The sequence below is a fragment of the Phyllobates terribilis genome, unplaced genomic scaffold, assembly GCF_046119375.1.
Source record: "Phyllobates terribilis strain yellow unplaced genomic scaffold, ASM4611937v1 Scaffold_1__5_contigs__length_1240528914, whole genome shotgun sequence".
NCBI classification, from domain to species: Eukaryota; Metazoa; Chordata; class Amphibia; order Anura; family Dendrobatidae; genus Phyllobates; species Phyllobates terribilis.
The window spans coordinates 1,058,439,673-1,058,676,620 of NW_027362761.1; the positions used below are offsets into that span (position 1 = coordinate 1,058,439,673).

Genomic DNA, 236,948 nt, shown 5'->3' on the forward strand with positions numbered 1-236,948 from the left:
GGGGGCAGGTGTGTGTGTGTGGGCAGGTGTGTGTGTGTGGGCAGGTGTGTGTGTGTGGGCAGGTGTGTGTGTGTGGGCAGGTGTGTGTGTGTGGGCAGGTGTGTGTGTGTGTGTGGGCAGGTGTGTGTGTGTGTGGGCAGGTGTGTGTGTGTGTGTGTGTGGGCAGGTGTGTGTGTGTGTGTGGGCAGGTGTGTGTGTGTGTGTGGGCAGGTGTGTGTGTGTGTGGGCAGGTGTGTGTGTGTGTGGGCAGGTGTGTGTGTGTGTGGGCAGGTGTGTGTGTGTGTGTTTGTGGGCAGGTGTGTGTGTGTGTGTGTGTTTGTGGGCAGGTGTGTGTGTGTGTGTGTGTTTGTGGGCAGGTGTGTGTGTGTGTGTGTGTGTTTGTGGGCAGGTGTGTGTGTGTGTTTGTGGGCAGGTGTGTGTGTGTGTGTGTGGGCAGGTGTGTGTGTGTGTGTGTGTGTGTGGGCAGGTGTGTGTGTGTGTGGGCAGGTGTGTGTGTGTGTATGTATATGTGTGTGTGTTTGTGGGCAGTTGTGTGTGTGTGTGTGTGTATATGTGTGTATGGGCAGGTGTGTGTGTGTTTGTGGGCAGGTGTGTGTGTATATGTGTGTGTGTGGGCAGGTGTGTGTGTTTGTGGGCAGATGTCTGTGTGGGCAGATGTGTGTGTGTATATATGTATGTGTGTATATGTATGTGTGTGTGTGTGTTTGTGGGCAGGTGTTTGTGTGGGCAGGTGTGTGTGTCTGTGTGGGCAGGTGTGTGTGTGTGTATATGTGTGTGTGGGCAGCTGTGTGTGTTTGTGGGCAGGTGTGTGTGTCTGTGTGGGCAGGTGTGTGTGTCTGTGTGTGTGTGTAGGTTAGAAAGTCTTGCCCTGTTGAACACTACACCTGACTTGAGGCCACCACCTCTTGGTTGTCCAATGTTCTTGCTTCCCTAGGGCTCTTCTCAGATATTCATTATAGCAGCTCCCCAGAATACCAAAGCTAGGGTGGGTGACCGCGAGCCCTGGTGGTGGTCATAACTGCGGCCACCCAGGGGCAATACTCCATAACAACAATCCCCTGAGGTGGTGTAGGATGTAAGGACCTATTCACACTACATTCAGCGCTGCATTCAGGTCTTTACACAAGGCTTACAACTGAATCCCTGAAATTCAGGATTGTGCTGTCTGAAATGAGACATCTGAAAGCAGAGCAAATGGAGCCTAAAGATTCAGACTTTAGCCTCGGTTTGCCTTTGTTCAAATCAATGGCTGTGTCAAGGCCCATCTGAATGCCATTTTTCAGGGATTTAGATAGAAGCCTGGAAAGAGGAGATGAATGAATTGCAAAATTCAGTGTGAATAGGCCCTTATATCTGGAGTCTTGATATTGATGCCACATGCATTTTACTTGTTTTTAACTTAAAAAAAAATACACACACACACTATACACACACAGATGTGTGTGTGGGCAGGTGTGTGTGTGTGTGGGCAGGTGTGTGTGTTTGTATGTATTTTTGTGTTTCAAATGTGTTTATGCATGTCTGTATATGTTTGTGTGTGTGTATATGACTGCATGCGGCCTCCTGCTGAGTATAGTTGGCGCCGTGTGGCCTCCTGATGTCTCTGGGGGGGGCGCCGTGCGGCCTCCCGTTGTGTATAGATGGCTACGTGCGGCCCCCCGCTGTGTACAGATGGCTACGTGCGGCCCCCCGCTGTGTACAGATGGCTACGTGCGGCCCCCCGCTGTGTACAGATGGCTACGTGCGGCCCCCCGCTGTGTACAGACGGCGCCGTGCGGCCCCCCGCTGTGTACAGACGGCGCCGTGCGGCCCCCCGCTGTGTATAGACGGCGCCGTGCGGCCCCCCGCTGTGTATAGACGGCGCCGTGCGGCCTCCTGCTGTCTCTGGGGGGAGCGCCGTGCGGCATCTATACTCAGCAGGAGGCCGCACGTAGCCATCTATACGGCGCCATCTATACACAGCGGGAGGCCGCACGGCACCATCTATACACAGCGGGAGTCTCAGTGCTTTGCAACAGCAGTCAATAAATTCTGCTTGACTAATTCTGAGCACCATAAAGTCTGGTTCGCTTCTAACCTGCTGTCTTCATTTTCAGCTTGCTGAATTCTAACTCATTCACTGTCATTCGAGACGATGCCTTTGCTGGTCTTTTTCACCTTGAATACCTGTAAGTGCTCCACTTAATGTCATATTTTTGATTCTGTTCTTCTTCATCTTTTGGCATGTGCAATTGTATGAGCAAGTATTCATATGAATTTATGACCTACTTAAACCTTCGAGGACCTTAAATTTTATTCAATCAAATGTTTTTCCAGTTTAAAACTATGGGACATATATGTGCCTTGGTCCTCAAAGGGTTTTTAAAGGGGCTGCAAACATACATACAAAAAAATAATTCAATTAGTGCTTTTTGTGTTCATTTAATTTTTATTTGAAGTCCATTTTTTTATATACCTTGAAATTAAGCCCTACCCCATGGAATGAAGCCCTACCTACATGACATCTGAGAGCTACATGGATCCCGCTTGTGAGGTGCCTGTCCGTCACTACTATTCAGTTTTAGGGTCCACTCACTAAGCCATATATTCTCTCATGCAAGAGAATAGGGCCAATTATGCTAATGACACTCGGCTCAAACTCTGTCAGAGCTTCAACTGAGTGTGATCCGATTCTCTCGCAGCACAGATATGGAGAAGACTATCTTCTCCATAGTCTCTGTGAGTGTTCATCGGACTGAACTTGGATGACATCCGAGTGCAGTCCAATGTTTTACGTGCACCCGTAGACTTGTATGGGTGCACATGGTCCGAATATCGAATGAGATTATTTTCTCATGCCAATAATCGCAGATCTGCACTGTCCCATAGTATAACATAGGGCCGAGTCCTATCTGATAAAACATCACATAGCATTCGGCCGTGTTATACGACAGTGTGAGCGAGCCCTTAGAGTCAAGGAATATTTACATGCAGATGATGATATTACTCTCCAAGTGTATATTTTTTTAGGCGAGTTCATAGTAAAAGCTTTGCCTTTTTGACATGTGATCAACTAAAGAACAAGAAAGATTTAGGACCTCCCTTATACAGAAACGGAAAATAGTTTGGAGGACTTGCATGTCCTTTTTTATTTATTATGAGAAAATCATAAAAGATCCCGTTTTTTAACCATGCTGTGACTTTCTGCTGAGGGAGAGGGAGAGAGCTGCCCTATTCAGAGTCTGTAATAAGACCTGCTGACAAAAGTGTTGAAGATACAGTCTAATGTGAATTAACAATGAAAAAAAGTTAATTTCACAAATGGCTTGTATTTTTTTTAATACAAACTTTTTTGTCTTTACAGCTCCTTTAAAGGGAATCAGTCATCAGGTTTTTGCCACCTAATCTGAGAGCAGCATAATGTAGGGTTAGAGGCACTGATTCCAGTAATGTGTCACTTACTTGGCTGCTTAGTGTTGTTTTGATAAAATCATTGATTTGTCAGAAGGTAATTATTACTAGATGACAAGTAAGTTCTGTAGGACCCCACCCCCATCACTGATCAGTAGATTTCTGTGTACACTGAGCATGGGCAGAAAGCTGCCAATCAGTGGTGTGGGCGGGGCTATACAGAGAGCTGCTAGATCTGCAGCAGATAAAACGGTGATTTTCTCAAAATGACAACAAACAGCTGAAAAAGTGACACATCGCTGGAATCAGGGTATCTGCCCCAATATTGTGCTGCTCTCAGACGGGGCAGCACAATTAATATTGTGCCAAATTAATTTCCCGTGAACTATCACATGATCTATCACAGGGAATCATGTGACATGTCACGTGATAAATCAGGTGTGTGGGGGGGGGGGGGCCGCGCCTTCTAAACTGCCCGGGGCCCTTGCTACTCTTAATCCACCCCTGGTAGGCTCCATATTCACCAAGTCATGAAATACAGTTTCTGCCGCACATAACTACAGAATTCTGTCCCATGTAGCTGATAAATCTCTCCCAGTGACGTCTGATTAAGAGTTAGATTTGTATTGAACATAAAACCACAATCTTCAGACCAGTACATACATTACCAGACTACTTTATAGATGATCAAGAACAAACACAACTGCACCTCCCTCAAATACTGTATAAAAGATATGAGGAGTTATATAAGTGTGCACCCACATATTATCTGTACAGGTCCATATATCAGCCACTATTATGTGAAATATGTAATAAAATACACTTTTATACAATATTAATGTTCTGTCCCTTTAAATTCTGTCACCATGGTAACGACAGTTATACTCAGCCAATAGGATTGCTCGGTTTGAATTTGAAAAAAAAAAAAAAACTCCTATGTGGTCAGTTTGTTACATCTCATCTGAGTGTGAAGACAGACACCTGCGATCAGCGAGAGATTATAGGTATAAGACGTGATATAATATAATGGACGGAGCCACATCCCATCACACGCACTCAGCGACCTCAACTGACAGGAATCAGCACATTTACCAGAGGATAAGTCATTATTCCCCAACACATGATACGCTGAGACACCAGTGGGGGGCGCCGCACTCGTCACATCTCCCATCTGGATGGATCCAGCGATCACTTATAATGGGGGTCACTGCCCTTTTTTGGTGATTGCTGGAGTTTCCCGCAGTCGGACCCCAGTGATCTATCAGTCGTCACTGAGCCCAGGGATAAGGGGATGACTTGTTCCATCTGATAATTCCCCTTTAATGAAGCTCAGATACAGAACAGTAAATATCCTACACATTTCCCAATTTGCCCTTTCCCCAGCAGAGCCCCCGAATTATTTATAGCCAATGTTTCTAAGACCAAAGAAATATCAGCCAATCCCCAAACCCTCTGCTGACGCCTCCTGAGGTTTTATAGATTGTGGAGACATTTCTACAAGAGAAGATATCAGCGGACACCATGGGGATGGAGTATTCTGCCAGCGTTGGAGCAGGTAGTATCCATCACTCACTCACCGTTCTCTATACTCTTATTACATGGGTTTCTGTGGCTTTCATTAAACAGACTCATCTGTGGGGACATTTTCTTTCCTTTAATGCATATACTTGGTGGTAAATATTTTTCTGAGTTTTATTGAAAATTGTGCACAGTTTGCCTCCTGTACCCTCTGTACTGTACTGTCTATTGCTGGCTGCAGAACTAGTTAACTGAGAATCCATCAGTGAGCTCCTTCTGATAGTCTTAAACATATGTCCTCTCTGTACGAGGAGGATTACCCTAATATCTGGTTGTGTTTTCTGCAGATTACATCAGTCCTGAGGAACAGCTGAGGAGACTGGCGTATTGTATGAAGTTTCTCCCTTCTCCCCTCTACAAGAAGGAGGTCAGTGAGACGACTCAGGGCAACGCTACGGCCTCTTCTATAAGGTAGCTGTGTATTCGGATCTTCCTTGTAGCCTCTTAACTTCATCTCTTCTCTTCCAGCGCCTGATGCCGACCAACCCCATTGCCCAAAGAAGATGCATCGAAGAGTATAAAGCCAGGGAGAAAAGGAAGAGGGAAGAAAGGCGCAAGGAACTAAAAGAACGGCGCAAGTACCTGGATGAAGAGGAAGACGAGGAAGAAGAGAAGGAAGAAGAGGAGAAAGCAGCAAAGAAGATAAAGCTGAACATCATGGATTTAAGACAGAAGACACTAAAAGAACTGTGCGCCTACCTGGATGAAGAGGAAGAAGAGGAAGAAAAGAAAGAAGAGAAAGCAAAGAAGATGAAACTCCACATCAAGATCCCTAGGGGGGAAGTGACGGCCAAAGCCCAGAAAAGAAGACAACCGATCCCAACAACAAGAAGGAAGAAGCAGAACCAGACCAACTTCCACCAGTACATCAACCGGTATTTGAGAGGAAAGAGGAACATCATGTGGACCATCCTGCTGGGACCTCTCTGCCGATAACATCACATACGGCAATACCGGCTGGTAAGTATAAGACCACCAAATAACAGCAGGATAGTGTAATATAGTTGTAGTAGATCAGGGTTAGTGTAATAAGAGTAATAATACTAGTGATAATAGTAGGAAATAAATAAAATAGTAATAAAATAACAGTAGTAATAGTAGTAGGTAGAATAGCAGTGTGATCCAGGGTCCTAGGACTGATCGCCTTTTCTCGGGGTCAAGAAGGAATTTTTCCCCTGTGACACAAATTGGCTGAAGGTGTCCTGGGGTTTTTGCCTTCTTCTGGATCAACACTGTAGGTATAGGGTAGTATTAGTAGTGATAGGAAAGAATAATAATAATGTAAAAATATAGCAGGTTATTAATAAGAAGAATATTAAATAGTTATATTTATAAAAATAAAAACATAAATTAAAATAACTCCAGTAGTACAATAAGTAATATAATATTAATTATACAACTAATAATAACATTATTAGGTTTGATCCAGGGTCCTAGGACTGATCGCCTTTTCTCGGGGTCAAGAAGGAATTTTTCCCCAGTGACACAAATTGGCTGAAGGTGTCCTGGGGTTTTTGCCTTCTTCTGGATCAACACTGTAGGTATAGGGTATTATTAGTAGTGATAGGAAAGTAGAATAATACTGTAATAAGATAGCAGGATGTTAATAATAGTAAGAATATAAAAATAATTATAGTGTTGTTTCGATTATTTTAAGTAGTTATAGAAAAGTTAGAATAGTAAAGTAATAAGATAGCAGGACATAAATAATATATAATCTATAAAAAGAACAAAAACCTAAATTAAAATACTAATAACTACAGCAGCAGTACAATTAGTTGTGTAATATTAATAAGATAATTATGAATAACTATTAATAACATTATTAGGTTTGATCCAGGGCCCCAGGACTGATCGCCTTTTCTCGGGGTCAAGAAGGAATTTTTCCCCTGTGACACAAATTGGCTGAAGGTGTCCTGGGGTTTTTGCCTTCTTCTGGATCAAAAAAACATTAGGCATTATTTATTAGTACCACCATTAGAATAAGAAGGGTAATAAAAAAATTGTAACAGGTGTAAAGTTCTAAATGTAATAGTGAAGTAATAATAAAAATCATAGAAATTTAAACACATTTGTGAGGCCAAGTCCCAATTAGTTAGTAAATTAGTGTTAAGTTAGTATAGTGTAGGAACCCATCTGAAGAGGTCGCCTTGACGTTGGCAGATGGGCTCGCACAATTTGCTCAAAATGTGCGCCAAGAACCTCATTTATTTGTAGAGAATATATATCAGTAATACTATAAAAATATGACACTGGACCGACACTGAGTATCATATATAGGAGTCTTATGTTATACATTTTCTTCATAAAGTGCATAGTCAATGCGGTTCATCTATTAAGGGCATTGTTGAAACGTGGTATGTGCATATAATATGGGAACGGATGCATGGGTCATAGTGGTTTGAGTAACTCGCCCCTAAACGGGTGAGTGGTTCCCCCTTTGCTCAGTTATTGGGTTTACCAACCCCATTTAAGTCTCAGACTCCTATTATGTTATGACATATGGTAATAGCCTAATACATGGGATTCTTGTGGGCATACCTTAATAAAAATGGCGCGGATGCAGCACAACTATTTAGATCCTTACATAATAGATAAGTGAGTATATGTACCACATTTAAGATGGCGTCTGTGGCATTTTCGCCCTTAGTATAACGTCATATCCGCCAGTGACGTCATTTGGGCATGCACAGTGTCAATCTTCATAGAGTGGTCCCCTCCCCTTCCGAGCAGCAATTCTGACATGCGTAGTTTAACACTGGGGACGCCATTTTTCTGCATTATTCATATGTTGATGCGGTGAGTCAATCCTGATTTGCTTGATTCTAAACACCTGCATTGATTATGCAATTTATCATAGATTGAGTTATACCATGTGAATAAGTGATATTTATGTATTTGTATGAATCATAAAAATCTTTATATAATGTGATCTATTTATGTATATGTATTGTATGTTCTTAGCACGTTGCACACTTTTTGCACTTTATAATGTAATTGTCCTGCATATGGATGATCTGATATATACCTCACCAGTATACTCTGCACTTTGCTTGAAAAAGGCTGCATTCAGCCGAAACGTTGCCACAGCTCTTACTGAGCCAATAAATCATCTATTTTGGAGTGCAGTTTCTACTATTTTTTTCATATGTAAGAAGGTTTGGTATTTACCTGGAGAAGGGGCTGCTTTTTTATATATATATATATATATATATATATATATATATATATATATATATATATATATATATATATATATATATGTATATATATATATATATGTATGCAAAAGAGCAGCACAAGCAAACAACTTGTAAATGGGTGTGTGCCCGCCGTTCTACAGGTAAATAACAAAGGCTTGAAAAAGGAAACGTTGCCACAGCTCTTGCTGAGCTAATAGATCATCTATTTTTGGATTGCTGTTTCTACTACTTTTTTATATATATTCCTTAATGCTCGCAGACTGATATTGTAGTTTTTGTTATTAATAGTTGCGCTGCACCAGGTACAGGGAGCTTCTAACTTGTAAGAGTGTTACAGTGATATTATAACTTCAAGGCAGCGGTGTAGCTGTTTTACACAGCCCTGCTCTTTCCTTATCTGCCATGAATAGAGCTAGTAGCCCTGATTTGGGAATCTTAATCCCCTCAAATGCCCAAGTCAATAGTGACAGTAGCATCTAGTTGGTTAGACAGAAGGAGAGGGCTTTCCCTACATCCAATGGCTCCCCATCAATTTGATTAAGGGTGCTGATGGATTGTTGCTGTTCGTCCTTCATAGTCGAAGACGACCATGACGTCAGGGTTTAGAGGAGGATCAGTCGCTGTGGGTCCGGCGGCCCCCATGACTACCATATAACTGCTTCTATTCGACCCTGACAGAGCCCTAATAGCATACCTGTCACAGTTTTGCTGATTGCTCTGCAGCCATTAGTCATCCCGCTGCGGATCACCAGCTCTGACACTGCTGCTATATCCAATGTCATGGAGCCCAGCACCTTACAGTGTGAGCCGCCGGAGGTCATACGCACTGGCTGGCACGGTCATTTTCACACCCAAGCTCAGAAATTACAGATCAGTGAATTAATTTATAGACCTTTGATTTATAGGACAGCATGGTGGCTCAGTGGTTAGCACTGCAGCCTTGCAGCTCTGGGTTCCTGGGTTCAAATCCCATCAAGGACAACATGGGCAAGGAGTTTGTATGTTCTCCCCGTGTTTTTCTCTGAGTAGTCTGGTTTCCTCCCACACTCTAAAGACATGCTGGTAGGTTATTTAGATTGTGAGCTCCAATGGGGACAGCGGTGCCAATATTTGTAAAGCGCTACAGAATATGATGGTGCTATATAACTAAGCATAATAAAATAATAGATCTTAAGATGATGATATCCAGTAGAGCAGTGCATGACGACAGCCGTTTAAACTGTATGGGGCTGTGAGTGCAAAATAACCAGATATTCACTGTACTCCAGACTTATTTTGCACTAACAGCCCCGTACAGTGTGAACGGCTGCCATCATGCACTACTCTACTTGATATCATTGACTGTTCCCCACTAGACGCAGATTTAGGCACACAACTCATCAACATTCCCCGTGTTATAGTAATGGACTTTCTCACCTATTTATTTTTTTTTAATTCAGTCAAATTTAGCTCCTTGTCCCTATCATATAACCGGCATGCTGCTGTACTGTACAAATGTTTACTTGTGACCATTGCAGTACAACTCCAAATTTAAAAAAGTTGGTCCGGCGTGTAAAATGTAAAGAAATCACTATATAATGCTCATGGTCCCTCTCCTCTAGAGTCTGCAGAATACGGCGTCCGTGGATTCCAAAAACAAAGAATTTCACGTGGAGGAATATTTTTCTGAAATTATTCCACAATTTTTAGACACCGTTGCTCACAGGTTGGGGACCCTCTGACCATCTTTGCTTCTGAGAGACTCTACCTCTCTTACATTATTTTGTGTATACAGTAATGTAACGTATTAAAAAAATAGACCCTGCAGCTGGTTTTCATTAGTGCCACTTACTTTTCCAGCGTTTTGTAATCCCTGTCCCAACTTTTTTGAGATGTGTTGCTGCCATCAGTTTCTAAAGGAGTTAATGTTTTCATATGAAATAGAAAAATATCTAACATTAATCTTCTGATCTGTGTCTTATGATATGGTGGAAATAAAATTTGGCTATAAGAAATTTCCAAATCATTGTATTCTTGTTTTCTATACATATTACACAGGATCTCTACTTTTTTCGATTGTTTCTTTGCTCAAACACAAGAATAAGGAAAGAGGATAATAAAGAACATCAGTGAGCTTCAATCTGATCTGCATTACATCAAGAGGGTTGTCTGGGACTTACAGTATATAGTGATGACCTATACATATGACACCTCCACCTATTTCAGGCACAACCCCCTTAAAAACAGTAGACTGTTTAGGGAAGGCAGTCTTCCTTCTTAATTGTAAACAGAGCATAATCTGCACTGATCAGTCAGCTCTGTGTGCACAGGCGCTGGGATGTTTGTTTACATGAAATAGGAAGTGATCACCTGCAGCAGATTCCAGACATTCTCACCTCATCTCTGTATGTACACGGCCAGCGGGAGAAAACCTCTTCTGCGTCTTTTCTCAGCCTCTGTTTGGTCGGTAAGTGTCTACATACAGTAGATATAACAGTATAGGAAAGCACTGCAGACAGCGCTCTCCTATACAGGCAGCCATTGTGATTGGGGTACTATGATAACACTGCCTGACACAAGTCATTTTTACACCCAAACTTACAGACCATGAGCTGTAGACTGACTACAGTGATTGGATCACATCTGAACAATGGGACTGAGGTACGGCGCTGGTACAATGTGGGGAATTATTGGAAGTACTTATGTCACTTCACAGGGCACGCGTATAAAACACACCCAGGGCACACATTATGGCATACATCGTGGCATGGGTATAACACCCTCCCCCCAGGGCACACACCGGGGCATGGGTATACGACACCCTCCCCCCAGGGCACACACCGGGGCATGGGTATACGACACCCTCCCCCCAGGGCACACACCGGGGCATGGGTATACGACACCCCCAGGGCACACACCGGGGCATGGGTATACGACACCCCCAGTGCACACACCGGGGCATGGGTATACGACACCCCCAGTGCACACATCAGGGAATGGGTATAACACACCAGAGGGCACACATCAGGGCATGGGTATAACACCCCCCCCAGGGCACACATTAGGGCACCCATCAGGGTATGGGTATAACATCCCCCCTCAGGGCACACATCAGGGTATGGGTATAACATCCCCCCTCAGGGCACACATCAGGGTATGGGTATAACATCCCCCCTCAGGGCACACATCAGGGCATGGGTATAAGACACCAGAGGGCACACATCAGGGTATGGGTATAACATCCCCCCTCAGGGCATGGGTATAAGACACCAGAGGGCACACATCAGGGTATGGGTATAACACCCCCCCAGGGAACACATCAGAGCACCCATGTGGCACTCACTTGCTGTGACAAGCCTTCAGAGAGTCGATCTGCCGCTGCTTCTGCTGCTGGAGGCTGGTGAGAGGAGGCAGAGGTCTGGGGCTCTTGGAGAAGAGCCAGCTCATGGTGCCAGTGATCCCGGGCAGGAGGAGGAGGATGGTGCAGCTGTTGTTGTGGAGAGTTGGGATGATGGGGATTATCCGCTCAGCAGACAGGACACTCGTCGTCCTCAGTGTCCGGGCACATGTACCAGGGCTCAGGTCACACGGGCAGCACTGTGGGCACACACACGGGGAGAGGTATGGCGCAGGACATGTACGTGCTCCGGGCTGTACGGACCCTAGTCCCGGCGTGCTGTGTACATCATTATGCAAGCACTGCCTTCGATATCGCTTTCTACGGGTCGCACCGTGTGACAAACCCGTGACGACTCACATCATATGGGCGGGACCTGGCCCAGCAGCCAGGCTGAGAGGTGACGTCATCACCTGGCGCCAGGCGGAGGAGGTCACCTGCTGTGTGGAGAGTCGTCGCGCTGATGACGTAGTTGGCCTAGGAGATCCCTTGATCGCTCATAGAGAGCGGCTGTGACGCTGAGCCGGGGGAGACATATTGGTGAGCCGACATAGTGGGAGGTAAGGGGTGAGGAGAGCATCCCCTCATGTGGCGGTGGGGGGCTCCCCGGGGCAGGCAGGAGAGGCTGCCATTGTCACAGTGGACTGATGTCAGATCTGCAGGGAATCCGGTCTCCAGTACCCGCTGTGATGTCCCTTCTGCAGGGTTAGGATGTTTCCTCAGGGTTCGGTTGTTCCTCTTTTTCTTCCAAGGGCCATAACGCTCTTTTTTCCCCATCCTCATAGGTGTGTTCGGGGCTGTCTGTGGGGTGAGCTGTGGGACTGAGGAACACCGTCCATCTTACTATATAAAATGGTAAAAACCTCACAATTCTGCCGGTGTGTTCTGGTTTGTTTCTGTAGCAGTCATTATGCCGGTGACCTGAGAACGCGTTTCCCGCGCCCCTACATGTCTGCTATTCCATACACAGCTGGCAGGCTTGGTTTTTTTTGTTTGCTGAACTGTAGAAAATACTTCTTTTTTTTTTAACTCCTTTTTCTGAGTATTTTTCAGCTCTTGATCATGTGTGTTTAATATGTACAACTATAGTAAACTGAACATAGGAGCACAATGATGACAGGAGCTCCAGAAGGCCCCTGGCTGCCATGGCAACCACCATTGCTTTTCAAACTAGTTACAGGGTCTCTGTCAGCACAGAACGACTGATCACACGAAGTCCCTCAGCTCGGTGCTTCACGGCACAGCCAATCGTTTATATGCACCTCCTCACCTTGTTTTCCCTCTATCTCCACCCCTCTTCTTTGATTGACAGTTCTGGCTCCAAAGAGGCAGAGAGAGAGGGAAAACGAGCAGGTGAAAAGGTGTATATAAATGATTGGCTCCGCCATGATGCAGCGAGAATTAGTTTGAACAGTCATCCTGTGCTGACAGAGACAATTTAAATCCTGCTGTGAAAGATTGACAGCAGCAATCAGAGCTAACTGCAGTCACTACTAACAGAGCTCTATAACATAGCTAGCAGCCCCCTTTCTCCACATCCGAGAAAAACGATCCGATTATTCTGATCAGCCTTTGATCAGCATGTGGTTCAAGAGTCATCAGCTTTTCTCAGATGATGTTGGGGAGAAAAAAAAATTCTCCACCTTCTCCTTTCTGTCGGTTCATGAAAATCAAGCTGCACTGAGCTGTCATCCGAGTGCGGTTCGATTTATTTATTTTTTCACAGACCAATAGACTTGCATTGCTGATTTTGATCTGACACTCGGATTAAAATCAAACATGTCTCCGATTTTTTATTTTTTTTCCCACGGACCACTCAGTCCAAGCAAAAGATCAGACGTGCACAGCCCCATATAATATGATAGATACAGGTGCTATCTATGAAAACCACAAATAGCATTCATACGAGAAAATCGGTTGTGTGCATGAGCCCCTACCTGAGCATACCCCGTACACCAGCACCCTGACTTGTGAGAAACATATACATCCTACGTCGGGGAAGGGGTTAGTTCTTAAAAGCTGTTTCCTACTGGACAGCCCCTTCTTGAAGGGAATCTGTCACCACTTTGGAGTTATCAGACCTCTACTATGGCCATACAGGTGATACAAAAGTAAATCATACATACCTGTATGGCCCATAGTAGAGGTCTGATAACTCCAAAGTGGTGACAGATTCCCTTTATCAGACCTCTACTATGGGCCATACAGGTATATCTAGATTTACTTTTCTATACCCTGTATGCCCATAGTAGAGGTCTGATAACTACAAAGTGGTGACCGATCCCCTTTAAGGCCATGTTCACACGTTCAGTATTTGGTTAGTATTTTCCATCAGTATTTGTAAGCCAAAACCAGGAGTGGAACAATCAGAGGAAAAGTATAATAGAAACACGTCACCACTTCTGCATTTATCTCCCACTCTTGCCTTTGGTTTACAAATAGGTAAAGTACTGACTGAATACTGAACATGTGAACTTGGCCGAATGGCTCCAGTCAGGTGCAGAAATAAAAATGCATAGTTTCCGCTTAGATCGGTCCCACTCCTGTGATTTCTAGGCTGTCTCTCACAAAGGTTATGTGATTACTGTCACGTGACCACTGCAGCCAATCTGCGGCTGCACAGTTCGAATAGACAGAAGTGTAGAGGCTTAAGGAGATATGGCACCATCAGTGGGGGAACGGCGCCACTCTGGGTGGTACAGTGGGTACGGAAAGTATTCAGAACCCCTTTAAATTTTTCACTCTTTGTTTCATTGCAGTCATTTGGTAAATTCTAAAAAGTTCATTTTTTCTCATTAAAGTACACTCTGTACCCCATCTTGACTGAAAAAAAACAAATGTAGAAATTTTTGCAAATTTATTAAAAAAGAAAACTGAAATATCACATGGTGATAAGTATTCAGACCCTTTGCTCAGTATTGAGTAGAAGCACCCTTTTGAGCTAGTACAGCCATGAGTCTTCTTGGGAATGATGAAACAAGTTTTTCACATCTGGATTTGGGGATCATCTACCATTTTTCCTTGCAGATCCTGTCCAGTTCCGTCAGGTTGGATGGTGAACGTTGGTGGACAGCCATTTTCAGGTCTCTCCAGAGATGCTCAATTGGGTTTAGGTCAGGGCTTTGGCTGGGCCAGTCAATAATAGTCACAGAGTTGTTCTGAAGCCACTCCTTTGTTATTTTAGCTGTGTGCTTAGGGTCATTGTCTTGTTGTAAGGTGATCCTTCGGCCAAGTCTGAGGTCCAGAGCACAATGGAAGAGGTTTTCATCCAGGATATCTCTGTACTTAGCTGCATTCATGTTTGCTTCAATTGCAACCAGTCGTCCTGTCCCTGAAGCTGAAAAACACCCCCATAGCATGATGCTGCCTCCATCATGTTTCACTGTTGGGATTGTATTGGGCAGGTGATGAGCAGTGCCTGGTTTTCTCGACACGTACCGCTTAGAATTATCACCAAAAAAGTTCTATCTTTGTCTCATCAGACCAGAGAATCTTATTTCTCATAGTCTGGAATTCCTTCATGTGTTTTTGAGCAAACTGTATGCGAGCTTTCATATGTCTTGCACTGAGGAGAGGCTTCCGTCAGGCCACTCTGCCATAAAGGCCCGACTGGTGTAGGGCTGCAATGATAGTTGACTTTGTGGAACTTTCCCCCATCTCCCTACTTCATCTCTGGAGCTCAGCCACAGTGATCTTGGGGTTCTTCTTTACCTTTCTCACCAAGGCTCTTCTCCCAAAATTGTTCAGTTTGGCTGGAAGACCAGGTCTAGGAAAACTTCTGGTGGTCCCAAACTTCTTCCATTTAAGGATTATGGAGGCCACTGTGCTCTTAGGAACCTTGAGTAATGCAGAAATTCTTTTATGACCTTGGCCAGATCTGTGCCTTGCCACAATTCTGTCTCTGAGCTCCTTGGGCAGTTCCTTTTGAGCTCATGATTCTCATTTGGTCTGACACGCACTGTGAGCTCTTATATATACAGGTGTGTGCCTTTCCAAATCAAGTCCTATCTGTTTAATTAAACACAGCTGGACTCCAATGAAGGAGTAGAACCATCTCAAGGAGGATCACAAGGAAATGGACAGCATGTGACTTAAATATGAATGTCTGAGCAAAGGGTCTGAATACTTATGACTGTGATATTTCAGTTTTTCTTTTTTAATAAATTTGCAAAAATTTCTACATTTCTGTTTTTTTTTTTCAGTCAAGATGGGGTGCAGAGTGTACTTTAATGAGAAAAAAAATGAACTTTTTAGAATTTACCAAATGGCTGCAATGAAACAAATAGTGGAAAATTTAAAGGGGTCTGAATACTTTCCATACCCACTGTACGTATGCGCTTTATTTTCTACACCAGACTAGCGCTGTTAAGGGTTGTTAAGCAGTAAATAACCCCTTTAACTATTGCACGTCCATTGTCAGTAATGTCATGTTTTCACATTACTGTATTAATGCTTCTGCTCCTATAATCTAATATTCTACGTAGAAGATAGAAACATCAGCAATAATGTTGTTTAAGTCGGGCCTGGCTAAGCACTTTAGTCTGTTTTTTCTCTTGTGAATCCTATGAGTACTGCAATAAACCTATGTGCATATTATACTGGTTCAGGAGTTCTGCACCAGAAAGTGACCACAGTCAGGCTGGATACTGAGGTATCTGTCCACCATAGGGACCCATTCTGAAGAATGATAAACTGCGTGATATACGCTTCTGTATAGGAAAGCTCTGCATGTCAAACGGTTTGCATGCACACACTGGCCATATAGAGGCTGAAAGAAACTACTTATGGCAGCTTTATACTGTATGTCGGAAAAGCTCCTGGGAAATTTTTTTTTTTATGTGTCTCGCCCATTCAAATCTATGCGTGCACAAAAAAAGATCCTATACTAATATGTTGCAATTATTATTGTAGGAAACTGTATTTGGTCTTGTCAATTTTTAACTTCTGATGTATAAAATCGGATGACATGGATGCAGATAGATGAAAAGCGTCAATTTTTTTTTCTTGATGGAAAAGGGTGATTTTTCATACGCTCACCTAAACCCGATCTTTAGCCTCATTCAGACATTAGTATTTGGTCAGTATTAGAGATGAGCGAGCGTGCTCGGTGCTCGCCCGAGCATCTCACTGTTCGAGATGCTCGGCGAGTATTTCCGAAATGATCGCGCGGGAGCTCGAGGCCCCGTATGTTTGGCGCTGTTTTAACAGCAAATAAACATGCAGGGATTGCCTGTCACTCACTGTTATTTCGTAGCCATGTTGGTTGTTGCATTACAGTGATTGGCTGGCCACACAGCGTCATCGGGTCTATATAAGACCTGGTGATCCTATGCTCGTCACATTGTATCCCGGAAACAGGCAGAATAGGGAGAACTGCTGCTGAGTGAGGGAGAGAATGCAGTTTATTAGTTAGGTATAGGTATTCCACACCAGGATACATATCCTTCCGAACTAACAGTCCTTCTGAGGACTAATCCAGCTGCATATTTAATTACCGGTGATAGCAGGAGTTAGGCAGGGAGGGTTTTTGGACACTATATACAGCACAATAGGGTCCATGTCACATTCTGTCTGCTGCTGCTGTTACAGATATCCATAGCCCTAAATATCAGGGATAATTTTTTTTTTTTTTTGCTCACAATCCTGATTATTTGCTTAAAAAGCAATCTTATACACCATTTTTCAGCTCCATTTGCTTGTTAGCACCATACAGCCAGATTTGTTTGATTTTATTCGCATTGCTGTATTGTGGAATCAGAGAAACTTGTCCATCATCAGACGTGATCCCATATTACTCCCGTAATAATCATAACATTTTTTGAAGCGTGCCAGATATTACACTCCATTTAAAGTCTGCCAGTTGTGAGTTGTTGAACCTATTCACCCTTGGTCGCTGACCAATACCATACTACAAGGCCACTTCTTAACCGTGGTCGTGGTTTCAACTGTGGTCGAAATCGATTGCAGCATTGCAGTAGCAAGGGGGGAGGTAAGCTCCGATACTTACCTCCTCTCCGGCATCCCGCGGCATCTGAGTCCAGTCCCGGATGTAGTCATGGTGACCCGATGTCATCATGACAACATCTGGGTCACTAGGAGGCAAGAAGTTACTTTGGTCATGCGCAGTACGAGACCAAAGTAACTTCTCCCTGTGCAGCACTGACACTGCATTCCTGTGCTATACAGCCGATCAGAATGTAAAAAGTGAAAGACCCATAGTCGGACAATGTGTACAAGTAAGAAAAATGTGCGAAAGTTAAAAAAAATGAAAAAAATAATCCCATAAATAAATAATCTTATGAAAAGAAACAAAACAATAAAAGTACACATATTTGGTATCGCCGTGTCCGGAACGACCTGACCTATAAAACTGTCCCACCAGTTAACCCCTTTAGTGAACACGGTTAAAAAAAAAAACGAAGCAAAAAATGATGCTTTATCATCATACCGCCAAACGAAAAATGGAATAAAACCTGATCAAAATGTCGACTAAATAAAAATGGTATCGCTGAAAACGTCATGTTGTCCCGCAAAAAACAAGCCGCCATACAGCTCCAACGGCCGAAAAGTAAAAAAGTTATAGCTCTCAGAATAAAGCGATTCAAAAACAATTATTTTTTCTATAATATAGTTTTTGTGTAAAAGCGCAAAAACATAAAAATAACAATATAAATGTGGTACCGCTGTAAACGTACTGACCTGAAGAATAAAGCTGCCTTATCAATTTTACCACACGCGGAACGGCATAAAAAAAAATCCCAAAAAAACAATTCCTGAATTGTTGGTTTTTGTTTAGTCTGCCTCCCAAAAATCGGAATAGAAAGTGATCAAAAAATTTCACATGCCTGAAAATGGTACCAATAAAAATGTCAACTTGTCCCACAAAAAACAAGCCGTCACATGACTGTCGGCCAAAATATGGAAAAATTATAGTTCTCAAAATATGGCGATGCAAAAACTAGTCTGTCAATCATAAAAACCCGATATCAATCTGGTATCGCTGTAATTGCACCGACCCAAAGAATAAAGTAGTCTATTCACTTATACCGCATGAGGAACGGCGTAAAAAATAAACTCTAGGGTTAGGGTTGGGCTAGGGTTAGGGTTGGGGTTGTGTTGAGGTTTTTTTGGGTGTCTAATAACCGTGAAACATGCGGGTGGGGACTCGAGCATGTTACTTGAGCACCTGCGATACTTGGTGCATACCCGAGTACCCGATGCAAAATCAAGTAGCGAGCACTTGCACTCAAGCCTAGTAACAACTTATTCAATATGATGACCTAATGTTATCAAATTCTGTGTCGTACCTTTGGGTCAAAATATACACTATACCCCTTGATAAAATCCTTGAGGGGTGTAGTTTCCAAAATGGGGTCACTTTTGGGGGGTTTCCACTGTTTAGGCACATCAGGGGCTCTCCAAATGCAACATGGCGTCCACTAATTATTCAAGCAAATTTTACATTCAAAAAGTCAAATGGCGCTCCTTCTCTTCCGAACTTTGCCGTGTGCCTAAGCAGTGGTTTTCCCCCACATATGAGGTATCAGGCTTACTCAGGAGAAATTGCACAACAAATTTCATGGTGCAATTTCTCCTCTTACCCTTATGAAAATGCAAAATTGGAGGCTGAAAAACATTTTTGTTGGAAAAATGTGAAAATTTTATTTTTATGGCTCAATGTTATAAAGTTCTGTGAAGCACCTTGGGGGTTCGGGATGCTCACCACACATCTAGATAAGTTCCCTGAGGGGTCTAGTTTCCAAAATGGGGTCACTTGTGGGGGGTTTCCACTGTTTAGGCACATCAGGGGCTCTCCAAATGCGACATGGCATCTGCTAATTGTTCAAGCAAATTTTACATTCAAAAAGTCAAATGGCGTTCTTTCCCTTCCGAACCCTGCAGTGCGCCCAAACAGTGGTTTTCCCTCACTTATGGGGTATCTGCTTACTTAGGAGAAATTGCACAACAAATGTTTGGGTTCATTTTTTAATGCTACCCTTGCAAAAATAAAAAAAATTGGGGTCTAAAGTAACATTTTTGTGAAAAAAAATAAATGTTCATTTTTTTTCTTCCACATTCCAAAAATTCCTGTGAAGCACCTGAAGGGTTAATAAACTTCTTGAATGTGGTTTTGTGCACCTTTGGGGGGGGGGGTGCAGTTTTTAGAATGGTGTCACTTTGGGGTATTTTCTGTCATAAAGGCCCCTCAAGGTCCCTAAAAAATGGCATTGTAAATTTTGTTGTAAAAATGAGAAATCGCTGGTCAACTTTCAACCCTTATAGCTCCCTAACAAAAAAAAATTTTGGTTCCAAAATTGTGCTGATGTAAAGTAGACATGTGCGAAATGTTATTTATTAACTATTTTGTGTGACATATCTCTCTGATTTAAGAACATGGAAATTCAAAGTTTGAAAATTGTGAAATTTTCAAAATTTTTGTCAAATTTCCGTTTTTTTCACAAATAATCGCAAGTGATATCGAATAAATGTTACCACTATCATGAAGTACAATATGTCACGAAAAAAACATTCTCAGAATCAGTGGGATCCGTTGAAGCGTTCCAGAATAATTACCTCATAAAGTGACAGTGGTCAGAATTGTAAAAATTGGCCTGCTCATTAACGTGCAAACTACCCTCGGGGATAAAGGGGTTAAAGACTGTTTAGATAAGCCCAAAAGGGCGATTTTCACCACTTGCTAGGCCAGCATCAGCAGGGGTAGCACCACCTCCAGCACATGATAGCAAAGCACCCGACTAAGTGGGCCGAACCCCAAGGTCCAGAAACAGTGTCTGCGGGTGACACCGCCGCTTTTTCCGCTATTGTGCGTGCACACCAATCCCCTGTCCATGGCGCATGCCAAGATGCCTCCTGCCCTGCACCTGTCGCTGCACACTTGCAATCACTTACATGTCCTTGTCCCTTCGCAGCGTTCAGTTGTTCCTACCCAAGTCCTTTGAACGCAAGCCCAAATACGCAGCCAACGCCCCCTAGGCCACAATACTAAACTCACACATTTCTAAAATGCTTGCACTTGAAATGTTGCCTTTTAGGCTCGTGGAGACGGAATCTTTCCACAACCTGATGGCGGCGCCTGTCCCTCCATACTCGGTCCCCAGCCATCACTATTTCTCCTGGTGTGCCGGCTCCGCATTACACAAGCATGTGTCCCAGAACATAACCCCTTTACAGCCTGTGACGTATTAGTACGCACAGGCTGTAATTCCCCGGTTCAGTGAGGGCTCCGGCGCTGGGCCCGCACTGAACCAAGCACATGTCAGCTGATTATTACAGCTGACATGTGCCCGCAACAGCCGCGGGTGGAATCGCGATCCACCCGCGGCTGTTAACATGTTAAATGCCGCTGTCAATCTCCAACAGCAGCATTTAACGCGCTCTTCCAGGAAGCGCGTCCTAAGCCCCGCCCATCGGCGACCCCGTCACGTGATCGCGGGTCACCGATGGGTGGGCATGACAATCCAGGGTCTGCAGATGCCTGCGGTTGTCATGAGCTGGTTGCTATGAGCGCCACCTAGTGGTCGGCACTCATAGCACAGGACCATTTCTGCTGCATACAGGGGATCTGCTGATCCCCTATATGTAGCAGAGGTGATCGGACAGTTGCTGCTTCTAGTCTCCTATGAAAACTATAGAAGCATGCAAAAAGTGAAAAAAAAAAAAAAAAGTTTTTAAAAATATAAAAAAAGTTAAAAAAATATAAAATTTTAAATCACCCCCCCACCTGCCCATTCAAAATAAAATAATAAAAAAAAAAAACCTACATAGACATATTTAGAATCGCCCGATCTATCAATATAAAAAAAGAATTAATCCGATTGGTAAACGGCGTAACGACAAAAATATTCTAAACGCCAGAATTAAGTTTTTTGGTCCCCGCAAAATTGCAATAAAATGCAATTACGGGCGATCAAAACATCGGATCTACCCCAAAATGTTATCAATAAAAACGTCAGCCCGGCGCGCAAAAAATAAACCCTCACCCTGCCCCAGATCCCGAAAAATGGAGACGCTACAGGTCTCAGAAAATGGCACAATATATATAGATTTTTTTACCAAATTTTGGAATTTTTTTTCACCACTTGAATAAAAAAGAACCTATACATGTTTGGTGTCTACGAACTCGTAATGACCTGGAGAATAAGAATGGCAGGTCAGTTTTAGCATTCAGTGAACGTGGTAAAAAAAACAAAAACAAAAAACTCTGGTATTGCACTTTTTTTGCAATTTCACCGCACTTGGAATTTTTTTCCCGTACACGATATGGTAAAACTAGTAATGGCGTTGAAAAGTACAACTCGTCCCGCAAAAAATAAGCTCTCACATGGCCATATTGACCAAGAAATAAAAACGCTATGGCTCTGGGAACAAGGGGAGCAAAAAACGAAAATACAAAAACGAAAAATCCCAAGGTTGCGAAAGGGTTAACTGTGCGCTTAACAACGCCGTTACTGCGAAGGTCCACCTAACCACGGCCTCATGGACAAGTACTTGTGGTCAGGGATGGTACATCTCGCTGACAGCACACTGGGTTAATATAGTGGAAGCCAGGACCCGGTTGGACCCTGGGATGGAACACGTCCTCCTGATGCCGAGGATTGCGGGCCCTGGGTCAATCTGGGTTGCCCCCACATTCTACAGCTCCTGCACCACCTGCTCCTCCTCCTCCTCTTCAGCCTCCATCTCTGAAATGACGACATCAGTCGGAAGCTGGAAATACTTCAGCACTGCCTCGGCCAAGCGGCAACAGGCTGTGCAGAAGCTAATATGCTTAGGGGACAAACCGCACAACACTGCAAAGTTGTTGAAAGCTGTAACAGAGCCAGAAGATCGGAAGCTAGGCAAGCTCACACACGTACCATTCTTGGCCCATGTGCTCAACCTATTGGTTCAGTTGTTTCTCAAAACCTACCTGGATCTGCCTGAGCTGCTTGTCCAAGTACTCCGCTTTTGTGCCAATTTTAGAAAGTAATCTACAGCTTCCACCGCCCTCACAGTGGTTCAGCAGTGTTTGCAGCTTCCAGCTCACAGACTGCTGTGCGATGTCATCACGCGTTGGAACTCTACGTTGCATATGTTGGGAAGGATTTGTGAGCAGCAGAGGGCAGTTGTTGACTAACAGCTTCAACACGCCCGTCGTTATTTATGTCAACCTCCACACATAAAAGCTGATGAGTGGGCATGGATGTCAGACATCTGTACCATCCTCCAAAACTTTGAGGACTCCACCAAGATGGTGAGCGGCGATGACACCATAATTAGCATCACCATCCCGCTTCTCTGTCTTCTGAAACGCTCTCTGCTCACAAAGAGGAGGCATTGCAGGTGGAGCACGATGAGATGGAGCAAGGAACCATACAGGGTGATTACACACAGCCCAGCCTCATCTCATCCCAACGCTGATTGGATGATAACGAGGAAGAAGAGGAGGAACAGGGGCTATTTTCCTGATCTATAGACTGTACTACCCACACAACTGTCATACCGTCTATTCAGCGTGGATGGCCTGAGGAGAGGGAGAATGAGGAGGAGAGCATGGACAGTCATCCTCTTGGTCAGGATAGGGATGTCTTGGCTGTTGGTAGTCTGGCACACATGGCTGAAGTTTATGTTCCGCTGCCTTTCCCGTGACCCTCACGTTGTACACATTTTGGCCCACATTAATTAATGGTTGGTGACATTTCTAGACCCTCGCTACAAGGAGAACTTTCTGTCTCTCCTTCCCGGGGCAGAGAGGGCTAATAAAATGTTGCAGTACCAAAAGGCCTTTGTTGAAATTTGCCTACAGCAATATGATGCCGCTGGCCGCAGTAGAGATGCTACTGCGCATGCACGGGCGGCGGGACTGTTTTGCTGCAGGCAAATTTCTTGATATGTACCACAATTACACAGGCAATATTTAAAATAGTAGGCAGGTCACTGAAGGCACAGTGACCTGTCATAAGGCATACAGTGGAATACATAAGCAGAGCACCAGATAAAGCCCCTCCCCAAAGGCCCGCCCCAAAGTGCGAGCATATCATTATCTCATGAATGAAAATAAAGATTAAAAAAGATCCACAGGGTGGATTTGATCAACAAAGGTATCAGTTTAATCAGTGTAATGTCGCCCACCTGACAGTGTATGTGGTTTACTGCGCACTATCCTGCTGACAGGTGCGCTTTAACAATGGTATCATTTTTTTTTATGAAACCCTCCTCTACGTCTCTTCATGGTATTGGGGTGCTTCCAAATTTTGGCAGCCCTTGCAGTCAATGCATACGCAATAACAGTATAGGAGACCTACTCTTTAATAATGGGAACAACAAAGCATAGCTAGCTGATGGATCTCTACCAATAGTGAGGGCTGACTGCTGGTCCTTTAAGAATAGTAAGGGCCGCCTGATGGCACTGTAAAAATAGGCTTTGTGACTTTCATAAATGAAACAGGATGTGTCTGATGATGTCTCACACACCACATGGCCAGATAAGGTTGTAAAATGTTAAAATGACATTTCCCAGTGAATGCATTTTTCACGGTTTAAAGCAATGCAAAAGTGCAAAAACGCTACATGTGAACATAGCCCAAAGTGTGGTGGAGCATTTTTGTTATTTATTTTGCCTTATATACAAGTCATTACCCTGGAAAGGATGTTCCTTATCATTTTGTCCAGGAAAATCCATTTTGGTTTTGTTTTTGTATGTTTTATTGTGAGTCCGTAAAAGTGGCAGAATACCTCTGACAACATTGTTGACAGCAGTGACCTGGGTGTCAGAAATGCTTCCAGGGGTCTTTCCCATGCTGTTCCCATGTCATTTGAGCACTGTTCCCACCGATTTGGGCAATTTTTAGGCCCTCTGCAGACCGCCGGGGGGACCGCCGGAAAAATGCTTGAGTTTCCCATAGACTTACATTGGGCTCATTACTCGGACAGAGCACTCGAATATTCCTATTTGCTCGACTTGAGCAACGAGCACCGGAGCATTTTAGCGCTCGCTCATCACTAGTCAGTATTTCTAAGCCAAAATCAGGAGTGGAGATTACAGAGAGAAGAGCTCTAATGGGAAGACTCCTACATGTTCTGTGGTTTGGAGCCACTCTTGCTTTTGGTTTACAAATATCAATGAAGGTCTGATGTTTAGGCCGAACAAATTGCACAATTCTGACTTTTGACAATATTGAATATTCTACTTTAGCTCCACCCCCCATCATTGTTGTCTTTTACCATTGGGGGGCTGCTAAGCTCCTTGATTGGCCTGTGGTGCTCTCAGTTGAGCAGGTACAGTGTAGGGAGAGTGGCATGATGGAAGGCTTCCCGCTGCTGCACTGTGGAAGCCGCCGGCCCATAAGGTGTGGGAACGCAATCGAAGACTAGAGGAGCTGCAGTATTCTGAGCAGGTTGCACACAGGAGCTGCTGCCTCGTTTAACCCTCTAACAGGCACAGCTCCAGCAGCTTTAGACTATATTTCCACGATGAGCTTTTGGTGCGTTTTTGACGCTGCATGTTTTTGCCTCATCAAAAACGCAGCATCTTATAGTTCCAGCAAAGTGGATGGAATTTATAGAGTTCTGCTGCCCCCTGTGCTTCTTTTTAACGCAGCATAAACTGACCTGCGGTGCGGGTTTCTTATCTGCGGCATGTCCATTTCTCTTGCTGTTACGCTGACTTTTCTGTGCAGATTTTCCCCATCGCATTAGGAGCGGACATTCTGCAGGTAAAAAATGCACATGTGTTTCTGCAGCGGTTATGCATCAAAAACTCATGTAATCCGCACCTAAGTATATCAATAAAGTTTTGTCAAGGACAAATACCTGGAAGTTTTAAAAACAAAGCATCTTTATTTAAAGCATGACATACCAACAAGAGACGAAAACTGCAGCGTTAAAAAACGCACACAGTAAAAAAAATGCAAGAAACCTAATTTACATAATAGGTGCAGAAAATCTGCACCAAATATTAATTGTGGGAAGATATCCTAAGTGGTTTAACCCCTGCAGTATATGCACACGTTAAGTATTGGCTACAGACATTTCTGCAGGAAAAACGCTGCATAAAATAGCTTGTTTTTGATGTGTTTTTTCCTAGTTATTAAAATGGGTGAAAATGATGAAAGAATTGATATGCTGCAGACTGGAAATGCTACAAATCTGCAGGGAAAAGATAAGCAACACGTGCATGAGATTTCAGAAACCTCATTCACTTTCCTTGTAAAGTAAAATGCTTGTTTTTTTTGCAGCAAAAAATGGATGAGAAAACCACAAGGTGTGAACATACGGCATCCAGATTATTCGTTTCCTTCTGTATTGCTTACACTGCGCAGAGCAGGAGTGTGTTAACTCTTTCCCACCGCTCCCTTTGTGCTCGGCTCCCTGTGGATTCACCTTCACTCCATGCCCTCCAACCTGTGCCTGTCCCCTGCCTTCTCTTCCCCAGTCTGACCAGTTTACAAGCTATTAGAAATGGGGTGTGGAATTGTCATGGGGTATGCTCGAATTAACTGGATTTATTTCTGCAGAAAAAGCTGTACAACACATACTCAGTAAATCATGCAGATTGTAGTGTGTTTTTTATCTTTTCTTATAGAAATCAGCCAGATGAACAAAGTGAAAAAAACAAGTAAATAAAAGTCTTATTCTCACCCACAATGATGCCTGCATGGTAATGCTTCCCCGCTGGTCTCCCCCCAACATATTATGTAGGGGGACATAAGGATGAAGCAGTTGCAATTTAATCAATGGATCCTTATGTTCAGCGGGAAAATAAACCCCTGACGGGTGATTCTGGCAGCGGCTCTCTCGGCCAAGCGTTCCTGGTTATGGGATGTGTCGGGAGAGAAGGCCACCGTACCACCGGCAGCCGTCTGATGTGTGGCCAGATTTAGTCTAGGACCAAGCGTATCTGTAGGCTGCACTGGTACAGACCCTGCCATGTGTTGGGCCAGATGGTGTCATTGTACGTTATAGCACTATCTACTACACGTTTATTGCACTGTTCCCCAGTGCCTGATCTATGGCACACAGTTACATAAATCAGGGCTCAGGCTTATGTAGTATGAAAGCCAGTTTGCCTTTTACAGAAGTAAATGGTTACCGGGTTTTGGAATTCCAGGTAGATGGGAAAAAAAACAGCCTAAAAATCTATTTCAAAAACGTCATGTTGTAATATGCATCATCAAGTGCACGTCGGGACGTCCGCTCTTTGTGACAAAGTGGTGTTGTTGTGCTGCTGAACTCTGCTCCACTTCTGCATAGAAGGAGCGAGTCTTCCTACAGCAGAGACTCCTGACCGGAGATGAAAGGTCGATCATTCCTTTAGGACTCGCTCTATTTTATAGAAAGGTGTGAGGCCGGGATCACAGGAGCATAAGTTCTCTGCGAGAGAATCGGATCCATTATGTCAATGACATACTAAACAAAGAATAATCGCTCACCGTTTAGTGATTGACCAGATCTGTGCTTTGTATGCTATGGATGCCGTTTCAAATGCTGCTGACCGTCAGGAAATTAATCCAAGAAAAAGTCAAGTTGATTGGCACATCCAAAAAATAGATAAAAGCTTCAAATGTTATTCCATAAATATCAAACAATAATCATTGGCATGAGAAAGAAAACACTGATCAACACTGCCCCATTGTACCTCATTGGCTGAGTGCTATGTGATAAAACATCAGATGGGACTCACCCGAGTTATACGCCAGTGTGAGTGAGCCCTGAGTGACTGTGGTTTCCTGCAAGTGTCAGTATGTTAAAGAGAACCTGTCACGGTGTACATGCAGGAGGAGCTGTGCAGAATGATGTATAGGTGGGAAAGATTCAGTATAACTTGTGTTTTATCCATTGACATCCCTGGTATTTGTATGACTGAGTCCAGTGGGCGGTCTTACTAGTGATTGACAGCTATCTCTGCATGTACATTCATACAGGGAAAACTAGAATAAAATAAAAATGGGCAAATTTGGCATCTCCGTAATTGCACTGAACAGGACACTGTTTCCATGTCATTCTTGCCTCACAAAGACCGCCATAAAAAATGTCAGAATTGCTTTTTTTCACAATTTCACCGCCCTTGAATTTTTTTTCTATTTTACAGTGTATTGTATTATGGTAAAATAAATGGTGTTGCTCAAAACTACAGCTTGTCTCAGCCATAAAGAAAAAAACCTCATATGACTTTGTTGATGGAAAAATAAAAGTTATTCTCTGGTGTTTAATGGGAATATGTCTGCACGAGCCAGCCCACCCAAACTCTATACATGATCATACTGCTCTTATTGCCATCCACATCTTTACTGTAATCTGTTATTCCCTGGCCGAAAAATCGCTGTTTTAATTCATATGCGAATCATGCTTAGGTGCTCGGCGAGTATCAAAGAAGTTGCCCGACTCTATTCCTTGCCCATCCTATTTTCTTTTGCTTACCAGACAGCTCGCTGCCCTTATTACACAGACAATGCGTTGTCAGTCTCGTGTAGGAAGGGGAGGATGGGCGAGGAATAGAGCCGGGCAGGCAGAAACTTGGCAAGTGCTTTGACACTACCAGAGCGCTGAAAAAGGTTTTTCCGTGTTTTGCTAAAAGTCTGCAGTCTCTCTATGTGACTGCAGATGGCTGAATCCTCACGGTGCGCACACCTCACACTGTCAGGATTCTCCGGTGTCAGCGGTGAGAGCAGGCTGGCAGTCATGGGACCACAAGTATGTGATTTACATATTTCTGACCACATTCTTACTAGATGTGGACAGTCTTGCTTAAAGAAGCCCTCCCATTATCCTCTGAATATGTTGCAATCATCATATTATAGAGCGATGTGTACTTAGAATTGCTCATTTTACCTTTCTACCCAAGTAATTCTTCTCTTTTCTCTGCTCTATGTAGAAACAGGAAGTCTCTTGTTCCTGCATTTATCATTCCCCTCTTCAACTCCTGACTCAGCTGCTCCCTCCTCCCTCTGACAGGGACTTTTGCAGTGACTTATGACTCATGAAGGGAAAATTGACCTGTTTCTACATAGAGCTTAGAAGGATTCAGCCAGTCAGTTTTTAATCATTTGATGTCATAGACCTAATGGAAAAGAGAAGAATTAACTGAGTAGAAAGGTGACCTGCAATTGTAAATACACAATGCTATATAATAGGAAACAAGCCCTGCCGTCTGTGGAGCTCACTGATAATCTGCAGCTGCCTCTGCTGTGACACAGGTGCATCTCACTAAATTAGAATATCATCAAAAAGTTAATTTATTTCAGTTCTTCAATACAAAAAGTGAAAGTCATATTATATAGAGTCATTACAAACAGAGTGATCTATTTCATGTGTTTATTTCTGTTAATGTTGATGATTATGGTTTACAGCCAATGAAAAACACAAAAGTCATTATCTCAGTAAATTAGAATACTTTATAACAACAGCTTGAAAAATTATTTTAAAATCTGAAATGCATGTTCAGTAAATGCACTCAATACTTGGTCGGGGCTCCTTTTGCATCAATTACTGCATCAATACAGCGTGGCATGGAGGCGATCAGCTGTGGCACTGCTGAGGTGTTATGGAAGCCCAGGTTGCTTTGATAGCAGCCTTCAGCTCGTCTGCATTGTTGGGTCCGGTGTCTCTCATCTTCCTCTTGACAATACCCCATAGATTCTCTATGGGGTTAAGGTCAGGCGAGTTTGCTGGCCAATCAAGCACAGTGATACTGTTGTGTTTAAACCAGGTATTGGTACTTTTGGCAGTGTGAACAGGTGCCAAGTCCTGCTGGAGAATGACATTTCCATCTCCAAAAAGCTTGTCGGCACAGGGAAGCATGAAGTGCTCTAAAATTTCCTGGTAGACGGCTGCGCTGACTTTGGTCTTGATAAAACACAGTGGACCTCCACCAGCAGATGACATCGCTCCCCAAACGATCACTGATTGTGGAAACTTCACACTAGACCTCAAGCAGCTTGGATTGTGGCCTCTCCACTCTTCCTCGAGACTCTGGGACCTTGATTTCCAAATGAAAATTGGAACTCTGGGATCTTGTGGAGTGTGTTAATGACTGCCTTCTGGACATCTGTCAAGTCAGCAGTCTTCCCCATGACTGTGGAGCCTACTGAAACAGACTAAGGGACCTTTTTAAATGCTTAGGAAGCCTTTGCGGGTGTTTTTTGTTAATTATTTTCATTTACTGAGATAATGACTTTTCTGTTTTCATTGGCTGTAAGCCATAATCATCAACATTAACAGAAATAAACACTTGAAATAGATCACTCTGTTTGTAATGACTCTATATAATATGAGTTTCACTTTTTGTATTGAAGAGCTGAAAGAAATTAACTTTTTGATGATATTCTAATTTAGTGAGATGCACCTATACTTATGGAAAAGTCAAACCTTATTGCAAAAATAATTTTCAGACAAAAACTAAATTTATGACTGGTTGATGTCTAAAAGAACACAGAACTTTTGTAAAATTTCATCCACATGCTGGAAGAAAATCTATAGCAGAAATTTTGCCATGGCCTTCAGCATAAACGTCTATTATTGCTGCACATTCTCACCATGTATTCTGGAGTTTGCAATGCAGAGATTGAATTCAGAGGTAAATCCACAGCATGTCTGCAGACAGCGAATTGACATTCATGTGGATTTCAGTTCCAAAGCGCACTTTCTGGTACAAATTTTCTTCACAACGTGTGAATGAGAGTCTGTAAAATGCCATCCACAATGCTGGTACGGTACTGCGCATCTGACGTTTTGCCTGAAAATGTGCAGCTTATCTGACGTGTCAATGTGCATATACCCAAGGTGGATCTTCCTGCCTCACCTCTAGCAATTTGTCAGCTCATTTTTTATGCTTTCTCATTTTTCAGCTTCATAGAAGTAACTCAGCTCTCCACCTATGAAACACTTCTGTGGCCACGTGCGACATTTTGATGCCTCCCTCTGAGCCCCTCCCCGAGAACCACTATGCCCGCAGCAACAGTGGACCACAGCCAGCGCATCTGCGAGGTCTGGGCCTGCAACCTGGATGAACAGATGAAGAGAATCCGTCAAGTTATACGCAAGTATAATTATGTTGCAATGGTATGTCTAGGGGTCGTGTCTTCCAAAAGTGATTGCTGTAATCTGGCTGCTGTGCATTGGAATATATCATGAGATGCGGATTATTCCTGCTAATCCTGGCCGCCTTGTGGTGTGCTGTGTATGTACATCTCTACTGACAAAGCCTCCACTGCTGTTCTCTTACCTACTTGTTATCCAGTCATGTAATTAAAGCTGACTGTATAATGAAAAGCTCGGTAACTTTCTACAATCTCCAGCCATAATAGATCCTTATGTAATTCAACTCACAAAGCTTCTGGGTTTGACACAGTATCACTATGGGGCCTCTTCTGTGGGCCAAACACAAAAGCCAGGTATCCAGACTCATGGCTCTTACACACAGCGGGAGTCTTGCCCCCTTTAAGGGGGCATCAGGACTATTTAATCTTTTTACTACAAGAACTACCTACCTGCCTGTTGTGCCCGGTGCCGATCACTGCTGGCACAGATTGGTCATAGACCACTCCTGCCGGCGATTCAGCCGCCTTCGCTTACATCACATCTACAGAGCAGTGGCTTCTCTTCCACTCTGCTCTGTCGATGGATGACTGCCGACGTCATACTGATTGACAGCTGGCTCCCCACTGCCTAACTGCGGGGAGCCAGCTGTCAATCAGCATCACTGAGGCAGTCATGTCCCATCAACAGAGCAGCCCAGAAGATGAGGATCTGCCCTATTGATGTGGAGCAGCTGAATCACCAGCAGGAGCAGTCAGTGACCTCTCTTATCCGGCGCTGCGTAAAACAGGCAGGGAGCTGACTCTGTTAGTAAAAATATATTCCTGTAACCCCTGTAATGATTATCGACCAATATGTCCATCAGTGCTTCATCCCGTTCAGTGACCAGATGCCCGTGTACATTACATGTATATACGTTAGGAGATTTTAATGATATAGGGTCACAGCAAGATGTTAACAGAACCGAAGTCAGATTAAAAGAAGTTAATGAGTAAAAAAAAAGTTTTTATTTAAAATTATTTCACTGACAATAGAAAAAATAATGACATGGTACTGTCACAATCAGACAAACCCCTAGACTAAAGACATTATACACTATGTGAGAAAAAAGTATTGGGACACTTCTCAGTCATTCAGTTCCGGTTCTCCATTCAGTCCCATCCCCTCGGTGTATCACATCCAGCCCCTCCTCGCCTTGCTGGCTGCATTTACCAATATTAGTGATAGAATGGCTCGTGCTAAAGAGCTCACTGAATGTGATCCTGGTCCTGTGTAATGCACACGCCCGGGCTGAGCAGCGTGTGCGTGTGATTCCACTGGACCGTGCCGGAGAGTGAATGCCTGGAGGGGCGTAACTAGGTATTCACCCGATCCGACCAGGGTCGCACGACTGCATACGACGCCAGTGCACCAAGGAGGAACCGAGCAGAGGGACCAGGTGCTACTCCAGGACAGACCCCGGACACGGCTGTTGACCCACACAGAGGAATACAGGAACAGACAGGTTAGGCTGGCACACAGACTGCTGGGTATAGGCAGGCACGACTGGTATGCAGGCAGGCAGGGGGGTACAGGCAAGCACGGCTAGAGTGCAGACAGGGAGGCACTAGCAGGTAGGAACACAGGCGAGATAGGACCGAGTACACACTGGGACTCAGGAACAGAACCACAGATGTGGCGGACAAACACAGCAGAGTAAGGCCGCCCAGAGTGGTGAGCGAGAGCAGGGCAAGACGAGGCCGCCTGGAGCGGTGAGCGAGAGTAGAGCAGGACGAGGCCGCCTGGAGCGGTGAGCGAGAGTAGAGCAGGACGAGGCCGCCTGGAGCGGTGAGCGAGAATAGAGCAGGACGAGGCCGCCTGGAGCGGTGAGCGAGAATAGAGCAGGACGAGGCCGCCTGGAGCGGTGAGCAAGAGTAGAGCAGGACGAGGCCGCCTGGAGCGGTGAGCATGAGTAGTCAGAGCGGAGCGAGATTGCCGGAGCAGTGAGCAAAGGGTCAGAGCGGAGCGAGACTGCCGGAGCAGTGAGCAAAGGGTCAGAGCGGAGCGAGACTGCCGGAGCGGTGAGCAAAGGGTCAGAGCGGAGCGAGACTGCCGGAGCGGTGAGCAAAGGGTCAGAGCGGAGCGAGACTGCCGGAGCGGTGAGCAAAGGGTCAGAGCGGAGCGAGACTGCCGGAGCGGTGAGCAAAGGGTCAGAGCGGAGCGAGACTGCCGGAGCGGTGAGCAAAGGGTCAGAGCGGAGCGAGACTGCCGGAGCGGTGAGCAAAGGGTCAGAGCGGAGCGAGACTGCCGGAGCGGTGAGCAAAGGGTTAGAGCGGGGCGAGACTGCCGGAGCGGTGAGCAGAGGGTCAGAGCGGGGCGAGACTGCCGGAGCGGTGAGCAGAGGGTCAGAGCGGGGCGAGACTGCCGGAGCGGTGAGCAGAGGGTCAGAGCGGAGCGAGACTGCCGGAGCGGTGAGCAAAGGGTTAGAGCGGGGCGAGACTGCCGGAGCGGTGAGCAAAGGGTCAGAGCGGGGCGAGACTGCCGGAGCGGTGAGCAAAGGGTCAGAGCGGGGCGAGACTGCCGGAGCGGTGAGCAAAGGGTCAGAGCGGGGCGAGACTGCCGGAGCGGTGAGCAAAGGGTCAGAGCGGGGCGAGACTGCCGGAGCGGTGAGCAAAGGGTCAGAGCGGGGCGAGACTGCCGGAGCGGTGAGCAAAGGGTCAGAGCGGGGCGAGACTGCCGGAGCGGTGAGCAAAGGGTCAGAGCGGGGCGAGACTGCCGGAGCGGTGAGCAAAGGGTCAGAGCGGGGCGAGACTGCCGGAGCGGTGAGCAAAGGGTCAGAGCGGGGCGAGACTGCCGGAGCGGTGAGCAAAGGGTCAGAGCGGGCCAGAACCGCCGGAGCGGTGAGCAAAAGCAGAGCGGGCCTGAACCGCCGGAGCGGTGAACAAGGCAGAGCAGGGGGGACAGGGCTCTGTACACACGGAACAGACAGGAAGGGAAAGGCAGAACCAGATACCCACAGGGTACTTACAGTGAAGTAGCGAGTGGACCACTAACTCACAAACGGAAGTACAGTGACAACGAGCAGGAGTTAGGTACGAGTTCAGACTCTGCAGAAAAAGGAAAGGTACGGACATAGAGAAACACAGGAAACAGGCTAGAAGAGTATACAGACAAGAACAGGCACAGTAGCAAGATACAGGAGCGGGTCTAGGTATGCAGCCCCTAGAAGGCGGGAGGAACAGGCTAGGAGCGTGTTCAGACAGGCCTGGAAATACAGCCTCCAGGAAGGGCAGGCAAGCAAACACAGAAGGGGACCTGGCACATTCAGAGTGAAAGAGCACACTGAATGAAACACAATGCTCAGGCAGGGATTCATTGGAGCAGCTGGGTTAAATACCAGGTGACAGACAGCAATAGGCTGAGGACGCACAAGGGGTGTGCCTGCAGCAGGTACAAAAAACAGGAAGTGATCGGGCGCCGCCCTTAAGCAGCAGAAACAGAGGCAAGCAGACAGCATGGAGGGAAGCCAGAGAGACATTCTGGATTGGAGATCAAGTGCGCGCTCTTGTACAGTGGGAGATGGACCACTATGCAAGGACGCCGCCAGGTATGTTACATCCTGTAATAGACATCGCCGGTGTAACAAGTCTGATCATGACATTTCTTCTCTTTTAAATATTCCCTCATCACCTGTCAGTGATATAATTGAAAAAAGGAAGGAATCGCAACAATTCTGCCATGAAATGGAGAAAACGTAAAGCTACAGAGCGGAGTCACCGTGTGCTGATGAGCAGAGGGCACAAAAATCACGAACGCTCTGCTAAGTCCAAACCTCCTTTGTCATTAACATAAGCGCAAAAACTGTGCGCCGGGAGCTTCATGGCATGGATGTTCATTGCCAAACAGCTGCATGCAAGCCGTACATCACCAAGCACAATGTCAGGTGTCAGAGTGGTATAAAGCCGCCACCACTAAACTTTGGTGCAGTGAAACATGTTCTGTGGAGTCTAAGGGGTAGTGTTTCTCCTAGTGGAGAGTGGCATTCCAGGGTGAGGAAGCTTATAAGCCATGCAGTGCTCCTCTGGGAATTAAATATGCAAATTGCCTCTTCAGAGGGGAAAAGGATTTGAACTGTAGTGCCACCTGTTGGATGTAGCAATCCTAAAAGCCAATATAGACTCTTAAATGTGCCTTGAATGAGCCTTGATTTTGGCTTTGCCTTTATCCTAAGTCAATGGGCAAGGCTCGATATTGAATTTTAGAATTGCTATGTCCAGTAGGTGGCGCTAGGGTTCAAGTCCCCTTTGTGTGTCCTATGGAGTGACTGATCATAGTTCTGTATCTGACGGATGAGTCTGGGTATGGAGAATGCCAGGAGAACATTGCCTGACTGTATTGTGTCAACTATAAGGTTTTGTGGAAGAGGGAAGGCCATTTTTTGTTCCTGCATGACTGTGCCCAGTGCAGAGAGCAAGGTCCATAAAGGCATGGCTGGATGAGTTTGAAGAAGAAGAGCATGGCAGCCCCTCACGCAGCCCTGACCTCCACCCCATCCAAGATCAGGGTCTGACCTCACAAAATGCTCTTCTGGATGAATGGACAAAAATTCTCACAGATGCCTACAAAGTCTTGTAGAAAGCCTTCCCCGAAGAGCGGAAGTCATCATAAGTGCAAAGTGAGGACCATACCTAGGGGTTTAGAATCGGAGGTCGCAAAAACCCCTGGAGCTGTAATGTGTACACCTCCCAATGCTTCTGTCCTTCTGTCAATGTAGTGTATTATACCACATTTGATAAAAAAATAAGGTCATTTTGATGTTTGTTTTTTTTCAATTCTCCTCTCACCCCCTTCCCCCCTCCCAAAAAAAAAATTAACCAATAAATTACATGTAAGCCTAGAACAGAGCTATTAAAAACTGCGACCCATTCTGCAAATCTGCAGAAACTGCAATCATATGACATTAATAGAAAGTAATTTATTGTGCAAAGGAAACTGTGCATGTGTGTGTGTGCGCGCCTGTGCTTTTAAGGGGTTTTCTGGGCTGAAATGAGTCATCTTATGTGACAGTGTGCACATGGCACATAGAGTAACGGCAGGGTGTCCTTTTCAGTCTTGATGACCCCTTTCACTACCTCCCCCAGGGTTAAAGAGCATTTACAGGTTAATATAGTTAGAGCTTAGTCACAATAAAGATAAGTTTTATAACTTTCTAACAAACGGTTTTTTTTTTTAATTTTCTTTTTACAGCTTTTAAGGTATTTGCCGTCAGTGAATAAGCGCATTGTTTCCATGCAGAGCCAGGACTTCTGGAGCAGGGCCTGTGTTGCCTACAAGTGTTCCTGTCTCAGCTGGGAGCAGGACTGGCTTATTTGCGGTCTCTGAATGGTAACTGTGATGTGCTTATTCACCGACTGCAAAGGCAGACCTGGAAAATGGTGAGAAGTCTAAATGCAAAGTTTATTAAAAAGTTGTAGAACTTACACAAAGATCAAGAACGACGTTTAAGCCTGATTGGAGGCGTGAAATGGTTGTGTATTATAATTCTACCAAACATTTCCTTCTACCATGGCAGTAAGGCTATGTGCCCACGATGCAGAAATGCTTAGTGTGACAGAAAGAATGGTAAAAAATAAAAAAATAAATCTATACTTACCTTCTGATGGCCCCTGCAGTCTTGCTTCGCTCCGTCCTGGCTTGCCGGCAGCTCGCGGTACACTGAAGGACCTGCCATCGCATGACTATGACGTCTGTGCAGGTCCTTCAGTCCACCGCGATCTGCCAGCAAGCGAAGACAAGGAGACTGGGGCCATCAGAAGGTAAGTATAGTATTTATTTTTTATTTTATTCTTTTTTTCACAGTTTCTGTGGTACCCTGGTCCGGAGGAGAGTCTCCTGTCCTCCTGACCCGGGTACCATCCACACATTGAAACGCATATTATCCATGTGTGCAAATGTGCTGACACGGATAATATGTGTTTCAATGCAAGTCAATGGCAGCAATTATGCTGCGTGTCCGCAAAATTAATGGACTTTTCCGCAGCATGTGCACAGCACATGCGGATTATCATTGGGGAACATGGCAGGCCTTCTACCAAGCGTTTTTTAAGCGTTTCTGCAGCGTTTTTGTCGCTGCGGAAACGCTTAAAAAACGCATCGTGGGCACACAGCATAGCATAGGTTGGAAAATTATTTTAAATGTTAATAAAAACTTGTGAATTGCTCTATTATTTTCTTTTTAAGATTCTAATATTACTTTATTTGCATGAAGAAAGCAGATTGACTGCAGCATGCATGCTTTGGTTATCAATACTGATGACCTATAGCATCCAGTGTGATCTGACTGCTGCTGTGGGCTCTTCTCCAGGAGAAGAAGGCTTGCTCCTTAGTGCCACCTATTAAAGGTTGCTATCTGCCACTGTCCAAACTTTTAACCAACCTTGGCACATGATTTAGAGTTCTTATCTAAACCAAAATCTTCTCGAAGAAGACCCGCCATTTGCATACAGCAGTTTTGTTTCTTGCCCCCCATTAGAGCACAGCAAGGGGCGGTTGGTTAGGGTGAGAGTTCTTTGTTGGAGGTCTAAGGGTGGGTGCTGCTTCTCCTTCTGTAGACCTCCAGCTGGCATGGGGACACTTGTAGGCCAGGCCTGCTTACCTATATTTTTCTAGGGTCATTACATATCTAGAAGTCTCCCTGCGCTATCTGGCGGTCCTACAAGCAGTAACTACCTAGAGCTATGGTATTGTTGTTTTTTTTTTTTGTAGTTCCTCATTTCTAGATAAAACATTTTTGACTATTCGGCATATACATTTGCGTGATGTAATCAGTGCAATCTGAAGCAAATAATAAAACCTTGTACATTCCTGTACACATTATATTATTCTTTTTCTCCCAGGACACAGAATTTCCAGGGGTAGTTGCGAGACCAATAGGAGAGTTCAGGAGCAACGCAGACTATCAGTACCAACTACTGCGCTGTAATGTGGACTTACTGAAGATAATTCAGCTTGGCCTCACCTTTATGAATGAGCAAGGAGAATACCCACCGGGGACCTCCACATGGCAGTTCAACTTTAAGTTTAATTTAACGTAAGCCTCACCCAACAGGGTACTGATCAGCTTGTCTGTGTGTGATCGTCTCACCGTGTCACATCCATATCCGTGCCCAGCCTTGCTCTGGCTTTTCTGCGTATATCGCCCTTTCCGTTGTATCGCAGCAGGTGAAATCTGTGGCACAAATATGCCTCATTTACAGAAAGCTTCAGATTATCTTTATTATAATCACAAATCAGCAGTTTTGAAAATGCTGACATGCTATGGAGCAGTCACGTATTGTTAATCAGGGGGCCAAGGTAGTCACCCAACGTCATACAGAATGGCTGTGGAGTGTATTAATGTCTTGTGTCTGTAACTTCCAGATCCTGAACTTCAGAACTGAATGTTTTAATAGATGAGTGCTCAAAAAATATACTGTACTTCAGGGGGAGTTCATGGAGACTGGTGTTTTATAAGCCAATGTTTGCCGAAGTAAGATGCACCAAATTAATTAAGAAGCGCACACCTCTTGTTGAAACTGCTGCATCTTTCTGCTAGACTGGGATACATTTCTGCTATAATTTAGGCCCTTTGTGTGGCAAATTATAGTGAATCTGTCAGGCAGTGCTCGGCCATTCCGTCCTACTGATAAATTCTGTCAACTTTTCAAAAAGTTGGAAAAGCTGTCATATAAACATCAAGAGTAGCACCGTTTTTCCCCAAAAATTAGCTTATTCCGCAGTAGTTTATCGGTAAAAAAAGGCCCTGATGATGATGTCCCCTTTTTGCTGAAAATTGCCTTTTAAGGCTGTGTGCCCACGATGCGTTTTTTAAGCTTTTCCGCAGCGGCAATTCCACTGCAGAAACGCTTAAAAACGCATGGTAGAAGGCCTGCCATGTTCCCCAATGATAATCCTCATGTGCTGTGCACATGCTGCGGAAATTTTCGCTGAGGATTATCATTGCGGAAAAAAACGCAGCACTACCAATTATTTTGCTTAAGTGCTGAGTTTTTGCCGCCATTGACTTGCATTGGAAACGCATGGAATCCGCATCACTGGATCTGTAGATGCGGAATCCAAGCGTTTCAATGTGCGGATGGTACCCGAGTCTGGAGAAAAGGAGACTCTCCTCCGGACCCGGGTACCATAGAACCTGTAAAAAAAAAGAATAAGATAAAAAATAAATATTATATTTACCTTCTGACAGCCCGCGGTCTCCTTGTCTTCGCTTGCCGGCAGCTCGCGGTGGACTGAAGGACCTGCGCTGACGTCATAGTCATGTGACGGCAGGGCCTTCAGTGTACCCCGAGCTGCCGGCAAGCCAGAACGGAGCGAATCAAGACTCCGGGGGCCATCAGAAAGTAAGTATAGATTTATTTTTTTATTTTTTGACATTGTTTGGGGTTTGCTGTTTGCATGGATTTATATAGTGTGACCAAGTTGTCAAGCACTTTCCAAGTGATGCTAAAATCGCTTGGAAAGCGCTTGTCAACCCGCATGCGGAAATGCATGTGAAGAACGCTTCACATCCGCATGTCCCTGGCAGGAAAACGCATGTACAATCCGCTTGCGTTTTTTCTGCCAGGGAGATGCAGAAACGCTCCAGAAAATATCTGAAGCTTCGTGGGCACACGTTAACTATATAGAGTTGTTTCTTCTGTGTTTGTTGCCATTTCTTGCAGATTAGGTTATCTCATTACATGGTTTTTAACTTGTACTGATAAGCTGCTCCCTGTGTTTCCCCAGGGAAGACATGTATGCACAAGACTCCATAGAGCTGCTCTCTTCAGCTGGGATCCAATTTAAGAAGCATGAAGAGGAGGGCATCGAAACTCACTATTTTGCGGAGTTATTCATGACTTCTGGGGTGGTTCTTTGTGAAGGGGTAAAATGGCTTTCTTTCCACAGGTCAGTGATTGTTCATATAAACCTTACACAATCAGATATTTATTGCATTTGTATTTAGATGGAAATTTACTTAGGAGGGGAAAAGTGTTTTTTTTTTTGTCCAAATGCTAAATGTGATTTTAAAACAAGGCATACTTGCTCCTCGCTTCATCATTGCCACTTTGATGGACTCTGCCAACCTCCAGTGACTTGATGGTTGCTGATTGGCTGCAGTGGTCCGATTGCTGCTTGTCAGTAACGTCCCTACTCGCAGCCTAGCAGAGACTGTCAGAGCGGTAGGCAGATTACGGAGGTGAGTATGCCTTATTTTATTAACAGCATGGCCACTTCTTGCAAATTTAGCATTTGGCCCGGAAAAGCCATTTTAATTGGTTGCCCACTGCTATGATATCGATGACTAGGATACTAATCTGCTGTACCCGGGAGCAGCCACTACGCAGACTTCATAAGCGTCATAGTAGTGGAAAACACATTAGAGGTGTATTTAGACAGGCAATAAGTGTAGTCAATTACCGTGTCTTTAAGGGCCTGTTCACACAGACCAACACAAACTGTATGGTAATGCCACCATTCTGTCCCCATACATCGTCTCTTCTGGCAGCACATCCCCCAGGGCGATGAGCTGCTGATAACCATTATATTTTTGCCAACATAAACAATCCAATGGGCTGATGAACAAGCATTTTGATTGTCAGCTGATCAGCCCTTTTCATTGTATATAACAATGTGGTGTACAGAGGCACACCGTACAAAGCATGCACTGCGCAGTAGGGGATTTGTCACAATGGCAGTCTACTGGCAGCGAATGCCGCTGACTGCTTTATACACTCACATGTCAGAGCGGCAAGCAAGAAGATGAATAAAGCCTTGGGCTAAGTTCACATATCTAGTAAATCATCCTTTAGAACGGATCCGGCAATAATCCATTGACAAAAAAGTTTTGCAGACAATTTTTTTCTCCCCTTGAAAAAAATCTGATTTCAACTGAATCTGTTTTTTTAACATTGAAGTCTATGGAAAACGGATCCAATTTGTTAGCCATCCGTTGTTCTCCCATTTCAAGAAGATCAGTTTGTTTGCTTACTGCAGGTGGAAAAATACATTTTTAACATGCACTACTGGAATGTTCACGTAATCATCCATTTGAAACAGATCCAGTAAGCAAAAAATGGATCCTTTTCGAATGGGGAATAAAACAGATGGTTATTTAACAGATCCATTTTTCAGTATTTAAAAAAAATGGATCCAGTTGAATTCAATTTTTTTCAGGCGGATAAAAAAGTTGTATTTGCTCAACTTTTTTATTCAAGGATCGCTGCTGGATCAGTCCTAACTGATGATTACTGGAGATGTGAACATAGCCTTACATGCGAGAGGCCTGCTGCTGCTTGCACACACTGATATTGTGGCTCTCAAACCCACAATTTTGTGCAAAATGTTAATATGTGTCTGGACAATCTGTAAAACAGTGTATTTACACCAATATCTTTACGTCCATTCATTGGAATATAAAGGGAAAAAACGAAACACTATCTATGTAGCCCCCATTATGACCACGAGTAATGCCAGGTCGGATCTGGCGTTGTTTCTAGCCATGGACAATGTAGACGCCATCTATGACATCTTATGTACTGATGACACCGATGATTCTTCTGAGAAGGATCTGATGTCAGTCCGGCTCTTTCCTCTATTATATGCACAGAGTAGATTCCTAGGAGGTGTTGGTGCCGTCAGTGACAGGCCTTGTGTAGTGAGATCCCCGTGTCACAAAGTCGTGACTTTCCAGCAAAGTTAGAATGAAACGATGGTGTTTAAGAATAAGTAATTGATGACTGGGAATCAGCACATGGGTCTTTCATCCATACGAGTCCTCTACTTGTAACCTTCACTTTCCTTCTGTATTATATTTCATATATTCCCTCTTACTGACTTAATTCTTTCCATCTTCCAAAACCCATAACTTTTTTTATTTTTCCATTGACATAGCTATATAATGGGCTGTGTTTCTTTGTGTGACCAGTTATAATTTTCCATGACACCATTCACTTTACAATGTGCAGAAAACTGTGCAAGCTGCAGTTCTTTTGGAAACATTTTGGGGTGCATACGACATTTGGTGAGGTGCGGTGACTGAAAAGCAGAACATTTGATTTTTTTTTTTAAATTGCCTTGTTTTCCATGTGGATTAATTATTACTATATATTGACAGATTGGACGTAGCTAATGATTTTTTTTAAATTCAATTTCCTTGTGTTATTTTTATCTTGGGAAAAGGGAGATTTGGATTTATTTTTTTTTAAATTACATTTTTTTTTAATCCTCCAAGGAACTTGAACCTGCTTGCACAATATATTGACATACTTCAGTTGTATACACATAGAGAAAATAATGATTTACTATGAAGACTATAGGAGGACAAAGATGAAGGCAACCGGGGGCCCTCATTAGGCCCCTGTCTGGCATGGGCTGGAGTGAGGTTTTGTTTTTGTTTTTTGTTAAGATGAGCACTAGAACAGGACACCCCCTGGATGACGCTGTGTAAATTATAAGTCAATCATTGAGAGCTGGACGGGGAGAAGCTGCTTTTTCGAAGTATGTTTTCTCTGCTGTTTGGGCAACATAACTCTAATGACAGGTTCCCTTTAATACTGTATTCCTAATTGCCTTTTCTCTTCTAATTTTATGAAATAATCTTTAAAAAAAACCTCCCCCATGTGTCTTCCCTTTGCCATTGTTTTGCAGTGGATATGATTTTGGCTATCTAATAAAGATACTGACTAATTCCAATCTTCCTGAGGTTGAGCTAGACTTCTTTGAAATTCTACGTCTATTTTTTCCTGTGATCTACGATGTTAAATATCTCATGAAAAGCTGCAAAAATTTAAAGGTACGTACATGTAGATACCAATATGTTTCTTTATTACTGACTATTAAAACTATTTTCTGTTATTTCAAGTCAGATTTTGGTAATTATGCCCAAGACTTTGAATTGTACCTATCAATTAACTTTATTTGTGATATTTTTCTCATTAACATCCTGCCAATCGGTATTGCCCCAGATCCAGCGATCTGCACTGCTGCGGTAGTCTGACATTGGCAAGTACCAGGGCTGCATGAACACATGCACAGAGCAGTAGCTAGTCCACCATGCTGCACACAGAGTGGAGCCATGGGCTCATAGACTTTCTGTTGAGCTCATACACCACTCTGTGGTTGTACTCATGCAAGAGCTGAGTGCCGCTGATTGCAGACATGAGCACACCAGTGCCGTTTTCTTTTTTTGGGGGGTTAATTCCGTTGTTTTGGATTTTATCTTATTGATCTCCCCTATGCATGTTCCCCGTACATATGCTTTCATAGGATCCCATATAAATCTTGTAGATGACCCATCATTAAAACGAAAATATTCTAAGATTCTAGAGCTAAGAGTAGGGCCAATTAGTTGCAACCAAAAAGGATTGAGGTGCCATGTATGTCCCCCTGGACACCTCACAACACCTATCTACAGTTGCACCTGTATAGGCGAGTGGTCAGAGATGCTCCTTGGCAGATACCTCACCGATTTTAATATAGGGTATGATTGATTCAGAGTCAATGGATAGGTCTATTCTTGACAAAGAATGATGGGAGGCGGAATAACAGGAATATTCTGCCATCAGGGTGCTGTATTCTCCATAGGTCCACCATACCTACCTTCTCTAGCAGATAATGTAGAGATGTACACTACCATTCAAAAGTTTGGGGTCATTTAGAAATTTCATTATTTTTGAAAGAAAAGCACATTTTTTTTCAATGAAGCTAACATTAAATGAATCAGAAATACACTCTACACATTGTTAATGTGGTAAATGACTATTCTAGCTGCGAACGTCTTGTTTTTATTGCAATACTGTATATACATAGGTGTATAGAAGCCCATTTCCAACAACCACCACTCCAGTGTTTTAATTGTACATTGTGATTGCTAACTGTGTAAGAAGGCTAGTGGATGTTTAGAAAACCCTTGCACAAGTATGTTAGCCCAGCTGAAAACGGTTTGGCTGATTTGAGAAGCTATAAAATTGACCTTCCTTTGAGCTAGTTGAGAATCTGGAGCATTACATTTGTTTAGTCTATGAAACTCTCAAAATGGCCAGAAAAAGAGAACTTTCATGTGAAACTGGACAGTCTATTCTTGTTCTTAGAAATGAAGGCTATTCCATGCGAGAGATTTGCCAAGAAACTGAAGATTTCCTACAACGGTGTGTACTACTCCCTTCAGAGGAGAGCACAAACAGGCTCTAACCAGAGTAGAAAGAGAAGTGGGAGGCCCTGCTGCGCAACTGAGCAACAAGACAAGTACATTAGAGTCTCTAGTTTGAGGAATCGACCCCTCACAGATCCTCAACTGGCAGCTTCGTTAAATAGTACACGCAAAACACCAGTGTCAACGTCTACAGTGAAGAGGCGACTCCGGGATGCTGGCCTTCAGGGCAAAGTGGCAAAGAAAAACCCATATCGGAGACTGGCTAATAAAAGGAAAAGATTAATATGGGCAAAAGAACACAGACATTGGACAGAGGAAGATTGGAGAAAAGTTTTATGGACAGACAAATCAAAGTTTGAGGTGTTTGGATCACACAGAAGAACATTTGTGAGACGCAGAACAACTGAAAAGATGCTAGAAGAGTGCCTGATGCCATCTGTCAAGCATGGTGGAGGTAATGTGATGGTCTGGAGTTGCTTTGGTGCTGGTAAAGTGGGAGATTTGTACAAGGTAAATGGGATTTTGAATAAGGAAGGCTATCACTCCATTTTGCAACGCTATGCCATACCCTGTGGACAGCGCTTGATTGGAGCCAATTTCATCCTACAACAGTACAATGACCCAAAGCACACCTCCAAATTATGCATGAACTAATTAGGGAAGAAGCAGGCAGCTGGTATTCTCTCTGTAATGGAGTGGCCAGCGCAGTCACCAGATCTCAACCCCATTGAGCTGTTGTGGGAGCAGCTTGACCGTATGGTACGTAAAAAGTGCCCATCAAGCCAATCCAACTTGTGGGAGGGGCTTCAGGAAGCATGGGGGGAAATTTCTCAAGATTACCTCAGCAAATAAACATCTAGAAGCCAAAGGTCTGCAATGCTGGAATTGCTGCAAAGGAAGCATTTTTTCACGAAAGCAAAGTTTGTAGGAGAAAATTATTCTTTCTAATAAAAATCATTATTTCTAACCTTGTCAATGTCTGGACTATATTTTCTAATCATTTTGCAACTAATTTGATAAATAAAAGCATGAGTTTTCATGGGAAACACAAAATTGTCTGGGTGACCCCAAACTTTTGAACGGTAGTTTATATTGTGCAATTTGAGAAATATTTCCACCAGTGCCGTTTTCTGATGTTCTGAGTGGTCTGTGGTGGTCTCTGGATAGGGCGAACCAATGATCGTCAGCACATTTGTAAATTGTGCCAGCTAACTATTCCATGCCCTCAGTGGTGACCTGGCTCATAGTACAGCATTGTGCCACACAGGTTCTACTTTGTCGATGTAAAGGACAATCCAAACTGTTGAACATTTTCAGTCCTGTGACCTTCACCAGACCGCTCTAGTGTCCTGAAAATTTGAAAATTTAGTTTCCATTTTTTTCACCATTTGCTTATCATAAACATGTCTATCGATCCTGTGATTTCCAGAATTCCATGGCTTTTTCCTTCCTTCTGTTACAATTTCAATTTTGAGGAGTGTGTACGAGTATAATGTTGGGTTTGCGGGGCAGTCCTAGAGAATCTCAGGGTAAACCTGTGAGCCATACTTTACCCTTTTGAACCCTATTTAGTGTGTATGACCAATTTTATTCTAGAGAGGATCCACTAGGGTGCTGATCACAGATCCTCTCCCCCATTCTAACATTTTAGTTGTATGCCTGCCAAACTAATCCATATCGGCAGGATCTGTCATCCACAAGTGTATGAAGACCTCCTTACTCTTCCCTGATATCAGACGTTTGGGAATAGAATGATTGGGTAGTTGAAATCTGGGTAATAATAATCCGGCTTTCGATATACCTGGTAGTGGTTTCTCCGTTTTCCCAATTCCGAGCACCAGCTCGTCCGGGCATACAGAGTGTGAGGAGAGATGGATGTCCACCGCACAAGCATTCAGCCAAGGCTTCATATGTATGGCCAGCCTGCCTCATATCTGATCTTCAGGTCATGTACACTGACAGCCGGGCAACTAAACAAACATCCAGGAGGACAAAGAATTTTAGGCAACCAGCTCTCATGAAAAAAATATGCATCTCATTTGCTGCTATGTATTTTGGGGTGAGAAGATGATAGTGAGCAAAGGATACAAGGAAACCAGTCCGAGGCTGTGCACTCCCCAAACTGCACATCGGCTGAGGTCTAATCATTGTCTCTTATCAGGGTGGATTGCAAGAAGTGGCTGAACAACTGGAGCTGGAGCGGATAGGACCTCAGCATCAGGCCGGCTCCGACTCCTTACTGACAGGAATGGCGTTCTTCAAGATGAGAGAGGTATGAAATCAAAGGTTATTACACTGACCTAACGTTGACGTTTTGGCCTCATGTACCTAACTTTTCACTATTGAGAAATGTGCACAGTTAGGCCAATCTTAGATTGTGATTTACTGCAACGGTAAGGAAAAGTCACAGTGGATGTTCAGAGTATAGTCCCATAAATGTGTGGCTTCATAGCAGGATAGAACTGCTCGTTGATAAAGCCAGTTTAGCACTGGATAAATACTGTCATACTGACCTCGCCAGTGTAACAGGTAATACTGAAAGGCAATGTCACCGGGTAGATCCCTTATAAGAGCATCTATAATAAATATTAAAGCATGTGCCTCATGCTAATTACAGCATGTCACAGTCTGATTGGCACCATAATTAGTGTACGGAGATTTACAGCAAGTGCGCTAGATTCTCCAATAGAGACAATTTATAACTAACTAATATATCTGGGTTATCAAAGGTGTTCCAATCTCCAGATATCCACTGAGGTCCTTGCAGCTCCATGTTTGGCTTGTGCTAGTCGCAGGATAGTTTGTCAATGTTATGTGTGAAGGAGACTGGCTGGCAGCTAAGCCAGCCCCTTTTCTGTATGTGCCTCAACCTCCATCACCCACAGCACTGATATGTCCACACAGGAAATGCTGTCCTGTCTCAAGCAGAATCCAGAACCTAACACCGAATAGGGGTTATCTAGAGATTGGGACCCCAATTTGTTCTATTAGGAACATATCCAAACTCAAATCTTCAACTGAATAAACTGATGAAGGTTGTCCTTTGCCTAAGGCCAGGTTTGCTCTTCTGGTGTGTGCTACTTTTACATGACACTGCTGGGTATAATCTGATCATGATGTGGGAATTTCTTGTGAATGGCTATGTGCCCACGATGCAGAAATGCTCTGGATTTTTTCCTGAGCGTTTCTGCATCTCCCTGGCAGAAAAAACGCATGCGGATTGTACATGCGGATTGTACATGCGGTTTTTTTCAGCCAGGGACAAGCATTTATCACTCGTTTTGCACATGCGATTTCGCATGTGGGTTGTCAAGCGCTTTCCAAGCAACCGGCATGGATTTTATATAGTGTGACCGTATTAGTTAAAAAAGGAATAAAAATGGTAAAAAATAAAAACATTATACTCACCTTCCAATGGCCCCCGGTCTCCTTCTCCGATACGTCCGGTCTCCCCGGTGTCTCGCGGTGGTGTAAAAGGACCTTCCATTACGTCATTTAGTCATGTGACAGGTCACGCGACCGCTGACATCGGCGGTCGCGTGACCTGTCACATGACTGAATGACGTCATGGAAGGTCCTTTTACTCCATTGCGAGCTGCTGGGGAGCCAAGACGTACCGGATAGAAGACCGGGGGGCCATCAGAAGGTGAGTATAATGTTTTTTTTTAGTTCAAATTCTTTTTTTTTTTTTACAGGTAGTATGGTACCCGGGTCTGGAGGAGAGTCTCCTCTTCTCCAGACCCGGGTACCATCCGCACATTGAATCGCTTAATATCCGCGTGTGCACATGTAGTCATGCCGATATTAAGCGATTCAATGCAAGTCAATGGTGGCAAAAATGTCGCGATTCCGCAAAATAATTGGTAGTGCTGCGGATTTTTCCGCAATGATAATCTGCCTCGGAAATTTCCGCAGCATGTGCACAGCACATGAGGATTATCATTGGGGAACATAGCAGACCTGCTAACAAGCGTTTTTTAAGCGTTTCTGCAGCGGAATTGCCACTGCAGAAACTCTTAAAAAACGCATAGTGGGCACATAGTCTTAGAAGCGTCTTGGCTACCTTGGCAAGGCTTTTGCTGACTTTTATCGTTTTTTTGTGAAGTGATGATGTGAATAAGTCTACGGAACCAGAATAATCTACTGTATTTAACGGCATTGATTTGGTTAACGGCTAAAGACCCCATACACATTAACCCCTTCCCATTTGAGCCATACCTTTTTATATTTCTTCTACATATGTACAAGGGTTTGTTTTTTATCTGATAAGTTGTAGTTTTGAATGACCACATTCTCTTCACATTGTGCGCCGAAATACAGCGATAAAAAATCCAAATAGGATGAGAAAAATGAAATGACACATTTTATTTTTCAATTCTTGCTTTTATGGTGTCTAGTGTGCGGTAAACAAGAGCTGGCATCATCAGTACAATTATGTTTTACTGCTGTTAAAAATCTTACTGCTGTTGAAGCTTTGCAAAAAAAAAAAATTGGTTTGTGTCACGAGCGCCCCCAGACCAAGGGGAACAATGGGTGAAAGGATGCCCACGCCAGTCAGAACTACTTAAATGCCATGTCTTAAATGTTGATGTCTTGATTCAAGGCCAGCACCCCATGATAAGGTCTATATTGGCTGACCTGTCGATATCAATGGGGTGACACCACAGTTTTAATGTTTATGGGGGTCTCCTGTGACAAGTGATGTCAGGAAAGATAAGGGCAGCTTGAATTTAATCATTGAACCCTTTTGTGATAAGGGCCCCCAACCCCCAGAGGTGTTTAGTAGTGGCTTTCTTCACTCTCCCCATCGAAAATATATGAATGCTTGCTGAGTCTAATATTCATGTGTACAGAGGACGATGGGAGAGAGCACTGATCAAGCTTAAGTCAAGTACCGCCCTAGAGAAGAACTGCTGTGCCGTATGGTATGTGTCTTCTTACAGGGCCCCCTCTCATTTTACCATAACAATAGTGACACGTTCTGCCCCCAGAAGAAAGCACTGCTGACCCACCAGTGTTCTAGATCTCCAGGTGGAGCCGCTGAGGAGAGAGTGGCGTTGTTCACTAAACTATCCCAGATATCTGTCTGAGATGGTTTAGTGAATCCTGCATTGAGCAGGGGGTTGGACACGATGACCCTGGAGGTCCCCCCCCAGCTATAACACTCTATGATTCTATATCCTCTGCCTGTCTAATTCCCATAGATAAATATGCAGAGGGTTTATCATTTGACACACAAATAATACTCAGATATTGCCCAAGGTGACGGTGTAAATAAAGAAGACAACCCACCAGGTAGATGTAAATATGATCACTATACCTTATTGAATGATGATCCATGCACTAATTCCAAGACAATGGCAGTCCAGGTTTCATGTGTCCACAGAAAGTCATATACGTCCATATCCATAGCGTCCACTCACAATAGACTTGATTCTGTAGAAGACTCCGTCAGGCTTCTCGGATAGTGCCCGGCCGACAGCTACTGTCTCAATGTTCATTATACACATGAGGAGCTCCAGATGTAAACAGTGATGGCAGCCTGGGGGACTACGAATCCTGCTAGGCTCAGCACGCTAACTACCCTATGCTTTTCAGATAACTGTCTCCTTCATCTGCCCTTGTCTTGGAATTAGTGGATGGATCACCATTCAGTTAGGCATAGTGATCGTGTTTACAACTACCTGGTGGGCTGGTGAGGTTTTCTTCTTTATTTACAACCTGTCACCTTGCACAATAGCTGAGTATTATTGTGTTTTAGTTGGATTAACCCTGTGGTGGTCAGTGTGGCTTATCTGCAGCAGGGGGGACATGTAAGGCGGTTTCAGTTAGCGCCAGTGGTATTCTATGTTGGGTTTTCTCATGTAATCATCAGTGTCTGTGGACCGACTGTGAAAGGAGAACATTAAAGAAGATACGTCCCCTAATTTCCCAGTCCAAACTGAATTCATTATTATATGGTCCATCAGACCCAAAGAAATACTGATAGGGAATCTAGATTGTGAGCCCCAATGACTCTATGTAGTTTTGCAATAAAAATTCTCTTTCTCTGAGATTCGGATACTCAGCAGTCAGAATACTTGGCCAATGATGCAGAATCCTTAGGTCATGTGCGATCAGACTACAGCTTCCGTGACATGGCTTATACTGCGTGAAAGGGGGCGCCGGAAACTCTGCCCACTGCAATAATGTCCTAGTGCTGCAAATGAGTCTTATCAAAGAAGATCCAGTGCTGGATCAGATGTGTAAGCGTCATATAAACTATAGTATATTGGAGGAAATGTTATTAATGCTGACGTGCTGACATAGGCCCAATCTGCTCGGGCTTGGCATTCATTTCCCTACTCATTCATTTACGTTGGAAAAAAGAAAAGTGATATAAATACACCGATAAAAGACCTTTCACCAAATTTTTCATGTGGAACTGGACACACAATGTAATAATGGCTGTAGAACAAAATGAAACTTTTTTTTCTTTATTTCACCTCTCCTTTGTGGAAATATTAGCAATCAAAGTATTTTGAACTTAATGCGTTAAAGGGAATCTGTCAGCAGATTTTTGCTATGTAATTTGAGGACAGCATGATATAGGGGTTAAAACACTGATTTCAAGGATGTGTCCCATGTCAGGCTGTGTACTGTTGTTTACTTACACTGAAGTTTTATCACCTGGCGATTATCATTGTTGTGACTAGCCAGCCTGCGGGCGCTCGTCTGACTCCGCCCCCTCTTATATGATAAGCAGCTCACTGTCTATGGACATTGTACATACAGAGCCAGGTGTGGGCGGGGTTAGCTCTGCTGCATTGCTAAATCTAAAAGATCTGATTGTGTCAGAATGGCTGCAGCCAGTAGTGATACATCTTTGGATTCAGGGTCTCTTTGCCTACATAAGGCTGCTCTCAGAGGAGGAAGCAAAAACCTGCTGATGGATTTCATTTAACTTTTGTTAAGTCCACATGGGTGTTTTCTGATAGAAACTTATACAGGGAGAAGTAACACTCCCCAGTGAAAAGTATCTGATCACACACAATTGGACTTAACCAAAGTTAACTCATTAGGTGCCAGTACAAGAAGACCCCACACCTTCTGCCTGTCACCCCCCCCCCCCTCACCCCGCCCCGATGTTTTAAGTGAAAAGAGGGTATATTGTCCTTTCCCAGGCAAAGCAGGTGGCTGCCGATAGTACAACCTCAAACACCCCCAAGAGGGCAGCGTACCTCTACCTTGATAAAGAAGGCACAGGCTTCTCTTCTTCCCCAGTCTTCAGATATCATTTTATATTGCACAGATATTGATGTAACGAGTCTTATGATCTCATGAAATAGGGAGATGACACATGAACAGCTCTGCAATTAAATATCATTCATGGATACAAGTGATGGCTATAAAAATGCCACCCGTACACAGGGTACTATTATATACATCTCAGCCTTTTTCACAGCCCTGACATTTAAAGGGATTCTGTCACCATGATTTCACCCCCAAACTACGGTGTATATATGTAAAATAAATAAATATAGACCAAAAGTTTGGACACACCTTCTTATTTAAAGATTTTTCTGTATTTTCATGACTATGAAAATTGTACATTCACACTGAAGGCATCAAAACTATGAATTAACACATGTGGAATTATATACTTAACAAAAAAGTGTGAAACAACTGAAAATATGTCTTATATTCTAGGTTCTTCAAAGTAGCCACCTTTTGCTTTGATGACTGCTTTGCACATTCTTGGCATTCTCTTGATGAGCTTCAAGAGGTAGTCACCGGAAATGGTCTTCCAACAATCTTGAAGGAGTTCCCAGAGATGTTTAGCACTTGTTGGCCCTTTTGCCTTCACTCTGCGGTCCAGCTCACCCCAAACCATCTCGATTGGGTTCAGGTCTGGTGACTGTGGAGGCCAGGTCATCTGGCGTAGCACCCCATCACTCGCCTTCTTGGTGAAATAGCCCTTACACAGCCTGGAGGTGTGTTTGGGGTCATTGTCCTGTTGAAAAATAAATGATGGTCCAACTAAACACAAACCGGATGGAATAGCATGCCGCTGCAAGATGCTGTGGTAGCCATGCTGGTTCAGTATGCCTTCAATTTTGAATAAATCCCCAACAGTGTCACCAGCAAAGCACCCCCACACCATCACACCTCCTCCTCCATGCTTCACGGTGGGAACCAGGCATGTAGAGTCCATCCGTTCACCTTTTCTGCGTCGCACAAAGACACGGTGGTTGGAACCAAAGATCTCAAATTTGGACTCATCAGACCAAAGCACAGATTTCCACTGGTCTAATGTCCATTCCTTGTGTTCTTTAGCCCAAACAAGTCTCTTCTGCTTGTTGCCTGTCCTTAGCAGTGGTTTCCTAGCAGCTGTTTTACCATGAAGGCCTGCTGCACAAAGTCTCCTCTTAACAGTTGTTGAAGAGATGTGTCTGCTGCTAGAACTCTGTGTGGCATTGACCTGGTCTCTAATCTGAGCTGCTGTTAACCTGCGATTTCTGAGGCTGGTGACTCGGATAAACTTATCCTCAGTATATCCTCCCACTTATTAAACCTGACAGGGCACACCTGTGAAGTGAAGACCATTTCCGGTGACTACCTCTTGAAGCTCATCAAGAGAATGCCAAGAGTGTGCAAAGCAGTCATCAAAGCAAAAGGTGGCTACTTTGAAGAACCTATTTATATATAATATAGTGTATGAAGCTCTTTCAAAGACAAGGCTATTTGCATATTAATCCAACTGCTGGACTTGATTTTAAAAATATGAAAAAAAAAACTAAAATATAAAGCTACAAATCACCAGCATTTTTCCCTCATTAAAAATATATTTTCACTGAATACAGATTTTACTCTAGAATTGAGTATTTTCAGAATGAAAGATCAGTCATGGTGGAGAAAGCAGATTTATTTGTTAAGATTTATTACAAAGTTGCTTATTTTCGCATATACTATAAATCTATGACATAAAAATTAAAACGGTGGTTACTCTTTAAAGCGAGTCTGCACCTGCTCACTGACAGTGGATGAGTATGGTATGACACCGCATTCACACTCAGCTTCACAGGCATGTCAATCATCATAAGTTACCGCCTTTATTATGGAAGTAGGAGGGTGTGATGGTGCACCAAGGCATGGACCACACTAAGGGTGCTCTAAAGCGCTCTCATTTGCATATCAAATAAAGGTTCCTTTTAAATAAACTATTAAGTTAAACTATACATGCTTGGTATGATTTGAATAGGGACTAGGACCCCTATATAGATGTTTAGGCTGTTTAATTGCCACTTTGGGGGCGACAGACTCCCTTTAACTTATTGCCTGATGTTTTGAGGTGTTGCTTCAATATCTCCACATAATTTTGCTACTCATAATGGCATTTGTGAAGTGCTACTGTCTCTCCTGCAGCTAAGCCACACCACAACATGATGCTGACATCCCCGTGCTTTAGGCTATGTGTCCACGATGCAGAAATGCTGCATATTTTTTCCGCTTCTCCCTGGCAGGAAAAATGCATGCGGATTTTACATGCGTTTTTCCGCCAGGTAGAAGCGTTTGTGAAGCGTTCTTCACATGCATTTCTGCATGCGGGTTATCAAGCGCTTTTCCAAGCGATTTTAGCATCACTTGGAAAAGTGCTTGACAACTTGGTCACACTATATAAATCCATGAAACCGGCATAGATTTATATAGTGTAACCAAGTAATAGTTAAAAAAAAGAATAAGAATGGTAAAAAATAAAGATTATACTTACCTTCCGATGGCCCACGGTATTTTCTCCGCTCCGTCTTGTCTGTTGTATCGGTCGCGGTGTTGGGAAAGGACCTGCGGTGACGTCATTGAGTCATGTGACAGGTCACGCGACCGCCGACGTCAGCGGTCGCGTGACCTGTCACATGACTAACTGACGTCATGGCAGGCCCTCACACCACCGCAAGGCGTACAAGAGACAGGACGCATCGCTGAGGAGGCCAGGGGACATCGGAAGCTAAGTATATAATCTTTATTTTTTATTTTAAATTTTTTTTTTTTTTTTTTTTTTTTTTTTTTTTTTTTTTACAGATTCTATGGTACCCGGGTCCGGAGGAGAGTCTCCTCTTCTCCAGACCCGGGTACCATCCGCACATTGAACCGTATGATATCCGTGTGTGCAAATGTGCGGACACGGATATTAAGCGTTTCCATGAAAGTCAATGGCGGCAATTACGCTGCGTGTTCTCAAAATTAATGGACATGCTGCATATTTTTCCACAATGATAATCTGCAGCGGAAATTTCCGCAGCATGTACACAGCACATGCGGATTATCATTGGGGACCATGGGGCACTTATTACCAAGTGTTTTTTAAGCGTCTTCGCTGCGGAAATTCCGTGGCAAAAACGCATAGTGGGCACGCAGTCTTATGGCTAGGATTGTGTTCTTTGCTTCTAAGTCCATACTTAACAATAGCCATTATGGCCAAACAGTTCGATTTATGTTTCATCAGACCAGAGGACATTTCTCCTAAAAGTAACTTCTTCCTTGTGGCCTTGGGCCACCTTTCAGGTCATGCCGATTATGTTGATATACAGTCGTGGCCAAGTTTATGCAAAGACTCAATATTTACAGAGTTGACCCTTATTTTCAAGACTTCTGCCTTTACCCTGATATGCTGGATATCAGCTTGTGGCCCAAATCCTGACTGACGTCAACTCCTCCTTGCTTAATCAGTGCTTGGAGTTTATCTCAATTTCTGTATTTTTCTTTCTCCACCCTCTTTTTGAAGGTTGACCACAGGTTCTTAGTGGATTTGAGATCTGGGGAGTTTCCTTGCCATGGACCAAAAATTTTTAATGTTTTTTGTTCACCAAGCCACTTAGTTATATCACTTTTACCTGGTGACATGGTGCTCCTTCATGTTGGAAAAAGCATTGTTCATCACCAAATTGCTCCTGTATCGTTGGAAAAAGTTGCTCTTGGAGGATGTTTAGATACGATTCTTTATTTATGACTGTGTTCTTAGTCAAAATTGTGAGTGAGCCTACTCCATGGATGAAAAGCCCCCACACATGAATGGTCTCAGGATGTTTTACTGTTGGCATGACACAGGACTCATGGTAGCGCTCACCTTTTCTTCTTTGGATAATCATTTTTTCTAGATGTCCCAAACAGTCTGCAGGGGGCTTCATGAAAGAAAATGATTTTACCCCAGTTCTCTGCAGTCCAATTCCTGTACTTCCTGCAGAGTGTCAGTCTGTCCTTGATGTATGTTTTGGAGAGAAGTGCCTTCTTGACATCAGGCCAGCCTCCAAAAGTCTTCACCTCACTGTGCGTGCAGATGCGCTAAATCTTGCCTGCTGCCATTCCTGAGCAAGCTCTGTACTGCTATTGAACTGTTGACGTAGCTGAGTCCTCTTTAGAAAACAGTACAGGCACTTGCTAGACTTTCTTTGGTGCACCGACGCCTTGTTCACAGCAATTGAACCTTTGTTGTTGAAGTTCTTGAAAAGGTTGATTTAGGGGCAATTTTACAAGCGGCAATATCCTTGCCTGTAAAGCCTATTTAATGCGAAGAAATTACTGCACATGTTTACGTCATGGTAACCATGGTTAACTGTAGAAGACATTGATTCCAAGCATCAGCTCCATTTTAAAGCAGCCAATCTGCTCTTAGAATTCTATCAGCATGACACTGATATCAACTGCCTTGTCCTCGTTAACACTTTTACTCCTTAGTTTATGAGAAGATCATTGAATTCATGTTAGCAGGTCATTTTGTAGTAGCACTGAAATTCAGTGAAAATTGGCTTTTTGGGATTAAGTTCATTTTCATGACAAGAAATGACTTTGCAATTTTTTGCAACTCATCTGATCTCGCTTCATAACAATCTAAAGCTAATGCATATTGCCACCATAAAAAACTGAAGCAGCAAACCTTGAAAACCAAAATTTGTCAGTCTCAAAACTTTTAGCCACAACAGTATTATACATTTAAGGAGGTCTGAAAAAATGCTTTCCAAGTGAGAAGTTTTATTAGTTTATTTTTATCAATTAACAAAGTGAATGAACAAAAGAGAAACACCATCACAGAGATCTTGAAGGCACTTGGCATCGAGTTTGTTCCAAACATGTTAGAGAACGAACCACAGATCTTCTGTGGATGTATAATTTTGCAAATCCTTCTGTCTTCATGTAATCCCACACAGACTCAATTTTGAGTTCAGGGCTTTGTAGCATCCACATCTTCATTTTCAGGTCTCCTTGGTTTTCTTTATGGTCAAGATACTATAGCATTGGCTGTATGTTTGTGCTCATGGTCCTGTTGGAGAATAAATTTGGAGCCAATCAGATGTCTCCATGACGGTATTGCGTGATGGATTGGTATCTCCCTCTATATCTCTGTATTGTGTGCACCATTAATCCTGACAAAACCCTAAACTCCATTTGCTGAAATATAGCAACAAACCTGCAAAGAATCTCCACCAAGCTTCACTGTTGACTCATTTTTGTGTTGCTCTACAGCCCTTCTATTACTACCAAATATTTGCCTTCTATTACTGTCAAATATTTCACATTTTGACTCCTCAGTCCATAGCAACTGCTTGCCATTTTACACACCGATTCCTATGTTTTTTTTCATACAAAATTGAGTCACTTGTTTCCATGTTGAAGGCATGTCTTTTTGGCCATAATTCTTCCATTAAGACCATTACTGGCCAGGCTTCTTCAAACACTAGATGGGTGTAGCTGGGCCCCACTGGTTGCTGCCAGTTCTGAGCTGATGGCATTGCTGGACATCTTCTGATTTTGAAAAGATGTAAGCATGATGTGTTTTTTGTCTGCTACACAAAGTTTCCATGGCCGACCACTTTGCCTTTGATTCTCAATGTTGCTCATTTCTTCAAAAGAGCTTAAACAGTACATCTTGAAACCTCTGTTTTGCTTTGAAAACTTTGCCTGTACGAGACTTTGCTGATGCAGTATAACTACCTTGTGGCTGTACTCAGTCTTTCCATGGTATATGACCTGTGACAAGAAACAATATTCCACAATCTGAACTTTGTAGCAGAGTTTGGCTGTTTTTCACTCAGTTTTAAGCCTCCTATACAGCTGTTTCTGGTTCAGTGAAAGAATTGTGTTTCAATCTAAATATAAAAATGATGATCACTATCATTTATTTCATAAAATTGATTTCTCATCCACCTGTCTATAATCCTTCAAAATCTCTGTAAGAGCGAGCTCCTGGGGTGCTCCAGTGCCCCCAACCAGTACCACCTATTGACGGTGGGTAGCAAACCTTGGCAAGGATCTCCACATCTGCTGCTCGTGTATGTGTAAATACCTCGCTCTGGGAGCCATGTTCTCTAATGAAGACCTAGTTATATTTTTAATGAAAATATAATGACATTTTTGGATAAAATGTCATGTCTAGTATTTTAATTCTCACTATGAGACAGTCTGCAAGTTCAGACTTTGTGCACAAGTAACTAGAAGAATTTGGTGCTGTTTTGAAGGCAAATGGTGGTTACACCAAATGTTGATTTGATTTCGATTTCTCTTTTGTTCATTGACTTTGCATTTTGTTAATTGATAAAAATAAACTTCTAGCACTTTTATTTTTTAAACCATTCATACTTTGCAGCCCTTTCTGCATACCTGCCTAAACTGCTGCACAATGTTGTGTGTATGTATATCTGTTATTTTATATATTAGACAGCATGATATACTTCTGATTAGGCAATCACTTTTATAGGTCATGTTCTGCAGTTGTTTTGTGTTATGTAACATTGCTAATAGGTTTACTGATCCAGTATATGATCTTTTACTTGATTCTGTATGGAGGTAGTCATTTGTCGAGCTTTGTGAAGTAATGACCATTGAATCATCTCTTACTGACTGCCAATATTTAACTATTTTTTTATATCATTCTCGTCCAGATGTTCTTTGAAGATCACATAGACGACGCTAAGTATTGTGGCCACTTATACGGCTTGGGTTCAGGATCATCTTACGTTCAGAATGGGACTGGCAATGCGTACGAAGAAGAAGCCAACAAGCCGTCGTGACCTAAAAAAAGTAGAACTTTATTTTTTTATTGCCAAGCTCAGTCACTTTCTACATGTTTTATCTTTGCTCAGATTTCTTGGTTATCATCTCTCAAAACCATTTACTTTGTTTTACTTTATTAACCTAGAACCACTTGGGCTTCAAGCAGATTGGTATCTCACGTTTATGTTTGCCTTATCTATTGTAGATCTCCATCTACACGATGCACTTACCCAACCTCACCCCAGTACATCATTACTACTGGGGAATCCGAGATACCCGGTCCAAGATGTTTCTAAATAATTTCACAACCTATTGACTAACAACATAGCACTTACATTTCTGGAGTTGAGTTCCAATGACCTATTTCTTGTGACCTCCCCTTCCCTACCTCTACTTCTTTAAAAGCCTTAAAGAGCTAATCCCTATACTTTTATGGTCTACACATTGACAGGGATGTCAGACCCTAAAACATGCAGCCCTCCAATGAGGAAGATGGCTAGATCAAGGTGCTGGCTGCGAAAGAAGTCACTAAACCCTCTCCAGAACTTGTTGCACTTTTGTCTTAGGAAACACTCGATTTTTATCTCCATATCCTGGTTTACTTATTACAGTTACCATTTTTATTTTTATGAAACAGTATTTATTAGGTGCTTGAGTTTTGGATATTCATAATGATTTGTTATGGGAAAATAAGCTGCATGCATAAATGGAAGAAAACAAAGCTAACGCAAAAAAAACAAAACACGGATGCAATCCAAAAGCTCAACAAGCCAGATAGAGATCTCCACTGCAGAAGATCAGACACTGGAAAATGCAATTTTTTTTTTGTATTTTGCTACAGAAATTTAATTATTTATTGTAACAACAAAATGAAAAGTTTTAGCTTTGGCATGAGAATTCTCTGTATATTGCCGCGGTGGATGCATGGCATCACGATGGAGAAGAGGAGGACACGCCAGACCTTGCTCCATGGTGCTGCTGCCATCACTGATGGAGTGGACAATGCTGCGGCTCTAGGTGATGCTGTCTTATCTTTTGCAATATATTTTTTATATTGTTACTATAGATCTACAGTACTACTTTTTTAGCCACCACAGTGATAATTGCAGAAAGATAGGATTTGTTTTGTCTCCAGGGGATTGATGGTAAATTCAGATTTCCCAACAAAGGGATGATGTGTGTTTTTATCCACACATTTGACCTGTATGAAATACAATACAATGCAATGTCAGTCATGACTATTTATCTTTATACTTTGTAATATCTTGAGGGTTTTTTTTTTTCAGAGTTACAGCGTTTGTAACCGTGTGATCCTTTTTAATGCATAAAATACAAAATGTTTGCAAACAAAGGATATTTGTTTTTAGAGCTTTTGTAAATAAAGGCTGAAAAAAGTAGTTTTTTTAGAGTCTTCATTTAATCCATCAGTAAGCCACCAGGGGGCACACATTGCACATCGGATAAGATTTTTATTGAAAATTTTCAACAGTACATTGTATAGTAAACAAAAAAAAAAAACCACCCATCCCAACCCTTCCTTCCCGCTCCTAGCCATCTCTAGATATAAACAATATTCACAAGTACGTATTAATGCTGAGATTTCAGCTGTTGACAAGTAAGTGTCGGAATACAGTGAGATTAAACATGTAAATAAATTAGGTTAATTACCAGAAAGGTGAAAGATATTTGTTTCTGCTATCAGTGGCATATCGCCAATGGTGGCAGGCCACGTGACTGCCGTGAGGCCCATGAGTCAAGGGGGCTCTGTGCCGGCACCAACACCAGGTTCCCCACAACTCCCCATCGCACGTTCAACTGTATCTGCACTGTGGATAACGATACAGTTGAATGCAATGATGGAGGAGGAAGTGTCAGCTGATGCTTCCTCCTCCATCATTCTTCCTCAGCATCTGATGTCTCAGCGCAGGGGGTGCGATGACGTCACTACATGGTGTCCGCTGCTCTGAGATGTGCGGCGCTTGAGAACGCTTTTTGCAGAGACCGGAGCAGCGGGGGAACGAGGAGAGGTACGTATTGTATTTATTTTTAAAATTCTGGTGGCCATAATACTGTATGGAGGACTATGGGGAGTGCAGTATACTGTATGGAGGATTATGGGGTGCATTATACTATATGGAGGACTATGGGATGTGCAGTATACTGTATAGAGGGCTATGGGGAGTGCATCATACTATATGGAGATCTATGTGAGGCCCATTATACTATGTGGGAGCCTTTATACATTATGGAGGGCTATGTGGGGGTGATTATACTGTATGCAGGCAGTTATACAGTGTGAAGATTTGTGTGGGGACCATCATATTGTGTTGACGGCTGTGTGTGGGTGATAATACTTTTTGGAGGAATAGTTTGGGCCATTATACAGTGTGGAGAGGTGTGGGCCCATTATACTGTATGGAGAGCTGTGTGGGGGGTCATAGTTTGGGGATCTTACTGTGTTGGGGTTACCATAATTTGCCAGGGAAGTTAAGGTGGGGTTCATTAGGGTCATCATACTGCATGGACAAAATAGACCATAAAAGGCTCTCCACCTTTAGCATATCTTGAAAGGCCCTAAGTATTTTGTTTCCTATATACATCCTCTTCTAGGCGTACTATTAGTTGTATTTTCTCAATAATTCCCATAGTCTTAGGGGTAAACTACCCAGCCAGTGTGATGCTATAATTTTCCTAATTTGATAGACACACCTTTTAAGCGCCAATCGTATGTTCTCATCCTCAGTTACATTGTCAACAAAGCCCAGAATGCAAACTATAGGTTGCATTGGGATTTTAAGGTCAAACACATTGTCAGTGTATCCTATTGTCTGTTTCCAAGAAAGCCACACGCCCAGAACAAAGTCCACACCTCAGACACGTGTCATCCGACAGCACCCCTATTTTTGTGTAGCAGTTTAGGGGTTCTGTAAACCCGATGTAGTGAGTACAGCTGCAATAGCCTCTGGGCTTCCCTGGTAGACCTTTGTGGAACCGAGGAAACTATTGTATCCCATTAGTTAGGGTCAATTACACCAATATCTTGCTCCCTCTTTTCTTTTATTATTAAAAGATGGTTAGATATAAATTGCGCAAGAAGTAATTTCTAAAACCTGGAGATAGCTCCTGTTATGCAATTTAGGTTTAATATCATTGGGAATAGTAAATGATTATGGATTTTGAGCTGGGCAATAGTGTTTTCTGTAGACCATGCATGACGTAGTTGGAGATATTGATACAAATATTTTTGCTGAAATAAAAATTCTTCTGTTGAAATCTTTCAAAGGTTATGTCTTCCTGCAGCTGAGCTATAAACTGAATGCCAGCTTTTTTTTTCCAAGGACTAAATGTCACACTAGGTATGGGGAGAACCCAGCGTTTAATGAAGGGAAAAGGGGAGGGAGCCCTACCACTATTGAAAGGGAGAGTGGAGACCCCTAAACAGATCTATCAACAAACCCTAACTCCCCTATAAACCCTAAAGAGGTACTGCACCTATCGCCAAGCAGGAAACCTGGTCCTAGCTGACCCTAAGCCTAGGCCCTTGGTAGGGAGCGGGAGGGGTGAGCACTAAGCCCCACTACCAACTAAAGTACACACAGGGGAAACAAACAGGGTAATACACTTAGCTCCAAGATGACACCGGAGAAAGCACAGCAACATGCCACGAAGGAACTCCAAGGTAATTGTAGTCAACTACTAGAATCCTAAGCCTGAATCAGTATACACGCTATCAACAGCAACTCTCTGAGGATCTGAGTGTATTTAATAACACAGCAAGGAAGTGCTGATTAACTGCAGAAATGTGAGGATACCTCAGGGTCTTAAAGGGAAAGGTGTTATCTCCAAGCAAGGTGAGGATCACCGCTGGGTCCTAAAGAGAGAGGAATCCTATAAGGATCAGGGAGATGTTTGTAAGGCCAAACGGAGCGACCTTCTACAGCCGGACACAGTATGACTGTCTGTCAACCCTGACACACCTGTGACACTGAAGCCCTCCAACCTAAACATCTCAGGAAGTTTGGGATTTTGCCATATGGGGGTAAACTGAGTATATCTGTTGATATCTAACAGCTGTTTAGATTTTTCCCAGGCTTTGCGCAGTAGTATCATCGTTGGGAGTATGTTTTTGTACCTCCCTTGAGAAGGGAACAATGGGGGAAATCCCTTTTTTCCTTATCCACTCTTTAAACATGTCTTGAAACTTAAAAAACTATTTCAAGGGGAGGCAGACCAGAATATTATGGATAATATAAAGAAGCTGAGGCATCTTGACTAAATTTGTATGGCCAACAACTGACACTGGCAGTTTTCACCAGGTATTAACTTTTTGTTGGAATTCATATATAACGGAGTTAAATTCAAAGAGTCAAGAGACTTAATATTAGCAGAGATTTCACTGCCTAAATACTTAAATCCCCTCTCCACCTTGAGTTGTCTGGTTAATCTGAGATAGTTCATCTACTGGCATTAATATGGATTTATCCCAATTACTTCGCAATCCAGAGTAGTACTCATCAATTAAAGATATGGCATTTATTAGAGATTCTTCCGTATCTCCCGAGGAATAAAAAGTTCGGACGTAAATAATGCGTCTTTCTCTCCTACAGATCCTTAAAGAAAACCTTTTATTTCCTTGTTTACCTGTAAACTAATAGCCAGTGGCTCTGTGGCCAAACCAAATAACAGGGGACAGAGGACACCCTTGTCTTGTCTCCCTACATAATTTAAAAGAATCTGAAAGGGACCCATTTGCTCCACTCATGGCCCTTGCAATAAAATATAGCAAACCTCATACCCTTCATAACTCGCCAAAGGTACTCCCACTGGACGCCATCGAAGGCCTTCGCAGCATCGAATGAGAGAACCGCCGCCCCCTCTCTCCATATTCCCTGGCTGCAGTTGTAAATTGAGAGAGTCGCCTCAGATTTATAGAGGTGGACTTTGCAGGCATAAATCCTGTCTGATCCCTGTTCACCAAATGAGTAATAACTTTACTAAGCCGCATGGACAGCACTTTGGCAAGAATTTTGATGTCTACTGACAATAGCAAAATGGGTATGACTCTGTGTATACTGGATCCTTTCCTGGCTTAGGAATAAGTAGTATTGCATCCTCACACATTTAGTTAGTTAATGCACTAATTTCAAATAATTCCTGAAAGACTTCCAGCAACCGGGGTAGCAACGCCAACCCGAACTCTTTCAATAGTTCAGAGGGAAACCCGTCCATCCCAGGAGCTTTGTTATTTTGAAAAGTGCTTAATGCTTCCTAATTCCTCAACACCAGGAGTTGCATCTGATAGTTTTCTTTGTACATCAGATACTTGAGGTAGTTGTATCTAGTCAAGATTGCCCTTAATTTCCGTAAGGGATTTAAAGAGTTTGGAGGTATATAATTGTTTATGAAAAAACCGAAGTACTCTGACCGGATATTCTCCGGATCAGTGACCATAGTCGCAGAACCTTGCCGTACTGTACCTTAGCCACTGCAGCCAAGAGATGGCCTGATTAATAGAAAAAGGAGATTTGACCTTTCAGAGTAGAAAGCGCTGCTGTATGAAGGAAGCAGTTCGAGTGGAATAGCAATTTTAGTATTACAATATGGTATATAGTTTCCCTGGTGGGAAGAAAAAAAAAGGACATTTTAATTTTTGCGATCAGGATATTCAAGTATTTCAGCGGTTCCTCAGTTGACGTTCATGGAGGTCTAACCGCCACAAGGCCTCTTTAGGATTGTCAAAAAAATTAGTTAAATCAAAGGCAGAAACTCTGTCTCACTGGGTAAAGAATGCCACATTGGAGTTGTAGGAGGCAGTGTCTCCTCTTGATGTCTTGAAATGGAGCCAGTCTTTTTTTTTTGGATCTCAGCCAAGAAGTCCGGACAGATGAATACCTTTTGAGCCCACAATGGGAAGGTCCTGCATCACCCGTGCTAATTTTAGAATTTTATCTCGGTCCTTGAAATGAAGTAGTTTGATTAATACCGATCTTGGTGGGGCTCCTGGCGGTAAGGGTCTGGAAGGAACCCTATGAGCCCTTTCTATTGCAAACAGATTGGAAAGTTCCCCTTTGCCAAACATTAGATATTCCTTCAAAGAAGTCGACCAGGGTTCTACCCTCAGCCTTCTCCGGGACACTAGACGAATATTATTACATCGAAGCCTGTTTTCGAAGTCATCGGCTTTATTCAGTAAAGTCACAATGTTAACAGAGGCTTTCCTGACTTCCGTAGATAATGGCGGAGTTTATCCTATATTTCTCCCACATGGCTGTCTACTGCTGTAATACGTTCTCTCTTGTCTAATAATAGAGACATCCATCATTAGAGAGCCCAGGTGACCATTCAGCATTGTTAAGGCTGAGTTAAGGCCCTGTCACATATAACGAGATCGCTAGCGAGATCGTTACTACGTCACGGTTTTGAGATCGCTGGAGAGATCGTTGGGGAGCCGTCAAACATGTAGAACTTGCCAACGATCTCGGCCGCCCCAGCGATCTTACCAACGATCTCGTTGGTCGTTGGGGCGCTTTCACACAGCAGCTATTTCAACGATCCACACCTTGATAGGGACTATACTGTGTCACAAAGGCGTGCATAAAATTACCTTTCCGCGCCCCCTCATCTCCGATTGGTGGACTCTACTGCGTTCTGATTGGCGGCAGGTTTAAAATAAGGCGACGTTGCAGCAATTCCGTTCCTTTGTTCCTATCTGCGCTCTGCTTTCGGATCGTAGCAGTGTTCTCCGGGCAAGATTCGTCCATCTGGGATTTGTTGAAGCCTTGTCAGCGTCCTGATTTTTGGATCCTAGTAGCGTTCTACAGCTGTGATTCCATTCATTTGTGGATTTTCTTCAGCTGTGACTGAAAATCAATTTTTGGGTTCTTCAGGCAGCTATATTGCTTTGTTTACACGGTAAGTTATTTTAGTGGATTTTTGCCACACCCAACAAGTATACATTTGCTTATGCATTGGAGGCCATTTTTAAGGGGGTCAACAAATGGTGTGCAGTATTTTTTACTATGTTTTAAAATGTTTCATGTATGCTCACTGTATGCTATCCTTTTTCAGATGGCTTTCAAAAGTGAAGAGTTTGTGAGGGAAATGATTGACCTCTACGGCTCCCTGCCGTGCCTTTGGCAAATAAAATCAACAGACTACTGCAATAGAGAGAAAAAGAGGGAGGCATACCAGCAATTGATTGCCCTCTTTAAAAGGCATGGCCCCAACGAGAAGGTGGATGAAGAGCTGGTGAAGAGAAAGATCCAGGGTCTACGTACCGTATATAAGAAAGAAGTCGGGTACCGGCACAGATGAGGTTTATGTGCCGACATTATGGTATTATGACTTGCTTGCCTTCACCCGTGACCAGGAGCTACCTCGGCGAATGGCGTGTACGATGCGGCCGACCCCGGAAGAAGACCCCGACATCTGGACTGACTCCCCTGTTGAAGATGTAAGTACCTTCTTTGCTTCCCTGTAAATAGCATTTATACTTTCAATGTACATGCCATAGTTTAGCCGCCCCTCATATTTGTTTTTTAGTGCACGTGTACCCATGCTGGTCACAACATACCTGCTGGATGTTGTAACCAAATCTTAACTTTAATTTTGTGTTCCCACAGCACCATCGGCAAGATGACGACATCCCGGCTACGGAACGTGGTATGGAGGAGGCGAGTGTGCTGTCAAGGAATGAGGAACCTATGGCATCGGCGAATGAAGACCCTATGGCCTCTACAAGTGAAGACCTTGTGCCTCGGTGACAAAGAAAATCAAGGAAAAGAAAGGCCAGCTTGCCGCCATCACCAGATCTAATATCTCTGGCGAACAAGATTCTACTGCTGCAGACCCAGGCCAAGCGGGACAGCTTTGCAACATTTGCTGGCGAGAGACTACAGAGGCTGGATGACCGACAGAGGGCGCACGCAGAAAGGGTCATGTTTGAGACTTTAAATAAAGCGTCAGCCGGTGAACTTAATGAAACTTCTACTGTACATACTCTGATCGACCCTGGCCCTTTTCAACAACATTCTTGGACCCATATGCCGGACCCACTTCGCAGCACACCAGTGCAGAGGATCCGGCATCCACAAAGCCTTGCCCCCCCCCCTCCCCACAGTATCCCATGTGTTCTGATTCTTTTGTTTCCCCCAGGCATGGATACACAAATACAGGCAATCAATATGAAGAACTGTAGTGATGTTTCATTTCAATTTTTGTTATCATTTTGTAAATATTGTTAATTTAATACTTATTTAAATTGTTAAAATTGTTCACATTTTTGTTTGTTTATAAAAAAAAATGTTTTATTGTCCTCTTTTTTTAACTTTACCCCTGCCCTCTGATCTCACCCTGATTGAAATAAAAATGTTTTTTTGTTGTCTTATTTTCTGCTTTACCTCTTCCCGAGGGTGGGACCCCTCACCCCTGCCCTCCGATCCCTTCCCAATCTCCGTTCCCTCCCCTCCATTCCCTACCCTCTATTCCCATCCCTGCTCTCCTCTGGTGATCACCTCCTCCCCTTCTCCTCTTCCCGCTCCAGGCTTTATCACCTGTCTTCTGTCTTCTCCCTGTGTCCTCTGGTCTTCTTCACAGCTGGTCTTCTTCCCCTCCTCTTCCTACTTCCCTTGTTTTAGTCTTTTGGGTCATAGTCATGGTGCACTGTATGGCAATGATCTGCCATACCATGCACCATGAGTCTGACTCTGATTATAGGTTGTATATACTAGATTCTTGATAGGGTGTTGATCCAGGGAACTAGTCTGATTGCCGTATGTGGAGTCAGGAAGAAATTTTTTTCCCCGAAACGGAGCATGGGTTTTTTTTTTTTTTTTTTGCCTTCCTGTGGATCAACATGTTAGGTCTTCCTTCAACTTTTCATACTATGTTCCTATTCTTTCCTCTTCTCTCTTCTTCTTGAATTAGCTGGCATCTGTGAAAGCCGACTTCAGACGGCTTTCCTGCCCCCACACAACATCAGCTGATAACCTCAATTAGCAGGCGGCTATGAAAGCCGACTTCAGACGGCTTTCCTGCCCCCACACAACTTCAGCTGATAACATCAATTGGCAGGAGGGTGTGATAGCCGACTTTGGAGTCGGCTTTCCTGTCCCCGCACTGCTCGTTAGGCAGTATCACACAGGATAGGATTAGATACACAACTCGTCAGGCAGTATCACACAGGATAGGATTAGATACACAGCTCAGCAGACAGTATCACACAGGATAGGATTAGATACACAACTCGTCAGGCAGTATCACACAGGATAGGATTAGATACACACCTCGTCAGGCAGTATCACACAGGATAGGATTAGATACACACCTCGTCAGGCAGTATCACACAGGATAGGATTAGATACACACCTCGTCAGGCAGTATCACACAGGATAGGATTAGATACACACCTCGTCAGGCAGTATCACACAGGATAGGATTAGATACACAACTCGTCAGGCAGTATCACACAGGATAGGATTAGATACACAACTCGTCAGGCAGTATCACACAGGATAGGATTAGATACACAACTCGTCAGGCAGTATCACACAGGATAGGATTAGATACACAACTCGTCAGGCAGTATCACACAGGATAGGATTAGATACACAACTCGTCAGGCAGTATCACACAGGATAGGATTAGATACACAACTCGTCAGGCAGTATCACACAGGATAGGATTAGATACACAACTCGTCAGGCAGTATCACACAGGATAGGATTAGATACACAACTCGTCAGGCAGTATCACACAGGATAGGATTAGATACACAACTCAGCAGACAGTATTCGGAGTTGGCTTTCCTGCCCCCACACAACATCAGCTGATAACCTAAATTAGCCCGCAGGCACAGACCCCGTAAGTATCGCGGCTCTCTCCAGCAGCCGCCGACATCAGCGCTGTAGTGCAGTGTATTGCCGCGCAGAGACCGGCTCTCTGCACAGCAACACCAGATGTCAGCTGCTGGCCTCTGATAGGCCGGTGGCTGGCACTGGTGTTGCTGTGCAGAGAGCCGGTCTCCGCACCGCAATACTCTGCACTACAGCGCTGATGTCGGCGGCTGCTGGAAAGAGCTGCGATACTTACGGGGCCTGTGCCTGCGGGCCGCATGAAGCAGCCGGAGGGTCCGCATGCGGCCCGCGGGACGCGTGTTTGAGACCTCTGATCTATACAGATGCATACATATAATGGGTGTGAGTGATGAAACATCTTGTTTGTTTGTAACAAAGTGTAGACAACAGTGGATATAAACTTTAACCTTTTTTTTATAAAAAATAGAACAAATATAACAACAAACCAAAAAATATCAACAACATAAAAAAAAAAATTTATTGGCTGCCGCGACGCTCATGGGCTGCCACAAATCTTGCGAGCATCACTCCGAGCTGGTGGATCTCTTCACTAAGCCTCCGCTGTGACGCCAGGTGATCGTGTAATGTTGGGATTTCTACGGAGGTAATTGTTAAACTTAAGTCCAATAATTCTGTACATTCATCAAATTAAGGCTATGTGCCCACGATGCACCACACCCGGGTACCATCCGCACATTAGAACGCGCTAATTACGCAAGTACAGATGCAGTATTGCGGAATTGGCGCATTATAATGCAAGTCAATGGCGGCGCAAAAAAAAAAAAAAAACCTTCTGCAAAATAATTGGTAGTGCTTCGTTTTTTTCCGCAATGATAATCTGCAGCGAAAATTTCCGCAGCATGTGCACAGCACATACGGATTATCATTGGGGAACATGGCAGACCTTCTACCATGCGCTTTTAATGCATTTCCACAGCTGTAAAAACGCTGCAGAAACGCCTTAAAAAACGCATCGTGGGCACACAGCCTATCGGGTACATGTTTGTTATTTAACACTTACGGTTTTCGGTTTGCTCAGATGATGACGAGCTGAGTGACCACCCGGATCCCCTGGCATCACCGGCTAGGGAAAGACGCAACACTTCATAGTACATGACAGCCCTATACTTTCCAAGTTGTATGGACCGTATTTTATGTGAAAGCATTACCGTAAGATGAAGCTGCACCTATATCACGGAGTGATGCTGGCGAGCCTGAGGATGAGTGCTGCTGGGGCTCCGGGGCTGCAGGTGACTCCCGCTGGGGCTCTGGGGCTGCAGGTGCTGGAAAACAAATAACATTAGATACCTAAGGTAATTGCAGTTGTAACTAATGTGCTGCCATATATTGTGCTAACGTATTTTAAAACCACTCACCACGATGGGGCAAAATCTGTGACCGGATGCTGACGATACGGTCGGCAGACCTATACTTCAGGTCCGCCAGCTTCTTTCTGATTTGGGAAGCAGAGCGCTGCACCCCAAATCTCCGGACCAGGCCCCGACCGATCCTCTGCAGCACCGCCCGTTTATGGAGCACTGGATGTTCAGAGTGCACATGGCACTCATAATCCAGTGCATCCAGCTGCTCCACAAGGTAGCGCACCTCAGCATCGCCCCAAGGAGATGCTCTCACCCTGGATGCCATATTGCTATTAATGAGCTAGGCCGCAACTACGTCGGTAACCACGCCCACGACGCATCAACGTCGCCCATAAGCGCGCGCTTTAATTAGAGGACGCTACTGCGACCTGAATCATTAGCATCTGTCAGACTGGAGACGCTGTATTGATAATGTGTCATCTGTAGAACGCAGCAGTGTCTCCAGTCTGACGGTCACACAGGAACACTGGTGTCTAGGTGGTTTTAAGTAGAAATATATATCTATATTTTTATATAGGTATGCATACTTTTGTGTCTGTGAGTATGTGTGTGTATATCTAGTTATCTGTATATAAGTGTGGATATGGGTGTAGATTTTTATGTATCTGAATATGTATGTGTATATGGATGTATATGTATACATATGAGTACAACAGTGGCGTACCGCCATTGGTGGCAGGCCACATAACTGCTATGGGGCCCGTGAGCCAGCGGACCCCATAGCAGTCTCCCCCATTCTGTACCCCACGCTCCGCTGTTTGATTGCCGCCGCTGCCCACTGCCACTGTGTTCAGACATGGCCGCGCCTTTAATTGTGCTTGTGTCGGCCCTGCTGCTGCATTACTACAAGACACAGCCGCACAGCACACTACACGCAGCCATTACTGAGTACAGTGCCGGTGGGTGGCGGTTAATCAAACAGCGGCAACGCTGCTACGATGCACCACGCTGTGTCAGACAGTGGAGCTGCCAGCTGCTGTCGTGATGAGAGAGACAGGCTGCAGAGACTGAAGCAGCGGGGAATGAGGAGTGGTAAGTATGATATTTATATATTTTTGTAAATCAGTCAGTACTGATAATACTGGAGGACTGGGGCTGCCTTTTACCCTATGGGGGGCTGCATTATACTGTGTGGAGGACCACAGCGAGTGCATTATGTATATGTATGCATATGTATATGCTCTCCCATCCTATTATACAGGGCTGTGGAGTCGGCAAGCCAAACCGACTCCTCAATTTCCATGACTCCGACTCCACGACTCCAACTCCCTCATACATGGCTCATGTGATACATTAGGGTCATTACACTGTGCATGTGGAGGCTAAAAAGGAGGAATTCACCATCGGGGTATCATACTGTGTTAAGGGGGACACTTTTATTGGCATCACATTTTTATGGGGCTATGAAAGAGGAATCTAGGAGTTCAGAAAGGAAGAAAGTTGCTATGCAAAGGCTGGAAGGTTGTGAGATCTGCTCTTCTGTGTCCCCAACAATTATTTACTTTTTTTTTTCTTTTTGTGGGGGGGTCCCAATTATAACTTCTGCTATGGGGTCCCATGATTCCTATGTACGCCCCTGGAGTAGTACACGTATGTATATACGGGCCCTTACTACTGAAACAATGAGAAACAAAGCTTTTGCAAAGTTAAACACAGTTTATTACACATATCAATACAAAACTGAAAGTAGTGTATAATTGTCAGTAGTTGCCCAATATAAGTTCTGATGCTGCCAAGTAACAGCACCAGGACCGTTAAAATACTGGCAGTAGTTGTCGCGGCTGGTCTTCGCATCATGGGTGTTTCTGCCATATCCCACTGGTTGAAGGCCTACAATTGCAGGATCGTTTGAACGCCATTCTACGAGCTCCACTTCCCCATTGGCTAGGTCCACAGAGTCCACGAAGCCAGGCGGACAGTACGTAATTGCATCACGTCGACGAAGAAAGTTGTGAAGCGTGCAACAGGCCAAAACAACAGAGTCTATTGATGTAAGCTTCATGTTAATTGGCGTGTGAAAAACTCTGAAGCGGTTGGCCATGATACCGAAGGCATTTTCGACAACACGACGTGCCCTTGACAAACGATAATTGAAAATTCTTATTTCCTGGGTAAGACTTTTTTGGGGGAACGGTTTAATAAGATTGGGATGAAGTGGGAAGGCTTCATCGCCGACAAAAACAAAATTAAGGTTACCTGTAGTCTCTGAGTTGGGAGGCAAGTGTAGGTCACAGTTGTCCAATCGCTCTCCAAAAAGTGTGTGCTCTAAAACACCACCATCAGAAACCCTGCCATTCATGCCAACATCTACATTTATAAATTCGTAATTGGCGTTAACAAGGGCCACCATGATGATGCTGAAATAGCCCTTATAATTATAAAAATAGGATCCGCTATTTGGTGGCTGAGTGATTCGGACATGTTTCCCGTCCAAAGCCCCACCACAGTTAGGAAACTGCCACAGCTGCTCAAAATCGGAGGCAATCTTTTTCCATTCCTCCTCCGTGTTGGGAAACTGTATGTAACTACGTAGACTGTGGTAAATTGCATTACATGTCTCCGGGATTAGAACACTGAGCATGGGCCTTGAAATGGCTGCAGAAAAATGCAAGTCTTGGAGTGAGCGTCCGGTGGCCAGGAATCTCAGTGTGACTGCCAATCTTTCATCTGCCGGAATGGCAGCACGCATCGCTGTATCCTTCCGTTGAATACGTGGCGTAACTCGTTCCAGTAACTCTTTAAAAGATTCCTCTGACATCCTCAGATAGTTGCGGAAATCATGAGGATTCTTCTCCTGAAGCTCTCTTACAAGTTGCATGTGGGACAATTCAGACCTCTTCTGCAGCCACTCTCTGGTCCACATGCGACGCTTTCGTTTGGAACGCCTCTGTAGCTCTCGTGCCTCATCTTGACGCCGAGCTTCCTCAACCAGCAATGCAGCAACCACAATAGCACACTGCCCGTCGTCCATGATGTGCAAACATAACATGAAAAGATGAGAACACTTTCAACAAAACAATTAACACAAGTATTGAAACTGTACATAAAAAATATCATGGAAAACCATGTTCCATTATGTTAGTGAGCATGACAGAAAACGTGCTGTGTGGGTGCGTGTGCATGAGACCCCTAAAATATCTGTCCATGCAAAAGCATATACAGATAGAAGCCAAGCCCTCCCTCCCTGAAGAGCAAAGATAGATAATTGGTAAATGTGCGATAAATGCATAAAAAATGGAAACGCATTTGAGACCTCAAACAATACCTACCTCGCTAAAGATGCCTGATTTGTTCAAAGCGGAGTCACAGCTGGAGAACGCTACAATGATCCGCAAAGATCAGCACTAGTCCAATGAACGGATATCAACAGCCCGGAGAACTCTGCTAGGATCTGCAATCAACAGCCCGGAGAACTCTGCTACGATCTGCAATCAAGCACAAGGTCAGAAACAAAGAACGGAATCGCTATTCTGTTGCCTTCTGTATGCGCTGCCGGAAATGAGAACGCTGTAGCGACCACCAATCGGAGACGAGGGGCGCGGAAAAGTCCAATTTATGCACGCCTACGTGTCTCTGCTCTGAATCGCTGACGAGGTCGTTGGCTAGGTGTCAAATACAGCGATGCACACTGCCCAGCGGGAGTGCAACGACCCAGGAATGGTCCAGGAAGCTTTGTAACGATCAACGATCTCACAGCAGGGGCCTGATCGTTGCTACCTGTCAAACGTAGCGAGATCGCTAGCGATGTCGCTATTGCGTCACAAAACCCGTGACGTATCAACGATCTCGCTAGCGATCTCGTTATGTGTGACAGGGCCTTAACACTGTCACTGTGTTAAATACATCCTTCAATGTTGACTCTGTATCTCCCTACTCAGCAGATGCATCCTCCCTACCATTATCATGATAAATGAGGGTGGTATTAGTGGTTGCAGGATCACTTACTATGGGCTCATTTCTGTTCGAATGGTATCTCACGCCCTCCTATTGACCCAGAGGTGATGGATGGTGAAGGTTTCGGTGGCTGCGGAGCTCCCTTGGTTTTAGGAGTCCTGGCATATTGTTTAAGGCACGCCGCTATGTCTAGGTTCTTACCCTGTTCCTTCTCAGCGGCCATCTTAGACGAGCCTGCCACTGCGCCATCTTGTTGCGCGCTCTCCGTCTGGGACGTTGCTTGTTTAAGTCTTTTATCTTGTAGCGTAATGTCGAGGACCGATGAATTCGGACTCCCGATGATCAGCTACCTCCACTCTGTTGGCCGAGGACAGAGATGCGATTTTGCTACCCGGCTAAGCAAGATTATGGAAGGGATATCGGAGGAGAAATTACTGCGTGGGTCCTGCTACATGTCCAGCCCTAGATTTATTCTTTAATTGGTGACCCCTCATGATACTTGAGGAGGTTCAGACTTCTGGCTTCCAGTCTCAGGGAGTGGCCTCCTTGATTAGCCTACATTTCTAACTTGTGTTTGTAGTTTCAATTAAATCCTGCAATTCAGCTAGTATAGATAACCTCAATTATCAATCAGAAAATAGTAGCAAGAGGTTAAAATATCAATGTTTTATTTAGTTCTAATAAAAAACATATAGAATTATCACCCAGAAAAAAAGTGCACTGTGCATATATAAAAGTCAGATATGCATATATGCTCTCTGAAGAAGAGAACAGACAATACTCCTGGATTTATACCATTATGAAACCAAGTTTTTAAATTGACTGCGCAATTGCAATTCATATACCCTGTTTCCTACAGGAGGCTCAGAAAAGGCTTACTGATAATTATTCAATCATTATACCCCAGTTCGAGCTCTTCTAAATGGGGGGTCCTTTTTTCATTATTAGTCATCAAGCACTCCTATTGAACCAGTTACTTAAGGGATAAGAGTGAATATATATTGTACCCCCTTTTTTTCCCTTTTAATAGACAATAATTTGCGAGACACAGAATTACCATAATCCTCAATTATAATGTCATGATTGTTACTTTTAATTAATGTACAATCCTGTTGCTAATTATACTTGTCTTTAGCAGCCCTCGAATAAAATAGCTTTATTTGGCATACTGTCAGTTTTATGAGATACTAAAAAATCATGAACCTCAAAACACAATGTCATAACTTGTACATCATCTTGCTGCTTGTCAAACTCTCTTAGCAGCCCATAGATTCTATTATAATTAAGTATTTTGGCATAATTTAAACCATTTCACCAATTCTAATCTGTCCTGAAGTCTCCTTCATTGGTGTCAGTGCAGATTATGCAGTGCTTCGGCTCCCGACGCGTTTCATTATTCTTCAGGGTTGTTAAGAGCCTTATGCCATCTTCCAAGAATGTCTGACACTGTTAGTGAACTGCGTACACATTATATGCTAACCACCCGACCTGCCATATGGTATGCATTTCCGGTATTAGTGTCCCTATAGAATTGCGCTCCATAGTCATGCTTGTATCTACTTCCTGACACGCACGCTGGAGCGCAAGGTCTCCAATTGTGCATGCACTCGTGGCCGGTATTCCAAGTCACTTCCGGTTTCTCCGTGACGTGTATCCGGTCCGTGGGACGCAAGCCCCAAAGTGGAACGCACCACGTTCCAGAACCATCACATAGACCTCGGAGCCTGCGCTCTCAGGGTTAGGGTCATGCCTACCACCTCAAAGGGCACATTTATATTGTGAAATATACTGAAGGGGTATATTGTAGGGTGTAATCCACCCTCGAGGTATTTCCTTATCCCCAATGTACAAGGTAGTACTTAAAGGTCGGTGGAAACTGTTCTTCCAAACAGGACCTTTTCTATATAAGTATGTGCTAGTTCCTGTCAATGGCAATAATCATACATACATGAATATAGGACCAAAGTGAGGTTTCAGACCGATGATTCATCAAAAATCAGTTATAGCAATTGAAAATATAGGGGGTGGGGGCCCTGAGTTCGCATGTCCGACCAACAATTAGGGGGCTAGTGTAAAACGGAGGAAAATACAGTGAGGGAGAGTTTCTTGGGAATAAGATAAGAGGGTCTAAATATTCGCTTATTTGTGATCCCTTTCCTATACTGTCACCTACCTCACGTGGAGGTTGGCACCCTAGGGGACCTACGCAGTGGCGCCCCCACTCAACGGCGGCTGTCCCTAAATTTCACTCCTATTCTCTCACCTATAATCTCAGAGAAAAGGGATGAAGGATAGTTGTTCATTGAGTCCAGTCGGGTGTACTGTTTTTAACCAAAAGATCCATTTGGATTCTTTTTGTAGGATCATTCTATCCCAGTCGCCCCCTCTCTGGGGGGAAAGAATCTTATCAATCCCCACAAATGTTATTTTATCAGTATTTCCTCCATGAAAGTTGTTTAAATGGTTGGCGATAGGGGTATTTCTCTTGTTCATAGTGTCACGTTGACAAAACGGCATTAACTTTGCCTGACTCCTAATCTGAGGCCGGTCCTCATGCTCCATCACCATATGGCACTACTACTGTTGTGCTCCAACCCCATCCGGCTTCACTTCTATTTCTCCTTTCTTACAACCTCTTCCCTTCTTGACATACTGTTTTTCTTTGCACTGAAACTGTTCAGTCCTATGCTAATCCCTGTGATATTAACACTGATGCTCGGCACTATGTTCTCAGCCATCCTCCTGACTGGTCTTACTCGAGTCATTCCCCCATCTTTTCACCTACCTTGTCGCACAGTTCATTTTTCCTTTTTATACCATATATACTGCCCTTAATATGATTTTTCATTCCACATTGCTGTCCACCCCCCTTTTCCCCCACACATCCCAGTTTTTTTCCTCTCCCATCCCCTCCCCACCCAAGAGAGAGCCTACAACATACTTAGACTCCTAGTACTCTGGGCGTACTGATCCCACCACACTTCCATACTAAGGGAATGTGCACATGCTCAGGATTTGAAGCAGAAATTTCCTGAGCGTTTTTGCCTCTCCCTGGCAGAAAAAAAACGCATTCGGTTTTACATGCGTTTTTGATACGTTTTTACAAACTTTTTTTGAAGCGTTTTTGAGCATCAATGAATGCTTTTTGGAGCTAAATAAAGTTATTTGGTGGGAGATTGCTTAAGCCCTTGGATAACCATAAGAACTAGGGTGAGTAAATTGGTTCATTTAAATGATTAAATAATGGATCTGTTGTATTTCAAATAAAGTGTTTACACCTTGTCTGTGTGTTTCTTTACTTAGTTTGGTCATGAAAAGGTCTGACACCTTGACATCACCAAACAAAGAGCTGGTGTCAGCTAGTCCCATTCACCTAATCTTCATTAGCATTTCTATTCATGTAATTTATGCGACTGCTTTGAGCTGTTTTTTTTAGCCTGGGAAGGTGCCATTAGGCAAACATGATCCCTGGTCATTAAATAACATCTCACAGCTGGTTCGTTAGCCGCTATGTCCCCACGAACAGAACTCAACAGCGCTTTGGACACAATGTATTTATGTTGCGTCCAAAACATTTCTAATGCCGCACTTTTGTTGTCAGTACATGTGAATTCACCGTATATAATGACACTTCAATCGGTCAAAATCTGCAGCAGAGACTAGCGTGTCCGCTTCAGAAATTAATACGCTGCGGGTGAGTTTGCACACGTGACCAGTATCTGGAGCCACTGCAGGTTTGATGCTGCATGTTTATACAGCGTCAAACCCGCAGCGTCCAGTTGTTACGTTATAGTGGATGGGATCTCTAGAAATCCCATGTCCACTATCAGAGGCTGCGAATCACCCGTGGAGACTGACATGCCGCACGTCTTTCAGGACCGCAGCATGTCAATTTCTCTGGTGGAGTCGCTAGTCTCCGCAACAGAAATTTGACCACCAGAATGTATTGAGTGCGGTAAATCCGCTTGGTTCAGTGAACACATGCGGATTTACCTGCGTTCAATAGAATGCAACGTTTTGGACGCAGAAAAAATGCGTCCAAAGCGGTGCTACGTCTGAATTATGGGCACAGAGCCTAAAATTTGAAAAAAAAATGGCCTGGGCTCCCACATCATTTTTATAATCCGCAGAGGGAAAGCCGACCGCTGGGGGTTGATATTAGTAGCCGTGGAAGGGGCCATTAGCCAACAATGTTCCTTGGCTATTAATATCAGACCACAGCTGTTTGGTTAGCCTCTACTGGCTAGATTATAGGGGGACCCAAAAAAAAATTGTCGTGGGGTCCCCCTATAAAATCTAACCAGCAAAGGCTAAACTAGACAGCTGCGGGCTGATATTAATAGCCAGAGAAGGGGCCATGGATACTAGCCCCCTCCGCGGCTATTAATTTCACCCCTCAGCAGTCCCAGAAATGGCTCTGCCCACTGCCCTGTAGCGGTGGTAATGGGGTTGGGGTTCATGTCAGCCTTGTATTGGCGGCTGACGTGAAGCCCAGGTTAGTAATGGAGGGCGTCTATAACTGCGCAGTAAAATGGTCGCCGCTTTTTCAATAAAAGACACAGCCAGAATAAAGTATTTTAATGTAATAAAACTCACATGGTTCTACAATTTTTTATATTACACGCCTCCGCCAAGCCCTCGATCTCCTGAAAAAAAACAAACGTAAAATAACAAACAACCATATCCCTCACCTGTCCGCCGTCAACGACGCAGTCCACGATCACTACCAAGTGTCCCACGGCAATCCAGGTTACTTCTACAGCTGTGACATCAGAAATCACTGATGTCACAGCTGTAGAATACAGCACTGTAAACTGACAGGGGTGTAAAATCACCCCCTGTCAGTATACAGGCTGCAGGAGGTCACTGGGGTTCATCAGCTGATGAGCCCCGGTGAGCTGGATATTGTGGGAACATTCTTGTGAATGTCATGTTCTTGTCATGAGACCGATCAGCTGATTACCGGCGTTAGTGATCAGCTGATGGTCACGTGACCATCAACTGATTGCTGCCGGCACTGATCAGCTGATGGTCACGCGACTATCAGCTGACCGCTGACGTCACCGATCACCTGATGGTCACATGACCATCAGGTGATCAGTGACGTCACCACAGGCTCTGGCAGTACACTGCGGGGCGCGAGCCCGCGCCCTGCAGTGTACCGCTAGCCGCGGAGGACAGAGCATCGCTGCTGGGGACCAGGAGGACACCGGGGGCTGCCGGACAGGTGAGTATAAAGGTTTTTTCTTTTACTTTTTTTATTCTTTTTTTTTTTTTTTTTTTTACTACTGCGGACACACGGGCTGGGAAGAGCAGACTGATACACCTCCCATCCATGCTGCTCTTGCTGTTATCAGCCACAGCAGCGGTCGGATGAGAGGAGTAGCAGTCTCCTCTCCCGACCCGGGTACCAGCCGCAGCGCGATTCCGGATTTTCATTGAAACTCAACAAATCTGCATGTATAGATATTATACATGCGGGTTTGCTGCAATTCAATGCAAGTCAATGAATCGCGCATGAATTGGTTATGCTGCGGTTTTTGCCACGATAATTCAAAGTGGAAATTTCCGCATCATGTGCACGCTATAGATGGCAGACCTATTACCAAGCGGTGTTAATGCCACGGAAACGCATTAAAACCGCATCATGTGCACTCAGCCTTAGAGTTATTCCCTTTCAAATAAGATTCGTCCCTTTCTGCATTTTTTTAAAAATTAAACACACTCTACTCTCCCCAACCTGGATCCACCGGTGAGTCTCCGCTGTTGCTTCTGGTTTTTGGCACTGATGTCACACTGACAGCGCTGCAGCCAATCAGTGAGCATCAGCTCTAAGCGGGGCATTCTAATATAGCGGGAACTGTCAAGGTGATGTCAGCACTGCAACCAATGCTAAACACTGGGAGCAGCAGTGGAAAATTGCCGATGGACCCTGGAAAGGTGAGTAGACTGTGGTTTGGTTTGTTTTTTAAACAAAATGCATCGAGGGATCAATCATATTTGAAAGGGAACAGCCCCTTTTAAAGCTCATATTTTTTCCACATTATTCTGTTGACAGTGGTTTCTCACGGTCGATGTCGTAAAGGGGTTGCACCACCATTTTATAATTTTTTTAAATGTACTCCTATTAAAAATATTGAATGGTTATAGAGATATTTGTTTTATTATAAGGATGACGCACTATAGTTAGTAATATTACCTTCCTCCTCTTTTTTTTCTCTGTAACTGTTCTTTGGTGGTAGAACATCGAAAAGTATAACCCTCCTTACCGGCCGGCTTTCTACTACAGCAGTAAAAATGTGACGTTGTATACAGAGCCGGCTTGGGCAGAGGAATCTAATTTCACTGTTTTGTGGCTACTGTAACAGAAGACAGATGGCCGAGGAAGTGGAGTAAGCTGTCATGATAGTTGTACACAGCAGTGAGTTAAGATTCCTCAGTCCAGGCGGACTCTGTATACTATCCCATTTTTACTTTTCTAGTAGAAAGCTGGCTGGGATGGAGGATTATATATTTTTTTACCTCAACGCAGCAATAGTGACAGGGGAATAAAGATTTCATGTACCTACTCGGCCACCAAAGAACGGTTACATACAAAGTATGAGATAAACAATATTACCAATTCTATAGAGCACCATCCTTTTAAAGCATAAATAGCTTTATCATCATTCAATATTGTAATAGGAATAAATTGATAAAATGTCTATAATAAAATTTTCTTTGTAGATAAATGATGTTGGCACAACCCAGTTAGAGTTCCCAAAATCACAATATGGTCTTTATAATAATTTACACGTGTATTTATTCTTTTATGCCCATATAACCCATTTTAAAATCTGTTCCATTTTGCACATATCACACTCCACCTAAGGATGAGCCGCCAGCTTCTGTTTGCCATTGGAGCCATCCTGGTGTCGTTCCACTGCTCATGGCCTATCATCTGTCAGATGGCTTCCTGCCAGCATCACTCTGCTGTGGTATGTGTCTACAACAGTCGTCCCCACCTTTCTGACCCTGAGTGCTACATTCAGCTTTGAGAAAGGACACATTTATAATGACAGCCAAAGCTTTTCCACAGAAATCACACCGATGCAGTATACCAAGATCCAGTGGTTCCCACAATACCGCCATTCAATATTCTCGCATCAATCACTCCCACCACACTGTTGCATCCAGCTTCAAGCACCTCCTCTAACAGTTATCATCATCTGGGCTCCAGTTTACCATACTTAAATTATCTCCAAACTTCCAAGGCCAGAATATGCACATTCAGATCTGCTCTTTTTTACAGGGTTACTCACAAAATTCACCATCTGGAGACCTGCTCTTCATTGTTGTTTGCTAGACCTGTTGCTAGTGCACCAAACTGGCAGGCAGCCGCGAGCCACACATCATGGGCCCACGAGCATATTTCAGAATGAGGCTCTATATAGGGGCCGATAAGTAAGAGATATTGCTGGATGAGTTTCTGTACAGAGAGGCTGAGATTACTTGAGCTGTGTTTGATGTCTGCTGCTGAGAGACTAGTGTATGTGAAACTCCTAATGCTGCTCTATTGAGGCATATGACAGAGGATTATCTTCTACTATATGCATCAATAGAGCAGCATTTGCTGAGTCGCAAAACTGACCTGCAAGCAGCAGTCAACAAAAACAGTTTTGCACTGCCATTGTGCAGGAGTGTGTGAGAGTTAAGCTCTACTATAAAAAGCTCCAGCTAACAACACTGATGTTGATAGCAGAAGATCAACTCAGTCAGGCAGAGTACTGTACAGGAGCACAGAAATATAAGATAAAATCTACACTTATAATAGCTTGATGATAATTCAGAGAGCTGGAACTTTTCTGGAGCAAACTGAAGAGGGGGAGGGGTCTGAAGCACCTAGCAGAAGTAAGTGCTGCTGGGAAATGTAGTTTTAGTAATTAAGAACATTATCGCCGATTCAGCTTTGTGAAGTTAGATGCACCGAGGGGCAGATGGAGGTGGAAAAAGATATACAAGAAAGTTACGTCATGTTGGACTTGTATGTTAATAATAAGAAACAGTGAAAGCCTAATTTGTGAAAAGTAATGCGATTCTGAGAATAACCCTTTAATTTCCCACACCAAGGCATCAAAGCATTCCACTTTTCAGGACCCTACAGGTGGACATGATTTAACTCCAGTAGACCCTCTTTTCTGAGACTTATTGTTCATACTATCTGACTTCCTACTACCCACACTTATATGGCTAAAGCCCAAGAGAAAACTTAAGGTGTAGTCATCTGCTTTAAAAAGTCCATCCCTCCCCTTCATTTTCAAGGCTTAGTTTTTGACAATGAGGGACTCCATTAATTGGCACCATTTCAGACGAAATGGTCACTATTGTGTCATACTGCTCTCCAAACTCTAGAAAGCCAGCCTTTTTGTCTTGTTTAGTATTTTGGTGGAACGTGACCAGGACACTACTTTCCTCTGCAGAGGCTCCAATTTTTGCTAGACCCAAGTGAAAAAAAAGTTCTCTACTCCAACCCTTTGTGACTTCCTGTCCACTCCATTCCTCTTTGAATCAGCAGCTATCCACATGCAACTTTCTCAGCACCATTGTTTCCAAATCTGGAGAGAGCACCATTTTACGACTAGAGACTATACCTATTTTATCTTGCGGCATTTGCTCTTCAATGGAATGGATCATATATTAGTCCATTCATCTTTTCTGCTCAGTGTATTCTTCATGTCCATTCTGTCCACCTTGTGGTTGGACCACTCCACTGTCATGATGACCTGCTCTTCCCTACATCCCAATCTAAGAACCTTCAACTGGGTTTTCAATGACTCTTTACTATCTTACCCTTAAGTCTCCGAGCTTCTAGATACACAGTAAAAAGAATGTTTCTCCCTAAGATGCCCTTCTGCGGCCTCACCTGTTTCCCCATGGGAAGCCCATAAAAATATTTTGCGAGGCCATTTTACCCAAAATCCTACCCCAAAAAAGAAGGGATAGGGCGACATGCAGAGCTGGTTGCTAAATTTACCTCTTTAAGGCCCAGATAAAGCACTTTCCTTTCTCCTCAACCAACATGACCTAACACATGTGTGGATAGCTCTAATCATATGCTTATCTGAAAAAGCATAGCACATTCTGTGTTGGTAACCACATTATTTCTACAGACCTAACAACAAAAACAACTCTCCTCTAGATCTCTGCCTAAAGTGTCTCCTTTTAACATATCCACCCTTCCGTATGAGAACTCGTGACTGGTTTATATCAAGCAACACACAAAATGTTCATGAATCGAAAGAACACCTTGCAAAACTATACTCTGAGCCTTCCTCCCTGTACTCTGACACCTATCTTGTATCTATTCCTCTACCCACCCTAGCGGACTCTGCAAGATCACTTAGCCCTAACTGGAAGAAGTGGAGGTCATACCACAACTTAAGTTGAATAAGGAGCTAGGTCTGGACAGATTCTTGGCCCTTTGTTATAAAAAACGCATTCCTTGCGTCCCCTTGCAAATTGACTCTTCAGAGAGGAAGAGGATTAGAACTCTAGTGCCAGCTATTGAAAGTATCAATCCTAAAAGTCACTATCGACCCTTTAATGAGCCTTGTCATATGACTTAAGATACTGGTTTGGCTTTTATCCTAAGTCATATGACAAGGCTCATTAAAGGGTCGATAGTGACTTTTAGAATTGCTACTTCCAGTAGGTGGCGCTAGAGTTCAAGTCCTCTTCCTCTCTGAAGAGGCAAATTGCATATTTAATTTCCCAGAGAAGCATTGTATGGACATGATGGGCATGTCACTCTCCATAAGGAGAAACGTTACCCTTAGATCCATATCCTCTCCTTGCAAATTACTTTAGCAAATTACATGAGGGTGGCTTGCCTGGCCCTACCGCTTTGTTGGCCACTATTTCCATGGTTCCTAAATAAGACACAGACCACTGGGTTGTGAATCCTTATACATAAGAATCAGGTTGGATCTGTACCACTCAGCCAAGCTTCTGATAATCTGCATAGGGCACTACTGTAATCTAGTGAACTGCAAGAAATGTTTGTTTCGCCCAATTTATATTTCTAGCAACTGAACTATCAATTACACATATAAAAAAAAAAGGACTAGACTTCTCCAAGGTGAACAGACCCTTTTCTTAGGTATGATCAATAAAAAAAACTTACAGCTCTTCTAAATGATAGGAAGAAGGGGATTGAGAGGGTCTGGATCCCTTGGGCAAAATATAGCTGCTACACCCCCTTTGCTTTACCTCCTCCCTTTTCTACACTCATCAGACTTTGACATCAAGCATTTCTGAGCCCTGTTTCAAGGATCTTGGGGTCCTAGTAGTCAGATCTCCACTCTTCAGGAGGTCAGCACCTACCTTTAGGATTGGTGATAACTTTCAATGTTGGGAATTGCTTACCCTGTGCAGATGCTGTGGCATGACCCAACTTCATAAAAAAAAAAATACTGAACCGAAATACACTTGCATGATCCAAAATTCCTCTTTAACCTTTGCAAATCTTATTGGTAGTTACAGGAAAAGTTTGGTGGAAGAGATTCCTGCTAAAGGGGAATTAACAGGTTATTGAATCCCACAGATTACTTTTTTTCTCCAGTGTGTACAATAAAATACAAGAACAATACAACTGTGTGTTATTAGTGTAGTTTTTTCTATAATTGTAATTTAAATAATAGAAAGCAAAAATCCAGAAAATACCACATGGCTCATTTACTTTTTCTTGTAACTGTACATAAATCGTATTATTCACTGGCTATTTCTGACATCTTTTATAGTGTTGATGAACCTTTAGCTGCTCGTCTACAGTCTGGATTACTCGTGACTACCTACAATAATAAAACACCTATACTAAATACCTCGAAATCTCAGACAAAACACAAATCATAGGCATAGTCTTCTTTTAGAATTTTGTATTGTAATGGGTCGTTTGACGGCGACAATGGATAAGAAATCTGTGTCACATTGCTGGAATATGATTTTCAATGCTAGGAGGCAAAAAAACAGAGGGAGTGTTACCGTTCCATGTTTGTTCTGGGTTTTATCTTTTTATCCACCGCTTCCCCAAGTAAATAACATGTGAATAATCTATATTGTTCCCACACACTTTGCCCAAATCCCTCTCTCCCAAAGCCTTCCAGTGTCAAACATGTGAAGAAATGGTGCCTGGCAACCTGAACACTTCATCCTTCAGAGCACACAAAAAGCGAACCCCAGCTCGGAACCTGACGAATTCTGTTATGATGAAATATGCAGAACATGAATTAGTTATAGGTACAAAGAATGGCTGGAGTCCACTGAAAGACAGTATCGGCCTCATTAATGCCAACTAGAGCTGCAAATAGCGGAGGAGTCGTTAACAGGTTGTACAATGAAAATCGCACTTGCCAAGGACATCTACAATATCTAGTTTTCTATCATTGTGGTATTCAGGGTATATACTGTGCACTTTTACTAAGACAAACAAAATCTGAACATACTCGCAGACCCTTACCTAATAAAGAAAGAAATTCCTTAATAAACCCCACAGGGATTATGGGGTAAGAAATACCACAAGGCTCTCATTGCAAAGAAATACATTTCACACTGAGGCAGAGTTTGGGTTCAGGGGCAATAAAATGATGAGATTTATCATAAAGGAGGGATTATTTACATAAGAAATTGATGTAATGCCAGATTTACAAAGTATGAGCCAATATTTTCTTCTGAAAATAAGTAGCATGTAAGAGTTAAACAATTTTTGTGTTTAGTGAACTTTTAGTATTTAATAGAATAGTAAAAAAAAATTGCAGGATTCTGGTCTAGCGGATAAGTCTGTAGACTGTGCTGCCGGACAAGAGCCCTGAACGTCTTTCAACCTGCCGGCATCTACCATTATAATTAGTAGGCGCCGAGCAACATCATGTGTGTGTTGCACTGTAAAGAGTCCAAGGCGGTAGCCGTGGGCGAGCTGCTTCTTCTCCATACGTGGCATCCCACAAACCGTGTCCCAGTCCATTAATGTCGTGCTGTGTACAGTCCATTGTACCCACTTGCAGGCCAGACGCCTCCGCTGCATTCACATCCCTAGGTCCAGCATTAGCCGTACACTCATCAGGAGACACCAGGTTCATTATAACTAGTTCAACGTTACTGGACAGTTCAAGTATAACCGTCTTTTACATGCAGTATTGGGCACAGCATCCTCCAGTTCCATCAACACAGTACATTTCAAGCTCCTGCTTATGTTCAGCTCAGACTATCTCTACTCTTGATCCACCTGTCAGCCCCAGGGATTTCCCGTCCAGCATCACAGCACTCCCGAGATCCAATACATTTCCCTCACGCTTTTCCCTGTCCGGCCTCCTCTGCATGGAAGAGATTAATTCACACTCCTCAGTGTCTAGTTCAGGCCATGGGCCCCGGACGTAACAGGAATCTCCACAGGAAATCTGATACGACCTCATCCTGCCAGAACGATATGTACTCCACATGCCTTTAGCCCACTGCACCTTGAACCTGAACTTCACACGAACCTCACACTTTCTCTAACTAACTGAACCAGGATGTGTTTCCTCTTTTTACTTGACCTTTCCCCTCCCTTGCTGGGCACTCTTACAGCACCGCAACAATGACATTACATTGGGCCTACTAATCAGAAGAGGTAAAAGGGATTCCGGCAGGTAGGATGAGGTCCGCAGGGTTCAGGTCTGGTGGCCATGGACTAGAGACTTGGCTGCTACACCAGGATCCTGCAAATCTTTTTTGATCATCTCTAGTATATAAGGCTGCTTGTAAGAAGTGGATCTGGTGACAGAATACCAAGTATGTGCCATACGTGGTGTCCTATTGTTACATGTTGTTATAAAAAAAAACTCTGAATAATGACTGGTTGCTATGGGCAACTGATCCATTTTTACCTCTGCAATTCTGTTTTCAAATGCCACATCACTAGTACAGGATAAAATATTGTTTTAGAAGAAAATGTCCAAAGAGAATACAGTGTGATTGTGTAGACCCAATGGCTAACTCTTATAAGGAGTTTTCATAGTAAATACATGAATTGAGGAGGCAGAAAGAACTGCATGTAGAAGAGAGAGCAGAACCTTCAAAATGTAAAAGACTCATATGTGAGACTTAAAGGGAACCTGACAGGTCGCCTATGCCCTCCAGACCGCCGGCATGTGCATATTCATTTATAAATACCCTGCCTAATATACTGTATAACTCACCATGTTATCATGTCCCACTGAGGAGCCAATCTTACAGCCCCACTCTACCAATTGTAGCCATGATTACAGGCGACTGATCTTTGGCTTCTCTGTGGACATCAGCCGTCTCCTTCGCGTGCGGACATGCGCAGTGCGCCTCTGAAGCCGGGGAGCATACACGTGGCTTCAGAGGCACAATGACATGTATTAGCTACACTTTTGGATATGTGTCTATGCCTCCATTAGGTGGAGTGTTCCCCCAATGTGATTGTAGACTTATACAGTAGTGTTCAAAATAATAGCAGTCCAATATGACTAACCAGATTAATCACTGTTTTTGGTATAAATTATATTATCACATGTCAAACAATTTACCAGTTGGTGCAGCAGATTCTAAGAAAACCAACAGACTCCGCATTCATGATCTGCTTTTTTTTTTCCAGTCTGTGTATTTGAATAATTATTTGAAAGGGGATGTGTTCAAAATAATAGCAGTGTGGAGTTCAATTAGTGAGGTCAATCATTCTGTGAAGAAACAGGTGTGAATCAGGTGGCCCTTATTTAAGAGTGAAGACAGCACATGTTGTACATGCATTTCTCCTTGAAAGCCTGAGAAATATGGGTTGTTTAAGACATTCTTCTGAAGAACGGCGTACTTTGGTTAAAAAGTTGATTGGAGAGGGTACAACTTATAAAGAAGTGCAGACAATGATAGGCTATTCAGCTAAAATGATCTCCAATGCTTTAAAATGGAAAGCAAAGCCAGAGAGACATGGAAGAAAACGGAAGACTACCATTCGAATGGATCGAAGAATAGCCAGAATGGCAAAGGGTCAGCCAATGATCAGCTCCAGGATGATCAAAGACAGTCTCAAGTTACCTGTGAGTACTGTGACAGTTAGAAGACACCTGTGTGAAGCTAATCTCTTAGCAAGAAGTTGCCGCAAAGTCCCACTGTTAAAAAAAAAGTCATGTTCTGAAGCGGATACAATTTGCCAAAGAACACATCAACTGGCCTAAAGAGAAATGGAGAAACATTTTGTGGACTGATGGAGGTAAAATTGTTCTTTTTGGGTCCAAGGGCCGCAAACAATTCGTCAGATGACCCCCAAACTCTGCATTCAAGCCACAGTACACTCTGAAGACAGTGAAGCCTGGTGGTGCAAGCATCATATGGGCATGTTTCTCTTATTATGGTGCCGACCTATTTACCGCATACCAGGGATCATGGACCAGTTTGCATATATTAAAATACTTGGAAGAGGTAATGTCGCCTTATGCTGAAGAGGATATGCCCTTGAAATGGGTGTTTCAAAAAGACAATGACCCTTAATACACCAGTAAACAAGCAAAATCTTGGTTCCAGTCCTACAAAATTGAGGTTATGGAGTGGCCAGCCCAATCCCCGGTCCTTAATGCGATAGAATGCTTGTGGGGCGACATCAAAAATGCTGTTTCTGAAGCAAAGCCAACAAATGCCAAAAAATTGTGAGATGTAGTCAAACCATCCTGGACTGGAATAACAGTTGACAGGTGCCAAAAGTTGGTTGACTCTATGCAACATAGATGTGAAGCATTTCTAAAAAAACTGTGGGTACACAACTAAATATTAGGTTAGTGATTCACAGGAATGCTAAATCCTCAAAAAAAAGTACATATTGTGAGTTTATAAAGACAAATGCAGACACTGCTATTTTTTTAGAACAGCCCAATGCTCATTTTTTGTTATTTTCTGTAAATTAGTTAAAATTATATACATTTCTCTTCATGTTTTGAATTAGAAAACAGTGTGAAATGTTCCCAATGCATGGAAATAATAACTAGTATAAAGATTTTGTGCTTATTCTCATTATTTTGAACACACCGCTAATATTTTGAACACTACTGTACTTATTTTTTGTATGTCTGATACATTTAATAGATAAATAATAATACTAATAAAAATGTATTTTTAATGTGTTTAAATACATTAGGTTATGTTTTACCATTCACATAAATCCCCAAATCTGGAGGATTATTTCAACCTTCATAGATTGTAATCTATGAAGGTTGAAGTAATCCTCCAGACTTCTCCACTTCACAGCATTCATTCTGCCCCAAAACCTTTGAAATTGTTCCAAAAGTTAAATCCTTTACCAAAAGTTAATCCTGAGACACCTCAATAATGGAGCCTGTTCACCAGCAATATGGAAGCAAACTGATTTGCCTTCTCTTTAGTTATGTAACTAAAATTTGGAAGACTTGACTTAAGAAGGAGAAGAAATAACATCCCAAATTTACAACCAGTTTGGCACTGTCTTATGCACGAGGTACTACTGGATTAACTTCTAAGAATAAGTAGAATACAAATGAATTTTAGCAAATTAGCACGGCCTAATGCTAAGTTTGAGGTGTGCCCCTTCCTCCTGTCTACTCTCATGTCTGCTCCCTCTTCTGTTCTTCTGTTTTCCTTTCTTGGTCAACATGTCCTCACTGACTGTTTTCTTTTGTGTTGGGTCTGGGTGCCATCTTTATTGTGTATTATTTTGTATTCCTTTATTTTTGCTTCTCTAATTCCTAGCTGCCTCTATAGTGGGTGGCACCAAGTATCCATATTGGTAATGTTTTATAAAATGTTGAAAAAAATCAAGAATAAAAATAAATAAAATAGTAATAAATTATACAAAAAAAGTTGTTTTCATGTCCCTTCTGTAGCACGAATGCTGGTGTTTTCCGTGAAATAAATTGTTTTAATTTTTAGAGCACCTTTAATTAAAGTTGCACAGTCCCTCTGTTTTTTTCTCCTTGAAATACTGTATATAAATAAATGTACAGAAATAAATTTGATAACTGGGTATTAATAGCACTGATTATACATGGTGAGACAGGGTAGGGACATATCAGTTTGATAAAGAGAATGGTAGCACCCAGTTGTCATCATTTTCATACATTTACATTAGGAATAACAGAGGAACGGCACAGTAGAAATGTTATTTTGTGAAAAATATCAGTATATACCAAAAAAATGTGAGAGCTGAACAGTCCTCATCAAATATCAGAAATTGTAGGACATGTAACTGCTGGAGCCTGCCATAGTGTACGATGGCAGGTTGGACGCCCAATGAAAAATATCTGAGACCACTATGGGGGAGAATGTATGGATGCAATCAACACAATCAATCTGTAGCACTTATTTTTGGCACATGGTCCGCTTACCTAGTCAATAAAGAAACCTGGACTCGGATGGTGTGGATGTTATTTAATGAGATCATCCATAACATGTTATTGGCCTCTTTATTTAGATAAATACTGGTTCCTTTACATATAAAATACGCTGCCATCATTCTTTTCAAAAAGTGCTTTGCATTCAAGAAATATAGAAGATTCCTTCTGGAGGAGGAATGACGAATATGCTGTTTGTGCTATAATATCATAAACACGGTAAAATACAACCTTACATTGCATACAACACAGGACTGCCGACAGTTTACTACAATGGGTTCCTCTTCTTCCATTACTTCTGCTCACATTCCCTGCTGGTCGCAGTATACCACGGGGTTCTGCATGGGTTTTAGCGGTAATGGAAAGAGCCAGTCAGGTGCTGTCATCTTTGGAAACGGATGTAAAGCTAGCCAATGATTGCATGACTTCTCCCTCACATGTACATCTGCCCCTGGTCTGCAAGCCTACAGAGAGCACATTATTTAGTACCACGTACCCATCGAGCTTGGCTGCTGATATATTGGATATCTTAGTCTCTTACTTCTTAACCCTTCGCAGAACTTCCATACAGCTAGGTTTCCTTCTCAATGGTCAATGCTGGGTTACTCATACCTGGAAGAAAAGAGTAATGGAAAGATATTAATTAGTTGTCCAGTATATACATTTTACAGCACAGATGTCAACTGATCGAAAGTGGTGACACATGATATTTAAAGGGAGCCCCGTCAGATGATTTGTGCTGCCCAAATCACAGGCAGCATGAATAAGAGACAAGCTCCGTTACTGCAAAAACGTACACTCCTCAACACAGAAAGGTCAACATCAAGAAGAAAGTCATTAAATTATGGAAATCTCAGGGTGGATAGACATGTTAATAATATGTAACTTATGAAAAAATGAAAACAAAATTTTCAGATCATCTCGATTTATTCAGTATCAAGTATGACCGCCAGGTGCAGAAGAATACCCGGACTAAGACGTCTTGGCTGCTACCAATGAGGTTATTAATGGTTGGCTGAGGAATATTCTGACATATTCTGATATGCTGAATGCACTGGGACAAATCATCAAGATCCGCTACTGGCAGCTACCATTGCCAACAAATGATGTCCCAGATGTGCTTGATAGGAGACAAGTCTGGAAATTCTACAGTATTCTACTGAGGATTATTTCTACGGAAATCTGTAAGTAATCTTTGCCATTTGAACTAGCTTAATTGCTTAAAGTCAATGAGGCTTAAAAGGGGTTGTCTTCTTTTTAGAATCTTTTGCCTGGCAGCTCAGTTTGTCGTAAAAAGACAAACTGCACAACGCTGCAGTGATCTCTGTTTGGCTGCAGCGGTGATGTTACATTGACAGCATTGCAGCCAATTATTGAGCTCAGTGTCTGGTGCTGTCTAGATTGTGAGATCCGCTGATCTGAGTGATTGGCTATAGCACCGTCAATTTGACATGACTGCTGCCACCAATACCCAATCAATGGGGCAGCGCTGGAGATGCAGAGCTCCACCTTAGGAGGGAGAGTACAGTTTATCTTTTTACAGTGAACTGAGTTGGCAGGTAAAAGTTTTCTAAAACGGGACAAACCCTTTAATTTGCTCACTGTTCATGAAAAGTGTGGGTTCACATACATTTTCAAACAAAAGCACGAAGTTAAAGCAAACAAATAAAAAATAATTTAGTGGACTCTCTATTTTAGGACTCGGATGAACATCTAGTCTCATCTTGGGAAAAATTATGCAAAAATTCCTAAACTTCATTTCACCGTCCTCCCTGCACTGGATGCTTGTCTGTGGTGTGAAAATAACATTACGCTTGCTCCAATGAACAACATGATCAGATTTCTCTATATATAATTTAATAGAATCAATCATGCTGAGATATGAAACTACCGCCACTGAGTCATCCACAACACTACACAACCGTAATACTGTGCTGTATACAGGGAGGAACATGCTCCGCATGCAATCATTTACATGGCGGACAGAAGCTGGAACACTTTGTTCTAGCGGTCTGATTAACAAACATGGCGGGGCCTCAGACACAGACCATACTGCGTACGGTTAATAATATTAATGTCCACAGCAATATGCTCCTACTTGTAGGACGTTCAGGTCAGAGCTTTCTACCATCTGGCTAGACAGAGAGCAAATATTAGCAAGACTGATGATATTATTCGGGTTGTTCTTCATCGGATCAGCATTCTGTCCGTGTAAAGGACACTACCCTACAACGCAGACAAGGTTACAGCGCTCTGATCCTAGACGAGGCAGAAGTACTTGCTTAGTCAGTTCAGCAATGATCTGGATGTTTTTTTGTTGTTATTTATTATTATTATTTTTAAAGTGGCCAGATATTATCTGTAAATAGGAGGTATACAATTCTCTACAATCTGCATTTTTGGAGAAGTGCCATTTCTTTAAAATGTAGCATTCCCTGTGCATTTCCCCATCAGCATAGGGTACGCAGAAAACCTCAGCATGAAAAAAAAATACCTTTGTAAAAACTCATGAATAACATGATTTATGAAGCTACATTTGTGAGAATTTGTGCTTTTTTGTCACATTTATTATGCATTTTGTACATTATTTTCATTTGATATGTCAACTGAACACTGTGTATGAGGGAAATGGGATGGAGAGAGAGGGTGGCCCCGATCACAATTTACGGCGCCAATATATCTACAAAATTTGCTGTAACTTTCTGGAGGAAAATAAGACAACTAACAAATGGTGTCATATAGTCAGTCGAAAGATGGGCTACATATATCACACAGCATTAGGCTGGGGTCACAAGACCGCTTGTCTCTCATCCGAGAAAATAGGCCCACTAAGCAGAGTTTGATCATAGTGTGATTCGATTTTCTGGGATGTGGAGGAGAAAAAAAAATCTCCATCTTCTCCATTCTGTCAGTCCGTGAAAATCAGACTGCACTGGAATGACATTTTTTTCACAGACCCATAGGCATGAATGGCAGAGTGCGATCCGAATATCATATGCGATACGATAATCGGACCACTTGGTCAAAGGTAAAAATCGAACACGTGCATGAGTCCTATCCGTCAAAACAATGTATAGCACTCGATCGATTCTTACACTCGTGTACACGAGCCCTTAGACAACTTTATAAATTTTCATCTTAAAGGGAAAGCATCATTAGAAAATAACCTATTGTTTAGATTAGGTTTTTGTGTTGAATGTACAGTACAGACCAAAAGTTTGGACACACCTTCTCATTTAAAGATTTTTCTGTATTTTCATGACTATGAAAATTGTACATTCACACTGAAGGCATCAAAACTATGAATTAACACATGTGGAATTATATACTTAACAAAAAAGCGTGAAACAACTGAAAATATGTCTTATATTCTAGGTTCTTCCAAGTAGCCACCTTTTGCTTTGATGACTGCTTTGCACACTCTTGGCATTCTCTTGATGAATTTCAAGAGGTAGTCACCGGAAATGGTCTTCCAACAATCTTGAAGGAGTTCACTGAGATGCTTAGCACTTGTTGGCCCTTTCGCCTTCACTCTGCGGTCCAGCTCACCCCAAACCATCTCGATTGGGTTCAGGTCTGGTGACTGTGGAGGCCAGGTCATCTGGTGTAGCACCCCATCAATCTCCTTCTTGGTCAAATAGCCCTTACACAGCCTGGAGGTGTGTTTGGGGTGATTGTCCTGTTGAAAAATAAATGATGGTCCAACTAAACGCAAACCGGATGGAATAGCATGCCGCTGCAAGATGCTGTGGTAGTCATGCTGGTTCAGTATGCCTTCAATTTTGAATAAATCCCCAACAGTGTCACCAGCAAAGCACCCCCACACCATCACACCTCCTCCTCCATGCTTCACGGTGGGAACCAGGCATGTAGAGTCCATCCGTTCACCTTTTCTGCGTCGCACAAAGACACGGTGGTTGGAACCAAAGATCTCAAATTTGGACTCATCAGACCAAAGCACAGATTTCCACTGGTCTAATGTCCATTCCTTGTGTTCTTCAGCCCAAACAAGTCTCTTCTGCTTGGTGCCTGTCCTTAGCAGTGGTTTCCTAGCAGCTATTTTACCATGAAGGCCTGCTGCACAAAGTCTCCTCTTAACAGTTGTTGTAGAGATGTGTCTGCAGCTAGAACTCTGTGTGGCATTGACCTGGTCTCTAATCTGAGCTGCTGTTAACCTGCGATTTCCGAGGCTGGTGACTCGGATAAACTTATCCTCAGAAGCAGAGGTGACTCTTGGTCTTCCTTTCCAATTCTAACAGTCTATTCAGTAGGACTATCAGTTGTGTATCCACCTGACTTCTGCACAATACAACTAATGGTCCCAACCCCATTTATAAGTCAAGAAATCCCACTTATTAAACCTGACAGGGCACACATGTGAAGTGAAAACCATTTCCGGTGACTACCTCTTGAAGCTCATCAAGAGAATGCCAAGAGTGTGCAAAGCAGTCATCAAAGCAAAAGGTGGCTACTTTGAAGAACCTAGAATATAAGACATATTTTCAGTTGTTTCACACTTTTTTGTTAAGTATATAATTCCACATGTGTTAATTCATAGTTTTGATGCCTTGAGTGAACCACTCCCACCATGAAGCATGGAGGAGGAAGTGTGATGGTGTGGGGGTGCTTTTCTGGTGACACTTTTGGGGATTTATTCAAAATTGAAGGCATACTGAACCAGCATGGCTACCACACCATTCTTGCAGCGGCATGCTATTCCATCCAGTTTGCTTTTAGTTGGACCATCATTTATTTTTCAACAGGACAATGACCCCAAACACACCTCCAGGCTGTGTAAGGGCTATTTGACCAAGAAGGAGAGTGATGGGGTGCTACGTCAGATGACCTGGCCTCCACAGTCACCAGACCTGAACCCAATCGAGATGGTTTGGGGTGAGCTGGACCGCAAAAGGGCCAACAAGTGCTAAGCATCTCTGGGAACTCCTTCAAGATTGTTGGAAGACCATTTCCGGTGACTACCTCTTGAAGTTCATCAAGAGAATGCCAAGAGTGTGCAAAGTAGTCATCAAAGCAAAAGGTGGCTACTTTGAAGAACCTAGAATATAAGACATATTTTCAGTTGTTTCACACTTTTTTGTTAAGTATATAATTCCACATGTGTTAATTCATAGTATTGATGCCTTCAGTGTGAATGTACAATTTTGAAATTTTCAATTTTTTGGTCTGTACTGTATTTAAAAAAAAACCTTGGCAATGTAAGACATTTTTTCCCGAATCAGCCAGTAAAAATAGGCTGCCAATCACCCAACAAATCAGTAAAACGCTCATCCAAAGAGTTAAAAGATCTTGTACTGTCAAAAACAAGGATTTTTAAGCAAGCCGAATCATCCTGTGCTGCCAAGAACAATGATAGTCTACAAACACAAGACAATCTATTTATCTCTCTGTGTGCATCGGAAGCGTGTTCGGCCGGTCTACGGGGCCATTTACACTGGTCGACTTTCTGCATCAAACCATAGGCTACTTGTACATATAGACCAATAGTGGTCACTTAATGCTGCAAGTCAGCGAGTATATACGAGCCCTAAGTTTGTGTCTAAAAGTGGCTTTAATATATGAGCCCCAACATAATTTTACATTCGGAGTGGGCTACTCAGATTAAAATCGAAGGCACCATAGACTTACTATTTGGATAGAAGAGGAGCCTCAAGTGATGTGTATGGTCAGACTGGCACATAGCCTGGTGGAGGAGATGATGTCTCCAGCAAAACACTTCAACTGGTTGCGTATGGCATTTCTTTATTGGCTCTTATCCTTTGCAGCTTGGAGAACTGATGAAGGTCTGCCCATGTCTGATTCCATATATACTATATATCCTACAGTTTATAGTAAAAAGATGGGTACACTTTACTAGTAGATAGAATTGTATCTTTATATTGATGGGTCACCATTATGACTTGATGGCCTAAGCTTCTAAATATATTAAAAAATCCAAGTGAATGGATATTTTGAGCTTTCAGCTTAGGACGGCGCTTCTGATGTTTGTGAAAACAGAAAAGGCATCAGCCGCACAGTGAATGTCAAGCACAATACAAACTGCAGAGCTCTGCACTCCAGAGGTTAACGCTGTGCTTTACTGAAGCCAATGACAATGCCAAATGCAAAAAATATTGTACCGCTGAATCCGCTGCCACAACCTCCTGACCCCTTAACAAATAAATATATGGCCTATTCAAGTACCAAACAGCATAACATAGATATCATTCTTCCAGTGCTGTCGCATCAGTCACCCACATATTACAATCCTTATGATGGATGAACAATTACAGATACATCAGTTGGGATGGACAGACCACGTTTCATGAAAGCTCTGATTTCAGAAAATTACCTGGCTGAGGTCAATGGACCCAGGCAACACAAGCCTTATTGACTGAGAAGAAAACATTGGCACGGTGAAGCTTTGATCGTGCCACTTCAGATATGGATTTAGCACACGGGTCCAAGCCGGTAGCAACATGATAGCCTTAGAGTATCTGGAGATGACATCCAGGGTAGACTTCAAGAGCAGCACGTTGTAGAGCAGGAGCAGCTCGATGATGGAAGAGTCAAGAGAACTTCAATTATATTCATTACATTGCTACGTGCTTTGGAGTTCACTGGCTGCTCCTTCTTAGTGACACACAGCTATCTCAAGACCAAGTATCAAGATAAGGGGCATGATGTTTAGATCGTCAACTGATCAAAAAGAGGATCAAGACCCCATAACTGGAATAGAGGCCACCGACTAATGATTCTCAACGATGATGATGAAAATCTCTCCCATTATGTATTGGCTTATCCAACATCTATAACATCTGGACGCACAAGTACTCCAGTGACACTCGAAACTCATTGAATAATAAAACGATGAATCCTATGCCGAGCCTAAAACATATGTCAATATTTATATATGTATGTGCCCCTGGATGATACAACTGGGATTATGTCTGCTGGGGCTGGTACACAGAACAGTACACCAAAATGCCCGATCCTATTGTGCAACATGAACCTTTGCCAAACCAGATTAATATGGTTGATGTAACGGGACTCTTGGCAGTGTTCACACACCAGCGTGTTGGCCTGGGCAGCCATGATCATTTCTGATAAATGACTGCAGACTTTCAATGGCTGGAGACTATATCAAGTCCTGCCAGAAGTAGAACAGGGCTTTCCTACTAGATAGCTGCATGGCACCAGCACAAGTTTCTAACCTGGCATGCACCAACATCTGCGGAGTATACCTATCTACATGTTTGATGAAATTTTAGTGGACAAAAGTCTCCTGCAGCAATTTCAACAGGCTGTCAATGTTCAGAGAGGGAGTTGAGCTGAAATAATGTACTTGGGGTATAAAAGATCCCGAAACACCACGAGCAGTAAAGGAATACGGTAACATTACACACTGATTTACAGCAAATATTAACCCGTACCCGGAAATTCACAGATCTCACATTTTTGCTAGAATCAACTTCTAAAAGGTATGCTTCGTCTAAAAAAACCCAAAAAACAGATGTGTTGCCCCAAGTGACCCATCACACAGCAGCGTTCATTCAGAGCAAGAAAAATGTAAAGAAAGCCGCACGGTGACTGGCTGCTATAAGCAACTGAGAAGGATTCCCTTCAACTATTTAATGATGCTGCTATTTTAACAACTGATTTTATTCTATGTTTTAGACCCATAACTGTTGAGTTTTTCAGTCGATGCAGCCATATGTGGTCTCGTATTTTGTGGGTCAAGTTGTATTTGTTAATGGTGCCCCTTTGGGGTACATATGATGTAATGAAAAATGTTTATTATATTTTTGAGAAGGGTGATAATGGAAAGCATAACCCTTTAATTTGCAAATTTATTTATTTTTTTACAGTGTTTCCATTTCGATAGCTTTATTTCACAGGTCATTATGATTATAGGAATACCAATTTTATATGTTTTTTTAATGTTTTGCTTTTTTTCAGCAAAAAAATACTTTAAAAAAACATTTGTTTTTGCGTTTCTCTATAATATAACTTTTTAATTTATCCATTGACATAACTATCTAAAAGTTTGGATTTTTGCAAGATGAGTTGACCTTGTAATTAATGCCCCTTAGATGCCACTGTCACTATTGAGAAAAACATCTAAGGGGTTAAACTGCAAGAACTGGTATTCTCACTGCTTCCCACAGTCTCAGCAGGAGCTGGGATGGGTATGTCGGTCGGGCTCCTGCACGGACACTACCTGTATGATAAGCATGACATATACATCCTTCATGGGTCATTCATTTACCAACGTTCATGATGGAAGGCAGCTTGGTAAATCTCTCCCTGTGTTTTCTTCGACTCGTGTGTTTTTTATGACCCTGCTAATTTATAGGCTGTACAGGACAAGTGATGCATCAGATCTGCCACTGTCTATCAGTTACCCAGACAATACAATCCTTATGATGGATGAACGACTGAAGATACGTGAGATGTAATGGGCAGGTCAGGCTTTGCAAAAACACAAGGTGGGAATAGATCTTTTCCTGCTCACCCGTTTACTGTTGTAAAAACATCACAAATTTTTGTGCAAAACTGTGAGCACAATTTTAAGAAGGCCTTGCCAGGAATCGGAATTAAGTTATGGCAGTAATTTCAAACTTGTTAAAAGACATACATTTCTAAATAAATTTGTCGCATCTTACTCCAGTAGGCTGCACTGGAAACTAAATGATTTCTGTTTTTTTTTTGTGTTTAGCTGACCAGCAGTTAAAGGGTTGTCTCACTAAGCAATCCCTGTCACACCAAAGTCCCCCTTTCCTCCTCACTGAACAACTGCGAGGTGGAGCAATGTGAATGAAGAGGTTGATTCAATGTCAATAGGGCTAACGGATATAGCCATAGTCTCCTAGACAATGGACCCCCCCGTGTTTAGACATTTACCCCTATCCCTGAGGATAGGGGATAAATGTCTTTTAATGAAAGACCCGTTAAAAGGGGTTGTACCAATTTTGCAAGTTATCCCCTACCATCAGGTTAGGGGATAACTTCCAGATAACTTGGGTCAAACTGCTGGAGCCCCCATAAATCCTGAGAACAGGGCAATAGTGTGAATGGGGCAACAGTCGATCATGCTCACCTCTGCTCCATTCATTCTTAATGATAGTGCTGAAGAACAGCTAAGTGCAGTGCTTGGCTATCTTCAGGGGTCCCATAGAGAATGAATGAAGCAGGGGTTCGTAGGATCAATGTTGTAACTCTATGATCAGTGGAGTCCAACTGTTAGGACGGGGGTCTAATGTCCCCTGTTGAATGGAGTGGTAGTACTAATACATGACCATCACTCTGTGCTTCGAACTGTAGTCACATGTGCAAACTACCGCTTCCATAAACCGATAAAAGTGTATGTAACAGCGGCCATGTATGCTGACAACCACTCCATTTACATGTGAACCTCTGTTCTTTGGACCAGTGGGGATCCCAGAGGTTGGACATCCATTTATCACATGTGTACGTTGTGGATAAGTGATATATGTTATCAGCAGATTAAACCCTTTAAATATTTACAAAGAATGAACAGAATATTAACATAATTACCTGCACTGGTACATACAATAATTCTAATGACCACACTTACATACAACGTAGGGCCGATTCATCAAAGCTTTATCAGTCTTCTGAACAAATCTCCAAACGCCACCTCCAACCACGAACTGCACCTCCAACTCCAGAACCAGGCAGTATGAACCAACACTGGCAATTCCTAAGTGCCAGAGGTGAGAATATATAGCAGAAGCGAGTGGCCAACACTGAACAGCTGAGACCATCCAAGCAGGAAAGCTCCAACAGAACAGATTAACCCTTGCACTGCTAGCAAGGAAAAAATATGTACTGTTTAATAAGATGGTGAAGTGCTTTTAACCAGTGCAAGAGTATGTGAAACCAGACACCGCGGTGTTCTGGCCCCTCTCTGTTGCGGTATCCCCGTGACATTAGTGAAATTATAGTGAGGTCTTTGACACCTTACCCACTTTCCCCTTTTCTTCATTGCAGCTGCTCTCAGTCCAAGAATGGGTGTCAGTCAGCAGGTGACTCTGAGACTCACGAAGAGGTTTGGCCGGGAACTGATGGTTGTCAGCACTAGTGTAGAAAAGGAAATGAAAAAGCGATATAACATCTAAAACTGAAATTTTAATGTACATTCATTTCAGACCCACCTTTTAAGGTCATCATTACCATGGTTTAGGCCAAAAGTGAATAGATACTGTATTTATGCATTTTCTTCTATCCCAGTTCATGCGGTCATGTGGCTATGTACAGGGTCTCGCTGCACAGGCAAAATGAGGGTGAAGCATCAAAACAAGTGCAGGAAAAAAGGTATTCGCCTACAAATCAGGCCTCTACTTTATTTGTTTAAATCCTCTTTGCACCAGTTTTGCTACATCTCTCCCACTGTCACCATCTATTATTCCTGAATGACACGATGTTTGGCCAAAGCAAGATACAAAGCCTGAAGTTTTGGTGATCGGCACTTCATTGTATTTCATGAACCACGTTTTGCGAATACAAAATGAGTGACATGGGAGCAGCATGGAAGGGGCAATAACCTTGTGGGCTCTGCTTGTAACACACAGTTGTATAGTAGGAGGAAGAAAACCAGGTGATGAGCTACAGAGGGGTCTATAGGTCACTATGACTAGTAAGTTTTACCAATGAAAAATGAAAATTGGGGAAATGACCATAAAGAGGGGAGGTAAGGTACATCTCGGGGAAATTGCCTGATTGAGATTTTCTTTAAAGGGAACCTAGAACTGATACATGCTGCTCGATCCACGGGAAGCATGTATCACACACAGGCTGCATGATTTCAGCCAGCTATACTTGACTCTTAAATGATGCAGCATTTCAGAGAAAAACATACTTTACAAGCCACTGTGGACATTAGTAGGACAGGCGGGTCCCCACCTGTTACCCTGGAGTGACAGGTCTCTCTGCATGCGTATAAAGAGTAACCTGTCAGTCACTGGCAGAGGGTGGGGAGAAGTGGCCGGGGACCCTAGTCTCCTGCGCGGCTTGTAAAGTATGCTTTTCTCTGAAATCAATCTCAGCATCATTTCAGAGTCCACTATACCTGGCTGAGATCATTCAGCCAGCGTCTGATACATGCTGTCCGTGGATCGGGCAGCATATATCAGCCATCAGGCTCCCTTTAATATTGTCTCCCTTTAATATTGTCTGGAATATGCCAACACCCTTCGAAATGCCAAACTAAAATGTTACGGTGTGAGAGAGCTTACTAGATCCTCCCTATCTTTCCAGTAATGGTAATAAAGATTGGTGCAAGAAGAGAAAGGAGCATGTGAGGGGTCTGCTACAGGCGCTGTAATTTATTGCTGGCTTTGTGTATCCTGGGATAGTATAAAAGGTGAGCTGAATAATCTACGGACCAATGGTGGGTGGGAATGTGCACACTATGTCTGGTAATATAGTATGGGCACTACGGTGGATGCTAAAAAAGGAAACTACCTGTGGCACTACCTACTCATCAGCAACTACAGTTAGTACCTAGAGTACTAGAGGATGGGAGAGCACTGGATAAAGGGTATGGGGACACCTACCTCCAGCGTCCTCTCATCAGTGCAATGCTTGCAGGTTTGAATATCACAACATTAAAAACTGTAAACATGTATCCAATTAAATTCAGACAGAAAGGCTCCAAATGTCTGGAATGGATTCTTCATGTGTAAAAAGTTTGAGCACTTAATAATATAAATATGGCTACATGTTGGCACTGTTGGCAACAACTGAGCTGTGATGCCACTGTCTGATATCACCTCTACCCAAGTGACTTGTGGCAGATGACAGCTGGCCGCTGTGATGATGTGTAGCCCATTACAATAGTACTGGTATTAACATTTTACATTAGGTGTAGCATTTTACACACCTTAGAAATACATTATAAGTTATAATTATTAGTGGTCTGCAAATCTCCTTCTAACTGCACTGTATAACGCAGATAATAAGATGGAAAAAATAAAAGAAAAAGTTTGACGAAATTGTGGCTTCAACACCATTTTTTAGCTATCCTGTGGTAAATGTATGATCAGTGGAGTCCAACTGCTAGGATGCGGGATCCTATGTCCCCCGTTGAATGCTCATGCACGACCACCACTCTGTGCAGTGAACAGGGGTCAGACGTATGCACTGCCGCTAACATAGAAGTGAATGGGACTGCAGTCGTAAACACACACTACCTCTCCATTTGCATGGAAGTCCTGTTCTTGGGATCGTTTGGGATCCCAGCGGTTAGACATCCACTTATCATACATTTATTACCTGTCTTGAGGATAGGTGATATATGTTATTGGATTAACCCCTTTAAATATTTACAAAGAAGTAAAATTCTTGAACCAATGTGTCTTCCTACATGCACTCAATGTATTATACCCAAATATTTCACTAGATTATTAATAATATTGGGCTTTTGGGGGGGCTTTTTGTTTTGTACATGGGATATTTTGACAAACAGAAATTGGTGAATGCCAGTATCAGGACGTATAGTGCCAATATATTAAAGGATGGAGCGGAGAGCTACCTTTTCGCTGCTGCGTTGGTTCCAGAAGGTGTGGATGCTTGCTCGGGATCCTGGTTCACCAGACAAGTAGGAAATGAACAGCCGTCACCTAAGCTGCAGAGAAGGAGTTCATTACATAGAATACATGAAATAATAATGACACGGTGACAATGCAATTAATTGGGGCCCATATGTCTCTCACTGCACTGACACCGGGGAAGAGAAGTAAGATGTCATAGCACGAGCAGCATTTTACAGAAAGGACCAGAAAACATTTGTGCCAATTTTAGTAACTATAAACTAGATCACAATTGTCTCCCAGCAGCTAAAGTGTCACAGAATCCCTGCAGATTAGATATCGCAAGAAAAAAACTTAGACTTTCTGCAAAACATTAACTATATAAAAAAAAATTCAGATCTGACACTTTTGGGGGCAATTTTTTTACTTGAATGCATACAGTATATTTTTGGCTAAAACACGTTTGCAGTTGAGATGCATTAAAGACCTTGCCCTCTATAGCCTCTGTGTTGTTGTCTATTGCTGGCTGCGGAGAATCTGTCAGTGAACTCCTTCTGACATGAGACTTTATAACTCTTATCTTCCTTCTTCTGAGCTCCTTTCCGCTGATTTATGATCTCAAAGTTCATCTCAGCTTTCATACGGTCATAAATCAGCTCAGAGGAGCTCAGAAGAAGGGAGATAACAGCTATACAATATCTCAACAGAATGAGTTCACTGATGTATTCTCAATTATAGGAAAGTATTACATATAAAAGAAGGGAGAGATGGACAAATCAGATAAGAAGAGAAAAAAGAAAGAAAATAAGTGGGGAAAGGACGGCTAATTGGGACAAAAGGAAGGAAAAGTAAAGATGAAACCGTGGCCCCAACTAAACACATTTTGAAATTTGTGAGAGTCCTGAAACGACAGTCAAATTTGTGAAGGGTCTCCAAATCCTTAGCCAATAATTCTTCCACTCCCGTTATTTATTATACCTTGTAAATATAGGCAGTAACCAGTATTTCTTCTCATCACCAAATACTTCTCGCAGATTTTTACTGAATCCAAGACTGAAGCCATTTTTGTCGGTACCATGCCTGAATACTGGTGATCTGAAAGCCTCTATCAGGAACAGAAGACATGAATAGTTATAATGAAAGCAGGAGGACACCTGACAATCCCAAACAGACTTTAAAGGGAATCTGTCACCTCGGAAAACACTATTATCTTCAGATAATGTGTTAATCTGCAGGTGAATAGTATTACAATGCTGCCCAGCCGCCATACGGAAAGTGCGACTACCAGGAGAAAAGACCTTAATTCCTCCCAGGAGCCGCCGGCTTTCAGTCATGGACTCAATACAAGGAGCAGCTACAGTCACCGCTTATTGTAAATGCTCCCGGACACTTTGATTAACAGCCGGCTCTGCATCATGTATGTGCACAACGAGCTGTCAAACCAATTTCCAGGGTGTGCTTACAGCCGCCGCACATAGTACAATAAACGGTGCTGTGAGCGGTGACTGTAGCTGCTCCGTGTACTGCCCTCATGACTGAAAGCCAGCGCTTCCTGGGAGGAAAAAAGTTAATTTTCTCCCGATAGATGCACTTTCAATAAGACGGACGGACAGCATTGTACCGCTATTTACCTGAAGATTAACTCCCCATCAATAAGTACATCGCGTTTTCCGAGGTGACAGGTTCCCTTTATGAGTAGTTTCAAATTTAAAAAGGACGTCACCAAGTCAAACGTGGTCAGTTTTTGCTTTAAATTTATTCCTGCTGGGCCTCTGAGTATTATTATTGTTTTGTTCTTTTTAAATCGGCCATATGTTTCCAGAGAGATGACCCTTTTTACTAAGTGCTAATTGATAAGGTGGGGCTCACAGGAAAATTTGGGGCATGTCTTTAGGCTGTTCCTAATTATTACCATGTGATCAAATTTGTCCAAACACTAATACACACAGAAATCCGAGGGTGAAGGTCCACTTTGAGGCACTCCCATGGGTCCCCAGCTGCCATTAAACACTCCATCAGATTTCTGCAATTGCATTGTTAAGGCCAAATGAGGGCAACAGAGACTTCCTGGTCACCTAACCACATAAATGCCATGGTCGCTGTTCACCAAGACATTTAAGGGGTTAAACTTCTGCAAACAGAGCTAGCTCCAATCCCAGCAGTTAAACAGCCGACAACCACCAAGAATGGAGCGGGCTCGGTGCGTAAGCCTGCTCCATACAACTTCTCCCGACACTTGATGTTAGGAGAAGGGACATATACCAGGCAGGGTGCGGGCCCGTTCATTACCTGGCCTTCCTTATCACAGACCCCATAGCAGTCACGTGACTTGCCGCCATTAGACATTACACCGCTATGACTAGTACTAGTGTGTGTTACACTACAAGAAGCAGGAAAAGTCTTTTATTAGATGTTTTGCAGCAAATACATATTGAGAATAGATAAATATTCCAAAAGGTAATGATATAATTAGTCTTTTATGTAATGATGAATGTAATCACGCATACAAAGAGGCCGCAGGCATCAGCTCAAAGAAAACATTGTTCTCCATCAGCTGATAAAAGAATTTACATTTTTGTGGCAGCTTATCCGGAATACACGTGGGGCTGACCGCCAAAGGGCTCTGATGTGTGTTAAGTGATTCACCAAATCTTTCATGGGAATTTCTACTTTTTGGGCAGATTTCTCTGCTCGGTTTTTCATCCCAAATGAGAGACACCAACCTTATAAAACAGTACAGCGTAACAATAATGTAATATAAGATAAATCCACACACCTCCAAGCATCGGCAAAGCGAGAAAAGCCAACACTAAAGGTATCTGTCCACGTAACACATCAGTCAATCTCAGTAATCTGATTTTACCAAACTCTTCAAAATATAACTAACTTCCCATTTAAAGGGAAGCAATCATTAAAGTCATAGGTAATAAACCACTTTCGCCAGAAAGTGTCCCAATTTCCAAATCCCTGCTCTTACTAGGATGGTGAAATAGAATGTATAAAATTATCATGTGCAGCTGTCAGACGTCATGTGGAGGCACTGCCGGGGGATGAGACGCAGGCTCAATGCTGTTAAGAGGCATTCTGCCCTGATTGTCATCCTGCTGGGGTCTGACACCTAGGGCGGGACGTAAATCAAGGCAGGGTGGGCATGTAACAACGTAGAGACTGTTTTAAGAGGTGGTACAGATTCTTGCCAAATCAAAAGCAGCCCACCTGTTCAATGTCCCGGGTATTTATGAGCCCTACAACATCCTGGCGGGTTGGTTTGACAACAGTTTCCCGATAAGGCCCATTACATATAGTCAGAGTTTTCTTTTTAAGCCAAGATAGTGTGAAGATCGATAAAAACTACTAATCTAGTTAAAATCATAATTATCAGTTGCAAAATCGGTAAACGTAAAAGTGGGTTTGCACCATCAGACTTGAGGAACTTGAAGGGTACCTGTCACCTCGAAAAATGTGATTTAAATAGGTATATCGCGTTTAAATCCTGCTTAGCCGGCTTACTGGAGCAGCAACTGCAGGGAGAAAATGAAGTTATTTTCTCTCCACAGCCGCTTGCTTCCAGGGCTGTGCAAGGAGCGGTTACAGTCACCAATTACTATATTATGAGCGGCTACAGGGAGAATATAACATCATTTTATCTCTGTAGCCAAACCTCCAGTAAGTAGACTACAGAGGGTTTATACACTATTTATCTTCAGGTTACCCCTATATCTGCAAGGTAAATAGCGTTTCTTGTGGCGATAGGTTCCCTTTATAGGGGTTGTCCAGTCCAAATCGATAAGTCTGCAGTCACTCTTTAAGAATCCCCCCAGACCATGCACTGTGCGCTGCGGGGATTCGCCGCTTTCTGAGCCGGGACCGGAGGATATGTATGTGTTATACATACTCCCAGGCACAGCCCTTCTAGTGGGCATGGCATTGCTCCATATACTTGTATTGAGAGAGGCCGCGCCCCGTCAAGTGGCCGGAAAACCCCTTTAATGAGCTTCGATCAGCTACTTGTTTGCTGATCAGCGGCCATTTAATAGCCTGTTTAGACAGGTAGACGACATATAATATGCACGCAGACTGATCAGTAATAGATCGTTCTGTGCACCTAGGGTATCACTGGTTTTAGCAGCACAGGTCCTCTTTACACAGAACGATGTGCTGCTGAGAACGTCAATAGATTATTTCACCCGACGAACAAGCATTTTGCTCGTTCTTCAGTTGATCAGCAGCTTGTTTACCCCAGCTGATTATTAGGAAAAGAGTTTTTCTAGCGCCCAGAACAAGACTCTTGCCAAGTAGGCTTGGTCAACATTTTTCAAACCACCAATCCTTCATCAGTGGTTTGAAAAATCAACTAAATACAGTGGGTACGGAAAGTATTCAGACCCCTTTATTTTTCACTCTTTGTTTCATTGCAGCCATTTGGTAAATTCTAAAAAGTTCATTTTTTCTAAATTAAAGTACACTCTGCACCCCATCTTGACTGAAAAAAAACAGAAATGTAGAAATTTTTGCAAATTTATTAAAAAAGAAAAACTGAAATATCACATGGTCATAAGTATTCACACCCTTTGTTCAGTATTGAGTAGAAGCACCCTTTTGAGCTAGTACAGCCGTGAGTCTTCTTGGGAATGATGCAACAAGTTTTTCACAGCTGGATTTGGGGATCCACTGCCATTCTTCCTTGCAGATCCTCTCCAGTTCCGTCAGGTTGGATGGTGAACGTTGGTGGACAGCCATTTTCAGGTCTCTCCAGAGATGCTCAATTGGGTTTAGGTCAGGGCTCTGGCTGGGCCAGTCAAGAATGGTCACAGAGTTGTTCTGAAGCCACTCCTTTGTTATTTTAGCTGTGTGCTTAGGGTCTTTGTCGTGTTGAAAGGTGAACCTTTGGCCAAGTCTGAACTCCAGAGCACTCTGGAAGAGGTTTTCATCCAGGATATCTCTATTCTTGGCCGCATTCATGTTTCCTTCAATTGCAACCAGTCGTCCTGTCCCTGCAGTTGAAAAACACCCCCATAGCATGATGCTGCTGCCACCACCATGTTTCACTGTTGGGATTGTATAGGGCAGGTGATGAGCAGTGCCTGGTTTTCTCCACACATACGGCTTAGAATTATCACCAAAAAGTTCTATCTTCGCCTCATCAGACCAGAGAATCTTATTTCTCATAGTGTGGGAGTCCTTCATGTGTTTTTGAGCAAACTCTATGCAGGTTTTCATATGTCTTACACTGAGGAGAGGCTTCCGTTGGGCCACTCTGCCATAAAGGTCCGACTGGTGGAGGGCTGTAGTGATAGTTGACTTTGTGGAACTTTCTCCCATCTCCCTACTGCATCTCTGAAGCTCAGCCACAGTGATCTTGGGGTTCTTCTTTACCTCTCTCCAGTTGACTCCAGTTCAAAACCCTAACCATGACATACAAAGCCATTCACAACCTGTCTCCTCCATATATCTCCGACCTAGTCTCCCGTTACATACCTGCACGCAACCTCCGATCCTCACAAGATCTCCTGCTCTACTCCCCTCTTATCTCCTCCTCTCACAACCGTATACAAGATTTCTCTCGTGCTTCCGCCCTACTCTGGAACTTTCTACCCCAACGTATCAGACTCTCGCCTACCGTGGAAACCTTCAAAAGGAACCTGAAGACCCACCTCTTCCGACAAGCCTACAACCTGCAGTAACCACCGCTCCACCATACCGCTGCACGACCAGCTCTACCCTCACCTATCCCTCGTAGATTGTGAGCCCTCGGGGGCAGGGTCCTCGCTCCTCCTGTACCAGTCGCTGTCACATTGTGTTCAAGATTATTGTAATTGTTCTTGTATTATACCCCTTTTTCACATGTAAAGCGCCATGGAATAAATGGCGCTATAATAATAAATAAAACATAAAACAAACCTCTCTCACCAAGGCTCTTCTCCCACGATTGCTCAGTTTGGCTGGACGGCCAGGTCTAGGAAGACTCCTAGTGGTCCCAAACTTCTTCCATTTAAGGATTATGGAGGCAACTGTGCTCTTAGGAACCTTGAATAATGTGGAAATTCTTGTATGACCTTGGCTAGATCTGTGCCTTGCCACAATTCTGTCTCTGAGCTCCTTGGGCAGTTCCTTTGAGCTCATGATTCTCATTTGGTCTGACATGCACTGTGAGCTGTGAGGTCTTATATAGACAGGTGTGTGCCTTTCCAAATGAAGTCCTATCAGTTTAATTAAACACAGCTGGACTCCAATGAAGGAGTAGAACCACCTCAAGGAGGATCACAAGGAAATGGATATCATGTGACTTAAATATGAGTGTCTGAGCAAAGGGTCTGAATACTTATGACCATGTGATATTTCAGTTTTTCTTTTTTAATAAATCTGTAAAAATTTCTACATTTCATTTTTTTTTCAGTCAAGGTGGGGTGCAGAGTGTACTTTAATGAGAAAAAATGAACTTTTTAGAATTTACCAAATGGCTGCAATGAAACAAAGAGTGAAAAATTAAAAGGGGTCTGAATACTTTCCGTACCCACTGTATGTCTTTCCTTATATTTCTGGGAAAACTATTGACATAGTGGCGGGCCTTTATAACATCCACGAAATAGTTGTATTCATTCAGCTGCTATATTAGTAACTTTGTGGCAAAAATAAAAAAATAAATGAGCATGGTAAAACTGACTCAATAAAAACAAAAAAAAATAACCAAAAATATTTGGGTGCAAATGCAAATAATATAGGGTCAATGGTACTAATGACACCATTCAGTATTCAATTTAATCGAATAAAAGATATTGTCTGTTCAAACCAGTCACAGGCGCTCGGTGCACACTTGGCACAGCTGAGCGGCTCAGTGCACCTTTCCACCTACTTGTTTTCTATTTACTTCCCCCTTACTCTTCCTTGATTGACAGCTCTGGCTTTACAAGAGCCAAAGGATTGGATGGAGATAGATGGAAAACAAGTACAGTGGGGAAAATAAGTATTGGATACACTGACGATTTTGCAAGTTTTCCCACCTACAAAGAATGGAGAGGTCTGTAATTTTTATCGTAGGTACACTTCACCTGTGAGAGACAGAATCTAATAATAAAAAACAGAAAATCACATTGTATGAATTTTACATAATTAATTTGCATAATTGCATGAAATAAGAATTTAATACAATAGAAAAACAGAACTTAATATTTGGCACAGAAACCTTTGTTTGCAATTACAGAGGTCAGACGTTTCCTGTACTTCTAGACCAAGTTTGCACACACCGCAGCAGGGACTTTGGCCCACTCCTCCATACAGATCTTCTCCAGATCTTTCAGGTTTCGGGGCTGTCACTGGGCAACATTGAGTTTCAGCTCCCTCCAAAGATTTTCTATTGAGTTCAGGTTTGGAGACTGGCTAGGCCACACCAGGACATTGAAATGCTTCTTACGGAGCCACTCCTTAGCTGACCTGACTGTATGTTTTGGGTCATTGTCTTGCTGGAAGACCCAGCCATGACCCATCTTCAATGCTCTTACTGAGGGAAGAAGGTTGATGGCCAAAATCTCGCGATACATGACCCCATCCATCCTCCCTTCAATACAGTGCAGTCGTACTGTCTTCTTTACAGAAAAGCACCCCTAAAGTATGATGTTTCCCCCACCATGCTTCATGGTTGGGACTATGTTCTTGGGTTTGTATTCATCCTTCTTCTTTCTCCAAACACGGCGAGTGGAGTTGATACCAATAAGTTCTATTTTGGTCTCATCTGACCACATGACCTTCTCCCATGCCTCCTCTGGATCATCCAGATGGTCATTGACGAACTTCAAATGGGCCTGGACATATTCTGGCATAAGCAGGGGAACCTTGTGTGCCCTGCAGGATTTTAATCCATGACGGCATAGTGTGTTACTAACGGTAATGTTTGAGACTGTGGTCCTAGCTCTCTTTAGGTCATGGATCAGGTCCTCCCGTGTAGTTCTGGGCTGATTCCGGACCACTCAAAATCATCCTTACTCCACGAGGCGAGACCTTGCATGAAGCCCCAGGCTGAGGAAGATTGACAGTGATCTTGTGTTTCTTCCATTTTCTAATAATTGTGCCATCAGTTGTCCTGTAGCCCATCCCAGCCTTGTGCAGGTCTACAATGTTGTCCCTGGTGTCCTTAGACAGTTCTTTGGTCTTGGCCATGGTGGAGAGGTTGGAGTGTGATTGAGTGTGTGGACAGGTGTCTTTTATACAGGTAACGATTTCAAACAGGTGCAATTAATACAGGTAATGAGTGCAGAGTAGGAGGGCTTCTTAAAGAAAAACTAATAGGTCTGAGAGCCAGAATTCTTGCTGGTTGGTAGGTGATCAAATACTTATTTCATGTAATAAAATGCAATTTAATTATTTAAAAATCATACAATGTGATTTCCTGGTTTTCTTTTTAGATTCTGTCTCTCACAGTTGCAGTGTGCCTACGATAAAAATTACAGACCTCTCCATTCTTTGTAGATTGGAAAACTTGTAAAATCATCAGTGTATCAAATACTTATTTTCCCCACTGTAGGTGGGATGAAACATTGAATTGCACACGGTGCACTGAATGCCTGTGCTTGGTTTGAACAGTCATTTTGTGCTGATTGATTCCCTTTAATGCTTGTTAATTGGGGTTGTTGGGGTATCGACACGCAAGTCAACCAATACCAGTAGTTTCATAAAACCAATACAGCAATAGTAGTGCACGCAGGGCAAATATTATGACTTACCCAATGTTGAGCGGTTTTTACAGACAAGCCAGCAATGATACCCAAACAAGGAGGACAGACTAACGGAGAACATGGCGGCAGCAAAGAACAAAAACATAATGTGGAATTTGGCTTGTGTGTCAGGCAGACCATTCTGCAGAGGAAAATGAAAAGGGATCATCAGTCGGAGAAAGGGCAGAATAAAAATATGATATTATCTATTACAAGTTCTGACTTTTCAGATTGCAGAGTGAGCAGAGAGGAGGCTGCTGCGCAGTGAAAGGTCATCATTAGCGAGCGGCACATTAGTCAAGGTCTCCGATTAGGACAGTATGCATGTAGGGTTTTTTTTTAGTACTTTTGCCAATTAAGATTTATATGAAGATGGAAATACACATTTAAAAGGACACATCTGTCACTTAGCTAAAATATTCACGTTAAATAATCAGTAGGGATGAGCAGACCCGTGGAAGTCCAGGTTCTGGTAGCTGACATGAACTTTCTTACAACGTTTGGTTTGAGTACCAGAACTGTTCCCGAACTTGAATCAGAACCAGAACCTCACTCTCTTCCTGCAACAGACTTCCGGGAGAAATCTGTGTTCAGCATATAGCACCGGACACTAACTGTCCGGTTCGAACCCCGAACTTTTAAGTTTGGGTTCGCTCATCTATAATCAGTAAATAAATAAATATCATTTTTTTTGCTTGGGAACGAAAAGAATGAAGGAAAAACCCGTAGCACCAGGTAATTTCTCTTGTTAATAGGAGTCGGTCGGTTCCATTGAAGATAAGAGGAACTGAAAATGTCCCACACTGATTAACAGCACGTTTCGGCCATGCGTTTCTGACTCTGCCGGGGATCCAGCTGAACCCACCCCCAAAAAACAAAAAAATGTCATAAACTTCAGTTACCCAACGGAGTGCAGAACATGCAACTTTGGAATCTGTTTGAACATTTTTTGGCCATCTACATGTCTGAAATCAGAAACAATAATTTAAAGTATAAAGTTGCAAGTTTTGGACTCTGTTTGATAATGAAAGTCTATGACTCCATTGGGGGTATGTCCAAACTATTCATTTAGAGGGCTCAGACGGAAAGTGTATCTGAAATATGATGTGAACCCCACCTAAGGGTACAATACCCCCCCCCCCCAATACCACTGTATTCTCACAGCAACCAGTAAAGAAAAGCTGCCAACTAGGTACATGTACAAACCACAGGACCATGGACAGATAAGAATGGGTTAAGGTAATATATTCTGATGCCAATTATCAAAATTTACAATAAAAATAATATTAACACAAAATCATATCTATTCAAGATAGACTTCACTGTGCAACCCTGGACATAGTCAAGCACCTTTTCCAGTTGCATTCTCCAAATTATTATTATCCTCTACAAAAGTAATGTAAAGTCTATTGTCTATTTAACATGCTACGCATAAGACAACTAGGAGGTAGAGATGATGCAAATCGATTTGCAAGACCCGGTCGCATCGATAATCTGGCCCTGAGAACCAGCTCCTGGCATCTGCAGCTTCTCTTTTCATAAGCCGACCCGAAGAGACGTGAAATTTTTGGAGTGACGCAAGTGACGGTGCGTCATGCCGGCTAATCAAAAGAAGACAAGCGGATGCTAGCAGGTAGGAGGTAGTTTGCAGGACCGGGTCATGTGAACTGATTTGCACCAGCTCTTCTAGGAGTTCATTAGAAAACTAGCACACAAATTGCAAGGGCAATACATTCCCTTTTGTTTTGTTTTTTTGCTGTAGCTAAACAATGCTGTTGGAGGAATTATAAGGAAAAAAAATAACTTACCGTCCAAAATTTGATAAAATACTGCAAATCTGTGGCAACAATAAAAAGGCAATACAGCAATGAATAGGCCAAGAATAGTAAAAAGAACTTGTAATTGGAGAATCCAACACAGTTGTTTACCCTATAAGAGAATAAAACAAATACAAATATTATTCAAATATTACTAATAACTAAAATGACCACAAAATGGACAAATCACCATCACAAGAAGTGGAAGCAGGAGTAACAAGGGGGCACAAAGATCTCCCCATCTCTTGAGGTGCTGACATGTAAGCTGTCACCCGAGTACTCATCCTGCTTGGTCACCACTAGATGACATGTAAGCTGTCTCCCGAGTACTCATCCTGCTTGGTCACCACTAGATGACATGTAAGCTGTCTCCCGAGTACTCATCCTGCTTGGTCACCACTAGATGACATGTAAGCTGTCTCCCGAGTACTCATCCTGCTTGGTCACCACTAGATGACATGTAAGCTGTCTCCCGAGTACTCATCCTGCTTGGTCACCACTAGATGACATGTAAGCTGTCTCCCGAGTACTCATCCTGCTTGGTCACCACTAGAAAATCTTGTCTGTGTCTCGGTGAGATCTACTGGATTCTGCGACTCATTAACTGCAGGTTCAGTCTACAGACATACATTTATGCTGAAAAAGTTAGCTGAAAGAAGACCGGTCATCAGGATTTTATACCCACAAATATTGGCATGTATGTATAGGTGTTTTCATGCAAAGTAAATCCTTTCCCTTCTTGTAGAAATCCATTGTTGAAATTGTATAAAAAATGAGCAGAAAGTGCAGTGTGACCGGCAGCGCGCCGAAAGCTCTCCTGCCTCTCTCCCTATTCTCCGCTGCTACCTGACGCCTGCCCCTAGGGTCAAGTATGGTTCAGCTACCTGTCGGTCAGAGACAGTCAGGTTCTCTAAGTTTTGCACTGATGCTTTACTTACTGCTGGGGTTCGCTCACACCAGTGTATTAATCGGTCTCCTTCTCATCCAGGAGAGTGGGACGATTTTTCTCTCACTTGTCCTCCATGTATACAATCAGCTTTTTACTCTGCAGCTATTAATGTTTTACAGGACCATTTACAACTTCCTACGTTACAGAATTATAATGTAGCTGTAAAAGTCGGATGCCACTGTACCGATTTTGGAGTGAAATTGCAGCATGCCGAATACAGCTGAGAAAAAATACGCAGATTTGCACTGCCTCATTGGATAACATTGGTCAGAGTGCAATAAGATTTTTTCTGTAGTAAATGTTATATCAAGACGTTCAGCCATATTGGTTGCTATTTTGAAATTAGCTTCTCAGAATATTGAGAAACTACAAATATAATCAATGTAAAAGTGTCATCTCTTCAATGTACGTTCTGTACTAATGGAGGAATATGGGGAAGCCCCTGCGTATAGCACAAGCAGCACACGCAGGCATTGCTTAGATGTAAGGTTTTGTGATTGCTGCACCTCCACTGATCACAATGATGGCCCCTCCAGTAGATCAATGTGATCAGCTCATTCAATCCTCTGATAAAGCTGGTTTGTTTGATGGCTGATGGTTAGTGATGATGGTTGATTGATTCTCACCATTAGCTAATTGAACATAGAACGTATTGATCAGCCTATTCGGTTGGTTGAGGACACGATTGATAAACCGCCAACCTAATATTGTTTTCTACTGTTATAAAAAGTAATGTTTTTTAATTTTTTTCTTAACAACATTGATGGCTGTGCAGCATCCCGATGTGGGAATAAAAAGCGTAATGTCACTGCTTTTCTGCTTATGATTTGCACTTAATGATAATTACGGCACGTGCCGACTTCACAAATACACATAATAAGCCGCGCTAAGTCTGTGGCTCAGATTCAGCTGCAGACATCATTTTGCTTATGACTTCACATGATAAAAGCCATGTACCAGCGCCCTGCGAGGATCTCAAAGATAGCCGTGTTGTGTGCGACTGATGTCAGGGCAGGAACAGCGGCTTATACTCACTGCTGTATTATCATTATTATAGACCTCACACACAGCAGAGTTATATCAGATGCATTTTATAACTTGATAACTTTGGATACATCCCTATTTTATGTAGACATTTGAAAGTCGGTATAAAAGAAAAAATCACTTTTGAAGACAATTTTTTTTTCTTAAGTAAATATATGCATGTTTGGCTAAAATTCATTTTGTAATTGGGTTTCATTAAAAATCTTGCACCATTTCATTTCAGTAGCTGTTGCTGGCCGCAGAATGAGTTCAATGGGAATCCACCATTGAGCTCATTATGACCCCAGTCAAATTGGAGAGTTTGTAACTCTTAGGGCTTGTGCAGATGACCGTATTTTAGGTCTGAGTGTGATCCATCAAAACATTGGATCGCACCCGGATCAATGTTATCTATTGGAACTGTGCACATATCTGATTTTTTTCCTCAGACAGAGCTGGTCCGGGGAAAGAATTGCAGCATGACGAAGTTTCAGCCAATATTCAGAACGCACTGACGCAATGAGTCAGTGGAAAACATTGGACTGCACTTGGATGGCATCCGAGTGCAGTCTGAATTTTCAAGGACTGACAGAATGGAGAAGATGGAGAATTTTTTTCTCCATCTTCTGCTCATCCAAGAGAATCAGGGCACACTGTGATCACACCCTCATCAGAGTGTGATTAGCATAATTGGCCCAATTCTCTCAAATGAGCTTTATCTGTCTTTTTCTGCCCTTCTCTCAGCTGATTTATGAGCACAGACCACATCAAAGTTGAATGTGCAGAGAACCCAAAAGCCTGTAAAAGCAAAACTATGCAACATTTTTCATGAAAATGAAGTGCAAAACTGATTTTTATCTCCAAATACAAGCATCTAAGTAAATGAAAAATGTACCCAGAAATGCACAACCCCAATATGACAGAAAGATACCAGTAAGGGTCCAGCTAGGCCCATAATGTACCTATAGCCCACACAGCATGTTAAGGGTCATATTATAGTAATCATTACCAAAATGTTGAGCTGGCACTTACCAAGGACAATGGTGATCCATTTTCAGAATGCACCTAAAGGAAACAAAACAGAGCAAAACTGACATGTAGTTCTTAATGAACACTAGCACTACAAGAATTCAGTATAGACACCGTCTAGCCTCCATTATTCTTCCCCTCTTCCATTGACATATTTTTCATACATTTTCAGCATTTCATTTCTACAGATCTGCACTGCATTATAGACGGTAACTACTGTAAACTGTTTCTTTCTTGTACTGGTATGAATTACTAAAAGTAACCAATATGTTGATTTGTTTTTAAAGGCCTCTTAAAAAATGAACATAGAATTTGACTATTCGCGATGGGATACTGTGATAATGATGTAAGCCCAATGGTATAAGAGCATCTTCCAATTTCCAGTGATTGCAGGAGTCCACGTAAAGCCATAAGTGAGGAGGATGGCAGCACTGTCCTCATGTCCTATTAGGCCGTGTGGACATAAAGGATGCTGTCAGCTGCTCGGCATCGCCTTCCAGAACATAAAACTGCTCTGTAAGATTCCTTCTTCATGGCATCACCCGAGATAGCGGAGCGCAGTGTCCGGCTGGTCTTCGCTACTCCCACAAGAATGAATGAAGCAGCAGTGCATATGGTCAACCACCTCTTCATTCATAAGGAGAGCTTCAAAGCCATGGTTCCCGGTATCATTGGAGCTCTCAGCAGTCAGACCAACCCAGTAATCAGGAAGTTATCCCTTATACTCTGGATAGGAGATAGCTTCTAAACCTGAAAATAACCCTTTAAAAGGGGTTCTCCAAGAATGAGATAAAATGGAGCCTCTGATATAACTGAAACTGCAGCCCATCCTAGTAATGTGTTAGTACGGGCTGCTTACTGAAATCACAGCCCTGCTCCCGGTCGCCAATTGAGGTGTGATACAGCTTTTGTCAGTTGAGACACAGGTCTCGGGAGCTGTGTGTCTTCAGTCTGCAGCCCGTACCAACACAAGAGTTATTAAATTATATCAGGGACACCATTTTATCTCATTCTCAAAGAGCCCCTTAAAGTGAGGGATAACACAAGGTAACCCCGTTAGTACTTAGTGTATGTACAATGCAGATGAGCCTGAGGACAGTACAAGTTGTTTCACTATGCATGCGCTCTATGCTGTCAGGGTCGGATTGCAATGACATAACCCGGCCAGAAGGAAGGCAGTGGTGGCGGGTCAGGGATGAAATATGGAGGAACAAATTCCCTTTCATTTCAACAACATAAAGATACAATTTGGAAGTTCATTGCTCAGTGCATTTAAGGCATATTTAGGAAAACCTAAATGGATGAAAGAAGTGGTGACCCATTTCCAATCCTGTAACTGACTAAAACCAGCCAAGCTCCGCCATTTCTGAATGACATACTAGTAGCTCTAGTTCTTTTTTTATTTTTTTGCACAGATCCAGAACAAGAGAAATGTATGATCCAATTTTCTTTCTCTCTGAACTCGATGACACTTGAGTGTTTCCCTCCTCGGTCATCCGGCCTGTATGAAGCACCCTTGTGACCGTGTCAGGTATAGATTTCCTCTCTGACATAACCCAATTATTGCTTGCAGCTTATTACAGCTTTGTGGCTTCTATTCAATTCAAGGAAATCAACATCAACAGAGCGCAGTGCTGTCAATATGCCTGCGGGCTGGACAGACCACATCATTTACAGAGATCTCACACACTGACAGCAATGAGCGTCCCGCTCCTCCTCCATCTCCAAGCTTCTAATCTTCTACAAATGATGAGAGGAGAATGGTTCATACTTATCACAGACGGAGCAGTGATGACAGCGGTCAGGCTTCACAAGCTGGCATCTGTCACAGTATCTGATGGCTGCAGAAAAATAGTCAGGGTTAATGCTCATTTTGGCAGCAAATGCAGTCTACGGATTTCAAAGTTTTAAGCACATTCTGTCGCTGTCTAGGATCTTATTATTTTCCCACTATCTTTGTTCTGGCAAAAGCTCGCAGTGTTTTATAGAAAAGTAACTCCTGGTGACAAAGTGAGAAGCTTACTCTGGCAGCACATTGTCACATTGTCACTACAAAGTCAGCGGGTATTAAACACACCGAAGCTTGAAAACGGGCATTGGCCACAAATCAGCAAACATTAAAGGGAGGCAGAATATAAAATATCAGACGGTATATGAATTTGCTAACAGATGATATTTGAGAAATGTCTTTATACTGAATAACCCAATATCAGCTCCATGTAGTAACTAAAGCATAGCGTTTATGTTAGATATATATGTTATGTTAGATAGCTGTCGAATGATTGTTCGGGCGACTGCTCTCTCTCCAAACTCCACCATACACAGGAACAGTCAACTGGCCAAGTGCGCCTGCGTCCTCTGTTAGAGAACTACCCCCAGACTCACATGGCAGAAGTTTATCCCCCCAGACTCACCTGGCAGAAGCTTATCCCCCCAGACTCACCTGGCAGAGGCTTATCCCCCCAGACTCACCTGGCAGAGGCTTATCCCCCCAGACTCTCCTGGCAGAGGCTTATCCCCCCAGACTCACCTGGCAAAGGCTTATCCCCCCAGATTCTCCTGGCAGAGGCTTATCCCCCCAGACTCTCCTGGCAGAGGCTTATCCCCCCAGACTCATCTGGCAGAGGCTTATCCCCCCAGACTCACCTGGCAGAGGCTTATCCCCCTAGACTCACCTGGCAGAGGCTTATCCCCCCAGACTCTCCTGGCAGAGGCTTATCCTTCCAGACTCACATGGCAGAGGCTTATCCCCCCAGACTCTCCTGGCAGAGGCTTATCCCCCCAGACTCTCCTGGCAGAGGCTTATCCCCCCAGACTCATCTGGCAGAGGCTTATCCCCCTAGACTCATCTGGCAGAGGCTTATCCCCCCAGACTCTCCTGGCAGAGGCTTATCCCCCCAGACTCTCCTGGCAGAGGCTTATCCCCCCAGACTCTCCTGGCAGAGGCTTATCCCCCCAGACTCATCTGGCAGAGGCTTATCCCCCCAGACTCACCTGGCAGAGGCTTATCCCCCTAGACTCACCTGGCAGAGGCTTATCCCCCCAGACTCTCCTGGCAGAGGCTTATCCTTCCAGACTCACATGGCAGAGGCTTATCCCCCCAGACTCATCTGGCAGAGGCTTATCCCCCTAGACTCACCTGGCAGAGGCTTATCCCCCCAGACTCTCCTGGCAGAGGCTTATCCCCCCAGACTCTCCTGGCAGAGGCTTATCCTCCCAGACTCATCTGACAGAGGCTTATCCCCCCAGACTCACCTGGCAGAGGCTTATCCCCCCAGACTCATCTGGCAGAGGCGTATCCTCCCAGACTCACCTGCCAGAGGCTTATCCCCCCAGATTCTCCTGGCAGAGGCTTATCCTCCCAGACTCTCCTGGCAGAGGCTTATCCCCCCAGACTCATCTGGCAGAGGCTTATCCTCCCGGACTCTCCTGGCAGAGGCTTATCCCCCCAGACTCATCTGGCAGAGGCTTATCCCCCCAGACTCTCCTGGCAGAGGCTTATCCTCCCAGACTCATCTGGCAGAGGCTTATCCCCCCAGACTCTCCTGGCAGAGGCTTATCCTCCCAGACTCTCCTGGCAGAGGCTTATCCCCCCAGACTCATCTGGCAGAGGCGTATCCTCCCAGACTCACCTGCCAGAGGCTTATCCCCCCAGATTCTCCTGGCAGAGGCTTATCCCCCCAGATTCTCCTGGCAGAGGCTTATCCTCCCGGACTCACCTGGCAGAGGCTTATCCCCCCAGACTCACCTGGCAGAGGCTTATTCCCCCACCCAACACAAGGCACGGTCGTTGAGATTTTGACAGCAGAACCTTTGTCTCCTCTGACATCTATTGGGGAACATTCAGAAAGCTCCCATACACATTAGATGCTTGGCCCATACTGCCGATTTCACCTTATCTTGTTTACTGGGCCAATAAATTATGGTGGTGAAGACAAGTACTGCTGGATAATTTGTGCACAGGAAAGTCTCAGAATATAGGACATACACTACTGTGATGTTCAGGACAGTAAAAGTCATAAAACCACTTAAAGGGGATCTGTCACCAGGTTTTTGCTACCCTGAGCGCGGTATAATGTGACAGTCCATAAGCTATTCATAACCTGTAACAGGCAGGGGAGGTACTGGTCTCATTGAAGAAATCCAAATAGTATATGGAGAATTACATGCAATGCTTCATGGGAAATAAAGTGCGCAAATTATCTGTTCTCCAGAAAAGAGAAAACAGTCTCATATTAGCCCAATAAGACAAGTGGAACAACGTATTTTCCTCCCAAGACATAGGGATTGGTAAAACACCTCTCCAGCTTGAGGGTCTCCCTAACAATAAATGTCCTTCATCCCAGCACCCAGAACACACAAGGATACTGGGAAATTGGAATATTTAATTTTATTGGCCTCAAAAACAAAAATTATGCAGAAAAGGACTACTTTTCTTACTGAGTGACATACCTCCTGACATGGTCCTGGTGTACACCGGAAGGTCCTTGGCTAGTCTTCTGAGGACGTCCTGTTGGGATTCTCCTCTAGGTTCTCTTTCTATAACCTCTTTGTCAGCATAAGACAGGTGAAACTAAAGCACAAAAATGAATACCGTATCCATTACTATTACCACTAATATATTCACCTCTTGCTCATTGCTTACTACAGAATCTAGTCTGCAGACTACAGGGACATGTAAAAGACAGATTATGGTATGTGGATAATAACCAAACACTGTATAGTTTCAGAGTAAGACATAGATGTTTGCAATGCAGGATTCGATCGCCTGTGGTCCCAGACATATTCTGTCAAAAAACATACCATAAAGCATATTAAAGGAAAACTGTCATCAGGTTTTTGCCACCTAATCTGAGAGCAGCATAATGTAGAAATAGAGCCCCTGACTCCAGCGATGTGTCACTTACTGGGCTACTTGCAGTAGTTTTGATAAAATCACTTTATAAGCAGATTATGACTAGAGGACTAGTAAACTTGCAGCCATGTAGTTCTCCATATTCATAAGCTCAGTATAACCTCACCTCCACCACTGCCTAGGCACAGTGTACACAGAAAGCTGTCAATCAGTGATGTGGGTGGGGTTATACAGGGCTCAGAAGCAGAGAACTAGTAGATCTATAGCAGGTATCAAAACTGCAGCAAGCAGAAGACTGCCCCCACATCATGCTGTTCTCAGATGGGATGGCAAAAACCTGGTGACAAATTCCCCTTTATATCTGGATAATAATAACACTGTAACTAAAACTTCTGCCTTAAGTAGAAATTTAAGGTTATTCCTAAAATAGAAATAAGTTAATTTTACTTAAAGGGGTTTTCCCACAAAGAAAAGTTCATTTTAATCAATAGATCTTGGAATAATAATAACTTCCACAATTGTATGTGTTAAAATAAAATATTCCTGTGCTGACATAATCTTATAAATGTGCCCCTGCTGTGTACTGTGTAATGGCTGTGTCTCACCATACAGGAACATGGTCTGATCATACCACAGCTCCTGGACAGGGGAGGAAGCAAAAGACTATACAGACATTACAGCAGGGGATCACAGCTGATTCTTTCTTTGAAGTAAAAGATTGTTTAACAACAGGCAGTGAAATGTTTTACCTCACAAAAAGAATCAGCTGTGATCCCCTGCTGTAATGTCTGTATACTCTTTTGCTTCCTCCCCTGTCCAGGAGCTGTGGTATGATCAGACCATGTTCCTGTATGGTGAGACACAGCCATTACACAGTACACAGCAGGGGCACATGTATAAGATTATCTCAGCACAGGAACATTTTATTTAAATACATCCAATTGTGGAAGTTATTATTATTACAATATCTATTGATTAAAATTAAGTTTTGTTCGTGGGACAACCCCTTTAAGAGTCACTTCTTTTAACCTGCATTGTGTCCTGACCCACAATGCTGCTTCTATTCTTAGTAATAATATTAATCATGGGAAAACTTTACCAATCTTTATTACTGCTTACAGAAATGATGCTTAAAGGGGTTGTCCTGTCCAAATCGATAAGTCTACAGTCACTCTGTGTGGCTCCTGGCCAGAGCCCGTCCAGTGGGCGCGGCCACTAGTCAGCCACACCCACTGGACGGGCACGTCTCTAGTTGGGGCGCGGGCTTGCTCCATACAAGTGTATGGACAGGTTCTGGTATGTATAACGCCAGATGTATACCGGAGGTATCCTGGCTCAGAAACTAGGAAATCCTTGAAATCACTGCAGACTTCTCGATTTGGACCGCAGTTGAAACAAGAAATTTACATACACTATATAAAAAGACACACATGCATGTTTTTATCAATATCTGACATGAAATCAGAATAAACCTTGTTTTAGGTCAGAATAAATCCTGTTTTAGGTCAATTAGGATTACCACAATTTTTAATATTTGCCAAACGCCAGAATAATGAGAGAAAAAATGTTTTAAGCCATTTTTATTACTTACTGCAAAGTCAAAAGTTTACATACATTTCATTAGTATTTGGTACCATTGCCCTTAACCCCTTTCTGACCCAGGGCGTATTAGTACGTATCTGTGCCCTGGGCCTTATGGGCCTGATACAAGCGGTGCGGGCGAGATCGCCGCCAGGTGTCAGCTGATTGTCACAGCTGACACCCTGTGCTATGTGCAGGGAGCGGTGCGGCACATTAACCCCCGAAATGCTGCGATCTAAATCGATTGCAGCATTCCAGTGGCAAGAGGAGGTAAGCGCGATACTTACCTTCTCTGCCGGCGTCCAGCGGCGTCTGAATCAAGTCCCGGATGTTGCCATGGTGACCTGACGTCATCATGACAACATCCGGGTCAACAGGAGGCAGGAAGTTGCTTTGGTCATGCACAGTGCACGACCAAAGTAACTTCTCCCTGTGCAGCGCTGACAGGCTGCATGGCATAGGGAGCTGCTGCTCTCTATGCCATGCAGGCGATCAGTCTGCAAAAAGCGAAAGTCCCATAGTGAACAAGTAATAAAAATGTCAGAAAGTGAAAAAAAAAAAATTTGTAAAAATATTTTTTAAAAAAATGAAAAAAATAAAAAAATATATATATTGTACCCATAAATAAATAATCTTATGAAAACAAAATAATAAACCAATAAAAGTACATATATTTGGTATCGCCGCGTCCGGAACGACCTGGCCTATAAAACTGTCCCACTAGTTAACCCTTTTAGTGAACACGGTAAAAAAAAAAGAAAAAAAAAGAAACATAAAACGATGTTTTATCATACCGCCAAACAATAAATGGAGTAAAACGCGATCAAAAAGATGAATGTAAATAAAAATGGTACCGCTGAAAACGTCATCTTGTCCCGCAAAAAAACAAGCCGCAATACAGCTCCGACATCAGAAAAATAAAAAAGTTATATAGTTTTTATGGTGTAAAAGCGCCAAAATATAATAATAAAAAAAAATGCGGTACCGCTGTAAACGTACTGACCCGAAGAATAAAGCTACCTCATCAATTTTACCACACACAGAACGGCATAAAAAAAAAATCCTGAATTGTTGGCTTTTGTTTATTCTGCCTCCCAAAAATCGGAATAGAAAGCGATCAAAAAATGTAATTTGCCCGAAAATGACACCGATAAAAACGTCAACTTGTCCCGCAAAAAACAAGCTGTCACATGACTCTGTCGGCCGAAATATGGAAAAATTATAGCTCTCAAAATATGGCGATGCAAAAACTAGTTTTTGCAAAAAAATGCGTCTTTTAGTGTGTGACAGCTGTCAATCATAAAAACCCGATATGAATCTGGCATCGCTGTAATTGCACCGACCCGAGGAATAACGTCGTCTAATCACTTATACCACACGAGGAACGGCGTAAAAAATAAACTTTAGGGTTAGGGTTGTGCTAGGGTTAGGGTTATGCTAGGGTTGTGCTAGGGTTTGGGTTAACGTTTGGCTAGGGTTAGGGTTGGGCTAGGGTTGGGGTTAGGGTTGGGGTTAGGGTTGGGCTAGGGTTGAGGTTGGGCTAGGGTTGGGCTAGATTAGGGTTGGACTAGGGTTAGGGTTAGGCTAGGGTTAGGGTTGGGCTAGGGTTGGGGATAGGGTTGGGGTTAGGGTTGGGCTAGGGTTGAGGTTGGGCTAGGGTTGGGCTAGATTAGGGTTGGGCTAGGGTTAGGGTTAGGCTAGGGTTAGGGTTGGGCTAAGGTTCGGGTTGGGGTTGGGATTTTTTCAGAAGTAAAGGAAAAAAAATGACGACGATATGGTGACTAGTGAGCGCAAGCACTCGCTGCTTGAGTTTGCATTGGGTGCTTGGGTATGCACCGAGTATGGCGGGTGCTCGAGTGACATGCTCGAGTCTCCTCCCCAAATGTTTTGCAGCTGTTGTACAGCCAAAAAAACCTTGCGGGGATTGCCAGCCATGCACGAGCGATCCCTACATGGTTTTTTTTGCGTGTCTAATAAAAAAACATGCGGGGCAGGGACTCAAGCATGTCACTTGGTGCATACCCTAGTACCTGATGCAAACTCAAATAGCGAGCACTTGCACTGAAGACTAATGACAACTTATTCAATATGATGACTTAATGTTATCAAATTCTGTGTCGTACCTCTGGGTTCAAAATGTTCACTATACCCCTTGATAAAATCCTGGAGGGGTGTTGCTTACAAAATGGAGTCACTGGGGGGAGGGTGGGGTGGTTTCCACTATTTAGGCACATCAGGGACTCCAAAACGCAACCTGTTACCCTTATGAAAATGCAAAATTGGGGGCTGAAAAACATTTTTGTTGAAAAAATGTGAAAATGTTATTTTTATGGTTCAATGTTATAAACTTCTGTGAAGCTCACAGACACATCTAGATAAGTTCCCTAAGGGGTCTAGTTTCCAAAATGGTGTCACTTGTGGGGGGTTTCCACTGTTTAGGCACATCAGGGGCACATCCGCTAATTACTCAAGCAAATTTTACATTCAAAAAGTCAAATGGCGCTCCTACCCTTCCGAACTCTGCCGTGCGTCCAAACAGTGGTTTTCCCCCATATATGGGGTATCGGCTTACTCAGGAGAAATTGCACAACAAACTGCATGGTGCAATTTCTCCTGTTACCCATATGAAAATGCAAAATTGGGGACTGAAAAACATTTTTGTTGGAAAAATGTGAAAATTTTAGTTTTACGGCTCAATGTTATAAACTTCTGTAAAGCACCTGGGGATTCAACGTGCACACCACGCATCTAGGTAAGTTCTCTAGTTTCCTAGTTTCTAGTTTCCTAAATGGTGTCACTTGTGGGGAGTTTCCACTGTTTAGGCACATCAGGGGCTCCCCAAACGCAACATGGCATCCGCTTATTATTCAACCAAATTTTACATTCAAAAAGTCAAATGGCGCTCCTTCCCTTCCGAACCCTGCCGTGCGGCCAAACAGTGGTTTTCCCCCACATATGGGGTATCGCCTTACTCAGGAGAAATTGCACAACAAATTTTGGGGTTCATTTTTTCCTGTTACCCCTGCGAAAATAGAAAAATTTGGGTCTAAAGTAACATTTTTGTGAAAAAAAGTTAAATGTTCATTTTTTTCTTCCACATTCCAAAAATTCCTGTGAAGCACCTGAAGGGTTAATAAACTTCTTGAATGTGGTTTTGAGCACCTTGAGGGGTGCAGTTTTTAGAATGGTGTCACTTTTGGGTATTTCTGTCATAAAGGCCCATTCAAAGTCACGTCAAATGTGATGTGGTCTCTAAAAAAATGGTTTTGTAAATTTTGTTGTTAAAATGAGAAATCGCTGGTCAACTTTTAACCCTTATAGCTCCCTAACAAAAAAAAATTGTTCTTACAAAATTGTGCTGATGTAAAGTAGACATGTGGGAAATGTTATTTATTAACTATTTTTTACAATTCTGACCACTGTCACTTTATGAGGTAATTACTCTGGAACACTTCAACGGATCCCACTGATTCTGAGAATGTTTTTTCATGACATATCGTACTTCATGATAGTGGTAAAATTTCTTTGATATGACTTGCGTTTATTTATGAAAAAAACGGAAATTTGACGAAAATTTTGAAAATTTTGCAATTTTCAAACTTTTAATTTTTATGCCCTTAAATCAGAGAGATAAGTCACAAAAAATAGTTAATAAATAACATTTCCCTCACGTCTACTTTACATCAGCACAATTTTTGCAACAAAATATTTTTGTGTTTGGAAGTTATAAAAGTTAAAAGTTGACCAGCCATTTCTACCTTTTCCAACGAAATTTACAAAACCATTTTTTTATGGACCACATCACATTTGAAGTGACTTCGAGGGGTCAACATGACAGAAAATACCCAAAAAACTGCACCCCTCAAGGTGCTCAAAACCACATACAAGAAGTTTATTAACCCTTCACGTGCTTTACAGAAATTGAAGCAACATGGAAGGAAAAAATGAACATTTAACTTTTTTCACAAAAATGTTACTTTAGACCCAAATTTTTTATTTCCACAAGGGTAACAGGAAAAAATGGACCCCAAAATTTGTTGTGCAATTTCTCCTGAGCACGCCGATACCCCATATGTGGGGGGAAACCACTGTTTGGGTGCACGACAGGGTATGGAAGGGAAGGAGCACATTTGACTTTTTGAATGTAAAATTTGTTGCATAATTACCGGATGCCATGTTGCGTTTGGGGAGCCCCTGATGTGCCTAAACAGTGGAAACCTCCTACAATTGACACCATTTTGGAAACTAGACCCCTCAGGGAACTTATCTAAATGTGTGGTGAGCACCATCAACCCCCAGGTGCTTCACAAAAGTTTAAAACATTGAGCCGTAAAAATAAAATTTTCTCATTTTTCCCACAAAAATGTTTTTCAGCCCCCAATTTTGCATTTTCATAAAAGTAACAGGAGAAATTGCATCGCACAATTTGTTGTACAATTACTCCTGAGTAAGCCGATACCCCATATGTGGGGGAAAACCACTGTTTGGGTACAAGACAGGGTTCAGAAGGGAAGGAGCACTGTGTGACTTTTTGAACACAAAATTGGCTGGAATCAAGAGCGGACGCCATGACGCGTTTGGAGAGCCCCTGATGCGCCAAAACAGTGGAAACCCCCCACAAGTGACCCCATTTTGGAAACTAGACCCCTCAAGGATTTTATAAAGGCGTATAGTGAACATTTTGAACCCAGAGGTAAAACACAGAATTTGATAACATTAGGTCATATTGAATAAGTTGTCATTAGTCTTGAGCGCAAGTGCTTGCTACTTGAGTTTGCATCGGGTACTCGGGTATGCACCAAGTATCGCGGGTGCTCGAGTGACATGCTCGAGTCCCTGCCCCGCATGGTTGTTAGACACCCCAAAAAAAACATGTGGAGATTGCTCGTGTATGGCAGGCAATCCCCGCATATTATTTCTTGGCTGTATAACAGCCGCGAAACATGCAAGACGAGGACTTGAGCATGTCGCTCGAGCACCAGTGATGCTTGGTGCATACCCGAGCACCCAAAGCAAACTCAAGTAGTGAGCACTTGCGCTCAACACTAGCTGCCATATCGTCATCACTTTTTTTTCTTTACTTTTGAAAAAATCCCAACCGTAACACAACCCTAACCCTAACACAACCCTAACCCAACCCTAACCCTGACCCTAATCCTAACCCTAACACAACCCTAACCCTAACAAAACCCTAACCCTAATCCTAACCCTAACACAACCCTAACCCTAACAAAACCCTAACCCTAACACAACTCTAACCCTAACACAACCCTAACCTTAATCCTAACCCTAAAACAACCCTAACCCTACCACAACCCTTACCCTAACTGCAAAGAATGGGAAAAAATATATTTTTTATTTTATAATTTTTATCTAACTAAGGTGGTACAAAGGGGGGGTTTGATTTATTTATTTTTTTATTTTGATCACTGTGATAGGGTTTATCACAGTGATCAAAAGGAATCAATAGGGAAAATTTTCTGTTGTTGCCGGGGACCAGCTAGCAGATCTCCGCGGGCGCACTGCACATGTGCCCGCCATTTTTTTTCTGCAGCATGATGCCAGAGGGCCGGGGGATGATCCGGGGGAGATCAAGGGACGGCGGAGGTACCGGGAGGGCTTGGGGAACTTAATTTCTCTCTACTCTGACATCTCTCTCCGCTGAGGAATAAGTACCCTTAACTGCCGCTGTAAAAATGCATTACAGCGGTCGTTAAGGGGTTAAGCCACTTTGTTACCATTTTGGCAGTATTCTTCGGGTCACTGTCCATTTGGAAGACCCATTTCCCCCCAAGCTTTAACTTCCTGGCTGATGTCTTGAGACGTTGCTTCAGTATTGCCACATAATCTTCTTTTTTCATGATGCCATCTATTTTGTGAAGTGCACCAGTTTCTCCTGCAGCAAAACAACCCCACAACATGATGCTGCCACCCCCGTGTTTCACAGTCAGGATGCTGTTTTTAGGCTTCCAAACTTCTCCCTTTTTCCTCCAAACGTAACGATGGTCATTATGCACAAAAAATAAAATTTTAGTTTCATCAGACCACAGGACATATCTCCAAAAATTAAGGTCTTTGTTCCTGTGTGCATTTGCAAACATTAATCTGGCTTTTTTATGTTTCTTTTAGAGTAATGGCTTCTTCCTGGCAGAGTGGCCTTTCAGCCCATGTTGATACAGTACTTATTTTACTGTGGTTATTGACACTATCTTACCAGCTTCCGCCATCATCTTCAAAAGGTGTTTTGCTTTTGTCTTTGGGTTGATATGCACATGTCGGACCAAAGCACATTCATCTCTGGGACATACAACCCGTCTCCTTCCTGTGCGGTATGATGGCTGGACATTCCCATATTGTTTGTACTTGTGTATAATTGTTTGTACAGATGAACGAGGCACCTTCAGGTATCTTAAAATTGTACCCAAGGATGAGCCAGACTTGCGCAAGTCCACAATTTTCTTCCTGATATCTTGGCTGATTTCTTTAGACTTTTCCATGATGCTACACAAAGAAGCAGTGTGTTTCAGGTGTGCATTAAAATACATCCATAGGTGTGTCTCTACTTAACTCAGATGTTGGCAAAAAATTATCAGAAGCTTCCAAACACATGACATCATCATATGGGCAGTCCAGAATTGTTTAAAGTCATAGTAATCTTAGTGTATGTAAACTTTTGACTTTGCAATAAGTAATAAAAATGCCTTAAAACATTCTCTCTCTCTCATTATTCTGGCATTTGGCAAATATTAAAAATTATGGTACTCCTAATTGACCTAAAACGGGAAAGGTGTAACATCCCTGGCGGCGTGCTTGCATAGTGCACCACCTCCCACTATGCAAGACCGCAATCTTACCTGTCAGTCCAGCCTACAAACCTTGCTCCAGTTCATGCTGTGTGCATGTCTCTTGACTGACTGCTTAGGGCGGCGGCCCGGTTACTTCCTGATTCTTATAGCGGCTGTATGCGTCTCCAGCCTATTGCTGTGAGTCACTGGATATTTAAACCCCCTCCATCCAGAAGGAGGGGCCTGAGCAACACCTTCACTCAGTCTTTGCTGCTGAATTGCCAGGTCCTGTCCTGTTTCTAGTCTGTTTCCGCCACTCTGGGGGCTGTATATCCAGGCTCGTTCTTGTATCTCATTGCAGTAGCAGTTCCTGTCTGAACTGTATCCTAGCCTGTTACCTGTTTGTCTCTATGTCCGTACCTTCCCTTTTCCTGCAGCATCTGAACCTGCACCTAACTCCAACTCGTTGTCTCTGTACTTCTGTTTGTGAGTTTTGTGTCCACTGGCTACTTCATAGGAAGTACCTTGTGTGTATCTGGTTCTGCTTGTCCCTTTCCCCTTCCTCCGTATATTCCTCCTGTGTTCTAGCCATCCTCCTGTATTTTCCAGTCTGTTCCATGTGAATAGAGCCCTGTCCTCTCTGCCTGCACCTTCAGCCCTGTTCGGCTCTGCTTGCCCACCGCTCCGGCGGTTTCTCTCTGCTCTGACTTGCCCACCGCTCCGGCGGCTTCCCTCTGCTCTGACTTGCCCACCGCTCTGGTGGTTTCTCTCTGCTCTGACTCGCCCACTGCTCCGGCGGCTTCTCTCTGCTCTGCCTTGCTCACTGCACCAGCGGTTTCTCTCTGCTCTGACTTACCTACCGCTCCGGCAGCTTCTCTCTGCTCTGCCTTGTCCACTGCTCCGGCGGCTTCTCTCTGCTCTGCCTTGCCCACCGCTCCGGCGGTTCCGCTCTGCTCTGCATTGTCCACTGCACCTGCGGTTTCTCTCTGCTCTGCCTTGCCCACTGCTCCGGCGGCTTCTCTCTGCTCTGCCTTGCCCACCGCTCCGGCGGTTCCGCTCTGCTTTGCCTTGCCCACCACACCTGCGGTTCCGCTCTGCTCTGCCTTGTCCACCGCTCCGGCTGTTCCGCTCTGCTCTGTCTTGCCCACCGCACCTGCGGTTTTCGCTCCGCTCTGCTTGCTCACCGCACCAGCAGTTTCTCTCTGCTCTGCCTTGTCCTCCGCTCCGGCGGTTTCGCTTTACTCTGCTTGTCTACCGCATCTGCGGCTCTGTACCTGTCTCCCAGTCTCTATGGGACCCTATCCAGCCTGCGCTCCAACCTGCTAGTACCTCCCTGTCTGCACTCCAGCCGTGCTTGCCAGTATCTCCCGGTCTGCATACCAGCCGTGCTTGCCAGTGCCCACCTGTCTGCATACCAGCCATGCTTGCCAGTGCCCATCTGTCTGCATACCAGCCGTACTTGCCAGTACCCACCTGTCTGCATACCAGCCGTACTTGCCAATACCCACATGCCTGTATGCCAGTCTAACCTGCCTGTTCCTGCATTCCTTCCCCGGTGTGGGTCAACAACTGTGACCGGGGTCTGACCTGGAGTCGCACCTGGTCCCTCTGCTCGGTTCCTCCTTGGTCCATGGAGTCGACTAAGCCGCAGTGCGACCTTGGTCAGATCGGGTTGATACTTAGTTACGCCCCTCCAGGCACTCCTCGGTTCATGGTACAGTGGGATCACTAATCACACTCACGCCAGTTAGTCCGGGCGCGAGCGTAACAAAAGGTTTATTCTGATTTCATGTGAAATATTGAGAAAAACGTTCATATGTGTCTTTTTATATAGTGTATGTAAACTTCTGGCTTCAACTGTATATACATTTTGCCTAAAATACAAAGGAAATGTGTCATCTTTAACTTTAGGCCTTTTAGCGATCATTTCATCTTCAACTTGCTTAACTGTTCACAATAACAATGATTTTGACCAGGGGTGTCAAAACTTCTACATCTACATGACATGTATATAATTTTTTTTTAGAAAAGGATTGCAGATAAAAAAATAAATAAATAAACACAAAAATCCCTCCCCAGGTCCAGCACTCTTTGCTGCTGTTCCAGTATTTGTTGACAAAATGCAGCGGTAACATCGCGACTACTGCAGCTAATCATAAGGCTCATTGGTTCATGTTGTCTACATTTCCACATCTACTGAGTCCAGGGATTGGCTCGACCGCTTGCGTACCCTGTAGTCATGTCATCATCACTGCAGCCAGTCAACAAAAACCAGGACAGCAACGGAGAGGCAGAGCTGGACCTAGGTAGGTAGAGAAATGGTGTGCTTTCTTTTTTCAATATCAACACTTCTATAATAATAATAATAATAATACTACATCTGACATAACTAACTTCATTTCATTATATAACTATATAAGTATATTAGGTAGTAAACACCTTCCTTATAATGGGATGTCCAGGATTGTTTTTTTTTACAGAATTCAGACTGGTTTAAAGTTATAAACGAAACAATATCCCCCCTCTGGACCATCCACAGTTCCCGATCTGCTGCTCACCTGGTGTCTCCTTCCTGGTGTTGTCCCCAACAAACCAGAAAGAGCAGGAAATGACCTCTCAGACAATCACCGGCTGCAGCACTGACCCTCCTCAGTGGGTGATTGGCTGAGAGGGGATGTCCATTTATGTCAGACATGCTGAGCTAGGACTAGGAAGAAGCGACCAGCGGGAACTAGATTCGAGCCATAACTGGAACTGTGGGCGATCGAGGAGGGAAAGTGTTATAGCTTTCAATCTAGTCTGATGCATTTGGAAAAAAAAAATCACCGGACAACCCCTTTAATAAATCAGATTATAGAAATAAACAGTTGCTTAGTAACAACTTATTGCTGTGAAGTACAGGCCAGAAGTCTCAGAGACTGGAATCTGACAGCTCTTACAGGTCCAGAGCTCCGCACATCTGCTGGCCTCACAGAGACCTCAGTCATGAAAACCTCCTATTATATATGTCAATACTAACAAATTATTATTAAATCCATTCTGCTCGCTCCATACACAAATACATCAATCATGGCAGTAATTTATGTGATGCAGTATGGCACATGGGTGGGTATGTTTGTCTTCCCACTGGCAGATAAATCCAGCAGAAAGTGAAGACTTGGAAGCTCAGCGGTTTCCGTTCTGGCATCTGATTTCCATTTAGCAGACAGAGTAAATATTTAATGCTGTGCGAGCACTACTAGACGCCTATTTAATTCAATAGGGCAGAATCACATAAAATACCAATACTCGCAGTACAAATGGCCACATAATGTTCAAGAAAAAATTATGTTAAATATGAAATTCACCAAATTCAGTAAATACAAAGACCTCGCATATACAATGAAGGAAATAATTATTTGATCCATTGCTGTTTTTGTAAGTTTGCCCACTGACAAAGACATGAACAGTCTATAATTTTAAGGGTAGGTTAATGTTAACATTGAGAGATCAAATATCCCAAAAAAAAATCAAGAAAATCACATTGTATAAATTAGATAAATTTACTTGCATTTTTCAGTGAGAAATAAGTATTTGATCCCCTACAAACCATTATGAGTTCTGGCTCCTACAGACCAGTTAGATGCTCCTAATCAACTGGTTACCTGCATTAAAGACAGCTGTCTTACATAGTCACCTGTATAAAAGACTCCTGTCCACAGACTCAATTAATAAGACACTAACCTCTACAACATGGGCAAGACCAAAGAGCTTTTTAAGGATGCCAGGGACAAAATCATAGACCTGCACAAAGCTGGAATGGGCTACAAAACAATAAGTAAGACGCTGGGTGAGAAAGACAACTGTTGGTGCAATAGTAAGAAAATGGAAGAAATACAAAATGACTGTCAATCGACATCGATCTGGGGCACCATGCAAAATCTCACCTCGTGGGGTATCCTTGATCATGAGGAAGGTGAGAGATCAGCCTAAAACTACACGGGGCGTCCGTGAAACGCATTTGATTTTATTTAATGCAATTCTTACATCTATCCATCAGACACGAGATCATCATTGTATGCGGAGGAGCGCGGACATTTAGACACCTTTCTTCTTCTACATTAGTTTGTTGATACATTTATCATTATTACACATAACTTAATTTATGGACATCTATGGTATGATTTATTTGCCTGTGTGGATTGGATGGGTTGTTATCGACATCTGGTGATAATTTCATGTCAATAGCACCTTTAAAAATATATTTACTTAGAAAATGCAATACTTATTTCACCCCCTGTATTAAGAAAATTGTGGATTTCTCTGGAATAAGACATTAGAGGCATGTATATAAAAGTATCATTTTATTCAGCTTCCTATGACCTACATGCCCATATTGGAAAGTTGATCCTACTGACAGATTCCCTTTAACACCTGGATACAGGCACTGAACTCATCTGCCAAAAGGGGCTACAATCCACAATTCCAGAATCTTGAGCTGGTTATTCACATTAGACTGCTGTTTGGCCGAGCTTCCACCAATCGTTTGGCCGACAGCCATCTCAGCCGACTCTCTCATACACAGGTTGAGCGCTCCTGCTGTGTTCTCTATGAGTAAGCCGCCGGGTGACTTGTTGGTCAGTGGCTTATCTCTGGGAAAACAATGCAGGCCGAAATCGGACATGCGCTACCAACATTTCTCGTAACCGTCACTCGGACGGTGCCCCTGGATATCGAACTGGTCAATATTCATCCGATATTCGTTTAATATGTATGGGGAGCCTTTAGCCTATGTTTCTGATCAATTTCTGCAATGAGTTATAGTAAATTTTGTCAGGCCGCAGGAGACCCAGTCCCTATGGCTAAGTCACAAATTACGGTGTAGAGATGGTGTGCATCAAAATGACCAACTTTTTCTTCAAGGAAACAAATTAACATATGCAGTAAATTATTAATCTCTGTAATATCACATCTATCCACACAAATTAATAATTCCCAGAATTGTCTTTTAGGTGCTGTGTAATCACTCTCACTCATAAAAGGGACAATCCTAATAATAACTGTAAATTAAAGGGAAACTGAACTTTCACAAAATGCTCCACAGAGACATATAGACACACCTATACATCAGTATCAAGCCAATACCAAAAGCCAGTTGTGTTTATACCATCTATACTCACACAAATTCAGTATAAATTATAACTTAATACACTTCATAATAATAATAATTTTTATTTTTATAGCGCCAACATATTCCGCAGCACTTTACAATTTTAGGGGGGGAAGGGGACTTGTACAGACAATACAGACGTTACAGAATAAGCATAACTCAGATATCAAAAGGAGTGAGGGCCCTGCTCGCAAGCTTACAGTCTATGAGGAAATAGGGAAGACACAAAAGGTAACATGTAATTATATTGTATAATACACCCTTAATATACTAAATAGGGTAAGTACATAACACTACATGAACTGGTCGCCAGCCAGTATGTGTACAGTACAGACAGAGGCTAATCACTGCATGGATGGTAGGAACATGATTTTGAAGAAAATTTTGAAATAATTGGCCAGGTCATCAGAACTGAGGTCAGTGGTCAGGGCCTGAGCTGTTTGATTAAGGAGGGAGTGAAAGAGGCGTTTAAGATTATTGGATAGTGAGAGGATGAGGTTGTTAAAGTAGGTTTGTTTCGAGAGGTGAAAGGCAGAGTTGCATGTTTTAAGCGTAAATTTATAATGGATGAAATCTTATGCCAGATTAGATTTTCTCCACAGCTGTTCAGCGCACCTGGAGCACCGCTGGAGAAAAGGTGTTTGCAGTATGTGCCATGGTTGTGTCATGGTCTGTGCCGAGTTGTTCTATACAGTATGTAGGAGTGCGGCTTCATCCAGGGCGCATAGTAATATTTCGTTATAATGCTTCAGTGCAGAGTCAGGACATGAGAGGGAGGAGATTGGGGCCAATGATGATTACAACTGTGGCACTCCAGGGGTCTGGTTACCACAGTAATAGAAATATTACGTCTGAGAGCAAGTGGGAGGTTTCCTGGTCAGGAGCCCTTAAACATGCAACACCTCCTGTCCCAAACCAGATAGGGGAGGAACCTGTCCTATATGAACTGGATCTGGGGTGGGGTTAGAGAGTCAGAGCCTGGAGTTAGTTCCAGACACAGGGAAAGTAACAGCAAGGAGCTCTGTAGGAGCAGGAGCTGAAGACCAGGGGCTGGAGCTAAGCAGAGCTGGCAGAAGAATCTAAGAACCGGACACCGGAGTCCGAGGCTGCAAGGATCTTTAAGTCCAGCAGCAGAAACCAGCCGGCAGGGGATTCCAGGTCCTCTGGCCATAGAAGCCCGGAGGCTCAGTCACGAGCAAGGGACCAGCACCGCCATCGAGGAGCGAAGGCTATCAGAAGGCCCCAAGTCACCAGCCATACGGGTGAGCACTACACGGTACACTCAGGGACGTGGGCTACTTCCTTCCACTCGCTTACAGCAAGGTAGCCAAGAAGAGTGCAGACAGACGGGGAGGCCTCCAACTCCCCCTGGCCAGGGGAACTCCTATTTGCTCACAGACTGACCAGGCCTCTTATGCTAGCCAGTACTCCTGGGAGGATCTGCCTTATTATCATCAGTAAAGACCCTGAACTGCACTGCAAAGACTCTGAGTCATTACTACTGCGCTCGTGCACCATCACTCCCATCATCCACGTTCCCTGCCCTGAGGCTATACTCTTCCCGTGGGGAGTTATCCCATCCTTTGCTGCGCACACCACACCAGCCTCAGCGGTCTGCCTCGCAGCGGCGGTACACCCTGACCGCAATCCACGGGTGGCTTAGTCGGACATTAAACCACAAAAACCCTATAAAGACTGACACTGGTTTGACCACCCTGGGCCACGGAACCGGGTCGCCGCCACGGAGACTACAGCCCCCAGAGACCCGGCTCCGGGTATCCCACACACGTGCACACACGGCCCAGGGGGCGCGTCACAACGTCTACATAAATTTCTGGGTGTTAATGGCAAATATATTTCTGTAAGTGTGGAAAGTGGGGGTGTCTTGAGCAGGGTGACAGTTATTGACAGAGAATGAAAGAAAGTTGTGGTCAGAGAGCGGAAGAGGAGAGTTAGTAAAGTCATGTACTGAACAGAGCCGGGCGAAGATCAGGTCAAGAGTATTTCCATCTTCATATGTAGGAGAATTAGTAAGCTGTGAAAGGCCGAAGGAGGAGGTTAGCGATAAAAGATGAACAGCAGATGGGGAGAGAGGATCGCCAATTGAGATGTTAAAGTCCCCCATGATGAGAGTGGGGATGTCGCAGGATAGAAAGTTAGGAAGCCAAGAGGCAAAATGATCCAGAAACTGACGGGAGGGGCCCGAGGACGATACACAGCCGCCGCTCACAGGGAGTAGGGCCGGTAGAGTCTGACTGTGTGGACCTCAAAAGAAGGGAAGATAAGTGAGGGTACTGGGGGGATAACTTGAAAAGTACATTTTGTTGAAAGGAGCAGACCAACACCTCCACCTGATCTGTTGTAAGGACAGGGGGTATGAGAGAAGTGTAGGCCGCCATATGAGAGAGCAGCAGGGGCTGTGTCCGACTGCTGGATCCATGTTTCAGTGAGAAACAGAAGGTTTATTATAACAAGAGATAAAACACATAAAACTAGAAGTAAAAGAACATCAGTTCAATGATAAGGAAACTATACACCAGTCACCAGCACATACGAAAAAGACATCACTGAAATGCAGCACACTTAAGTGCTGCTATGGTGCACGAGTTAAAGGTCTCTCCAGGTCTGATAACAGCCACCAGCAAATACAAAGAGCAAACAGTATATAGTGGCAGAAGGTGTAAAGACTGCAGCTGATCGCACGGCCTGGAGAGACCTATGGTTCATGCTCTTTAGTAGCATTTAAATGTCTTGAATTTTAAGGTTATTCTTATTGTGCTGGTGACCTGGTTATGATTTCCGCACCATTGGACTGACAGACTGATACGTAAAAGTATACTAGTAATCTAAAACTATGGCTATGGCCACTACCGGACAAAATATTTTTAAGAAGCTCAGGAAGGTGAAAATAATAAAAAATAAAATCCATACTCACCACCTGGACTGGCGCCGCTCCTGTGTTCTCAGTGTTCACTTGACGTCTCAGCCGGATGTTGATGCCAAGAGACTATGGGAGGGCAGCAGTGAAGCGGCACTGGTCCAAAAGATAAGTATCGATTTCCTTTTTTTTTTAAATAAGGGGTTGTAAGTATGTAATTTGTATTATTCAGCAAAAATGCAAAAGCCAAATATACTGGAGAAAATAAGCTAAATGTTGCCCTAGACCTAGGGCAGGAGTGTCAACCATGCAGTCTGGGAAGCAATTTGTTACGGCCACCAGCCAGGGACGGAATATAATAAGGGCAATCTTGGCTAGCGCCAAGGGTCTGAGGAACCTGGGTTCCCATGGCCAGATTGCCCTCATTATAGTCCTTTTCTCGGCTTCCTTCTCTATGACTCAGCCGATGCAATGACATCAGTATGCCAGCTGTGTCATTTAGCGGGTAAGAAGATGATGGAAGTGGCGAGATGGGGACTGTCTGGAGAGATAAATTATTAGAAAAGTGGATAAGTATAGTTGATGGGGGGCACAGTGATAGCTTATCAATTTATATTTTGAATGGTGTGGTGCACATCTGTATTCATAGGTGCAGTGTGGGGCCTTTTTTTTCTGTCGTGGACGATGTTGTTGTATAGTCCCATCCGAAATTTAGCAATATGCGAGTTTATGGGATTTTTAAGTCCACAAAGTTTCTTGATGAAAAATTTGGAGCAGATTCAGCACAACTTTTCCTGGAGCATTGTAAGGTACAGATAATCTCCAAATCAGCTGGTCGATAGATTACAGAAAGGTGGAGATGATACATTTTTTTATGCTCAGGACATAAGTAAACAATAGAAATAATAATCTGTAATTAGGCTACCTTCTAACTAGCGAATACCATCAATCTTGTGCTGCGACAGAGAAGCACAGAGGATCAGTAAAGCGCGCACAGTTTGTTATTTATGAGGAAAACAGCTGAGCAATCCGTTCTTACTACATCAAAGGGAACAAATATTGAATAAATTGCCTCTGGAAAGAGCTTCCATAGAGCGTGCAGAGAACACAGTTACACAACAATCCCACACTCAGTATCAGAGAAGCCAAAGCCAAACTGTGTCACCCTCCGCCATAGCTGCTATGGACGATCAGGCCAAGATCTGACAAAGAAACGACTAAAAGTACATTATAATAAGAATCTGCAAAGGGAATAAGCACGAGAGCTGTTACTCAAGGCATCCATAATATGCAGCACACTATAAGTTCTATCGCCCCATCTACCTTTATGTGCAGAAGTAAAACAGGCTTTATCAAAATGGAAACCAATACTAGGAAGTTCTCTATATCAGGAAATTATATAAAAGTCCCATTACTTAACACACTTAAGCAGACAATACTTTCTCAAGGGATGGGAAAGTAACGCATTGTCCAAGCGAAACGCGCGTTGGGTAGGTATCCTTGCACCCTTTCATCCCCACTGGGGGGTTCTCAGCCCTTGGGTAAGTGTTGTATTACCTATGGTTTTTTTACATTGCACTTTTCAGCAGACTGCATCCCCATGTTCCTTCACCTGTGACCTTCCATCTCTTTGGCTTTGACTTAATGTGGATGTACCATAGCAGTATTGTCTGCTTCCCCCTCTTGTTCTATAAGCCTTTATGTGGCCAGGTGTTAAAAGTGCATACTGTTGGTTGTGCCATATTCTGTGTTATACTTTGCACCATTTACCCAGGGCTGATTACTCTCTTTTGGGGTGTCTGCTCTTTTCCTAACACATCGTCTGTTATTCCTTTTATGGACTTCCTATGAATTTTTATGGTGTATTATAATATTTAATAAAATATTTTTCTACTTTCATCTAAAAAGCTCCCTTTGTCTCTTGTTTTTAGATTTTACAGTACCAGCAAAATCCATGAGATTTCAGAAATCTCATGTACACACATTTTTTTCCTGACTGCTCTGCAAAATGCAGCATGTCCCTTCTTTCAGCGTTTTTTCAGCAATTTTGCAGCGTTTTTTGCACTCATAGAAAGCAATGGGTAAAAGCAAAAACGCAGCAAAAAATGCAGGTATTAGGTTTTGATGCATTTTTAGTGAAAAAAGCAGGTGCAGCAGTATGTGTAATTTTCATACTTTTCTCATGTTTAAACCATAATGTCTTGGTTTCCTCAGAATGGCACTTAGGATTAGTACAATTTAATTAAATTAGTGATGTGTAAAAAGTAAACATTGGCTGAGCGAGGTGTGAGATTGAAAAATACCTGTTGCCAACCAACGTGTGAAAGTAAATATTGTCCTACAAACTAAATTCTGTCAATGTCTTAGGTAAACTATTCTGACCAATTCACCTCCCCCCCCCGCTGTAATTGCATATTTTTTAATGACTTCATGAACTTTTTTGCTCAGAATAGTCACTATTTTTTCAGACATAAAAATCTTTTTCCACTAAATAATTTGATCAAATTGCCCGTTTTTCAAAAATAGTTTTATGGTTTCACATGTCTTGCATTGGTGTTCTGTGTTCATGCTTCTGTGGTGAAAGCAAAGCTAAACTTTGGGATCCTGAAAAACGCAGCAAAAATGCAGCAAAACCTGCTTTTTGTAAACAGCTTCTTCACTGCCAAGAGAGCAGGTTTTGCCTGCAGAAAAAAAAACGCAGCAAAAACCCAACATGTGCACATAGCCTTACTGTGCCTTGATGTTAACGAAGATCTGTCACCAAATTTTACAATGTAAACTGCATACAACATTAGACCTCGTAGACCTGATGAGGCTGCTGTAATTAGGATACATAATCCTTTTTAAAAGTCCAGCTATTAAATTAAATGGTCAACTTTTAAAAAGTATTATACAGTCACTCTAACATAAATTTTGAATGTAAGCACTCCTGTCTCATCAGGTCTAAGAAATATATATCTTAATGTATTTAGTTTGAACTGTATTTTATCAGTAACAAGTTGTTTAGAAGACTTGTTTCATCTGGACAACCCTTCCCCTGACAACCCCTCTCAGTTATTTACTGTGTGTTTATCATTGCCGATCTAGCTACAGGGTGATCATATAAATTCCAAGGAAGAGACCACAAGCGATAATTGGCTGTTATGTGGCTGAAAACGCTACCCACCACGATGGCTGTTTGCCAAAACATTTTTTTTCATAAAAGTACGGCCATTGGACCTGCGATCCTCCGTATCATGTGGGTCCCCCTCAAGGTCTCGGCACAATTGATCACAAGCATGGGATAAGCCAGGTACATTAAAACCAGAATTTATACTGCAGATCAGTGGAAATTCCATTTTCGCGCTTTACCTTACCTCTTTAGTCGGATTCATTGGTAATGTGAAGATAGTCTTCCAGTAAGACCAAACAAACAGGAGAACAAAAAAGTGGTACGCTATCAGGCACAAAACTGGAAAAAATGGAAAGAGAAAATTTTATTTAGATGCGCAAAACGTACCTGTAAGGAAAAGGGATATAAAAAAAATATGTTTAAAATCAAATATTTTGACTTCCAAGATTCTTTAAAGCGTAGACCTCAACAAATCATTACATTAGGGGAGGACCACCAGTAAGATTTGGTTATACAGCCTAAGACCACTTCCATCTATAAAAACTGCATACACAGGTCACATCATTACTAATATACTAGCGGTGAAATACCCTAAAGTAAGTCCTTACAGTGATGATAAATTTACTTTTGAGATTTTTGCAAAAACCTAATTATAATTAATCGTGATCATAAGAGATAGAGAAAAGTGTGTGTTATAGGAAGTATTATGAAGAGGGCAATGCATTGCAATCGCCACGTCGTTCATCCTCGTACACACATAGGGAATGAATCGATAATCTGATTATTCCTGTAGACATAGCATTTCATATGAGAAAATATAGCTGCCATGCAGATAAATAATAAAGTCGATTTCCAGTAAAAAGTCCTAATTCTCTTATCTCCGCATTTAATGGAATCAGTGAATGGAAGAGCAGAATAGATGAAAGTGATGAACTGAAGAAGAGCTTTGTGCAGTAAATGTGAGCACAGCAGATGTCCTGGCCGCTTTCCGTGCAGCATCAGACTAGATCCCTCCTGTAGTACGTGTAACACCACAGCATCTGGACACGGAGATTAAGGCCACCATTAATACGAGCAGGCTGACGGCAGATCTTTACAGCGAAGCAATAGGAAGGCACATTAGAGACAAGGAAGAAATGAAGAGCGAAGGATGTTCATCATATAAAGGCCACAAAAGTGTTAGTTACACGAGTGTGTGACACAGAAGAGTGTATCTTGCTCAGAGGCACTAAGGCGATCAGGACCCTCCGTTCTGTATTCAGGCCGGGGGGCGGGCGAGTGTCCTAATTCCTGACCTAAATGCGCACAAGATTTATAGAAGGAAATCAATCGTAAGCCTAAACTTAGCAGCTGGAAAACAGCCTCTTACTGATAGAAAACTAAACTCCAAAAGGTTGAGGAAAAGAATAGATCATATTGGCTTAATAAAGAATAATAAATGTGCATGACAGAGGGAAAGCGGACATTTCATCTAACTCATTAATTGCTTACATTTTAGGCTTGTAAACAGGGCAAGGGTTATTCGAAAGGTAAGATTTAACCCTAACCATTAGAATCCAGCGTTTTATTTTTATTACACCGCCGGATTGGTATCACTTATTCCCTGCCCATAGTCTTATTTTTACCCTCACCGTCTTCACCTTCTATCAGCATCGTTCCGGTCAGTCTCCAGCAGTTTGTGACCTGCCGGATCGCTCTAGTGTTTGCAGGGCGAGCCAGAGGTCACTACTTATAAATCTAAGAGAGCCAGAATGATGTCAGAACGTGGCTCTCATAGACTTACACTGAGAGCTTGTGACTATTACCTCTGCCTTCCGGTCAGTCAGAAAATGTGGTCACAAGATGGCGGCGCTGTAATGGAGCAGTGCCGAGAAGACCTGAAGACAGTGGCTGGTAAGTATATTACTAGGGGTAGGGAACATGTGATTAATGGCACCACTTCAGCGCTGAAATAAAAAAAACAAAGCAGGAGTGGTGCTTTAACAATCTGTTACCGTAAACAGGGCATTGGGGTTAGGCGTCTCCTCCTCACACCTCTTAATGGGAACATGACAGTACATTCATCCTGCCAGAACTACAGGTAGCATGAATCAGACACTGGCGCACTGTAGAGTTTCAGAGAAAACACACTTTGAAAAGCTGGTGTGAATATGCATATTGGATGGCTTGTCCGAGGATGGAGTAAAGCCGTCACTCTCCTTATGGGTGTGTATAGGGAGTGACCCTTCAGTCTATGGGAGCAGAGCGGGGCGGGGAGAAGGCGTCAGGAACCGACCTCGGACGAATCATCTCATGCAAGACACATGGTCACCAGCCAATGTTTTCTCTAAGACGCTGCAGCGCTTCAGTGAAACATATATGGCTGCAATAACACCGCCAGCGTCTGATTCATGCTGCAATGGGATCTCCTGTCAGGTTCCTTTTAAATAGAAATAACGAGGAATAAGGATTCTAAAATGGGTCCAATGATAACCAAAAGTCATCCAGCAAAAATAAATAACTTTAAAAAAAAAAAAAAAAAATGAGCTACAATACCAGGTACACATACTAAAATGTAAGATGTGGCTGATTACCAATCAAAAGACGTATCACCTCAAGCGCTTCAATCCACTGATCGGAGGCAGGGGCTGGCAGTCAGACTCCTACCAATCTGATACGGATGACCTATCCAAAGGTCAATAAACAATCAATATAAAAGGGTTTGTCCACTACTGAGATATTCATAACGTTTCCTAAAGTTAGCTCTGAAACCCGTCACCCTCACAATCAGTGCCAACTGGATGTAAACATTGCCAGAACAGAAAAGTTGCATACACTGTGTAGTGTCATGTGTCGGGTACTGCAGCTCAGCTCCTATTAAAGTCATCTGAATGTTTAGATCTGGTAGGTGGCATCTATGGAGTACTGGGTGCTGGACCCCCACTAATCTGATACTGATGACCTATTCTACGTATAAAGCATCAATATCTAAGCAGTGGACAAACTCGTTAAAGTCCCCAAAAATCTGTTTACAATTGACAAATGCTATGCACCTAGTAATATGGTCTATGCATTAAAAAAATTATAAAATGTTTCCTTCCTTCTATTATTCGCCCTTTCCATATACAGTATATCTTCTTGTGTGGGGAGTCACTCTGCAGCCTCCTTCACTCATTTACTCGACAATAAAGTTGTCCATAAATAAGACATTTGTCAGAGCAGCCCGCTGATGCCTTGGAAAAAATCCAGTTTTCCAGGATGATAACCACTGCAGCCATTGTTTTCTCCTCTATGTACAGGTGCGGAGAAGAACAGGCACTTGTCTGTGCAACTCAGTTCAGGGGCTCTGCGTTTAGGTGTACTATGCTAAGTGGTCTAGAGTCAAACTGCAATGTGGGGGATGATCGATCATCTACGGTCATATCAGATTGCAATGCCGAGAAGGCGATACACCCCTCAGTCAATAACAGGCCAGTACTCTAAAGCAGGGTTCCCCAACTCCAGTCCTCAAGGCCCACCGACAGGTCATGTTTTCAGGATTTCCTTAGTATTGCTCAGGTGATAATTCCATCAACAGCACAGGCAATAGTTACATCACCTGTGCAATACTAAGGAAATCCTGAAAACATGACCTGTTGGTGGGCCTTGAGGACTGGAGTTGGGGAACCCTGCTCTAAAGGCCCCGTCACACTTAGCGACGCTGCAACGATCCCGACAACGATACGACCTGTCAGGGATCGTTGCTGCGTCGCTATGTGGTCGCTGGTGAGCTGTGAAACAGGCAGGCTCACCAACGATCAGGAGAGCAGCGACATCGTGGAAAGAATCTTTCCACGATGTCCTGCTCCTGGTTACCAGCCTGCTGAAGCAGGAGCAGGCTGGTAACCATGATAAACATCAGGTTACTAGGGGCACACGCGCACCTAGTAACCCGCTGTTTATCATGGTTGCCACTCTGCTACGGTGAGCGGGAGGTTACCGCTCACTTTAGCAGGCTCGTAACCATGATAAACGAGTTACTAGGTGCGCGTGTGTCCCTAGTAACCCGATGTTTATCATGGTTACCAGCCTGATCGCTGCTCCCGCTGGTCACGCACAGCGATGTGTGCTGACCAGTGGGAGGGCAACGAACAAAAAATGGTCCAGGACACCTTGCAGCGATCAGCGACCTCACAGCAGGGGCCTGATCGCTGCAAAGTGTCACACATAGCGACATCGCTGGTGAGGTCGCTGTTGCGTCACCAAAACCGTGACACAGCAGCGATCTCGCTAGCGATCTCGCTATGTGAGACGGGGGCTTAAGGATCTGTCAATTATGCCCTAGTGTCAACTCATTTTTTTCTTGGAAAGCCCAGGATCCTGCTCTCTCTCCCGAGTGAGCTAAAAAAAGTGACTAAAATGTGCCACAAAAAAGTGCACTGAGATGCAGTCAGTTCTAACCCTCTCCAAGGCCCTCAAAGATTGTTCATGACCCCTCAGAGCCAGAAAGCCACAGTGAGGGTCAGGGACAAGTGGCCTCCCTTAGCCGAAGCCAAGAGAGACCCAATCTCACTCCTAGCATCTACCTGGACTTCCACCCAAGCGAGAACTAAGAGCAATCAATGGTCGGTTGCAGTGATTGTGCAACAGCCCGCACCCGGTCCAGCTTTACTCTGCAGCCCTTGCCCCACTTGGCTTATTTCGATGGTTTCCATTCTGCCCCCATGGATCATGGTGCTCTTCATACACAGTTCTCTCAGTGTCAGCTCTGCATCACAATCTCCAGCCACGCCAAAACTTTGCCTCTTTATAGAATGAGCTTCCGCTTCAGTGAAGAGTAAGGGAGAGCTGCCTTCAATGTCCACACATTGAACACCTTTGGCCCTCCATAGGTCTAACACAGTTTTCCAGCATGCCACAACAACGTTAACTTTAGAGCAACAGAGAACTCAACCCATTCATTCCTTGTGAAAATGTTAAATATTCCCCTAATATTGTATGTACATTACACCTTAAAGACTAAGTATTTTTTTTTTCTTTTTTTATTGTCGCATTACAAAAGCCAAAACCCATTTACTTTTCTGTCAGTACAGTCAAAAAAGAGCTTATTGCTTTGCAGGCCAACATGATTTTTTTTTATGCCAGCTTTTTGATGTATATATAACTTGGCTGGAAAATTGCTAAACATAATGCCAGTAATGTATAACCGACAACAGTGTGCATGCAGTGTGTAACCATTAAGTGTAATGCCTCTATGTGCAGAAAAGTTGTGTTGCAACATTTATTCTGGTCTCCAGCCCCATTCCTCTGCAGGGCAATTTCCATTACATTCCTCTCCGGCTACCCCTAACTTTACCATCTTACATCAGGACTGACAGATACTTGGTGTGTGGACCCTTAAAAGCTTCAGCAACTAACACAAGAATAAAGCGAAATCCATCACAGTAATTGTAAGGAGTTGGCCTTGTTCTAAGACCATTGCACCAATGCACGTAGAGCGGAGTCCGCGGCATTAAGAGATGCAGACTTTTTCCAGCATGGAGCACCGGTCCGTCGATCTAATTGTTGTGTTTTATTAGTGTTTTGCTTGCTCATCAGTTTAAGTGCACTAATTTCACTTGGAAAGTGTTTAACTTCAGGAACCAATGTTTGCATTCTGTGACAGTAAGCAGAGGAAGATGTGCTGGTTGGATCTTATGTATACATAAGGCCAGACAAGAGATTGCTAAAGGAAAAGCAATCATTCCATTAATGTCATCAGTATCTCAGGAGCCTCAAGTCATTGTTCTCTCAGCCACGTCTTATTGTATGAATGGGGATAGCAGACCTAGAGGAACCGTAAACAAAGGGGGTCTCACATGCAGCCCCAGGTGATTGGCTTCTGAAATATTCTTCATTTTTCGAGCTAAAAGCAAATGTTTAAGGGGAAGGGTGTGGACATTTCAGCCCATCCAGGGGGTTGATCCAAGGATAGGGAGGACAATTAAGCCATGTGTTTTAGTGGCAGTTGGTGGAATGACGTCAAAGGGAGAGGATCTAGGCTGAGGTCCTGGAGCCCATGAATGGATGGCCTATGGAGTTTGGAGATCGGTTGCCAACTGGGCTGGATAAACGTGCTACAGTTGTGGGACTTGTCATCTGGATCTGATAACCTTTCTTAAGGACTGTTGCTACTGGATACCTGTGTTTCTATTATTTTATCTGTCGTCTGGAGGAACATGAAATGTGAATACAGACTGTACAGGCTGGAGATACGAAATCTATGGGCCAACCAAAAGTTGGAAGACAGTGAGTATCGCCTGGTACAAAGATGGTGGAACTACTGCCCCGGGGAGGGGATCTTGTGGACTGGGGCAATGTATTTTGGCCATTTACCTGGAGTGGTTGTAAAACCTTGGATGTAAGGAATAAAATATTGTTGCATCATTAACCTGCCTAGGTGATTATTACAACCCACCACCTCAGATCTTCACAGTAATAAATGGCAGAATAATTATTGGAACAGCTTTATCATGGACAGGCATCCGCTGTTCCTTTTCATGTTTCAGGTAACATTACGCTTCCTCACCTCTGCCTCCCCTCTATAATTGGAATAGAGGGGGCAGATTAACCTGTTGAGTAGAGGAATGCTCCTACTGGGACACTACTGACACATTTACACTAGTAGATTTTTGCTCATAACATTCAATGATCAATACCAAATACCAAATTAACCAGTGTTTGTTTTAAGGCCCTTTAACTCTGGTCAATGGAAACTCTATGAAGACCAATTATTGGTCCTCATACAGTTTCCATATTGTCAGCAGCTCATCTGCTGTTTACACAAGGATATGTGCTAATGGCAATGAGGATCTTTTTGGTTGCATAAAAGAAATAAGTCGGCAAACATGTATTTGCTTCTTCTGTTGGCTGCCATGCTTCCATAGCCATCTGATCTGGCCATGTAAAAGAGCCTTAAAGAGGCATTCCATAATAAGCAGGAGAAAAGGGTGTTCATCATGATAAAGACTGTTTTGCTCGAAATACGTAGATCAGACATCTGGACGCTTTCTGGCATGATATTAGATTTTCCCAATTTTTAATGTTAATCCAAAATAAATGTGAAGTTTTAGATTTTTTATTTTGATATAGCGGTTGCTGGATGAACCACCCTTCTCTCCTGCATATTCGACCAAGGAACCGGCATGGAGCTATCTGTGCTCTGCGCCCACTTTGGCATTCCTCCTTCACTGGTGAGCTGATGATTTTTCCATTTTTCCCTTTCCTCAAATTAATTCCATAACAAGCTCGACCGCCATTCTAATCCCTATCCATCGGACTGTTGGAGAAAGTCAAGCGCTGAGAGAGTACCCTGTTCTGGAGATCGGTGGTTTTCAGCGATCAAACCACCAAGGTGTCACCTAGTCTGTGGAAAGAATATAACTTTATGTAAGGACCTTTTCAACTTTGTCTATATTTACCCTTAATGAATCCATAACTAAAACTTATCAGACTTTGAAGAAGTTACTCCCTTGAACCGGTACCCCCAAGGTCGTTGGAGCCTTTTCTCCAAGTCATCTTTCTTCCTACTCTAGTCAACCGCCATCTCGTCATCCTTCCCTGTCCAGCATAACACATCCTACGCTACTGTAGAAAATGTTATCAATCTTATTTCCTCATGTCTACTCTGCAATATAGCAATATGGTTTAACTTAATTTGCTGAAGTTTTCTGTCTCCTATAATGTGCACCATATTTTCGGTTGAGTTTTGGAACCTTTCCCATCCTATAAATAGTACTGAAGTGTTCTCATTGTTCATTTGCGACGGCTTCATGTTAGAACATTTTCATGTTAAAATGGCTCCTACTGGGTCATCGTACAAAGACTACACATTCAACTTACAATTCTGCTGTCAGCGTTGAAGTGTGGTCCATGCAAGTGGTTAAACAGTTTCCAGAAGCTCCTTATTATTAAAAAGGACAATCCATGGAGTTATGGTTTTAGTGTAAAATGTTTTCAACATACAATGGTCCTACAGGCACCAATATTATTGCATGTGGAGGAAACGCTTGTTATATAATTTGCTACATGTATTTGACTCGCCCCCTGGGCCGTGGGGCACTCGGAGCCGGGCGATAGGGAAACGATGGGGGTAGTGGTGGCGACCCGGTTCCGTGGCTCAGGGTGGTCAGACCAATGGTAGTCTGCTATGTGCTATTGATAATGTCCGACTACGCCACCCGTGGATTGTGGTTATTATGAACCGCCGCTGCAAGGTAATCCCCTGAGGCTCATGGTGTGTGCAGCTGAGATTGGATAACTCCCCACGGGAAGAGTGTAGCCCCAGGGCAGTGCAATGGATGGTGGGGGTGATGGTGCAGGAAGTTCCAGTACCGGTAGTGCTGGAGGAGCGAGAAAGTACACAGACAACGTACTGCAGTCCAATGTCTTTTACTCACAGTTCATGTGCTCCGGGTCACTTCGGCACCAGTAGTGACCGCCCGAGCCGTGCTGCGTCCACCAGGTGTGGGGCTCGGTCAACTCCCAGGCAATTCAGAAGTCTGGCTCAGGACCCCCTTTTATCCTTTCTCTGGCCTGCCTCACCAGTGACCCACTTTTGTCCAGCTGCCGCGGATCTGCGCGGGTAAACGTGGGCCTCGTTCCCCGCTGTCCTATATGGTGCCTTCCTAGCAGGTGACTTTGTCTCTGGTACTTACCTGCACACAACATCTGATCCTCACAAGATCTCCTTTTCTACTCCCCTCTTACCCCCTTTCTCACAATCGCATACAAGATTTCTCCCATGCATCCCCACTACTCTGGAACTCTCTACCCCAACGTATCAGACTCTCGCCTACTGTGGAAACCTTCAAAAGGAACCTGAAGACCCACTTCTTTCGACAAGCCTACAAACTGCAGTAACCCTCACTCCACCATACCGCTGCACGACCAGCTCTACCCTCACCTACTGTGTCCTCACCCATCCCTTGTAGATTGTGAGCCCTCGCGGGCAGGGTTCTCGGTCCTCCTCTACCAGTCGCCGTCACGCTTTGTTCAAGATTATTGTAAGGGTATTTGCTATGTATACCCTTTCACATGTAAAGCACTTTCTAGTAGATAATGGGTATAGAAATGACTTTGAACAGAAAGGTGTTTTCTGCCCAACTAACGCTCAAGAGGGGTTGTCCCGCAAAGTATATTTTAATCAACAGATCTTGGAATAATAATAATTTCCACAATTGGATGTGTTAAAAAAAATGTCCATGTGCTGAGATAATCTTATAAATGTGCCTCTGCTATGTACTGTGTAATGGCTGTGTCTGACCGTACAGGAACATGGTCTGATCATACTCCATCCATCCCGCCTCAGTGGTGTGGGCGGTGTTATACAGAGCTCAGCATTCAGAGCACTGCTAGATCTGCAGCAAATAAAATAGTGATTTCATCAAAACTACAGCAAGCAGCCTAGTAAGTGACACATCGCTGGAATCAGGGTCTCGGCCCCTACATCATGCTGCTCTCAGATGATATAGCAAAAACCTGTTGATAAATTCCCCTTAATGTTGTGGCTGATAGTATTAATATAAATCAATATAACTATGATGAATGGGCTGGTGTCAAGATTCTGTTGTCTGATAACCCGAGGCCAGGGGCTCCTACCCTGTCCCTAATTCTAGGGATGCTCTAGCTATCCCTACTCCCCAGGTTACTTCTGATGCTGAAGATGCTGGGGCCACGTACCATGCTGTACTCCTGAATCAGTCCATATCTGTCCCCTCACCCACCCAAGGATGTGGGGAGGAACAGTGAATGTAAATACAAAACCAGACAAACAAGGAAGGAAGTACAAGGGTAAATGAAAATACCAATCATATAAAATATGCACTCACAGACAATAGAGAGAAACACCGGAGGCATTAGGAAGGTAAACAAAATAGGAGAGTATGGGGATTATGCATTCAACCAAAACCCCAAGCAACAGTCACAGAACAACTCTCCAATACGCCTCTACCAAACACCAAATCCTCCACTCCTTCAACAGGCAATACAAGACTTACCACTGGCAATCCACATTGCCAGAGGCCAGAATATATAGGGGAGGGGAGTGGCTGATACTACACAGCTGAGATCCTCCATGCAGGAAGCTACAGAGACCCTTTAATATGAGGGAAAAGTGCTTCTATTCAGTGCATGAGTACATGATCTCAGATGCTGAGGTCTTCTGACCCCTCTCTGTCCCAGCAAACCTGTGACAGCTGGTAAATTACTGTGAACTTTAGAAGTGTTAGGATTTTTCTTTTTACTAGAGAAAGAAGTAACTTTTATAAAAGTTAGGAAAGTTGGCTATTAAGCTGTGGCTATTTCCAACCATCAACAGGGATAACAATTCACTGATGGGTGAGGATCATTTCCACATTTCTTGTGACAAGAATATGGTTTATGCATATGACTAAAAGTGGATGTTCTTGGTCTTTTTGTGGGTGTTCCTGAGTGGATCCAGGGTGCAGATTAAAATGAAAAATAGAGATTCAAAAGTTAAGCAATACAGAAGATCAATTCCAGGAACCCTCACCAAAAATCAGAATGAAGGAGCTGCTTCTCTAGTGAACCAGCGCGGCTCCATCACAGCTTTACCCTACACTGGTCCCTTTACCTGAACCAGACAGTACTGCAGATCCCTGCCTAGAAGTGCCAGGAACCTCAGACCTAGTGCTGGAGAACAGTGGTGGTCCTAGATGTCAGACTTCCACCCACCCTCATGATTTTATTGTACAGTATATCACTTATATAACATATTACATAATCCTATCATTGGAGAACACTCTTTGGGTGATAAATTTTCAAAAATGTATCAGTTTTACAGCATAATTTTAGACACTAAATAAATAATGTATTGTCGTAAAAAAATGGGAGGAAGTCTCGTGAAATTAATATAAAAAGAGATGTTTTTTAGGAGGATTTAGGCCACGTTCACACGTTCAGTATTTGGTCACTATTACATCAGTATTTTTAAGCCAAAACCAGGAGTGGGTGATAAATGCAGAAGTGGTGACGTGTTTCTATTATACTTTTCCTCTATAAATCCCATCAACTTTGCTGGAACTGTAAGACGCAGAGTTTTTGACGCAGCAAAAATACGCAACGTTAAAAACTCACCAAATACTCATCCTTGGCACACAGCATTATAGTGCTGATCAGTAGAAGTCCTGTAAGTAGAATATGTATGTATCAGACATTTGTGGCATATATTTTCAATATGCCATCAATGTCACAGAAGGTAATACCTCTTTCATTCTTAGTGCGGCCCCCAGAGTGCATCAGTATGACAATATGGGCCCTGAACCAAAAGGACCACCCTTAATCCTGCTGAACGGGTTTGTATCTCTGAGTGTTATATACTTAAAAAGGGATTTTCACATATTCCTCTCCATTATCTGCCAAACAGACATGACCTGTACTATTCATTGACATCAATGAATAGTACATCAACTTTGATGTCGTCTGTGGTCATAAATCAACTGAAAGAAACTCAGAAAAAGACAGATAAAAGAGTTACAAACACTCACACTCTCCAGTCAGGTTTTCAGAACCATCTCACTGATGGCTTCTCAGTTAACTCATTCTGCAGCCAGCAAAAGACAGTGCAACTCAGAAGCTATAGAAGGTGAACAGCGCAAAGTCTCATGAAACTCAATAGCAAAAATGGTTTTTAGCTCCAAATACCAGCATTTAAGTAAAAAATAGTCCTTAAAAGAGGACAACCCCTTTGCCATACATCCATGATGTAGTGAGACATCGCACCTGGGTTCTCTGGGAACACTCAGGGGAAATTATTCACACATATTCGCAGCAGATTTTTCTGCTGAAAATACTGAACGGACGCACATACCATTAGGTTATATTCCCAACAATGAGTGTTTGATTTGTTTTTGATGTTGCAGTTTTTCTGCAGCATTTTTGCATCAATTATGTAAATTCGGTTACTTGCGTTTTTGAGTGTCTTTTTATCACGTTTTAAATAAAACTTCTTTGTTTTTGATCCTTCCTGGAATTTGACTTTTACAAAACTTGATACGGTCATGTGTGTTTTTAGTGCGGTTCCACATCATGTGTGTGTTTTACTTGCGCATCCGCATCTAATGCAAATCTATGGCGAAAATCCACACATAATACTCATCGTACCTGCAAGAAAAAATGACATGTTGCAGTACTGAACCACGCACCGCAGGTCAGTTTACGCTTTGTAAAAAGAAGCACAGTGGGCCGGAGATCTCTAGAAATCCCATCCACGTTGCTGGAAATGTAAGACCTGGCGTTCTTCACGCAGGGAAAATAAGCAGAAGCTCAACGTGGGAACTTAACCTTAGGAGACTACTATTAATAAGTTTATTATATTAGTTGAGATTTTTTTTTTCACATCAGCAGTTTCATGATTTAATTAAGATTCTCCCTCATCAACAGCGCACAAAGGCTGCGGTGCCTTCTTCTGTCACTTACCCCCATCCACTGCAGCCGCCACTAAGCACTGGAGCCTGCGGTACTGTCTGTGTGCGAGCAATATGGCTGCCCCAGGGGAGTGTTTAGATATATAAATAGCTACAATTTATAGTCCATATACTCTTTATAATCTCATAAATGAATCTATAATTAAATACATGTGACATTCCCTGTGTACGGATCTGCTGGCGGCCAGCACCACTAGTGATCAGTAATACCACAGTATGCGGTGCGCTCCATAGTGGAAGCTGTGGACAGCCGGCCTGTAATCACTGAGCGCCGCGGGCCGGACGGCTCCTCTATCCCTGTGCCAGCTACTATCGGTGAAGGAAGCAGCATGTAGTCACACGTCTGCAAGGAAAATTCACTCCTGCTTTTCTGTCTTCACCTTCAGAAAGTGAATTTGGATCTGTCAGGTTTATATTCAGCTTTATGTAAAAGCAGCGAGTTTGGCTGCGTGCCCACTATGCGTTTTTCAAACGTTTTTGCCGTGGAATTTCCGCAGCAAAAACGCTTAAAAAACGCTTGCCCCATGGTCCCCAATGATAATCCTCATGTGCTGTGCGCATGCTGCGGAAATTTCTGCTGCGGATTATCATTGCTGAAAAATCCGCAGCATGTCCATTAATTTTTCGGACATGCAGCGTAATTGCCGCCATTGACTTGCATTGAATCGCTTAATATCCGCATGACTACATGTGCACATGGGGATATTAAGCGATTCAATGTGCGGATGGTACCCGAGTCTGGAGAAGAGGAGACTCTCCTCCAGACCCGGGTACCATAGTACCTGTAAAAAAAAGAATTTAAAATAAAAACTATACATTATACTCACTTTCCCATGTCCCCCGGTCTCCTCTATGGTGCGTCCTGGCTCCCCTGTAGCTTGCAATGGTCTAAAAGGACCTTCCATGACGTCATTTAGTCTTGTGACAGGTCACGCGACCGCTGATGTTGGCGTTCGCGTGACCTGTCACATGACTAAATGACGTCATGAAAGGTCCTTTTACATCACCGCGAGCTGTACAAGAGACCAGACACATCGGAGAAGGAACCAGCAGAAGGTGAGTATAATGAGTTTTTTTTATTTTTTACAATTTTTATTCTTTTTTTTTAACTATTACTTGGTCACACTATATAATCCATGCCAGTTGCATTGATTTATATAGTGTGACCAAGTTGTCAAGCACTTTCCAAGTGATGCTAAAATCACTTGGAAAAGCGCTTGATAACCCGCATGCAGAAATGCATGCAAAAACACTTGACAAACACTTCTACCTGGCGGGAAAAACGCATGTAAAATCTGCATGCGTTTTTCCTGCCAGGGAGATGCAGAAAAAATCTGCAGCATTTCTGCATCGTGGGCACATAGCCTTTCAGTTACTCAGGGATGTCAAACTCAAATACACAGAGGCCAAAATTAAAAGCTTGGACAAAGTCGTGGGCCAAAGTTGATATTTATTAAAAAATGTCTACAATTGGGTACGTTTTTCCTTATCATCAAATATAGCGATGAACTTTTTCATACGGAAACAAACTTAAAGAGGTTGTTCCACGAGCAAAGTACATTTTAATTAATAGATCTTAGAATAAAATATTGGAATATTATAATATATTATGTAAGAGCAGTAAAAAGCATATGGCCCGATGGCTTAATTTAAATATGTAATAACAAAGGATAAAAATACCTTGAATAATACTGGTAATAAAGTATGATGGCAACAAAAGTGCCCCCCAAACACCGTATTTATAGTCCACAGTTAATTTCTACAGTACCCTCCACACACACAGTATGATGACCCTACTGTACCCCCTCTCCCTCAATCCCCCAAGGAATGGTGATCCCATCACAGTATCAATCTTCAAATGTAATCACCACACAGCTCTCCATACAGCATAATGGCCACAAAAAGTGCTCCTTACAGTATAATGGACACACATAGTGCTCCATACAGCATACTGGCCACAAAAAGTGCTCCAAACAGTATAATGGCCCCATAAAAAGTGTTCCAAACAGTATAATGGCGCCACATCGTCCTCCATACAGTATAATGGGCCCACATAGACCTCCATACAGTATAATGGGCCCACATAGACCTCCATACAGTATAATGGGCCCACATATACCTCCATACAGTATAATGGGCCCCTCATAATACTCCATAGAGAATAATGGGCCCCACATAGTCCTCCATACAGAATAATGGTCCCACATAGTCCTCCATAAAGTATAATGGGCCCCATATAGTCCTCCATACAGTATAATGGCTCCACATAGTCCTCCATACTGAATAATGGGTCCCACATAGTACTCCATACAGTATAATGGGCCCCACATAGTGCTCCACACAGTGTAATAGCACCATATAGTGCTCCATACAGTATAACGGGCCCCAAATAATCCTCCATACAGTATAATGGGCCCCACATAGTCCTCCATACAGTATAATGGGCCCCACATAGTCCTCCATACAGAATAATGGGCCCCACATAGTCCTCCATACAGAATAATGGGCCCCACATAGTCCTCCATACAGTATAATGAGCCCCACATTGTGCTCCATACAGTGTAATGGCCCCATATAGACCTCCATACAGTATAATATCCTCACATAGTACTCCATACAGTATATTGAGCCCCACATAGTGCTCCATACAGTGTAAAGGCCCCATATAGTCCTCCGTACAGTATAATGGCCACCCATAGTGCTCCATACAGTATATTGAGCAGCCCATAGTGCTCCATACAGTATAATGGCCCCACATACTGCTCCATACAGTATAATGAGCCCCACATAGTCCTCCATACAGTATAATGAGCCCCACATAGTGCTCCATACAGTATAATGAGCCCTACATAGTGCTCCATACAGTATAATGAGCCCCACATACTGCTCCATACAGTATAATGGACCCCACATACTGCTCCATACAGTATAATGGGCCCCACATTAAAAAAATAAATACTCACCTCTCCTCATTCCCCCACTGCTCCGGTCTCTTCATTGTGTCTTCAGATCATCTGCACATCTCGATACAGTGGGCGCATTGTAATTACGTCATCGTGCCCACTGTGCTGAGATTACAAACGCAGAGGTGGGACGATGGGAGAGTCAGATGCTCCCTCCTCCATCAGTGCTTTCAACTGTGTATCGCCATCCAGTGATGAAACAGGCTGCTGTGTGCATCTATATACATCATACATCACCACCGGGACAGTACTCTCAGCATCAACATGACCCATAAATTATGTGCCCGATACATCATTTTTGCACTCCTAGTTGCCAAATCACTTCCAATATCACTTTGACTACTAGGATTATGGACTCACAGCAGTAATAATGCTGATATTACATAAGTTAGTATATTAAAGGGAATCAGTAATCAATTGGATCAACCCTCCTAAGTCATGTATATGGGCACATAGGTCATAGGAAGATGAATAAAATGACACCTTGATATCTGCAATCCGATGTCTTATTCCAGAGAAATTCACATTTTTCATATATGTAAATGAGCTGTTAAGATCTATGGGCGGGACACTGATCTGCATGAGAATCTGCCTCCAGAGATTATTTTACATGAAAGGGGGCTTTCATGTAAAAGTGATGTGTGATGTGTAATGGCCGCTCCCTGCTCTCCTGATCTACGTGTCTCACACTGGAAACGACCCTTTTATTTATAATAATCTCTGGAGGCAGATTCTCTGGGAGATTAGTGTCCCGCCCATAGATCTAACAGCTCATTTATGTAAAAGAAAAATGTGGATTTCTCTGGAACAAATAATCTGATCACAGATATCAAGGAGTCATTTTATTCAGCTTTCTATGACCTCCATGCCCCTATAGACGACTTAGGAGGGTTGATCCTACTGACTGCAGATTTTCTTTAAATACGGCACCCCCAAAAAGTCACAAATAAATGTTTGGTCATGAAGTGAATAATAATGATCCATAATGAATATCACTATTTATTGGAAAAGTTGTTTAAAAGCCAGACTCACCTTTCTCTCCGATATTGTCCATGGACACTGTAAAGACAAAAGAGGACATAGTAACGTCACCAATCACGTCAGAACCATTGTCCAAAAGTGGCAAAATGTAAAGCCACATTCATAACAGGCTTAACCACAACAATTATGTCGCTATAAGCATTTACACGCTGGTAAAGGAGATAATTGATGGAAACTGAAGTAGTAGTAGTCCTGACAAATTCTGCATTTTCATTGTAGTAATGTGAACAGGGGCTAAAGTGTTATATGGGCTGATTACAACCGGCAAGTGCTTTTATGTGCAGTATATTCTCTATGAAAAGCATTTACATTCAGATATGAAAGCTGTACAATGTGTATATACAGTATATATAACTGTAGTGCAACTATCTTAAACATACAGCTCTGGCAGAAATTCAGAGACCGCTGCAAAATTTTCATTTTCTCTGATTTTTCTCTTTATAGATATATTTTTCAGTAAAATGTACATTGTTGTTTTATTCTATAAACTAATGACAACATGTCTCCGAAATTAAAAGCTAAAAATGTTGTATTTACTTGCAACAAATGAGAAATTGTCAAAATAATAAAAAGAAACACAGTGCTTTCAGACCTCAATGCAAAGTAAACAAGTTCTTATTCATTTAGAAACAACAATACTCATGTTTTAACTCAGGACGAGTTCAGAAATCAATATTTGGTGGAATAATCATGATATTTAATCCCAGCTTTCATGCGTCTTGGCATGCTTTCCACCAGTTTTTCACACTGCTTTTGGGTGACCTTATGCCGCTCATGGCACAAAAATGTAAGCAGTTCTTCTTTGTTTGATGGCTTGTGACTCTCCATCTTCCTCTTGATTACATTCCAGAGGTTTCCAATGGGGTTCAGGTCTGGAGATTGGGCTGGCCATGGCAGGGTCTTGATGTGGTGCTCCTTCATCCACACATTGATTGACCTAGTTGTGTGGCATGGGACATTGTCCTGCTGGAAAAACCAGTCCTCGGAGTTGGGGAACATTGCCTGAGCAGAAGGAAGTGTTTTTCAAGGATAACCTTATATGCGGCTTGATTCATACGTCCTTTGCAAAGATCAACCTGCCCAATTCCAGCCTTGCTGAAGCATCCCCAGATCATCACCGATCCTCCACCAAATTTCACAGTTGGTGCAAGACACTGTGGCTTGTATGCCTCTCCAGGTCTCCGTCTAACCATTAGACGACCAGGTGTGGGGCAAAGCTGAAAATTAGACTCATCGGAGAAGATTACCTTACTCCAGTCCTCTATGGTCCAATCCTCATGGTCTTTGGCAAACTTCAGCCTGGCTCTCCTTTGCTTCTCATTGATGAAAGGCTTTAAATAGAATGAGGTGGACGGTGGTTGGAATTCAACTGACACTGGAATGGAATGGCTGTCAGACATGTAGAGATGGTGATTTTTACAAAACTGTGCAGTGATCTCTTAATTTTTACCAGAGCTGTATATAATTATATGGATGCATAATAAGGGTACTATGATTTTAAATGTTTTTCTCCCCTCCTGTCATCAGGAGCACACTGCTCCCCAGCCTCCCCGCCTCCTGCTTGTCAGGCGGTGGTGTGCTCCTCATTGTCAGGTGGTGGTGTGCTCCTGCTTGTCAGGTGGTGGTGTGCTCCTGCTTGTCAGGTGGTGGTGTGCTCCTGGTGATTTACAGTTAGAAAAAGAGCCGTGGTCCGTGGAGCGCTATCCCAAGCAGACTTTGCCTCTGCAGTCCCAGAGGAGCACTGGAACACTAAAGATGGCCCCTTCAAGGCCCTGGCCAGCTTCAGAATAGCATTTATAAACTCTATAGCGAAGAGCCTGTAACTGCTATGCTCCTTATCTTCTAGGACACAGGCCACTACTGATAGACTGTAGGAGAAGCCGGTAACCTAAGCAACGAACACTTTGATAAAATTAAAAATTCCTTCGTTCTTGTGAATGAAGAGGATTTTTAACAAATATATTGCAAAGTTGCTTGTTTTGTTTTTTTACTAATACTTTCTAATTTTACCCATATAAGAAGATGAAACTACCCCTTTAATATATGTAATTTTTTATATCATACCGAACTTTTTTTTTAATAGATGAAATATCTATGATAAGGCACCGTAGCTCGTCCCCAGATTAAACCCGTTGTCTCATCTCTCTGACTGTAGGCAGATACTCCTTATAGATCATATACTTTTAGAATTACATGTCTTTCATCATGCACAGTTATATCTGAATTATATATAACTAGCCCATCTGCTAGCCGTGTAGCACCAGAATGTTTAATTTCCAGACTTTTAAATAAATGAATATTATGATTTATCTCACAACTAATTTATTAGAATTTGGAACCTGACAAGGATTCTTGACTCTTGTTCAGAGGAAAAACTGGTGTCACAGTGAAATGAAACCTGGCAGCCTCATATATGGTTCTGACTGCCAAATAAAGTATCTTATTTAAAAGCACATATACTAAATTATAATAGTTCATTCTGCAATTCCGCAGTAGTCAGCATTTATCAGATGCTTGGGTAAAAACTGTATAGGGAGAGCACCAGCTCCTACTACGCTATCTGGACGTCTCATCGCTTCCTAAAATAAAGCCCTGTGTCTAGAATATTGCCCGCACCCAGCTTCATTTACAGCAAGCTTCAATCTTTATGTTTCAGATATTTCACAACCAGTGAATCTTTGGGACTGGCTCTCCTTAAAGGGAATCTGTCACCAAATATTTGCTATGTAAGCAGCAAAATGTAGGAAAAGAGACCCTGATTCCAATGATGTATCACTTAGTTTACTGGGTGCAGCAGTTGTGATACAATCAGGGTTTTGGGATGTAGCATATAGCAGAGCTCAAAACGCTGCCCCCGCCCACACTACAGCTTTCTATGTACATTGTATAGTGATAGTGAACTGCTATTCAGTGCTGGGAGTGGAGTTGGACCAGGATGCACGCGAGCTGTAGTCCAGCCTGTGATAATAAAATGCTCATTGCATTGAAATAACAGCACACAGCCTAATAAATAATACATTGCTAAAATCTGTGTCTCAGCACCTACCTCATACTGCCCTCAGATTACAAGGCATAAACCTGCTGACAGATTCCATTTAAGGAGACCAGCTAAACCTTGGGCCTCTTAGCAATGTTCTATGGTAAAAAAAAGTGTACAAATTGTTTTGTAGATCCAGAAAAAGAATCTGAGAAGTGCCAACTATTGGAGCTAGTTACCCTACAAGTCAATGTCCAACCTGTTAACCGACTGAGGATAATAGATATTTCAAGATATATTGTGAGATCTTTCTTTCCTCTGGAGGGGGATAATTTGCATACAACTTAATAATAAAATGAATAGAGACAGGTATAAAGCATTTGGATTTCCGATTCATGTAAACATGCCAGCAATCACCTGTTAACGTGCATGATCTTTATGACGGTATAAACAATACAATCACAAGTGTTTTGCTTGTTTACCAGTATAAACAGGAACAAGTGTTCTTGCAAATGCTCATTCATCAATTCTTAGCCGGTCTATATGAATCCTTTAGTTAAAAAGAAATTACAGTCAGAAACATTTATTAACTTATCACCAGTTATCTACTAGTTTGGTGATAAATGCTACATCAGTGGGGGTGAACCCATTAGGAACCCCACCAATCACCATAACAGAGGACCCTGGTCTCACAAGTCACAAGATAACCTGGCTGTCACACAGTATTTTGGGACTGTGGGAGCTAACCAGGTTCCTAGAACTAGGGGAGCCCTGGTCTATCCTTGTCCCCCGGATTACTCCTGAAGGTGGAGACGCCGGGTTCACGTGCCTTACTAAGCTCATAAATTAACCGTTATCTGTCTCCCCCCCCCCAGAGACGTAGGAAACTGAAGTGTATAGGAATACACTAACCAGACAAGCAAGGGAAGACGGACAGGGATAAATGAAAATAACAATCATACAAAATACACACAAGAAAAAACAGAGTGGAACACAGGAGAGTTAGAGGTAGGAGAAACCAAATAGGATAGGAAGGGGATATGCACTCAAACAAAACTCCAAGCAACAATTTCCTGAATAAAACTCCAAACGCCAACTCCAACCACAGACAACACCTCCAACTCCACACCAGGCAGTAAGAACTAACGCTGGCAACTCATAAGTGCAAGCATATATAGTAGTGGGGAGTGGCCAACACTGAACAGCTAAGACAGTCGAGATAGGAAAGCTCCAGGAGCTTCAACTGAACAGATTAACTCTTGCACTGCTGGCAAGAAAAAGAAACCTGCACTGTTTAATAAGATGGTGAAATACTTCTAACCAGTACAGGAGTTAATGAAACCAGACGCCGCGATCGTCTGGCCCCTTTCTGTTGCGATATCGCAATGACACTGGCTGTTTCTATTCTCAGTTATTTCTATCAGTGCCAGAGACTGACTATCAATGGATTACAGTGGTGCATGTTGGGCCATTACTACATTCAGACTCCTCCTAGTCACAATCGTGCAGCTGGGAGGAACAGTTGGAGTATCACCAATCTAGACAGGTATATAAAGTACTTACGTTGCAATGGACAAACCTGAGCTCAAAGCTAAACAGGGAATCCGTCACCAGGTGTTTGCCGCCTAATCTGAGAACAGCATGATGTAGAGACAGAGACCTTGATTCCAGTGTGGAGTCACTTACTGGTCTGCTAGCTGTAGTTTTGATAAAAATCCCTGTTTTATCAGCAGGAGATCATCACTAGAGGACTAGTAAACCTGCTGCCAGTTAGTCCTACATATTCATGAGCTATGTATAACTGCGCCCCCACCACCGATTGCAAGCTTTCTGCCTATGCACAGTGTACACAGAAAGCTGCCAATCAGTGGTGTGGGCGGGGTTATACAGAGCTCAGCATTCAGAGAACTGGTAGATTTTCAGCAGAGAAAACAGGGATTTTATCAAAACTACAGCAAGGAGATCTACATCATGCTGCTCCCAGATGGGATAGCAAAAACCTGGTGACAGAATTATTTTAAAGGGGCTGTCCGGTCTTTTGCTAAAAGTCTGAAGTCACTCTATGTGATTGCAGACTTGTGAATCCTCACAGCGAGTGCACTGCACGCTATCAGGATTCTCCGACATTGGCGGTGAGAGCAGTGGGTCACATGACCACAAGTGATGACCACATGACCACAGGTGATTTACATACTTTCGGCCACATTCCAACTAGACGTGCGCGACCTCACTAGATTCACTTGTATTGAGCGAGGCCGGCAACAGTACAATACATTTTACTAGGAAATATATTGTAATGTTTTATGAACCCATGGCATAATACAGCTTACAAGTTGATTTACCTTCCAAATTGGGAAATATAAAGGATAACATCCACTAAACATGGAAAAGTGACTCATAGTTAGTTCAGATGAGGACATGTGTAAAACAGCACAAGGGACAACACCAAGGAACAGTGTGTTTATTCAGATAGGGAAAAAAATCCACATGCCAGCCACTGAAATAGTAACATAGATTTATGAACTGTGATGATGGCGGGCTTCGTTCCATAGGCATATAATGGCCTGATGAAAAGTCATGGCAGGGCTATACTTGATTAAGAGTCAATTGTGCCTGAAACGCGTTTATATTTCCTCTTTTTGGAAACCTATTAGATATATGTTTTAATCTGAAGAAATAAATATAAAGGTTTTATCAATTTTGGTTGCTGGCTTCAGTTTCCTTTTTTTTACAAGCCGCAGCTAATGGAAATGCACTTCAGAATGAGGATCCTCTTATACAGCCACTTGATTTTCCATAGACAGAATGCTTAAAGTAAGTCTTCAACTACGTGAAATGTGATGTTCTGCTAATTTGCGCTAATGAGAAAAACGAGGTGAGAAGTCGCTTGTATTTATGCACTGACTCCATTAGGAAAGAAATCTCTCATGGCTTTCCATCATTATTATATGAAAAAAAAAAGATCCCTATAAACAATATTCAGAAAACCATTTCCAAGGTGTCATCCATCATGCTAAACAATATAAACCATAAGAACACTGTGATGAACCTGTAGCCGCCATCTTGGTAATGATAAATCATATCCAGGGATGGCCACACTTCAGCAGCCCCCACCCTTGGGACCTTCTGTTAAAACGTCAACTAGATAGTTTCCCCCCATCCAGGCTCCTGTAAGATAAGAAGCCTACTTAACACTTGAATGCTAGGAGCTTCAAAGACTTCGAGAGGAAACACAGCCAGCAGGGGGGGGTGCTTCGTCTATCTGTACCTGACCATTTGTCCCATAGGACTAGTTTCTTTGTCTGTCACAAGCATGGAGGCATAAGATATAGAAACATGAATAGTACACGCATGTTGCGTGGGATGGGCCAATAAAAAAATATCACGGCGTCCCGGAGCCATTGCGCACACAAGCCTCCGCGGTAGACGTTTGTACGTGCTCTGGAAGCCAAGATATAGCGCGGAGCCATTCCTGAGGACCGTATGGTATCATAATTGATATCAAAAGGTCGGTTACGGCGGCCCGAATCCATGGGAACCCCTGGGGGTATCATGAGACCATCCCAGAAGAAGTTATTGGGTTCCATAGAATTTGGGCTTCTGATCGAAGTTAGACCTGAGGGTGGAGACTGAGCCAGCTGACCTCACCAGCAGTGGGCGGGACGGGGCAGGTAAGATAGCAGGACAGACAAGAGACAAGTCAGTCTTGACCCAAGAGTGGGGTGCTGAACATCTGAGCACCAGCTGAGGCCACCAAGGGGAGGAGCAGTTTGACCATGCGGTGGTAGGCCTCAGCCTGTAACAAAGAACCGTGCCTGCGACCGCAGAATCCTCTCCCTGCGTCACAAGAAAATCAAGAAACCGGTAACTGATATGCTGTGGTGATTCTGTGTGTTGTATTCCATTGTTGTATAGTTTAGCCTGACCTTATACCTGTGTATATTTAGTTGTATATCGTGTATCTAGTGTATTATTATAATCAATTACCTCAAGTAATTGTGGGCCTGCCTTTTATTCTGCATAACGAACGCACGTCCGTGTGAGCTCGGCTCAAGCCAAAACGCTACCCAGGGTTGGTTCCTGACCCGATATAGGCCCATTCACGGACTGGGCGTATATCTAAAATAGGGACTGGTGGCAGCATACCAACTGGGGATTGGGGAAGGCTGGTAGTGACGGTCGGAGGTTCAGATATATATATTCCTGGCGCGGCCAAGGAAGATATATATACCGCCCTCACTACAGAGGGCCCCGATACCCAGTAGGTTACAGGACAGTCTCCCTGGCGACCGCTTATCCTAGGTGCAGTTCCTTGACTGACCTGAGGCTAAGAGGGCGCTAGCGAGTTGTGCTGTGTAGTGACGTTACGGTTTAGTGACGTTGAAGGGATAACACACTACCGTGTTCCCTGCGCTGGTTGCAGCTACCTGGCACTACTTTCTCTAGGTGCAGTACCTTGACTGACCTGAGAGGTAAGGGGGCGCCAGAGAGCTGCACCCACCGGCCGGCTTTCATCACAAACACATATTTCTAATGCGAGCGTGCCACAACTGTTTGGACCCATACACATAACTGTATAAAATGCTTTCAAAATAAGACAGAAGAAAAAACAGAACAAAAATAGATGCATATAGATTTATCCAGGCTTCTATCAGTGTGCAATGCTCTATAAGAGCCTGAATCATAGCACAGCTGCGGGTATAAACCAACACTTTCAGAACAACTCTTGGATTAGTCACTTTGGTAAGGATAGATGTATAATTATGTGGAAGGAATCATCTTCAAAAGTTAGTTCTGACACCACATTACCATCACCGCTGGAAAATGTCAGTGAAAGCCTATAATACAGAACAATCAACTCATGTGCGGCTAGATTTACATCTATTTTAAGATTTCTATTTTTGTTTTTCCCATGTTCAAGTAACAGTAATATAAAAAATAATACTCTCAGTGCTCCCAGTTTAGTATTCTCAATTTGCTTCTCTTTAGAGGGCCACTCCAGAACTGAGAAGTCAGGAGATTATCTGTAATCAGAGGAAGAATATCTGTTATGATGGAGGTTCCTCGATCCAAAATTGCCACTATAAGGGCAGTGATCCAATACTAGAAAGCAATTGGCGGGTCCCAAAGCATCAACATCAGAGGACTGAAAAAAAAAGATGATGCACAAAAGTATGTTAGGATACCTCCCTACACAAAGCATTTGCGAATCGCTCATTGGGTTTGCTCCTGGATGGGTGAACGAATGTATGTTTTTGATCATGGCTATTTAGCCCTCTGATCTCTTGGTATATATTCTATACTTCATGGCACTTTGCATTTAGCATTGATTTCTTCTGATGTGTCTTTCCTCATCCGTGCATTTACTGTATATGTAGTGGTTAATTTATTGCCCCTTGCCTCTTGTACTTTACTTATCTCCTGTATACTGCATGCATGCACAATTGCCTCTTCTGTGACTGTCACAAGACTTGAAGCCACTAGCACCCAGCCATGCGCATTTCTTATGTCTGATATATGCATGGGTTTTTACTGCACGTTAGGTTTTATTTATAATGCAAATAAAATCTAGTGTTATATTAGGTCTATATTTTTATTTTGCATTTTTTTTTCAGTCCTCCATAGTGGTAGTGAAGTCTAGCTGACACTATGCTCTCTCGTCTTCCTTTATTTCTCCTAAATTTAGTTCATGGAGCATTAATGTGGCCATATGCTTTAGTCTACTCAACATCAATTTCTCTTGACACACCCCATAAATATACAAGCTCCACTGTGCTCTTAGAGGGAAATCAGACACCTACGATCTAAGGGGGAGAGGACAATCATGCACTGCCAGACACCTCCGATCTAAGGGGGAGAGGACAATCACGCACTGCCAGACACCTCCGATCTAAGGGGGAGTGGACAATCACGCACTGCCAGACACCTCCGATCTAAGGGGGAGAGGACAATCATGCACTGCCAGATACCTTCGATCTAAGGAGGAAAGGGCAATCAAGAACTCTCTGACACCTTTTATCTAAGGAGTAGAGGGCAATCACGCACTACCCGACAACTCTGATCTAAGGGGGAGAGGGCAATCACTCACTGCCATATATCTCCGATCTAAGGGGGAGAGGGCAATCACTCACTGCCAGACACCTCCGATCTAAGGGGGAGAGGACAATCACGCACTGCCAGACACCTCCGATCTAAGGGGGAGAGGACAATCACGCACTGCCAGACACCTCCGATCTAAGGGGGAGAGGACAATCATGCACTGCCAGATACCTTCGATCTAAGGAGGAAAGGGCAATCAAGCACTCTCTGACACCTCTTATCTAAGGAGTAGAGGGCAATCACGCACTACCCGACAACTCTGATCTAAGGGGGAGAGGGAAAATAACGCACTGCTATATATCTCCGATCTAAGGGGGAGAGGTCAATCACTCACTGCCAGACACCTCCGATCTAAGGGGGAGAGAGCAATCACGCACTGACACACACTTCCGATCTAAGGGGGAGAAGGCAATCGCGCACTGCCAGACACCTCCGATCTATCTAAGGAGGAGAGGGCAATCACGCACTGCCAGACACCTCCAATCTATCTAAGGGGGAGAGGGCAATCATGCACTGCCAGACACCTCCGATCTAAGGGGCAGAGAGCAATCACGCACTGCCAGACACCTCCGATCTATCTAAGGAGGAGAGGGCAATCATGCACTGTCAGACACTTCCGATCTAACTAAGGGGGAGAGGGCAATCACGCACTGCCACACACCTCCGATCTAAGGGGGAGAGGACAATCAAGCCCTGCCAGACACCTGTGATCTAAGGGGGAGAGGGCAATCACACACTGCCAGACACCTCCGATCTGAGGGGGAGAGGACAATCACGCACTGCCAGACACTTCTGATCTAAGGGGGAGAGGGCAATCACGTACTGCCATACACCTCCGATCTAAGGGGGAGAGGACAATCACGCAATGCCACACACACCTCTGATGTAAGTGGGAGAGGGCAATCACTCACTGCCAGACTCCTCCAATCTAAGGGGGAGAGGGCAATAACGCACTGCCAGACACCTCCGATCTAAGGGGGAGAGGGCAATCACACACTGCCCGACACCTCCGATCTAAGGGGGAAAGGACAATCACGCACTGCCAGACACATCCGATCTAAGGGGGAGAGGATAATCCCGCACTGCCAGACACCTCTGATCTAAGGGGTAGAGGACAATCACGCACTGCCAGACACCTCCGACCTATCTAAGAGGGATAGGGCAATCACGCACTGCCACACACCTCCGATCTAAGGGGGAGAGGGCAATCATGCACTGCCAGACACCTCCTATCTAAAGAGGAGAGGGCCATCACGCACTGCCAGCCACCTCCGATCTATCTAAGGGGGAGAGGGCAATCACACACTGCCAGACACCTCTGATCTAAGGGGGAGAGGATAATCCCGCACTGCCAGACACCTCTGATCTAAGGGGGAGAGGACAATCACGCACTGTCACACACCTGCGATCTAAGGGGGAGAGGGCAATCATGCACTGCCAGACACCTCTGATCTAAAGAGGAGACGGCCATCACGCACTGCCAGACACCTCCGATCTATCTAAGGGGGAGAGGGCAATCACGCACTACCACACACCTCTGATCTAAGGGGGAGAGGGCAATCATGCACTGCCAGACACCTCCTATCTAAAGAGGAGAGGGCCATCACGCACTGCCAGACACCTCCGATCTATCTAAGGGGGAGAGGGCAATCACGCACCGCCAGACACCTCCGATCTAAGGGGAAGAGGACAATCCTGCACTGCCAGACACCTCTGATCTAAGGGGGAGAGGACAATCACGCACTGCCAGACACCTCCGATCTAAGGGGGAGAGGACAATCATGCACTGCCAGATACCTCCGATCTAAGGGGGAAAGGGCAATCAAGCACTGTCTGACACCTCTTATCTAAGGAGTAGAGGGCAATCACGCACTACCCGACAACTCTGATCTAAAGGGGAGAGGGAACATAAAGCACTGCTATATATCTCCGATCTAAAGGGGAGAGGGCAATCACTCACTGCCAGACAACTCAGATCTAAGGGGGAGAGGAGAATCACGCACTGCCAGACACCTCCGATCTATCTAAGGGGGAGAGGGCAATCATGCACTGCCAGACACCTCCGATCTAAGGGGGAGAGAGCAATAACGCACTGCCCGACACCTCCGATCTAAGGGGGAGAGGGAAATCACACACTGCCCAACACCTCCGATCTAAGGGGGAGAGGACAATCATGCACTGCCAGACACCTCCGATGTAAGGGGGAGAGGACAATCACGCACTGCCAGACACCTCCGACCTATCTAAGGGGAAGAGGGCAATCAAGCACTGCCACACACCTTCGATCTAAGGGGGAGAGGGCAATCATGCACTGCCAGACACCTCCTATCAAAAGAGGAGAGGGCCATCACGCACTGCCAGACACCTCCGATCTATCTAAGGGGGAGAGGGCAATCACGCACCGCCAGACACCTCCGATCTAAGGGGGAGAGGACAATCCCGCACTACCAGACACCTCTGATCTAAGGGGGAGAGGACAATCACGCACTGCCAGACACCTCCGATCTAAGGGGGAGAGGACAATCCCGCACTACCAGACACCTCTGATCTAAGGGGGAGAGGACAATCACGCACTGCCAGACACCTCCGATCTAAGGGGGAGAGGACAATCACGCACTGCCAGACACCTCTGACCTATCTAAGGGGGAGAGGGCAATCACGCACTACCACACACCTCCGATCTAAGGGGAGAGGGCAATCACGCACTGCCACACACCTCCGATCTAAGGGGGAGAGGGCAATCATGCACTGCCAGACACCTCCTATCTAAAGAGGAGAGGGCCATCACGCACTGCCAGACACCTCCGATCTATCTAAGGGGGAGAGGTCAATGACGCACTACCACACACCTCTGATCTAAGGGGGAGGGGCAATCACACACAGCCAGACACCTCTGACCTAAGGGGGAGAGGGCAATCACACACTGCCAGACACCTCCGATCTAAGGGGAGAGGACAATCATGCACTGCCAGATACCTCCGATCTAAGGGGGAAAGGGCAATCAAGCACTGTCTGACACCTCTTATCTAAGGAATAGAGGGCAATCACGCACTACCCGACAACTCTGATCTAAGGGGGAGAGGGAAAATAACGCACTGCTATATATCTCCGATCTAAGGGGGAGAGGGCAATCACTCACTGCCAGACAAATCAGATCTAAGGGGGAGAGGGCATTCAAGCACTGCCACACACCTCCGATCTAAGGGGGAGAGGGCAATAACATACTGCCAGACACCTCCGATCTAAGAGGGAGAGAGCAATCACGCACTGACACACACTTCCGATCTAAGGGGGAGAGGGCAATCGCGCACTGCCAGACACCTCCGATCTATCTAAGGAGGAGAGGGCAATCACGCACTGCCAGACACCTCCGATCTATCTAAGGGGGAGAGGGCAATCAAGCACTGCCAGACACCTCCGATCTTAGGGGGAGAGAGCTATCAAGCACTGCCAGACACCTCCGATCTATCTAAGGAGGAGAGGGCAATGACGCACTGCCAGACACCTCCGATCTATCTAAGGGGGAGAGGGCAATCACGCACTGCCAGACCCCTCCGATCTAAGGGAGAAAAGACAATCACGCACTGCCAGACACCTGTTGTCTAAGGAGGAGAGGGCAATCACACACTGCCAGACACCTCCGATCTGAGGGGGAGAGGACAATCATGCACTGCCAGACACCTCCGATCTAAGGGGGAGAGGGCTATCACGTACTGCCAGACAACTCCGATCTAAGGGGGAGAGGGCAATCATGCACTGCCAGACAATTCCGATCTAAGGGGGAGAGGGCAATCACGCACTGCCACACACCTCTGATCTAAGGAGGAGAGGACAATCACGCAATGCCACACACACCTCTGATCTAAGTGGGAGAGGGCAATCACTCACTGCCAGACTCCTCCAATCTAAGGGGGAGAGGACAATCACGTACTGACCACACGCCTCCGATCTAAGGGGGAGAGGGCAATCACGCACTGCCAGACACCTCTGATCTAAGGGGGAGAGGACAATCACGCACTGCCAGACACCTCTGACCTATCTAAGGGGGAGAGGGCAATCACGCACTGCCACACACCTGCGATCTAAGGGGGAGAGGGCAATCATGCACTGCCAGAAACCTCCTATCTAAAGAGGAGAGGGCCATCATGCACTGCCAGACACCTCCGATCTATCTAAGGGGGAGAGCGCAATCACACACTACCAGACACCTCCGATCTAAGGGGGAGAGGATAATCAAGCACTGCCAGACACCGCCGACCTATCTAAGGGGGAGAGGGCAATCACGCACTACCACACACCTCCGATCTAAGGGGGAGAGGGCAATCACGCACTGCCAGACACCTTTGATCTAAGGGGGAGAGGGCAATCACACACTGCCAGACACCTCCGACCTATCTAAGGGGGAGAGGGCAATCACGCACTGCCACACACCTCTGATCTAAGGGGGAGAGGGCAATCATGCACTGCCAGACTCCTCCAATCTAAGGGAGAGGGGGGCAATCATGCATTGCCAGACACCTTCGATCTAAGGGGGAGAGGGCAATCACGCACTGTCTGACACCTCTTATCTAAGGGGTTAAGGGCAATCATGCACTGCCAGACAACTCCGATCCAAGGGGGAGACAGCAATCACACACTGCCAGAAACCTCCAAAGGGGGAGAGGGCAATTCCGCATTGCCAGACACCTCCCAAGGCAATATATCTCCTGTCAGGATAAAGGCTTGAACATGGTGAATTCGAACATTCTCGATCCTTCCATCCCGCAACATCTGTTATAGTCACGCTGAATCAGATGTAACACTGATCCTCACCAACTTCATTCATGAAAATAATCAACTGAAGCTGACAGAACAGTATAGGTGATAATTTACTTATCGATGGGGCTCCGACCGCTAGCACCCACACCGATCATCAGAATTTTTTTTTTTATCTCTGATGGGACACTTTTATCCCCGTTACAAAATGGAGCAGCAGGTCCGACGCCCTATCACCACTCCATTCATTTTTCTGGGTCATGTCGTAAAAAGCTGAGTGCAGCACTCAACTGACCCACAGGGAATGAAAGGAGCTGGGGTCAAGCAACCGCACTGACATTCCTCTCTAACAATGATAAAAGTGCCCCATTCTACCAAACGATGCAGGTCCCAGTGGTCAGACACCACCCAATCTGTAAGTTACCATCTATCCTGTGGAAAGATGATCACTTCTTTGCATAGGACAACTCTTTAATGGTCTATCAAACACATTAGGTAGCACTTGGCCAAATGAAAGTTCAGTGGACAGCTATCTTCCACAACTCCCCCATACACAGGAGTGCTTGGCTGAGCGCTCCTGTATTCTCTATGAGAGACTACTCTGATTTATGTTGCTGTTGGAATTCCCTCAACATAATATGGTCCATACACATTAAACTGATGGACAACCAATATCTGTGAGCTCATCCAACTTTAGTCTGATATGTGTGGGAGCCTTTAGCCCCAGCAAAGCTTATTGTGCACATGCACTCAGTTTTAGAGGCGCAAGAATGAAGGATGTAATATTAATGCCTTAAGGGAAACCATGAACTGCTTTTTTGCTTTTACTATTTATCCCTTAGATTACATTAGCAGAATTAAAGGGGCTGTCCCCCTTGTAGACAACGTCCTCCCCTTGCTGCAGTTTATTAAAAAACAAAAAATCATTCTATATTCACCTTCTCCAGGCCCACCGGTGAGTTTCTGGAGCTGCTCCCGGGGGTCTAACATTGGCTATGCCGCTGACGTTGTGTCGACAATATGGCAGCCAATCAGTCAGCTCACTGATTGGCTGCCATGGCATAGCGATGTGCGTAAATTCTCCAGAAGATGCCAAACATGGGGAGCAGCGGTGGAGATTCGATGGTTGACCTGGAGAAGCTAAATACAGAGTGATTTGGTGTTTTTTTAAAAAAACTGCAGCCAGGGCAGAACATTGTCTAAAATCTAAAAAGGGACGACCTCTTTAAGGTCTGCATACACCATAGATAGCTGCCAGGCAACAGCTCATTCAGCCAAGAGCTCGCTTTCCTGACTCCCCCTTATCATACACATGAACGCTCAACTCACCTCATTAAATCAAATATGAATGGAAGTCATTAAGGCTAACTACATATTTAATGCCAACAAACATCTATGAATCGTTTTTTTATGGGAGCATCGTCAACATCTGATAAGTGAGATTTCACCATCGGCATGAATGGTTTTGCTGTAAACAGCCCCTTAGATTTGAGCTCTCCAAAACCAATTTTTGTTACCATGCATTTTATCAAGCGTAACATGCGTTATTGTATTTTGTGCATTATATTTATACTGGAGGAAACGCTCAATGGATTGTAGGTTGTTTCACCTTGTAAATATGAGCTATTCAGGGAATCTGCCATTCTTCCTCACAGGCAGAAGTTTCCTAATGTGAAGAAAGTCGGCTGCTGCCTATACAAAGCCTCCGAACAATTCAGGAAATTAAAGGTGGGAGATTGTTATATTTCCACGACTATTTTTCAAACACCCAGAGGCTCATGTTCAAGGCTTCAAACATCAATGTAGACTTATTGTGAGATGGAGAATGAAAGAGGAAGGCTGGTCCAGACAAACTAGCATATATTTTCTCTGAGAAAGTGAAATGCATCCATCTTCAATCTCTAATATCTTCAGAATTTCCCAAAGCATTTCCTGCTGAGCAACACAAATGATTGTAACCCACGAAGGACTTTGGAAAAGATGCATGCTCACGGGCAGAGGAGACAGAAACAGTAAGCCTTCCATAAACTGTTACAGTCAATGCCAAAGACAACACAAGATGAGCGAAGCCGAGAAAACGGGTTGGTGCCACAAAGCTCAAATGTAGTCCCTATAATATATCTTATCAATTAAATCTGCTTTTTCCTGCACTTCTGAACCACTTCTGCCCCTCCCCTGCCTCCTATGCAGACACTGGCAGATCGAGCTACCACTTGCTGGATTCACAGCTACACAGCTCAGTATTGCTGTGTTATGTCTTCCATGCTGCTTCTGTCTGTATGCTACAGAGAAATAAGAGCAGGAATCCATCCCTCTGTGTGAGCTGTGTATAGGAGACATCATAGCAGTTAACCTCCATCCTCTAGTTCAGAGAAAACTAAAAATTAGAGATAAAGCCTTCAGGAGGGAAAACTGCAGGATACTAGTCATATAATTGCCAGAAATAGTGTTATTCCTCATCTACACATACATAACAGCCTATTCTGAAGTTATTTGAAATGACAGGTACGCTTTAAGTATCGTTTCACACCGGCATTTTACCATATAAAAGTTAGGTATCCAAAATGAGAAAGCTGCCACAAGGGAAAAATATATAAGAATGAGTTAATAAATGGCTCGGTGACAGAAAACAGAGAGAAGTTATTAAAGAAGCACTCTGATGTCCTACTGATCTCCATGTCATCTCTGCAAAAGCCCAATCAAAGTTTCTAAACTGATTACGTAAAGTTATTTTTCAAGAGTCTATGGCCCCAACTCATCAAGACCGATGATTTTCTCAGCAGTCCTGATGGAGAGGGCATGCTGGAGTCAGACACTCCTGATTCATGATGCGGTGCGCGTCTCTTCATGAATCTGACAGACTCAAGCTCCGTGAGTTTATGGTCCGGCAGTAGATCAGTTATACAGAATGTGCATTACTTTCTCTGAATCACTCGCTGACATCACAACGTTAGCCAGACCCCCATCTCTTCTATTCCATTCTGTGAAGTTCCACCCCTGGTTTTAATGTGCGGAAGAGAGGTATCATGGGGCTTGTAGTTGCAGACTGCTTTTACAATGTACAGAAATGGAGGAAAGGTTTAGGCCTCAGTTCATCAAAGCTTTTACGCCAAAAAAAGAGGCATAAAAGATTTGAAAAGTAGAAAAATTTTGGCGCAACTTGGATTTGTGCTGAAACTTTGCGACTTTTGCCATTTTCACACCAGTTTCTCCCTTCTCCACCGATTCATGAAGAGATTCCAGATTCATGGAGAGGCGTGCACCTCTTCATGAATCAGGAGCGTCTGACTCCACCACAACATTGCATCAATGTATAGTACTGATAGCTTAGTTCTGGTTATTGCAGCCAGGATCCCATACACGTTCGGGGGGAGGGCTATCCGCCAGGGGCAGGGTTACTCTCAAATGTATGGTGCAGAGCAAGGTGCCCATTTATGTTTATATTGTAAGCTCCTAGGACAAGCTCTAAATTAGGCTATATATTACTACACTTCAGACTTTCTTCTCTGGGCCAGGGGTTGTGGCTGCTCCTCTAATAAATATACAGTATAGAGCCATTGATTCCTTAGATACAAAAAATAATAATCTGCACAAGTAGAGTACCTGTTATGTTCTGCTACCAGAGCTAAGGAAAGAGAGGAGATCTGTCCCTACGATAGAACTCAGCTGAATCCCTACGATGTAACAGGGAACCTGATCCTGCGATCAGACCTGCTAAAGTCCTAAGCTAGTCTGTACGGAGACCTATAGATGTGGGGAAGGAATCCCTACAAGTACTAAGGACTGGGAGGAAAATGGGACACCTCCTAACAGAAATAGTAGCAGACAGACGAACAAACAAAATATATAGAACATAGAGGTCCGTAGACCAAGCAAACTAACAGAGTTAGATACAGAGCACAGGCTAGCTAGAAAGTAGTTATACAATGAAGTCCAGCAAAGCCAGAAGGGCGGAGCAGGATTAAATAGGCCAACAAGGTCATGTGACCAGCAAAGGAAAAAACCTAAGAGCAAGGTTCTAACAGTACCCCCCTTCTAAGAGGATCCTCCGGATCCCCTAGGACCAGGCTTATCAGGAAATCTCCTGTGAAACGCTGTGATAAGTCTGGACGCGGAAACATCACCTGACTCACCCAAGAGTTATCCTCGGGTCCGAAACCTTTCCAGGCCACAAGATACTGCAAACTACCTCTATACCGTCTAGAGTTAAGGATGCGAGAAATTTCATATTCCCCGTCCTCCACCACCGGAGGAACAGAGGCAGAGGCGTCACCATCCGACACAACAGCTTTTTTTAACAGAGAGACATGAAATACCGGATTAATTCTCCAGGAGGTAGGAATCTCCAACCTAACAGCAGATTGGTTGACAACCTGAAGCACCTTAAAGGGCCCTACAAACTTGGGACCCAATTTCTTAGAAGGAATCCTCAACCGCAGATTCCTAGAGGACAACCAGACCATGTCACCAACAGCGAACAAAACCTCCTGTCGTTTCCTATCAAAGTAGTCTTTAGATTTTCTGTTGGCCTCCTGAAGATTACCACGCACATCCGTCCAAACTCTCTCCAAATCACCGGAAAAATTCTCCTCCTCAGGCACGGCAGATCCCAACTTGGAGAACGACCCAAACGACGGATGTCTCCCAGAACAACAAAAAAAAGGCGAACAACCAGCAGAAGAAGATGTATGATTGTTCAGAGCAAATTCAGCAAGTGGCAGAAACTCAGACCACCCCTCTTGATTGTCTGCCACAAAACAACGCAAGAACTGCTCAACATCCTGGTTTTTCCTTTCTGTCTGGCCATTAGATTCAGGATGATATCCGGACGAGAACGACAAATGAACTCCCAACCTGTCACAAAAGGCACGCCAAAAACGAGCCACGAACTGAGGACCCCTATCAGAAACAATGTCAGTAGGAACGCCATGAAGTCTGACAATTTCCTTGACAAAGGCCTTAGCGAGAGTTTTAGCGCAGGGCAGTTTGACGAAGGGAACCAAGTGACACATCTTGCTAAAACGGTCCACGACCACCCAGATGACAGTAAAACCCTCAGAGGGGGGAAGGTCAGTTATAAAGTCCATAGCCAAATGTGTCCAAGGAGCACTGGGAACCTCCAAAGGACAAAGCAACCCCGCAGCAGAAGTATGTGAGGACTTAGATCTAGCACATATAGTACATTGACGCACCCACTTAATGACTTCCTTCTGCCATCCAGGCCACCAAAAACTGCGACCCACCAGTCTCTTGGTCTCAGAGATTCCGGGATGACCTGCCAACCGAGATTCGTGACACTCAACAAACAAATCTCTCCTAAAGGTCCCAGGCACAAACAACCTCCCATGAGGAGTGTTAGATGGGGCATTCTCCTGTGCTTTAAGAATCTCATCTTCCAAAACGTCCAAAGCAGCTATCACAACACCTTCTTGTAAAATGTTCTCCTCTTTCTCAGCACCGACTATGGGAGAAAAACTGCGAGACAAGGCATCCGCCTTAACATTCTTAGTACCAGGGATGTAAGTAACGGAGAAATTAAACCGCGAGAAAAACAGTGCCCACCTAGCCTGACGGGCATTCAGGCGCTTGGCAGCATCAAGATATATCAGATTTTTATGATCCGTAAGAACCTGAACGGGAAATTCCGCACCTTCCAAGAAGTGGCGCCAGTGTTCAAATGCGAGTTTAATAGCCAATAATTCCCGATTACCAATATCGTAATTCAGTTCAGTCTCCGAAAATTTTTTTGAAAAAAAGGCACAGGGATGTAATCCATCCCCGTTATCCTGAGACAATACTGCGCCAACCCCCACAGAGGAAGCATCAACCTCAACCAAAAACGGCCTAGTAACATCAGGCTGCATAAGGATGGGAGCAGAGGTGAACCTCTCCTTGAGATACACAAAAGCTTCAATGGCCTCAGAAGACCACTGAACCGCATCAGCACCTTTCCTGGTGAGATCGGTCAGAGGTTTGACAATACTAGAAAAATTTTTTATGAATTTTCTGTAATAATTGGCGAAACCCAAAAACCTCTGTATCGATTTCAAACCAATAGGCCTAGGCCATTCCTGTACAGCTTGAACTTTAACCGGGTCCATCTCAAAACCTTTGCTGGAGATAATGTAACCCAAAAAACTGATTCTCTGTACAGCGAACTCACATTTCTCCAGCTTAGCAAAAAGCGAATTGTCCATTAATAACTGTAATACCTCACGTACGCTCCGCCAATGAGACTCCAGATCCGGCGAATAAATCAAAATGTCATCCAAATACACAACCACATTTTTGCCGATCAAAGGTCTAAGGATGTCATTAATAAGATTCTGAAAAAATGCAGGAGCATTAGTAAGACCAAAAGGCATAACCAGGTTCTCAAAATGACCCACAGGAGTGTTAAAAGCAGTCTTCCATTCATCACCCTCCTTCATGCGCAACAGATTGTATGCCCCCTTAAGGTCAATTTTAGAGAACCACTTGGCCCCCATTAACTGGTTAAACAGATCAGGAATCAATGGCAGTGGGTAAGGATTGCGTACAGTAATTTTGTTAATCTCACGAAAATCCAGACAAGGACGTAAACCGCCGTCCTTTTTTTTTACAAAAAAAAATCCAACCGCCACAGGAGACTTAGAGGGCCTAATGTGACCGGCGGCCAAACTTGTCTGTATGTATTCCTCCAAAGCCTTCCTCTCAGGAATAGTAAGGTTAAATAAACGACTTTTAGGAAGAGTCGCTCCAGGGATAAATTCAATAGAACAATCATAGTCTCTATGGGGAGGCAAAACCTGCGATTCCTTCTCAGAAAAAACTCTCCAAAAATCCTGAATAGGAACAGGCAATTCTCCCCTATCCAAAGCTGCAATACGCCCGTTACAACACTTGTCATAACATTTATGGCTCCAGGATTTAATTTCACTGGTAGACCAATCCAGTACAGGATTGTGAAATTTTAACCAGGGCAATCCCAATATTACTGGAGAAGGCAAGTTGTTCAAAACTACCAAATCCAATTTCTCATGGTGAACACCATTAATAGTGAGAGGAAATTCACAGACCTTGAGAGTAATATTCTTCAAAGGGGAACCATCCACAGAAACCACAGCAATGGGGGATGATAAAGGTTCGGGTTTTAAATTGAGTCTTTCCAAGAATCCCCCATCAATTACATTCAGAGTAGACCCACAATCAACAAACACCCGAAATTCCATTAATTTTTCCTGAGCAATCGTGGAAGCAGCTAAAAATACACCCTTGGAATTTAAACAGGCAATACGGGCATGACTGACCATTTTTTTTTCTTTCTTCATACGAAGCTCACAGTCTTTAATCAAATGACCAGATTTTCCGCAATAGAAACACAAGCCTTCAGAAAATCGACGGTCTTTTTCTTGAGAGCGAGGTGCCACCGATCCAATCTCCATCGGTTCACCACTGTTAGTACACACATTCTCATAACCAGAAACTGACATAGCAGAGGATTTGCTCTCATTAACCCTTGCACGCAGTCTCCTATCCACCCGTATAGCTAATTGCATAGCCTGTTGCAAATCTTCAGGTGTAGGATAAGCAATTAGCAGGTCTTTAACCCTTTCATTGAGCCCAGCAAGAAATAGACTTTTCAGAGCAGAATCGTTCCACCCTGTTTGAGTAGACCATCGACGGAAATGAGTACAATATTTTTCCACATTACCTGATCCCTGTTTCAAACGTCTCAACTCAGTCTCAGCTGATGCGACACGGTCAGGATCATCATATAATAGTCCCAAAGCAGAAAAAAAACTATCCACTGATCTGAAGCATGTATCACTAGGTTGCAAAGAAAAGGCCCACTCCTGAGGCTCTTTGCGCAAAAGTGACATTATGAACCCTATGCGCTGGGATTCATCCCCAAAGGACTTGGGTCTCAAACGAAAATACAATAAGCAAGCATTTTTAAATGAAAAAAATTCTCGGTGTTCACCAAAAAATAAATCCGGCAAACATACCTTAGGCTCCAAGAAATGTGCTCCAGGACAGTTACTCACGTGCTGACGGAGCTCGGCCACCTCCAGAGAGAGTCCCTGTAGGTGTTTAGCCAAATCCTGAACCGACACCATGATGGAACAGAAAAATCTTTCCTTAGAGAATTTGCAGGCTGGACTTACTGTTATGTTCTGCTACCAGAGCTAAGGAAAGAGAGGAGATCTGTCCCTACGATAGAACTCAGCTGAATCCCTACGATGTAACAGGGAACCTGATCCTGCGATCAGACCTGCTAAAGTCCTAAGCTAGTCTGTACGGAGACCTATAGATGTGGGGAAGGAATCCCTACAAGTACTAAGGACTGGGAGGAAAATGGGACACCTCCTAACAGAAATAGTAGCAGACAGACGAACAAACAAAATATATAGAACATAGAGGTCCGTAGACCAAGCAAACTAACAGAGTTAGATACAGAGCACAGGCTAGCTAGAAAGTAGTTATACAATGAAGTCCAGCAAAGCCAGAAGGGCGGAGCAGGATTAAATAGGCCAACAAGGTCATGTGACCAGCAAAGGAAAAAAACTAAGAGCAAGGTTCTAACAGCACCAGCCTTACTAATAATTTTATTGGTGGGGCGTCATTTACAATTTTGCCTGAGGCAGCAGAAAAGCTACAGTTGGCCTTCCCTTCATACTACTGAATATATCATTTCTGCCATATATAGGAGAGCTGTGATATATTAGGTGCAATCATACAATAATTAGATACAGAGTTCAAAATATCCCACTATTTATAATAGTGGTGTGCAGAATTTCTACGTCCTATGATTGCTGCTTCATCTTGCTCTCCCCTGCCTGGACTGGACAAGGCTGCCATTAGATAGGAGTCAAAGCAGAGAAAGTGCAGGGGCTTCAACTCTATAGTAGGGAAACCATATCACAGGGGAAGAAGGAATCAGCTTGAAAGACAACCTAGAAATGGCACATTGACTAAAACAAGTCATACACAAGGGCTTCTATAGTATTCCTTAACCTCTTCCTGACAGGTGAGTCATATGTCCATTGCCGAAATATAGCATGCTCAGGGGAACTAAAACTAAAAAAAAATAATTTAAGATTTCCCTACAATTTTTACAAATATACAAAAAACAAAATAAAGATTTAAAAGGAATCTGTCAGTAGGATCAACCCTCCTAAGCCATCTATATGGGCATGTAGGTCATAGGAAGCTGAATAAAATGATATAATAATAATAATCGTTATTTAGATAGCGCCAACATATTCCGCAGCGCTTTACAATTCAGAGGTCCATATACAACAGTCATAATGAAAGATAATATAATAATTAAAGGAACAATAATGACGACTCTGCTCGTAAGAGCTTACAATCTACAATGAGGTGGGGGTGACACAAAGTACACTTTGGGGCTTATTTACAATGATGGCCAGCCATCTTGAGGGAATGGGGGATAGATAAAGGCTGCATGAGCTAGTCACCAATCAGTATTTGTAGTGCTTTTGGGTGCGGCAGAGTCTGATGGAGAATTATGTTCAGAGAAATAGTGAAGGGGCTATATATATAAAAAGGACTTGGAGTAGGGAACGTGATAGTCAGCCCTAAACAGATGTGTTTTTAGGGAGCACCTAAAATTGTGTAAGTTGTGATTAGTCCTAATTTCTTGGAGTAGAGCATTCCAAAGAATAAGTGCAGCTCGGGAGAAGTCTTGAAGCCGGGAGTGGGAGGTACGGATTAGTGCGGATGTTAGTCGAAAATCGCTTGAGGAGCGTAGACAACGGGTAGGCCGATAAACAGAAATGAGGGAGGAGATGTAGGGGGGTACCGCACTGTGGATAGCTATGTGGGTGAGAACAAGCAACTTAAATTGGATCCTACAATGTATGGGTAGCCAGTGCAATGACTAGCACAGAACGGAAGCGTCTGAGTAGTGATTAGCCAGATAGATGACTCTGGCTGCTCCATTAAGGATGGACTGGAGAGGGGAAAGTCTAATGAGGAGGGAGCCAATTAATAGAGAATTACAGTAGTCAAGGCGGGAGTGGATGAGGGCGACAATGAGGGTTTTTGTTGTTTCCACGGTAAGAAAGGGGCAGATTTTCGAAATGTTCTTCAGGTGCAAGAGACAAGACGGGGCAAGAGATTGTATATGGAAGGTGAAGGAACGATTGGTGTCAAACACAACGCCAAGAAAGCGCGCCAGCTGGCTTGGCGTTTTCGTGGTGCCACACACGGAGAGGGAGATGTCAGATTTAGGGAGGTGAGTAGATGGCGGGAGCAAAAGTAGTACAGCTTTCGAAAGGTTGAGTTTCAGATAGAGAGCGGAGATGATGTGTGAAACTGCGGCCAGACAGTCACTGGTGTTCTGTAGTACAGTGGGGGTAAGGTCAGGGGATGAGGTGCATACATGTGTGTCATCAGCATAAAGGTACTGAAAGCCAAATTTGCTGATGGTTTGTCCAATTGGGGCCGTGTTGAGAGAGAATAAAAGAGGGCTAAGGACTGAACCCTGAGGGACCCCAACAGTGAGAGGAGGAGAAGTGGAGCCAGCGAACGAATGATATCTTGATATCTGCAAACCGATGTCTTATTCCAGAAAAATCCACGTTTTTCTAATATGTAAATAAGCTGTTAAGATCTATGGGCCGGACACTAATCTCCCTGAGAATCGACTTCCAGAGCATACAGTGAAAGAAGTAATTATTTGATCCTTTGCTGTTTTTGTAAGTTTGCCCACTGACAAAGACATGAACAGTCTATAATTTTAAGGGTAGGTTAATTTTAACAGTGAGAGATAGAATATTGAAAAAAAATTCAAGAAAATCACATTGTATAAATTAGATAAATGTATTTTCATTTTGCAGTGAGAAATAAGTATTTGATCCCCTACAAACCATTATGAGTTCTGGCTCCTACAGACCAGTTAGACGCTCCTAGTCAACTTGTTACCTGCATTAAAGACAGCTGTCTTACATAGTCACCTGTATAAAAGACTCCTGTCCACAGACTCAATTAATCAGTCAGACTCTAACCTCTACAACATGGGCAAGACCAAAGAGCTTTCTAAGGATGTCAGGGACAAAATCATAGACCTGCACAAAGCTGGAATGGGCTACAAGACCATAAGTAAGACGCTGGGTGAGAAGGAGACAACTGTCGGTGCAATAGTAAGAAAATTTAAGAAATACAAAATGACTGTCAATCGACGTCGATCTGAGGCACCATGCAAAATCTCACCTCATGGGGTATCCTTGATCATGAGGAAGGTGAGAGATCAGCCTAAAACTACTTGGGGGGAACTTGTTAATGATCTCAAGGCAGCTGGGACAACAGTCACCAAGAAAACCATTGGTAACACATTACGCCTTAAAGGTTTAAAATCCTGCAGTGCCCCCAAGGTCCCCTGCTTAAGAAGGCACATGTGCAGGTCCATTTGAAGTTTGCCAATGAAAACCTGGATGATTCTGTGAGTTATTGGGAGAAGGTGCTATGGTCAGATGAGACATAATTTGAGGTCTTTGGCATTAACTCAATTTGCCGTGTGTGGAGGAAAAGAAATGCTGCCTATGACCCAAAGAACACCATCCCCACTGTCAAGCATGGAGGTGGAAACATTATGTTTCGGGGGTGTTTCTCTGCTAAGGGCACAGGACTACTTCACCGCATCAATGGGAGAATGGATGGAGCCATGTACCGTACTATCCTGAGTGACAACCTCCTTCCCTCCGCCAGGACATTAAAAATAGGTCATGGCTGGGTCTTCCAGCAAGAAAATGACCTAAAACATACAGCCAAGGCAACAAAGCAGTGGCTCAAAAAGAAGCACATTAAAGTCATGGAGTGGCCTAGCCAGTCTCCAGACCTTAATCCCATAGAAAACTTAAGGAGGGAGTTGAAGCTCCGAGTTGCCAAGAGACCGCCTCAAAATCTGAATGATTTAGAGATGATCTGCAAAGAGGAGTGGACCAAAATTCCTCCTGACATGTGCACAACCCAACCCTCATTATCAACTACAAAAAACGTCTGACTGCTGTGCTTGCCAAAAAGGGTTTTGCCACCAAGTATTAAGTGTTGTTTGCCAGAGGGATCAAATACTTATTTCTCACTGCAAAATGCAAAAAAATGTATCTAATTTATACAATGAGATTTTATTGATTTTTTTGGGATATTCTATCTCTCAATGTTAAAATTAACCTACCCTTAAAATTGTAGACTGTTCATGTCTTTGTCAGTGGGCAAACTTACAAAAGCAGCAAGGGATCAAATAATTATTTCCTTCACTGTATTTTAAATAAAAGGGAGAGTTATCAGTGTGAGATCTGTAGTGACTGCCAGTCTGCTCTCCTGATCTCACTGCAGAGCTCTGCTTGATTATACCTGACTCATCACAGCATTAAACACATCTGCAGGTTCCTCTCAGCTTCAGCTTCCTTCTCACAGGCAGCCAGTGTTGTAATACAGCAGAGCTATGAGAGCTGCAACAAATGTGTTTGTTATGAGACAGAGATCAGTTCTTCTGTTCTGTGTTAGTTACATGTCCCACACTAGTAACGTCCACTTTCATTTAAGATAATTTCTAGAGGCAGATTCTCATGCAGATCAGTGTCCAGCTCATAGTCCTGAACAGCTCATCTACATATAAGAAAAACGTGGATTTCTTTGGAATAAGAGACCTCATCTCCTAAAAATACTGAAAAAAAAACCTGAAGTTGTTTTTTACTATTTAAAGCTAAAAAAATAAAATCTAAATCTGGTATTGCCATAATTGTACCCATCAGCAGGATAAAGTCACTTCTGCCACACAGTGAACGCCGTAAAAATGAAATCCAAGCAAAAATGGACACTGAAGTTTTGGAAAATTTTTAAGATCATTATATGAAAAATGTAATTGTGGCATGCAAAATAATAACTTATTCCCAAAAAAAGAAGCCCACATACGGCAATGTCAACAGAGAAGTAAAAAAGGTATGACTCTTGGAAGAAGGGGAGGAAAAGAATAAAAATGGAAGGTGTAAATATTAGCCTATGCTGCACTATGTAGGCAAGGGATAAAATTGCTGAAGTTCTGGGTAAATGACCTTGCAGACAGCTTTCAGGATAGAATTTGAATATTTGCAGATGATACTAAGCTGTGTAAGGTAACAAACACAGAGGAGGACAATGTATTACAAAGAAATATGGAGAAGTCGAAGACTTGTTTGGGAAAAATTACACATTAAAGGGGTGATAGGTTTTCAATATTTGATCAGTGGAGGTGCAGCACCCTGCACCCCCGCCGATGGATCAGCTGTTTCGGGTGCTGGCGGCAGCCATTTGTGCTCAGTTGCAGAGCTGTATATGTCCTTCAACTGTATAGTGGCTGTGGTTGGGTACTGCACGTCTGTGCCCTATTCGAATCCATAGGGGGCACACGTGCAGTAACAGATCACGGGCATTATACAGTTGAAGGAGATGTGCAGCTCTGCAACTGAGCAAATCTGGCTGCCGCCAGCACCCAAAACAGCTGATTGGAGGGGGGCCAGGTATCGCACCCTTACTGATCAGATATTGATGACCTATCCTATGGGTAGGCCATCGATGTAGAAGTTCTGGACAATCCCTGTAAATATGAATAAATGTAATGCCATGCACTTGAGCAGGGCAAATAAAGTCAACAATTATGTATCAAATAAAGTAAAACACTGGGAAACTGATACTGAAAAACAATGAGGATATTGCTAGATAGGGTTATTATAAACAATGATGATATTGCTAGATAGGGTTATTATAAATAATGAGGATATTGCTAGATAAGGTTATTATTACACTTACTTACATAGTGCCCTTGTATTACTGTCCCTATTGGAGAGCACAATCTTAAAACCCTATTAGTATGTCTTTGGAGTGTGGGAGGAAACCTCGGCAAACACAGGGAGTACAAACTTCTTGCAGATGTGGTCTTTGGTGCGATCTAAAGACAGGACCCCAGAACTGCAAAGCAAAAGTCCTAACTACTGAGCCACACTGCTGCCCATAGGGTTAGTCCCAGAATCACATTATTTTTGACAAAGCGCAGTATCTTCATGACTATTGTTTCTGCATAAAACAATAGTCATGAAGATAATGCGCTTTGTCAAAAATAAGCCCAACTTAACATTTCTTTCTTGTACCTTGGTATCTTTTTTCATCTCCTTCTGCCCCTCTATGCAATCAGCTTCACACAGCAGAATGGGCAGTCCTATTCTTATCTGCTGAAATGACACTTCCTAGCAGCACCCTGCTTCTTCTCAGTGCTACAGGTCCCGCCCTCACTCTCCTTTGTGTGTCCTGATAGAGATAGATAAATCTCAACATGGGCGATTTTTATTTATATGGATGAGTTGGCTATTCATAGTTTTGAATATAATGACTATAACCCACTATCTGTCCGATATTCATTATTATTTACAAACTACACATCTCATTGATGGTTGAAGGAAATCTTAAAGAAAGATCATGCTTTCCCCTGCATGCATAGCAGAGATTTATTAGACAGATTTATTATACAGGGTCATAGGTGCATCGGTTTTTCATGAATCAAAGATGGCCATTAGGTGCAAATGCAGCTGCAATCCGAGAGATTTTCAGCAAAATGTAGCTGAAATGTGCTATAACACAGAGTCATCAGGTGCATCTGTGCATGTCTAACCGAATGCATTAGAACTAATGGAGGACGGATCCAGTGTCAGCGTACGTTAAAGAGAGCCCTGAGGGAGAGGTCATCAATATACTGTATGAATGGTCAGCAGAGATCTTTGTAATGATTGTTTTACACCTAGAAATATTACCAAGTGGCACCTTGAAAGAAGGTTTCACCATCACCACAGACTGTGATTCTTTACTGTAAGAGCAGTGAGACTATGAATGATCATGGTACCACTTCATGCTCTGATGGTTAATTCCCAAATTCCAGAAGGAATTTTTCGAATGTTATAAGACTACAAGTTTCATGTGCTTAATTTCATGAGATGGGTGATTGATCCAGGTAATTATTTTATTGTCACATTTGGCTTAGGAAATAATTTTTCCTGTAATACAGGGCAACTGCCATTCAAAACAAGAGTTTTTGCTTTTCTTGGAATTATACTACCTCTATAGACCTTTGACTTCTTCAACCTTGTCAACTATATGTGCTATTTATGATTCAAATTCTGTATGTAGGGTGCAAGACCTGAATACCTGCATAAAAGGGCAGGAAATAAAGCCATAAATTCAAGGAGTTTTCTAGGCACACAGATTATTAAAATATTGTAAAGCCTAAGTGAAATTAAGAAACCTCGATAATGTAATTGGCGTTAAAATTCTGCTCTGTTCCTGAACATGTGGTTGGTCATGTGACCTCCAGCTCCTTATATCTTGCTACAGTTCATTTAAAGCACAGATTACAGATTTCCCGTCTGTGCTTTAAACAAGATATTACATGTCAGTCAAGTGTAGCAATGCATGCAGGACTCAGCCAATAGAGCTCCCCCCTAGTGTGCTCTGTACCATGATGTTATGGGGGGAGGGGCAGCATAGGCTTATAAATAGAGATGAGCGTTGTTCTACTCGAACTGTTCGCCAATCTCAAATTCGAGCTGTTTTGGGCGGTGTTCGAGCCGGTCGGCGAACACGAACAATTTGAGAAAAATTCGGCTGTTCGAGGTTATGTTCGATAACTGTTCGTGCACCAAAATCATAACTGGATTTTTTCTCAGTAATGATGAAAATTAATGTTAATACGCAGTTTGAGTGTACAGCGGGGTGGGGGGAGGGGCAGGGGATGGATCTCTGCAGGAACAATGAAGATCTCCATTTTTTTTTCTCTTTCCCGCATTTGCAGTGGGGAGGTGCAATCTGTCAGCCTATCAGCAGCGCACACACGGAGCGAAGTGCTTTTTTTCACACAAGCAAGGGCATGTGTCATTGGCAGTGTATGTCACATGTCCTTGCCCTATAAGACCAAGCCATTTTCCCCGTCGCCACCATTTTCTCACTGCTGCAGCTGCGTGTTAGACGGCACCGCTGTTGCTGTGTGCGCTATACCTTGTTAATTTCAAGCCAATTTTCGCACAAATATACAGATAGCTTGGGAGTAGGGAATAGTTGTGATTGCAGTCCTTTTAAGGACTAGGTTACAGCATTTCCTACGACTTTTATCAGGCAGGTCTGTGCTCTTAAATAGATAGATTGTGGGAGTAAAGACTAATTGTAATTGGAGTCCTTTTCAGGACTAGGTTACATCAGTTCCTATCAGTTTTTGCCAGGCAGGTCTGTGCCAGTGCTGTGCAAGTTTTTTTCACAGCATTTGGCTGAATCTAGCAAAGCTAATCCTTTTTGGCCTATTGCAGAGTGTGTTAGTCAGTGGAGTAGCCTATCTGTGTTGCAAGATATACCACCTGTGTATAGAATACCAATTTTTTTACTGCACCTAGTGAAGTAAAATCTTTTGGGCATAGCATCATTCTATTAGTCCATCTATACTGACCTCCATCAGGTTGCAAACTGAATATAATTTTTTTCTGCATCTAGCTCTGAAAAAATATTTGGGCTTCTAGCAGTGTGTGGGACTTGGTCTATTAGTCCATCTATACTGACCTCCATCAGGTTGCAAATTAAAAATAATTTTTTTCTTCATTTAGCTCTGAAAAAATATTTGGGCTTCTAGCAGTGTGTGGGACTTGTTCTATTAGTCCTTCTATACTGACCTCCAGCAGGTTGCAAATTGAATATAATTTTTTTCTGCATCTAGCTCTGAAAAAATATTTGGGCTTCTAGCGGTGTGTGGGACTTGGTCTATTAGTCCATCTATACTGACCTCCATCAGGTTGCAAATTAAAAATAATTTTTTTCTGCATCTAGCTCTGAAAAAATATTTGGGCTTCTAGCGGTGTGTGGGACTTGGTCTATTAGTCCATCTATACTGACCTCCATCAGGTTGCAAATTAAAAATAATTTTTTTCTGCATCTAGCTCTGAAAAAATATTTGGGCTTCTAGCGGTGTGTGGGACTTGGTCTATTAGTCCATCTATACTGACCTCCATCAGGTTGCAAATTAAAAATAATTTTTTTCTGCATCTAACCCAGCCAATAGTTTTGGCCTAATACCACAGTTTGGCCACTCAGCTCTGCTCGGTTACCATCCATTGTTTTTTTGTGCAAACAACTCCAGAGTTGTGAATTAGTTAACCACCAAAATGAGTGGAAAAAGGCCTGCTGCTGGTGGAAAGGGGAATAGGCGTGTTGGGAAGGGGAAAAAAGGTTGTGTCCGTGGGGTAGGTGCAGAAGAAAGACCATCTTCCAGCCAAACTAAAATGTCTACTTCTTTTAGCGGACAATGTGATAAGATCCCTTTCTTACGGCCACGCCAATCGCTACAAATTCCAGATGAGGCACAAAAACAGCAGGTGCTTCAACGGATATCAAGTGCTCCTTTAAGTGGGCTCTCCTCCACATCAACTTCAACATCACAAATACTCCAGTCCTCAAAGGTGTCACCCAAATCGCACTTGCTTCCTCACAGCTCCCAAATCTCCAGCTGCCCGTCTGAGTATGAGGTAGAACAGATGGTTGAGTCTGCAGAGCTGTTTACTCATACTATAGCCTGGGAATCAGAGGTCGACTCCAGCGCTTCTGTGAATCCAGACAAGGAAATGATCTGCACTGATGCCCAGAATCTTTATGAGTCGGATCCAGGACCAGACGCAGAAGGTTCTGACCATAATGTAGACCCTCATTCCCAAACTGTAACTCCTGTTGGTGGAGACAATGAGGAAGACGATGATAAGACTCAAATACCTGATTGGAGCGACAACTTTAGTTTTTTGTCAGGGCAGGAACAGGTTGGCTCTGAGGACGACGGGTGTGATAACGCACAGGGTGATGATGATGAGGTCGGAGATCCCACTTACTGTCAACCCACAGTCAGCCAAGAGATGAGGTCAGCAGAGGAGGTGGAGGAAGATGCTAGTGACGACGAGGTCAGGTTGCGCCTTCCTGGACAGAGACGTAGTACTGGAAGCACGTCAACAACTGCATCCTCAAACACAACTCTGCCTCTCACCACAAGTCGTGGTGGCTCTTCAGGTCGCATGGGTGCTAAGCCTTGCAAAGCCTGGGCATTTTTTCAGATCGATAAAGATGACCCAACTCGTGTTATCTGTAACATTTGTCAGCAAAAGCTAAGTAGAGGCCAAAAAATACATAGTTTGAGTACTTCATGCATGAACCGGCACATGGACATGAAGCATAAGTTGCAGTGGGAAGCTCAGTGTGCTACAATGCGGTCTAGCCGGCCGGGCCAACCACCGTCTGCCATATCTTGTGCATCCGCGGCCTCTTCATCCTCTGTGACTGGGGGGACAGCAGTCACACCTGTTTTGGGGCGCAGACCTGCCACCTCTTTACCCGCAACAGCCAGCGTGATTGGCAGGTCATCATTTTCTTTGGAGGTGGTAACACCAGCTGGTCTTGAGCGCTGTCCGACATCGATAGCACCACCTTTGGATCAAGGCAACCTAACATGTCCGCCTGCATCTTCCTCACAGACCGGCAGTTTGCCGGGGACACCCTTATCAACCCCGTCTAAGCACAATAGCCAGCCCTCGGTCCCTCAGATGTGGACAAGTAAAAGACCATTTCCTCCTAGCCATGAGAAAGCTAAGAGGTTGAATTTCACCATCTGCAAGCTCTTGGCTACAGAAATGCTGCCTTTCCGCCTGGTGGACACAGAGGATTTTCGAGACCTTATGTCCGTCGCAGTGCCCCAGTACCAGATGCCCAGTCGGCACTACTTCTCAAAGAAAGGTGTGCCTGCGCTCCACCAGCATGTCGCACACAACATCACCGCTTCTTTGAGAAACTCTGTGTGTGACAGGGTGCATTTCACCACAGACACTTGGACGAGTAGGCATGGACAGGGGCGTTACATGTCGCTGACTGGGCACTGGGTAACTATGGTGACAGCAGGACAAGGGGCTGCTGTCCAAGTCTTGCCGTCCCCACGAGTTGTGCGTCAATCCTCTTTATGTCATTTTTCCTCCACTGCTTCTGCCTCCTCAACCTCCTCTCGGTCTTCCACCTGCACCCAAAGGCTGTCTGGTCATGCCACAAGCTTTCTAACTGCGCAGAAGGGATCCTGCACACCTCCTTACTATGCTGGCAGTAGGGCTCAACGTCATCAGGCGGTTTTTACATTGAAATGTCTGGGAAATGTGAGTCACACAGCTGAGGAGTTGTGGTCAGCTCTGGAGAACCAATTTCATGAATGGTTGTCTCCACTGGACCTGAAACCAGGGAAGGCCGTGTGCGACAATGCTGCAAACCTGGGTGCGGCCCTTCGCCGGGGCAATGTCACACACGTGCCTTGTATGGCTCACGTGTTGAACCTGGTTGTCCAGCAATTTTTAGCCCACTATCCCAGACTAGATGGCCTTCTGCAGAGGGCACGGTCGCTGTGTGCTCACTTCCGCCGTTCGCATCCCGCAGCTCAGCGACTTACATCTCTACAGAAGTCGTTGGGCCTGCCACTTCACCGGCTAAAATGCGATGTGCCTACCCGGTGGAATTCAACTCTGCACATGTTGCAGCGACTGTGGCAGCACCGACAAGCCCTGGTGCAATACGTTCTGACGTATAGCCTGGGCCAACGAGATTCAGAGGTGGGGCAAATCACGCTGGAGGAGTGGTCTCAGATCAGGGACCTATGCACCCTTCTGCACAGTTTTGAAATGGCGACGAAGATGTTTAGTGCTGACGATGCCATTATCAGCATGACTATTCCGGTGATTTACATGCTGGAGCACATGTTAAACAGAATTCGGAGTCAGGTGGTGGCACAAGAGGAGGTGGAGGAAGTAGAGGAGGAGGAGTTGTATGCGGAAGGGCTAACATCTGCAAGGTCCAGACGGTCGGCAGCACCAAGGCGGCAGGCATGTGAGGGTGGGGGAGATGATTTTACCAGGGCGCATGGTAGCAGCCAAACTAGTGAGGAAGGTGCAGGAGCCCAGGAAGAAGTGGAGGACGAACTGATGGAAGACTCATCAGATGAGGGAGACCTTGATCACATTTCTGTTGTGCGAGGTTGGGGGGAGAGGACAGAGGAAGGAAGCATGATTGCTACCTCGCCACCAACACAACAGGGACTTGGTGCTCCTGGATGCGCAACACACATGAGTGCCTTCTTGCTGCACTACCTGCAACATGACCCTCGAATTGTGAGAATTAGAAATAATCCTGACTACTGGGTTGCCACACTGTTAGATCCCCGGTACAAAAGTAAATTTGCAGAAATTATTCCTGCCATAGAAAGGGATGCACGCATGCAGGAGTATCAGCAGAGACTGTTGCAGAATCTTACATGTGCTTTTCCACAAAATACCAGTGGTGCACGTAGTGAATCTCACAGTTCCAACTTGCCAACCGTGGGACCGTCAAGTGTTCAGCACTCAAACCGTAACAGAACCACAGTATCTGCTGGTAACATCAATTTTGCGGAATCATTTCACCACTTTTTTAGCCCATCCTTTGCAAGGCCACAGGAGACAAGAAGTCTGACACATAGTCAACGCCTAGAGACGATGGTACAGGAGTATCTCCAAGTAAACATTGAAGCCACGACTGTGTCACTGGACCCTTGCTCTTTTTGGGCTTCCAATCTGGATAAATGGCCGGAGCTAGCCACTTACGCCTTGGAGATCTTGTCATGCCCCGCAGCCAGCGTTCTGTCTGAACGTGTGTTCAGCGCTGCTGGTGGTGTGCTGACAGATAAGCGCACGCGGCTCTCCACTGATAATGTAGACAGACTCACGTTCATAAAGATGAACAAATCATGGATCCGAAACGACTTTTCTACCCCTGTGTCATCCTGGGGAGAGTAAAAGCTTGATGATTGGTTAAAATCACCCTACCAACCGTTTTAAGCTTTCAAATTACTAATCATGTTTATCTGTATCTTGACTGGAAAATAATTTGGGCTTTGTAGCAGTGTGCAGCACTGATCCTATTAGGCCATCTATAATAAGCTTCACCAGATTTAAAATTAAAAATAATTTTTAGCTGCATCTAGCCCGGAAAATAATTTTGGGGCTCCGAGATGCGCAAGACACATAAGTGCCTTCTTGCTGCACTACCTGCAGCATGACCCTCATATTGTCAGAATTCGAAGTAATCATGACTACTGGGTTGCCACACTCTTAGATCCCCCAAACTTTTCGATCAACCTTTTCATTTTAATAAAGACCAAAAAAATGGTCATTTTTGAAATTATAAGCATTAGCAGGTTGTTAGAAACTGAAATCAAACAGTTTTCAACTCAAAACTTTATTCTAGGTGATGTTACATTTTCACATAGGACCCCTTGTTCGAAAGGAGCTTCTGAACTCTCTCGTCCATTGAATTTGTCAGGTTTTGGATGGTTTCTGCTTCAATTGTTTTGCATGAGGACAGAATACCCTCCCAGAGCTGTTGCTTAGATGTGAACTGCCTCCCGCCATCATAGACACTCCTTTTAATGATGCTCCAAAGGTTCTGAATGGGGTAGAGGTCAGGGGAGCATGGGGGTCACACCATAAGTTTGTCCCCTTTTATGCCCATATCAGCCAGAGATGCAGATGTTTTATGTGCAGCATGAGATGGTGCATTATCATGCAGAAAAATGATCTTGCTGTGAAATACACGGTTCTTCTTCTTGAACCATGGCAGGAAGTGCTGTTTGAGAAAATCCACATACATTATGGAGTTCATCTTTAGCGCCTTCAGGGATCCTAAAGGGGCCGACAATCTCTCTCCCCATGATTCCAGCCCAAAACATTACTCCACCTCCTCCTTGTTGGCGCTGTAGCCGTGTTTGCGTGGGGTGTCCATCAACCAGCCATCCTCCACTCCATTCATCTGGACCATCGAGCGCTGCACGGCACTCATCCGTGAACAAAACAGTTTTGAAATCAGTCTTCATGTAATGTTTGGCCCACTGGAGCCGTTTCTGCTTGTGTGAAGTGGATAGAGGAGGTCGACAGGATGGCATATGCACAGCTGCAAACCTCTGAAGGACCCTGCATCTTGTTGTTCGGGGGACGTTGGAGGCACAAGCAGCTTCAAAAACTTGTCTGCTGCTATGACAAGGCTTTTTTGCCGCTGCTCTTTTAACCTGACGTAATTGCCTGTAGGAAAGAGTCCTCAATTTGCCCTTATCAGCACGCACACATGTGTACTGTGAATCAGCTACATACTTCTTGATTGCCAAGACACTTCATCCTGATCATCGCACAATGTTGATTGTAGTCATGCCTTGACCTAAACACTCCACAATTTGTTGCTTCTCAGCAGCCGACACATCCTTTTTCTTTCCCATTTTGGCAGAAAATGTAGGCTGCTTAATAATGTGAGAGAGCCTTCTTAAGTAGTCTTGCCTTTCATTGGACACACCTGCCAAACTAATTAGCACAGGTGTCTGCAATTGCTTACAGTGATATAAAGAGCCCTGACACACATCACCATCAATGAGTTTAACTGACAAACAAATTCTTCCCTTATCACTCCTAAACACTTTTTGCATAATAATTTGGAACGCGGTGTACATGTGCTTTTCCACAAAACACCAGTGGTTCACGTAGTGAATCTTACAGTTCTAACTTGCCAACCGTGGTCTGTATGGAATTGTTCAATAAAGGGCCCAAAATTAAGATAACATAGATGGGAGAGGTCTCTATGAATAGGAATTCCTAAGTATTTGATACCCTGTGAGGGCCAGGCAAAGGGAAAGTTGGACTGGATGGAATCCTATATGGATTTAGGGAGGGAGACATCGAGGGCCTCAGACTTCGCTGCATTGATTTTAAAATTTTACCATGTAACAAAGTGATCTATTTCAGCCATAACAGCAGGGATGGATATATGTGATTGAGTGATATATACTAGGACATCATCAGCAAATAGAGAGCACTTGTACTCGGTGCCTCCCACCTCAATCCACCTAATATTGGGGTTATGGCGAATTGATGAGAGCAGGTGCTCCGTCACTAGGATGTATAAGAGAGGGGACAGAGGACATCCCTGCCTTGTCCCATTGGTGATTGTGAAAGGTGATGAAAATGTTCTGACGCAGCCCCTGGGCCTTGGGACACCCGGAGCCGGACCCTTTTTGGTGGATGCTGGTGGTTGTAGTCTTCGTGGCGGCGATCCGGTTCCGTGGCTCAGGGCGGTCAAACCAGTGGCGGAACTATTTATGTGGTTTTGATGTTTAAATGTCCGACTACGCCACCCGTGGATTGCGGTCAGAGTGAACCGCCGCTACAGGGCAGACCACTAAGGCTGGTGTTGTGGGTGCAGCAGAGCGTAGCATAACTCCCCACGGGAGGAGTATAGCCTCAGGGCAGTGTATGCGGAGGATGGGGGTGATGGTGCAGGGCAGCAGCAGTAACGACACGGAGTCAGTGATGCAGTTCAGGGCCTTTACTCACAGTTCTTATTATCCAGACCACGTCTGCAGGTAACGGCTGCCCACGTCGTACTGTGCTCACCAGGTGAGGGGCTCAGACAACTCCCAGATAACTTTGGAGCGCTTCACAGGACCCCCTTTGTGTGTCCTTTGTCTGGCCTTTCTTACCAACACTTCTGTCCGGCTGCCTCGGGCCTCCTCTTGGTAAACTTGGCGCCAGTTTCCCTGACCCTATGTGGTGCCTTCCTAGCGGGTGGAGCAAGGGGCTGCGCCACATAAAATGTCAGAGCCTCCGGTTTCTAGCTGAGGGTCGTTTCCTGCCTCCACTAGTTCGGGGACCGGTCTCCCCCTTTGGCCTGACCCCTCCACGCAGGTGGATTCGGGCGTGCGGTGGCGACTCGCCCGTCCGCACCCCTGGGATCCCTTCATTCCTCGTTCCTGGAGCCTTCTCCGCTCCTCTTCCTTCCTTCTCCCTCTTGCAGGCCTGGGCCTCTGTTACTAGGCCCGCCTCCGGAGCAGAGCTCATGCAGAGCCCCTGCTCCCTGCCACTTCTGCTCAGACTTCTCTGCACTGAACTAAGATGGTGCCCACCTTTTATACTCCCTTCTCAATGCACCCAGGAACTGCTTCCTCCCTGCTCCTGCACTGCAGGGTTCCCCTTCCTCAGTGTTCCCTCCCCCCACTCCAGCCAGGGACAGGGACTGTCGTGCCCATCTCAGGGGCATATTGGTCGCCCTGCCCCACGGCAATGTGGTGTAATGCATGCAGGTGTCGGGTCCTGATCCACACTCCATCCTTATCTGAGAGTGAGATATCACACCTCTGGGTGAGGTGCAATACGTCTGTAGCAACCGAGCCCTCGGTGCTACAGTTCTATTTATCTTCAGCCTAGGTGACGTATTGTGATACAGGGCCGTGATTTTGGCTATAAAAGGGTCCCCTAGACCCCTACCCCAAGCTTTTTAAGAGAATCATATATGGCGTGCCAGGAGACTCTATGGAATGCTTTCTCAGCATCCAACGAGAGTATCTACTTACAAATTTTTAACTGCATCTAGCCCAGGAAATACTTTGTGCCTAGTAGCAGTGTCTGCTAGTCAGCGGATTATCCCGGCTGTTAAGCAAGCTACACCACCTGTAGTTTGGACACTTAATTTTTTCAAAGGAAATGCTTCGGGACCACGGGATACTTAGTGAAGAGCATCAGGAGGCACCCCAAGGCATAGGGGCTGGGACTGGCACTAGGATGCCTTGCGGTGGACAGCCGAGCTCGATCCTTATAAAAGCTTTTTAACTGCAGCAGCTTTAGTGGACGCTACTGGAGCTGGAATTACGCGGCTGCTGGCATGAGACTTGCCCTCCAATAGATCCTTGTAAATGGATTTAAAGTGTATTCATTCAAATTAGAGGGACAATTTAAATTAAAAAGCTTAGAGCTGCCTCCACCACAGGGGGGCTCTCTCGACCCACCAGCGGACAGGCACCAGTATTGGGAGAGGGGGGCTGGCCGTCAGGGTTCACCGCGGCTCTGGCACAAACCCGGCGACACGGAGGTGGCACGGGCAGGAGCGGACTGGCCGTCTCGGCTTCTCACTTTTTGGATTTTAGAAGGGTATGACATGCCTATATCTGTGTCTCCCCCTCCTTTTACTCCTCCACCTCTTTTCTTTTCGCATGACTATATGTACTTGTCACTTTTCCATGTGTTAGTTGTGTCTTCTGAGCAGTTTGTCAGCTTTTGGACACCTTTGAAGGTGTTTTCTATGTGTTTCTATGTGTTTTTGTTTGCCTGCCATTGGTTTTAACGGTGTTCGAAGGTGTTCGACGAACAGTTCGACGAACAGTTCGGCGAACACACGGGTGTTCGACGAACCGAACCGAACTCGAACACTACGGGGGTGGCTCAACACTACTTATAAACTGGTGACGTTGGCCAGACGGTATGGAGCTGGCCATTTCAATATATCTTAAGACACACTGTGTTAACTGCATACTAGGAGTGTCTTGAGGGAGAAATTGTGTGCAGTGATTTTTCCATTCAGAGACTGTATAAGAGTCTCAAGATGGTCCTTTGTAGGTAAAGTGGACGAGCAGCACTGAAGGTGGGTAGGAATAATTGAGTGGTGGTACAGATTCAGCTTTGGCAGAAAAGCTGGAGTACACTGCTTGCTGGAATATATACTCTAAAGGCACTGAGGAAAGGCTGTCAGGAAGTCTATAATAGAAACAATAACCACAAGGATCATTGTAGGGCACTGAAAGGGAGCTAAAAAAAAGGATAACGGTAACAGGTGGGTTTGGAGTCTCATTACAGGGACAGCCAAATTGCTTTTTTTCGTTAATAAAACATATTTAAATATGTGTTAAACCTTAATTATTTCAGGTCCTGGCTTCTGTAAAAGCACATGTTCATCTCTCCATGTTTGCTGAGTGAACAACTCCATTAGTGATGTCCAAAGTAGACAGATGTATTTCCCTTTTAGTGCTCTCACTCCTTTTTCTCCTCCATACTATTTAACTGAATGAGAAACTGCAGCTGCATCCCCCACCTCTCACCTTGTCGCAGTCTTAGGCTAAGTGCCCACGATGCAGAAATGCATCTCCCTGGCAGGAAAAACGCATGCGGATTTTACATGCGTTTTTCCCGCAAGGTAGAAGCGTTTGTCAAGCGTTTTTGCATGTATTTCTGCATGCGGGTTATCAAGCGCTTTTCCAAGCAATTCTAGCATCACTTGGAAAGTGCTTGACAACTTGGTCACACTATATAAATCCATGCAACCAGCGTGGATTTATATAGTGTGACCAAGTTAATAGTTAAAAAAAAAAGAATATAGTACCTCTAAAAAAAAGAATAAAATAAAAAATAAAGATTATACTTACCTTCTGATGGCCCCTGGTCTTTTCTCCGCTGCGTCCGGTCTCTTGTACGGCTAACGGTCGCGTGACCTGTCACATGACTAAATTACATCATGGAAGGTCCTTTTAGACCATCGCGAGCCATAGAAGAGACCGGATGCATGACTGAGGAGACCGGGGGACATCAGAAGGTGAGTATAATCTTTATTTTTTATTTTATTTTTTTTTTTTACAGGTACTATGGTACCCGGGTCTGGAGGAGAGTCTCCTCTTCTCCAGACCTGGGTACCATCCGCACATTGAATCACTTAATATCCGCATGTGCACATGTAGTCATGCGGATATTAAGCGATTCAATGCAAGTCAATGGCGGCAATTACGCTGAGTGTCCGCAAAATTAATGGACATGCTGCGTATTTTTCCGCAATGATAATCCGCAGCGGAAATTTCCGCAGCATGTGAACAGCACATGCGGATTATCATTGGGGACCATGGGGAAAGCGTTTTTTAAGCATTTTCGCTGTGGAAATTCCGCGGCAAAAACGCTTGAAAAACGCATAGTGGGCACGCAGCCTTAGGTTTACTAGACAGATATTTTAGGAACTAACGAGGTTTCTGAAAAATTTAAAAATGTAATAGTTTCAGAGATACTTGTGATTTTAAAAACATCATTAAAGATACGTATGCTTTTAATCATATTATTAAAAGGTGAAGAGGATATGTGTATATCTATATTTTTTAACAATAGGAAAAACAGAAATAATTATAAGGTAAGCTGAGCATGGCGTTGCATATTTTTTGTTGTCAGAGTGCCTCCATAATAGAGTAAATCAGCAAAAGTGACCCATCAGACTCAGGATAAAACAGTAGAAAAATATTAAAGAAAACAAACAAATACATCCCTACAGCTGTGATAAGCACTGCTGGAGTAGAGGTGCCACATGTTAAAAAAACACTCCAATCAAAGTTTTTACCCTGTTAATATACTGCAGTCATCATGTTATATAGCACTGTGTACTTACAATTGCTCATTTTGCCTTTCTACCCAGTTAATTATTTTCTCTGCTCTATGCAGATACAAGAAGTCTCTTTTACCTGCATTTATCATACTCTTACATTCTTGACTCAGCCGCTCCTCCCCCCTGCCAGGGACTTTGCAGTGACTTATGAGTCATGCAGGTAAAATTTACCCCGTGTTTCTCCATGGAGCTTAGAAGGATTCAGCTAGTCAGCTTTTAATCACGTAATGTCATAGACCTAATGGACAAGAGAAGAATTATCTATGTAGAAAGGCAAAATGAGCAATTGTAAGTACACAGTGCTACAGTGAGTACGGGAAGTATTCAGACCCCTTTAAATTTTTCACTCTTTGTTTTATTGCAGTCATTTGGTAAATTCTAAAAAGTTTATTTTTTTTCTAATTAAAGTACACTCTGCACCCCATCTTGACTGAAAAAAAACAGAAATGTAGAAATTTTTGCAAATATATTAAAAAAGAAATACTGAAATATCACATGGACATAAGTATTCAGACCCTTTGCTCAGACACTCATATTTAAGTCACATGCTGTCCATTTCCTTGTGATCCTCCTTGAGATGGTTCTACTCCTTCATTGAAGTCCAGCTGTGTTTAATTAAACTGACAGGACTTGATTTGGTAAGGCACACACCTGTCTATATAAGACCTCACAGCTCACAGTGCATGTCAGACCAAATGAGAATCATGAGCTCAAAAGGAACTGCCCAAGGAGCTCAGAGACAGAATTGTGGCAAGGCACACATCTGGCCAAGGTTACAAAAGAATTTCTGCATTACTCAAGGTTCCTAAGAGCACAGTGGCCTCCATAATCCTTAAATGGAAGACGTTTGGGACCACCAGAAGTCTTCCTAGACCTGGCCGTCCAGCCAAACTGAGCAATCGTGGGAGAAGAGCCTTGGTGAGAGAGGTAAAGAAGAACCCCAAGATTACTGTGGCTGAGCTCCAGAGATGCAGTAGGAAGATGGGAGAAAGTTGAACAAAGTCAACTATCACTATCACTGCAGCCCTCCACCAGTCGGGCCTTTATGGCAGAGTGGCCCGACTGAAGCCTCTCCTCAGTGTAAGACATATGAAAGCCTGTATAGAGTTTGCTCAAAAACACATGAAGGACTCCCAGACTATGAGAAATAAGATTCTCTGGTCTGATGAGACGAAGATAGAACTTTTTGGTGATAATTCTAAGCTTCTAAGCAGTATGTGTGGAGAAAACCAGGCACTGCTCATCACCTGCTCAATACAATCCCAACAGTCAAACATGGTGGTGGCAGCATCATGCTATAGGGGTATTTTTCAGCTGCAGGGACAGGACGACTGGTTGCAATTGAAGGAAGCATGAATGTGGCCAAGTACAGAGATATCCTGGATGAAAACCTCTTCCAGAGTGCTCTGGACCTCAGACTTGGCCGAAGGTTCACCTTCCAACAAGACAATGACCCTAAGCACACAGCTAAAACAACAAAGAAGTGTCTTCAGAACAACTCTGTGACCATTCTTGACTGGCCCAGCCTCCATAAACAAAGGATGGTCATTTTCAGCCTTGAATATTAGAAAAATATCTTCCTAGAGCTTCTGGTCAGAGGAATAAGTGTTTTAGAATCATACTTCTCTAAATGCACAATTCTTCATTTTAATGGAAGCCATTGACAAAAAGAACCGAAGCCTTGTAATAATGGATGACTAGACAATGTAATATTCATAGTGAAGGCTGCATTGTCTACAGCAGGATGAGAAGGAGGCTCTTAAAGGTTTCATTAATTCATTTTGTATTTAGTTCAATCTTATGAGCAGTGCTCAGAAATTGCTTTTTAATATGTAGCGTCATGGCTTGAGTTTACAATAGAAGCCATAATGATGTGGTAGACCCACCGTCCCACATACCCAGTCACTGACTGACTTAACGAGGTCAGTCTGAGCTCTTGTATTTTAACACCAATAATGCTGTAGTGCTGCAGACTATCGCGATATTCTTACCCGTGAAGAACTCCCATAAAAAATGTACCCTCTTAGTATATTGCAATCATCATATTATATAGCACTGTGTACTTACAATTGCTCATTTTGCCTTTCTACCCAGCTAATTCTATTTTCCATTAGGTCTATGGCATCACGTGATTGAAAACTGACTAGCTGAACCTTTCTAAGCTCTATGTAGAAGCAGGAGGTGTCACGCTGTCTCTGTATACTGGAGGTAGGGGGCCTAAGCTGACCCTAAGCTGGGGCCCTGACTAATCCCTCAACCTGGAGGTACTGTTAAAGGTACAGAGGTCCAGGCCGCCAGCGTAACCCCTACCTCCTGAGGATCCCTGCACCTAAGTAATCTAGTCCTGAGAAGGACCCCGATCACAACAAAAGGGGACAAGTAATAATATGCCCACACACAGTACTTAGACGAACGAGACAGTACAAGGGAAAAACCAAAACCACCTTGCATACAAAAACTACACAACTACAACAGAGGGAACACCAACGGGAAAGGAGATAAATGATAAAGCGAGGAAGGGAAAAAAACACTCCAAATGCACATCTCTGAAACTCCAAATACCACGATCCGCTCTGTTAGTCTGCATGAAATGCTTTCACCGACACTTCCCTAACAGACCAGCAGGCATTTGAAGGAGTCTCACTACAGCAGCATTGATTGCAGCTGGGCGAGGCTGGACCTCGTCTAGCACAGAGAGAGAGAGAATTAACTCCCTCACTGCCGAAAAACACAAAGCACCAAAAAGTCAGCTGCGAGAAGTCAGGCTGTGTAATCGTGACGATCTTCGTGGCGACACACCCGTGACAGTACCCCCCCTTCTACGAGGGGCCTCCGGACCCTCAGGGCCAGGTTTATCCGGGTGAGTCGTGTGGAAGGCCCGAACTAATCGGTCTGCGTTAATATCCGACGCAGGAACCCACATCCTCTCCTCAGGACCATACCCTTTCCAATGAACCAGGTACTGAAGGGACCGGCGATTAAAGCGTGAATCGATGACCCTCGATACCTGGAACTCCAAGTTACCCTTGACCACCACTGGAGGGGGAGGTAAAGGTGACGGTACCACCGGCGCCACATACCTCTTAAGCAACGATCTGTGGAACACGTTGTGAATTTTAAACGTAGGGGGGAGGTCAAGACAGAATGCCACCGGATTAATAATAGAACTGATTCTGTACGGCCCGATGAACCTGGGACCCAGTTTCCAGGAGGGAACCTTAAGTTTTATATTCCTGGTAGACAACCATACCAGATCGTTCACACTTAGGTCCGGACCAGACACTCTCCTCCTATCAGCCATACGTTTGTATCGGTTCCCCATAGTATTCAGATTCTTCAGCACCCCTCTCCATACTGAAGCGAGTGATGAGGAAAATCGTTCCTCCTCAGGAACCCCCAAAGAGCCCCCCCTACTGAAAGTACAAAACTGGGGGTGAAAACCATATGCCCCAAAAAACGGGGACTTACCAGTGGACTCGCTCCGCCTATTATTAAGAGCAAACTCTGCCAGAGGTAAGAAAGAAGCCCAGTCCTCCTGGTTCTCTGACACAAAACACCGGAGATATGTCTCCAAGCTCTGGTTCATACGTTCCGTCTGACCATTGGTCTGAGGATGAAAAGCCGATGAGAACGACAAATGCATCCCCCGCCGTGCACAAAACGCCTTCCAGAACTTGGACACAAACTGAGACCCCCGATCAGACACCACCTCGGAGGGTACCCCGTGAAGCCTCACAATCTCCCCAATGAACACCTGCGCAAGAGTTTTAGCATTAGGGAGAGCCGGAAGAGCGATAAAATGTGCCATCTTGCTGAACCTGTCCACTACAACGAGTATGACCGTTTTACCCGAAGACGGAGGGAGGTCCGTAATAAAGTCCATAGACAGATGAGTCCAAGGACGCTCCGGGATCTTCAAAGGTAAGAGGGCCCCAGACGGACGGGTATGTGAGGTATTAGAGCGCGCACAAACCCCACAGGACGCGACAAAAGTTACCACCTCCTTATGTAAGTTAGGCCACCAAAACCGACGCGAGAGGAGATCCACAGTTGCTCTACTCCCCGGGTGTCCTGCAAAAACTGAGTTATGGTGTGCCTCGATCACCTTTTGTCGCAACTGATCTGGAACAAACAGTCTCCCCGGAGGTCCAACAGGGGCGTCCCCCTGAGCCTCCAATACCTCCTCCTCCAGCTCAGAGCATACTGCCGAAACCACCACCCCCTCCTGAAGGATAGGAATCGGGTCGTCCGTATTCCCGGCCCCAGGGAAACTACGAGATAAGGCATCCGCCTTTACATTTTTTGTCCCAGGACGATATGTAACGACAAAATTAAACCTGGTAAAAAACAATGACCACCTAGCTTGTCTGGGATTCAGACGTTTCGCGGACTCCAGATATAGCAGGTTCTTGTGATCGGTGATGACGGTGACCGGATGGACTGCCCCCTCCAAAAAATGGCGCCACTCCTCAAAAGCTAACTTAATGGCCAAGAGTTCCCTATTGCCGACATCGTAATTCCTCTCAGCGGACGACAATTTTTTAGAGAAAAAGGCGCACGGATGCCACTTACCAGGGGACGAACCTTGTGACAATACTGCTCCCACCCCTACCTCGGAAGCGTCTACCTCTACAATGAATGGCTGTGACGCATCAGGTTGAATGAGTATGGGTGCCGAGGCAAAACATTTTTTCAAGGAGGAGAATGCTTGACAAGCCTTGTCAGACCACCTAGAAAAATCCGTCCCCTTTTTAGTCATGTCTGTGAGAGGCTTAACCATGGACGAGAAATTACGAATGAACTTCCGGTAATAATTAGCAAACCCCAGGAAACGTTGTAGTGCCTTAAGATTCTCTGGCCGATCCCACTCAAGAACTGCCCGCACTTTCCCAGGGTCCATACGAAAACCGGACGCTGAAACCAGGAAGCCTAAAAACTGGAGTTCCTGTACGGCGAACACACACTTTTCCCATTTGGCATACAGTTTATTATCCCGCAAGATCTGTAACACCTGCCTAACGTGCTCCTGATGAGACACCAGATCCGGCGAGTAAATTAAGATATCATCCAGATATATGACAACAAACTGTCCCACCAGGCGGCGAAAAATGTCATTAACAAAGTGTTGGAACACCGCCGGGGCATTAGTCAGACCGAATGGCATGACAAGGTTCTCATAATGCCCCTCCGGAGTGTTAAACGCCGTCTTCCACTCATCCCCCTCCTTCATCCTAATCAGATTGTACGCCCCCCTGAGATCCAACTTAGAGAACCATTTGGCGCCCACGATCTGATTAAAGAGATCGGGAATAGTGGGAGCGGATACGGATCTCGGACCGTAATCCGATTAAGTTCACGGAAATCCAGGCAAGGGCGTAGGCCTCCATCTTTCTTCTTAACAAAGAAGAACCCCGCAGCCACCGGTGAAGATGAAGGTCTAATATGCCCCTTAGCCAGACTTTCTGAAATATAATCCTTCATGGCCTGCCTCTCAGGACCAGAAAGGTTATACAACCTAGCTTTAGGTAACTTGGCCTCAGGGAGCAGTTTTACAGAACAGTCATACTCGCGATGAGGAGGTAGTTCCTGACACCCTTTCTCCGAGAATACATCCTCAAAGTCCGCCAGAAATGGAGGTAAGACCCAAGGAGTAACCGCACCGATGACCGTGTTCATGCAGTTTTTATTACAGAATTTACTCCATTGGCTTATCTCTCTGGTTTGCTAATTAATAACCGGGTTATGCTTAGTTAACCAAGGAAGGCCCAACACTATAGGAGTGGGAAGACCCTCCAACACGTAGCAAGACAACAGTTCTTTATGTATCGCCCCCACTTGAAGTTTTACGTCATGCACAGCTTGCAAAAAACTTCCCTGACCGAGAAGCCTGGCATCGATCGAGAATATGGGGATGGGTTTAGCCAACTCACTCAATCGCATACCTTGAACCCGGGCAAACCGAGCATCAACCAGATTAGCCCCGGCCCCACTATCCAGAAGAACAGATATCCTCTCAGTTCTCGTACCCACCACCACCTCCGCCGGTACGAGAAACTGAGACGAACCTAGGGACGAAATACCTACTCCCAGATTGCCGTCCACCACACAACCTGGGATCAACAGTTTTCCGACGACTCTTCACTCTGCAAGGGACGGGATGGACACCCTCCAATAAAATGTCCCTTTCTCCCGCAGAAGAAACACCTTCCTGTCTTATGGCGCACCACCGGTCCCCTCCCCCGAAATGATGTCCCTCCTAATTGCATAGGCTCTTCTGGACTGACCAGGGGAACCACCATATGAGGGGACCTTGTAGGAGGTGGAGTCATCACAGGGGGTAGAGTTATCCCGCACCTCTCCCGAAGCCGTCTGTCAACGCGAATAGCAAGGGCCATAGCGGCTTCCAGTGACGCGGGAGAGTCATACTGTGCCAACACATCCTGTAATTTGTCGGATAAACCTTGACAAAACTGGCTCCTAAGAGCCGGGTCATTCCACCGGGTGTCCATGGCCCACCTACGGAACTCCGAACAGAATTCCTCCGCCGGACGATCTCCCTGCTGAATCCTACGTAACTTAGACTCAGCAAGGGAGATCCGATCTGGGTCATCATATACGAGTCCCAGAGCAGCGAAAAACCTATCCACTGACTGGAGAGCCGGGGAGCCCGGGGGAAGAGAGAACGCCCAAGATTGTGGGTCCCCTTGTAGGAGCGAGATGACAATTCCCACCCTTTGTTCTTCACTCCCCGATGACCGAGGCCGCAGCCGAAAGTACAGCTTGCATGCCTCCCGGAAAACAAAAAACTTGTCCCGCCCCCCAGTGAACCTGTCAGGGAGAGCTACTTTAGGTTCTGGTCCGGCTTGCTCCTGAGGATACAAAACCTTGGACCTAACATCCGCCAGCTCCATGGACAAACTCTGCAACTGCCGAGCTAGACCGGCTACTGGATCCATGGTAGCTGGAGAAAAACTAAGTGGTCAGTGAAAATGTCACGCTGTCTCTGTATACTGGAGGTAGGGGGCCTAAGCTGACCCTAAGCTGGGGCCCTGACTAATCCCTCAACCTGGAGGTACTGTTAAAGGTACAGAGGTCCAGGCCACCAGCGTAACCCCTACCTCCTGAGGATCCCTGCACCTAAGTAATCTAGTCCTGAGAAGGACCCCGATCACAACAAAAGGGGACAAGTAATAATATGCCCACACACAGTACTTAGACGAACGAGACAGTACAAGGGAAAAACCAAAACCACCTTGCATACAAAAACTACACAACTACAACAGAGGGAACACCAACGGGAAAGGAGATAAATGATAAAGCGAGGAAGGGAAAAAACACTCCAAATGCACTTATCTCTGAAACTCCAAATACCACGATCCGCTCTGCTAGTCTGCATGAAATGCTTTCACCGACACTTCCCTAACAGACCAGCAGGCATTTGAAGGAGTCTCACTACAGCAGCATTGATTGCAGCTGGGCGAGGCTGGACCTCGTCTAGCACAGAGAGAGAGAGAATTAACTCCCTCACTGCCGAAAAACACAAAGCACCAAAAAGTCAGCTGCGAGAAATCAGGCTGTGTAATCGTGACGATCTTCGTGGCGACACACCCGTGACAGGAGGTCAAGTTTTCATGCATGAGTTTACAATAGAAGCCATAATGATGTGGTAGACCCATCGAGCATATTCATTTTTAACTGGGGACTTTATCATTTAAGAAAAGGTTATTCAGTAGTGGACAAACCCTTTAAAGAGTAACCATCGTTTTAACATATATTTCATAAATCAATAGTACATGTGAGAATAAGCATAACCTGTAATATTTTATGGAGAGGAAGAGGACGAGTGTAAAGCTAGAGGTCGACACGGACATTCTGCTGCAAGTTCTACTGAAAAGGCCAAGTTCCCACATCGCAGATTTGTGGTGCAGATTCCACACCGCCAGTCCGTAGCAATTTACAGCATCGTGCGGATATCAAATCTGCAGCCTGCTCATTATCATGCGGATTTTACTCTAGTCATTGCTTAGTAAATGGAGTAGGGTGAAATCTTCAAGTAACACCAACCAGATTGTAACCAAACCTGCAGTGGAAATTTTCCGCAACATGTGAACATAGCCTTACAAATCTCCAAAGAACTCTATGAGCACCAACTGTCATCTCCTATCTCAGTAATAGGAAAGTCTGTATTCACTGAAGACAGATTTTACCCGTGAATTGAGAATTTTGAAAACTAATGTTCAGTCCTGATGGAGAAAGAGGATTTCTCTGCTAAGATATTTCACAAAGTTTATTGTTTTCATGTGTGTTATTTATTAATGGGCAAAATATAAAAAATAAAATGATGGTACAAGACCGTTTGCTCCACATCTGAGAAAATCGGTCCGATTAATCACACTCTGATCAGAGTTTAATCACAGTGTGTTCAGTGTTGGATCCGATTTTCTCAGGTGTGGAAAGAAAAAAAAAGTTTCTGCACCTCCTCTATAATGTCAGTCCCCGAAAATTGGACCGCACTTGAAAGCAGTCCAATTTTTTCCAGGGACCCATAGAGTTGAATGGGTGAATGCCATCTGATTTTCGGGGGCAAATGTGTTAGCTGTGACTTTTTCCTCGGTCTGACTCAAACATTTGAAAACCAGATTACAAGAGCCAACAGAATATCAAGGAATCGCCTCTTACATTACAAAACTAAAGAAAGCAACCGGGTGCCTCTAGTTACCACCTACAATCCAAATCTAGAGGTGTTAAGGAGAGCTACACAGAAACTACAACCTTTGCCCGATTACAATCCATATTTCCAGACACCCCCCCCCACTTCTATGTTTTAGGCAGCCCCCAAATCTAAGAAGCATCATTGTCAGAAGCTCCCTGTCATCTCCACCAGCTACAGGTACCTTTCCTTGCAACCAGAAAAAATGTAAAACCTGTCCGTTTATAAAGACCACAGACAAGATAAAGATCCCCAATTCACATCAGGACTACAAGATCCCAGGTACTTTCAGCTGTATCACATCTAATGTAGTGTACTTAATTATATGTACCAAATGTCCAGGTGGGGGTCTATATGTGGGGGAGACAAGACAAAAACTTAAAACAAGGATGAATTCTCATCGCCACCGAATAAAAGAAAAAAGAATAGATCTACCTTTGGCAAAACATTTTTGTAGCTCTGATCGCAGCATCATGGACATGAAATTGCTGATATTGAAAGGTAACTTTACATCCCAGAGAGATAAAAGAGTCTGGGAGTACAAATTTATCATGACCTTTGACACACTCCGTGCAGGAATGAATATGTCACATGGATTTATGTCTTTTTACATCAATTAAGGAATGTGCTCCTCAGACCTGTGGGGGCATCACAGCCCTGGACCAGACCTCAATCACAGGACAATAAAACTCTCACACTCCTTATCTATAAACTTCATCAATATTTACTGCCACTCTCCACTTCCCACACTGATAGTTCTGCTCACATCACTTGTCTTATTACTGCATTATTCCTGAGCCCTGTTGTGTATAAATATGTGAATCTCCAGATTTTGTGCTATTCTATGCCTGATGAAGAGACCTAAGTTGTACCAGCAGCACTAGGTATCTACTCAGAGCCCCAAATATTCCTATGTGCGGGGGAACATAATTCCAGCAGAACTGACTCAAATACCAGCTGATGCAGCACAGAAATAAGGTGATTATTATTCAGAATAGTAATGAATAATTACAAGACAAATGTTGTTTATTTCCCAAGCCTGCAGCGTTCCCATCTCACAGGTAAGTTGGAGCTCACAATGGAAGTTTTTGGAGTAAACATATAAACAATAATACAAAAAGTGACCTAAAAAGTTTTTAATTGTTTTGAGGATCTGGTTGCTTTCCAATGTCGTATGCTTTCATTTTAGCCTTCCTCCATTGCCAGCACTCTCCCAGGATGCCCAGAACATTTCTTTTGCCACCTACGCCAACCCAAGTCACTTGTGGAGGAGACCAGCAATGGCAGGTAATATTAGGGGGTCACTGGAGGGGGTGAAGGTGTTGAGGCTGGAGTCGAGTTGCGCAAAATTTATTGACATTAAGAAATGAAAAAAAAAAGTTGCATTTTTCATGAATTTGTCCAAAACATCTGGAAAAGACATGTGGCACCCCAGGGGTCTGGTTTCCACAGTAATGTAATGTTATGTCTGAGAGCAGGTGGGAGGTCCTTTGGTCAGGGATCCTGTGCATGCCACACCTCCTGCCCAGTCTTGGGAGGTGAAGAACTTCCCCTATATAAACCCGGGGCTGAGGCAGGGTTAGGAGTAGAGAAGAAGCAGAGACAAGAAACAGTCATAGGAAGAAACAGCAGAAGCTCAGTGGGAGCAATACTACTACGAGTCAGGGGCTGGCAGCTGCAGAGCTCGCCCTGACTGAGAAGCTTTCTTACCGGACCCGGAGTCCGAGGCTGTGGGGACTAACTCTTACCCAGCAGCAGAAGCCGACCGGCAGGGGATTTCAGGTCCTCAGGCCCAGAAACCCGAAGGCAAGGTCACACGCGTGGGACCAGCACCGCCATCGTGGAGCGGAAGCCATTAGAAGGCCCCGAGTCACCGGCCATACGGGTGAGCACCACACGGCACACTCAGGGACGTGGGCTACTTATATCCGCTTCTAGCAAGGTAGCCAGAAGAGTACAGTCAGTTTGGGAGGCCTACAACTCCGCCTGGCCAGGGGAGATCCCATCTGCTCAAGGACTGACCAGGCCCCGTTCGCTAGCAAGTACTCCGGGAGGGTCTATCGTTGTTACCAGTAAAGACCCTGAATTACACCGCACCGTCTCTGAGTGGTTCCTGCTACCCCCATCTTCCACGTCGGCTGCCCTGAGGCCATACCCCTCCCGTTGGGGGTTATACTATCACGCTGCACAACTCTACATCGGCCTCAGCGGTCTGCCCTGCAGCGGCAGCTCCATAGCTGCAAATCAACGGGTGGCGTAGTCGACACTCAAATAACACCTATCAAGACTGCCACACACTGAGTTTGACTCCCTGGGCACGGACCGGGTCCCCGCCACTCGGAGACTACAACCCTCATCTGATCCGGTTCCGGGTAAGCCCCCGAGCGCGAGACGCTGCGCGACACAGCAGGCCCACGGGCGCGTCAACTTTGGCGTAGTCGGCAGGATTTCGTGCCCGCAACCACCGGGTACTGCGTGCCTGAAAAAGAGACTTTCAAACTCACCTGTGGTGAAGATTCCCGCCATCCGGCGCCATTTTCAGCCTTCTTCCCGCCATCTGTGAAGATTCCCGCCATCCGGCGCCATCTTCAGCCTTCTTCCCGCCATCCGTGGAGTTTTCCCGCCGTTCGACGCCATCTTGAGGACGCCGCGCGAGAAGAAGAGGGGCGTGGACTCCGAAAAGCCCGCGAGAACTGAAGCCCCGCCTCACGTCCGGACGTTGCGTAAGGTCCTGGAAGGAGCCCAGCAGACGCCGACGTCACCGGAGCGCGACGGAAGGTCCTCAACCCTGACGATCCACTGCGGAGCCGCGGCCTACGGAAGAGGATCATCGCAAGGTAGGCCACGGTCCACTAGGGGGGAGAAGGATGTCGGATACGGAGGAGAGCTTCACCGCTTCAACCCCCGCCAGCGCCACCGCTGTCGCGGTCATGCCTTTCACCATGCCCTATATCCCGGGGGCAGCCTGGCTACCCCAGTACTCAGGGGAGTCACATACCCTGCAGGACTTTAGAGAAAGGCTGGATAGCCTCTTCCAGGTGTACCCCCTCACAGAAGAGCAAAAAGTGAGCATCCTGGTGGCCCAATTAACCGGAGCAGCCCGAAGGGAGGTAAAGTCCTGGCCACCTGGGGGGAGGACTGTCGCAGGGATACTAACCCGGCTGAGGGACACCTTTGATACCCGCACCTCAGCCGAGATCAAGCTTAGATTCTACGGGTGCAAACAGCGGGCCCATGAGAGTATAAGAGACTGTGGCCCGTGCAACCTAAGAAGGAAGGACCGTGCCAGCCAGAAGACTCCCCTGCAGTCCATCGTCACCCGGCAGCCGTTGGAACTGGTAGCCTTGGATCATGTAAAACTGACCCCAAGCAGAAGTGGCTACGTCTACGCACTAACCATCGTGGATCACTACTCCCGGTTCTTGGTTGTCGTCCCCGTCAAGGACTTAACAGCTCGAACAGCAGCTAGAGCCTTCCAGCAGCATTTCTGCCGTCCACACGGGTACCCGGACCAAGTGTTGACAGACCAGGGACCTGCCTTTGAAGCGGAGGTCTTCCAAGAATTCTGCACTCTGTATGGCTGCCGGAAGATAAGGACGACACCCTATCATCCGCAAACTAATGGACTTTGTGAGAAAATGAACCAGGTGGTAATGGATCTCCTGAAAACGTTGCCCCTGGAAGAACGCGGTCTGTGGCCTGAGAAGCTGCCCGATCTGGTGGACCTATACAACCACATCCCGGTAGGTTCCACCAACTGTACCCCGGCTTACCTAATGAGGGCGAGACCTGGTAAGTTACCTGTTGACCTGGAAATGGGAGTCCTGACACCCGAGGACACTTCACCAGAAGCAGACTGGGACACAGAGAGGCAGCAGCAGTACCGGAGAGTACAGGAGAGCGTGGAGCGAAGTCTCTGTCAGGCTAGGGAAAGACAAGAGAAAACTTACAACCAGTATGCTCCCGCTGTTCCCCTGGTACCCGGAGAGCAGGTCTTGAAGAGAAAAAGACGGCTCCACAAGTTGGACGACCAGTGGGAGAAGGACCCGTACACCGTACTGCCCTCAAGCCACGACAACCCAAAGGTCTGTACCATCAGTAAAGACGGAGGGGAAACCACAACCATTGTATCCCGGGATCACCTGAAGAAGTGTCCCGAACAGCTACGGAACCCTGAAGAGGAACAAGAAGACCCTCGACCCGTAGAGGAAAGGGAAGACATGGTTAGTACTGTGCTCGGAGACTTCCCTCGGTCTTGGACTCAAGTCAATGGTGCAGTTGTGGTACCCGTACTCACCTTCCTCCAACCCGCATCCCAAGCACCTACGGAGCGACAGGTAGAGCTGGAAGAGCAGCCGGTCCAGGAGGCAGAAGACTCCACACAAGCAGAACAGGAGGATCAACCCTCTGCTTATAGTGAGCCTGCCGTACCCCTAGTGAGCCAAAGAGCCGGTAGACAGCTGCCCAGTTTACCCTTGACAGCTCCTACACCCTGTAGTTCAGGGCTAGACAGTCAGCTCCGTAGGTCCACTAGGGCCACTAGAGGCCAGTTACCCGCACGTTGGAGGATTTGAAATGTATAAGTTGTTTTATTTGTGGTTACCTGTTTTTCTTATTGCTTGTGTATAATTATGTGTTTCTAGTTGTTTATAGGAGTCTTTGGTGGATTTACCGGGAATCCTGTGTACATAGTTGGAGCGTAACCCAGGACGGACTAAAGACTGTTAAGGACTCGGGGCAAAACAGACCCCTACCTGGTTACGTCTCCCTGTTTTGGTGAAATGGACACCTTGCTTTCTTCAAAGACTGCACCCGGTTACGGATATCCGTGACCACCTTTATGTGTTTCTTCTTATTGTACTATTATTATTGTTATATCTTGTTATGTTTTTCTAAAATATGTTTAGTCCCGGAGTACTAAATTTCACTAGGGGGGAATGTGGCACCCCAGGGGTCTGGTTTCCACAGTAATGTAATGTTATGTCTGAGAGCAGGTGGGAGGTCCTTTGGTCAGGGATCCTGTGCATGCCACACCTCCTGCCCAGTCTTGGGAGGGGAAGAACTTCCCCTATATAAACCCGGGGCTGAGGCAGGGTTAGGAGTAGAGAAGAAGCAGAGACAAGAAACAGTCATAGGAAGAAACAGCAGAAGCTCAGTGGGAGCAATACTACTACGAGTCAGGGGCTGGCAGCTGCAGAGCTCGCCCTGACTGAGAAGCTTTCTTACCGGACCCGGCGTCCGAGGCTGTGGGGACTAACTCTTACCCAGCAGCAGAAGCCGACCGGCAGGGGATTTCAGGTCCTCAGGCCCAGAAACCCGAAGGCAAGGTCACACGCGTGGGACCAGCACCGCCATCGTGGAGCGGAAGCCATTAGAAGGCCCCGAGTCACCGGCCATACGGGTGAGCACCACACGGCACACTCAGGGACGTGGGCTACTTATATCCGCTTCTAGCAAGGTAGCCAGAAGAGTACAGTCAGTTTGGGAGGCCTACAACTCCGCCTGGCCAGGGGAGATCCCATCTGCTCAAGGACTGACCAGGCCCCGTTCGCTAGCAAGTACTCCGGGAGGGTCTATCGTTGTTACCAGTAAAGACCCTGAATTACACCGCACCGTCTCTGAGTGGTTCCTGCTACCCCCATCTTCCACGTCGGCTGCCCTGAGGCCATACCCCTCCCGTTGGGGGTTATACTATCACGCTGCACAACTCTACATCGGCCTCAGCGGTCTGCCCTGCCGGGGAAGCTCCATAGCTGCAAATCAACGGGTGGCGTAGTCGACACTCAAATAACACCTATCAAGACTGCCACACACTGAGTTTGACTCCCTGGGCACGGACCGGGTCCCTGCCACTCGGAGACTACAACCCTCATCTGATCCGGTTCCGGGTAAGCCCCCGAGCGCGAGACGCTGCGCGACACAGCAGGCCCAGGGGCGCGTCAGACACAATGACGGAAACTTACTAAACCACAGGAGACCACTTGAAAAAAGGCAGAAATCTTTTGATGAATTGGTCACAAATCCCAAAGTCACTAATTGAGAGATATTCACACCAAAAGTGATGTAAGTGCAATGAGGAGTCGGGCCAGAGACGTTAGCTGCGACTTACAATGTCTTACTGCTACACTGCACATACTGATTGGATCAATGTGGCGGCGTTGCAGTGTGGGACTTAATGTGACTGGTGACTATTTTCAAAGATTGAAACCTGTTTGATTGTTGTTTGCTGCTCACAAATAACTCTCAATTTTACCACCATAAACCACAATGTGCGTCATATGTGACTCGGGCCCTTATGAGACCTGTGTGTGATTGTTGTGTGTGGCAGTTTTTGAAGCCCAAATCGTAGATCTAAAATAGTTGTGCAAAGGCCAAATCTCCTAAGAAGTCACATGATATGAAGAAATGACGTAAATGAACTCGATCGTCAACAACACAGGATCACGTCCTACCGACTTCTCTGGGCTGCAATAATACTGCAATATGGTTACACCAGCCAAAAGTCACATCTTACCACATTCAGTGGACGTTGTGTGGTGTGTATTATGTGTATATTCAGTATAGTCCACGGAATAGGATAAGGTGTGCACTGTGTACAGCAGAAGACAGGAAAGGGTGTACACAATGTACTGTATAGCAGCACATAGTATAAGATGTGCACAGTATATAGCAGTATACAGGGCAGGTGTGCAGTATATAGCAGTGTACAGGGTCAGGTGTGCAATATATAGCAGTATACAGGGCAGGTGTGCAGTATATAGCATTATTCAGGGTCAGGTGCGCAGTATACAGCAGTATACATGGTCAAGTGTACAGTATATAGCAGTATACAGGGTCAGGTGTGCAGTATATAGCAGTATACAAGGCAGGTGTGCAGAATATAGCAGTATACAGGGCAAGTGTGCAGTATACAGCAGTATACAGGGTCAAGTGTACAGTATATAGCAGTATACAGGGTCAGGTGTGCATTATATAGCAGTATACAGGGCAGGTGTGTAGTATACAGCAGTATACATGGTCAAGTGTACAGTATATAGCAGTATACAGGGTCAGGTGTGCAGTATATAGCAGTATACAGGGCAGGTGTGCAGAATATAGCAGTATACAGGGCAGGTGTGCAGTATACAGCAGTATACAGGGTCAAGTGTACAGTATATAGCAGTATACAGGGCAGGTGTGCAGTATATAGCATTATTCAGGGTCACGTGCGCAGTATACAGCAGTATACATGGTCAAGTGTACAGTATATAGCAGTATACAGGGTCAGGTGTGCAGTATATAGCAGTATACAGGGAAGGTGTGCAGAATATAGCAGTATACAGGGCAGGTGTGCAGTATACAGCAGTATACAGGGTCAAGTGTACAGTATATAGCAGTATACAGGGACAAGTGTACAGTATATAGCAGTGTACAGGGTCAGTTGTGCAGTATATAGCAGTATACAGGGTCAGGTGTGCATTATATAGCAGTATACAGGGTCAGGTGTGCAGTATATAGCAGTATACAGGGTCAAGTGTACATTATATAGCAGTATACAGGGTCAAGTGTACATTATATAGCAGTATACAGGGTCAGGTGTGCAGTATATAGCAGTATACAGGGCAGGTGTGCAGTATATAGCAGTATACAGGGTCAAGTGTGCAGTATATAGCGGTATACAGGGCAGGTGAGCAGTATATAGCAGTATACAGGGCAGGTGTGCAGTATATAGCGGTATACAGGCCAGGTGTGCAGTATATAGCGGCATACAGGGCAGGTGCGCAGTATATAGCAGTATACAGGGTCAGGTGTGCAGTATATAGCGGTATACAGGGCAGGTGAGCAGTATATAGTGGTATACAGGGCAGGTTTGCAGTATATAGCGGTATACAGGGCAGGTGTGCAGTATATAGCAGTATACAGGGCAGGTGTGCAGGATATAGCGGTATACAGGGCAGGTGTGCAGTATATAACGGTATACAGGGCAGGTGCGCAGTATATAGCGGTATACAGGCAGGTGTGCAGTATATAGCGGTATACAGGGCAGGTGTGCAGTATATAGCGGTATACAGGGCAGGTGCGCAGAATATAGCAGTATCCAGGGTCAGGTGCGCAGTATATAGCAGTATACAGGGCAGGTGAGCAGTATATAGCAGTATCCAGGGTCAGGTGCGCAGTATATAGCAGTATACAGGGTTAGGTGCGCAGTATACAGGGCAGGTGTGCCGTATATAGCGGTATACAGGGCAGGTGTGCAGTATATAGCAGTATACAGGGCAGGTGTGCAGTATATAGCGGTATACAGGGCAGGTGCGCAGTATATAGCAGTATACAGGGCAGGTGTGCCGTATATAGCGGTATACAGGGCAGGTGTGCAGTATATAGCAGTATACAGGGCAGGTGTGCAGTATATAGCGGTATACAGGGCAGGTGCGCAGTATATAGCGGTATACAGCGTCAGGTCGGGCTCTCACCTATACACAGCTGGATGACATAGGCGTAGTAGGACCAGCACACGATGATGGAGATGAAGAGCACCGGGATCCAGTACAGACACCTCCTGCACCTTCTCTTCACGCTGCTAGGGCCGGACGGCGCCATCATCCAGCCGGGGCCTCGTCATGGGCGGAGAAGGTGAGGTGAGGTGCCCGCTGCTTGGTGCCCACAGTCCGGGCAATGCAGGAGCGGTGCGGTGTCCGGGTGTTTGTGTGTCCAGGCCCCGCCCCCGCTCCGCCCCCTCCCGCTCTTCTCCGCCATTCTCTGCAGCCTCTGCACTACTGGTGCCAGTGCCAGGGCTGGTGCTGGCAGACTGGCAGTGCCCACCTCACCCGCTCCACACCTACAGTGACACACGTTATGGGGCTTGTGGCGGTGAGGACTTATATAGGACTTTGGAAACTACTAACATAACAACTCCTGCTGATTCGGGCGGGTGATCAGGTACTTGTAGTCCCCGCGCAGTGGCTGACATGGCGCAGATCTGTGCAGGGTACAGGGAATGGTCGCAGCATGTCAGCCACACTTTCCTGTTCCCTGACTACATCTTCAGATAGGGCTTCAGTTGGCTGCACTCTGTCTGAAGTTGAGGTGCAGATCCTTGTAAGCCCGAGCGAATACAATCCAGTTACTTCATCGCACTCTCATAATTGTGGTAATATAAAGTGTAATTTATTAATACAGAATAAATCAAGAACAATTGATCAAACCAGAGGTGGGTGGCGTCACTATATTGAGACGTTTCGGCCTGAACTGGCCTTAATCAATTCAGTCGCTACTGTAAAAAGAAGAATAGGTGTATAAGTACAGGGTGGTATAAACAAGTACAATAATGTGGTCAAGTGACAGCTCATAAAATAATAAGACGATAACATTCCAATTTGTTAGGAGAGTACCTTCAATGCCCGAGATAGGGGGAGGGAAGAAGAGGGGAAGGAGCAGGGGAGAGAGACATCAGTACATATTAGTACATATTTCACACAATCATAGAGTAGTCATGATACAAAAAAACAAAATCTTTGCTTTCTGCTGGATGATATATATGTGAAGGATTTAGGCTGTGTTTTCAAGCAGGTTGGGCCCCTATGGAGGTAAGCTGTAGAGTAGAGGTAAAGTAACATTATAGGGTCTGGTCTTGCCAGAAAGAGTAAGGTGGTTATAAAAGGTACCTATTTGCAGTCCAGATGGTGCTGGCTTGGGTGAGTCTAAGGGAGCTGGGACAGTGAGTATCGGTCATATAGTAATAGAACATGTGTACAAGGAATACATGCGGTCATTAGAAAGTCATAAACTTACTTATGGGAACCGGTATATATCCGGTAACAGGGCTCGGCTGGCAGTGGTGGACAGCGGCGCTGGCTGCGCCTAGCTTCTGAGAGGCCGTGGATTGTAAGTGGAGGGGCGCTCTTTTTAAAAGTCTGCGCTATCGCTGGACCGGAAGGGGCGAGCCGCCGGATATGGCGTAGGTGTGCCCAGAAGGTTACTATGGGTACCAGGTAAACAATGGGTCATGCAGCGTCCATTTGATCGCCGGGCCGGGAGTGGCTGGCCGCCGGACATGGCAAGAGCGTGCATAGAGGGTTGCTATGGGGATCAGTAAAGCAGTGGGCCCTGCCGCGCCTGCGCAGTGTGTGTGATGTGTGTGTCACAGCGCTCGTGCGATGTGCAGGATATTAAATAAGACTGTAGGAGGGGTGCCACAAGTGCACTGGTATAGAGTATGGTAGTCAAAAGTATGGAAGGAGTAGGATAACAGTCAGATAAACATATGGGACTAGTAGGTGGCAGGATTCAAGTAGACTTATAGGAGGAGCGCCACTGGTGTACTAGTGTAGAATATGGTGGGCATATGTATAGAGGGATGATTGCATATATCCAGGAAGTGGAACTACAGTCAGATGGGAAGGGGGATATGGTGTTATTGATCGGGGTAGATTGAGGCTGGTAGGTGATGTTATGGGGACTGGGATTACCAAGCTACTTACCCCAAGAGAGGTGGTGGATCATAGTGTCCGTAAGGGAGGGAAATACATATGATTATTTACATTAGTTAATCCAATCCATTTCCCTATTTAGACCCTTTGGGGAAAGTGTCTGTAGGGTATAAATCCAGTACGCCTCGCGATCCTTCAGTGCCCTAATATGATTACCTCCCCTCCTATGTCTAGGGACATGTTCTATAACCTGGAAGCGTAGTTGCGCTACGGAGTGTTTAAATTTGGTAAAGTGATCTGGTAATGGGAGCCAGTTTTTACCATAGCGGATCGTGGATTTGTGGCTGGCGATGCGATCCCTTATGTTTGGCGTTGTCTCACCTACGTAGAGCAGGCCGTATGGACACTTGATTACATACACAACGAAGTTCGAGTCGCATGTATAAAACCCTTTGATTGGGTAACTTTTTCCCGTCCTGGGGTGCGTGACAGTATCAGATTTTGTTATATTTGAACAAACTGCACAGCTAAGGCAGGGGAAGGTACCGTGTCTCCTTGCGCTGAGGAGGCGTTGTGTGGCGGTGACCTGGGAACTGCCTAGGTCAGCCTTGATGATTTTATCTCTGATGTTGGGAGCTCTTCTAGTACACATGAGGGCCGGATTAGAGAATGGAGGAATATCTGGGTAGGCTCTGGAGAGTAATGGCCAGAGACTGCTATCCTACTCCTTCCATACTTTTGCCTACCTACCATACTCTATACCAGTGCACTTGTGGCACCCCTCCTACAGTCTTATTAATATCCTGCACATCGCACGAGCGCTGTGACACACACATGACACACACTGCGCAGGTGCTGCAGGGCCCACTGCTTTACTGATCCCCATAGCAACCCTCTATGCACGCTCTTGCCATATCCGGCGGCCCACCCCTTCCGGTTCAGCGATCACACGGACGCTACAGGACCCACTGTGTATCTGGTCACCATAACAACCTGTTATGATCTGCAACATGAACTAAGGAAAGATGGGGAAGGCTGTCCCTACAGTAAGACTAAGCTGAATCCCTACGATGTAGCGGGCTGCCTGTTCCGAGCGAACAGACCCGCCTTAGTCCTCGGCTAGTCTGAACGAAGACCTATAGCATAAAGGGAGGGGTCCCTAAAAGAACTAAGCACTGGAACAAAAAATGGGACACCTCCTAAACAGAGAAGTAGTTGCAGAACACAAAAAGACAAACTGACAAAAAGGTACTAGAGGTCCCAGAAGGACCAAGCGAACTGACAGAGAAATGCACAGAAGCACCTGACTAGAGAAACAGTCAAACACTGAAGTCCAGCACAGCCAAAAGGGCGGAGATGGAATATAAAGGCAGATGGTCACGTGACCACAAAACACAAGACGGAAAAAACAAACAGGAGGGTTCTAACAGTACCCCCTCTTTTATGAGGATCCTCCAGGCCTATCCGGAAATCTCTTGCGGTAAGCTTTAACAAGCCTAGGAGCAGAGACATCATCCCTCCTTACCCAGGAGTTGTCTTCGGGACCGAAACCCTTCCTGGAGACGAGATACTGTAATCTCCCTCTATGCCATCTAGAATTCAAGATACGAAAAATTTCACATTCGCCGTCTTCCACCACAGGAGGAACTGTGACAGTGGCTTCCCTATCCGATACATCAGCCTTTTTCAACAAGGAAACATGAAACACAGGATTAATCTGCCAGGAAGTAGGGACATCCAACCTAACAGCAGACGGGTTAACAACCTGAAGCACTTTAAATGGACCCACAAACTTAGGACCCAGTTTTTTAGAGGGTATCCTCAACCGCAGGTTCTTCGAGGACAACCAAACCATGTCACCCACAGTAAACAAAACCTCCTTACGTTTCCTGTCAAAATACTTCTTGGACTTCTTGTTAGCCTCTTGAAGGTTGCAACGTACATTAGTCCAAACTCTCTCCAAATCACCGGAAAAATTCTCCTCCTCCGGCACCGCCGACCCAAATCACCGGAAAAATTCTCCTCCTCCGGCACCGCCGACCCCAATTTGGAGAACGAACTAAAAGACGGATGTCTCCCAGTACAATAAAAAAAAGGAGAACACCCGGCAGAGGAGGATGTATGATTGTTAAGAGCAAATTCTGCGAGAGGCAGAATCTCAGACCACACCTCTTGATTGTCCGCCACAAAACAGCGCAAAAACTGTTCAACATCCTGGTTCTTTCTTTCAGTCTGTCCATTAGACTCAGGATGATAACCAGACGAAAATGACAAATGGACTCCCAACCTGTCACAAAAAGCACGCCAAAAGCGAGCCACAAACTGAGGTCCTCTATCAGAAACAATATCCGTGGGAACGCCATGGAGCTTGACAATCTCCTTAACAAACGCCTTAGCGAGTGTCTTGGCGCAGGGCAACTTAATGAATGGAACCAAATGACACATCTTACTAAAACGGTCTACGACCACTCAGATGACAGTAAAACCCTCGGACACAGGAAGATCAGTAATAAAATCCATTGTGAGATGCGTCCAAGGCGCACTAGGAACCTCCAGAGGGCAAAGTCACCCCGCAGCAGGAGTATGTGAAGCCTTTGACCTAGCACACACAGTACATTGACGCACCCACTTGTTGACTTCATTCTGCCATCCAGGCCACCAAAAACTGCGACTGATAAGTCTCTTAGTCTCCGAAATTTCTGGATGACCTGCCAACCGAGACTCATGACACTCCACAAACAAATCTCTCATAAAGGCTCCAGGCACAAGCAACCTCCCATGGTGAGTGTTAGATGGAGCATCATCTTGAGCTTTCAGAATCCCATTCTCCAACACGGAGTCCAATGCCGCCACCACAACTCCTTTCTGTAAAATGTTCTCCTTCTCCTTGGCACCGACCGTAGGAGAGAAGCTGTGAGATAAAGCTTCGGCTTTAGTATTCTTAGTACCAGGGATATAGGTAACAGAAAAATGAAACCGAGAAAAAAAAAGTGCTCACCTAGCTTGACGGGCATTCAAAAAATGACGCTAATGTTCAAACGCGAGTTTAATAGCCAGCAACTCCCGATTTCCAACATCATAATTCAGTTCGGTTTCCGAAATTTTTTTCAAAAAGAAGGCACAAGGATGTACTCCACCTTTGTTCTCCTGAGACAAAACTGCTCCGACCTCGACCAAAAAAGGCTTGGTCTCATCAGGCTGCATAAGGATAGGGGCAGAACTGAACCTCTCTTTGAGATACTCAAACGCTTCAATGGCCTCAGTAGTCCACTGGGCCGTATTCGCACCTTTCCTGGTGAGATCGGTTAGAGGTTTAACAATTACAGAAAAATTCTTAATGAATTTCCTGTAATAATTGGCAAAACCCAAAAATATCTGTATAGATTTCAAACCAATAGACCTAGGCCATTCCTGCACAGCCTGAACCTTCACAGGGTCCATCTCAAAGCCCTCGCTGGAGACAATGTAGCCCAAAAAAGTAATTTTCTGAACAGCGAACTCACATTTCTCCAGCTTAGCGAAGAGTGAATTATCACTCAATAACTGCAAAACTTCACGTACACTCTGTCAATGGGACTCTGGATCTGGTGAATAAATCAAAATGTCATCCAAATACACAACCACATTCTTACCAATCAAAGGTCTCAGGATGTCATTAATAAGGTTCTGAAAAAATGCAGGTGCATCACCAGATTCCCAAAATGACCTACCGGAGTGTTAAAGGCAGTTTTCCATTCATCACCCTCCTTCACTCGTAACAAATTGTATGCCCCCGAAGATCAATTTTAGAGAACCACTTGGCCCCCACTAACTGGTTAAACAAGTCAGGAATTAACGGCAATGGGTAGGAATTGCGTATGGTAATCTTATTAACCCCTTAAGCCCCGGAGCATATTTTCGTTTTTGCATTTTCGGTTTTGCTCCCCTTGTTCCCAGAGCCATAGCGTTTTTATTTTTTGGTCAATATGGCCATGTGAGGGCTTATTTTTTGCAGGACGAGTTGTACTTTTCAACGCCATTACTAGTTTTACCATATCCTGTACGGGAAAACGGGAAAAAAATTCCAAGTGCGGTAAAATTGCAAAAAAAGTGCAATACCACAGTTGTTTTTTATTTATTTTTTTTACCACGTTCACTGAATGCTAAAACTGACCTGCCCTTTTTATTCTACAGGTCATTACGAGTTCATAGACACCAAACATGTATAGGTTCTTTTATATTTAAGTGGTGAAAAAAAATTCCAAAATTTGGTAAAAAAAAAAATAAAAAAATAGCGCCATTTTCTAAGACCCGTAGCGTCTCCATTTTTCGTGATCTGGGGCTGGTTGATGGCTTATTTTTTGCGCGCCGGGCTGACGTTTTTATTAATAACATTTGGGGTAGATCCGATGTTTTGATCGCCCGTTATTGCATTTTATTGCAATTTTGCGGCGACCAAAAAACGTAATTCTGGCGTTTAGAATTTTTTTCTCGTTACGCCGTTTACCGATCGGATTAATTCTTTTTTTATATTGATAGATCGGGCGATTCTGAACGCGGCGATACCAAATATGTGTATGTGGGTTTTTTTTTTATATATTTTATTTTGAATGGGGCGAAAGGGGGGTGATTTAAACTTTTATATATTTTTATTTTTTTTTATATTTTTAAAAACTTTTTTTTTTTACTTTTTGCATGCTTCTATAGTCTCCATAGGAGACTAGAAGCAGCAACTATCCAATCGCCTCTGCTACATACAGGGGACGAGCAGGTCCCCTGCATGCAGCAGAAATGGTCCTGTGCTATGAGCGCCGACCACTAGGTGGCGCTCATAGCAACAAGATCATGACAACCACAGGCGTCTGCTGCAGACCCTGGGTTGTCATGCACGCCCATCGGCGACCCGCGATCACGTGACGGGGTCGCCGGTGGGCGGGGCTTATGACGCGCTACCCGGAAGCGCGCGTTAAATGATGCTGTCGGAGATTGACAGCAGCATTTAACATGTTAACAGCCGCGGGTGGATCGCGATTCCACCCGCGGCTGTTGCGGGCACATGTCAGCTGTAAGAATCAGCTGACATGTGCTCCGTTCAGTGAGGGCTCAGCGCAGCAGCCCTCACTGAACGGGGGGATCGCAAATATGCGTACTAATACGTCCCCGGTAAGTAAGGGGTTAATTTCACGAAAATCCAGACATGGACGTAAACCCTCGTTTTTTTTTTTTAACAAAGAAAAATCCAACTGCCACAGGCGACTTAGAAGGTCTAATGTGACCAGCAGCCAGACTAGTCTGTATGTACTCCTCCAAGGCCTTTCTTTCAGGGATAGTCAGATTAAACAAGCGACTCTCGGGAAGAGTAGCTCCCGGAACAAACTCAATGGCGCAATCATAATCCCTATGAGGAGGTAAAACTTGCGACTTCTCTGAAAAAACCCTCCAAAAATCTTGAATAGGTACCGGTAATTCCCCTTTTTCCACAGCCGCAATGCAACCGTTACAACATTTATCATAGCACTTCAGACGCCAAGACTTAATCACATTAGTAGACCAGTCCAGTAAAGGATTGTGCAGTTTTAACCAAGGCAATCCTAGAACAACCGAAGAGGGTAAAATATCTAAAACAACCAAGTCCAAAATTTCTTGGTGAACTCCATTGATAGTGAGGGGAAATGCAGCAACCTTGTGAGTAATACATTTCAAGGGAGTGTTATCAATTGCAATCACAGAAATAGGTGATGACAAAGGTTTGGATTTCAATTTAAGTTTTTCCAAAAACCCTTTAAGTGTTGAACCACAATCCACAAATACCTGAAATTCAATCAAATCTCCCTGCAAAGTAGTACTCCCAGAAAGAAATACTCCTGCAGAGCGTAAACAAGCTATACGGGTGCAACTGACCTTTTTTTTTCTTTACTTAAACGAAGCTCACAATACTTAATCAAATGGTCAGCTTTACCACAATAAAGACACAATCCCTCGGCGAACCTCCGGTCTCTTTCCTGAGAGCGGAGTGACATCGCCCCAACCTCCATCGGTTCTCCGCCATCTGAGCAGATTTTCTGGGGACTAGGAACTGACATTACAGGAGTCTTTGCCTCATTAGGCCTGAACCTCAGCCTCCTGTCCACATGAACAGCTAATTGCATGGCATCCTGCAAAGTCTCAGGTGCAGAGAATGCAATTAGCAGATCCTTAACCCTTTCACTCAGACCAGCAAGAAATAAACATTTCAGAGCAGGATCATTCCATTTAACTTCTGAGGCCCATCTCCTGAAGTGTGTGCAATAATTTTCAACATCACCTGACCTCTGATTCAAACGCCTGAGTTCTGCCTCAGCAGATGAGATTCGATCAGGATCGTCATATAATAGCCCCATAGCAGAAAAAAATTCTTCAACAGACCTTAAACACCGATCATTAGGTTGGAGAGAAAAGGCCCACCCCTGTGGTTCATTGCACAAAAGTGACATAATAAAACCAATGCGCTGTGATTCATTCCCAGAGGACCTTGGTCTCAAACGAAGATATAACAAGCATTTTTAAAGGAAAAAAGATCTTGCTGTTTACCATTAAAAAACATCAGGCATTCCTACCTTGGTTTCGACAAAATGCGCTCCAGAACAGCTACTCATGTGTTGCTGAAGCTCGGCCACCTCCAGAGACAATCCCTGCAGGCGTTGAGCCAAATCCTGGATGGAAACCATACTGATCCCCAAATTTCTTTCCTTTTAGTTTTTTTGGGCTGGACTTACTGTTATAATCTGCAACATGAGCTAAGGAAAGATGGCGAAGGCTGTCCCTACAGTAAGACTAAGCTGAATCCCTACGATGTAGCGGGCTGCCTGTTCCTAGCGAACAGACCCGCCTTAGTCCTCGGCTTGTCTGAACGCAGACCTATAGCATAAAGGGAGGGGTCCCTAAAAGAACTAAGGACTGGGACAAAAATGGGACACCTCCTAAACAGAGAAGTAGTTGCAGAACACAAAAAGACAAACTGACAAAAAGGTATTAGAGGTCCCAGAAGGACCAAACGAACTGACAGAGAAAGGCACAGAAGCACCTGGCTAGAGAAACAGTCAAACACTGAAGTCCAGCACAGCCAAAAGGGCAGAGCTGGAATATAAAGGCAGATGGTCACCTGACCGCAAAACACAAGATGGAAAAAACAAACAGGAGGGTTCTAACACAACCTTCTGGGCACACGTACGCCATATACGGCGGCCCGCCCCTTCCGGTCCGGCGATAGCGCGGACTTTTAAAAAGAGCGCCCCTCCACGACCAATCCACGGCCTCTCAGAAGCTAGGCGCAGCCAGCGCCGCTGTTCACCACTGCCAGCCGAGCCCTGTTACCGGATATATACCAGTTCCCATACGTAAGTTTATGACTTTCTAATGACCGCATGTATTCCTTGTACACATGTTCTATTACTATATGACCGATACTCACTGTCCCATCTCCCTTAGACTCACCCAAGCCAGCACCATCTGGACCACAAAGAGGTACCTTTTATAACCACCTTACTCTTTCTGGCAAGATCAGACACTATAATGTTACTTTACCTCTACTCTACAGCTTACCTCCATAGGGGCCCAACCTGCTTGAAAACACTGCCTAAATCCTTCACATATATATCATCCAGCAGAAAGCAAGGCTTTTGTTTTTTTGTATCATGACTACTCTATGATTGTGTGAAATATGTACTAATATGTACTGATGTCTCTCTCCCCTGCTCCTTCCCCTCTTCTTCCCTCCCCCTCCCCTATCTCGGGCATTGAAGGTACTCTCCTAACAAATTGGAATGTTATCGTCTTATTATTTTATGTACTGTCACTTGACCACATTATTGTACTTGTTTATACCACCCTGTACTTATACACCTATTCTTCTTTTTACAGTAGCGACTGAATTGATTAAGGCCAGTTCAGGCCGAAACGTCTCAATATAGTGACGCCACCCACCTTTGGTTTGATCAATTGTCTTGATTTATGCTGTATTAATAAATTACACTTTATATTACCACAATTATGAGAGTGCGATGAAGTAACTTGATTGTACGTCTTACTTCAGTCTCTGCCTCATGTCTGAACATGGCCGTACAGGTATCATCCAGTACAGGAGAAACTTTGGGAGACAGAGGCCGCAAACCCCAAACCATATTCTGGATGGAGCCTCTGCTGCTCCTACAGGGGACCACCCGAAACCCACTCTGGGACCACCCTGAGAAAGTGGTGTTGGTGGTAATTCCATCCCTTTCCCCAAGGACATCCCCAAATTATCCAGAATTGTTTCCACAAACTTGGGACAGTTCTGCAAATCTGGGACTGTTGGCAGGTGCCAGCCCCCTCTATTCTGAATCCAACATTAAAGGGTTATTGCCGAAGCAGAGTGTGACCCCATCTTTGATGAATGGGGGGACCTACAGCCGGACCCCTACTGTTCATGAGCGTATAGGGGCTGAGGAGCGAAGCCTTGTACCCTGCTCAGTGAATATGGCCCTGCACGGCCGGGTGATGGTAACACCTGTCTGCAGGGGAAAACTGATGGGGGTGCAGTGTTGATCACCGTGGCCCCCTCATTCTCAAGACGTGGACATGATAGCTTATCGTGGCTTTATGGCAGCATTGACTATGATGGAAATAACCTTTTCCTTTACAGATCAGATCCCCAATTAATTCAGAGCGTATAACAGACATAGACTAGATCCCAAATTTAAAGGGGGTTTTAACCTCCCAATTTATTTATTTTTTTTTTTACAAAAAAAGGAATCAGCAGGCTCTGAAAAGAAAGGAGGTGGAAGCACTGAGCGGCACTGCTCACCCCATAGTACTACAAGTCCCACACCTCCTGCTCCATAGCCCTAGAATAAAGCATGAAAGGACCCACATGGCGAAAGCCAATAACCTTTTCCTCTTTTTGGCAGGGTGCAGGAAACCTTACATTTATGGGCTGCTTGTTGCAGTACAGAGACTATCTGGTCTACACTAAGTATTTTATACCCCTGGACAGTGGTAAAACGTAAAGCTCGTGGGCCCCAATGCAAAAGCTACAATGGGGCCCCAACTATTGCAAGTCTTTAATAGTATTGGTCTTTTCATGTGGGCCAAAGACACCTTTTCGGCTCCGTAGGCTCCAGGGCCCAAGTGCGTTTGCAACATTGTTATGTCATGTGAACAATGCAGCTGAGCATTAATAAACTGCAGCCGATCTGGTTGCAGCGCTCATGTGGCATAACAGTATCACGTGTGTGCTGGGAGATCCAGCACCGACAATGCTAGAATGGCACTGCCGCTGGAGGTTAGTATACATTTTTATTTTCTATGGAGCACTGAATTGATTAAGCAGGGGATGTCCAGTAGTGGGCAACCTCTTTAAAGAGGTTGTCCACTACTTTATCATTGATGACCTATCCTCAGGATAGACCAACACTTTTTTTTGGAGAGCACCACCCTATCTAATGGGGATCTACATGCAGTGTGCCCTAAAGACACTGTATATCAACAAAAAAAAAAAAGAGGTACACTATGTTCGCAGTGATCACCTAAAATTCTAAAGATTCGTTATAAATATATATATGTTTTTATTTCATATCCACAATTGCTTAAACACCCAAAAACAAACCTAAAACACAAGTAAAAAACTCAGTGGCATGCGTCCCACTGAGTGATGACCCTTTCACTGTATATTTCCTCCCATTTCATAAAGAACATGATAATTTATACCCAAGGGTTGTCTCTGATGGTCAATGCATTATAATCACTGTACAATGTTCACAAAAATATCATGATTATATAAGAGTTAGCATCTATTGCACTTCCCCTGAATACAATACATACTTAATTTAGACTACCTTAATCTCTATTGCACTTGTCCTCAATACAATATGTAGTTTGTTTAGACCACCTATTGTCTCTTGCAATCCCTTGCAATCGTTGCAATTAACAGAAATATTATATTGTTATTATATAAGGATCAACGTCTATCAAACATGCCCACAGTTCAATATCTCATTTATTTAAACCCCCTATCTGTATATTAACCTGAGATCCCTTGGATCCCTTGAACATAGTGTACCTCTTTTTTCTTTTTGTTGATATATGAGAATATATTTACTTTTCAAAAGAAAAATATTTGACTTTCTTGCATTCATTAGAGTGAAAAGTGAGACAAACATTGAATACATAACAGGCAAGTGTCATGACTTGCGATCACATTGGCACATTAGTGTGACATGACGCACATCCTCTCCTTATGGTGTCTTCATGCAGAATTGCGCCCCTAAGGAATATCCACATGAATACTTTTCCCCTTAAAGAAGCACTCCTCCCATCAAAATGTTTATACTCTTAATACAGTGCTCAAAAAATAAAGGGAACACTAAAATACCACATTCTAGATATCACTGAATGAAATATTGCAGTTGCAAATCTTTATTCATTACATAGTGGAATGTGTTGAGAACAATAAAACATAAAAATTATCAATATAAATCAAAATACTCAAAATCAAAGAGTAAAATCATATTACAGGCTGATCCAACGTCAGTGGAAATGCTTCAAGACAAGGAAATGAAGCTCAGTATTGTGTGTGGCCTCCATGTGCCTGTATGACCTCCCTACAATGCCTGGGCATGCTCCTGATGAGGTTGCGGATGGTCTCCTGTGGGATCTCCTCCCAGACCTGGACTAAAGCATCCGCCAACTCCTGGACAGTCTGTGGTGCAATGTGACGTTGGTGGATGGAGCGAGACATGATGTCCCAGATGTGCTCAATCGGATTCAGGTCTGGGGAACGGGAGGTCTGGGGAACGGGCGGGCCAGTCCATAGCTTCAATGCCTTCATCATGCAGAAACTGCTGACACACTTCAGCCACATGAGACCTAGTATTGTCCTGCATTAGGAGGAACCCAGGGCCAACCGCACCAGCATATGGTCTCACAATGGATTTGAGCAGCTCATCTCGGTACCTAATCGCAGTCAGGGTACCTCTGGCGAGCACATGGAGGGCTGTGCGGCCCTCCAAAGAAATGCCACCCCACACCATTACTGACCCACTGCCAAATTGGTTATGCTGGAGGATGTTGCAGGCAGCAGAACGTTCTCCATGGCGTCTCCATACTCTGTCACGTCTGTCACATGTGCTCAGTGTGAACCTGCTCTCATCCATGCAGAGCACAGGGCGCCAATGTCGAATCTGCCAATCTTGGTGTTCTCTGGTGTTCTGCATGGTGTTGGGCTGTAAGCACAACACCCACTTGTGGACCTCGGGCCCTCATACCACCCTCATGGAGTCTGTTTCTGACAGTTTGAGCAGACACATGGATGTTAGTGGCCTGCTGGAGGTCATTTTTCAGGGCTGTGGCACTGGTCCTCCTGTTCCTCCTTGCACAAAGGAGGGGGTAGCGGTCCTGCTGCTGGATTATTGCCCTCCTACGGCCCCCTGCATGTCTCCTGGTGTACTGGCCTGTCACCTGGTATCTGCTCCATGCTCTGGACACTGTGCTGACAGACCCAGCAAACCTACTTGCCACAGCTCGCACTGATGTGCCATCCTGGATAAGCTGCACTACCTAAGCAACTTCTGTGGGATGTACTATAGACACCACCACATGCTACTGTATCTCTAGAGGTGAGAGCAATGACGAAATGCAAAAGTGACCAAAACAACAGCCAAAAAGGATGAGAACAGAGAAATGGTCTGTGGTCACCAACTGCAGAACCGCTCCTTCATAGGGGATATCTTGCTAATTGCCTATCATTTCTACCAGTTGTCTGTTCCATCTGCACAACAGCAGGAGAAATTGATTCACAATCAGAGCTGCTTCATAACTGGACAGGTAGATTTCACAGAAGTGTTATTGACTTGGAGTTACATTGTGTTGTTTAAGTGTTCCCTTTATTTTTTTGAGCAGTGTATATTGCATTCATCATATTATATAGCACTGTTTACTTACAATTGCTCATTTTGCCTTTCTACATAGTTAATTCTTCTGTTTTCCATTAGGTCTATGACAAAATGAGGAATTGTAAGTACACAGTGCTATATAATATGATGATTGCAATATATTAAGAGGATAAAAGCTTTGATGGCAGCGTTTCTTTAACTATCACATTATGACTTCAGTTTACTGTACTCTCTGTTGATGTTTGCATCACTTTTTGTTGCAGATGAATGTGGGAAAGTCATATATGCTATTGAAAAGCACTTGTGTCCATGCATCTATGTTCTGCATGGTGGAGAGGGTCCTCAGCTTTGTAGTGGGGTCCCATAGTTACTAGATAGGGCTCTGATACTGACCATGTCTGCTCAATATGGGTTTATCCTTTTGAGTCTCCGCGAGCTCAAAGAACACTGGATTTTGGCTGTTGGAGCTGAAAAGAGGACATCGGTAAACCGCGCGCCGTTAGGCGCGCGCATTTTGAAGCATTTTTCACTGTTTTCAGAACATTAACAGTAAGAACATGGAAGAGTCCAGGAGCCATTTGGTGAGCTGCATATCCTGCTACATGTTCACAGACTTGCCAGTGGAAAAGCCAAACTTCACATGCCAGAAATGCAAGCTTGTGTCCCTGTTGGAGGAAAAGTTGCGAAATCTAGAAGAGAGGTTAACTACCTTGAAAATCATTAAGGAAGGTGAAGAGTTCTTAGACAGAGCAGAATTATCTCTTCATGATTCAGAAAGAGAAGAAATTCGAACTGCACCTGACGAAACAGAGGAATGGAAGCATGTGACCCCGAGAAGCAGGAGGATCGAGAGGCAGTCAGCACCCATACTGCTCAGGAACCAGTACCAGGCTCTCACGCAGGAGAACCATGAAGAAATACAGCAAGATAAGAATTTGCCAGCAATGAATAACCTTGTAAGTCCTCAGAATCCTCCTGGATGGAGAAAGAAGAATGTTGTGAAGAAAAAACGAAGAGTGGTGGTCATGGGGGATTCCCTGTTAAGAGGAACAGAGGCCGCTATCTGCAGACCAGACATAACCTCAAGAGAAATGTGCTGTCTTCCTGGAGCAAAAATTAAAGATGTGTCTGACAGGATATCAAGACTCTTCAGACCTACAGATCACTACCCATTCCTGCTAATACATGTGGGGACAAATGACACCGCAAGAAAGGACCTGGAAACCATCTGCAGTGACTTTGAAGACTTAGGCAAGAAAGTGAAAGAATTGGGAGCGCAGGTGGTCTTCTCATCCATCCTCCCAGTGGATGACCATGGAACAATGAGGTGGAATAAGATTCTACAGGTGAACAACTGGCTACGTCGATGGTGCCGTCAACAAGGATTTGGATTTCTGGATCACGGGATGAATTACCTATACGATGGACTACTTGCTAGAGATGGGGTGCACCTTACGAAGACTGGAAAACATGTATTTGGAAGTCGCCTTGCTACACTCATCAGAAGAGCTTTAAACTAGAACAATGTGGGAAGGGAAGCAAAAGGCCAGAAAAAGCCATACAGCTGACAAATACTATTGAGATCTCTGCTACTGGAAGTGGAAAGGAAGAACAAAGACAAAACAATTTAAATAATAAAAATATGGGAGGAAGAGAAACCAATCACAAACTAAAATGTTTTTATACAAATGCACAAAGCATGGGCAACAAACAAGGAGAATTGGAACTACTAATGCAGGAAAAGAAATATGATGTCATTGGAATCACTGAAACTTGGTGGGACGATACACATGATTGGAATAAAAGGCTAAAAGGATACAACTTATTTGCAAGAAACAGAATTGATAAACGAGGAGGAGGTGTCGCATTGTATGTTAGAAAAGCGTATATCTGCACAGAGATTGAAGCTTCAGAGACTGGGAGTTCTGTGGAAACTGTTTGGGTAAGAATACAAGGAGAGAACAACGGAAAGGACACCATTGTAGGCATTTACTACAGGCCACCTGGGCAAGCTGAAGATATGGATGAACTCTTTATGTATCAAATGACCAAGTTCTCCAAAAAATATGACGTAGTGGTCATGGGAGATTTCAACTATCCAGACATTTGTTGGGAATCTCTCTCAAGTAAAACTAACAGGTCAAGCAAATTCTTATCCTCTCTTGCTGACAACTTTATCTTCCAAAAGGTAGGGGAGAAAACAAGGGGATCTGCTACTTTGGATCTAATCCTTATAAACAGGGAGGAAATGGTTGAGGAGGTAAAGGTGGCTGGGACCCTAGGAGGCAGCGATCATGCTATTATAGAATTTTGGATAACTAGAGGAGGAAGACATGTGAAGACTCAAACTTCAAGGTTAGATTTTAGAAAGGCAGATTTTAAGAGACTCAGAAAGAGAATAGGAGGGATCCAATGGCTGGATGTCCTTAAGGACAAAAATGTCCAGGAAGGATGGGAAATTTTTTGAAAAATGAGATTCTCAAAGCACAATCGTTAACAATCCCGAAAAGTAGGAAGAATGGGAAGCATTTAAGGAAACCAGGATGGATGAACACAGAACTTAAACACATGCTAAAAAGAAAGAAAGAAATGTTTATTAAATGGAAAGAGGGAGGCATATCTAAAGAAGATTATAATGCAGTCTGCAGATCCTGCAGGGCACGTATCAGGTTAGCTAAAGCTGACAATGAATTAAGGCTTGCAAGAGATGTCAAAAGCAATAAAAAAGGATTTTGGGGGTATGTCAAAAGTAAAAGAAAAGTCAAAGATGCTATAGGATTTTTACAGGATGAAAATGGAGAAATGGTAAGAGAGGATGTTGAGAAGGCCGAACTTTTTAATTCCTATTTTGCATCTGTTTTCTCTCAGAAAGAAAATGTAACATCAACTGATTTTCACTGTCCTTTTAAAGGAATAGAAGAATCCAAGTTATCTGTAAACAGAAAGATTGTGAGGGAATATTTAGCTAACATAAATGAGTTCAAGTCTCCAGGTCCAGATGAATTACACCCCAGAGTACTGAAGGAGATCGTAGAAGAAATTTTAGAACCACTCTCCATAATCTTTGAAAATTCTTGGAGAACAGGAGAAGTCCCAGAAGACTGGAGAAGAGCAAATGTTGTTCCTATCTTCAAAAAGGGGAAGAAGGTGGACCCAGGGAACTATAGGCCGGTGAGTCTGACTTCTATACCAGGAAAGATCTTTGAACAAATTATTAAACATCATGTATGTAAGTACCTGGATAAGAATGAAGTGATTAACCAGAGTCAGCATAGGTTTGTAACTAACAAGTCATGTCAGACTAACTTAATTTCCTTCTATGACAGAATCACTGACTGGGTGGATCAGGGAAATGCTGTAGATATAGTATATCTTGACTTCAGCAAAGCATTTGACAAAGTATCTCACACCATCCTTATTGAAAAAAATGACCAAGTATGCAATGGACCAGGCAACTGTTAGGTGGATTCATAACTGGCTTAGTGATCGGACTCAAAGGGTGGTTGTAAATGGCTTCACATCCAGCTGGATGAATGTCTCAAGTGGGATACCACAGGGCTCTGTCCTGGGACCTGTATTGTTCAACATCTTCATCAATGATTTAGATGAAGGAATTGAGGGTAAACTGATTAAATTTGCTGATGACACAAAGCTAGGAGGGATAGCTAATACTAGAGAAAAGAGAGAGAGGATTCAAAAAGACCTAAATAAACTGGAGCAGTGGGCAGCAACCAACAGAATGGTTTTTAACAGGGAAAAATGCAAAGTACTACATCTGGGCAATAAAAATGAAAAAAGCATATACAGAATGGGAGGAATAGAGCTAAGCAACAGTACATGTGAAAAAGACTTAGGTATACTAATAGATCATAGACTGAACATGAGTCAACAGTGTGATGCAGCAGCAAAAAAGGCAAATACAATTCTGGGATGTATTAACAGAAGCATACAGTCTAGATCACGTGAAGTCATTATCGGTCTTTACTCCTCTTTGGTCAGACCTCATCTGGAATACTGTGTACAGTTTTGGGCACCACATTTTAAAAAAGACATAGACAAACTGGAACAAGTTCAGAGAAGAGCGACCAGAATGGTGACTGGTCTGCAAACCATGTCCTATGAGGAACGGTTGCAGGATTTGGGAATGTTTAGCTTGCAAAAAAGAAGACTGAGAGGAGACTTAATAGCTGTCTACAAATATGTCAAGGGCTGTCACATTGTAGAAGGATCATCTTTATTCTCATTTGCACAGGGAAAGACTAGAAGCAACGGGATGAAACTAAATGGGAGGAGACACAGATTAGATATTAGAAAAAACTTTTTGACAGTTAGGGTGATTAATGAGTGGAACAGGCTGCCACGAGAGGTGGTGAGTTCCCCTTCAATGGACGTCTTCAAACAGAGGCTGGACAGACATCTGTCTGAGATGATTTAGTGAATCCTGCTTTGAGCAGGGGGTTGGACCAGATGACTCAGGAGGTCCCTTCCAACTCTACCATTCTATGATTCTATGATTCTATGTAGAAGATAAAGCTGTGCAAAAGATCTGCAAGACACTGGTTCAGCGGCCATGTGCGTAGTCTGTGGCCGGTGGACCAAAGCCCTGCAAACCTCCTGCTAATTGGCAGTAATCTCTTCAATGGGAATAAAATAAGCAAAATATAGCCAGTTATGACCTGACTAGATGGTGGCCCAATTCTAATGCATCGGGTATTCTAGAATATGTATGCGGCCGACCGGGCGCAATCAGCAGAGCGGTGTTTAAATTTGGCGCCAATACCGCTGATTGGCGCCAATACCGCGGCCGCGACCAATCAGCGAATCGTATTAGTGAGGACCCGGGAGCGGCGCTGCCTGTGCGGGTACTTCCGCTGCGAGCAGCTAGGAGATGACTGCCTGCTCGCAGCAGAAGTATCCCGACCGCCGGCGCCGCTCCCCGGTCCTCCCTTCACACTTGCCGTCGGGAGATCAGCGGCCCTAGCCGCTGATCTCCCGACGGTAGCCGCATGGAGGTCAGCGGCGCCGCCGGTCAGGGTAGTTCTGCTGCGAGCAGCCGGGAGATGACCGGCTAGCGCCGGTCATCTCTCGGCTGCATCGCCGCTGACCTCCGTGCATCCGCCATCTTTTTCTAAAATCCCGCATCGCTGATTGGCCGCAGCCGGACCAATCAGCGACGCGGGATTTCCTGGACAGAAGGACAGACAGACGGGATAAGACGATTATATATATTAGATGACAGGTCCAACTTAAGCCCCACCAATATTAGGCACATAATTAATATTGTGACTGATATGTGTAATGCAAAACACATTACAGGGAAAACAACTAAAAGTTAAAGATAATATTTCCTTTGTATTTTAGGCAAAAAAATGTATATTTTCATCTTTTACATTTTAAAAATTACAAAAAGGAAAATTTGCCCATGCAAAAGTTTGGGCACTCTGCATGGTTAGTACCTAGTAGCACCCTCTTTTGAAAGTATCACAGCTTGTAAACACTTTTTGTAGCCAGACAAGAGTTTTTCAGTTCTTGTTTGCGGAATTTTCATCCATCCTTCCTTGGAAAATTCTTCCAGTTCTGTTAGATTCCTGGGTCATCTTGCATGCACTGCTATTTTGAGGTCTAGCCACAGATTTTCAATGATGTCAGATGAGGGGACTGTGAGGGCCATTGTAAAACCTTCAGCTTGCGCCTTTTGAGGTAGTCTATTGTGGATTTTGACGTGTGTTTAGGATTATTATACATTTGTAGAAGCAATCCTCTTTTCAATTTCAGCTTTTTTACACATGGTGTTATGTTTGCATCAAGAATTTGTTGAAATCTCATTGAATCCATTCTTCCCTCTACCCGTGAAATGTTCCCTGTGCCATTGGCTGCAATACAACCACAAAGCATGATTGATCCACCCCAATGCTTATTGGTTGGCGAGATGTTTTTTTCCTGAGTTTCTGCGACTTTTTTTCTCCACACATACCTTTCATCATTGTGGCCAAAGAGTTCTATTTTAACCTCATGGGTCCACAGGACTTGTTTCCAAAATGCATCAGGCTTGTTTAGATGTTCTTTTGCAAACATTTAATTTTCAGAGTGCTAGGCAACTGCTTAGAAGAACCCATGGCTGCTGTTTTTTGGCACAAGGTTAGAGGAGGCTGGGTTTTTATAAAGCTGGGAAATTTGCATCATTTGGTATAACGATGATCGTGAACAAGCCATAACCCTAACAGGCTCATTCTAATTAAGCCTTCATATCCATGATTTTATCAAGTAATGTATTAATATTCATCATCTTTTTATAGTATTTGGCTCTGGGCTTGTGCAATATCTGGTCATCCATGTACACAATATACTTTGCATATATATATTCTCTTTTGGCATACTTACCTGGCATTGGCCAAATTAAATTCTTTTCATACTACTATGCAAATCTCTGGGCATTATTCATTAAGTATTACACTAAGCACTTTGCTATTACAGAAGAGTCAGTTTTTTCCAGACCCTCTTTTTATTCCATAATTGTATTCTTTAGTGTGCATCTATTGGGATTTTTTGTCATTTATAGGCATTTTTTCTACATATGACCAATATATGCTTTAACCATCTTTGAACATTAGATCAATATCTGGTATGTTTACAAGGAAATAAACATTTGGTGCACATCCTTCCCCCTCCCCCATTTTCGGTTTAAGTCCACGGTCCCACTATCAGTATTCAGTCAGTATTTTTTCTCTGGAGTGGGAGCTAAAACCAGGAGTGGGCGATAAATGCAGAATTGGTGACTTGTTTCTATTATACCTTTTCTCCGATTGTTCCTCACTTGGTTTTGGCTCCCACTCCTGAGAAATAACATTGACCGAATACTGATAGTGGGGCTGTGGCCTTATACTTATCCTTTCCCCTTGTTTCTGTGACACCCCAGGGGTCTGGTTGCCACAGTAATAGAGATATTATGTCTGAGAGCAAGTGGGAGGTTTCTCTGGTCAGGATCCCTAAGCATGCAACACGGTCCGCCCAGACCTGGGAGGGGAGGAATCTGCCCTTTTAAACTGGGTCTGGGGCGGGATTAGAGCAGTCAGAGCCTGGAGAGGGAAAGGAAGAACTAGGAGCTCTGTAGGAGCAGTAGCAGAAGTCCAGGGGCTGGAGCTGAGCAGAGCTCGCCCTGGACAAGGACACTAAAACCGGACACAGGAGTCCGAGGCTGTGGGGACTGATCTACACCCAGCAGCAGAAACCAGCCGGCAGGGGATTCCAGGTCCTCTGGCCATAGAAGCCCGGAGGCTCAGTCACAGAGAAGGGACCAGCGCCGCCATCCAGGAGCGGAGGCTAACAGAAGGCCCCAAGTCACCAGCCATACGGGTGAGCACCACACGGTATACTCAGGGACGTGGGCTACTTGTAACCGCTGACAGCAAGGTAGCCAGGAAGAGTGCAGATTAACGGGGAGGCCTACAACTCCACCTGGCCAGGGGAACTCCTGCTTGCTCGCAGACTGACCAGGCCCCTTATACTAGCCAGTACTCCCGGGAGGGTCTGCCTTGTACCATCAGTAAAGACCCTGAACTGCACCTCCCGTCTCTGTGATTCCTTGCCGCTCCTGCACCATTAGCACTGGGACCCTCAGACCATCACTCCCATCATCATCCACATTAGCTGCCCTGAGGCAATACTTCTCCCGTGGGGAGTCATCCCATACTCAGCTGCGCAAGCAACATCAGCGGTCTGCAGCGCAGCGGCGGTCCCCACTGACCGCAATCCACGGGTGGCGTAGTCGGACACTTATTACAATACAAATAGACTGCCACTGGTTTGACTACCCTGGGCACGGACCGGGTCACCGCCACGGAGAACTACAACCCCCAGCGATCCGGCTCCGGGTATTCCCCCTGCACAGCAGCAGCAGCACACGGCCCAGGGGGCGAGTCAACTTTGGCGTAGTCGGCAGGATTTCGTGCCCGCAACCACCGGGTACTGCGTGCCTGAAAAAGACTTTTGAACTTATCTGTGGTGAAGTTTCCCGCCGTCCGGAGTCGTTTCCCGCCATCCGGAGCCGATTCCCGCCATCAGACGCCATCTTGGACCGTTTCCCGCCGTCTTCTGCCTTCTTCCCGCCATCCGCAGCTGCTTCCCGCCTTCGGACGCCATCTTCGGGACGCCGAGCAGGAAGAAGAGGGGCGTGGACGCCGAAAGCGCGCGGGATCCGAAGCTCCGCCCCACACAGTGACGCTGCGCAAGGTCCTGGAAGGGAGGAAGAGCGACGCTGACGTCATCTGAGCGCGACGCCAGGTCCTCAACCCCGACGATCGACTGCGGAGCCGCGGCCTACGGAAGAAGAGCATCGCAAGGTAGGCCACGGTCCACTAGGGGGGAGGAGGATGCCGGATACCGAGGGGAGCTCCACTGCCACAGCCACCGCCAGCGCAACCGCTGCTGCGGTCATGCCCTTCACCATGCCCTATATCCCGGGGGCAGCCTGGCTACTCCAGTACTCAGGGGAGTCACATACCCTAAATGACTTTAGAGAAAGACTGGATAGCCTCTTCCAGGTGTACCCCCTCACAGAAGAGCAAAAAGTGAGCATCCTGGTGGCCCAATTAATCGGGGCAGCCCAAAGGGAGGTAAAGTCCTGGCCACCTGGGAGGAAGAGG

The 236,948-nt window shown here is 44.1% G+C and overlaps 3 protein-coding genes across 8 annotated transcripts in view; 1 reads left to right on the top strand and 2 right to left on the bottom strand.

The window, feature by feature from the left end:
- Window positions 1-11,963, bottom strand: part of VPS37A (VPS37A subunit of ESCRT-I) — a 117,703-nt gene extending 105,740 nt beyond the window's left edge. The window contains exon 1 of the mRNA XM_073645406.1: window positions 11,494-11,963. Within this exon, the coding sequence (XP_073501507.1) occupies window positions 11,494-11,597 (104 nt within the window). The 5' untranslated portion in view covers window positions 11,598-11,963. The remainder of the gene's footprint in view (window positions 1-11,493) is intronic.
- On the top strand, window positions 11,920-65,901 carry CNOT7 (CCR4-NOT transcription complex subunit 7). 6 transcript variants are annotated; one of them, XM_073645412.1, is made up of 9 exons: window positions 11,920-12,087; window positions 12,333-12,402; window positions 30,393-30,587; window positions 37,458-37,651; window positions 39,346-39,507; window positions 42,250-42,394; window positions 45,915-46,025; window positions 64,847-65,231; window positions 65,401-65,901. In XM_073645412.1, the coding sequence occupies exons 4-8, from the start codon at window positions 37,584-37,586 to the stop codon at window positions 65,090-65,092; spliced, it is 732 nt and encodes a 243-aa protein (XP_073501513.1). In that variant the 5' UTR covers window positions 11,920-12,087; window positions 12,333-12,402; window positions 30,393-30,587; window positions 37,458-37,583; the 3' UTR covers window positions 65,093-65,231; window positions 65,401-65,901. The 6 variants fall into 6 exon arrangements, with proteins under 6 accessions (XP_073501513.1, XP_073501512.1, XP_073501510.1 ...); XM_073645411.1 differs by having other exon boundaries at window positions 30,393-30,583; XM_073645409.1 differs by having other exon boundaries at window positions 11,923-12,087; window positions 30,393-30,606; window positions 65,401-65,889.
- Window positions 65,902-89,321: 23,420 nt separating this feature from the next.
- On the bottom strand, window positions 89,322-214,732 carry ZDHHC2 (zDHHC palmitoyltransferase 2). The gene is made up of 13 exons (XM_073645413.1): window positions 214,466-214,732; window positions 156,175-156,201; window positions 139,981-140,075; window positions 119,829-119,949; window positions 117,148-117,217; window positions 115,380-115,412; window positions 112,367-112,487; window positions 110,568-110,700; window positions 102,829-102,955; window positions 101,853-101,945; window positions 99,285-99,397; window positions 89,841-89,911; window positions 89,322-89,763 (listed from the first exon to the last, which is right to left on the bottom strand). The coding sequence occupies exons 1-12, from the start codon at window positions 214,593-214,595 to the stop codon at window positions 89,871-89,873; spliced, it is 1,104 nt and encodes a 367-aa protein (XP_073501514.1). The 5' UTR covers window positions 214,596-214,732; the 3' UTR covers window positions 89,322-89,763; window positions 89,841-89,870.
- Between the last annotated feature and the right edge of the window lie 22,216 nt (window positions 214,733-236,948).

What these genes read in the sequence shown, in the direction of transcription:
- ZDHHC2 (XM_073645413.1), bottom strand. Translation starts at nt 214,595, where the DNA reads ATGATGGCGCCGTCCGGCCCTAGCAGCGTGAAGAGAAGGTGCAGGAGG. An exon ending in ATGGATCACCATTGTCCTTG is followed by an intron (nt 112,488 to 115,379) that starts GTAAGTGCCAGC and finishes ATTCTCTTATAG; the next exon opens with GGTAAACAACTGTGTTGGAT. An exon ending in TTACTGCCTATATTTACAAG is followed by an intron (nt 101,946 to 102,828) that starts GTATAATAAATA and finishes CCTTCTCTGCAG; the next exon opens with CTTAGGTGACGGCTGTTCAT.
- CNOT7 (XM_073645409.1), top strand. Translation starts at nt 30,490, where the DNA reads ATGCCCGCAGCAACAGTGGACCACAGCCAGCGCATCTGCGAGGTCTGG. An exon ending in AAAGCTGCAAAAATTTAAAG is followed by an intron (nt 42,395 to 45,914) that starts GTACGTACATGT and finishes GTCTCTTATCAG; the next exon opens with GGTGGATTGCAAGAAGTGGC. An exon ending in CGTTCTTCAAGATGAGAGAG is followed by an intron (nt 46,026 to 64,846) that starts GTATGAAATCAA and finishes ATCCTTTTTCAG; the next exon opens with ATGGCTTTCAAAAGTGAAGA.